Genomic DNA, 247,376 nt, shown 5'->3' on the forward strand with positions numbered 1-247,376 from the left:
ATAACCGCCGTGGTCGTCGTGCGCAAGGCGGTTGACGACGTGGCCGTATTCCCCAGTTGGATCTTAATGATGACGTACATTTTGAAGGAGACGATGATGAACCCGATGGCCGAGGTCCTAATTTAGAGGAGCAGGGATTTCATACTGAATATGATATGGGAGATATCACTCAATTAGATCTCAACCAATCAACAATGGCCGGTGCATCATTCATGACCCCACACGCATATGCAGACCAAACAAATTTGAATGGGGTTGGGTCGTCATCGCAAGCACCTCTGATGCATGACGGACGACCAATTCGAAGCGCTTCGCATCTCCGGCCTAATGAACCGTTTCAACATGCAATTCAGAATTATTATGACGAAGACGCTACAATAAATACATCTCAGGTGGTGAACAATACCCAAGAACAGCAACAGTCCAGAGTTCACGTACACTACCAACGTCGTCGTCCAGTGCGTAATATTAGACGACCCCCTTGTGGCACATAATCAATGTGTAATTACTTTTTCTACTTGTTGTAATGCACATTTGAATTTCTATTTTAATATTGCACTTATCAATATCTATATTGGATCAAATTAGTATAAGTTTTTTTTTTTTTCACCTTATTTAAAAATCGCCCCCAATAATTGGGGGCCAACTAAATAAAGGCCGGACTGTCACAATTAGTGACAATTGTGACAGTCCGGCCCAGTTGCTTGCTGTCAACGTACAACTGACAGCCAGCGACGTGACTAATCATGTTGCTATCAGTTGTACACTGTCAGCAAACAAGGTGACTAGTCAGAATGACAAGTCACCTATTTTTTTTTTCTTTTGAGTGGATGAAACTTTTTTTTTGGGGGCCAATTTCTTGTATTTAAACATAACAACGAAAGACACCGATGTGAGCTCAGAGCGTACATTAATATTACACATTAATCCCTTTGCAACCGTGGACATCGTCTAATATCGTGGTTTGCTGAACGACAAACACTACAACGCTTTCCCCTCAAATCCATTTCGTTTGGAATTCTTGTACTTTCGCGACGACCTGGTCGACCAGCAGCAGGTCGAACTGTTGGGGGCAACGTCGTAAAGGATGGGACTGGCCAATAATTTTCAGACAATAAAGGCATGATGGTTCCTTCATAAGTTTGGAGATACTTAGCAAGGGAATATTTATCCGGAACCATACCATCGGGGACTCTACCAACGTAATGACATGCCGCATGTGCATGAATGCATGGCAGTCCGTCCACAGACCACTGGCCACAGTTACATACCTGTTCGTTGATGTTAATCGCCACGAAGTTCGGCCTCCCGTACCTATTTATATCACCTTCAATCGCAACCGAATAAATACCGTCAAGGTCGTCATGGCGTTTTACAATGGCGCGGTACTTGTGGCTTTCCCTTTTCAACATCTCATCGAGAATATTACGTGGCCATTGCAACCCCCCTTGTTGCATTACCAGTCCAGTTGTACGCCTCTCGGCGAACATTAAAGCAGCTTTTTCGTACGTTAGCTTCACTATAGCCGAGACGGGCAGAAGACGACAACGCTTTAGACTGTTGTTGAAAGATTCCGAGCTGTTGGTCGTCATCAATCCATGTCTAAATCCCCCATCGTGACTTAGGGCCCAAAACCGGGCAGGGATTGCCATCAAGTAATTATATGCCGCCTCATCACTTGCCCGAATTATACTCATTACAGCCTCAAACCCCCGAACATCCATAGCACAACCGGCCTGCCAAAACAAATTTTTTAATTCCTTGTTCTTAAACTTGGTCATCAAATTTGACCACAAATGTCGGAGGCAGTATCGACGCTGGACCCGCGGCTCGGCCAGTTCAGGTACTTCCCGAAATGCATGGTCGATGCCACCATGCCTATCCGAGATAATACAAATGTGTTCCAAATCGCCAAAAACATTTTCAACCACCAATCTCAGGAACTAACTCCAACTATCTCCTGTTTCAGCGTCAACAATTGAGTATGCAACTGGATGTATTTTTGTTGGCATTTATAGCTACTGCTAATAGAAGGTGTCCTTTGTACTTTCCGTACAAATGCGTCCCATCGATCGTAAGTACGGGTAAACAGTGTTTAAACCCTTCAATTGCGGGTTTGAATGCCCAAAACACATACTTAAATCGGAACTCATTCGGGATTGCCGTTTGCATGTACACAGTATCAACAACGGAATCTGGATTTGTTTGCTGTATGGCCATTAACGTTTGTGGCGATATGTTGTAGGACTCATCCCACTTTCCATACAGCGTCTCCAACGCGATGACCTTTGCGTACCAAGCCTTCTTGTAATCAACCCGAATACCCCATTTTGCCTTGACATCTTCGATGACGTATTTAATTTTGTATCGCGGATCATCTGCAATTTTTTGCAAAATTAGTTCCGAAATCACTTTAATGGTAAGGTTGTAGTCATCTCCGCCCTCCGTATAATCCACACGGCATCCGTGGATATTATGAAACTTTTTAACTCTCAATCCATTGGAATCTTGAATCTGCGCAGCACTTATCATCCACGCACACTGTTGGGGATATAAACAGGTAGCCTTCCAATATTTGCTCTTCTTGGTCGCCGTTTTAAACTGCGTATGTTGGTCAAGATTGTGTTGTGCCACCATATTCTTTAACTGTCGGTAGCTGTCGAACACCATTCCAACTCCAATGGACGAACTAGCAGTTTGAAAAGCATTCCCGTATGCTGTATAATCATTGTACCAATCTGGATCATGTGCTTGCGGACGAGCTCCCGTATCATGTATGGACGTGTTGGCAGACGATTCAACCTCTTCAACGGGCTCATAATCAGGGTCGTCATCATCATCGGAAGGAAACAAACATTCATCCCCACTTGTGTTTGTTTCTTCGTCTAAAATGGCATTATTTGCGTCACAAATAAGATGATCCATTGGTACTATCTGTATGTGCTCTGCTTGCGTGCTTTGTCGTGACCGACCAACACTACGCCTTCGTGTTTCACATGTTCTAATTGGCGTGCGGTCAACGCTAGTACCCCCTTGAACAATATTCAGATTCAATGTTGAATGGAAAGGCAGTGAAAGTTTCACAAAAACCACTAGCGCCCCAAACGTGGACATAGCCCCCAAAAAATATGACCACGTCTGATTATCGGTTATTGGAAATGGATAAACTACATCACCCAGAGATTGATTTGGCTGAAATTTTTCCCATAACAATATCTCACCAACATTGTCTCCAATTTGAACACAATTCTTTATCTCGGACACTAACTGCTCGAACGAACATGTTGCAGAGACGAACACGACATTTTGGGGAGCAATGTTGAAATCCACATCATCTCTATGACCTTCATGTTCAGGATGACGACATATCAACAAAACCACCTGGTTACCTATAGAAAATAAAATCTCATACATCATAAAATTATAATTACAATAAAAATAATTTCATATAAAGAAGTGAAATTCATACCTGCCATTTTCCTTAAGGTAATTCCTAAAAAAAAAAAAAAATACATATCAGGTATAACTATGATAAAAAATGCATTACAAACTATCAAAAATAAACTTTAAAAAATAAAAAATGCTATAATACACTAACCTTTAATTAACTCCAGTTTCAAAATGCAAACTTTTACAGCGCACCTTGTAAAAGCCACACTTCAAAAAACTCAACACACTACACGGTTAAAAACAATGCATGAATCAACCCACATGGGTTGTCATAATGAGATAACATCTCATTATGACACCCACATGGGCTGGGGCTGCCATCGAAATGACAGCCCATAGGGCTGTCAGCTGGGCTGACAGCGCACATGGGCTGTCAGCCCTGAGATGACAACCCATGCGTTGTCATCTCACGGCTGACACTTCATGTGATTTTAATTAATGTAGAATTTTAATTTTTTTGGATGTATTATACATCTTGGACTATAAATTGTTCCCTCTGCATTCGTGAATTGAAACAAGATATTTAATCATGTTGAATTACATGTTGTATTTTTCTCAATTTCAGAGTTGTAAATTTCTATTTTTTGATTGGAAATTTCTCAAAATGTTTGAAATTTTATCACACTCTGATACAACGGAGGATAATGTTGAATGTCATGTAATTAAATCTCGCGGATGCGTATAAACCCGAGAGATGAGAGTTTTGAGCGATTCGGAAGGGAAAGGTTCCTTCCGCCATTGCTATCCTTCTATTGGTTGGGTTTGAGGTTAAAGCAAGTGCTTGTGATTACAATCACAATCGATTGCTCTTGTTATGCACGGAATTGTTGGATTTGCGGTGAGTTTCGACCAAATTATCCTAAATTTTTAATACAACCACTTCTTAATTTTTTTTCTATAACTCTCACTTTACATTGCTAGGTTGTTGTTACGTTGACAAAATGCTCAATCAAAGTTCCAATGAAAACGAGGAGTAGTTCTTTTGTCAGAACAGCAGCCTGACAGTTCCGCAGACATACTCCTTCAATTCAAAATCCAAAAGGGAGATTATTTATTCGTCGTGGACAACAGCCTCAGAATTCCGCAGACATACTCCTTCAATTCAAAGCCTGAATGGGATATTATTCATTCGTGGCGTCGCCCAGATTTTGTAAGCTGACAAGTAATACGCTCCCACATGGGTTTGCCTTTGTGAAATTTGTAACGAATATTTGTTTATTTATGTAAAATATTATTAAATGTGTAATATTAGTCTGTCAAAAACTATGAAATTTTATATTTCAAACTATGTAAATTGTAATCATGTATTATATAATTTATATATGCCATGTAATCGACAATTTATTTATTAACATTACGCATAAATTTTTAATTAAATACTATATCATGAAACGTGCATATACAAAATTTTATGCTTTGTTTTTTACGGCTTTCTTAAAAACCACAAATTAGATGCATATATTATGTTGCAGTTACATACTACAAACGCCCTTAAAATTCTTGTTATGTATTGTGTCCTCAAATTAAATTTCGTAATGTGTAGTTTAATACACACATAAATTCCAATCAAAACTCTAGTCTACTCTACTCAACTTCAAAAAAAAAGTATAAATATGTAAATGAAGACTTTCAGATAACTACACGCACATTAGAGTCGCAAAATTTGGAAAAATATTATGTGTCCAGAAAAAAGGGATGTATGTAGCAAAACATTAGAATAATATCCGGCCCGCCAAGGACAAATTTGCGTTTGGGAAATGCGTTTTTCGAAAAACGCATTTCCCAAACGCGTTTATGACGTTGGCTTATCGCCGGCCGGCCGGTGGCCGGCGATAAAGAAATACCATAGCCGCATTTGGGAAATGCGGCTATCGTATGATATACGAGAGCCGCATTTCTCAAACGCGGCTATGTCTATACGACAACCGCATTTGAGAAATGCGGCTGTCGTATATTATACGACAACCGCATTTCCCAAATGCGGTTGTCCGTAGAGTATGAATGTGACCCACACGAGTTTGGGAAATGCGGTTTTGACCACAATCGCTTTTCCCAAACTCGTTTTTCCTATTCTTGTCAAAAAAAATTTGACTTCCAATTATTGTCCACAATCATTTCCCAATGCCCATTTCAGTCAAAAACCCTAATTCCTATGCTTACATGAGTAGATTACGTACATGATAAAGTGCAATATAATATGGAAAATACTTGGTGCACTCCCATTTTAAACTCCCAACTTGTACTCCCTCTAACATATTTTTTATGTAGACATTTTTCTGTGAACTCACATGATGAAAATAACCTCTCGATTTGCCATCTCAGGAAGTATAAATGAGGGAGTAGAATTTTGAGAGTATATGTAGTAGAATTCATATAATATAAAGTAAAAAGGAAAATGTAATTTATTTTAATTTAATGAATTCAATGTATTTGTTTATGCATGTTGTAGTAGTGTCCCATTCCCATTATTTCCACAGGGGTCATTGTCTATGTCTTGTGGACGTCCACTTTACAGCTAATAAATAGTATAGAGAGAAAATTGGAGTAGTCATAGTACGTATTATGGACATGGTGGACGACCTCTTCCATTGATGATTGATTTGTAAGTATTAGGCCATCTTCAACCCACTACACCAAATTTTACATTATAAGAAATATTCCCAGCATATTTTTTATACAAAACTTTATTCATCTTCAATCTATTACACCAAATTCTATTTCTACACTAAAATAATTTGTTTTTTCATAAATTAAAATTTTAATTTTTTACTTTAATTTTTTTATTATAAAATTTAATTTTAATGCAAATAATATTTTTATTCCACAATAATATAACATATAACAATTATTACATTTAATTTTCAAAATTAACATATTGTTTCCATATTTTCTTAACGAGCAAACATATCGACGGGGTGATCTTGGAAACTATTAATTCTACGTATATTTTGTTTAATTTCGAATGTTTTCATTTGAATATTATGAAAATTTTAGTTTATGTACTTTAATTTTTAATATATATATATATATATATATATATATATATATATATATATATATATATATATATGTGTGTGTGTGTGTGTGTGTGTGTGTGTGTGTGTGTGTGTGTGTGTGTGTGTGTGTGTGTGTGTGTGTGTGTGTGTGTGTAATATTAGGCTTGTTTTAATCGTCTTGATGAGATCTTTCAAATGGTATAATGTATTTTTAATTATTCAAATTTTATGTTTATGTATTTAATAAAATATGTAAATCCCTAAAAAACAAAATAGGGATACAAAAAGAATTAATAAAAAACCAAGGGCAAAAGTGGAATGCAAATGGCTTACACCATTTTTGCACTGTAGCTTCACGCCAAAATGGTGCCCAATTTGGCGCCTTCATTGGAGACAATCCAGCGCCAAAATGGCGCTCCGTTGGAGTTGGCCTTACTTCGCTTCTATCTCTGCGTGTATAATCCAACAACGAACTCCATGTCTCCATGGTTGTACCCTTTTTGGAAGAAACCAAAGGTATTAAAGAGTACTTTCGATATAATCAAATCGAGTATTTTCAACTTGTGATAAAAGTAATAGTCCGCATTAAAAATGAGTATCAATGAAGATAGTTATAATTGAAATAAAATATGTCCTAACAATTTTTATATTAAAATAAATTAAGTCTTCATAATGCAATATTGATGACCATTGATAATCAGTAAAATTTAATTTATTTTTTACTAAAAGTGACATGATGGATTATAATATGCTTACTGATATTACGCGCTGAAGAGTAATTAAAGTATTATTATGTAGTAAAGTTATCCAATATATATGACTGAGACATATTTAAACTGTTTCTCTTACAAATTGTTATTACAAAAAAATAAAAATAAAAAAATCACGATTTCCTTTTAATGTACATTAATTTAATTGTTTTAATAATAATATAAAACAAAATGCACATAATTATAAGGTTATAAAATATTTTGCAAAAAGTTAAGAATAATAATAAGTTGATGGACTATTCCATTTCAAAAATTTATTTTGTTCGTACACCGGTAATTGGCAATTATTTGCTCGAATTCAAGCAGAAATAACATCAGAAAACATAATCGATCAAACTCATTTCATCAATAGCACTATATAATGTTCATTGTTATACTTTATATAATTGTATATCGATCCAAATATTCTTAAATATTATAACAAATCTGTTAGAAACAGATGTATTTAGATTTTGATGATACCAAACTAGGATTGTAGACCCCTCTTTTTACTTTCGATACACTGCATCTTTCGTGTTAGATAAAAGCAGTCTCAACTCACCATGTGATTCGGTTAAGTAGCACATTTACACGAATATGAGTTGTGTTTAGAAAATTAGGTCTACCTGAAGAATACAAGAACAAGAGAAGGCCGAGAAAGCAACTTAGACCGAAACATGGAAGGGTCTAACTCTCGTGTAAATGTCAAATGATAAGAAAGATCACTTGACTAGAAGAAAGACGAAAGAATATGATAATCTTTCGTTCCCGAGACAAGAAGTCGAAGTCAGACTTGAATAGACAATCTTTACACGAAGAATGCTTGTCTATGTCTCAAAGCTGGGCAATCATCCTAGACAAATGGAGTCCTAGGATCGATATTCACAAAAACCAAAAAGCATTAAATGATTAGTACCCTTGTCAGTGAAAAAGGACAAAAGGACAAGCAACTTTTGCCACCAACGGCTACACAGTACACCCGAATTAAATGTTTCATGCCCAGTGGTTATTACACACTGGTTAATAGGTTTGAATTTTCATCTACCTCCAACGGATGAATTTTTCCTCACCTATAAATACCCCTCTTCACCACTGAAGAATGTGCTGGTTTTTCACTCAATCTCTATCTACAAAAGCTTTTGTTAAAGTGTCATCCTACATGCTTTCAAACCAGTGTGTTGTTGTGAAGTGTTTTAAAAAGAGAGATCATCTAGTCTTCAAGTTTTACAACACGGAGAAATCTTGCATTTTGTAATCGAAGATTTCACGAGTTGGAGAACAACATCAATTCTTTCCAACCCTCAATTCTGAAGAAGAAGTTGATAGAGGCGGATTAAACTCGAGGAGTTGAAAAATCTACACAAGTAGTTGTCAGGCTTAGTGATTAAGGAGACTAGCTTGTTTAGTTTGTACTAGGAGTGATAGTGCAAACCCTTTCACGAGTTGTGAAAGAAGAGTGGAGTAGGCTTTGTTAACAGCCGAACCACTATAAAAATCTCTCTCTCACTCTCTCATTAATTTCGCTTAACTATCTATCTGGCATTGCATTCATATTAACTAAACCCTAAGATTTCCATAATCAAATTGTGCAAAGTTTAATTTAAAACAAACATACATTTTTCCGCTTCGTATAACTTCCGAAAGGAATTGTTTCTAAAATTCGAGTATAGTTTATTCACCCCCCCCCCCCCCCCCCTTCTAGACTATCTTTCGACCCTACCGGGACCAACAAGTGGTACCAGAGCAGTTGCCTTGAATGGTAAACGCTTTGCATTTACTGCCTAGTAGAACCCTTCTCAAAAATCTTAAAATCTCAATTTTGATCTTTGCACATTTTTATAAAAATGGAAAAAGATCATGGAAATAGGTCTAGACCTCTTGCTTTCAACTTATCTAAGTTTGATGACTAGAAACTGAGAATGCATGCACATCTTTCGGCCATCCATGATGAGACGTGGGATGTCACTGAAGATGAACCCATTGTGATAACAATGGTGAACACGCAAGAAGCAGCTCAAGGAGCGGATCCTCAAGTAATGATTCCGAAACCTAACTCTCAGCTTACTTCAGAAGAGAAGACGAGAGCAAACCTTGACAACGTTGCGCATGACATCCTATATAAGTCTCTGGACGATTCATTGTTTCCAAGAGTGAGAAAGTGTAAAACAACCAAAGAGATATTGGATACCCTCATGAATCTAGGTGAGGGAGTGAACAGGAAAAGGACAACAAGCTAACCATTTCCATGATGAGATTTGAAGACTTCAAGATGCTTCCAAATGAAACAATCGCCGAAATGGAGTTTCAGTTTACTAAAGCTTCTTGTAGACATCTCTGACCTTGGCAAAGAACCAACTCAGAAGGAGATCAACCTGAAGATTCTTCGTGGATTACCGAAAGCATGGGACATGAAAGTGACCGCTATGAGAGATCATCGAGATCTGAAATCCACTCAAACGACTAAAATCATCAGCGGTCTCAAAGCTTATGAGTTCGAGAATGAGCCCAAGGAAATTGAGGAACCAGAAACCAGAAATATCGCGCTTGCAGCTAGTCAACAAACTTCTACTTCAAGTAGGTCAACTTCTAACCCATCTGAATTTTTATCTGACGAACAGTTTGCTTTATTTGTGCGAAAGTTTAAAAGGTTCATAAGAAAGAACAACTTTCAAGAGCTGCAAACATTCCCAAGTTCCTCAAACCGAAGGCAAGCAGAAATATTGTCCTATCCCAAGAAAATGAAGACGGAGGAAGCTAAGCTCAGGTGCTATGCTACAATTGCAGAAAGCCGGGAAACTTCAAGGAAAACTGTCCCCATCCCATTGTCCGCAAATACCAGCACAAGGAATCCAGCAGAAGCTCTCCGACCGAAAGAAATGATGCACCCGAATAAAAAAGATGAAACACACGACAAGAGTCCAATCAGTCACGGCACGAGAGAAGAAGGAAATCAATGGTCGTAAAGTGGCTGAACCCGAAGAGAGCACATCAAGCTCCAGCTCAGATAGCGAAAGTTCAGAAGCTGAAAAAGGACTCATGTGTCTGTTTAGCCGAGAGGAAGATGAAAATGATTTATGCCTGATGGCCAACGATGATGAGGTAAACTCTCGAACCTCCTCATCTACTCAAATATAATCTAGTTCTGAGAGTGAAGGAAGTTCCAATGAATCAGTTATCAAAATAATTAATCAGTACATGTGCGACATGAATACTGCAGAAGGACGAATATATTTAAGTTGTGACTCTTTGTGTAAAGTAGAATCAGACAGTGAAAATCTATTAGAAGTACACACTCCTGGATTCTTAAATAGTTTGAGATTATCGGGTCTTCATAATCATTCATTGACATTAAAGGTCGTTGCACCTGTTATGTTATTGTGGAACATAGGTAGACCACTCTCTTGGTGTTTGTAACGGGACGCGAACCATCATCAAAAGATTGGTAGATCACATTGTCGAAGCAAGAATAGTTAATGGGACACATGAAGGAACCAAAGTTCTTATCTCCCGAATGTCTCTCGCTCTTTTCGATACGAGATTATCCTTCAAATTCCAGCGTAAATATTCCCGTTGATGTTTGCATATGCCATGACTATCAACAAAAGCCAATGTCAAACACTAACTCACGTTGGGTACGTGAGTTATTGCTAAAAAAAGAGTCTTTAATCACAGACAATTGTAGGTGGCTTTTGCCCGAGTTACCCATTTTGATTGCCTAAAGGTGTTAGCTCTAGACAAGGATGGGCAAGATTGTGTTGCGACTACCAATGTCGTCTACAAAGAAGTTTTCAATAATATGTAAATAAAATTGATGATATATTTTTTTTTTTTTCCAAAATGACAAAATTGCTATATATCTAGACAAAAATATATCATTTATACCAATGAATTAGGATAACAATTGATTACTATAACTAAGTTGCTAGAAAACGAGCACATTTGCCCAATTTATAAAAATCCTAAACAATGATATATAAAAATCTCTAAAGTTACAGCACCGCATGCGTACATCTACACATTAACTATTAATTCAAGCAATGATAACATCAAACGATTCAAACCATATCTTCAATTGCACTATACAATATTGTATTTGATGTTATTATTTAAATAATTGTATATCAATCCAAATATTCTTAATATATTATAACAAATCCATTATGTGCATCACATGGGTAAAAATACTAGTATAATAAAAACATTGTTTCAAAAAGAGTGTAAAAAAAAAAGGATATAATGCAATCTTCAAGATTGTCACTAGAGAGAACATTATATATAACAATCTCGTGACTCTTACGGAGAACATTCTTCATAACAATCTCATGACTCTTATAGAGCTCACGTGGATAGCATCTTGACATTATATATGCTCTATCAAATATTATTAAATAAACTCATTTATCATTTGTGCAACACAAGCTTTATTGTCCTCATATAGGACATTAAAGTAATTCATAACATAACCAATTTGAGACTTAGCATCATAGGTATAAATAATAGAAACTGTAGACAAATTGTAGCCATAGAAAATAAGTGATCAACATATATGATTAAAAGTCAACATTCTAAATTCATACGTCTAATCATCAATCTAAATCACTCATAAATATCAATTAAGGGACAAATCTATCTAAGCAAAATTTTAAACTTTCATCGAAATAGGTATAGACAGCAACAAATTAGGAGTTTTTATATTATTAAATAATAAATTATTTTTAATATTATTAAATATAAGAAAATCTGATTGTTTTGTTAATGTTGGTACTTTAATTTAGCAAGACAAACACGTGGAGCACAGGACAACAAAATGGGGTGTTGTGTTGTACTCTCTGGGTGACAGTGTGCATGCATAACATCATGTGCACACTGGTATCCCTCTAGCCGATAACCAGAAGACTAATCATCCGTCCCAACGGTCAGCACACTAAGTGGTAGGGGACTGGCCAAATGGTTTGCTCCATTCACATGGGTGGTGATCGAACCCCCAACCTCATGCTTAAGGACAAGGTGTTAAATCACCACGCCAACCATGTTGGTTGCACTGTACACAGTCTAATATTGCATTGTGCACGCTTTCACATTAAAATGCACATATACACACCATGCACTACCAACAACAAGGAAAACAATGATAAAACCCTAGTTGATTTACATATATAACTAATGCAAAAACGCATCATTAGATGCAAACAACATTAAAAACAAATGCAAGCACATAGTACTATAATGCACAAACGCTACATTTATACATTACACTATGCACACTCTAAAATTGCATTGTGCACATGTTCAGGTTGAAATGCACATATACACATCATGCACCACCACCACCACCACCAGTAAGGAAGAAAGGATCAAAAAAAATTAAAAAACAAAAAAAAAACAAAAAAAAAAATAAAAACCAGTTAATTCACATATTAACTAGTGCACAAGCACATCATTCGATGCAAATCACAATTCACATGCATATGTAATGTATTACACACACGCCAAGTTTACAATGCACATACACGTCACATAAACAAAAAGTGCACACTAACACATGACGAGGTGTATACATATGACGAAAACCCAGCAGCGAGGACAACAATGCAAATGTACACCTACAGAGACCATAGTGCACACCAGTACATTGCCTGTGAAAACTAAATATATGTCAATCACAAACATAAAAAAATATTATACTCAAACTATAGACTATTAAAAACATTAAAATAAACTTGAGCCCATGGTTGAATAAAATAAATGTAGAAAAATTTCAAAGCAAAAAAATAAAACCACAAAAAGAAAGAGAGTACATCAGTAATAAAGTCCAATTTTATCAAAATCAAGCATAACATCATCATCATCATAAAATAATAACAAGATTTAAAATAAAATAAATTCATTCTCCAAAATCACAAGAATATTAAAAAGATTAAAACTAACATATATTTACCATACCACCCCTGCCTAAACCTACATGCCGAAATTAAAAATAAATAAATAAATAAACACAGCCTTACACATCCCTAAGTTACAATTTACTATCCACTAAAATGATACCAGATCCATGCAGAGTAGAAGTGAGACAAATCATTGAACTGAAATGCATAACTGATGAAGAAATCATATGTTTATGAATCTGTACATAAAGAAGAAAAGTACCAAATTGATTCAATAGATACAAGAAATCTCAATACAGGAAGCTACTCAAACAATCATACAGTGGAACTTTGCATCATGGCAGCAGCACCGCCGGTGCCTCATTGGGGGTGAAAAACTCCTCCATTAATCGGGGATCTGATGTGTGTTTCGTGGCAGTGGTCTTTGCTGGCTTTCTTCCGCTTTTTCCAAAGTTCTGTCTGGGTGACAGTGTGCACCCTCATGCATAACATCGTGTGCACCCCGTAGAATATCGTCGAAATCGTGTGCACAATTATATATTGCTCTATGCACACTTAAACATTGTATTGTACTCACTCTAATATTGCATTGTGCTTTTGTGCACATGTTCACATTAAAATGCACAAACACATCATGCACCACTATCAATAGCAAGGAAAACAATGATAACAACTCAGTTGATTCACATATCTAACTAGTGCAAAAACGCATCATTAAATGTAAACAACATTAGAAAAAAATGCACACAAATAGTACTATAATGCACAAACGCTATATTTATACATTACACTATGCACACTCTAAAATTGCATAGTGCACACGTTCACTTTGAAATGTACACATACACATCATGCACTACCACCACCAGTAAGCTAAGGAAGACGGGATAAAAAAAAAAAACCCAGTTGATTCACATGTTGACTAGTGCACAAGAACATCAATAGATACAAACCACAATTCACGCGCATATGTACTATATTGTACACACGCCAAGTTTACAATGCACACACACATCACATAAACAAAAAGTGCAGACTAAGTCACAACGAGGTGCATACATACAATGAAAACCCAACAATGAGGACGTCAATGCAAATGTACACCTACAAAGGCCATAATGCACACCAGTACATTTCTCGCGAAAACTACATATATGCCAATTACAACTAGGTGTGGCGTCGGTTCGGTTGGTGATACCTGAATTTTATTTCGGATATCTGAAAATTTCAGGTGATTTTTTGACACCCGATATCCGAACCAAATTTAATTCAGATATGTTCGATTCGGGTGAAATTATTTTGATTTTATTTCGGATTAGTTTGAATATATCCAAAATGTTGTTTTATCAATTTTGAGTTTTTTTTTTATGACTTAATTATTTTATTATTTTTATTTTTATATACTATCAAACTAAAATAAGAAAAGTATTAATAATTAATGTATTATCAATTATGAAATACATTTAAAACTAAATATATAAATTATATTTTTAGTTTTATAATAAAATTTCGGTTAGTTCGGGTTTCAGGTCGGGTGTGGATAAATTTTTAACACCCGATATCCGAACCGAATTTATATTCGGTTATACCAAAATTTATAATATTCGAACCGATAATTATTTGGATTCACCCAAAATTTAAAATTCAGTTCGAGTTTCGGGTGTTGGTTCAGATGATCTGAATTACGTCAACCCTAATCACAACTATAAAAAAATATATATATATATTATACTCAAATAATATACTATTAAAAAAATATAAAAATGAACTTGCGTCCATTGTTGAATAAAAAAAAATGTAGAGAAAAAAATTCAGAGCATAATGGAAATAGAATCCACACGAAGAAAGAGAGTATATAAGTAAGAAAATCCAGTTTTATCAAAATCAAGCATAAGATTGTCATCATAAAATAATAAGATTTAAAATAAAATAAATTCGTTCTCCAAAATCATGTGTAACAACCATATAAAATATTAAAAAGATTAAAAGTAACATACATTTACCATACCACCTAGGCACGGAGCCAGAAATTCGGTTGAGGGGGGGCGAAACAGTACAGACGGATTCAGAAAATTTTTCTAGAAAAGGCGAAACATTAAAATAAAAGAGATAATTTAAAAATAAATAAATAAACTACCTAAGAAATATAATTGTAAATATTGTTGGATATGAACGAAAAATAAAACATATCGAAACTTTATAAAAATATTCATAACAAAATATGAAACATAATTAATAAAATAATTTGAATAGAAAACACATTATAAATTACACATCTTATTATAGAGTGTGTGTGTAATATTAAAAAAGCTATTAAAAAAGAATTGTAAAAATATGTTGATGCTACAATTAGAACCCTTAACCTCATTATTACAAAAGATGTGCTCTACCACCTTCTCTAAATCACTTCTTGTTAACATTTTATAGTTTTTTTATACTAATACTAAAACATGTACTATATATACATATATACATACAAATACTATATATGGGGTGGGGGTGGGGGTGGGGTGAGGGGGCAGCCGCCCCCCCCCCCTCCCCCTTCTCCCCCCCTTCTCCCTCCGTCCCTGATACCACCCCTGCCTAAACCTACATGCCGAAATTAAAACAAAACAAAACCAAAATAATAATAATAATAATAATAATAATAATAATAATAATAATAAATAAAAATAAAAATAAAAAATCACAGCCTTACACATCCCTTAAGTTACAATTTACTATCCACAATTTACTATCCACTAAAATGATACCAGATCCATGCAGAGTAGAAGTGAGACAAATCAGTGAACTGAACTGCATAACTGATGAAGAAATCATATGTTTATGAATCTGTACATAAAGAAGAAAAATAGCAAATTGATTCAATAGATACAAGAAATCCCAATACAGGAAGCTACTCAAACAATCATACAGTGGAACTTTGCATCATGGCAGCAGCACCGCGGGTGCCTCATAGGGGGTGAAAACCTCCATTGATCGGGGATCTGATCTATGTTCCATAGCAGTGGTCTTTGCTGGCTTTCTTCCGCTTTTTCCAAAGTTCTGTCATGAGTTGCTTTCTAATACGCCTTTTAGAAGATTGGATCTTTCCGTTGATGCGCTCTGCCTGACTCGTGTTTGAGGCGTTTCTATCTGAGGTGGCGGATCGGGGGAGAAACAAACCACAATTACTGTCAAGTTGTCACAAGTGTTGCGTTTGAGAGCTTCCCTAACTAGCTCTCTTGAACACCTCTCGGGGTCGTTGTGCATCATCAATTCCTTCCTGGCCATTGTCACAGCACACTGGCTACTCATCACATCCCAAAGACCATCGCATCCCATGATTAGGAACTCATCGTCATCCGTCAATATAATCTCTTGCAACTCCGGCTCTGCACTCAAGGGGCAGGCAGAGCCCTTTGGAGCCTTCCTATGCCAGTCTCCCAATGCCCGCGCTACAGATAGTTGGCCGTTTAAGTATCCATTATAGATGACACCTCCGAGTTTTTCAATCCTGTGTCTCTCAGACTTGCTATCTGGTTTATGGTCCTTGGATAGCTCAATGGCTTTCCCTCGTTTCCCCAAAACAGCACGACAATCCCCAGCATTCGCAATTATCAATTTTCTGTAACGAGTAGTATACTATTACCATTCTGCATAAACTTTCCTGATAGAAAAATGAAAAGTGCAACGGACTTCTAATTGCCAGGCCATCAGAAGATAGTCTATGGAGTAATAATAGGAGACAAACCTACCACACCATTAGATTCGCACATTGAGCCAACCATTTAAAATATTTTTATGATGTATCATACTTTTCACAATGAAAACCGAAAGTCCAAAAGAGACACAAGGTATGTGAATGAAACATTTGAATTCTCCAATTGTTCAACAATAAAATACACATGGCAAACAAAAGCAAATATTTTCCTTATCATTGTTCCTTTACTTTTGACCAAGTATAGAATAATGTTTCAGTCATCCAATCTTATGAAAGATTTAAACAATTCTTTTTAAAGGTAAGAATATGCAGACTAACTAACCGTTCACATAAGAGGGCAGTCAGTGCTGTTGTGCCAGATGATGTATCAACGGAGCTATCATCAACAAAGGCATAATCAGCTTTCAAAAAAGAGTTCTTCCCATTGCCTTTTCCAGGCAGATAGGAAAACAAGAGTCCTCTATTATAAACTTCAGAATATTATTCCTAACAAACGATGCTGCATCCGTTCCACCATGCCCATCAAAAACCTTCCAATAAAAGAATAAAACCAATTTCTCATTAATCTTCTGCAGACACTAAATAGGTATTATATCTCAGATAGCACCATTTTACTCCACAGAGAAGTAAAGCTCTAGAAGAAGTATTATGCAAATCACATTTACTGATTAACTAATCCATTGAGATTGAGCGAGGAGAGAAGAGGGACACATTAAACTGCACCAACACTAAAAGTTAGAAGCATCAAGCTATCTAAGATACACACCCCATAGAAAGGTCCTGGCAAATTCTCCCAAATACTCGATCAGCTACATTATCTATTCGAATGTGTTCATCCTCCATGTACTGCTTCGGTCCCATCTCAACACAGCTTCCAGATCTAAATACAGGTATAGAAAGCTCGGCTTTCCTTCTATCTCCTTGATGTCAACACCGAAATCCTTGAAAAGGATAAGAATTGAAAAAATTAGGCACTTGGTTTTTCAGAGTCTATTGACCGTCATTAGGGTAAAGGAGAAAAGAGAGAAAACAGAAGAACAATCCAGACTATAAATGCTAATTCTCACAATCAATAACAGGAAAAGCAAACTCATTAAGATTTTCCTCATGATTCCAGAATTTGGAAGATTTCTCTCAAGTGAATGCCAGCTTGACCCATGTTTTTCACTTCAAAATGCATATTTCTTCATCTCCTTTGTTCCTTTGATTTCCTGGGTCATGTCATGTTTTAACTTTCTTGACCTCTCATTACTCCAGGAACAAGCATTTGTGTCAAGATGACACAAAGGAATCAAATAAGCACATACTCAGCTTCCAATTAACATGAAATCATATGAGTTTGATATTAATTGTGCACATAAAATTACTAAAAATTAACACTTATCAAATATACATACTAAATTTCAAAATAGCAATATATTTAAACATCAAAATTAATTATGACAAAATATAGTGTCATGTTTGACAAATAAAGTAACCAGGAATGAGGGAAGGAAGGAAGGAATGATCAATGTCTGATAAAAATGAGTACGCTCAGAATGAGTATCCGCAATAGTCGAGGGACTTCATTACGCGGTGTTGCCCTCACGTGTGTACTTGCTTCTTCCGAGCCTTCAATTAATACATGCAATGATGGTGTTTTTGAGACATGCCAGCTTGTGATTTACTCCCTCTATTTCTAAGTTGCTGCCGTATTTATATAAATGAAATAAAAACGATGTTAGAAGCTAGATGATACAAAAGCAACACACAGCAAGTTTGGTAAAAGATGAGATGAGAATATATGTTGTATAATGCAACAGCTTAGAATATTGTGTGTGTAAGCTACACACGTACTTCAATTGAGTGATGGTTTGGATGTCATTTGAAAAAGAAGAATAATATTATTCTATAAAACCATTTAAAATGTTAATAAACAGAGGATGAAAAAATATGGCAAACTTGCAATAAATTATTTCAAATGCTACAGTAAACCTATTCTTCTCTGTGTTAGTTCCTACAGTATTGCAAATATAAAACAAATTTTACCATTATTTCTCTGTTTCGCAGGGCCTCAACAAGGAGTTTGCGCATATTCAAATGCTGGTTTTACCTGACTTCCTCGCACAGTAAATATATAATTGTTTTAAAAATATATATATAAATATATAATTATACAATAAACAAGATTCATGAATGCAGAGCAGAAGTGAGAGAAATGAGTGAAGTGCATAAACTTAATGATGAAGAAATGAATGTGTACAGGAAACAAAGATGGAGTGAGTTGTATGTAAAACTACAGCTTTTAGAAGATTGGATTTGATTCTTCAATTCAATGGTAATTCACACCTCCCCTTCCCTTGCTGTTACTTAATTACTTCAACTTCCCCATCTATCTATCCCCTTGGAGTTACTCACTCAAACACTTCAACTACGTACAAACAAAGCTGCAGATGAGTTATTACCTTCAACATACCTTCAGCCCGAGGCTGGCATGCAACATCCCCACCCTAAACAATAATCTGATCCTCAACTTTACTGATTTTCCAATTTGCCAATCTTCAAATCAGGTTGCCTTGTCGAATTTCCAACTTCTTCAAAGAGTAAATTGAATCAGGCAACACTTCTACTTTGCACCCTCTTAAATCAATCCATCTTAACTTATGCAAATTTCCAATCCCTTCAGGAAGTCTAGAAAGACACTCACATCCTTCAAGGTCTAGAATTTTCAAGTTATCCAAAAAGCAAATTGAATCAGGTAACTCCTCAACTTTGCTCGAACTTAAATAAATCATCCTTAGGTGACGCAAATTTCCAATCCCTTCAGGAAGTCTAGAAAGACACTCACATCCTTCAAGGTCTAGAATTTCCAAGTTATCCAAACAGCAAATTGAATCAGGTAACTCCTCAACTTTACTATGACCTAAATAAATCTTGCTTAGGTTACGCAAATTTCCAATCCTTTCAGGAAGTCTAGAAAGACACTCACATCTTTCAAGGTCTAGAATTTTCAAGTTATCCAAAGAGCAAATTGAATCAGGTAACTCTTCAACTTTGCTCAAACTTAAATCAATCATCTGTAGGTAACGCAAATTTCCAATGTCTTCAGGAAGTCTAGAAAGACACTTACATCCGTCAAGGTTTAGAATTTTCAAGTTATCCAAAGAGCAAATTGAAGCAGGTAACTCCTCAAATTTGGTCCAACTTAAATAAATCTTGCTTAGGTGACGCAAATTTCCAATCTCTTTAGGAAGTCTAGAAAGACACTTACATCCTTTTAGGTCTAGAATTTCCAAGTTATCCAAAGAGCAAATTGAATCAGGTAACACCTCAACATTGCTATGTGTTAAAACAATCTTCCTTAGTTGACGTAGATTTCCAATCCTTTCAGGTAGTCTAGAAAGACACATACATCTATCAAGATTTAGAGTTTCCAAGTTATCCAAAAAGCAAATTGAATCAGGTAACTCCTCTATGTTGCTCCGACTTAAATCAATGTATCTCAGTTGAAGCAAATCTCCAATCTCTTTTGGGAGTTTCCGCAACTTACAACCACACAATCTCAATACTCTTACATATTTTAAACCATTGAACATTTTTGGAGTAAGTTGTTCTGGAGAAAGGTCTTCAGCAAAAAAGCTTCGAAGTTTTCCAAAGACATCACAAATGGAAGCAAGATCCATAGGCCTTCCAATTTTCGGCCATGATAGGTGACGTAAATTTTCAATCTTCACCTTATCCTCTTGCCGATCAACACTGTAGCACTCATTTTTGGTAAGAAACTCAGCAAAATCATGCACTATGTCATGCATTTTGCAAGATATAATGATGTTAGAATCCACGTAATCTTTGTGAAAATCTTGGAACAAAGAACGCATTGCTAAATTCTGGAAAACCTCCCGGCCTTTCTGTTCCATTTGATTATGATCACTACCATTTGTCGTTGTGAGATAACCTTGTGCCATCCAAATTCTTATGAGCTCATCTACCTTTATTTCATAATCCTTGGGAAATACAGCACAATATGAGAAACATCTCTTCATCTGTGGGGTTAAATCATCATAGCTTAGATGCAAATGAGGAAAGAGATCTGTTTCCACTTTCTCCATCTTCCAAAGTTTATCATCCAGGTTAGATAAAACATATTGCCATTCCTCCTCGGTATCTTTGCATTGTAGCAGGCTTCCCATGACCTTAACAGCAAGTGGCAGTCCTTTGCACTTTTGAGCAATTTTCTGACCAATATCTTTCAGTTTCTCAGAATAAGCCTTCTCCGGCCTATTGTAAAATGCCATCCTGCTAAGCAATAACCAAGCATCTGAGTCGGATATGAGCTCCACCCGATGCATATACACACTTCCCATCATTCTTGCAACGTTGTTTTTCCTTGAGGTCACCAAGATTCTACTCCCAGGGACTCCAACCTTGAGGAGGCAGTTCTTAAATGGCTCCCACTTCGCATACTCCTCTGTCCACACATCATCCAACACAAGTAGGAACCTATAAAGAAAAACATGCACTCAGACATTTGGAAAGGAACATAACATTCATTCCACCCTACCATTGTATTGATCAATTTATACATGAAAGAGTAACAAAATTCTGACAATCTACGTACTCCTAAAATATCTCCAATACCCGGGAGTCAACAAACAGAAACACAAGAAAAGAGTAATTCAAACAAATAAATTCAACTAAAATCTTGCCCAAAAAAAAAAAAAAAACAAAGAGAACTGATCATAACCGAAAAATACTGTGTGCAGCAGCAAAATATAACATAGCATTATTCTAATAGAACGTAATCTAACCTTTTCTCAGATAAAGTGTTTTGGATTTTGTTCAGTAACATTTCCAGTTCACACAGATTTGGGGAGCTTTTAGTGGTTGACTCAACAATGGCTTTTGCAATCTTGATCTCGTCAAAAGGTTGTGAAACACAAACCCACACCCTTTCAGGAAAATGAGCCTTTATCTGTTGATCGTTATAGACTAGTTGAGCAAGGGTAGTTTTCCCTATCCCTCCCGCGCCGACTATGGAAATGACGAGAGGGCCAGGGGGACCTTGAAGCAACTTGCTTATTAAAGCACTGGCATCGGATTTCCGACCTTGAATCTCTGATGCATCCACATTCGAAGTACTGGGCACTCGCTTGGATTCTTGACCAGAAATGTGTGTAGTGTGTGTTACAGCAACAAAATTGTACACATCTTTGTCTTTCATAATCTGATCAAGTCTGGAATCAAGATTTTTTATTTTCTTGGCAATGTCTTGATGCATAACAATCCTTTTGAAATGGAAACAAGAAGGCAGGAAAGAGCTACAGCTTCCTGCAGCCCGAGCTGCTGCAACCTGGGACGACCTCTCCATCTGTTGTCTGCGATTTCTGGTGCTCCACTCGTCAAGAACATCTTCCACATCGTAGCAGAAGTCTTTCATCTCTTCCACCCACAGCTTGACGTCGTTTTCCTTGAAGCTTCTCTTCTCTGCATCATCCAACACCACCCTGATTTTCTTGAGCTTTGATGAGAGGTTTTTGATCTCCTTTTCCACACCCAACGCTGCTCTTAGCTCCTGGGCTTGGTCCTTGATGATGATGAACAGCTGATCCACAATAATGGAGATGATAGCGTCGGCCATGATTCACTCCGTACTCGATCTGTAGCAGTGGAGACTGAATGACTTTTAGAGAGAGATGAGATGATAAGGTTTGCTTTGATTGTGTCTATCTGTTGCTAACATATATAATTCCTATGCTTACATGAGTAGATTACGTACATGATAAAGTGCAATATAATATGAAAAATACTTGGTGTACTCCCATTTTAAATTTTCAACTTGTATTCCCTTTAACATGCTTTTGATGTAAATATTTTTTTGTGAACCCACATGATAAAAATAACCAATCTTGATTTACCACCTTAGAGAATATAAATGAGGGAGTAGAATTTTGGGAGTAACTCATATAATATAAAGTAAAAAGGAAAATGTAATTTATTTTAATTTAATGAATTCAATGTATTTGTTTATGCATGTTGTAGTAGTGTCCCATTCCCATTATTTCCATAGGGGTCATTGTCTATGTCTTGTGGACGTACACTTTACAGCTAATAGGTTAGAGCGAAAATTGGAGTAGTCATAGTACGTATTATGGACATGGTGGACGACCTCTTCCATTGATGATTGATTTGTAAGTATTATGCCATCTCCAACCTATTACACCAAATTTTACATTAAAAAAAAATATGGAAAATTGTAAAAAAATGTCCATTTATAATATGTCAATTATCAATGTCACCCCTAAATTATGAGTGGTGTAAATGTTGCCCCTCAATTATTAAAATGGTGCACATATAGCCCCGGGCGGGTTTTATTCAACACCCGGCGGTCCCGGGGGACAGTCATAGAGCGTACGCAGGGGCTTTGGCTCGGGATGCACCTCGATTCCCTGAAGACTCTCCTGACCTATCCCTTCAGCCCATTCCTCCTTGCCTTCTTAAAGTACTACGGCGTTCTCCCGGGTCAAATTTGTCCCAATGCGCACCGGATCATAGCGTGCTTCCCACAAATTTGCGCCCTGCACGGTCTTGATTGCTCGATGGACCTGTTTAATTTTGTGTATTCGGTCCACTCGCTTGCGGCTCGGTATGGAGGAGGGTTCTTGGCTGCCCAGACTCGGAGTCATCATTGTAACATCCTGGACTTGCCGGAGAACAATCGGGGTTGGAAGAACCGGATTGTTTCTATCGAGTATCCCTGGGAGCTTCCGGTAAAAAGGGTTTGGTCCCTCCATTTTACCGCGTGTAAGCGTCCCGAGCCAACACGGGCCCTGAAAGCCGCAGCGGCTAAGATTTCTTCAGAGTTTTACGAGTTCCTTATCTTCCGGTCGGCCACCGAGTACGAAGACGCTTGTCTCGAGCCGTCGAGGTACGGTCTGCCGGAAAAATATGTTCCTTTGCGCGCCGAGGTGACTGTGGCCGTGCAACCGGCGGCTCCCGTTTCCGAGCAGGAAGGTCTGCTCGCACATTATCCGCACGGACGAGGGGACTTCTTCTTTTTTCCTAATTGTTTAACTTGTACGCGTATTATTTTCTTGCAGGTATGAAGCCCGGTCGAGGTTTTCAGACGGCGCCTTCCGCGGTCAAGGTTCCCCGTCCCAAGGCGTCTCTTGGCGGGAAGAAGGTGACGGCACCTGATGCTCCTCCAGCCGTAACGCCCACGACCTCGGTTCCGACCGCAGTTCCCCTCGACGTGACCGCCCGGGTAGACGAGGCGGCTCCGACCTTAAGCACCGGGTTGGACTTGCAGATCGTCAAGGCCACGAGCAAGCGTGGCAAGGAGAAGGTGGGGGAGTCCGACGGCGTCGTCAAGCGGGCGCGTCGCCAGAGTCCTCCTAACCTGATTCCTCTGATGAACTCATTGACGGGTGGCGACTTGCCGGGCAATCCCCTGGCTAAGATGAGTGTCATTTTCCCGGCGGAAGACGACATGGCCGGGTGGACCCCGGAGCAGGTCTCCGAGTGAGGGGCTCATAATTTGGTGCAGGTAGGCCCTTTTTCGTTATTCGGCTATTGTTTTATCGAAACTGGACTAACTTCTGCAGTTACAGCTCACCCGGGTGCTGACCTCGCTTTACTATCGGTCGAAGAGTGGGACGGAGACCGATTCCCTCAAGAAAGAGGTGAAGGATCTGCGGAAGAAACTCAAGGCGGCTAAGGATGGTAGGGAGATTGCTGAGGCCATTGCCAAGAAGGCCAATGGGGAGACCGCTGAGGTCCGGAAAGAAGCCGAGGACCTCCGTTCACAACTGCAGGATCCCGAAGGTCTGGCCGCCTTTCTCTACCGAGACTCCGCGACTGCCGAGCCATTTTTCAAGGCGTTCGTAAAACACAAGGTGGCCGAGGACATGATGTGGGTGTTCGGCAACTGGGCATACGCTTCCGGTCAGAAGGACACACACCGGGAAGTGAGGTCGGCGCTGACTGAAGTGTTTGAGGGCGACGATCTCAACACAATCCTGTCCAACATGCTCGAAAGCGTCGTCGATCCCCGACCGATGCCGTATGCGGAGGCGGATGCGGATGAGCCGTCCGCGGCCGGGAAGGATCACGCTAGCTAGACCGCCCTCGGTTGGCATTTTGTAATCTTTGTCTGGAGGTTTTTGTTTGGGAGCCCGGTCCCAGTTGTACCGGGCATTCAACTATTCATTTTATGCTTTTTCTTTCAAGCATTAAGTTATAACGCTCGGTTTCTATGTTTCGTTTTTGCTTAGAACTTCGGGTTACGTGCTTCGATTTTTGTATCTGTCGATTTCAATTTTTGTTTGTTGTGTTCAAGCTTAGTGAACGATAACTTCCATAGGTATAGCCCCCTGAGTCCGAGCGGCTATGACGCTCGGTCAATTGCCGGTCGGGCTATCGAAAAGGGGAACGAGACTCGAGATAAACGCGAGTATAGCCCCTCGAGTCCGAGCGGCTATGACGCTCGGTCAATTGCCGGTCGGACTATCGGAAAGGGGAACGAAACGCGAGATAAACGCGAGTATAGCCCCCCCGAGTCCGAGCGGCTATGATGCTCGGTCAATTGTCGGTCGGACTATCGGAAAGGGGAACGAAACGCGAGATAAACGCGAGTATAGCCCCCCGAGTCCGAGCGGTTATGACGCTCGGTCAATTGTCGGTCGGACTATCGGATAGGGGAACGAAACGCGAGATAAACGCGAGCCCCCCGAGTCCGAGCGGCTATGACGCTCGGTCAATTGCCGGTCGGACTATCGGAAAGGGGAACGAAACTCGAGATTAACGCGAGTATAGCCCCCCGAGTCCGAGCGGTTATGACGCTTGGTCAATTGCCGATCGGACTATCGGATAGGGGAATGAAACGCGAGATAAACGCGAGTATAGCCCCCCGAGTCCGAGCGGCTATGACGCTCGGTCAATTGCCGGTCGGACTATCGGATAGGGGAACGAAACGCGAGCTAAACGCGAGTATAGCCCCCCGAGTCCGAGCGGCTATGACGGTCGGTCAATTGCCGGTCGGACTTAGTGGAAAGAAACACGTGTAGGCAATAAAGCCATAAGTTTAAGCGACATTGTGGTCGTTCGGGCAACGAGGCCATAAGTTTAAGCGACATTGTGGTCGTTCGGGCAACAAGGCCGGAAGTTTAAGCGACATTGTGGTTGTTTGGGCAACAAGGCCGAAAGTTTAAGCGACATTGTGGTCGTTTGGGCAACAATGCCATAAGTTTAAGCGACATTGTGGTCGTTCGGACAATCGGGTGTTCCGGGCGTAGTTCGTTTAGCAAAATGTTACTTCTGCGAAAAGGGTTCTTGTGTCAGTCACTAAAATGGGAACTTTACACTAGTTACCATAGTTCTTAGGTGGAGATACTGTTAGGAATATATTGTAATAGATTTTGATATGCCAAATTGTATTTTAGAAATCCCCAATTTTATTTGTTAAGTCTAGGCGTGTCATAGACCATGAAAGGAAAATTAACAAATATGAAGAAAGGGAAAAATACGAAGAAGAAGATGTATGCGTATGATATGTATACTAAATAAGTCCACACGTCCAACTCAAAGAAGAAGTCATACTGATGAATCTCATACGAAGGAACGAGAAGCAAACCAAAATTCATGAAGTTATCTTGAAGATCAAGCATCTATGGAAAGAAAGAAGTACATCAAGGGGAATGCTACAATGACTAATAATTTGTACAGCCGAGATGGATGAAAGCTTGATGTATAAACTGTAAGGTCTCAAGTTTGAAACTCACTCCTTATAATTTTATAAAGAAGCCTTAAATCAGTTCCAAGAGATGAAGTAGGAGCTGAGGTTTGAAAAGAGGTTTCGAAATTAATTCAAGTAATTCGAGATGAAGTTTCAATAGAGGTTTCGAAAGTAATTCGAGATGAAGTTTCAATAGAGGTTTCGAAAGTAATTCGAGATGAAGTTTCAATAGAGGTTTCGAAAGTAATTCGAGATGAAGTTTCAATAGAGGTTTCAAGTAATTCGAGATGAAGTTTCAATAGAGGTTTCGAAAATAAAGAAAAGATGAAGTTAGAGCAGAGGTTGGAATCAATATTAAATAAAGAGAGCTGAGGAGGTTTCGAAAGAGCAGCGGTTGGAATCAATATTAAATAAAGAGAGCTGAGGAGGTATTAAATAATAATAGAGAGCTGAGGAGGTGAAGTTAGAGATAAGAGCAGCGGTTGGAATCAATATTAAATAAAGAGAGCTGAGGAGGTATTAAATAATAATAATAAAGAGAGCTGAGGAGGTATTAAATAATAATAGAGAGCTGAGGAGGTGAAGTTAGAGATGAAGTCTCATCAAGCTATATATAGTAAGAGGTGATAATAATAGAGAGCTGAGGAGGTGAAGTTAGAGATGAAGTCTCATCAAGCTATATATAGTAAGAGGTGAGAGGTATTAAATAAGGTATTAAATAATAATAGAGAGTTAGAGAGCTGAGGAGGTGAAGTTAGAGATGAAGTCTCATCAAGCTATATATAGTAAGAGGTGAGGGGTATTAAATAAGGTATTAAATAATAATAGAGAGCTGAGGAGGTGAAGTTAGAGATGAAGTCTCATCAAGCTATATATAGTAAGAGGTGAAGTTGGAGATGAAGTTCCAAAGCTATATATAGTAAGAGCTGAAGTTGAAGTTGGAGATGAAGTTCCAAAGCTATATATAGTAAGAGTTGAAGTTGGAGATGAAGTTTCAATCAAGGATTATTTTGAAGCCCTTCACGTGAAGATAAGATCTGCATCAGAAATATTTTAAGTCTTTTCACATGGACCAAGAGCTAAGCAACGGCCAAAACATCAGAGATATTATTTTTAATATGATCTTCTGAGAAAGCTATAGATCTTCTCCAAAAGGCTACAAGAATTCAAATTTGAGATTTGGAATTCAAATTTGAGATCTACAATTCAAATTTGAGATTGTATTTTTCCAATGGACAACTTCTCAAGACCAGCTATAAAAGGATTAAGAATGAAGCAGATCAACTCACTTTCCACAACACTTCCAACACAAGCAAAAAGGCAGTACATACGAACAAGTGCCATACTCAAAAGTGATAAAATATTCAAGTGAGAAAAACACTCAGAGAGCTCAAAGAGAAAATATTCAAGAGTGTTTAATTCTTCATCATTGAGAGACTTTGCTGCATATTAAAGATCCATTCAAGAAGTCTCAAAGTTGGAAAGTCAGTGAAACTTGTTTTTCTACAAACAAGTGAATCAACAGTGTTGGAGAACACTGGATGTGATTAGTGCGGGCTTTGTGATCAAAGCACTAGATCACGGGATACGTCGAAGGTCATGGGGGTACGGCAGGCTCATGATGTCGACCGTGAACGGGTTGCGTAGCAACGATGCCTCCGGTTCAGACGATCGGTGGCCGTGCTCTCGCTTCCACCTGCTGAACTCTGCTCGGACTTGCTGCAACAATCCTTTCGCTTCGTTCTGCGGGTCCTCGCGATCTGCGGCCCGTCGGGCCTGCCTCCTGGACCGGCAACTGCTAGGCTCTCCGGAATCCTCCTTATGACCAGATAACGGAGCATTCACGGACTCCTCCACCTCCTGTCGGACTCCAACCCGCTGATGTACGGACGGTTGGAGGCGCACAAAAGCACTGGTTCTTACATGGACTTCTTCAGCCCTCTGTTCTGGTGCTCCTCCCGGTCCGAGCCTAGAGCCGGCGGGTCGTCGCTCGGATTGGGTGCGGCGAAGCTCAGCGGCCGCCGCTGACACTGATGCTATCGATTGGCCCTGTTCGGGTACATTCGGGGCGTTCGGTACCGGCATCTGCATGTACGGCTGATAGATGTCAGGTGCGGGAGGATACTGATTGTAACACCCCAGATTTTTAAGACTTTTAAAACTTATATAATAAAGGTAGAATCTCATTAAATCCCAAAACACAATACAAAGAGTACGGGGTGCTATGCCACACCTGAGCTGGAGAACTCAGGTGCACAGGCTAACTAACTAATATCCTTGATAAAGAGAATGCATAACATGGCACGCAGGCCGTAAGGGAAACTATCTACTTCTACACTCCAAGGTTCTAGCGCGCTCCAGTGTCTATTCTTCTGTGCCTGAAAACCAAATATATCTGTTCAGCGAGAGATGCTGGTAACTCACTCCAACGCGTTGAAATACAATACATATAGATATACGAAAAACCATTTCGAAGCATGAAGATATATCCTAAGAGACTCTAGCTTTCAAATCAGGGAATAAACTCGACAGATAGGGGTAACCACAACTAACAGACAAAACCAAGCGTAGACAATTCACAAGCATACGATAGATAAGCACAGCCAATAATCATAAGCAAGCATATACAGTTTACTAGCATGTATCCTATGGTCACGTTTTCATAACAGTCATAACATCAATCCTCCTTATCTCCTCATGTAGCACACTTTGTTGGCGCCACAGGACCAATCGCATGCCCATACATGAGGGTCAGCGCATATAGCTCTGACACGGCCCCGCAGCACCCTGCCCCGTATCGCAACACGGAGGGGTCGATCGCAACCAACCGATGAACCGCAGCTCATCATAGTTTGATCGCAACCAAACAGTAGACCGCAGCCCAAGAGTATGTCATCTGACCGCAGCCAGGAAAATGAACTGCAGCTCATGTAGAACGTTTGATCGCAACCAAACGGTGGACCGCAGCCCTATATAATATTTATATACCTGACCGATCGCAACTGGCCTGGTTAACAGTCAGTATGGTTCTCAACCCATCCAACTGTCCGTATAACCAATTTGATCGCAACCAAATTGGGGTAACATGCACACATAACACATAGCAAGTACATGCAGCCCACATTAGCACATTGGGAAGGGGGAAGAAACCGTATAACGAAACCTATGCGTGGTCATCCACATACTAAGAATAATCCTAAGGGGTTCATACTTCTTATACCTAAGCCAACGGGATACCGATTCACTAGCATGCAATATATATAATACTTATTCAACCTACGAATGGTACCCAAACATCAAACTAGACATAGGCACGATGGACGGAGTCCGTTGGGACACCACGGGGGTCGGGGGAACATCAAACGGGGAAGCCGGAAACCCGAGGTAGGGTATTTTCCAGCGGGTAGCCGGTGGTTAAGGGTTCACCCGCCGGTGGCGTGACTCCGGGCAGCGGGTGCCCGGCGGGCAGCTGCCCGCTGCCGGCGTTGCCCAAATAGGCCGCGGGTAGGTGGCGGGTCCCCTACTCCCACTGACTCTTTTTCCACAAAAGCGCCCCGGGAACCTTTGTGGAACCCGAAACCATGCTTAGACACTTTCAAACGCAATTGACAACAATACGTAGGCAATTAACGGATCCAAAAGCAAGAACATACGGCACATAACCTACCATGCTTTCCTAAACATAATCAACACCCAAACATGCGAATTCCCACCCAATATACCAAGAGTAATACCATACGAGTTCCACAATACAACCTAGGGTTCTAATTACTTTTAAATCAACAAGAACACAATTCATCTTCTAATATCAAGATTCGGTATAAACATCAAGAACAACATATAATCATCAAGAATCATCAAGAACACCACATAATTATCAAGAACATCAAGAGCAACATATAATCATCAAGAACCACTCAAGATCATCAAGATCACCCATGGAATCATAACACCGATTATCAAGATCAACATAACGAATCATCAATCACACAAGAATATGGGCGAAATCCTAAAAGGGGAATCATAGCTATGAAAATAGGTTTTGTTGAGACATGAGTTACCTCTTAGCCTTAATTAATTCCTTGGCTATGAAGGGTCTTTCTTTAAGCTTTCTTCTTTCTTGATTTCTCCTAGGGGAATTCTTGGGATTCTTGGTGTGGTGAGAGATTATTGTGGTGGGGGTTCTAGGTGCCTCCTAAGTTCCCTATTTATATATCTAAGAGTCTTACTTAGGATCCAATTACTATAGGCTTGCTAACTCTATTCCTTTTTGGACTAGGGGTTGGGTTTAGGGATGAGGGCCTATGGTCCATAGTGGACCATATTAATTAATTAAAGGGAAACCTAACCGAATTGAATCATATTTAATTATTATTAATGGGATTAATTAAATAATTAATCTGGGATTGAAGGCCGTAACACGGGGTGTTACACTCTCCCCCCCTTACAAGGGGCTTCGTCCCCGAAGCCCGGTGTGTGAATCCATTCTTTCACCCCTGGACATCCCGTGCTTTGGCCTCCTGGTTAGGAATGTGGCCCCACGTTTTGTCTTTGCTGGGGTAAACTGGACTTCTGGTGTCGCGGTGATAGGGAAGTTTTGGGTCTACCTTGGTTTCCTGCTCCGGAGCTGGATGCCCTGCGAGTGCCCAAGGTGGCCTCGATTGCTGCCACCCTCTGATATAAAGCGCGGGTCGTACGGATCAAGGATGAGAACCCTTCCTCCATGATTTGGTTTTGCCGGTTGAGTTGTGCGAGTATGCGCTCATTGATCGAGCCCTCGTTTTGCTCCCTTGGGTTCCCTCCCGATCGTGGGTGCAACGATGGGTTAGGCTCGTCATCCTCCTCCTGGTCCTCATTTCCCTCCAGACCCCCACAATCTTGCATTGCTCGTTTGAGCCTTTTGTTGGAGATGTCCAATCGGTCGACCAATTCTCTTCGCTCTTCCTCGGGTTTGAGGCAAATTTCTTCGAGGGTGAGGTAATGTCCCCCTTCAGTGTAGTAGATATCATTGTGGCGGAGGTTCTGGGCGTTAAAGATCATGCTATTCGAGGTTTTAACCTCGGTGTGGCTTAGGTCCACCCCCTTCTTTTCCATGATCCAACTTAGGATCATCCCGTAGGGTAGGCTAAGTCGGTTGCTTGTTTTGCAAAACTCCATGTGTTTTAGCATGAGGGCCGGCAGGTTGAACTTGATTTTGTGTTTCAAGAGATAGGCAAAGGTGCTCTCTAAACTCCCCACGTCTTTGCTCTTATTGTTCGTGGGTAAGAGGCTATCGGTTACAATCATAATCAATATCTTTTGTTCCGCCGATAGCAACTTTATATTCGGTCGTGTGGCCGAGGTGAATCCTTCTTCTTTCCGGAGTAGGTACCCGAGATAGTCTTTGTACCCCGTATTTTGGGTGTCAATCCACCCCTTTCGGTCGTAGTTTGACACACCCGTGGTGGTCAATTTTAAGAGCATGGCCAGGCGGCCTTCGGAGAGTATGATTTCCTTGCCACGGACCTTGGTGGTGATTTCTAGTTTATCACCCCGTTTGGTGGCTACTAGATGCTGATAGAATTCTTTCTTCAATTCGGGGTACGTGTCCCCCTTAATAGTGAGGTACGTATCCAAAAGCCCTTGGTGATCAAGCATATCGACCAATTCCGGAGAAAATTGGTCGGGTTCAAGGGCTTTACCTCCGATTACGGTGTAGCCGGCGTTGCTCCATTCCGGGGTACGGGTTCGGAGGGGTTTCTTTGGCATTGTGAGGTCTTTCTTGATGACAAGATTTTCCGACGAACTTCCGGCGACGATTCCGGCGAGACTCCGGCGAGCTTCCGGCGGCGTTGTGGTGAAGGTTCCCGGCGACGGGGCGGTGGCGGATTCTGCTTTGACGACGGCTTGGCGAGGGGGCGGTGGTCTTTGGTTCAGGCTGGCAGTGGCGGTGAGTCGTGGCAGCGGGGGTGCTTCAGGCGGTTGACGGGAGGCGGTGATGTTGCGGGCTACTTCCGGGTGACGGCGGCGTGTGGTGGGGCGGCGCCTGGGCGATCGTCGGTTGCTCCGGCGGTTGACGGCGGCTGGTCGGGCTACTGGTCTGGTGCTTTGGGGTGGCGGGGTGGTGAGATGGGTAGGTAGGGTGAGGAAGAGGGAGTGTGGAAGAAGAAAAGGAAGGAGAAGGGTTTTTGATTTGGGGATTTTGTGGGTTTTAGGGATTTGTGGGGGTTTAAGAAGGGAGTGTTCCCTTGAGGTTTCAAGAAACACCCTTAGCCTAGTGGTCAAGACCTTGGCCTTGTAAGTGGGAGGTTAAGGGTTCAATTCCTATAGGTAACACTAGGCTCTTTAATGATGGAGCCCTTGTCTTTTTTCCTTCTTTTGTCTTCTAGTGGTGAGGGCTTGGCTAGTTTGTATAGTTTTAGTTCTACCCCCGTAAGTAGGACCGAATTTCGAACTAATCTTTTATTTATAATATTTCCGCAGTAATTAAGCTAAGTAAGTAATTCTACTACGGAGATGATTACAAGGAAATTGCTGAACTACCCTAGACAGAACTCGTCCTAAGTTGATTTTCTTCCGCTGGGTTTGTATGATCCTCGTCTTCTGTGGTTAGGTTTCTGTAACACCCCGTGTTACGGCCCCTAAAACCATTTAATTAATCAATCAATAAGCCCAAGAGAAGGAATAAATCATAATGATCAATTAGGGAAAAAGGCCCACCGTAGTCCATGGGCCCTCATATATATACCCAACCCCTAAACCCAATCCTTAGTTCCGAAAGAAATAGAATTAGCAAGCCTATAGTATTAATTCCTAATTAGGACTCCTAAATATATAAATAAGGGACTTAGGAGACACCTAGAACTTCCGACACGCCTAAACGCCCCACCTCCCCAAGAGAGCTCCAAGAATTCCCTTAGAAGAAAGCAAGAAAGCTTAAAGAAAGACCCTTCATAGCCAAGGAACTAATTAAGGCTAAGAGGTAACCCATATCTCAACAAAACCTATTTTCATAGCTATGATTTCCCCTTAGGGTTTCGCCCCCCCCCCCCCCCCCCCCGTATGATTGTGAATGGCGAATTACTATGATTATTATTGATGTTGATTTAATGATTCCATGGGGAATCTTGGTAATCTTGATATTGGGAGTTTCTTGATAATTGTGATGTTCTTGATGATTAATTGGGATTCTTGATGATTATGTGTTGTTCTTGATGATTATGATGTTCTTGATGATTAATTGGTATCCTTGATGATTATGTGTTGTTCCCACCGAATCTTGCAATTAGAAGACGAATCGTATTCTTGTTGATATAAAAGTGATTAGAACCCTAGGTTGTACCGTATGCTTTGATTCTTGGATTATCGGGTGGGAAATCGCATGTTTGGGTGTTGATTACGTTTAGAAAAGCATGATAGGCCATGTGCCGTTCGTTTCCCGTATTTGATCCGTTAATTGTCTACTTGTTGTTGTTAATTGCGTTGTAAAGTGTCTAAGCATGGTTTCGGGTTCCACAACGGTTCCCGGGGCGAAAAGTGATGAAAAGAGTCAGTGGGGGGTAGGTGGGGGTAGGGGACCCGCCACCTACCCGCGGCATTCTCGGGCAGCTCCGGCAGCGGGCAGCCGGCGGGCGGGCAGCTGCCCGCCGGGCACCCGCTGCCCGGAACAGTGGCAGCCGGCGGGTGGACCCCCACCCACCGGCTACCCGCTGGAAATTACACTACCTCGGGCTCCCGATTTCCCCGTTTGATGTTTCCCCGATCCCCGTGGTGTCCCAACGGACCCCGTTTGTCGTGCCTATGTCTAGTTTGATGTTTCGGGTACCGTTCGTAGGTTTATGAGTCTGTTATATCGCATGCTAGTTGAATTGGTATCCCGTTGACCTACGTGAAAGAAGTATGAACCCCTTAGGACTATCCTTAGTATGTGATGGATCACGCATAGGTTTGTTATACGCTTTATCCCCCTTCCCGATGTGTAACGTGGGTTGCATGTGCTTGCTATGTGTTATGTGTGTGTGCTACCCCAATTCGGTTGCGATCGGATTGGTTATCCTGAGCTGCGGTTCAGAAACTGGCTGCGGTCAGATTGGTATTCCTGGCTGCGGTCAGATGACATTCTCTTGGGCTGCGGTCCACCGTTTGGTTGCGATCAAACGTTTCTATACGAGCTGCGGTTCGTCCTTTATCCTGGCTGCGGTCAGATGACACTCTCTTGGGCTGCGGTCCACTGTTTGGTTGCGATCAAACATTATGATGAGCTGCGGTTCATCGGTCGGTTGCGATCGACCTCCCCGTGTTGCGATACGGGGCATGGTGCTGCGGGGCTGTGTCAGAGCTATATACGCTGACCCTCATGTATGGGCATGCGATCGGTCCCGTGGCGCCAACAATGTGCGTTATGTGTGTGATATGGACGAGTTGTGACTATGAGTGCCTTGGGATGTGACTATGGGTTTCATATTGGGGATTGTTTATGATGGGATTATGATTACCGTTTATGCCTTGTCGTAACTGCTTTATCTTTTGTGAAATGCTTATGATTGCTATGTCCACTGCTGGTGTCTAGCCTTAACTGTTGAGTCATTCCCGGTTTTAAAAGCTAGAGTTCGTAGGATATATCTTCATGCTCATAATGGTTTTCGTATATCTATATATATCTCTATATGTATTGTATTTCAACGCGTTGGAGTGGGTTACCAGCATCTCTCGCTGAACAGATATATTTGGCTTTCAGGCACAGAAGAATAAGTCACTGGAGCGCGCTAGAACTCGGAACGTAGAAGTAGATAGTTCCCTTTTCGGCCTGCGTGCCATATTATGCATTTACATTATTGAGGATATTAGTTAGTTAGCCTGTGCACCTGGGTTCTCTAGCTCAGGTGTGGCATAGCACCCCGTACACTTGTATTATGTTTTGGGATTTAATGAGATAATACCTTTATTTATAAGTTTTAAATGTCTTGAAAATCTGGGGTGTTACAGTTGGTATCAGAGCCTAAGTTTGACCCTAGGAAAAGACTCTTAAGACCGGACTTTAGGACGTTAGGCTTGAGCTCTAAGTACCTAGGAATCATAGGACTCAGGAATCTTAGGACGCGCGGTGAGATTGTGAACCCTACACATGACTTCCCTACACGTTGCCTTTCCCCATTCTAAAACCCTTCCCCACTTATCACTTCACCAGAAGTGCGTCGAACTCTAACTTAACATTCTTATAAACATTGACCAGAAAGACGATAGCATGGCACCGAACAGAAGGCAATCAAGGACTCCGGAACCCGCCACCAACGACCCCTTGACCCAAACCCTACAGCAACTAACACAAGTCGCGCAGGCGTTAAGCGACGCGGCCCTTCGCAACGCCAGGCCCCCACCGCCTCCGGTGAATACAAACTCTGACGTCGCTCGACAAGTCTCGAATCACCGATCACCCACGTTCTTCGGAGAGGAGGACCCCGCAGTCCTGGAGGAATGGATTCGGACTCTTGACAAGATTCTAGGGGTAGTAGAATGCCCAGAGGAGCGTCGTGTAGAAATAGCCTCGTTCTACTTCGGACACGAGGCCGACCTCTGGTGGATCCACGAAGGACCCACCCACCGACAAGAACCGGGGTTCAACTGGGAAAGCCTCAAGGCACGATTACGTGAACGGTTCTATCCAACCCACATAAAAGCATCCATGTATGAAGAGTTCCTTCATCTAAAGCAAGGGACGGCCACCGTCGTGGAGTACCATAAACGATTCCTCGAACTGGCGCGCTTCGCACCCGAACTTGTCCCCACCGAGGTGACCAAGGTAGAAAGATTCGTATCGGGCCTCAACTTCGAAGCCCGGAAGGCGCTAGTAGTAAGTGGGCCCCGGACCCTCAACGAGGCTTACGTCAGTGCCGCGAACCTCTATCGGATCCAACTACTTCAACGCGGAGCTCAGGAACAAATGCGAAGAAGGAACACCGGAAGTGGGGCACCACCGGTGAAAAGAACAAGGAACGACATCGGCACGAGATAAAACAACCCGACTAACCCAAGACCGCCCCCGGGAAGCAACGAAGCGAACCCAAGTAACTTTCCTTGCCCGAGATGCAACAAAAGTCACAGAGGCAAGGACTGTGCAGGCAACCCCTGGCGATGCTTCAACTGCGGAGAGGAAGGACACAAGGCCTTCCAATGCACTCGGCCCCAAAGACCGCGTCCCACCACCACGGGCCAACACGGGGGTACCGGTCACCAAGGGGGCTACGGCGCTCCCGGAAAAGTATTCGTCATGAGCCAAACGCAAGCCGACCTCGGAAACGAAGAAGGCCTAGGAGGGGAAAACCCAATCCCTGAAGACGAGGACCATACGGACCCCGCCGAAGAAAACCCCGAAAGCGAATTCTGTCTAGGATAAGCCATCACCCCCTTGTAACCACCCCCTATATCGTATAGACCACTTATTTAGTTTAATTACTTCGGGAGCATTATGTCTACTTAGCTTAGCTACTTAGAAAGTATTATGAATAAAGATTCCTTTTCATTCAAATTCCGATTCCACTACGAGAGTAAAACACAAGTTATGCCATCCACCCAACCCTTCCTCACTAAAAGACGAAACAAGGAAAAGGACAAAAATAACCTCATCAAGAAATGCCTAATGTCACCACTAAGGATTAAACCTTAAACCTCCTATTTATAAGTCCAAGTCCCAACCACCAAGCCATGAGTGTTTCTTGAAACCTCAAGGGGACACTCCCTTGTTAAACCCCTCTAAATCCCTAAAACCCACAAAATCCCCAAATAAAAAAAAAACCCTTCTTCTTCCTCTTCTTCTCCCACACTCCCTCTTCCTCACCCTTCCTACCCATCTCACCACCCCGTCGCCCCATCACCGGCCCCACGAAACCACCGCCGCCAGCAGCCGAGCCACCACCGACCGCCCAGGCTGCACCCCGCCGCACGCCGCCATCACCGCCGGAGAGGACCCGCGACGCCGGCACCGCCCGCCACTCGCCTGGACGCCACCCGCTGCCACGCACTGCCCAACTCCACTCCAAAGCCGCCACCTCCCCTCGCCGAGCCATCACCGGAGCCCAGCTCGCCGCCGCCTTCCTTGCCCACGAAGAAGAACGCGCTGCCGGAAAACACGCCGGAGCGCTGCCCACCTCGCCGGAGACTCGCCGGAAATCTCGCCGGAAACCTCGCCGGAAAATCCACCGGAAAAGTACCACCTATCGCGATGCCAAAGAAACCCCTCGAAATCCGCACCCCGGAGTGGAACAACGCCGATTACACCGTGATCGGAGGTAAAGCACTTGAACCCGACCAATTCTCTCCGGAATTGGTTGATATGCTTAAACACCAAGGACTTTTAGATACGTATCTCACCATCAAAGGGGATACGTACCCCGAATTGGTGAAGGAGTTCTATCAACACCTTGTAGCCACCAAACGGGGTGACAAGGTAGAAATCACCACCAAAGTCCGCGGCAAGGAAATTGTGCTTTCCGAAGGCCGTTTGGCCAAGCTCTTGAAATTGACCACCACGGGTGTGTCCGACTATGACCGGAAGGGGTGGATTGGCACCCAAACTACGGGATACAAGGACTATCTCGGGTACTTACTCGGGAAAGAGGATGGGTTCACCTCGGCCACCCGACCAAACCGGAAATGGCTATCGGCGGAGCAAAAGATATTGGTTATGATTATAACCGATAGCCTCTTGCCCACCAATAACAAGAGCAAGGATGTGGGAAGCTTGGAGTGCACCTTTGCGTATCTCCTAAAACATAAAATCAAGTTCAACCTGCCGGCACTCATGCTAAAGCACATAGAGTTCTGCAAAACAAACAACCGGCTTAGCCTACCTTACGGGATGATCCTAAGTTGGATCATGGAGAAAAAGGGGGTAGACCTAAGCCACACCGAGGTCAAAACCGCCAATGGCATGGTTTTCAATGCCCAAAACCTCCGCCGCAACGACATCTACTTCATCGAAGGAGGACACTATCTCACCCTCGAAGAAATCTGCCACAAACCCGATGAGGAACGTAGGGAATTGGTTGATCGGTTGGACTTCTCCAACAAAAAGCTCAAGCGGGCCATGCAACATTGCAGAGGCACGGAAGAAAACGAAGGACAAGAGGAAGAAGACGGGCCTAACCCGTCAGAGCACCCACAGCCAGGAGGGAACCCGAGGGGGCAAGACGAGGGTTCAATCAACGAACGCATACTCGCACAGCTCGACCGACAGAATCAAATCATGGAAGAAGGGTTCTCATCCCTGGTCCGCACCACACACGCACTCGATCAAAGGGTAGCAGCGATCGAGGCCGCCTTGGGCACTCGCGGTGCACCCAGTTCCAGCGCAGGAAACCAAGGTACAACCGAAAACTTCCCTATCACAACACCATCAAAAGTTCAGCCTACCCCAAGCCAAGACAAACGTAAGGCCGCAACCCTAAACAGGAGGCCGAGCTACGAGGTGTCTAGGGGTGAAAGGGTGGACTATAACATCGGGCTTTGGGGACGAAGCCCCTTGTAAAGGGGGGAAGAGTGTAACACCCCGTGTTACGGCCCCTAAAACCATTTAATTAATCAATCAATAAGCCCAAGAGAAGGAATAAATCATAATGATCAATTAGGGAAAAAGGCCCACCGTAGTCCATGGGCCCTCATATATATACCCAACCCCTAAACCCAATCCTTAGTTCCGAAAGAAATAGAATTAGCAAGCCTATAGTATTAATTCCTAATTAGGACTCCTAAATATATAAATAAGGGACTTAGGAGACACCTAGAACTTCCGACACGCCTAAACGCCCCACCTCCCCAAGAGAGCTCCATGAATTCCCTTAGAAGAAAGCAAGAAAGCTTAAAGAAAGACCTTTCATAGCCAAGGAACTAATTAAGGCTAAGAGGTAACCCATGTCTCAACAAAACCTATTTTCATAGCTATGATTTCCCCTTAGGGTTCCCCCCCCCCCCCCCCCCGTATGATTGTGAATGGCGAATTACTATGATTATTATTGATGTTGATTTAATGATTCCATGGGGAATCTTGGTAATCTTGATATTGGGAGTTTCTTGATAATTGTGATGTTCTTGATGATTAATTGGGATTCTTGATGATTATGTGTTGTTCTTGATGATTATGATGTTCTTGATGATTAATTGGTATCCTTGATGATTATGTGTTGTTCCCACCGAATCTTGCAATTAGAAGACGAATCGTATTCTTGTTGATATAAAAGTGATTAGAACCCTAGGTTGTACCGTATGCTTTGATTCTTGGATTATCGGGTGGGAAATCGCATGTTTGGGTGTTGATTACGTTTAGAAAAGCATGATAGGCCATGTGCCGTTCGTTTCCCGTATTTGATCCGTTAATTGTCTACTTGTTGTTGTTAATTGCGTTGTAAAGTGTCTAAGCATGGTTTCGGGTTCCACAACGGTTCCCGGGGCGAAAAGTGATGAAAAGAGTCTGTGGGGGGTAGGTGGGGGTAGGGGACCCGCCACCTACCCGCGGCATTCTCGGGCAGCTCCGGCAGCGGGCAGCCGGCGGGCGAGCAGCTGCCCGCCGGGCACCCGCTGCCCGGAACAGTGGCAGCCGGCGGGTGGACCCCCACCCACCGGCTACCCGCTGGAAATTACACTACCTCGGGCTCCCGATTTCCCCGTTTGATGTTTCCCCGATCCCCGTGGTGTCCCAACGGACCCCGTTTGTCGTGCATATGTCTAGTTTGATGTTTCGGGTACCGTTCGTAGGTTTATGAGTCTGTTATATCGCATGCTAGTTGAATTGGTATCCCGTTGACCTACGTGAAAGAAGTATGAACCCCTTAGGGCTATCCTTAGTATGTGATGGATCACGCATAGGTTTGTTATACGCTTTATCCCCCTTCCCGATGTGTAACGTGGGTTGCATGTGCTTGCTATGTGTTATGTGTGTGTGCTACCCCAATTCGGTTGCGATCGGATTGGTTATCCTGAGCTGCGGTTCAGAAGCTGGCTGCGGTCAGATTGGTATTCCTGGCTGCGGTCAGATGACATTCTCTTGGGCTGCGGTCCACCGTTTGGTTGCGATCAAACGTTTCTATACGAGCTGCGGTTCGTCCTTTATCCTGGCTGCGGTCAGATGACACTCTCTTGGGCTGCGGTCCACTGTTTGGTTGCGATCAAACATTATGATGAGCTGCGGTTCATCGGTCGGTTGCGATCGACCTCCCCGTGTTGCGATACGGGGCCTGGTGCTGCGGGGCTGTGTCAGAGCTATATACGCTGACCCTCATGTATGGGCATGCGATCGGTCCCGTGGCGCCAACAATGTGCGTTATGTGTGTGATATGGACGAGTTGTGACTATGAGTGCCTTGGGATGTGACTATGGGTTTCATATTGGGGATTGTTTATGATGGGATTATGATTACCGTTTATGCCTTGTCGTAACTGCTTTATCTTTTGTGAAATGCTTATGCTTGCTATGTCCACTGCTAGTGTCTAGCCTTAACTGTTGAGTCATTCCCGGTTTTAAAAGCTAGAGTTCGTAGGATATATCTTCATGCTCATAATGGTTTTCGTATATCTATATATATCTCTATATGTATTATATTTCAACGCGTTGGAGTGGGTTATCAGCATCTCTCGCTGAACAGATATATTTGGCTTTCAGGCACAGAAGAATAAGTCACTGGAGCGCGCTAGAACTCGGAACGTAGAAGTAGATAGTTCCCTTTTCGGCATGCGTGCCATATTATGCATTTACATTATTGAGGATATTTGTTAGTTAGCCTGTGCACCTGGGTTCTCTAGCTCAGGTGTGGCATAGCACCCCGTACACTTGTATTATGTTTTGGGATTTAATGAGATAATACCTTTATTTATAAGTTTTAAATGTCTTGAAAATCTGGGGTGTTACAGTTTCCTTCCTCGTGGTTGCCCTCGTTCCCGAGTTCGGCCTGGGTGCGGCTCATGACGTATATCTTTCCGGGAGCACCGTAGTTTCCTTGATGAGCGGTGCCCCCGTGGTGGTGGTGCTTGGTCTTTGGGGTTGGGTGCACTGGAAGGCCTTGTGTCCTTCCTCTCCGCAGTTGAAGCATCGTAAGGGATTGCCCATGCAATCCTTGCCTCTATGGTTCTTGTTGCATTTCGGGCAAGGAAAGCTTCTGGCGCTAGTGTCGTTGTTTCCCAGGGGTGGCCTTTGGTTGGTCAGGTTACTCGGTCTTGTGTTGGTGTCGTTTCTTGCCCTTTTTACCGGTGGTGCCCCTCCTCCGGTGTTCCTCTTTCGTATTTGTTCCTGAACCCCGCGTTGGAGTAGTTGAATTCGGTAAAGATTAGCGGCACTGGAGTAAGCCTCGTTGAGAGTCCGAGGTCTGCTTACCACTAGTGCTTTTCGAGCTTCAAAGTTGAGGCCCGATACGAACCTCTCTATTTTGGTTACCTCGGTGGGGACTAGTTCTGGTGCGAAGCGTTCTAGTTCAAGGAATCGTTTGTGGTATTCCATGACGGTAGCTGTCCCTTGTTTCAAATGGAGAAACTCTTCGTACATGGATGCTTTTACGTGTGTTGGATAGAATCGCTCTCGTAGTCGCGTTTTGAGGTTTTCCCAGTTGAACCCTGGTTCTTGTTGGTAAGTGGGACCCTCGTGGATCCACCAAAGATCGGCCTCGTGTCCGAAGTAGAACGAGGCTATCTCCACGCGACGTTCTTCTGGGCATTCTACTAGCCCGAGAATTTTGTCGAGGGTCCGGACCCATTCCTCCAGGATTACGGGGTCCTCTTCTCCTGAGAACGTGGGCGGTCGATGGTTTGAGACTTGTAGGGCGACGTCTGAGTTCTCGTTCGATGGAGGTGGTGGGGGCCTGTTGTTGTGGAGAGCTACGTCGCTTAGTGCTTGGGCGACTTGCGTTAGTTGTTGTAGTGTTTGGGTTAGGGGGTCGTGTGCGGCGGGTTCTGGAGTCCTTGATTGTCTTCTGTTGGGTGCCATGCTGTCGTCTTCCTGGGTCAATGTTTATAAGAACATTAAATTGGGGCTTGGTGTCCTTCTTTTGACGTGTTAAGCGGGGGAAAGTTTTTCTTCAGATAAGGGAGGAATAAAGTGAGGGGAGGTTATGTGTAGGTTTCACAATCTCACCGCGCGTCCTAAGATTCCTGAGTCCTATGTTCCTTAATACATAGAGTTCAAGCCTAATGTCCTAAAGTCCGGTCTTAAGAGTCTTATCCTAGGGTCAAACTTAGACTCTGATACCAACTGTAACACCCCAGATTTTTAAGACTTTTAAAACTTATATAATAAAGGTAGAATCTCATTAAATCCCAAAACACAATACAAAGAGTATGGGGTGCTATGCCACACCTGAGCTGGAGAACTCAGGTGCACAGGCTAACTAACTAATATCCTTGATAAAGAGAATGCATAACATGGCACGCAGGCCGTAAGGGAAACTATCTACTTCTACACTCCAAGGTTCTAGCGCGCTCCAGTGTCTATTCTTCTGTGCCTGAAAGCCAAATATATCTGTTCAGCGAGAGATGCTGGTAACCCACTCCAACGCGTTGAAATACAATACATATAGATATATACATAGATATACGAAAAACCATTTCGAAGCATGAAGATATATCCTAAGAGACTCTAGCTTTCAAATCAGGGAATAGACTCGACAGATAGGGGTAACCACAACTAACAGACATAACCAAGCGTAGACAATTCACAAGCATACGATAGATAGGCACAGCCAATAATCATAAGCAAGCATATACAGTTTACTAGCATGTATCCTATGGTCACGTTTTCATAAAAGTCATAACATCAATCCTCCTGATCTCCTCACGTAGCACACTTTGTTGGCGCCACAGGACCAATCGCATGCCCATACATGAGGGTTAGCGCATATAGCTCTGACACGGCCCCGCAGCACCCTGCCCCGTATTGCAACACGGAGGGGTCGATCGCAACCGACCGATGAACCGCAGCTCATCATAGTTTGATCGCAACCAAACAATGGACCGCAGCCCAAGAGTATGTCATCTGACCGCAGCAAGGAAAATGAACCGCAGCTCATGTAGAACGTTTGATCGCAACCAAACGGTGGACCGCAGCCCTATATAATATTTATATACCTGACCGATCGCAACCGGCCTGGTTAACAGTCAATATGGTTCTCAACCCATCCTACTGCCCGTATAACCAATTTGATCGCAACCAAATTGGGGTAACATGCACACATAACACATAGCAAGTACATGCAGCCCACATTAGCACATTGGGAAGGGGGAAGAAACCGTATAACGAAACCTATGCGTGGTCATCCACATACTAAGAATAATCCTAAGGGGTTCATACTTCTTATACCTAGGCCAACGGGATACCGATTCACTAGCATGCAATATATATAAGACTTATTCAACCTACGAATGGTACCCAAACATCAAACTAGACATAGGCACGATAGACGGAGTCCGTTGGGACACCACGGGGGTCTGGGGAACATCAAACGGGGAAGCCGGAATCCCGAGGTAGGGTATTTTCCAGCGGGTAGCCGGTGGGTAAGGGTTCACCCGTCGGTGGCGTGACTCCGGGCAGCGAGTGCCCGGTGGGCAGCAGCTGTCCGCCCGCCGGCTGCCCGCTGCCGGCGTTGCCCAAATAGGCCGCGGGTAAGTGGTGGGTCCCCTACCCCCCACTGACTCTTTTTCCACGAAAGCACCCCGGGAACCTTTGTGGAACCCGAAACCATGCTTAGACACTTTCAAACGCAATTGACAACAATACGTAGGCAATTAACGAATCCAAAAGCAAGAACATACGGCACATAACCTATCATGCTTTCCTAAACATAATCAACACCCAAACATGCGAATTCCCACCCAATATACCAAGAGTAATACCATACGAGTTCCACAATACAACCTAGGGTTCTAATTACTTTTAAATCAACAAGAACACAATTCATCTTCTAATATCAAGATTCGGTATAAACATCAAGAACAACATATAATCATCAAGAACACCACATAATTATCAAGAACATCAAGAACACCATATAATCATCAAGAACCTCTCAAGATCATCAAGATCACCCATGGAATCATAACACCGATTATCAAGATCAACATAACGAATCATCAATCACACAAGAATATGGAGGAAATCCTAAAAGGGGATCATAGCTATGAGAATAGGTTTTGTTGAGACATGGGTTACCTCTTAGCCTTAATTAATTCCTTGGCTATGAAGGGTCTTTCTTTAAGCTTTCTTCTTTCTTGATTTCTCCTAGGGGAATTCTTGGGATTCTTGGTGTGGTGAGAGATTATTATGGTGGGGGTTCTAGGTGCCTCCTAAGTTCCCTATTTATATATCTAAGAGTCTTACTTAGGATCCAATTACTATAGGCTTGCTAACTCTATTCCTTTTTGGACTAGGGGTTGGGTGGATGAGGGCCCAGGGTCCATAGTGGACCATATTAATTAATTAAAGGGAAACCTAACCGAATTGAATCATATTTAATTATTATTAACGGGATTAATTAAATAATTAATCTGGGATTGAAGGCCGTAACACGGGGTGTTACACTGATACTGAGCTCCGGCGGGGTACATCGGGTACTGGAACGGCATCTGTCCTACCACGCCCGGGAATGCTAATCCCGGTTGGATGAAGTTGACCGGGTCTGGGGTTAGTCCTCTCCCCGGTGGTGTATTAAGGTCCATTCGTGGATTCATCTGCGAGCGGAGGTCAGGGGAGCTCTCTTCAGCTTCTATGTCGTTGTTGAAATCCATGAACGGGAACATTTTGAGGGATCGGTTTCGCTTATGCCGAGCGACTTTTAGTTCGATCCCCACAGACGGCGCCAAAATGATATTGCTTATACTGGGTGGTGTATTTATACAGGCGTGGACAAGGCCCGGGTTCCCAGTGTCTAGTCGGGAAGCTCTCGTCTTGTCTCGTGCCAAAAGTCCCTTTCACGATGCATTTAATGCGCTATTTATAGGGCCCAAAAGTAGGTACCTCCGGGCTTCCGGCATGGCCTACACGTGGCAAACATGCACCGGGCGCCACCGCAGGCCGTGTGACTGCCCGCCACGCGGCGCTTAGGATCTGACTCCCTTTCAGTTCAGAGGCGCCCATACGACCGGACACCGACCGATGGGGACCGGTGGGTCGGTCTGCCAAGTGCACGGTCTTCGGGCGGTTCAGTCGGTCCCCGGTTCCGGACGGTCGGGTCGGGTTGCTGGGCCCTAGTAGGACGGCCGGGCAGCTACCGACCGCCATACGCCTGGAGCCCGGGCGTATATCCCTATCACTTGTCTATGTCTCAAAGCTGGGCAATCATGCTAGACAAATGGAGTCCTAGGAATGATATTCACAAAAACCAAGAAGCATTAAATGATTAGTACCCTTGTCAGTGAAAAAGGACAAAAGGACACGCAACTTTTGCCACCAACGGCTACACAGTACAGCCGAATTAAATGTTTCATGCCAGTGGTTATTACACACTGGTTAATAGGTTTGAATTTTCATCTACCTCCAACGGATGAATTTTTCCTCACCTATAAATACCCCTCTTCACCACTGAAGAATGTGCTGGTTTTTCACTCAATCTCTATCTACAAAAGCTTTTGTTAAAGTGCCATCCTACATGCTTTCAAACTAGTGTGCTATTGTGAAGTGTTTTAAAAAGAGAGATCATCTAGTCTTCAAGCTTTACAACACAGAGAAATCTTGCATTTTGTAATCGAAGATTTCACGAGTTGGAGAACAACATCAATTCTTTCCAGCCCTCAATTCTGAAGAAGAAGTTGATAGAGGCGGAGTAAACTCGAGGAGTTGAAAAACCTACACAAGTAGCTGTCCGGCTTAGTGATTAAGGAAACTAGCTTGTTTAGTTTGTACTAGGAGTGATAGTGCAAACCCTTTCACGAGTTGTGAAAGAAGAGTGGAGTAGGCTTTGTTAACAGCTGAACCACTATAAAAATCTCTCTCTCACTCTCTCATTAATTTTGCTTAACTATCTATCTGGCATTGCATTCATATTAACTAAACCCTAAGATTTCCATAATCAAATTGTGCAAACTTTAATTTAAAACAAACATACATTTTTCCGCTGCGTATAACTTTCGAAAGGAATTGTTTCTTAAATTCGAGTATAGTTTATTCACCCCCCCCCCCCCCTTTCTAGACTATCTTTCGACCCTACCGGGACCAACAAGTGGTACCAGAGCAGTTGCATTGAACAGTAAACGCTTTGCATTTACTGCCTAGTAGAACCCTTCTCAAAAATCTTAAAATCTCAATTTTGATCTTTGCACATTTTTATAAAAATGGAAAAAATCATGGAAATAGGTCTAGACCTCTTGCTTTCAACTTATCTAAGTTTGATGACTGGAAACTGAGAATGCAGGCACATCTTTCGGCCATGCATGATGAGATGTGAGATGTCATTGAAGATGGACCCATTGTGAGAACAATGGTGAACACGCAAGCAGCAGCTCAAGGACCGGATCCTCAAGTGATGATTCCGGAACCTAACTCTCAGCTTACTTCAGAAGAGAAGACGAGAGCAAACCTTAACAACGTTGTGCGTGACATCCTATATAAGTCTCTGGACGATTCATTGTTTCCAAGAGTGAGAAAGTGTAAAACAACCAAAGAGATATTGGATACCCTCATGAATCTAGGTGAGGGAGTGAACAGGAAAAGGACAACAAGCTAACCATTTCCATGATGAGATTTGAAGACTTCAAGATGCTTCCAAATGAAACAATCGCCGAAATGGAGTTTCGGTTTACTAAAGCTTCTTGTAGACATCTCTGACCTTGGCAAAGAACCAACTCAGAAGGAGATCAACCTGAAGATTCTTCGTGGATTACCGAAAGCATGGGACATGAAAGTGACCGCTATGAGAGATCATCGAGATCTGAAATCCACTCAAACGATTAAAATCATCAGCGACCTCAAAGCTTATTAGTTCGAGAATGAGCCCAAGGAAATTGAAGAACCAGAAACCAGAAATAACGCGCTTGCAGCTAGTCAACAAACTTCTACTTCAAGTAGGTCAACTTCTAACCCATCTGAATTTTTATCTGACGAACAGTTTGCTTTATTTGTGCGAAAGTTTAAAAGGTTCATAAGAAAGAACAACTTTTAAGAGCTGCAAACATTCCCAAGTTCCTCAAACCGAAGGCAAGCAGAAAGATTGTCCTATCCCAAGAAAATGGAGACGGAGGAAGCTAAGATCAAGTGCTATGCTACAATTGCAGAAAGCCGGGAAACTTCAAGGAAAACTGTCCCCATCCCATTGTCCGCAAATACTAGGACAAGGAATCCAGCAGAAGCTCTCCAACCGGAAGAAAGGATGCACCCGAATCGAAAAGAGGAAACACACGACAAGAGTCCAATCAGTCACGACACAAGAGAAGAAGGAAATCAATGGTCGTAAAGTGGCTGAACCCGAAGAGAGCACATCAAGCTCCAGCTCAGATAGCGAAAGTTCAGAAGCTAAAAAGGGACTCATGTGTTTGTTTAACCGAGAGGAAGATGAAAATGATCTATGTCTGATGGCCAACGATGATGAGGTAAACTCTCGAACCTCCTCGTCTACTCAAATATAATCTAGTTCTGAGAGTGAAGGAAATTCCAATGAATCAGTTATCAAAATAATTAATCAGTACATGTGCGACATGAATACTGCAGAAGGACGAATATATTTAAGTTGTGACTCTTTGTGTAAAGCAGAATCAGACGGTGAAAATCTATTAGAAGTACACACTCCTGGATTCTTAAATAGTATGAGATTGTCGGGTCTTTATAATCATTCATTGACATTAAAGGTCGTTGCACCTGTTATGTTATTGCGGAACATAGGTAGACCACTCTCTTGGTGTTTGTAACGAGACGCGAACCATCATCACAAGATTGGTAGATCATATTGTCGAAGCAAGAATAGTTAATGGGACACATGAAGGAACCAAAGTTCTTATCCCCCGAATGTCTCTCGCTCCTTTCGATACGAGATTATCCTTCAAATTCCAGCGTAAATATTCCCGTTTATGTAGAAAAAAAAAAAAAAAAAAAAGAAGTACATGAGTAATAAAGTCCAATTTTATCAAAATCAAGCATAACATCATCATCATCATAAAATAATAACAAGATTTAAAATAAAATAAATTCATTCTCCAAAATCACAGGAATATTAAAAAGATTAAAACTAACATATATTTACCATACCACCCCTGCCTAAACCTACATGCCGAAATTAAAATTAAAAAATAAATAAAAAATAAAAAATAAAAAATAAAAAATCACAGCCTTACACATCCTTTGAGTTACAATTTACTATCCACTAAAATGATACCAGATCCATGCAGAGTAGAAGTGAGACAAATCATTGAACTGAACTGCATAACTGATGAAGAAATCATATGTTTATGAATCTGTACATAAAGAAGAAAAGTACCAAATTGATTCAATAGATACAAGAAATCCCAATACAGGAAACTACTCAAACAATCATACAGTGGAAAATCTGTACATAAAGAAGAAAAGTACCAAATTGATTCAATAGATACAAGAAATCCCAATACAGGAAACTACTCAAACAATCATAGTGTGGAACTTTGCATCATGGCAGCAGCACTGCCGGTGCCTCATAGGGGGTGAAAACCTCCTCCGATCCATTGATCGGGGATCTGATCTGTGTTCCATGGCAGTGGTCTTTGCTGGCTTTCTTCCGCTTTGTCCAAAGTGTTGTCATGAGTTGCTTTCTAATATGCCTTTTAGAAGATGGATATTTCCGTTACGTTGATGCGCTCTGCCTGACTCGTGTTTGAGGCGTTTCTGTCTGAAGCCGAGGATCGAGGGAAAAACAAACCACGATTACTGTCAAGTTGTCACAAGTGTTGCTCTTGAGGGCTTCTTTAACTAGCTCTCTTGAACACTTCTCGGGGTCGTTGTGCATCATCAATTCCTTCTTGGCCATTGTCACAGCACACTGGCTACTCATCACATCCCAAAGACCATCGCACCCCATGATTAGGAACTCATCGTCATCTGTCAATATAATCTCTTGCAACTCCGGCTCGGCACTCAAGGGGCAGGCGGAGCCCTTTAGAGCCTTCATATGCCAGTCTCCCAAGGGCCGCGCTACAGATAGTTGGCCGTTTAAGTATCCATTATAGATGACACCTCCGAGTTTTTCAATCCTATGTCTCTCAGACTTGCTATCTGGTTTATGGTCATTGGATAGCTCAATGGCTCTCCTTCGTTTCCCCAAAACAGTACGACAATCCCTAGCATTCGCAATTACCGATTTTCTGTAACGAGTAGTATATTATTATCATTGTTCCTTTCCTTTTGATCAAGTAAAGAATAATGAAATATTAAAGTAAAGACTAACTAACTGTTCACATAAGAGAGCAGTGAGTGCTATTGTGCCAAAGGATGTATCAACAGAGCTATCATTAACAAAGGCATAATCAGATTTCGAAAAAGCGTTCTTCATTGCCTTTTCCAAGCAGATAGGAAAATAAGAGTCCTCGGTTATAAACTTGAGAATATTATTCCTAAAAAACGATGCTGCATCCGTTCATCCTCCATGTACTGCTTGGGTCCCATCTCAGCACAGCTTCCAGATCTAAATATAGGTAGAAAGCTTGGCTTTCCTTCTATCTCCTTGATGTCAACACCGAAATCCTTGAAAACGATAAGAATTGAAAAAATTAGCCCTTGATGAAGAAATACAGGCTTACTTACCTATACAAGCAATAACTTCATGTAGTCCATCATATTATCAAAAAGGTATTGGCTCACCAATTGCCTAGGGACTTCATTACGCGGTGTTGCCCTTATGTTTTTTATACATGCCAGCTTGTGATTTAGTCCCTCTATTTCTTTTAAGCTGCTGCCATATCTATATAAATTAAATAGAAACGTTGTTAGAAGATGATACACATTGCAAGTTTGGTAAAAGATCAAAATAGCAGCATGTTGTGTAATGTGAACAGCTTAGAATATTCTGTGTGTATGCTACACATTTCAATTGAGTGATGTTTGGATGTCATTCGAAAAAGAAGAATATTCTATTAAACCCTATCAAGAATTAAAATGTTAATAAACTAACAGAGGATGAAAAAGAAAAGGCAAACTTGCAATAATCAATACATACTTCAATAAATTATTTCAAATGCCACAGTAAACTTGTTCTTCTCTGTGTTAGCTCCAAGAGTATGGGAAATTCTGCATAAATTTTGTTAGGATCGATACGGTTCACAACACCAAAATACAGCGGCAATTCGGACCGGAAATAATGAGAATATTTCTAGTGTAAGATTTAAATAAATCATACACAAAATAAAGGCAATTTGAAGAAGGATTTTCTGTATTGGCAAAAGGATATTACAATAGGAATTACAATATAACTCTCTATTTTAGTCTCTATATTTTTGCTATGCTAATGAGAGAATTCCTGATGGAATGGGATGAGATTGGATGAAGAGGAGTTGCCTATTTATAGCAAACCATCTCCTGCAACTTCATCTTGCTCTTTCTCCTGCTCTTCCGAAATGAGCATCTTGCTCTTTCTCTTGCTCTTCCGAAATGAGCATCATGCTCTTCAGAGATGAGCATCGTGCTCTTAAGAGATGAGCACCGTGCTCTTAAGAGATGAACATCTTGCTCTTCAGACCAAGTGTTCTTGCTCTTCAGACCAAGTGTTTGCTCCTGCTCCTAACCTCATCAGAAAAAGGTTCTGCCCATTTCCACATTTGACTTTAGTATTTACAAATCTCCCACTTAAAGTCACAATGTGGACCTTCATCCTTTCTGCCAATTCCGTGCTGCTTGCATACTTGTTAGGCCAATTGAGGATCTACACCATACGAATTTATCGTTGGTAACCGGCTTTGTTAACATATCTGCCAGGTTATCTTTAGTATGGATTTTCTGTATATCCACACTCCCTTCTTCCACCTTTTCACGAACAAAGTGAAATTGGACCCGTATGTGTTTCGTCTTGGAATGAAATGCTGGATTCTTTGTCAAGTACAAAGCGCTCTGACTGTCACAAAATAGAGTCATTTTCTCTAATTTGTGCCCGAGCTCCTCCAATAGCATTTGCAACCATATAGTCTCTTTACTAGCTTGAGTAGCAGCTATATATTCTGCTTCCGTCGTCGATGTTGCCACAACAGACTGCAACTTCGAGACCCAGCTTACTGCTCCGCCAGCAAGAGTAAACACATAACCCGTGGTGGATTTGCTACAATCAAGATTACCTGCATAATCTGAATCAACATAGCCTCTAATGATGAAGTCTGATCCTCCATAACACAATGCAATATCTGAGGTACCCTTGATATATCTAAGGATCCTCTTCACAGCACTCCAATGCTCTCTACCAGGATTTGCCATGTATCGACTGACCGCTCCCACTGCTTGTGCAATGTCTGGTCTAGTGCAGATCATAGCAAACATTAAACTGCCCACTGCTGATGCATACGGTACTCGAGACATCTCCATCCTCTCTGCTTCGTTGCTAGGACTCATACTTGAGGATAACTTGAAATTAATAGAAAGAGGGGTAGAAATTGGCTTACAATCTTGCATGTTGAAGCGCCGCAAGATTTTCTGCAAATAATTCTGCTGAGAAAGCCAAATCTTCCTATTATTTCTGTCTCGGTGAATTTGCATCCCTAGAATCTTGTTTGCTGGTCCTAAGTCCTTCATTTCAAATTCCCTAGCCAGTTGAGCCTTCATCTCCGTGATACGATCATTGTTGGGGCCTACTACCAACATGTCGTCAACATACAACAGCAAGATGATAAACTGATTATCATCAAATCTCTTGCAATATGCGCAAGGATCAGAATTAAACCTGTTGTATCCAAGGCTCAGAATGAATGAATCAAATCTCTTATACCAACATCTCGGCGCCTGTTTGAGACCATATAGAGATTTGGTCAACCTGCAAACCAAGTTCCCTTCTTCTTCAAAACCTTCTGGTTGGAGCATGTAAATCTCTTCTTCAAGTTCTCCATGTAGAAACGCAGTTTTCACATCCAACTGCTCAAGATACAAGTCAAACACAGCACACATCGCTAGGACTGCTCGAATCGTTGTAAGTCGTACAACAGGAGAAAATATCTCGTTGAAATCAACTCCTTCCTTTTGAGCAAATCCTTTCACAACTAATCGAGCACGATACCGTTCCACTTGATTGTTGCTATCGCGTTTGATCTTATAGACCCATTTGTTTCCAATAGCCTTCCTTCCTCGTGGTAACGGGACAAGTTCCCATGTTTTATTCTTATGGAGATCATCGATTTCTTCTTGCATTGCTGTCATCCACAGAGATGCATCTGGACCTTTTATAGCTTCATGGTAAGTTAATGGCTCACCATCTTCTGTTAGTAGACAGTATGCAACATTTCCCTCCATGGAATAATCTGAGTGCCAAGCTGGTTCTCTCCTCTCCCGAGTTGATCGTCGAACTTCTGAAGTTGAAGACTCAGCTTGATCTTATTCATCATGCTCTATTGCCGTTTCAGGGGAAACTGGAATTTCTTCTTCCTTCCTTCCCTCAACTTGTACTGTTGTTGTCACTGGTTTCTCCTTTCCAGTGCTTTCACCTTCTTGTACCTTCCCTTCTACAAATAGAACATCCCTGCTGATGATAACCTTGTGGGCAGTGGGATCCCACAGGCGATACCCCTTCACTCCATCAGCATATCCCAAGAAAACGCATCTTCTTGACTTTGGATCAAGTTTTGATGTTTCTTGAGCGTTGTATACCACATATGCCGGACTCCCAAATGTATGTAAGTGAGAATAACTACTTGGCTTACCCGTCCACATCTCCATTGGCGTTTTCAGATCAATTGCGGTTGATGGTGACCGATTGATCACATAACAGGCGGTCTTGACTGCTTCAGCCCAAAATGAATTTGCCAAATTTGCAGTCCTCAACATTGCTCTTGTTCTTTCTAACAAGGTTCTGTTCATCCGCTCTGCCACTCCATTTTGTTGTGGAGTATACGCCACCGTGAACTGCCGTTTGATACCTTCTTGTAGACAGAATTTATCAAACTCATCACTAGTATATTCTCCTCCATTATCCGACCTCAAACACTTGATCCGTTTCTCGGATTCAAGTTCCACACGCGCTTTGAAGAATTTGAAAACTTCAAATACATCCGCCTTCCGCTTGATTGGATACACCCAACATCTCCTCGAATAATCGTCTATGAAGGATACAAAATACTTTGCACCTCCCAGGGATATAACTGGTGCTTGCCAAACATCGGAGTGGATTAGCTCCAAGATAGCCTTGCTCCTTGCTTTAGAGCTCTCAAACTTCAATCTATGCTGCTTACTTGTAACACAATGCTCACAAAAAGGTAATGAAACCTTTTTTAACCCTGGAAGAAGATGTTGATTAGCAAGAATCTTTAGACCTCGTTCCGACATGTGGCTAAGTTTTTGATGCCACATCATCGTTGATTCCTCTATAAGATTGTCTGATGCAACGGCTGCTTCTCCTTGTAGTTGTGTTTCTCCTTTAAGCATGTATAGATTGGCCGCTATCTTTTCAGCTTTCATCACAACAAGCGCGCCCTTGATTATTTTGATGATCCCATCCTGAATGTGAATTTTACATTCACGGCTATCTAATTGTCCTAAAGACAATAGATTTTTCTTCAGGCCTTTCACGTGTCGTACCTCTTGGATAGTGCGAACCGTACCATCAAACATTTTTAGTTTGATAGTACCAATGCCAGCAATCTCTAAGGCATGATCATCTCCCATGAAGACTGATCCTCCAGAGACAGGTTCATATTCATGAAACCATTCTCTTCGTGAAGTCATATGCCATGTTGCTCCGGAGTCCATGAGCCAAACATCAACTAGACTTTTCCTGCCTTCAACAATTGTTGCTGCTTCACCAATTAAAACATCGCCTCCATCCGATGTACTCACAACACATCCCTGAGCATTTGATGTCTCGGGATTTTTGCCTCTAGCCCCATCCTTCTTGAGCTGCCAACACTCACTCTTGAAGTGCCCCTTTTTGCCACAGTGAAAACACTTGACATTCTTCTTACCCCTTGACTTTGATCTACCTCGGTTGTGACTCCCACTGGAGCCAGGCTCCGTTGATCTTCCTCTTATCACTGTCAACGCCTGAGACTGTTGTGAGGTTCCAACTTTATCTTCTTTGTTTTTGCGCCGACTTTCTTCTTGAAGAACCGCAGCTGCAATGTCATCGAAGACAAGTACCTCCTTATTGTTGACTAGATTGATAATGAGTTGATTGTATGAATCTGGTAGACTTTGGAGTAAAATTTCAGCACGTTCATTCACATCTATTTTATAACTCAACGCCGAGAGTTGTGAAAATAGAGTGTTAAGAGTGTTGATGTGCTCAGTTACTGAGGATGTCTCCATCATCCTGAGAGTGTATAGCTTCCTCTTCAAGAAGATCTTGTTGTGCAGTGATTTGGCCTCATACAAATTTACGAGAGTATCCCATATCTCTTTTGCCGTACATTTTTCCGCCACACTTGACAAAACTTCATCAGCAAGTGCTAAGTGCAGATCGGCAATAGCGTTGCTATCCATTTCTGTCCACTTGGCATCGTCAGTGAAATCGGCTGGTCTTTCTTCAATTGCTGCAACACAGTTATCTTTCCTGAGAACTGCTTTCATTCTCATCTTCCACAACGAGAAACTGTTCCCATTGAACTTTTCAATCTCGTACTTTGTCGTCATTGTAAGTGGTGTTCTTGATCCTGAACAATATATCTAAATAGTATCGTATAATAGAAAACTACCGGTCCTATGAACAGTACACCAGGAAAATATTTCTAGAGAAGAGAGGTGAGTCACAAATGGACTGCTTAAATACCAAGTCTTAACCAGATCTTTTCCTAGACATGTACAATCACTTTACCAGTATGAGTTCTAACATAAACGATACAGTACAGATATATCTCTGAACCAACCTGGGGCTCTGATACCACTTGTTAGGATCGATACGGTTCACAACACCAAAATACAGCGGCAATTCGGACCGGAAATAATGAGAATATTTCTAGTGTAAGATTTAAATAAATCATACACAAAATAAAGGCAATTTGAAGAAGGATTTTCTGTATTGGCAAAAGGATATTACAATAGGAATTACAATATAACTCTCTATTTTAGTCTCTATATTTTTGCTATGCTAATGAGAGAATTCCTGATGGAATGGGATGAGATTGGATGAAGAGGAGTTGCCTATTTATAGCAAACCATCTCCTGCAACTTCATCTTGCTCTTTCTCCTGCTCTTCCGAAATGAGCATCTTGCTCTTTCTCTTGCTCTTCCGAAATGAGCATCATGCTCTTCAGAGATGAGCATCGTGCTCTTAAGAGATGAGCACCGTGCTCTTAAGAGATGAACATCTTGCTCTTCAGACCAAGTGTTCTTGCTCTTCAGACCAAGTGTTTGCACCTGCTCCTAACCTCATCAGAAAAAGGTTCTGCCCATTTCCACATTTGACTTTAGTATTTACAAATTTTCCTATACAAAAATGAAAAGTGCAACAGACTTCTAATTGCCAGGCCATCAGAAGATAGTCTATAGAGTAATAATAGGAGAGACAAACCATTAGATTCGCACGTTGAGACAAACCATTTAAAATATTTTTATGATGTATCATACTTTTCACAATGAAAACAGAAAGTCCAAAAGAGACACCAAAGTATGTGAATGAAACATGTGAATTCTCCAATTTTTCAACAATGAAATACACATGGCAAACAAAAGCAAATATTTTCCTTATAATGAAAAAGTAAAGATAGAAGGTATTGCAGTCATCCAATCTTATGAAAGATTTAAACAATTTTTTTTTAAAAAAAAAAGGTAAGAATATGCAGACTAACTAACTAACCGTTCACATAAGAGAGCAGTGAGTGCTGTTGTGCCAGAGAATGTATCAACGGAGCTATCATCAACAAAGGCATAATTAGCTTTCAAAAAAACATTCTTCATTGCCTTTTCCATGCAGATAGGAAAATAAGAGTCCTTTTTTATAGACTTGAGAATATTATTCCTAACAAAAGATGCTGCATCCGTTCCACCATGCCCATCAAAAACCTTCCAATAAATGAACGAAACCAATATCTCATTAACCTTCTGCAGACACTAAATGTATATTATAGAGAAGTAAAGCTCTAGTAGAAGTATTATGATGTCGTAACCCATCAAAAGTAGTGCAGAGAACACAGAAAATTAGAAATCACACTCATGTCTGTCTTTATTAATAATGGAAAATAGAATTTAATGATCAACTATCAAAATTCTATATATATATGCAAGCCCTTCAAAGAATTCATGTGCATCTAAGATACACACCCCATAGAAAGCTCCTGGAGAACCAAAACTGGCAGAGTCTCCCAAATACTCGATCAGCTACATTATCTATTCGAATGTGTTCATCCTCCATGTACTGCTCGGGTCCCATCTCAGCACAACTTCCAGATCTAAATACAGGTAGAAAGCTCGGCTTTCCTTCTATCTCCTTGATGTCAACACCGAAATCCTTGAAAAGGCCTGATAAGAATTGAAAAAATTAGCCACTTGGTTATTCAGAGTCGATTGACCGCCATTAGGGTAAAGGAAAAAAAAAGAGAAAACAGAAGAACAATCCAGACTATAACTGCTAATTCTCGCAATCAATAACAGGAAAAGTAAACTCTTTAAGATTTTCCACATAATTCCAGAATTTGCAAGATTTCCCTCAAGTATTTGGACTGAACCATGCTTATCATCTTGTATAATTGAACTAAATCCTGTCCCAGAAGGTGACCAATCATTTGGTCATTCTTGCAGTTCTTTAACTTCTTTTTCATGTGGAGAAATACAGGCTTACTTACCTACACAAGCAATAACTTCATCTACTCTATCTTATTATCAAAAAGCTATTGGCTCAAGAAAATGAAACAGAGCGATAAGAGTCACAAAGCCTCATGAATCCAGGAAAATGTTATTCAGATTGAACCTAACCAATTCATAAATTGCAGCAACTAACACTATTTAAAGTTTAAACACAACTGAAAGCTCAAACGACATGACAAGGAAGTTACCAAATCAGCTGACACCAAAAGTGTCTCGTCAAAAAAATGGCGAGGAGGTTTAACACTTGGCTGCTTCCACTCGATCATCTGATTCCTCTTCAAATTCATCTTTTGCATGGGACACGCTACTCTTATTATAACTAACTTTTGTTCCACCTCAATCCTCACCCAATTTCAAAGACAATAGAAGGTTCAATGATCAGACTTAAGAAGCTTTAGCCCCAAATTCTCCATGAAAGTTGTAGCTTTTTGAGTTGCTGTTCCAATGCCATTTGAAGCTCGAGGTATACTAAAAATACTGAGACGTCGCCTGCTAAAGAAAAGTGTAAAGTATAATGTAGTCACAGTGTGAATGTCAGCGTGACCCATGTTCTTCACTACAAAATGCATGTTTCTTCATCTCTTTTGCTCCTTTAGGTCCCCGAGTTATGTTATGATACTTTCAACTAGCTATTTTTAACTTTCTTGACCTCTCATGACTCCCGGAACATGCCTTTGTGCCAAGATGACTTCAAAACACATACAATTGAGCTCCAATTTATATGTTGTTACAACCAATGCCTCCAAATCACCTAAACAACACAAAGAAATCAAATAATAGGACATACTTAGCTTCCAATTAATATGAAATCTTATGAGTTTGATATTAACTGCACACATAAAAAAAGTACTAAGAATGAGCGCACTTATCAAATTAAATATACATACTAAATTTAAAAAATGACTATATTTAAACATCAAAATTATTTACAGACAAAAAATAGTGTCATGTTTGACAAATAAAGTAACAAGGAATGAAGGAAGGAAGGAAGGATGAATGTCTGATAAAGAACAGTACGCTCAGAATCAGTATCCACCAATTGCCTAGCTTAGAGATTTCATTACGCGGTGTTGCCCTTACGTGTGTACTTGCTTCTTCCGAGCCTTCAAATAATGCATGCAATGATGGTGGTCGATACATGCCAGCTTGTGATTTACTCCCTCTCTATTTCTTTTAAGTTGCTTCCATATCTAATATAAATAAAATAAAAATGTTGTTAGAAGATGATATAAATTAAAAGCTACACACTGCAAGTTTGGTAAAAGATGAGAATAGCAGCATGTTGTGTGTGTAAGCTACACGCTTCAATTGAGTGATGGTTTGGATGTCATTTGAAAAAGATGAATATTCTATAAAACCCTATCTAGATTTCAAATTTTAATAAAACTTGCAATTCTGATCAGATTCATTCACCCTCTATGTCAGTGGAGGCATCACCTTCTACCTCATTGCACAGCTTGTCTAGACCTTATGTACTTATATGCCAATTCCATACTAACCACAGAAAAAAAATTTGACCATTATTCTCTGTTTTGCACAGCCTCAACAAGGAGTTTGCGCATATTCAAATGCTGGTTTTACCTGACTTCCTCGCACGTAATCAGGTGGTTCCGACAGTGTTATCCATTACTGGTACAGTAGAGGATGAAGCACCGATCCTCAATGGTATGTCAACTCTTCCCAGTCCAAATCCTCCACATCTAATCTCTCTCAACTCTCGCTCTCTTAAAAGTTTTGTTGTCCAACCTCGGGAATATCCCTAGGGACAATACGGTCTTCGACCAGCAAACGATCCGTGTAAAACATCTGGGATGACAAATATATTGTTAGTTGTTCCATGATTTCATTCATAATATATACTACTGTTTTCAAAGAAAAAGTATAATTCTTCTAGATGCAAGCTTACCCTTAGGAATATGATTGGGCTAGTGTGCTGCTACATTATATGGTTTGCCCAATAGTGGTTTGTTTTAACCAACCGTTACATTGTAGCAGATATCCTGTCTAACGTTAGTTGGCCATTTTGGGTGCTGCACTGAAATGCCATTTGAACCAATCTGCACCAATTGCCCTTACGTGCATGTGTACTTAGCTTGCTTCTTCCGATTCAGCCTTCAATTAATGCATGCAATAATGATGGTGTTTTTGAGACATGCCAGCTTGTGATTTACTCCCACTGTTTCTTTTAAGCTGCTGCCATATCTATATAAATAAAATAGAAACGTTATTAGAAGATGATATAAATTAAAAGCTACACACAGCAAGTTTGGTAAAAGATGAGAATATATGTTGTGTAATGCAACAGCTTAGAATATTCTGTGTGTAAGCTACACACGTACTTCAATTGAGTGATGGTTTTAAAAAGAAGAATACTCTATAAAACCCTTTCAACATTTAAAATTTTAATAAACAAAAAGGCTCCTAGCTACAGCATTGGACATAGAAACTTGAAGCTAATTAAGCAAAGCAAGAATGGGTAGCTTCAATTCACAGTTTGTTAACCAATAAATTATTGACAATAATGTGTTGAAAATGATTTAATTATATAAATATATAGAAGATCAGATCCATGAATGCAATGCAGAGTAGAAGTGAGAGAAATGAGTGAAGAAGTGCATAAATAAATTAAATGATGATGAAATTAATATGTAGAGGAAAATAAACAATATAATATAATGATATAGTAGTGGAAGTTTACATTAGGGCATGCATGCAGCCAGCCAGCGAGCAGCACTGATAGAGTGGTGTTTGCTGCCCCCTCAAAGTGCTGCATGTGATGATGGAGTGAGTTGTATGAATAGAGCATACATCGCTTTCACTGCTTCCTACACATCTGCTGCATTATTCAGATTGATCGCTCAGTTCGCCATCTCGAATTTCGTTCAGTTCGCCATCTCGAATTTCCAAGTTGTTCAAAAAGTAAATTGAATCAGGTAACTCTACTTTACACCCTCTTAAATCAATCAACCATAACTGATGCAAATTTCCAATCCCTTCAGGAAGTCTAGAAAGACACTCACATCCTACAAGTTTTAGAGTTCTCAAGTTATTCAAAGAGCAAATTGAATCAGGTAACTCTTCAACTTTGCTTCGACCTAAATCAATCTCGCTTAAGTGACACAAACTTCCAATCCCTTCAGGAAGTCTAGAAAGACACTCACATCCTGCAAGACTTAGAGTTTCCAAGTTATCCAAAGAGCAAATAGAATCAGGTAACTCCTCAACCTTGCTCCGGCCTAAATCAATCTCGCATAGGTGACGCAAATTTCCAATCCCTTCAGGAAGTCTAGAAAGACACTCACATCCTGCAAGATTTAGAGTTTCCAAGTTATCCAAAGAGCAAATTGAATCAGGTAACTCCTCAACCTTGCTGCGTCTTAAATAAATCGTGCTCAGGTGACGCAAATTTCCAATCCCTTTAGGAAGTCTAAAAAGACACTCACATCCATCAAGGTCTAGAATTTTCAAGTTGTCCAAAGAGCAAATTGAATCAGGTAACTCCTCAACTTTGCTCCGACCTAAACAAATCTTTCTTAGGTGACGCAAATTTCCAATCTCTTTAGGAAGTCTAGAAAGATACTCACATCCATCAAGGTCTAGAATTTCCAAGTTATCCAAAGAGCAAATTGAATCAGGTAACTCCTCAACTTTGCTCCGACCTAAATTAATCTCGCTCAGATGAAGCAAATTTCCAATCTCTTCAGGAAGTCTAAAAAGACACTCACACCCATCAAGGTCTAGAATTTCCAAGTTGTCCAAAGAGCAAATTGAATCAGGTAACTCCTCAACTTTGCTTCGACCTAAATAAATCTCTCTTAGGTGACGCAAATTTCCAATCTCTTTAGGAAGTCTAGAAAGACACTCACATCTTGCAAGATTTAGAGTTTTCAAGTTATCCAAAGAGCAAATTGAATCAGGTAACTCCTCAACTTTGCTCCAACATAAATTAATCTCGCTTAGGTGACGCAAATTTCCAATCTCTTCAGGAAGTCTAGAAAGACACTCACATCCATCAAGGTCTAGAATTTCCAAGTAGTCCAAAGAGCAAATTGAATCAGGTAACTCCTCAACTTTGCTTCGACCTAAATAAATCTCTCTTAGGTTACGCAAATTTCCAATCTCTTTAGGAAGTCTAGAAAGACACTCACATCTTGCAAGATTTAGTGTTTTCAAGTTATCCAAAGAGCAAATTGAATCAGGTAACTCCTCAACTTTGCTCCAACATAAATTAATCTCGCTTAGGTGACGCAAATTTCCAATCTCTTCAGGAAGTCTAGAAAGACACTCACATCCATCAAGGTTTAGAATTTCCAAGTTATCCAAAGAGCAAATTGAATCAGGTAACTCCTCAACTTTGCTCCCACCTAAATTAATCTTGCTAAGGTGACGCAAATTTCCAATCCCTTCAGGAAGTCTAGAAAGACACTCACATCCATCAAGGTCTAGAATTTCCAAGTTATCCAAAGAGCAAATTGAATCAGGTAACTCCTCAACTTTGCTCCCACCTAAATTAATCTCGCTTAGGTGACGCAAATTTCCAATCTCTTCAGGAAGTCTAGAAAGACAATCACATCCTTCAAGGTTTAGAATTTCCAAGTTATCCAAAGAGCAAATTGAATCAGGTAACTCCTCAACCTTGCTGCATCCTAAATAAATCGTTCTCAGGTGACGCAAATTTCCAATCCCTTCAGGAAGTCTACAAAGACACTCACATCCATCAAGGTTAAGAATTTCCAAGTTATCCAAAGAGCAAATTGAATCAGGTAACTCCTCAACTTTGCTCCAACTTATATTAATGTTGCTTAAGTGATGCAAATTTCCAATCCTTTCAGGAAGTCTAGAAAGACACTTACATCTATAAAGGTGTAGAATTTTCAAGTTATCCAAAGAGCAAATTGAATCAGGTAACTCCTCAACTTTGCTCCAACTTATATCAATCTTGCTTAAGTGATGCAAATTTCCAATCCTTTCAGGAAGTCTAGAAAGACACTTACATGCATAAAGGTGTAGAATTTTCAAGTTATCCAAAGAGCAAATTGAATCAGGTAACTCTTCAACTTTGCTCCCACCTAAATTAATCTTGCTCAGGTGACGCAAATTTCCAATCCCTTCAGGAAGTCTAAAAAGACACTCACATTCATCAAGGTCTAAAATTTCCAAGTTATCCAAAGAGCAAATTGAATCAGGTATCTCCTCAACTTTGCTCCCACCTAAATTAATCTTGCTTAGGTGACGCAAATTTCCAATATCTTCAGGAAGTCTAGAAAGACACTCACATCCTTCAAGGTTTAGAATTTTCAAGTTATCCAAAGAGCAAATTGAATCAGGTAACTCCTCAACTTTGCTCTGACCTAAATCAATCTTGCTTAGGTGACGCAAATTTCCAATCCCTTCAGGAAGTCTAGAAAGACACACGCATCCATAAAGATTTAGAGTCTGCAAGTTATCTAAAGAGCAAATTGAATCAGGTAACTCCTCAACTTTGCTCTCACTTAAATAAATCTCTCTTAGGTGATGCAAATTTCCAATCCCTTGAGGAAGACTACAGAGACACTCACATCCTTTAAGGTTTAGAATTTCCAAGTTATCCAAAGAGCAAATTGAATCAGGTAACTCCTCAACTTTGCTCTGACCTAAATCAATCTTGCTTAGGTGACGCAAATTTCCAATCCCTTCAGGAAGTCTAGAAAGACACGCATCCATAAAGATTTAGAGTCTGCAAGTTATTTAAAGAGCAAATTGAATCAGGTAACTCCTCTATTATGCTCCAACTTAAATCAATAAACCTTAGGTGATGCAAATTTCCAATCCTACCAGGTAGTCTAGAAAGATGGTAACAGTGGTTAAGATTTAGAGTTTGCAAATTATCCAAAGAGCAAATTGAATCAGGTAACTCGTGTACGTCACTCCGACCTAAATCAATGTATCTCAGATGAAGCAAATTTCCAATCTCTTTTGGAAGTTTCTGCAACTTACAGTCTTGCAATCTCAATACTCTCACAAATTTTAAACCATTGAACACATTTAGAGTAAGTTGTTCTGGAGAAAGGTCTTCAGCAAAAAAGCTCCGGAGTTTTCCATGTACATCACAAATGGAAGCAAGATCCATAAGCCTTCCAGTTTTTTGCCATGATATATGACGTAGATTTTCAATCTTCTTCTTATCCTCATGCTGGCTAATACTGTAGCATTCGTTTTTGGTAAGAAACTCGGCAAAATCATGCACTATGTCATGCATTTTGCAAAATATAATGATGTTGGAATCCTCATCATCTTTCGTAAAATCTTGGAACAAAGAACGCATTGCTAAATTCCCAAAAACCTCCCGGCCTTTTTGTTCCATCTGATTATGATCACTGCTGCCATTTGTTGTTGGGAGATAACCTTGTGCCATCCAAATTCTGATGAGGCTATTTACATTTATTTGATAATCCTTGGGAAAGACAGCACAATATGAGAAACATCGCTTCATCTGTGGAGTTAGATCATGATAGCTTAGATACAAATGAGGAAAGATATCTGTTTCCATTTTCTCCATCTTCCAAAATTTATCATCCAGGTTAGATAAAACATATTGCCATTCCTCTTCAGTAGTGTCTTTGCTACGTAATAGGCTTCCCATGACCTTAACAGCAAGTGGCAGTCCTTTGCACTTTTGAGCAATTTGCTTACCAATTTCTTTCAGTTTCTCAGAATAAGCATCCTCCTCCCTGTTGCTTCTCCCGGAAAATGCTATCTTGCTAAGCAACGACCAAGCATCTGGGTCGGATATTAGCTCCACCGGATGTTCATACACACTTCTCATCATTCTTGCAACGTTCTTTTTCCTTGAGGTCACCAAGATTCTACTCCCAGGACAGTTCTTACCAAGACCTTTGAGACAGTTGTTAAATGGCTCCCACTTTGCATAATTCTCTATCCAGACATCATCCAACACAAGTAGGAACCTATAAGGAAAAACAATATATATAAACTAACACTCAGATAGCTATTCTAGCTAGAGCTAGATTATTTCATTTCCATTCATCAATTTAAACTATACTATACTATACTATACATGCAAGAGTAACAAACTACGTACTCCGCTCCTAAAATATTTCCAATAACCCGGATCGGAGTCAACAAAAAAAAAAAAAAAAAAAAAAAAAAAAAGTATAGTAATTCAAACAAATAAAACTCAACTGTACTAATTAAAATCTTGCTTGCTAAAAAAAAAAACCTATTGTACTAGAGGGACGGTATTTACTCTTTGTGCTTCAATAGATTGAAAAAATAGATATAAACAAATATTACATTGTAACAGTAGTATTAAAAAAATAACAGATGGATCGAACCTAGTTCTCTTGTGAGACAAAGTGCTTTGAATTTTTTCCAGTAACACTTGCAGTCGGTCAGAGAGATTTGCGGAGCTTTTAGTGATTGACTCAACAATGGCTTTCGCAATCTTGATCTCGTCAAAAGTGTCTGAAACACAAACCCACACCCTTTCAGGAAAATGAGCCTCTATTTGATTATCGCCATAGACTAATTGAGCAAGGGTAGTTTTCCCTATCCCTCCCGCGCCCACTATGGAAATCACGACAGGGCTAGGGGGACCTTGAAGCAACTTGCTTATTAAAGCACTGGCATCGGATTCCCGACCTTGAATCTCTGAAGCATCCACAAACGAAGTACTGGGCACTCGCTTCGATTCTTGACCAGAACTGTGTGTAGTGTGTGTTACAGCAACAAAATTGTACACATCTTTGTCTTTGGTAATCCGATCAAGTCTGGAATCAAGTTCCTTTATTTTGTTGGCGATGTCTCGATGCATAACAACCCTTTCGAAATGGAAACATGAAAATACTGCTAGCAGGAAAGAGCAACAGCTTCCTGCTGCTGCAACCTGGGACGACCTCTCTATCTGTTGTCTGCGACTTTTGGTGCTCCACTCGTCCAGAACATCTTCCACATCGTAGCTGAAGTTTTTGATCTCTTCCACCCAGAGCTTGACGCCCTTTTCCTTGAAGCTTCTCCTCTCTGCATCATCCAACACCGCCCTGATTTTGTCGAGCTTTGATGAGAGGCTTTGGATCTCGTTCTCCACACCCAACGCTGCTCTTAGCTCCTGGGCTTGGTCCTTGATGATTATGAACAGCTGATCCACAAGACTGGTCACAACACTGGAGATGACAGCGTCGGCCATGGTTAGTTCACTCTGTACTCGATCTGTAACAGTGGAGACTGAATGACTTTTAGAAGGAGATGAGATGATAAGGTTTGGTTTGCTTGTGGCTGTCTGTTGCTAACTTGCTACCATATATCATTCCTATGCTTTATGCTTACATGACTACATTTAGTACATGATAAAAAAGTGTAATATAGGGGGCAACCCCAGCTCAAGTGGTAAGGAGGTAGCGCCCTTGACTGAGAGGTCCTGGGTTCAATCCTCCGTCATGACAAGTTTGAGCCGGTCAGCTATGGGAAACCTAGGCTGGTTTACCACCTTGTGGCCCTTTGCTGGCTAGGGTCGCAGGGCGAGGGTTTACCTCGATAATAAAAAAAAACACAGCAATAAAAATGTAATTTATTTTAGTTTAATGAATGTGATGAATTTGTAACACGGTCAATAATATTTTTTTTAAAAAAAATGAATTCAATGTGTTTGAATAATATTCATGGCTACTCCGTATTTGTTTATGCATGTTGTAGTAGTGTCCCATTTTTCCCATAGGGGTCAATGTCTATGTCTTGTGGACGTCTACTTTACAAGAGCATTCTGGATAGTGGAGATTTTGGTGTGATTTTTGAGGAGTTTTTGTATGATTAGAAAAGAGAAAATGGGAAGAAATAAAAAATAAAAAAATATAAACAAAAAAATAAAAAAGGAAATTAAAAAAGTAAAAGTAGTCTTTTTAGACACTTGTTATCTAAAAAAAGAGATTTTTGATTTTTGATGAAGATGGACAGCTGATTCACAACACCGGAGATGATAGCGTCGGCCATGGTTAGTTCACTCTGTACTCTGTATCAGTGGAGACTGAATGACAAGGTTTGGTTTGGTTTGCTTAGCTTATGTGTGTCTGTTGCTAACTTGCTACCATATATCATTCCTATGCTTATATGAGTACATTTTTTTTTTGTCAAATTACGAGGTGTCCGGAGCAGGCCCTAACCGATATCATATTTAAATTAATTTTCGTTCGCATTGGGCCAGCCCAATTAAGGGGCAAAGTGTTGGTCAGATTGATTTTTCTATACGAGAGGGAGTTCGAACTTCTGACATCTCTTATTTTCTATACGAGAGGAAGAAACTTTTCACTACTCTTTATTTTCTCGCCCCTCTCTTCTCCCACTTCTCATTACAAGTTAGTTTCCGAATTATTATTATAATTGTAAAATATAAGTTTATCCTTATATTTGCAATGCAATGACGACAGGTAGATTCATTTTAACTATTTTTATTGACGGGGATTAAGATCACCACTTTATGAAAAAGTGAATTGAATAATAGTGCTTACGTTAATAATTAGGAACTGAAATTATTATTATTTTTCATAGATTTCAAACGTTATCGGTGAAATAACAACAAAAATTAAAACAAATAAAAAAATCACCCATCTTTCAAAAAACAAAAACAAAAAAAAAAAAAAAAAAAAACAAAAAACAAAAAAAAAAAAAAAAACAAAAAACAAAATCAACCCCATTGCTTTATGTCGGCTATGGTTGACTGTAGTTGAGACTTTGAGAGATAGATCGATAAGGTTTGTGTGGCTGTGTTGGTATAGTACCATATATTATTCGTCTGCCTACATGATAAAGGTGAGATAGATCGATAAGGTTTCTTTGGCTGTGTTGGTACCATATAAGTGATCTTCATTACGTGGGTATCAATGAAAATGTTAACATCAAAATTTTGTGAGACCGAGTAAAAGTTGGGAATGAATTTGAAAATAGAAATAATTTTTTTTTATATTTTATAACTAGTTTTTTATTTAATATTTTAATTTGGTTTTTTAATAATATATTAAATTTCATTTTTAGAATATTAAACATTTATTTTTTGTATACTGATGGTCTATATATATATATTTTTTTAATATATTACCTATAAATTGAACATGGTCTACCTTGCATTATGGACTCTGATAAAAAAAAAAAAAAACAATCTTTAAATTCTATACCTACAATTGACAAATTTTGTACCTGCAATTAACTGTTTTTGTATATGTAAACAAATTGAAGGCACAACACATGATAACTACAGACACATTAACTGTTAACTGCAGATAAATAATATGTTAACGGCAAACACACACTACAAGAAAATTGGTCATTAATGAGAAGTAAAACCATCATTAAGGAATAAAAAACCATCATAAAAGACTTTTAATGACCGGAAGTTTACCGTCGCGACCCGTCGTTATACCTTCCGCGGTTAAAAACAATTAATGACAGGATATGATACCGTCATTAGTGAGCATATAGTGATAGTATATTTACTGTCACTAAAATTTTCTTTTTGTGACAAAGAATCCCGTCGTTAATACAACAATTCACTAACATATTTTCCTCTCATCTATCCTTTTAATGATGGAGAATCCCGTCATTAATATTGCTATTTACTAACAAAATTTTCTCTCATTATATTAGATTTTGCCTATCACTAAATGTTATTGTCAAATATTATTTTTTTAATTTTAATTTGTATATACTGTTGTTGCTCAATAAATATTAATTTTTGTAATACATTTTTTTATCATAAATATTATGTTGTAACTATAGATATTGTATTAGTACAATTTATAATATTAACAATAATATAATGCAATCAAAGTAAACTCATCAATATATTAAAAGACTTCATCATCACTATCAAAATGAAATGTTTCTGTTGGTCTCGATAGGATGGTAGAAAATTGGGGGGGGAGGAGGAGGTGGGGTGAATAGACTTTCTTTAAACTTTTTTACATTTAATAACTTATTTGTTATTGCCAAAATTTCAGACTTTGAGGGGATATAAATTATTTGTTATTGCCTTATTATTATAGGTTAAATATTATGTATTTGATTTTTTTTTTTTGATTTATTAAGACTTATTACTTTATTATTATCATTATTAATACTTTACTAGTATTTGTCCAGTGCGATGCACGGGAAATATGTTATAAAAATATACCCTATATGAGGTTTATTCATATATAAAAATTTTGTTATTTAATAATTATGTGTTAATTGCTATGATAAAATTATGAACATAAATATATTTACAATTAAAATAAGAATTGATATTTAAGGTGGGTGTTTACTACAAATCTTAAACTCTAGAAATCTCAAAGGTCTAAAAATTTTGATTCGGGATGATTCTGAAAATTGTAATTCAATTACTATTGTATTTGACTAAGGGGGGTGTATTCAATCATGACTTTCATAGAGTTTTAAAGACTTTTATGAACTTTAAAAGTTTAGAGGTATTCAATTCAAACTTTTAGAGAGTCTTTAAAAGTCAGGCGGTATTCAATCAAGATTTTTAAAGAGTCTTTAAAAGTCGTGTGGTATTCGATTAAGACTTTTAAAGAGTCTTTAAAAGTCATGTGGTATTCAAAAAGTTATGAACTTTTGTAGACTTTTTAATTTTAAGACTTTTGTAGACTTTTCCTTCTCAAATATAAATAGTTGAAATCCAACCATCAACCCCAAGATTTCAAAATTTTCTTTCTTACAACTTTGAATGATTTCTCTCTCTATTAAAATTCTATTTTTTCTCCCTATTTAAACTTTATAAACCTATCCAAATTCAATAAAATTATTTTTTTCTTCATTATCCTATATTTTCCTCATACCTAAACTCTACTAATTTTTCTCTCTCTCCTAAACTTTACAATCTTCATCTACAAATTTGAAATAATATTATTTTTACTTCATTATTGCTTGTTTATATTGATTTTTATTTTTTCTATTAATTTTTTATCCCTAAATTTCTCTAATTCCCTCTAAATACATGAACAAAGCAAATTTTTCATTGTCAAATTTTAGTATAAGTTTCATAATATTCATATAAATACTTATATATTTTGTTTTTTATTCTATTTATGCTTATATTCGTAATATATATTTTTCCTTTTTTTAACAACAGGTTACTACGTATAGCGAACTACTGTTTGCCATAACAATTTGGGGTTGCAAACAGTATCACCTTGTTGCTGTTCGCGGTCTCAAATTGCATGCTATTGCAAATAATAGTACTTTGCGTGATATATGCCTAGCAATATATGAAGTATAATTATTTTTTATATATATTATTAATATTAGATTTTTATTTTTTTATTTTATGAAACTTGTAATTATATTTTTAAATATTTTATTTGATCAATTCTTTTCTTATAAATTTTATTGTTTAATATTGTTATGACTTTCTAATGAAATAGTTTTTTTTTTTTTTGGTTGATGTTTATTAATAATATATATAAGTAATTAGCATTTTTTTTTGAAGAATGAGTAATTAGCATATAAGTCTCAACATACTAGGGATAAAAATAATAATCTTGAGAATGTTGATGTGGGTCAAGAACTATATAACCCGAAGAATTTTATGATATATTATAAATGTTTTGTAAGAAAATTATAAATGATAAGAATCAAAATCATTGAAAGTTTGTAAGGATGTATTCAATTTAGAATTTCAATGACTTTTGTAGACTTTTGTAGAAATTCAAAGTTTTAAAAAGTTTTATAGAATCATTAAATGACTCTATGAAAGTCAATCAAAGTTTATTAAAATCTATCAATTTAAAAGTCTTTAAAACTCTACCAAAGTCATGATTGAATACACCCCCTTAAGTTCTTAAAAATTTGTAATATTAAATACTATGTAATAAATTTTTAAGATTGACCTCATTAGAATAATCTCAATTGAAGTTTATTTTGTGAGTTTTTGGATGGATTGGATGAGGCAAGAGAGATGAAAATGAATTAGGGTTAATTTGAATTTTTGTACACCATGTAATAAATAAATAAATAAATCTTAACTATAATATAACCATATGGTTTGGTGAGCAATTATTGTTACAATAATTGCTCACCAAACCATATGGCTCCCCAACCCATGGTGACTCAACTGAACATGAACCACAGAGGCTAGACTGGTGCTCCCACACTGCCACTGGTGAGACTCAATCCCTGGTCATTCTTCCAAAGTTTCACCTCTATGACCAGTTGAGCTACCCATGAGGGCAAAACCACATATAATATTATAGTTAAGATTAGTTATTGTTGTGTTTAACAAATTAGAAATACATTAATATATATATTTAAACTATTCAAATTATTTTAGTATACACTTATTAACTTTTTCATATTAATTTTTATTTCAATTTAAAACTTTTTAAATTTGGCATGCCCTAAGGCGGGGAGGGCCGGCCTCATTTAAGCTTATTTTGGTGGGCCTGGTACGCCCGCCTGTTTTGATCAATCATTATTGTGTGGACCATGGTCTACACAAGATGTGTGAACCATATTTTATCTACTGTAAAATAATATACATTTAGTACAAAAATAACGTATATTCAGTACAAAAATAATGTACATTGTATTCAGGGGATGTACATTATTTTTGTTCTGAGTGTACATTATATTGTATAATGTACATTCAGTACAAAAATAATGTACATTTAGTATATTAAAAATGTACATTTTTGTTATGGTCCACACAATCATTTGCCTGTTTTGATAGCTCTAATCTGTAAACCATGTTATTTAGCTCTGCTAAAATTTATCTTTTATAGAGTATCATCAGACCTTAAATAACATGTACACTTTTTAATTAACGTACTAGAAGACATTTCCTAATCAAAATTAAATAATTTTCATAAACTTTCTACTAAATTTAAAATAATATTTAACTTTACAACACTCAAATATTATTACTTTGTATTTGAATTTAGCTACATGTTTAAAATCCTCAAACGCACATTTATTACTATATAAATCTACAACAGGACAGGAAAGGGAGTGAATGCAATTGCTATTGGTAGAACAGTCACAACCACAGTTACTGTTAGAAAGGTAGGAGTATACCAATTCCGGTGTACTGGTATGGTTGGCTAAATTCATAAGAGTATATAAGATTTTTCCATTACTTCCCTTTTTGACGATCCCCACGGTGTTTCGCAAGTAACTTAACAAAGTGCATAATGCTTTGTGCCATTGAGGAGTGCACGGATTTGAAAATCCAAGAACACACCATGAGATTACAGCGCCTCCAAGCTGTGTACTGGTTATCCTCTTTGGTTGGCGCCACGACACTACCGTCAATGATACACCACTTGTTCTTCACCTCCATCAGAGCTGTAATTGGAGCTGTCGATCAGAGGTGGACTGACAAGGACGACACTCGGATTATCTATAGTGTCAATAACTACAAGTTGGGTGAAATCTTACCAAATTTTGGGGGATGTCTCCGTATTTCGATCTATTTGAAGTCATCGCGGAGTTGTCAATTATATCAAACTAACGGTTCCTGGTGTCAACGCTCAAGGCATTATGAAGGATGGGGAAGAAGAACTGCGATCCATTTAAACTGTTTAATGAAGTTATTTATTCCAGGTTTACCATGTTCATGGTTGCATAGTTCAAGTTTGGTGCAAGCTTGAGATATGCTTCCAACCGATCAATGAACCACTCAATCCTTTTGCCTCCGCTAGCGTTGGGGGAAACCATTGTGTGGATATGTTTTGCAGCATTACAAAACACAAGTTCAGACAGCTGCCAAAACTCTACTTTGTTTGCACACTAGTGTTGAATACTTACTGTTATGTAGGTAGAAGCAAAAAAACCCGATTAGGGCTGTCCCTCTTTTTCATTTTCTCCCTGTCATTTATGACACAACGCCATGCATCAATGACACCTACTCAGCACTTCTGTGTTGTATTGTAAAGATAAGAAATCAGAATAAAGTGCGGTCCACCCATTATGTGCAAATAATTCCATATTTCTGAACACAAATTAAGCACACAAAATTAAAAACGAATAGTTTAAATGCAAAAAACCACTTACGTGAATGCTTAGCTTATACCTTGTGTGCGGTGTTACACGCTTACATGTTAGGGTCTAGTTGGTTTAAAATCCAATGCCATAAGACAAACAGCGCGGGTGTCCTGCTAAAGTACAGTTGTTGCAAACAAATTAGCGCATGTTATTAGTGGTAGTGCTCTTTTTTGGATCTGCAAGTAACATTTTTAGCGGTGTCACAAATGGTGCGACTCCTTCCGGTGCACTCAACATATCCTGGTGTGGGATCAGTATCTATGAATTTAATAAACATAAGTTAGGATACTATACTTACCTGGATAGGGTCCATGACTGATCAAGTAGAGTCATCACCTAGACTAATGACCTCTATTGCATTATTAGAGGGGTGCTAGCTAATGTAAGGTCTCCCTAAATGGGAGAGCCTCTGTCATAATTTGTGACAGAGGGGTGTTTGAGTAGCGCTTGAGTTGTTTTTATGATGTTTTAACTCTAGGCCATTTTAGGCCATTCCAATCTTAAATTCTAGTTATTTGAAAGAACGTTTTAGTCTCGATACGAAGTGGTTGGACCATATGATCATGTTATACCCTAGAATTTTATATAAAATACAGAGTCAAGAAAGTTGTTGTCAGTTCCAAAAATCTCTCATCATCCTTTTGGACAAGATCATTCCTATACAATTGTCTGTTAAACATGCAAACGATATATATTGGGACTCCCCAGGAAGAAAATTGAAATTTAATTTTGTTAGGAACACATGTATTAGGATTTTGATGATACCAATGTAACTTAGAAGTAGACCCCTAACTTTTTGTCTTTTGTTTTCATTACCTTTGTCTTAGACAAAAGGTACCTTAACTCAATATGTAATTCGTGTTAAGCTAGACAAACACACGAAATCGAGTTAAGAATAATTTTAGTTAGGTCTCTTCTTTTGACGAAAGAAGAACATCTTAATGAAGCAAAGTCACAACTCGTCTGAACGACGAAAGACGATCTTCTCAATCGAAAGCTAAAACCAAAAGAAGCCTTCTGACATTAAAGACAACACATCTTCTCCCAACTCAAGAAGAATGTGTCAATCTGTCTAATCCGAAGATCATCCTTGGAAGAAAAATATCTTAGAAACGGGAGCACACTTACCAAGGTGCATTAAATGCCAAAGTACTACTTTTCAGTGCTAGAAGACAAAATAAGCAAAAGTACTTGTCTCCAACGGCTATGAAGTACAAACGCATTAAATGAAGTCATAAATGCACAAGGCTCTCCGGTTATTAACCACTGGATTATAGGTTTGAAATGCCATCTCCCTCCAACGGATAGATTTCTTCTCACCTATAAATACCCATCTTCTTCATGATAGAAGGTGCTGGCTTTCTGAACGATCAATCTCTCATTCACAAAAGCTCTTTAAACTAAGAACACTCTCTTAAAGCTTTTGTAATCCAGTGATTCAAGGTGTGATCTTTTGTAGAAGCAAATCTGATATCACTCACAACCTTGAAGAAGTCTTGCAACTTTGTACACGCTGCATATCCATCCAGCCACCAGCCAGTCAAGACTTCACCGTATTGGAGGAAACTCAAGATCAATCTCATCCAATCCTCAACTCCGAAGAAGAAGTTGATAAAGGCGGAGTAAACTCTAGGAGTTGAAAAACCTTCAAGTAGCTGTCCGGCTTAGTGTGTAAGGAAGCTATCTTGGTGTAATTTGTACTAGGGAGTGATAGTGCAAACCTTTCACAAGTTGTGAAAGAAGAGTGGAGTAGGCACAGTTGGCCGAACCACTATAAAAATCTCTTGTCCCTATCTCTTTACTTTTCAGCGTTTACTTTCGTGCATTGCATTCCACTCGCCCTAACCGAAAGTTCTCCAAAAGATCAAACAGTGCAAAGAAACCTAAAACTCATATTACATATCCGCTGCGTAACAAGCCCGAAAGGAGCTATTTTCGCGAGAAAACGAATTGAGTCTATTCACCCCCCCCCCCCTCTAGACTCTTCTTTCGAACCTACCGGGACCAACAAGTGGTATCAGAGCAGTTACCTTGAACGGTAAAAGCTTTGCATTTACTACCTGGTAGATCCCTTTTCGTTAAAAATTTAAAAATCTGTCTTTCTCACCCTTTGCACTTTTTTTTTTTTCTAAAAGAAAAATGGAAAAGGATCATGGTAATAACCGATTTAGGCCTCTTGCCTTTAATCTATCAAAATTTGATGATTGGAAAGTGAGGATGCAGGCACATCTCTCGGTGATTCATGATGAAATGTGGGACGTTATATGCACAGGACCCATCACAGTGATGATGGTGAAAATATATTTTTTTAATAAAAAAATTATATGTTTACAAAAATTAAAAATTAACATTTAATTATTTTCAATTAACCCATAAAATCTTTCAACTTCATATATTAAAGGTCCTTGTTCTTATTTTGCCCCGAGCCTGTAAAATGATAGGACTAGCCATGATTCTTCGGAACATCAAATATTAGTGGTCCTGTGCATATATACAATTAATTAATTAGGTCATATTAATTGGATTAAAATGACAATGAAAAAAAAAAAAAAGTGAGAGGTACGTAAAAACAAATTCGCACTAATTTCTTATTTTAAAAAAAAAAACATTGTAATAAAATGTATTATATAATAATATATCCAATGATACTACTAACTATTGTGCTAGTCAGGAACTTCTGCTATTGCGGTGGAATAATTCTGATTAGAGTTGCTAGTATGGTGGACACCCAAAATTTCCAGTGGCTATTGTGCTATGAAAAACGTAAGAAACAAAAAAAATAAAAAAATTGAAGAGTTACAGCAATCACAAAGAAAAGCATTAGATAAGTTTGTAATTAAAACACCACAAATTCTTTATGAAAATCTAAATGTTAGTGTTGATATTGAGAATGATATTTAAATGGTATTAAAATTGGAAATCACATAAGGCAACTACTCATGTCTGTCTTTATTAATAATGGAAAATAGAATTTGATGATCAACTATCAAAATTATATTCTAAAAGTTAGAAGCATCTATCTAAGATACAGACGCCATACAAAAGGTCGGCAAATTATGCCCTGAAAACGTGTTCACCGAGAATGGTGAACACAAGGTCAAACGACGTCGTTTTTAAGCAAAAAAGAAAAAAATTTGCGGATGTGGAGTTAATGGCGCGCGTTGATCAAATTATGAATTTTCTGTTATGAGATTATGAATTTTCATAAAATTCATAATCTCATAACAGAAAATTCATAATCGCGTAACAGAAAATTCATAATCTCATAACAGAAAATTCTGTAACGTTTATCCGTTACTATTATTATAACATTAGGATAATTTATGATAATATTCAGTATTTGATATGTGGTGCAACACTAATAACCTAACAATTAGACTACCATTATGATTAGGAGTCTAGTTAGGGTTTAGGAGACCTAAAGACAATCAACCACAATGATGGCCAGTGGTTATATAAGGTCACTAGTCCTCTCACTGCTCACATTACATACCTCATACACCATCTAGAGAGAGCTGAGTAAAGTGAGAGACAAAATACTCGTTATCTCTGCAGCAGTCCGGATCGCTCAACCGTAACAAGAAGACTATGGCTGGAGGTTAGTTGATCCTGTAATCACATATTATATGGTGCATGTGATATTTTAGTCTAACAGTTGGTATCAGTCGCCATAAATAATCTCTGCCTAGTTTTTTTTTTTTTTTTTTAATTGCTTAAATATTTACATATGTTGTATACGATTTTGTATAATTGAGATACATATGTGAATATTCTTGAGTTTGCAATTAAATTATCTGGGTTGCTGGAAATTTGGTGTTTTCTTTTTCCACATTAAGAAATAGCAAAAAAAAAAAAAAAAAAAAATTGAAATTGGATAATTAAATTTTGGCTTGGCTGCTTCGTCGCTGTGCTACTGCCTTTGCATGAAGAAGATGATGATGGATGATGGTAATTAAGTTAATGGACCAGGTCTGGCCCAATTGGGCCAGACTTGGGCTCATTTAAAAAAAATTACTGGGCCTGTTATGGTTTTGGGCCAAACCTGAATTGATATTTGGATTACATCAATTCATTCAGATTTACATCTTCATCATATTTGGACTTCTTCTAATTAAATTATCCAATTGAAATTTTTTTTTATTAAGTCTATTATTAAATTATTATTCAACTTTGAATAATTATTCAGTTTTAATTTTTCAGTTGAATTTTAATTTAATAATGTTTTTCATTTTAAATTGTATTAAGTGTTACAATTTAATTGTGGAGTATTTGTGAGTAATGTGCATAATCTGAGCATGCTATTTATGTCTTTATTGCAATAATTATTTGACTGTTATAATTATGCCTGTAGAAAAGCATGCTCATTAAGAAAAATTTAGAGCCTTTTAGGTCTGAATTATATGCTGATTATGCATGATTGAGTGCCTTTAGGTGAATTTGTGTCTTTCAGGTTAGATTATGCATATTATTACTCACTCTTCAGTTATTACTCCATTCGTGCTCTTATAAAGTTCCTAAAGCACATAAAGTACATAAACAAGCCTTATCCATAGGTGAAACTACTCTTTAGATCTCTCAAACGATTTTACTTCAAAAAATGAGAACACATGAATTAGGGAAGTTTCTTGGGGAGGAATACCAGTTCTATGGCCCTGGCTTAAAAGCCTTGTTGCTACTAGTCCCCTTGCGACGCTACTCTGTCTAAGGAGTTGGTATTTAACCGAGCTTCGTCTCGACCAACTTTCCTGGGAGTATACCTAAAGATTGTCTATCATATTTTGGTTTAATCTGTTTGTTTATTAGGTTTTCTTGCTAATGTGATTATGTTCTTTGGTTAATTAAAGAGTAGCCACAGCATCTTTAATTTTTCCAAAATTACATATTAAGTTTTACTCACATAAAGTTAAATGCAAGAATATTGTAATTCACTCTGCGTTATATGGTAAAATTTAGCCCACAGGCAATTTTGTTATATTTGTAGGGTTAATTAGGATGAAATACCATACTATGATCATAATTTGCCCACAGGGATTATGTATCGGCATATAGTTTTGGTAGTTTTGTCATTAAGGGTGGAAAAAAATTAAAATCGCACCCATTCCGTTTCCACCATTCAGTTTTGGTAAATTCATTATGCGTAAAAATTTAGCCCACAGGCAATTTTTATGGCATCTGAATTTATCTTTCGCATAATTTTACATTGGTAATATTATGTACTTCAGTATCTCTCTCTAATTTTTTGTGCCTCGAAAATTCTAACCAAGCATTAATTATTATTCTTTACAGCAACTCATCCTGTCACCCAAACACAAATTAATGTTCCAATCCTTAATGAAGATAACTACAAAGAGTGGAAAGATGCTATTCTCTTGCAATTAAGATTATTAGAGTTGGATTACGCTGTTCTCAATGAGGAACCCCCTGAGGTTACTGAAGAAAGCACTGGCGAAGCCAAGCAGCTTCGCGCACAATGGGAGAAATCCAATGGATTATGTGTGCTCTTCATTAAGTCAAGAATTTCTAGAAAAATTCGTTTTTGCTTTGAGGACATTAAGAAAGCGAAACCCTTGCTCAAAGCTATCGATGATAACTTCATTGAATCAAAGAAAGTTTTGGCAATGACTCCAATCATGAAGTTGAGAAATTTGCGTCTTTCCACTGTCAAGCTAGGGAACGCGTGAACACATTATGCAACTCAGGGATATTGCGGCTCAATTAAAGGAGTTGGAAATCATTCTACCAGATGATTATTTGGTGTTTTTTGCACTTGATACCCTCCCTCAGGAGTACAATCCTTTTAAGATTTCCTACATCACACATAAAGAGGACTGGTCTATCAATGAGTTGATAACCATGTGTGCAATGGAGGAACAAAGGCTTGTGGCTAAGCTTGGGTATGTTCCATCTTCTTTTGTTTGTTTCGAATCTAATATGTCAGAAGTTAATACTAATTCTTGGTGGGTTGACTCTGGTTCAACAATCCACATTGCAAACTCTTTGCAGGATTTGACAAAATTGAGACAACCAACGGGAATTGAGTGTAGCATCTTCTCTGGAAACAAGATTGCGTCACCAGTCGAAGCTGTCGAAGTTTGCAATTTAATTTTAGACAATGGTTTTGTAATGACGTTAGAAAAGACATTTTATGTTCCTAGTTTTTCTAGGAACTTAGTTTCAGTATCTAGACTTGTACCCTTCGGATATTCTTTTGAATTTAATACCAATAATATCAAGTTATTTCGTTATTCTACTTGTGTTGGTACTGGTACATTGTCTAATGGTCTTTTCCTTCTTAAATTAAAGAATTATTCAGTTTACAATTCTTTACATGTTCAAAACGGCACCAAACGGTGTAGTATTAACGACAATTCCTCAATGTTGTGGCATCGGAGATTATGTCATATCTCCCTTGAGCGTATTAAAAGGTTAGTAAAGGATGGAGTACATTTTACTCTAGACTATACTGACTTTGAGACTTGCCTTGACTGCATAAGGGTAAGCAGACAAACAAGTCAAAGAAAGGTGCCAATAGAAGTACAACGTTGTTGGAAATTATTCATACTGACATATGTTGTCCTGATATGACAATACCTGGTCAGAAATATTTCACCACCTTTATTGATGACTTCTCAAGTTTTTCCTATGTGTATTTACTTCATCATAAACATGAAGCATTGGATGCCTTTAAGTCATTTAAAGCTGAAGTTGAAAACCAATGTAACAGGAAAATACACATAGTTAGGTCTGATACGGGTGGTGAATACTATGGTAGATATACTGAGAATGGACAAGCACCTGGTCCATTTGCTAAGTTTCTTCAAGAGCATGGGATTGTTGCCCAATACACCATGCCTGGTTCTCCTGACCAAAATGGTATAGCTGAAAGAAGAAACTGGACCTTTCTGGATATGGTGTGGAGTATGCTTAGCAACTCTAAGCTTCCTAAGCCGTTGTGGGATGAAGCACTTAAGACGGAAACGTATATATTAAACCGTGTTCCAACCAAGGCTGTCTCTAAGACACCGTTTGAGTTATTTAAAGGTTGGAAATCGAGTTTGCAACATATACGTGTTTAGGGATGTCCGTCTGAGGTGAGGATATATAACCCACACGAGAAGAAACTTGATCCAAGGACGATTAGTGCTTTCTTTATTGGATATGCACAATCTTCTAAGGGTTATAGATTCTATTGTCCATCTCATACTACTAGGATAGTGGAATCAAGGAATGCTAAATTTCTTGAAGATGACTTGATTAGTGGGAGTGATCGGTTTAAGGACTTAGTTCCTTCCTTCGATCATATTGACTCTCAACCTTCTACGTCATCTGGTGGGGTTGTACTTATCCGCAGTGCTCCTTTAGTTATGCCTGCAGATATACCACCTACCGTTGAGGTTCCACAAACTGTTGAGGATCAACCTTTGGAAGAACCATTTCAGGACTTACAGCAACCGCCTGAACTAGATTTCGAACCAATGGTTGAACCAACTCAGGATATACAACAAGATTCTGAGCCGATGCAGACTGAACCAATTCAAGAACTGCTACCAGTTCCTGAAGAGGTAGTTGACCTGCAGCCTGTGCAAGGCGGTGGAGGTCCAACATTAAGACGGTTTACTCGGATAAGGCGATCAACAGGTCCTAGTTATTATGTTTCGTATCTACAAGAATCTGACATAGGGGCAGAAAATGATTCTGAAACATTCTCTCGAGCCACAAATTGTGCACAGTCTGACTTATGGTTAGAAGCCATGAAAGATGAAATGAATTCCATGAAGGACAATGAAGTTTGGGATCTTGTGGAGTTGCCTAATGGGGCCAAGGCCGTTTGTTGCAAATGGGTCTTTAAGGCTAAAAGAAACTCATTAGGCAACATTAAGAGATACAAGGCCCGGCTTGTTGCCAAGGGATTTACTAAAAAAGAAGGAATCGATTACAATGAGACATTTTCTCCTGTATCAAAGAAAGATTCACTTCGGATCATTCTGGCATTAGTTGCACATTTTAATCTTGAGTTGCAACAAATGGATGTGAAAACCGCTTTCCTAAATGGTGATCTAGAAGAGGAGGTTTATATGAAACAACCTGAAGGTTTCTCTTCTAGGGGTGGTGAGCATTTAGTATGTAAGCTTAAGAAATCCATATACGGTTTAAAACAAGCCTCCCGTCAATGGTACATCAAGTTCAATGGGGTAATTTCTTCATTTGGTTTTGTTGAAAATCCCTCAGATAACTGTATATACCAGAAGGTGAGTGGGAGTAAAATTTGTTTCCTTGTTTTATATGTGGATGACATCTTACTTGCCACCAATGATAAGGGGATGCTTCGTGAAACAATTTCTTTCTATGAACTTTGATATGAAGAATATGGGTGATGCCTCTTACGTTATCGGCATTAAAATTCGTAGAGATAGGTCCCGGGGTATACTGGGTTTATCTCAAGAAACCTATATAAACAAAGTTTTAGAGAGATTTCATGTGTAAAATTGTTCATCTGACGTTGCTCCCATAGCTAAGGGGGAAAAATTCAGTTTGGACCAGTGTCCGAAAAATGGTTTAGAGAAAGAATCCATGGAGAACATCCCTTGTTGGATGTCTTGGATATATTCGAGTCTGTACAAGTTTGGGTTTAGGCAGACGGACAATTTAGATCTTGTCGGTTATTCAGACGCGGACTTTGCTGGCTGTGTTGATTCTCAAAAATCAACTTTAGGGTGCGTCTTTATTATGGCCAGTGGGGCTATCTCATGGAGAAGTGTTAAACAGTCCTTAATAGCTACTTCTACCATGGAAGCCGAGTTCGTTTCCAGTTTCGAGGCAACTTCATAGGGTGTTTGGCTAAAGAATTTTATCTCTGGGCTTAGAATTATGGATTCTATATCTAAGCCATTGAAAGTCTACTGTGACAACTCAGCTGCAGTCTTCCTAGCTAAGACCACAAAAGTGGGAGTCGAATTAAGTACATCGACATCAAGTTCTTAGCAATTAGGAAGTGTGTCAAAAATAAAGTTCTATTCTTTGAACACATTAATACTGGGTTGGTGTTAGCAGATCCCTTGACTAAATGCATGCCTTCAGTTAAATTCAAGGATTTGGTTTAGAAAATGAGACTTTCATCTACTTTGTAATTTGTATATACATTCAGTTTCAATAAAATTCTTTGGCATTCAGACATTTTCTCAATTAAGTGTGTACACATTCATTTGCTTCATATTGATGAGAAAATGTACTTCAGGGACTTGGAATAAACATAGGGTTTATTTCGTTGGGTTTTGTTTCCTAATTAAGTGCTCATTGGCAGTTTGCATTTGATCATAATGGATACTACTCGTGCTAATGAGAACATATCACTATGGTTGGTGTTTTTCTGTTATTGAGTGGTAGTGCTTGCACCAAGTGGGAGAATGTAACGTTTATCCGTTACTATTATTATAACATTAGGATAATTTATGATAATATTCAGTATTTGATATGTGGTACAACACTAATAACCTAACAATTAGACTACCATTATGATTAGGAGTCTAGTTAGGGTTTAGGAGACCTAAAGACAATCAACCACAATGATGGCCAGTGGTTATATAAGGTCACTAGTCCTCTCACTGCTCACATTACATACCTCATACACCATCTAGAGAGAGCTGAGTAAAGTGAGAGACAAAATACTCGTTATCTCTGCAGCAGTCCGGATCGCTCAACCGTAACAAGAAGACTATGGCTGGAGGTTAGTCGATCCTGTAATCACATATTATATGGTGCATGTGATATTTTAGTCTAACAAATTCATAATCTCATAACAGAAAATTCATAATCTCATGGTTCCAAAGTGAATGTGTAGGCATGGTTCCAAAGTGAATGTGCAGGCATGGATTCATAATTTATGAATGTCCGTGATTTCGGACGGGAATGTGTAGGCATGGTTCCAAAGTGAATGTGCAGACATGAATTCATAATTTATGAATGTCCGAAATCATTGTTCACCTCAAATTAAAGTGAAACCGCAAAATGTGAAAATGAAGAAGAAAAGTCACGCAATTAATTAAGAAAAAAAAAAAAAAAAGATAACGGTGTACTACCACCGTTGGAACCGTGTTCACCATGAATGGTAAACACGGTTCCATGGCATAACGCTCCCAAAAGGTCCTGGTGAACCGAAACTCGCAGATTCTCCCAAATACTCAGCTACATTATCAAAATTCTATATATGTAAGCCCTTCAAAGAATTCATGTGCAAAGTGACTTAGCTTCCAATTAACACGAAATCATATGAGTTTGATATTAATTATGCACATAAAAATACTAAGAATTAACACTTATCAAATATACATACTAAATTTCAAAATGACAATATATTTAGACATCAACGTTATTTACGACAAAAAATAATGTAATGTTTGACAAATAAAGTAACAAGGAATGAAGGAAGGAAGGAATGATCTACCAATTGCCTAGGGACTTCATTATTACGCAGTGTTTCCCTAACATGTGTACTTGCTTCGTCCGAGCCTTCAATTAATGCATGCAATAATATAATGATGGTGTTTTTGAGATGGAAAATGCTATGTGTACTCTCATTTTGTACTCTCAGCTTGTACTCCACAACAAAACTCTTGATCTAGCCATTTGTATTGGGACCCACATGAAAAAAATAGCTTATCAGAACTCGCCACATTAAGAAGTAAAATTTAGGAAATAAGATTAGGGAGTACATATAGTAAAACTCTTTTGAGACATGCCAGATTGTGATTTACTCTCTCTATTTCTTTTAAGCTAAGCTGCCATATCTATATAAATAAAATAAAACGTTGTTAGAAGATGATATAAAAGCTATACACTGCAAGTTTTGTAAAAGATCAGAATAGCAGCATGTTGTGTATTGCAACAGCTTAAAATATTCTGTGTGTAAGCAACATACACACTTCAATTGAGTGATGGTTTGGATGTCATTTGAAAAAGAAGAATAATATTCTACAAAACCCTGTCAAGATCAAACCATAAATAAGTCGCCTGCACATACAAACTTGAAGCTAAGCAAAGCAAGAATGGGTAGCTTCAATTCACAGTTTGTTAACCAATAATGTGTTGAAAATGATTTATATAAATATATAGATCAGATCCATGAATGCAATGCAGAGTAGAAGTGCATAAAAAAATTAAATGATGAAGAAATGAATGTGTTGAGGAAACAATATAATATAATGGTACAGTAGTAGAAGTTTACATGAGGGCATGCATGCAGCCAGCGAGGGAGCAACACCGCCGGCGCCTCCATTAATGTGTGTGTTTGCTGGCCCCTCAAAGTGCTGCATTATTCAGATAGATCGCCCCGTTCGCCAACTCGAATTTCCAAGTTGTTCAAGGAGTTAATTGAATCAGGTAACTCTACTTTACACCCTCTTAAATCAGTCAACCATAACTGATGGAAATTTTCAATACCTTCAGGGAGTCTAGAAAGACATTCACATCCTTTAAGATCTAGAGTTTGCAAGTTATTCAAAGAGCAAATTGAATCAGGTAACTCCTCAACTTTGCTCCTACTTAAATCAATCATCCTAAGGCAACGCAAATTTCCGATCCGTTCAGGGAGTCTAGAAAGACACTCACATCTTTCCAGATTTATACTTTCCAAGTAATCCAAAGAGCAAATTGAATCCGATAACTCCACTACTTTTTTGCAGCCTCTTAAAGAAATCCACCTTAATTGACGCAAATTTCCAATCCCTTCAGTTAGTTTAGAAAGACACTCACAATCGTCAAGAACTAGAACTTGCAAGTTATCCAAAGAGCAAATTGAATAAGGTAACTCCTCTACTTTGGAACCCGTTAAATCAATCTCGCTTAGGTGATGCAAATTTCCGATCCCTTCAGGAAGTCTAGAAAGACACTCACATCCTTGGAGGACTAGAATTTCCAAGTTATCCAAAGAGCAAATTGAATCAGGTAACTCCTCTACTTTGCACTCACTTAAACAAATCTCGCGTAGGTGACGCAAATTTCCAATCCCTTCAGGTAGTCTAGAAAGACGCTCACATCCATAAAGATTTAGAGTTTGCAAATTATTCAAAGAGCAAATTGAATCAGGTAACTCCTCTACTTTGCTCTCACTTAAATCAATCTCGCTGAGGTGATGCAAATTTCCAATCCCTTCAGGTAGTCTAGAAAGACACTCACATCTTTGAAGATTTAGAGTCTTCAAATTATCCAAAGAGCAAATTGAATCAGGTAACTCCTCTACTCCGGTCATAGTTAGATCAATCAACCTTAATTGACACAAATTTCCAATCCCTTCAGGTAGTCTAGAAAGACACTTACACCCCCAAAGATTTACAGTTTGCAAGTTATCCAAATAGCAAATTGAATCAGGTAACTCCTCTACTTTGCTCCAACTTAAATCAATCTTGCTTAGGTGATGCAAATTTCCAATCCCTTCAGGAAGTCTAGAAAGACACTTACATTCTCGAAAGTTTAGAATTTCCAAGTTATCCAAAGAGCAAATTGAATCGGGTAAGTCATCTACTTTGCTCTCACTTAAATTAATCTCGCGTAGGTGACGCAAATGTCCAATCCCTTCAGGTAATCTAGAAAGACGCTCACATCTATAAAGATTTAGAGTTTGCAAGTTATTCAAAGAGCAAATTGAATCAGGTAACTCCTCTATTTTGCTTACACTTAAATCAATCTCGCTTAGGTGATTCAAATTTCCAATCCCTTCAGGTAATCTAGAAAGACACTGACATCCTCTAAGGTATATAATTTCCAAGTTATCCAAATAGCAAATTGAATTAGGTAACTCCTCTACATTGCTGCAAGTTAAATCAATCTTGCTTAGGTTACACAAATTTCGAACAAGAAAAATAATAATGGCTGAAAGTAAAGAATACAAGATTTACGTGGTTTGGCAATGTGCCTACATCCACGGGAGTGAAAGTATTCTCATATTATTTGTGATGGTGATCCAGGTGATGAGATACATTCAATATATTTATAGGCATATAATCTCCCTTTCACTCCTATTCCTTATATGAGACAAACTCATATTCCTAATCCTTATATGAGACAAACACAACAAATCTCCACCTTGGCGAATATGTTCTCTAGGAGAAAAGATAACTCAACAAATCTCCACCTTGGCGAATATGCCCTTTAGGAGAAAATACTTATCTAACCATCTCCACCTTCGCAAATAAGCCCTTTAGGAGAAAAAACTCATCTCATAGCCTCCCTGGATTAGGACCACCATGTTCATTTAACATCTGGAAACACCCAAAAAGTCCAAACAATGTTTGAACTTGTCACTAGTAACTGCCTTTGTCAACATGTCTGCTGCATTCTCACTTGTATGAATTTTCTGCAACAAAATCTCACCAGAAACAACCAACTCTCTGACCTTATGCAACCTTACATCAATATGTTTGGTTATGGCATGGTATACTTGATTTTTAGCTAAGAAAATGGCACTTTGATTGTCACAGTGTAATTGAACTCCATCTTGATCAATACCCAACTCCTTAATCAAACCTGAAAGCCACAAAGCGTCTTTAGCTGCCTCAGTCACAGCCATGTATTCTGCTTCAGTTGTAGACAAAGCTACAATAGACTGAACTGATGATCTCCAGCAAATAGGACCACCCCCAAGAGTAAAAACATACCCTGTTGTAGAACGTCTATTATCCATGTCACCAGCATAATCAGAATCCACATATCCCATGAGTACATGCTCATTCTGTTGACTCCCAAATACAATACCATGCTTCATAGTGCCCCTTAAGTACCGAAGAGTCCATTTAACTGCCTCCCAATGCTGCTTCCCAGGTTTAGACATGTACTTACTAACTTGGCTAACAGCATGAGCCAAATCAGGTCGAGTACAAACCATTACATACATTAAACAGCCAACTGCACTAGCATAAGGAACCTTTGCCATATTTTCAATCTCACTAACTGTTTGAGGACACCGACTAGATGAGAGTTTAAAATGGTTAGCCAAAGGGGTACTAACCGGTTTAGACTTACTCATCCCAAACCTGTCAAGAATTTTCTCTATATAACTCTGTTGAGTTAGCCACAACTTTCTTGCACCTCTATCCCTGTGAATTTCCATGCCAAGAATTTTCTGTGCAACTCCTAAGTCCTTCATATCAAATTCCTGACCCAACAACACTTTCAATGCAGTAATATCATTCATACTCTTAGCAGCAATCAACATATCATCCACATACAGTAACAGAAAAATAAAAGAACCATCACCAAGGCTTTTAACATAGACACAACAATCATACTCACAACGTGTATAGTCAATTGGAATCATGTAAGCATCGAACCGCTTGTACCACTGTCGTAGAGCCTGTTTCAGCCCATACAAAGACCTCTTGAGTCGACAAACCAGATGCTCACCTCCGGGTTTAACAAACCCTTCAGGTTGCTTCATGTAAATTTGTTCATCTAGATCACCATGTAGAAAAGCAGTTTTCACATCCATTTGTTCCAAATGCAAATCCCAAATGGCTACCAAAGAAAGTACTAATCTGATAGAAGTATATCTAACAACAGGAGAGAAAACCTCATCATAATCTATCATTCTATCCCCTTCTGTTGAGAAAACCCCTTCGCAACTAACCTAGCCTTAAACCTTTCCCCTTCTTTTTTCTGATATTGGTGGCTTCTTCCTATAGACCCACTTGGACCCTATAGCCTTCTTTCCTTAAGGAAGTTGAGCTAACTCCCAAGTATGATTCTAATGTAAAGACTCCATCTCCTCAATCATACCTGCCATCCATTTATCTTTCTCCTGGCTAGAAATAGCCTCTTGAAAGGTAACTGGATCATTATTAGAAACAAGAAGTGCAAAAGAAACCATATCCTCAAACCCATACCTACTAGGTGGTTTGACATTGGTGCGTCTCGGTCTATCTCTAGCCAAACTGTAATCTTGTAAATTTTCTGAACTCGAACTTGCTGCAGATGTAGAATCTGCAACTTCTCGAGTCTCAATCGTAGGTGGATTAACTACTTTCTCACTCAAAGGTACACGATCTACATCCACTTCTACTGTGCTAGAACCATCAACTAGTGTATCTTCTTTCTTTTGCTGGAACATGAAATTATCATCAAACACTGCATCTCTGCTAATCACCACCTTTTTGGTTGCAGGATCCCAAAACTTATATCCTTTTACACCTTTCTTGTAACCCAAAAAGATGCACATCTTTGACTTGGGATCTAACTTTGATCTCTCATCACCTGGAATAAGAACATAGCTAGGACAACCAAAAATTTGTAAGTGATCAAAACTTACTGGATTACCTAACCAAACCTCCTCTAGAACCTTGCCACCAAGTGATGTCCGTGGTGATCTATTGATCAAGTAACATGCCATGTTCACTGCTTCTGCCCAAAAACACTTAGAGAGCCCAACATTTAATCTGAGACACCTTGCTCTCTCAGCAATGGTTCTATTCAGCCGCTCAGCAACACCATTCTGTTGTGGTGTCTTACGCACTGTATAGTGCCTTTGAATTCCATGTTCTGCATAGAATTTCTGAATTCTTTCTCAGTATATTCTGTCCCGTTGTCAGACCTCAAGTACTTGATTTTTCTTCCAGTCTGGTTCTCAACCTCAGCTTTCCACAACTTAAATTTCTCAAACACTTTAGATCTATGTTTCAAGAAATACCCCCAGACTTTCCTAGAAAAATCGTCAGTAAATGTAACATAATATCAAGAGCCACCCATTGAAGGTTCCCTGGTAGGTCCCCAAACATCATAATGCACATAATCCAGAATCCCTTTAGTTTTATGCTGCTGTAACACCCCTGATTTTCAAGACATTTAAAACTTAATAATAAAGGTAACATCTCATTAAATCCCAGAGCGTAACATAAGTGTACGGGGTGCTATGCCACACCGGGGCTAGAGAACCCAGGTGCACAGGCTGTCTAACTACTATCCTCCGAAAACATGAATGCATAACATGGCACGCAGGCCGAAAGGGAAACTATACTACTTCTACGCTCCAATTCTAGCGCGCTCCAGTGCTCTAATCCTCTGTGCCTGAAAGTCAAATATATCTGTTCAGCGAGAGATGCTGGTAACCCACTCCAACGCGTTGAAATACAATACGTATAGCAATATATATATAGATATACAAAAACCATTTTGAGCATGAAGATATATCCTACGAACTCTAGCTTTAAAACCGGGGATGACTCGACAGATAAGGCCAGACACAAGCAACAGTTATAACAGTCATAAGCAGTTCATAACAGATAAGGCAAATAAGGCAAAGCATAAACAATGATCATAACCCAACATGAATAATCCCCAATATAAATCCCATAGTCACATTCCCCAAGACACTCATAATCACAACTCATCCATATCACAACACATAACACACTTTGTTGGCGCCACAGGACCAATCGCATGCCCATACATGAGGGTCAGCGCATATAGCTCTGACACGGCCCCGCAGCACCCTGCCCCGTATCGCAACACGGAGGTGTCGATCGCAACCGACCGATGAACCGCAGCTCATCATAATGTTTGATCGCAACCAAACAGTGGACCGCAGCCCAAGAGAGCATGTCGTCTGACTGTAGCCAGGAATTCCCATCTGACTACAGCCAGCCTCTGAACCGCAGCTCAGGAAAGATGTCACCTGATTGCAGCCAGGAATTCCCATCTGACTACAACCAGCTTCTGGACCGCAGCCCAGGATACCGTCATCCGACTACAGCCAGGAATTCCCATCTGACCATAGCCGGCTTCTGAACCGCAGCTCAGGATAACCAATCCGATCGCAACCGAATTGGGGTAAAACGCACACATAACACATAGCAAGCACATGCAGCCCACATTACACATTGGGAAGGGGGATAAAGCGTATAACAACCTTATGCGTGATCCATCACGTACTAAGAATAGTCCTAAGGGGTTCATACTTCTTCCACCTAGGTCAACGGGATACCAATTCAACTAGCATGCAATATAATAGACTCATAAACCTACGGACGGTACCCGAAATATCAAACTAGACATAGGCACGACAAACGGGGTCCGTTGGGACACCACAGGGATCGGGGAAACATCAAACGGGGAAGCCGGGGTCCCGAGGGGGGAAGATTCCAGCGGGTAGCCGATGGGTGGGGGGTCCACCCGCCGGCTGCCCGCCGGTAACGCTGTTCCGGGCAGCGGGTGCCCGGCGGGCAGCTGCCCGCCCGCCGGCTGCCCGCTGCCGGAGCTGCCCGTGAACGCCGCGGGTAGGTGGCGGGTCCCCTACCCCCACCTACCCCCCACTGACTCTTTTCATCACTTTTCGCCCCGGGAACCGATGTGGAACCCGAAACCATGCTTAGACACTTTTCAACGTAATTAACGACAACACATAGACAATTAACGGATCAAATACGGTAAACGAACGGCACATAACCTATCATGCTTTTCTAATCATAATCAACACCCAAACATGCGATTTCCCCACCCGATAATCCAAGAATAATATCATACGATACAACCTAGGGTTCTAATCACTTTTATATCAAGAAGAATACAATTCGTCTTCTTATTGCAAGATTCGGTAGGAACAACACATAGTCATCAAGGATACCAATTAATCATCAAAACATCATAATCATCAAGAACAACACGTAATCATCAAAACCCCAATTAATCATCAAGAATATCATAATTATCAAGAAACTCCCAATATCAAGATTATCAAGATTCCTCATGGAATCATTATATCGACATCAATAATAATCATCATCAATCGCCATTTACAACAATATGGGGGAAACCCTAAGGGGAAATCATAGCTATGAAAATAGGTTTTGTTGAGACATGGGTTACCTCTTAGCCTTAATTAATTCCTTGGCTATGAAGGATCTTTCTTTAAGCTTTCTTGCTTTCTTGATTTCTTCTAAGAGAATTCTTGGAGCTCTCTTGGGGTGATGGGGCGTCTAGGCGTGTGGGAGGGTTCCGGGTGTCTCCTAAGTTCCCTATTTATACATTTAAGACTCCTAATTAGGGCCTGAATGGTATGGGTTTACTAATTCTATTCCTTATAGGATTCAGGGACTTGCTTTAGGGATAAGGGTCCATATTAATTAAAGCGGATCCTAATCACAATCTGAATAGTAAAAGGCCTACTTCCTTTATTCCTAATACATAACTAGATCTAGGATTCCTAATTAGGATTTGAATAGTAAAAGGTTTACTATCCTTATTCCTAATAGGCTTAAGCCTCTAATTTTAGGCAAGGGTCCATGGTTTACGGTGGACCCTATTAATTAATTAAAGGGGAACTTAACATAATTAATCATATTTAATTATTATTAGCGGGATTAATTAAATAATTAATCCAGGATTAAAGGCCGTAACACGGGGTGTTACACTCTCCCCCCCTTACAAGGGGCTTCGTCCCCGAAGCCCGGTGTCATAGTCCACCCTTTCACCCTTAGACATCTCGTAGTTCGGCCTCCTGGGTAGGAGTGTGGCCCTACGTTTGTCTTAGTTTGGGGTAGGCTGTACTTTTGGTGGCGTTGTGATAGAGAAGTTATGGGTGTACCTCGGTTTCCTGCGCTGGAACTGGGCGCCCCACGAGTGCCCAAGGCGGCCTCGATCGCTGCCACCCTCTGATCGAGTGCGCGTGTGGTGCGAATCAAGGATGAGAACCCTTCTTCCATGATTTGGTTTTGCCGGTTGAGTTGTGCGAGAATGCGCTCATTGACCGAGCTCTCGTTTTGATCCCTCGGGTCCCTTCCGGATCGTGGTTGCACTGTCGGGTCGGGCTCGTCATCCTCCTCCTGTTCCTCATTTTCTTCCGTGCCTCCGCAATCTTGCATGGCCCGCTTGAGCTTTTTGTTGGAGATGTCCAACCGATCAACCAATTCTCTACGTTCCACCTCGGGTTTTTGGCAAATTTCTTCGAGGGTGAGATAGTGTCCTCCCTCGGTGTAGTAGATGTCGTTGCGGCGAAGGTTTTGGGCATTGAAAACCATACCATTGGGGGTCTTGACCTCGGTGTGGCTTAGATCCACCCCCTTTTTCTCCATAATCCAACTTAGGATCATCCCGTATGGTAGGCTAAGCCGGTTGTTCGTTTTACAGAATTCCATGTGCTTGAGCATGAGGGCCGGCAAGTTGAACTTGATTTTGTGTTTTAGGAGGTATGCAAAGGCACACTCCAAGCTCCCCACATCCTTGCTCTTATTATTGGTGGGCAAGAGGCTATCGGTTACAATCATAACCAATATCTTTTGCTCCGCCGATAGCCATTTCCGGTGTGGTCGGGTGGCCGAGGTGAACCCATCCTCTTTCCCGAGTAAGTACCCGAGATAGTCCTTGTATCCCGTAGTTTGGGTGTCAATCCACCCTTTCCGGTCATAGTCGGACACACCCGTGAGGGTCAATTTCAAGAGCTTGGCCAAACGGCCTTCGGAAAGCACAATTTCCTTGCCGCGGACTTTGGTGGTGATTTCTACCTTGTCACCCCATTTGGTGGCTAGAAGGTGTTGATAGAATTCCTTTACCAATTCGGGGTATGTGTCCCCTTTGATGGCGAGATAAGTATCTAAAAGGCCTTGGTATTTAAGCATATCAACCAATTCCGGAGAAAATTGGTCGGGTTCAAGTGCTTTACCTCCGATCACGGTGTAATCGGCACTGTTCCACTCCGGGGTGCGGATTCCGAGAGGCTTCTTTGGCATCGCGATAGGTGGTACTTTTCCGGTGAATTTTCCGGCGAGGTTTCCGGCGAGATTTCCGGCGAGGTGGGCAGCTCCGGTGCGTTTTTCCGGCGGGTGATGAGGCGGCGTCTTCCGATTGCGGGGGAGGCGGCGGCGAGGCGGGGTTCACGACGAGGGGAAGGTGGCGTGGGAGTGGCGTTCGGGTGGAGGTGGCAGCGGGTCTCGGCTGGGCGAACCCCGGGCGGTTGGCGGGCGGTCTCCGGCGGCTCGGTCTGGACGGCGGCGAGGCCGGGGTGCGTCCGGGCGGTGGCGGCGTCGGTGGGAGATGGTGGCTGTGGTGGGGCAGTGGGGTACGCGAGAGGGAGGGGGTGTGGGGGAAGAGAGAGAGAGAAGAAGAAGAAAAAGAAGAAGAAGAAGAAGAAGAAGGTAGAAGAAGGGTTTTTGATTTGGGGATTTTGTGGGTTTAAGGGTTTTGGAGGGGTTTATTAAGAGGGTGTTCCCTTATGGTTTCAAGAAACATTCATGGCTTAGTGGTTAAAGCTTTAACTTGTAGTTGAGAGGTTTAAGGTTCCATTCCTAATGGTAACATTAGTCATTCCTTGATGAGGTGAATTTTTGTCCTTTTCCTTGTTTCGTCTTTTAGTGAGGAAGGGTTGGGTGGATGGCATAACTTTTTACCCTCGTAGTGGAATTGGAATTTGAACGAAAAGGAATCTTTATTCATAATACTTTCTAAGTAGCTAAGCTAAGTAGACATATTGCTCCCGAAGTAATTAAACTAAATAAGTCGTCTATACGATATAGGGGGTGGTTACAAGGGGGTGATGGCTTATCCTAGACAGAATTCGCTTTCGGGGTTTTCATCGGTGGGGTCCGTATGGTCCTCGTCTTCAGGGATTGGGTTTTCCCCTCCTAGGCCTTCTTCGTTTCCGAGGTCGGCTTGCGTTTGGCTCATGACGAATACCTTCCCGGGAGCACCGTAACTCCCTTGATGGCCGGTGCCCCCGTGTTGACCCACGGTGGTGGGGCGTGGTCTTTGGGGTTGAGTGCACTGGAAGGCCTTGTGTCCTTCCTCCCCGCAGTTGAAGCATCGCCAGGGGTTGCCCGCGCAATCCTTGCCCCTGTGGCTTTTGTTGCATCTTGGGCAAGGGAAACCTCTTGGATTAGCTTCGTTGTTTCCCAGGGGCGGTCTTTGGTTGGTCGGGTTGTTCGACCTGGTGCCGGCGTCGTTTCTCGTCCTCTTTATCGGCGGTGCCCCACTTCCAGTGTTTCTTCTTCGTATTTGTTCCTGAACTCCGCGTTGGAGCAGTTGGATTCGATAGAGATTCGCGGCACTGGAGTAAGCCTCGTGGAGGGTTCGAGGTCTGCTTACCACTAGCGTCTTTCGAGCTTCGAAGTTGAGGCCTGACACGAATCTCTCTATCTTGGTTACTTCGGTGGGGACTAGCTCTGGCGCGAAGCGTGCCAGCTCTAGGAATCGCTTATGGTATTCCATGACGGTGGCCGTTCCTTGTTTTAGATGAAGGAACTCTTCGTACATGGATGCTTTTACGTGGGTTGGATAGAATCTCTCTCGTAGTTGTGTCTTGAGGTTCTCCCAATTGAATCCCGGTTCTTGTTGATAAGTGGGCCCCTCGTGGATCCACCAGAGGTCGGCCTCGTGTCCGAAGTAGAACGAGGCTATCTCTACGCGGCGTTCCTCTGGGCATTCCACTACTCCAAAAATCTTATCAAGCGTCCGGATCCATTCTTCTAGGACTGCGGGATCCTCTTCTCCCGAAAACGTGGGTGGTCGGTGATTCGAGACTTGTCGGACGACGTCCGAGTTTGCGTTTGATAGAGGCGGTGGGGTCTGTTGTTGCGAAGGGCCGCGTCACTTAGTGCCTGTGCGACCTGTGTTAGTTGCTGTAGAGTTTGGGTTAAGGGGTCATTAGTGGCGGGTTCCGGAGTCCTTGATTGCCTTTTGTTCGGTGCCATGCTATCGTCTTTCTGGTCAGTGTTTATAAGAATGTTAAGTTAGAGTTCGATGCACTTCTGGTGAAGTGATAAGTGGGGAAGGGTTTTTTAGAATGGGGAAGGGCAACGTGTAGGGAAGTTATGTGTAGGTCTCACAATCTCACTGCGCGTCCTAAGATTCCTGGGCCCTATGTTCCTAGGTACTTAGAGTTTAAGCCTAACGTCCTAAAGTCCGGTCTTAAGAGTCTTTTCCTAGGGTCAAACTTAGGCTCTGATACCAACTGTAACACCCCTGATTTTCAAGACATTTAAAACTTAATAATAAAGGTAACATCTCATTAAATCCCAGAGCGTAACATAAGTGTACGGGGTGCTATGCCACACCGGGGCTAGAGAACCCAGGTGCACAGGCTGTCTAACTACTATCCTCCGAAAACATGAATGCATAACATGGCACGCAGGCCGAAAGGGAAACTATACTACTTCTACGCTCCAATTCTAGCGCGCTCCAGTGCTCTAATCCTCTGTGCCTGGAAGCCAAATATATCTGTTCAGCGAGAGATGCTGGTAACCCATTCCAACGCGTTGAAATACAATACGTATAACAATATATATATAGATATACAAAAACCATTTTGAGCATGAAGATATATCCTACGAACTCTAGCTTTAAAACCGGGGATGACTCGACAGATAAGGCCAGACACAAGCAACAGTTATAACAGTCATAAGCAGTTCATAACAGATAAGGCAAATAAGGCAAAGCATAAACAATGATCATAACCCAACATGAATAATCCCCAATATAAATCCCATAGTCACATTCCCCAAGACACTCATAATCACAACTCATCCATATCACAACACATAACACACTTTGTTGGCGCCACAGGACCAATCGCATGCCCATACATGAGGGTCAGCGCATATAGCTCTGACACGGCCCCGCAGCACCCTGCCCCGTATCGCAACACGGAGGGGTCGATCGCAACCGACCGATGAACCGCAGCTCATCATAATGTTTGATCGCAACCAAACAGTGGACCGCAACCCAAGAGAGTATGTCGTCTGACTGTAGCCAGGAATTCCCATCTGACTACAGCCAGCCTCTGAACCGCAGCTCAGGAAAGATGTCACCTGATTGCAGCCAGGAATTCCCATCTGACTACAACCAGCTTCTGGACCGCAGCCCAGGATACCGTCATCCGACTACAGCCAGGAATTCCCATCTGACCATAGCCGGCTTCTGAACCGCAGCTCAGGATAACCAATCCGATCGCAACCGAATTGGGGTAAAACGCACACATAACACATAGCAAGCACATGCAGCCCACATTACACATTGGGAAGGGGGATAAAGCGTATAACAACCTTATGCGTGATCCATCACGTACTAAGAATAGTCCTAAGGGGTTCATACTTCTTCCACCTAGGTCAACGGGATACCAATTCAACTAGCATGCAATATAATAGACTCATAAACCTACGGACGGTACCCGAAATATCAAACTAGACATAGGCACGACAAACGGGGTCCGTTGGGACACCACAGGGATCGGGGAAACATCAAACGGGGAAGCCGGGGTCCCGAGGGGGGAAGATTCCAGCGGGTAGCCGGTGGGTGGGGGGTCCACCCGCCGGCTGCCCGCCGGTAACGCTGTTCCGGGCAGCGGGTGCCCGGCGGGCAGCTGCCCACCCGCCGGCTGCCCGCTGCCGGAGCTGCCCGTGAACGCCGCGGGTAGGTGGCGGGTCCCCTACCCCCACCTACCCCCACTTACTCTTTTCATCACTTTTCGCCCCGGGAACCGATGTGGAACCCGAAACCATGCTTAGACACTTTTCAACGTAATTAACAACAACACATAGACAATTAACGGATCAAATACGGTAAACGAACGGCACATAACCTATCATGCTTTTCTAATCATAATCAACACCCAAACATGCGATTTCCCCACCCGATAATCCAAGAATAATATCATACGATACAACCTAGGGTTCTAATCACTTTTATATCAAGAAGAATACAATTCGTCTTCTTATTGCAAGATTCGGTAGGAACAACACATAGTCATCAAGGATACCAATTAATCATCAAAACATCATAATCATCAAGAACAACACGTAATCATCAAAACCCCAATTAATCATCAAGAATATCATAATTATCAAGAAACTCCCAATATCAAGATTATCAAGATTCCTCATGGAATCATTATATCGACATCAATAATAATCATCATCAATCGCCATTTACAACAATATGGGGGAAACCCTAAGGGGAAATCATAGCTATGAAAATAGGTTTTGTTGAGACATGGGTTACCTCTTAGCCTTAATTAATTCCTTGGCTATGAAGGATCTTTCTTTAAGCTTTCTTGCTTTCTTGATTTCTTCTAAGAGAATTCTTGGAGCTCTCCTGGGGTGATGGGGCGTCTAGGCGTGTGGGAGGGTTCCGGGTGTCTCCTAAGTTCCCTATTTATACATTTAAGACTCCTAATTAGGGCCTGAATGGTATGGGTTTACTAATTCTATTCCTTATAGGATTCAGGGACTTGCTTTAGGGATAAGGGTCCATATTAATTAAAGCGGATCCTAATCACAATCTGAATAGTAAAAGGCCTACTTCCTTTATTCCTAATACATAACTAGATCTAGGATTCCTAATTAGGATTTGAATAGTAAAAGGTTTACTATCCTTATTCCTAATAGGCTTAAGCCTCTAATTTTAGGCAAGGGTCCATGGTTTACGGTGGACCCTATTAATTAATTAAAGGGGAACTTAACATAATTAATCATATTTAATTATTATTAGCGGGATTAATTAAATAATTAATCCAGGATTAAAGGCCGTAACACGGGGTGTTACAGCTGCCTAGTAGAAAAACTGACTCTAGTCTGTTTCCCAAGGACACAGAACTCACAGAAATCTAGCTTACAACATTTAACTCCTTTTAACAAATTTCTTTTGTGCAAATTAGACAAACCACGTTCACCAAGGTGACCCAAACGTAAATGCCACAACCTAGTAGTATCATCACTAAACTCAACAGAATGTGCTCCACCTACAACAGTACTACCCAACAATCTATAAATGTTTCCTGTGGTCCTTTTTCCTTTCATCACAGTTAAAGCACCCTTACTAATTTTAATGGTTTCCTTATCACTCTCAAACTTATGAATAAAACCATTAGCATGCAAACTGCCAAGAGAAATCAGGTTCTTAGTTAATCCCGGTATATGTCTGACATCATGCAAAATTCTGACTATACCATCATACATCTGGATGTTAACATCACCAATACCTATGATATTATGACATCTATCATCACCCAGAAAAACAGAACCGAAAGTACCTGACTTGTAGTTTGTGAACCACTCCCTGTTAGGTGTAATATGATAAGAGCATCCTGAGTCTAGAATCCATGCATCTGACAACTTACTCGATGAAACTGCTAGAACATCACTATAATCTGAGTCATCAGCATGCACCACGTTCGCCGCCTCTTGTTGTTTTTTCAACTTTGGACAATCTCTCTTTGTGTGCCCAATCTCATTACACTTGTAGCACCGGATTTTCCTGCTATTTCTGGACTTAGACCTAGAGTTTCTCCTCCCAGAATTACCCTTCTCTTGCTTCCTTCCACGATCCTGACCCTCTTTAGCATACAAACTTTCACCGACAGACGATCCATCTCCTACACTCTGCATGCACTTATTATGAGCCTGCAGGGCCACAGAGATCTCGCTGTATTTCATTGTGCTTTTCCCGTATGTTAGAGTAGTCATCAGATGTTCAAAGGAAAAAGGTAATGAACATAGCAAGATCATCGCCTTGTCTTCATCTTCAATCTTGACATCAAGCCTGGCCAGATCTGAGATTATCTGGTTGAAGACATTAATATGATGCACCAAGTCCGAACCCTCCTGCATCTTAAGCCCATAAAGTCATTGCTTTAGATACAATTTGTTCGTTAGAGATTTTTCCATGAACTGATTTTCCAATTTATCCTAAATTTCTTTTGGGGCTTCCAGGTCCATAACGTGATACACAATTCCATCGTCTAGGCATAACCAAATGGTTCCTGCCGCACGCTCTTTCAAATCTTCCCAATCATCCTCTTCCAGATTAGCTGGTTTTTCCGCCTTCAAAGTTTTCAGAAGACCCTGTTGTGCCAACAAATCCTTTACCCTAGATTGCCATAACCCAAAATTCCCTGTACCATCAAATTTTGTACTTGAACTGGTCATCTCAACAGTGCTCTGATACCAATTTGTTGAGATTAACAAGAACAAGAAAAATAATAATGGCTGAAAGTAAAGAAGACAAGATTTACGTGGTTCGGCAATGTGCCTACATCCACGGGAGTGAAAGTATTCTCTTATTATTCGTGATGGTGATCCAGGTGATGAGATACATTCAATATATTTATAGGCATATAATCTCCCTTTCACTCATATTCCTTATATGAGACAAACTCATATTCCTAATCCTTAGATGAGACAAACACAACAAGAAATTATCAAACAACATGCATAAATTTTAAGCAACTTATCATTGCAAACTTACAAGAACTTCTGAATAAGTATACTTGTAACACCTATACGACCTCAAAGCCTATACGAACATGGATTCATACACACAAAACTACTGCTCCGTTGCATTCATATGTTTAGGGAATATATATATAAGAAAAGATAGGAATATTGAGAATATATATGCATATGTTAAAATAAAGATAGATTCTTTAATTTATTACGATCATACGAAGCATATATTGAATTAAGGACGAATCTGCACATATAAATTATTTGTAGGAAAAATGAGATATATAGCATACCGTTCACCGAAAGAGCGTGTTGATAACGTGTTGTAATAAAAACGCCCATTAACTTGTATACTATAGACCAAAGAAAAATTGCATAGAGAAAAAGTAAGAGACAAAGCAATAATGCAAGGGCGTGATCTTATTCATCTTCTCTCAATAATCCAAGGATACACACACATATATATACAATAGAAAAGGCATAATAAATAGCAAACATAAAGATGAATGAATACGGCCGTTACAAATAATGTCCACCATTAATTTATTTATAACAGCATATATGAGTTTAAACTCCCAATAACAAATATTTTAAAATTTTAAACTAGCAAATAAGATCATGCTGAAGATTACCTCTCAAGTTACAATTTACAATCTACTAGAATTATACCAGATTCATGCAGATTAGAAGTGAGACAAATCAGTGAACTGAACTGCATAACTGATGAAGAAATTATATGTTTATGAATTTGTACATAAAGAAGAAAAATAACAAATTGATTAAATAGATACAAGAAATCCCAATACAGGAAGCTACTTAAACAATCATACAGTGGAACTTTGCATCATGGCAGCATTACCGCGGGTGCCTCATAGGGGGTGAAAACCTCCATTGATCGGGGATCTGATCTATGTTACATGGCAGTGGCCTTTGCTGGCTTTCTTCCGCTTTTTCCAAAGCGCTGTCATGAATTGCTTGTAAGACTACAATATCACATGCATCACTATAATATGTGATAATAGGATCGACTAACCTCCAACCATAGTTCTTGATACGGTTGAGCGATCCGGACTGCTGCAGAGATAACGAGTATTTTGTCTCTCACTTTACTCAGCTCTCTCTAGATGGTGTATGAGGTATGTCATGTGAGCAGTGAGAGGACTAGTGACCTTATATAACCACTGGCCATCATTGTGGTTGATTGTCTTTAGGTCTCCTAAACCCTAACCAGACTCCTAATCATAATGGTAGTCTAGCTATTAGGTTATTAGTGTTGCACCACACATCAAATACTGAATATTATCATAACTTATCCTAATGTTATAATAATAGTAACGGATAAACGTTACATTCTCCCACTTGGTGCAAGCACTACCACTCAATAACAGAAAAACACCAACCATAATGATATGTTCTCATTAGCGCGAGTAGTATCCATTATGATCAAATGCAAACTGCCATTGAGCACTTAATTAGGAAACAAAACCCAACGAAATAAACCCTATGTTTATTCCAAGTCCCTGAAGTACATTTTCTCATCAATATAAAGTAAATGAAGGTGTACACACTTAATTGAGAAAACGTCTGAATGCCAAAGAATTTTATTAAAACTGAATGTATATATACAAATTACAAATTGGGCGAAAGTCCCATTTTCTGAATCAGATCCTTGAACTTAAATGGTGGCATGCCTTTAGTCAAGGGATCTGCTAACATCAACTCAGTATGAATGTGTTCAATGAATACAACTTTATTTTTGACACGCTCCCTAATTGCTAAGAACTTGATGTCGATGTGCTTAGCTCGACTTCCACTTTTGTCGTTCTTAGCTAAGAAGACTGCAGCTGAGTTGTCACAGTAGACTTTCAATGACTTAGATATAGAATCCATAATTCTAAGCCCAGAGATAAAATTCTTTAGCCAAACACCCTGTGAAGTAGCCTCGAAACAGGAAACGAACTCGGCTTCCATGGTAGAAGTAGCTATTAAGGACTGTTTAACACTTCTCCATGAGATAGCCCCACCGGCCATAATGAAGACACACCCAGAAGTTGATTTTCGAGAATCAACACAGCCAGCAAAGTCCGCGTCTGAATAACCGACAAGATCTAAATTGTCCGTCTGCTTAAACCCAAGCTTGTAACCTTTGGTTCCTTTGAGATACCTTAGAACCTTATTTACAACTCTCCAATGGTCTAACCCCGGATTGTGCTGGTAACGCCCTAGCATTCCAACCGCAAAAGCAATATCCGGCCTCGTACAGACTTGAATATATCCAAGACATCCAACTGCTGCAGCATAAGGGGTGTTCTCCATGGATTCCTTCTCCAAATCATTTTTCGGACATTGGTCCAAACTGAATCTATCCCCCTTAGATATGGGAGCAGCGTTTGGTGAACAACTTTGCATATGAAATCTCTCTAAAACTTTGTTTATATAGGTTTCTTGAGATAAACCCAGTATACCCCGGGACCTATCTCTCTGAATTTTAATGCTAATAACATAAGAGGCATCACCCATATCCTTCATATCAAAGTTCTTAGAAAGAAATTGTTTCACATCACGAAGCATCCCCTTATCATTGGTGGCAAGTAAGATGTCATCCACATATAAAACAAGAAAGCAAATTTTATTCCCACTCACCTTTTGGTATATACAGTTATCTGAGGGATTTTCAATAAAACCAAATGAAGAAATTACCCCATCGAACTTGATGTACCATTGACGGGAAGCTTGTTTTAAACCGTATATGGATTTCTTAAGCTTACATACTAAATGCTCACCACCCCTAGAAGAGAAACCTTCAGGTTGTTTCATATAAACCTCCTCTTCTAGATCACCATTTAGGAAAGCGGTTTTCACATCCATTTGTTGCAACTCAAGATTAAAATGTGCAACTAATGCCAGAATGACCCGAAGTGAATCTTTCTTTGATACAGGAGAAAATGTCTCCTTGTAATCGATTCCTTCTTTTTGAGTAAATCCCTTGGCAACAAGTCGGGCCTTGTATCTCTCAATGTTGCCTAATGAGTTTCTTTTAGTCTTAAAAACCCATTTACAGCCAATGGCCTTGGCCCCATTAGGCAACTCAACAAGATCCCAAACTCCATTGTCCTTCATGGAATTCATTTCATCTTTCATGGCTTCTAACCATAAGTCAGACTGTGCACAATTTGTGGCTTGAGAGAATGTTTCAGGATCATTTCAGCCCCTATGTCAGATTCTTGTAGATACGAAACATAATAACTAGGAACTACTGATCGCCTTATCCGAGTAGACCGTCTTAAAGTTGGACCCTCATCACCTTGTACAGGCTGCGGGGCAACTACCTCTTCAGGAACTGGTGGCAGTTCTTGAATTGGTTCAGTCTGCATCGGCTCAGAATCTTGCTGTATATCCTGAGTTGGTTCAACCATTGGTTCGAAATCTAGTTCAGGCAGTTGCTGTAAGTCCTGAACTGGTTCTTCCAATGGCTGATCCTCAACAGTTTGTGGAATCTCAACGGTAGGTGGTATATCTGCAGGCAGAACTAAAGGAGCACTGCGGATAAGTACAACCCCACCAGATGACGTAGAAGGTCGAGAGTCAGTATGATCGAAGGAAGGAACTAAGTCTTTAAACCGATCACTCCCACTAATCGAGTCATCTTCAAGAAATTTAGCATTCCTTGATTCCACTATCCTAGTAGTATGAGATGGACAATAGAACCTATAACCCTTAGAGGACTGTGCATATCCAATAAAGAAAGCACTAATCGTCCTTGGGTCAAGTTTCTTCTCGTGTGGGTTATATATCCTCACCTCAGACGGACATCCCCAAACACGCATATGTTGCAAACTCGGTTTCCAACCTTTGAATAACTCAAAGGGTGTCTTAGGGACAGCCTTGGTTGGAACACGGTTTAATATATACGTTGTCGTCTTAAGTGCTTCATCCCACAACGACTTAGGAAGCTTAGAGTTGCTAAGCATACTCCGCACCATATCCAAAAGGGTCCAGTTTCTTCTTTCAGCTACACCATTTTGGTCCGGAGAACCAGGCATGGTGTATTGGGCAACAATCCCATGCTCTTGAAGAAACTTAGCAAAGGGACCAGGTGCTTGTCCATTCTCAGTATATCTACCATAGTATTCACCACCCCTATCAGACCTAACTATGTGTATTTTCGTGTTACATTGGTTTTCAACTTCAGCTTTAAATGATTTAAAGGCATCCAATGCTTCATGTTTATGATGAAGTAAATACACATAGGAAAATCTTGAGAAGTCATCAATAAAGGTGATGAAATATTTCTGACCAGGTATTGTCATATCAGGACAACATATGTCAGTATGAATAATTTCCAACAACGTTGAACTTCTATTGGCACCTTTCTTTGACTTGTTTGTCTGCTTACCCTTAATGCAGTCAATGCAAGTCACAAAGTCAGTATAGTCTAGAGTAGAAAGTACTCCATCCTTTACCAACTTTTTAATACGCTCAAGGGAGATATGACCTAATCTCCGATGCCACAACATTGAGAAATTGTCGTTAATACTACACCGTTTGGTGCCGTTTTGAATATGTAAAGAATTGTAAATTGAATCATTCTTTAATTTAAGACGGAAAAGACCATCAGACATTGTACCAGTACCAACACAAGTAGAATAACGAAATAACTTGAAATCATTGGCATTAAATTCAAAAGAATATCCGAAGGGTACAAGTCTAGATACTGAAACTAAGTTCCTAGAAAAACTAGGAACGTAAAATGTCTTTTCTAATGTCAAAACAAAACTATTGTCCAAAACTAAATTGCAAACTCCGACAGCTTCTACTGGTGATGCAATCTTGTTTCCAGAGAAGATGCTACACTCAGTTCCCATTGGCTGTCTCAGTTTTGTCATATCCTGCAAAGAGTTTGTAATGTGGATTGTTGAACCAGAGTCAACCCACCAGGAATTAGTATTAACTTCTGACATGTTAGATTCGAAACAAACGAAAGAAGATGAAATGTTACCTTTTTGGGACATTCATTTCTGAAACTTGATACAATCTTTCTTCATGTGTCCCTTCTTTTTGCAAAAGAAACACTTTTGTATCTTCTTAATGTCTGCTTTAGGGGTTAGTTTCCCCTTAGCAGCCATGGTAAGTCCCTTAGGCTTTCCAGACATTCTTTTAGGCCTTGTTGTGGCCATTAAAGCACTTTCCCCAAGCTCAGTTAAAAGTCGTGTTTCCTCTTGAGTACACATGGTAATCAATTGATTGATAGACCATTCATCCTTATGTGTATTATAGGAAATTTTAAATGCATTATAGTCCTGAGATAGGGTATTTAGTGCAAAGTGCACCACAAAGGCATCTGGAAGAATAATCTTCAGCTTCTTCAATTGAGCCGCAATGTCCCTGAGCTGTATGATGTGTTTCCGCGTTCCCTTGACAGTGGAAAGACGCATATTGATAAACTGCATTATCAGGGTACTTGCCAGAGATTTGTTCGCGTCAACAAATTGATCATCGATGGCCTTGAGTAATGGCTCAATGTCCTCAATATCATCGACGGGACCACGAATTTCTCTGGCAATTTTGGACTTAATGAGGAATACGCCCAAGCGATTAGCTGTTGCCCATCGCTCGTATAGCGTTTTTTGTTCCTCAGTGCTTTGCGCAGTAAGCTCAGCAGGCTTCTCATTGCGAAGAGCATAATCAAACCCCAATATTCCTAAATTCAATAGAACAACGTCTTTCCACTCTTTGTAATTATCATAATTGAGGATAGGAATATCAATTGTTATTGATTGAGTGATTGGAAGAGTGGCTGTAAAAGAAAATGGAAAGCTTGGTTAGAATATTTTCGAGGCACAAAATTAGAGAGAGATACTGAAGTACATAATATTACCAATGTAAAATTATGCAAAAAAATAAATTCGGATGCCATAAAAATTGCCTGTGGGCTAAATTTTTACGCATAATGAATTTACCAAAACTGAATGGTGGAAACGGAATGGGTGCGGTTTTAATTTTTCCACCCTTAATGACAAAACTACCAAAACTATATGCCGATACATAATCCCTGTGGGCAAATTATGACCATAGCATGGTATTTCATCCTAATTAACCCTACAAATATAACAAAATTGCATGTGGGCTAAATTTTGCCATATCACGCAGAGTGAATTACAATATTCTTGCATTAACTTTATGTGAGTAAAACTTAATATGTAATAATTTTGGAAAAATTAAAGATGCTGTGGCTACTCTTTAATTAACCAAAGAACATAATCACATTGGAAAGAAAGCCTAATAAACAAACAGATTAAACCAAAATATGATAGACAATTCTTAGGTATACTCCCAGGAAAGTTAGTCGAGATGAAGCTCGGTTAAAAACCAACTCCTTAGACAGAGTAGTGTCGCAAGGGGACTAGTAGCAACAAGGCTTTTAAGCCAGGGCCATAGATCTAGTATTCCTCCCCAAGAAACTTCCCTAATTCATGTGTTCTCATTTTTGAAGTAAAATCGTTTGAGAGATCTAAAGAGTGTAGTTTCACCTATGGATAAGGCTTTGAATAGGGTAAACTACGAATTGTTTATGTACTTTATGTGCTTTAGGAACTTTATAAAACACGAGTGGAGTAATAACTGAAGATTGAGTAATAATATGCATAATCTAACCTGAAAGGCACTAATTCACCTAAAAGGCACTAAATCATGCATAACATATAATTTAGACCTAAAAGGCTCTAAATTTTCTTAATGAACATGCTTTTCTACAGGCATAATTATAACAGTCAAATAATTATTGCAATAAAGAGATAAATAGCATGCTCAGATTATGCACATTACTCACAAAATACTCCACAATTAAATTGCAACACTCAATATAATTTAAACTGAAAAACATTATTAAATTAAAATTCAACTGAAAAATTAAAAGTGAATAATTATTCAAAGTTGAATAATAATTTAATAATAGACTTAATAAAAAAAATCAATTGGATAATTTAATTAGAAGAAGTCCAAATATGATGAAGATGTTAATCTGGATAAATTGATGTAGTCCAAATATCAATTCAGGTTTGGCCCAAAACCATAACAGGCCCAGTTAAAAAAAAAATTATAATTTTTTTTTCTTAATGAGCCCAGGTCTAGCCCAAATTGGGCCAGACCTGGCCCATTAACATATCATCATCATCTTCTTCGTGAGATGAAGACAGTAACGGAGCGCAGCAGCAGCGCCGACAATGGAGGACGAAGGTGCAGCGGTCACCGATGTTGCCTGGAGAGAGGAGAAGATAGCAATGACGGAACTGAGAGAACCCAGCTCCACCTCTGCCGCCCAGCCTACTGCCGTGCTGCGAAACCTTCGCATCACCGTCGCCCTGCCTACTGCACCGGAATGCCATTGTTGAAGGTAGCTAAAGGGAGAACGACTTTGATCTAAATCAGTCGTCTCCTCCGACAACAACGGCCGCCGGCGACCGGAATTCCAAATAAAAACCGGCGAAGCAGAGGAAAAATCATCCAATTTGAATTTGTTTTTTGTTTTTTTTTTTTAATTTCTTAATGCGGAATAAACCAAATTTCCAGCAGCCCAGACAATTTAATTGCGAACCAAAGAATATTCACCATATGTAATTTAATTATACAAATATGTATACAACATATGCAAATATTATATGCAATTAAACGAAAAAAACCAGGCAGAGATTATTTATGGCGGCTGATACCAACTGTTAGACTACAATATCACATGCATCACTATAATATGTGATAATAGGATCGACTAACCTCCAGCCATAGTTCTTGATACGGTTGAGCGATCCGGACTGCTGCAGAGATAACGAGTATTTTGTCTCTCACTTTACTCAGCTCTCTCTAGATGGTGTATGAGGTATGTCATGTGAGCAGTAAGAGGATTAGTGACCTTATATAACCACGGGCCATCATTGTGGTTGATTGTCTTTAGGTCTCCTAAACCCTAACCAGACTCCTAATCATAATGGTAGTCTAGCTATTAGGTTATTAGTGTTGCACCACACATCAAATACTGAATATTATCATAACTTATCCTAATATTATAATAATAGTAACGGATAAACGTTACATTGCTTTCTAATACGCCTTTTAGAAGATGGATCTTTCCGTTATGTTGATGCGCTCGGCCTGACTCGTGTTTGAGGCGTTTCTATCTGAGGCGGAGGATCGGGGAGAAACAAACCACGATTACTGTCAAGTTGTCACAAGTGTTGCGCTTGAGGGCTTCTCTAACTAGCTCTCTTGAACACCTCTCGGGGTCATTGTGCATCATCAATTCCTTCCTGGCCATTGTCACAGCACACTGGCTACTCATCACATCCCAAAGACCATCGCACCCCATGATTAGGAACTCATCGTCATCTGTCAATATAATCTCTTGCATCTCCGGCTCTGCACTCAAGGGGCAGGCGGAGCCCTTTGGAGCATTCATATGCCAGTCTCCCAATGCCCTTTGGAATCTCAGATAGCACCATTTTACTCTACAGAAGATGTATTATGCGAATCACATTTACTGATTAACTAATCCATTGAGATTGAGCAAGGAGAGAAGAGGGACACATTAAACTACACCAACACTAAAAGTTAGAAGCATCTATCTAAGATACACACCCCATAGAAAGGTCCTGGAGAACCCCGAAACTGGCAGATTCTCCCAAATACTCACCTACATTATCTATTCGAATGTGTTCATCCTCCATGTACTGCTTCGGTCCCATCTCAACACAGCTTCGAGATCTAAATACAGGTAGAAAGCTCGGCTTTCCTTCTATCTCCTTGATGTCAACACCGAAATCCTTGAAAAGGATAAGAATTGAAAAAATATGGCAAACTTGCAATATTCCATACTTGCAATAAATTATTTCAAATGCTACAGTAAACCTATTCTTCTCTGTGTTAACTCCTACAGTATTGCAAATATAAAACAAATTTTACCATTATTTCTCTGTTTTGCAGGGCCTCAACAAGGAGTTTGCGCATATTCAAATGCTGGTTTTACCTGACTTCCTCGCACGGAATCAGGTGGTTCCGACAGTGTGATTTCGCCAACCTCGACAGTGTTATCCATTACTGGTACAGTACTTAGAGGATAAAGCACCAATCCTCAATGGTATGTCAACTGTTCCCAACTTATATATAATTACAAACAATCAGAAATCCGTTTGTGTTGACATGCACTTAAATATAAGTATGCAATTTTGATTAGTTTAATTTGTGTTAACATCCAAAGTTTTTTTCATACTAGCTGGTTCATTATATATGGAAAGCATACCAGGAATGAAGCAATTATACATAACTCAATTTATAATTGTTTATATATTATGGTATACATATTATACTAGCTAGTTCATTAACTGTCTATTAATAAATTAATAAATTAGTTACATCGTCATGAATCATATAAATATATGATCATGGAATATAAATTATATAATGTGTGAAATTATAAAAATATATATATAATATTTGTAAATGATTTATATAAATATATAATTGTTTTAAAAATATATATATAAATATATAATTATACGATAAACAAGATTCATGAATGCAGAGCAGAAGTGAGAGAAATGAGTGAAGTGCATAAACTTAATGATGAAGAAATGAATGTGTACAGGAAACAATATAATGATTCATACAGTGGAAGTTTGCATCATATCTGGGCATGAAGTAGCAGCAGCACCGCCGGTGCCTTTAGTGGCAGTGGTCTTTGCCGCCTCCTCAAACAAAGATGGAGTGAGTTGTATGTAATACTACAACTTTTAGAAGATTGGATTGGATTATTCAATTCAATGGTAATTCACACCTCCCCTTCCCTTGGTGTTACTTAATTACTTCAACTTCCCCATCGATCTATCCCCTTGGAGTTACTCACAACACTCACTCAAACACTTCAACTACGTACAATTGTACAAAGCTGCAGATGATGACTTATTACCTTCAACATACCTTCAGCCCGAGGCAGGCATGCAACATCCCCACCCTAAACAATAATGTGATCCTCAAGTTTACTGATTTTCCAATTTGCCAATCTTCAAATCAGGTTGCCTTGTCGAATTGCCAAGTTCTTCAAAGAGTAAATTGAATCAGGCAACACTTCTACTTTGCACCCTCTTAAATCAATTAATCTTAACTTATGCAAATTTTCAATCCCTTCAGGAAGTCTAGAAAGACACTGACATAGTTTAAGATCTAGAATTTCCAAGTTATTCAAAGAGCACATTGAATCAGGTAACTCCTCAACTTTGGTCCCACTTAAATTAATCTTGCTTAGGTGACGCAAATTTCCAATCCCTTTAGGAAGTCTGGAAAGACACTTACATCCTTCAAGGTCTAGAATTTTCAAGTTATCCAAAGAGCAAATTGAATCAGGCAATTCCTCAACTTTGCTATGACTTAAATCAATCAATCTTAACTTATGCAAATTTCCAATCCCTTCAGGAAGTCTAGAACAACACTCACATCCTTCAAGGTCTAGAATTTCCAAGTTATTCAAAGAGTAAATTGAATCAGGCAACTCCTCAACTTTGCTACGACTTAAATCAATCTCTCTTAGGTGACGCAAATTTCCAATCCCTTCAGGAAGTCTAGAAAGACACTCACATCCTTCAAGGTCTAGAATTTCCAAGTTATTCAAAGAGCAAATTGAATCAGGTAACTCCTCAACTTTGCTGTATCTTAAATAAATCGTGCTCAGGTGATGCAAATTTCCAATCCCTTCAGGAAGTCTGGAAAGACACATACATCCTGCAAGATTTAGAGTTTTCAAGTTATCCAAAGTGCAAATTGAATCAGGTAACTCCTCAACTTTGCTCCGACTTAAATCAATCTTGCTTAGGTGACGCAAATTTCCAATCTCTTCGGGAAGTCTAGAAAGACACTCACATCCTTCAAGGTCTAGAATTTCCAAGTTATTCAAAGAGCAAATTGAATCAGGTAACTCCTCAACTTTGCTGAATCTTAAATAAATCGTGCTCAGGTGATGCAAATTTCCAATCCCTTCAGGAAGTCTAGAAAGACACTCACATCCTTCAAGGTCTAGAATTTTCAAGTTATCCAAAGAGCACATTGAATCAGGTAACTCCTCAACTTTGGTCCCACTTAAATTAATCTTCCTTAGGTGACGCAAATTTCCAATTCCTTCAGGAAGACTAGAGAGACAATCACATCCTCTAAGGTCTAGAATTTCCAAGTTATCCAAAGAGCAAATTGAATCGGGTAACTCCTCTATGTTGCTCCAAGTCAAATCAATGTATCTCAGTTGAAGCAAATCTCAAATCTCTTTTGGGAGTTTCTGCAACCTACAGTAACACAATCTCAATACTCTTACACATTTTAGACCATTGAACATTTTTGGAGTAAGTTGTTCTGGAGAAAGGTCTTCAGCAAAAAAGCTGCGAAGTTTTCCAAAGGCATCACAAATGGAATCAAGATCCATAGGCCTTCCAATTTTCTGCCATGATAGGTGCCGTAAATTTTCAATCTTCACCTTATCCTCTTGCGGATCAACACTGTAGCATTCATTTTTGGTAAGAAATTCGGCAAAATCATGCACTATGTCATGCATTTTGCAAGATATAATGATGTTGGAATCCATGTAATCTTTCTTAAAATCTTGGAACAAAGACCGCATTGCTAAATTCCCAAAAACCTCCCGGCCTTTTTGTTCCATCTGATTATGATCACTGCTGCCATTTGTTGTTGTGAGATAACCTTGTGCCATCCAAATTCCGATGAGCTTATCTACATATAATCTATAATCCTTGGGAAAGACAGCACAATATGAGAAACATCTCTTCATCTGTGGGGTTAAATCATCATAGCTTAGATGCAAATGAGGAAAGAGATCTGTTTCCACTTTCTCCATCTTCCAAAATTTATCATCCAGGTTAGATAAAACATATTGCCATTCCTTCTCAGTATGTTTGCTTTGTAGCAGGCTTCCCATGACCTTAACAGCAAGTGGCAGTCCTTTGCACTTTTGAGCAATTTGCTTACCAATTTCTTTCAGTTTCTGCTCCCTGCTGTTGCTGCTGTTTCCCCCGGAAAATGCTATCCTGCTAAGCAACGACCAAGCATCTGTGTCGGATATTAGGTCCACTGGATGCTCATACACACTTCCCATCATTCTTGCAACGTTAGTTTTTCTTGTGGTCACCAAGATTCTACTCCCAGGGCAGTTGTTACCAAGATCCTTGAGACAGTTGTTAAATGGCTCCCACTTTGCATAATCCTCTGTCCACACATCATCCAACACAAGTAGGAACCTATAAGGAAAAACAATATATATAAACAATACACTCATCAATTCATACTATAGTCTATACTATACATGAAAGAGTAACAAACTACTCCTAAAATATTGCCAATAACCAGGATCGGAGCCAACAAACAGAAACATTTAAAAAAATAAAGAAGTATATATAGTAATTCACACAAATAAAATTCAACTGTACTAATTAAAATCTTGCTTGCTAAAAAAAATAAAAAATATATATATACTGATCATAACTGAAAAATTAAATACTCCAGCGCAGCAGCAAAATATAATAATATAATAATACACTGTAACATATATTATTCTAACAGATGGATCGAACCTAACCTTTTATGAGACAAAGTGGTTTGGATTTTGTCCAGTAACACTTGCAATTGAGACAGATCTGTGGAGCTTTTAGTGGTTGACTCAACAATGGCTTTTGCAATCTTGATCTCGTCAAAAGGCTGTGAAACACAAACCCACACCCTTTCAGGAAAATGAGCCTTTATCTGTTGATCGTTATAGACTAGTTGAGCAAGGGTAGTTTTCCCTATCCCTCCCGCACCCACTATGGAAATGACGAGAGGGCCAGGGGGACCTTGAAGCAACTTGCTTATTAAAGCACTGGCATCGGATTCCCGACCTTGAATCACTGATGCATCCACATACGCAGTAGTGGGCACTGGCTTCCATTCATGATCACAAGTGTGTGTGTGCACTACAGATGCTTGAACAAATTTGAACTCATCTTTCTCTTTGGTGATCCGATCAAGTCTGGAATCGAGATCCTTTATTTTGTTGGCGATGTCTCGATGCATAACAATCCTTTTGAAAGGGAAACAACAAGGCAGGAAAGAGCTACAGCTTCCTGCAGTTGGAGCTGCTGCAACCTGGGACGACCTCTCCATCTGTTGTCTGCGACTTCTGGTGCTCCACTCATCAAGAACATCTTCCACATCATAGCAGAAGGCTTTCATCTCTTCCACCCACAGCTTGACGCTCTCTTCCATGAAGCTTCTCCTCTCTGCATCGACCAACACCGCCCTGATTTTGTTGAGCTTTGATGAGAGGTTTTTGATCTCCTTCTCCACACCCAACGTTGCTCTTAGCTCCTGGATTTGGTCCTTGACGATGATGGACAGCAGATCCACAACACCGGAGATGATAGCGTCGGCCATGGTTAGTTCACTCTGTACTCGATCTGTAGCAGTGGAGACTGAATGACTTTTAGATTGGTTTGGGTTTGGTTGTATCTGTCTGTTGCTAACTTGCTTCCATATATCATTCCTATGCTTTATGCTTACATGACTACATTTCGTACATGATAAAAAAGTGTATAATATAATATAAAGTAAAGAAGAAAATGAAATTTACTTTTAAACAAAAAAAAAAAATAATAAAACAAAACAAAAAAACAACAACAACACAGCAATAAAAATGTAACTTATTTTAGTTTAATGAATGTGATGAATTTGTAACAGGGTCAATAATATTTTAAAAAAAAAATGAATTCAATGTGTTTCAATAATATTCATGGCTACTCCGTATTTGTTTATGCATGTTGTAGTAGTGTCCCATTTTTCCCATAGGGGTCAATGTCTATGTCTTGTGGACGTCTACTTTACAAGGACATTCTTAATAGTGGAGATTTTGGTGTGATTTTTGAGGAGTTTTTATGTGATTAGAAAAGAGAAAATTGGAAGAAATAAAAAATAAAAAATAAAAATAAAAAAATAGAAAAATGAAATTAAAAAAATAAAAAGTAGTCTTTTTAGACACTTGTTATCTAAAAAAGAGATGAGATCTACGTTTATGACAAAATCCCCATTTTTGCATAGAGCACTCTCCCCCCTTTCTCCTCTCTCTTCTTTCCTCCACTTGTCATTTTTTTCTTAAAACTTATGCATAATCCGGGTTGCTCAATAGGTTAGGCAGAAATTTGGAGTAGTCACAGTACGTATTATGGTGGACCTATTTCATTAATGATTGATTGGTATTGGTAGGTAAGGTATTACTTCTCTGAGCTGTGATGAGAGAGGTTTTTGATCTGATCGCCTTCAATTCTCCACACCTAACGCTAGCTCTACTTATATATATTAGCTCCTTACAATACTCCTGGTAGGAAAATAATATATCTACTTTTAATTTCTACTCCTAATTTTTACTCTCACACTTAAATTTTTAATATAAACCCTCTTGTAATATAAATAAGAGTCCCAAATTGCCCTTTTCAGAAAATTCGTTGATCATCTCTAAACTATTGCAATTAATATATACAAATGTCTGGAGTACATTTGAAAAAATCCATTCATGGCTACTTGTACTATGCTATTTTTGTGAATGTTTTTACACGAAATAATGAAATATATTTGGTTGTACCATCTCCGGAAGAAATCAGAGGTATTAAAGAGTATTTTCATTATAATTAATCAAATTGAGTATTTCCAACTTGTGATAAAAGTAATACTCTATAGTAAAATGAGTATCATTGTAGATAGTCATAATTGAAAATAAAAATTATTTCCTAACATTTTTTATATTAAAATAAATTAAGTCTTCTTAATGCAATATTGATAACCATTGATGAATCGGTAAAACTTAATTTATTTTTTGTTAAAAGTGTCATGATTATAATATACCGGCCTACTGATATTGTTGAAGTGTAATTAAAGTATTATTATGCACTAAAGTTAACCAGTATATATGATTGAGACTTCAATAATCACTAAGGAAAATAAGGCTCAAATTAAGGGCTATTACCTTCTAAATGCTACAACAATTCACTAGAATGGAGGAAAACTCCCAATCAAGAATTCAGAAGAATGTACTCAAGAACCCAAGATCTTTCAATCAAGGATTAGAGCAAAAAGAATTATCTCACTTTTGTAATGTACCTGATAGTCCTAATTCCCGCAAGTATAGGATGTAGGTACTTGTATGTATGTGTATGGATTGTGTATAAACGAAGGAGTATATGAACAAAGAACAAGAAATGTATCAAAGCAAGGTTCTTTTATTAATGTGTATTCTTCCATGTCCCTTTAGATTGGGATTATCCCAGCAAATTTAAGCTTTGCAAGATGACATAGATGATGACATGAAAGCACAATATTATTTTCTTTTATTTTTTATTGCCATCTGTCTAGCAAACTTGTAGAATTAGCAAGTTTGCTAAACAGCTTGCTAGGCAGCTTTTTGCTGCCAATGGCAGCTTTATTTGACTTTTTTGTTCTTTTCTATTTTTTTAATCTCTTTTATTATTATTATTATTATTATTATTATTATTATATTATATTATATTATTATATTTATAATATAATATAAAAATGGGACCACTTTAGAAAGTGAGAGAATATTGCAGGGATGTAGTGTGAATAATAGATGATTTGTAAAGAGAACAATAGAGATGATAGCGTCGGCCACGGTTAGTTCACTCTGTACTCGATCTGTAGCAGTGGAGACTGAATGACAAGGTTTGGTTTGGTTTGCTTAGCTAACTTGCTACCATATATCATTCCTATGCTTATATCAGTACCTTTTTTTTGTCTGATTTAATTTTCATTCGCACGGAGCCTGCCCAATTAAAGGGCAAAGTGTTGATCAAATTGATTTTTTTATACAAGAGGGAGTTCGAACTTCTGATTTCTCTTAACAAATAATACTGCACTGCCACTCTCGCTAACTAAACTGATTGACATGAGTACATGATAAAGTGTATTACGGAGTATAATATAAAGTAAAAAAGAAAATGTAATTTATTCAATGTGTAATATATACGGTTGTTGTTTATGCATGTTGTCCCATTCCCATTCCCATTATTTCCGTAGGGGTCATTGTCTATGTCTTGTTGACGTACACTTTACAGCTAATAGGTTAGAGAAAATTTAGTCATTACCTAAAATGTGTGGATTTTGAAGATACAAGACAAATTTGTGTGGTTTTGAAACCCTAGACTATTTTATGTAAAGTATTCTTGGGAGTACCGTTTGCTTTCACTTTCATTTACTTTCTCTATTTTTTTTTTTCTTTTTAATTTGAAAAGAAGGGCCTTTGCTGCACAATAGCAGCGAAATTTGCGCTGCTTTGTGCAGCGCAATTCAAAGATTTTAATTCTTTTTTTTTTTTTTTTTGTAATTTTTTTATTTTATTTTATTTTTTTAACAAATAATTATTTTGATTAAATTTTTAGTTAGGTCAATTACAATATATACACACAAAAAAACAGTAATATAAGTTTTAGTTACGGAGTATATAATTAGTTACTTTTTTTTTTGAATGCTATATAATTAGTTACTTAAATATCTTGACATCCCATAATAACTAGACCATACAATTTGTATATACAGGTCTGTTAACGGGTCGAAATGATGACGACACGAACACGATAATGCTAAACAGGGACACGACACGAACACGATAATGCTAAACAGGGACACGACACGTTATGGTTAATGGGTTCAAATTTTTAACACGAACACGAATACGATTTGTTAGCGGGTTGACACGATAGACACGTTTTGTTAACAGGTTTCAAGTCGTGTCGACACGATATGACACGAAACCGTTTAAATCCGCTATTTCTATTAATATATTTAAAAAAACTAAAATTCAAAGTTAAGTTCTATAAAAAGTAAATAAAACCTACCGTTCAGCCCATAAACAAACTCAAAAATATTCAATTCATAACATTCAAAACATGATTAAATAAAATCCGAAAATCATAATTAAATGAGTCCATACTAGTTTTTAGAATAAAATTGAACAATAAAAAAGGAGACGAAAAAAGAAAGAGAATATGAAAAAAGGAAAGAAGGGAATGAAGGAAAAGTACTCTACTTAGAGGCAATGATGGCTTGGCTTTATGTCGGGCCTAGCCTCAACAACGTAGGTGTCAGCGGTACAAGAGGTACCTAGTCCGGGCTAAACGGTGGCCGGACAGGATATATCAAATCCGTTGACCTAGTCAGGGTTGCTGCTGGCCAAAAGTAGCCGAGTCCCTTCTGGGCTCTGGGTGGTGCGGGATATATGATGGGGGTTGCATTTGTTCGCGTCTCCCTGTTATTCCCTTATACACTGCAATGATTTTGTGCTGTATTGGATTAGGAAATGTGGTGTTTTCTTGTCTTGTCACGTTTCCATTTTGCAGGTCTTGTTTGACTTCTGAGGTATTGCTGGTCTTAGGCTTATTTGGTTTCGCCCTTGTGGGTTTCTTAAAATAGACCACGCCTCAATGTTGGTGCAAGCGGTAAGAAATTGCATCCTAGCCCGGGCTGAACGGTGGCCGGGTAGGGGTTTATCAAATTCGTTGGCGGTAGTCCAGGCTTGCTGCTGGCCATAGTAGCTAATCCTGTTAGGGTTCTGGTTACTGGTCATTGCTGGTGCCGTTGTGGAGGATTGTTGCTATTGGCTGGCATGTGTTTGTTTGGCCTGCGTGTCTGTATATTTTTTGGCATGCAAGCCGCTTTTTATTTGCTTATTCCTTTCTTATATCGTTAGCGGAGCTGTTTTAGGCCTATGTGCCCGTATGTTTTGCCCAACGTCTTTTTGGGCCTTCATGTGGTTCCTTGTGCTGATATGTTGGGCAGCTGTTGTTATAGATTTCTGTCCCTATGAGATAGCCTGTGCGGGAGGCCAGATAAGGGAGTCGAACCGGTAGCTAACCGGGCGACCAGGCTTGCCAGGAGGAAGGCCACCATTTAGAGGCAGAAGCCTAGGAAGTCATCCCCGCGCGGCCGGGACAACTCTTGGCTGGGTACACGCCCCAAAATGCGTACCAGAGGATTTTTCGGATGCAATCTTTGCTTAGTTAGGTAGTTTCCATAATTCGCCTAGACAGGAAAGGTAGTATATTGACGGCCATACCGACCTTTACGTCAGCCCTACCTATCATTAACCTTGGCTATACGTCAGCCCTACTTACCATGTATAGATTCCATATCTGTGTATAAATATCCCCACGGGATCTCCATAGCGGAGGAGGGACCCTATCTCTTTGAGCGGCATATTTTTAAGGGCAACACCCTTTCTCTAAAATTATCTTTATTTTATTGTTTTCTTTACACTCACAAATACAGTTATCCGGTAGTGTTGGCCTGCTGGGCAGCCATCAACGCTGTGAAAACCAACAATCGTAAAATCCTGCAACCCTTAAATTTACAATCATTCATGCAACCCTTACATTTACAATCATTCGAGGATCTCGAGGCTCAACAGTGTACATTTGACCGTCATATCTAGATATGCTAAGTTGAGTATCAAAGTTTTGGTCGTTCTAAATGGATACGCATCGGTGCCTTAGCTGAAATTCTAACATTGATGAGTTAGCAGGTCCAGGGTGGAATTGTCTTGCATCCATAACAGTAAGTAAATTATAATATATTATTATTTAATAATAATAATAATAATAATAATAATAATAATAATAATAATAATAATAATAATAATAATTTTAAAAAGTTAAATAAATTTTAAATAAAAAAACTTTTAGAAAAATAATTTTATTTAAATTTATTTCAATAAAGTTTTAATAAAAAACATTTAAAACATTAAAAACATTTATATAAAAAAAAAACACCAGGCAACCCCCCTCCCCCTCCTTCGTCTCCGGCTTGGAGACGAAGAGAGATCGACTCTGCGTCTCCAGGTCTAGGCCGAAGACGAAGAGTCAGACCATTTCGTCTCTGGCCTGGAGATGAAGAGTCTCTCTTCATCTCCAAGCGGAGACGAAGTGCCTGACTTCGTTTCCGGTGGAGACGAAGTTAGGTCCTTCGTCTTCGGCGGTCTGCCGGAGACGAAGGGGGTGGCCGGAAGGTTTTTTTTTTAAATAAAATTATTTTATTTATAAACAAACAACAACAACCATTTAATGCATTAGCTAGTCATTCCATTTTTCATGTTCAACTTCACAGTTCATACAATATATTATGTTTTTTTTCCTCAAAAAAAAAAAACTTCACAGTTCATACAATATATTATGTTTTTTAAAAATTGTCCTTTTTTTCTTTCTTATAAATACCACAATATTTAAGTCAATTAGTTGGATGTGGTTGGCGTAATAAATAATGTTTTGGTTTTGGGTAAAGAAAAAAGAGTGAATGCCTGTAGTGATTTTGGGGTAGGAAGAGAGGGTGAATTGATGTGTGAGTTTGCAGAGAGAGTGAAAGGCTGAGGTGATGTGAATTAATGGGAGTGAAAGGTTGAGACGAGGTGCAGGTACGGGATAGAAAATGATGGGAGTGCCGTTTTCTCGCTCCTCATTACTCTCAGCTCTCTCATAAAATTGGTGATGGAATGAGTACTTTACACATTTTCATCCAACCCTATCTGACATACACAATATTGTCTCCCCACTCTCTCATATGCACATACTAGTCATCAACCCAGAGAAAATTGGAGTAGTCATAGTACGTATTATGGACATGGTGGACCTCTTTCATTGATGATTGATTGGTAATGGTAGGTATAAGCTATTACTTCTCTTCTATCTCTGCATGCATCATCCAACAACTCCATGGTTGTACCCTCTCCGGAAGAAATCAAAGGTATTTTGTTGGGATGATTTGTGTAGTTTGTATTTGTGTTTGTGAAATATTCCACTAATGAGGGTGGAACCTCCAGAAAAGAAATATAGAGGGGGAGTAGAGTATTACGAATTCAGACAGAGAAGATTGCAAAATTCAGGGTGATGCCCTTACTTTTATTAACGACAATATATATAGTGATTCTCATACAACCGATCCCTTAAAAGCCTACTATTTATTTGGCACTTCCTATACTAACTACAATGGAAATAAAATGGCAAAGAATTAGTCTGCATGGCCTGAAAATTAGGAGACTTAGTTGCACACATAGTCACGAAGTTTAACTGGAATTGAGACTTGTCTCTTGGCCCTCTCGCCACCTGTAGCATGCTGCGTAACATTACCCGCCCCATCGAAAGAAGCCTTGTCCTCAAGGCTAAAGGTCGGGAAGGATGCATGGAAGATGTCCCAAAATTCCCAAGTGGCTTCCGCATGCGACGTACGATCCCACTGAACAAGAACTTGTAGGCGCTTCTTTTTATCCTCCTTAATAACCCGTTGATCCAGTATGCGTAGCGGAAAGGAAACTGATCCGCAGATGGTGAGGGAAGTGCTAGTGTGACTATAGATGGATTTGGACAGAACTTTAACAATGAGACATGGAACACTAGATGGATACGTGAGGCTGCCGGTAATGATAATTTGTAAGCAGCCTTCCCGATGCGTGCAATGATGGGGAAAGGACCATAATAACGCTTAGCAAGTTTGTGACTATGGCGTTGGGCTGCAGACCCCTGTCTGTAGGGTTGTAATTTGACATAAACCCAATCGTCAACATTAAACTCCGTGTCACGACGGTGCCGATTAGCTTGGACCTGCATTCTTTCCTGAGCTCGTTGTAGATTTGTCTTGAGCGTAGCCATAAGATCAGTACGAGCCAAAAGCGCAATGTCTAGCCGTTCAACAGCAGTGGCACCTTCGGAGTAACCCACTAATGAAGGTGGTGGTCTGCCGTACACAACTTGAAAAGGAGAGAATCCGGTCGAGGTGTGAACACTAGTATTGTACCAGAATTCAGCCCATGGGAGCGCTCGTGACCACTTGGTTGGGTAATCTCCAGAAAAGGCTTTGAGATACATCTCGAGGCTACGATTTACCACCTCCAATTGCCCATTCGTTTGCGGATGATATATAGTGCTAGGCTTGAGTTCGGTCCCCTGTAAGCGAAAAAGTTCCTTCCAAAATGAACTCATGAATAGGGGATCCTGGTCAGACACGATGGACCGAGGGAAACCATGGAGTCTCACATACTCTTGAACAAAATACTCAGCCAAATTTGGAGCAGTCAATCCGTCAGGAAGAGCACAAAAATGACTATATTTAGACAGTCGATCAACGATAACCCAGATCACTGTTTTACCATTTGATTGAGGTAAAGCTGTGATGAAATCCATTGTGATATGCTCCCACACCTGCGTAGGAATCGGCAAGGGTTGTAATAAGCCTTTGAGGGCAGAATTTTCTGGCTTAATTTGCTGACAAATGGAGCATTCGCGAATGTATAACTTAGTGTCCTTGCGCATCCTCGACCAGTAGAAGGTTGCAACCAATCGAGCATATGTTTTCTGTTCGCCCGAGTGTCCCCCGAGTTTTGAGCAATGTAATAGGTCCAATAATCTTTGCCATAACTCCTTCCCCTTTGGAACATATATTTTCCCGTTGAAATATAGTACGTCATTTTTCCATGCAAAACCATTATCTGTCTGGTTGCCAAGTTTGATAGCAGCAATGAGACGTTTAGCTGTGGAGTCCTCAAATAATGAAGCCTTAATTTCGGAGAGTAAACTAGTTGTGGCGACTGAGAGGGCCAAATAACCCCCTTGAGCCTCACTAGTCCATCGTGATAAAGCATCTGGCCCCGTATTCTCCAAACTAGCTTTATGTTCGATAACAAAGTCAAAGCCCAAAAGTTTAGTTAGCCACCTCTGTTGTTCTAGAGTCTGTATGGTCTGAGAAAGTAGCTGCTTGAGGCTTTTATGATCTGTAATGATTGTGAATGGGCTGCCTAACAAATAGGGACGCCAACGCCGAACTGCGGCCATAATGGCATACATTTCTCTACTATATGCTGAGGCATTTTTGTAGTGGGGTGGAAGTTTCTTGCTGAAATAAGAGATCAAGTGTTTATTTTGAGATAAAATGGCTCCTATGGCACAACCAGAAGCATCTGTTTCAACAGTAAAGGGCAATTGAAAATTAGGAAGATGAAGTACCGGAGTGGTTCTCATAGATGCCTTCAAGTCAGCAAAAGACTTGTCTGCATCAATACTCCAAGTGAACCCATTCTTCTTGAGGAGCTCTGTTAAAGGGCCGGCTATCCTGGCGTACCCTTGAACAAACCGGCGATAATATCCAGTTAGGCTGAGGAAACCTCGCACCTTAGACACCGTTTTGGGTTTAGGCCGTTCTAATACTGCCTGTATCTTCGCCGGATCAACACTCACGCCATATGCTGAAACTAGGTGCCCCAAATACTCCAGTTTTTGTTGTGCAAACTACATTTGGATAATTTTGCATATAGCTCATGTTGCAAGAGCAACTCCAAAACAGTTTGAAGGTGATGAACATGGTCAGATGTGGAGCGACTGTAAACAAGGATATCGTCAATAAAAACCAATACAAACCGTCGTAGGCAAGGCTTGAAAACCACAATGCATGGTCGCTTGAAATGTAGATGGGGCATTAGACAGCCCGAAAGGCATTACCAGAAACTCGTAGTGACCCTCATTTGTCCGGAACGCAGTCTTGTGAACGTCTAGTGGATGGACCCGAATCTGGAAATACCCACTTCATAAATCAAGTTTGGAAAATATGGTGGCACCATGTAACTCATCAAGAAACTCGTCGACTGTTGGAATAGGAAAACGGTCCTTGATGGTGATTGCATTTAGGGCCCTATAATCAACGCAAAATCTCCATGTGCCATCTTTTTTTCGTACTAAGAGCACGGGGATGAAAACAGGCTAGTGGAGGGTCGAATAATTTGATTTTGAAGAATTTCCTGGACTTGGCGTTCGATCTAATTTTTTTTGGAAATGAGGATATCGATACGGTTTAACATTCACGAGACTCTATTGTGGCTGGAGATTGATATGGTGGTTTAGATTCCTACTTGGAGGTAGGCCCTTCGGAGTGTAAACTTTGGAATATTTGGTTAGCTGACTCTGGATGGCTGGTTGGACTTGTGCATTTGGAGAAGGATGAGGTTGTAACATCAACATGAAACATTCAGATACTGCATCAACTTGCTGCAGCCGCATTAGTTGATGGTGAGTCATAGGTTGGATGGATGCCGATTGGTTCCCTGTAAGCACAATTGGCTGACCTTTGTGTTCAAACTCCATTGTCAACTTTTTATGATCTGTCACGATTTTCCCTAGTCCTTCCAACCATTGTACTCCCAAAACAGCGTCTGCTCCAGAAAATTCTAAAATGTGGAAATCTGCTTCGAAGTGTGCTCCCTGCATATCAAAAGAGATATTCATGCACATACCCTCACTTTGGATTTTCTCGCCATTTCTTACTGCAACCGTGAAACGAGTAGTCTGATCAATCGGGAGGTGAAGGAAGTTTGCGACCCGCGGTTGGAGGTAGTTGTGAGAACTACCGGTATCTATGAGCAATGTGAAAGGCTGGTTGTGGATGCTAGCAGGCAAACTGAAACAGCAGGGCCCTATAGACCCAACCAAGGCATGGAACGATATCTCGGGTTATGGCTCCATGATTAATTTAGTAGCAACAGTTCGTGGCGTATCATTTACATCCTCTTTGTTTCCTACTTCGTCAGGTTTGCCCAAGGGATCATCCGTCAAGAGGATTAAAAATTGTTTCGTGCGACACCGATGCCCGGGCCTGTACCGCTCTCGCAATTGTAACATAACCCTTGGGCTCTTCGCTCTTGAGCTTCAGCCGCCGTAAGGCGCCTAATTGGCAATTGTGTTTTATGGTTCGTGGGCGCAGGAAGTGGTAACAAGGGTGGTAGAGTGTTTGGCGGTGGGTTGGGTTGATTTCCCATGTTGACACCGGAAGGCCGCCAAGGTGCCGAGAATTTAGACTGCATCGGTCGAGTGTCTCGAAGCTTGTCCTCGACTAGTTAGCCAACGCGATTGCATATGATAAAGTGTTAGGTTTCAGAATAGCAATTTCAGCTTGTATGGCTGACTTCAGCCCAGAAACAAAACAGTACAATATTGCGCCTGGGGGTAAGTCTTGGACCCGGTTGCTAACAGCTTCAAATTCGGTCTGGTATGCAGCGACCGTGGTTTTCTGGGTCAGCTTGAAGAGGGCTGCCCGGTGGTTCACGTATGAGGAAGGTCTGAATCGTTGTTCAAGTGCGACAGTGAATGCCCGCCAGGATGACAACTGTTGGTTTTTGTGCATCCATTGGAACCAAGACAAAGCTTGCCCCACCATGTAGAAGCTGGCAATGTCCATTTTTTGCTCTTCCATAGTCTCCCACAAACTGAAATATTTCTCAGCTTGGAAGATCCAATCCAACGGGTTGCTGCCGTCGAAAGTGGTCATGTCACCCCGAATATGACATGGTTGAGGCGTAGAGTTCGATGGGGAATTTGGATGGCTTGTAACGGCTTGCGATGAAGAGGTAGCGGCTGGGACGACGTTGAGGGAGGTGATTCGCACGGAAAACTCTGTTATGGCATTGTTGAGGGCTTTGTTAAAAGCTTGATTCTGGGTTGCCAAAGCTTGTCTGAGTTCCTCTGTGGTTTTCCGCTGGGTTTCTTGCATTTGTTTTAGTTGTACTTCGATAGCCCGTTGACGGGTTTGTACGCCTTCATTTGCCATTTGCTCTCAATGAAAGCACCAGATGTTGGGATGATTTGTGTGGTTTGTGTTTGTGTTTGTGAAATATTCCACTAATGAGGGTGGAACCTCTAGAAAAGAAATATAGAGAGGGAGAAGAGTATTAAGAATTCAGACAGAGAAGATTGCAAAATTCAGGGTGATGCCCTTACTTTTATTAACGACAATATATATAGTGATTCTCATACAACTGATCCCTTAAAAATCTACTATTTATTTGGCACTTCCTATACTATCTACAATGGAAATAAAATGGTAAAGAATTAGTCTGCATGGCCTGAAAATTAGGAGACTTAGCTGCACACATTGTCACGAAGTTTAACTGGAATTGAGACTTGTCTCTTGGTCCTCTCGCCACCTGTAGCATGCTGTGTAACATAATTTTATTTTTTTTTGGAAAAAAAAAAAAAGAAGAAGAAGAAATCAGAGGTATTAAAGAGTATTTTTGATATAATTAAATTGAGTATTTTTAACTTGTGATAAAAGTAATATCCCATAGGAAAGAAAGAGGAAAAAAAGAAAAAGAAAATGAAAGAATTACAAAAGATGAGAAAAAAGAAAAAGGAAAATGAAAGAAGACAAAAGAAAATAAGAGAGATAAGGAAAAGTACTCTGCTTGGAGGTAATGATGGCTTGGAGTTTTTCAGGACTAGCCTCAACAACGCAGGTGTCAGTGGTACAAGAGGCACCCTAGTCCGGGCTGAACGGTGGCCGGACAGGATTTATCAAATCCGTTGACCTAGTCAGGCTTGCTGCTGGCCAATAGTAGCCGAGTCCCTTCTGGGCTCCGGGTGGGGCGGGTCATATATGATGGGGGTTGCCTTGTTGTTCGTGTCTGCTTGTTATTTCCTTATACACTGTCTATTGAAACATGATTATGAGCTGTATTGGTTTAGGAAATGTGGCGTTGCTTATTCTGTCATGTTTTCATTTTGCAGGTCTTTCCTTGGCTTCTGAGGTATTGGTGGTCTTAAGCTTGTTTGGTTTTGCCCTTGTGGGTTTCTTTAAATAGACCACGCCTCAACGTTGGTGCAAGCGGTAAGAAATTGCATCCTAGCCCGGGCTGAACGGTGGCCGGGTAGGGGTTTATCAAATCCGTTGGCGGTTTGTCCAGGCTTGCTGTTGGCCCATAGTAGCTAATCCTGTTAGGGTTCTGGTTACTACGATATTGGTGCGACTGGGCTATATGTGGCCTGTGTGCTTAATTTGGTGGCGTGCGTGCCATTTATTAGTTTTTTAGGCCTGCGTGCCTCCTTTGTGGTTTGTTTGCCTTGTGCTGATAGTTGGGCAGCTGTTGTTGTGTATTTCTGCCCTTGTGAGATAGCCCTGCAGCAACCGTTATGCTGTCGGATATCTTACAAAATGGGCTAGCATCTTGGACGTTCCATTTTTTGACGAAGTGTAGGCGTTGAGCGTTGCGGCCGTGTTGGCATTGTTGCATCGTTGCATTGTGGTGCAGAGTCGCAGCATTGCAACTTTGTGGTGGTGCGGCATGGTGGCGCACTAGTACATGGTGGCACGCAGGTGTAGCTTTTCTCCTATAAATAGTCGTTATGCTGCTGGTTTTTGCAAAAATTGGTGCAACGCCGATAGGGGGATTCTGCGCCTCCATTTCAGCACCCCTTTTATTTATTTATTTTTCTTCATTTATTATTTCTTTGGTCTGGCCTACTAGTTGGGCTTGTGTCCATTATTTTATTCTTTCATTCTTTAGGCCTGACCTGTTAGGGTTTGAGTCCATCCTTTATTTTAGTTTCTTTATATTAGTATAGGCCCAATCTCAAGGGTTGAGTATGTGTTATGGTCACTGTTGGACCATCAGTTGTAAGACATTTTAATCCCTTTGCTTAATAAAGTTTTGTTTAAAAAAAAAGTATCAATGTAGATAGTTATAAACTTATAATTGAAAATAAAAATCATTCCCTAACAATTTTTATATTAAAATAAATTAAGTCTTCTTAATGCAATATTGATGACCATTGATGAATCGGTAAAATTTAATTTGTTTTTTTTGTTAAAAGTGACATGATTATAATATGTTTACTGATATTGTTGAAGAGTAATTGACATGATTATAATATGCTTACTGATATTGTTGAAGAGGGTTTTGTTTTTCTTAAAAAAAAAAAAGCACGATTTCCTTTTTATGTACATTTTTTTTTAGTATTATTGACTCTATTACATTGTAGTATCTGATCATATATACTTTCTCAACCTGTTGAAGCACAAAGAGTCAACACCGGCTCGATCTCATGACCTTCCATATGGAGAGTCACTACATGCCATCTGAGCACAAAGTGCTTGAATTTTTTATGTACATTAATTTAATTGTTATAATAATAATATAAAACAAAATGCACATAATTAAAATTATAAGTATAAGGTTAGAAAATATTTTGCAATGAGTCAAGTTAAGAATAATAATAAGTTAATGGACTGTTCCATTTCAAAAATTTATTTTGTTCGTACACAAGTAATTGGTCAATTATTTGCTCGAATTCAAGCAAGGATAACATCAGAAAACATAATCGATCAAACTCATTCCATCAATTGCAATATATAATGTCATTGTTATAATTTATATAATTGTATATTGGTCCAAATATTCTTAAAATATTATAACAAATCCATTCTGTGCAACACACGTGTGAAAATACTATTAAATTATAAAATTTCAAATATCTCTTTGAGACGTTTAAGAAAAGATATTGAGAATATATTAATTAAATTTAAAATACATAAAAACATACCTTCTATTATACAATATTATTATTTAGATCAAATTATATTTTATATTAAAATAATTAAAGAAAAAACAAATTTTTAAATTATGAAAGTACAAATTATTTTAGTGTACGCAAAAATATTTGAGAAAGTAGTTATGAACAAAGACTTATTGTAATAGAGTCAGTAGTATTCAAAAAAAAAAAACATTGGTGTAAATAGGTTTGAGATTAATATATATATATATATATATATATATATATATATATATATATATATATATATATATGACAAGTATATTATAGAGGACTGTGAGGACAGATGTAGTGTGTGCCATTAGTTTGTATGTCGTGTGCATGGCCGGATGTAGTCGTGTGACACAGTTTGTATGTCGCGTGCATACATTTGTTAATTAATAGAGCCTGGGTTCGAAACCTGATGTTTACATGTATTTTTGTATGCCATTATGTATTAAATTGTGTGCATGATAGTAATTTGTTGTGTGCCAATTATTTGTCCTCACATTCCTCTATATATTGTTGTCCTCATTTGAACTCAACCCTATATATATATATATATATATATATATATATATATATATATATATATATATATATATATTTGGTATTAAAAAATACTGTAAATTTTGTTTTTTTAAGAGATGGTCTACATTTAGGGGGGTGTATTCAATCATGACTTTTGTAGAGTTTTAAAGACTTTTAAAATGATAGATTTTAATAAACTTTGATTGACTTTCATAGAGTCGTTCAAAACTTTTTAAAACTTTATAAGACTCTATAAAAGTATATATAAAAAACATTCATAGACTTTTATCAACTTTTTATTTTAAATAGACTACAAAAGTCATTGAAATTCTAAATTGAATACATGCATACTAACTTCCAATGATTTGGATTCTTATCATTTACAATTTTCTTACAAAACATTTTTAATATATCATAAAATTCTTCTTATTATATAGTTCTTCACCCACATCAACATTCTCCAACATTATTATTTTTATCCGTAGTATGCTGAGACTTATATGCTAATTACTTATATATATTATTAATAAACATCAACAAAAAAAACTATTTCATTAGAAATTCATAAAATATGAACAATAAAATTTATAATAAAAGACTTGATCAAATAAAATATTTAAAAATATTTCGTAGAGGACGACACTCACTAAAACATCACCGCTAGAACCAATTTTCAAATGGCGCCGTTGCCATTTGAAAGTTGATTTTAGTGGTGATGTTTTAGTGAGTGTCGTCCTCTAGGAATGGCTATAAGGGAATTGATTAGAGAGGGGTTAAACACAAGATTATTAAGTGTTTGAAAGCTAACCAAAATAGAATATTCGTTTGCATAGAGATAATTTTAAAACAACTAAATGATTAAGTAGTGAACAAGGATAAAAGAGAGGACTTAGATTAAATAGCAATGTACAAATGCTTCTTAGTGTTCTAAATTCTAAGGCAAACAAAGATCAATAATGAAAGTGGAGGCGTTTAGCAAGTGCCAATGCCATTCTCATGGTCATTGAGCTATCACCTAAGTTCTAATTCCATTCTCATGGCAAATAGACTAGATGAGGCAATTTTCAAATGGCGCCGTTGCCGGGAAATGGCATCAGTTTTGAGTAGTGAGTCCATTTGGGTTAACACGAGAATGGCATTGGCACTTGCTAAACGCCTTCACTTTCATTATTGATATTTGTTTTCCTTAGAATTGAGAACACTAAGAAGCATTTGTACATTTCTATTTGATCTAAGTCCTATTGTTTATCCTTGTCCACTACTTATTCATTTATTTGTTTTATAATTGTCTCTATGCAAACAAACGTTTCAACTTGGTTAGCTTTCAAACACTTAATGATATTGTGTTTAACCCCTCTTACTCAATTCCCTTATGGCTATTCCTAGAGGATGACACTCACTAAAACATCACCGCTAGAACCAATTTTCAAATGGCGCCGTTGCCGGGAAATGGCATCGGTTTTGAGTAGTGAGTCCATTTGGGTTAACATGAGATTGCATTAAAGTTAGAGAGTCTAACCCCCATTTACTTTTTGTTTTGCAATTTACTTTGTTTGCTTGTGAACTTTTGTCTCTTGAAATGAAATTACTCTCTCAAGCAACTACTTTTAGTTGCACAATCTTTCTCTTGTCTTTGTGATTGTAGGTTGATCCAAGATTATGTTTTCTATGTCAAGATTCCAACAACAGGATCAATATGAGGATCAAGGAAGCTATAAGCCACAAAGGCGATGCTATGATGCTCATTATTTCAATGGTTACAACTATGGATACTTTAAGGACTATAGCTCACCTTCCCCAAGAAGATATAGAACTTCACAAGAGGAAAATCAACCAAGAAATTCACCACCACTTTGGGCTTAATATGATGATCAAGAGATGGCTTATGATGATTATTACAATCCAAGGAGAAACAAAAGCCATTATGAAGAGCCTCAAGACCACAATCAAGACCAATATGAAGGATACGGGGACTACATACCCCAAGATGGATACAATGCTGCTCAATCATATGGCCCTTATCCAAGTCAAGCTCCACTTATAGAAGATGGATGTCATAATGCTCCATCACAAAATCTCTATTCACAAAAAGCCTACCCTCATAACTCTTACTCCAAAAACATCCAACACTCACAAACCCCTCAAAATGAAAAATATTTCCCATACACTCAGGATGAACACTATCTTTCATCTCAAAATCCTCAATACCCTCCGTATTCTCATGATCATCAAGACTACCCATACTACTCCAACCACTATGAGGATGAGAAGTACATGATGCAAACATATGAGGAGGAAGGCAAGGAAGAAATGAGGAACCAGATCTTGGCAATGTTGGAAGAATTAAAACAAGATATGACTCACTTCCGACAAGAATGGAAGCAAGAGTTAAGTCAAGAAATCTCATCCTTAAGGCAAGAAATCTCCCCCCTAATGCAAGAGACTCAAACCTCACCTAGGGATTTGGAGAATCGAATTGCTCAAATGGCTATGTGGGCGAATGAATGGGAGAACATTTGTGTGGAAGAGATGAATATAAGAGATGGTGTGGTAGAGAAAGAGATAGAAGATGAAAGTGGTGAAGATGATAAAGATTTAGAGAACGTGTGGGATGATGAAGAGCTTTGTGGTGACACTTTTGAGCCGTTAAATGGAGTTGAGAAATTGGATGACTTAGAGGAAGAAGAGTGTGAAAAAGGAGTTGAGGATAGCAAGGTAAGTGTTGATAATATTCACGAGAATATGGAAGAAAATGTGTCAATTGAGAAAGCTAGTGGAAAAATTAATGAAGAAGAGGGAGGTGAAGAAAAGATAAGAGATGAAAATTTTGAAGTGGAAATGAAAGAAGAAAGGGAAAAAGAGGAAGAGAATAAGAAGAGGGAGTATGAGAGCATATTCTTTGAAGTAGATCAATGCCAAACCTTTGAAGAGAATATGATAGTATTGAGCTTTAGAGAGTTTGTGAACGCCCGACACTTGAGGTCGTATCTTGAAGAGCAAGTGGATGGGGAAAAAGGACTAGTTCTCATCCAAGTGTCAATGGATGGTTGGTTGTAATTTGCATCGAGCCAAGGACGTTAAACGTGGCGCTTCTTGGGAGGCAACCCAATGTTATCTTACTTTTTGTTGTTTCTTTTTCTATTATTTGTGTGATTTTTCATTTGATAGGTAATCTCTTGTTGGATTGTGAACTTCTAGAAGGAGGAACTTTGGTGGAAAAGCAATTCACATCTTTCGACTATCATTCTAAGGGAGTTCCCTACACCCTCTAATCCCTATTATTGCATGATTTGACCATGGTCTATTCATATGATTGCTACATTTTTGCATGCACCACCTCATTTTGCCCCACCCCCATACTAGTTAATTGCTTAATGATTTATCTTGCTTGAGGGCAAGCAAGGTTTAAGTGTGGGGAGGGTTGAGATTCTTGTGAGTACCATGTACCTTCTTTGAGGTCATACTTTTGTGAAGATGAGGTAGATAGGATATGTATTTGAAAGTGTGAATATGTTGTTGTTCCTTTTACTTTGCAATTGTGGTGAAAGGGGCTTTTATAGGCTCAATTGGTTGCCCTCAAGTTCTAATTCCATTCTCATGGGTAAAATAGACTAGATGAAGCAATTAATCAAATACCTTGTGTGCTCTTTCCCTTCCAACTCCCCTTTCTCAAGATTGAGTTAGAATTGTGATAGGTTTGTCTATGGTGAATCCCTATTCTCATAGGTGAAGCACCAAATCCAAAATCCCCTTACAAAGTTGGGCCCTAACCAAGCAAGAGTCAAAACATTTTACCAAATTCACAATCAAATTCAATCTAAAGATATTGCAAGCCCTAGGTTTTCCAATTTAATTCATGTTGACATTCATACAAAGCAATTCAATCTAAATCCCTAACTAGTTGAACTACTCATAATGGAATTAACAAACTAAAAGCAATTGAAATAATGCACAAGAATTTGACTTCAAAAGTAATTTGTAAAGTACGAAAACAAGAAATAGATAGAAATCCTTACTTTATTGAATTTGTAGAATGTAAATATGAAATTGAAAGTGAAAGTTGCAATTACATATGGTAATCTCCCTCTAAATCTTCTCCAAAAGATGATGGAATACAATGGATTTTTTTGTTCTAAAGGGTTTGGATGGAGAGGAGATGTAGAGGGAGATTGGAGATTGAAAGATAGATGAAAACAATGACTAAAGATACTTTAATACTTTTGGAATCGCGTCCTTTTAACTGCTTCTAGAATGCCTGGTCACGATGGAGGTCACGGCGTGACCTTCATCATGACTAGGCCTAAGCCTCGCAGGTCTCTACTGGTCACGGTCAACGCCACACCGTGACCGCCACCGTGACCAGCATCTCTGCACAGTATCTCTGGTTTCTAGACCATTTTTTACATTGTAAACGTCCGAACTAGCTTTTGTGGTTTTCATGAAAGTTGTAGCTCTCTGATTTTCCTTTCTAATGCCACTTGAATCACGCTATTTGGACACACCAAGCTCGATATATGCTCAAATTACCGAGACTTCGCCTGACAGAAAAAAGTACAAAGCAGAATGGTGTCACGCTGGCAATCACGGCGTGACCACCAACGTGACTCATGTTTTTCACTTCAAAATGTATATTTTTTCATCTCCTTTGTTCCTTTGGATCCCCAGTTCATGTCATGATACTTCCACTCGCTTTATTTCATTTTCTTGACCTCTAATGACTCCCGGAACTTGCCTTTCTGTCAAGATAACTTGAAAACACAACCAATTGAGCTCCAATTTACATGAAGTTACAACCAATGCCTCCAAATAACCTAAATGACACAAAGGAATCAAATATGCACATACTTAGCTTCCAATTAACATGAAATCATATGAGTTTGATATCAATTATGCACATAAAAGTACTAAGAATTAGCACTTATCAAGCAGTAATTCGCTACTCGCAGTAACCTGTTGTTAAAAAAAAGAAATAGAAAAATATATATTATGAATATAAACATAAAAATAATAAAAATCAAAATATATAAGTATTTATATGAATATTATGAAACATATACTAAAATTTGACGATGAAAAATTTACTTTGTTCATGTATTTAGCGAGAATTAGAGAAAGTTAGGGATAAAAATTCATAGAAAAAAAATAAAAATCAATATAAACAAGCAATAATGAAGTAAAAATAATATTATTTTGAATTTTTAGATGAAGATTCTAAAGTTTAGGAGAGAGAAAAATTGGTAGAGTTTAGGTATGAGGAAAATATAGGATAATGAAGTAAAAAATAATGTTATTGAATTTATATAGGTTTATAGAGTTTAAATAGGGAGAAAAGATCGAGTTTAAATAGAGAGAGTAAACATTCAAAGTTGTTAGAAATAAATTTTGAAATCTTGGAGTTGATGGTTGGATTTCAACTATTTATATTTGAGAAGGAAAAGTCTACAAAAGTCTTAAAATTAAAAAGTCTACAAAAGTTCATAACTTTTTGAATATCACATGACTTTTAAAGACTCTTTAAAAGTCTTAATTGAATACCACACGACTTTTAAAGACTCTTTAAAAATCTTGATTGAATACCGTCTGACTTTTAAAGACTCTCTAAAAGTTTGAATTGAATACCTCAAAACTTTTAAAATTAATAAAAATCTTTAAAACTCAATGAAAGTCATGATTGAATACACCCCCTTAGTACTTATTTATTCTAGTTTCCTATTTCCGGACTTTAGAATCGGATTTCAAAACCAAAAATAAAAGTACAATAATTGTTGCTTTTGCTATTATTGTACGTAGTACAATAATTCTTTGCCATGGTCTTGATCTCTCTCTCTCACATATATATATAGATCCAAAAAGAAAATACTACATGTACTTCCATTTCATATTTCCTACTTTTACTGTCACACTTAAAATATTGATGTAGATACTTTTACAGGGGCTCACATGAAGAAAATAACCAATCAGAGTCCGTCACATCAGAAAGTAAATTTAAGGGAATAAGATTTAAGAGTACATGTAATAGAACTCGATCCAAAATATCTACAAATTAATTTCGTTGATTTCATTATGATGCATACCCCCACCCAACCCCCCACCAGGGCAAAAAAATAATCAATTTTTTTTTTAAATCCATACATGTGAGTAGTATTCTTCCCAATGCTAAAATCATTTTAGTAGTATGCATATATAGATACTTGCCATGATTTGGTGCAGATGTAGATGAATTTGTTGAAATATAATATGTTATTGGTCTTAATTATTTTTAACATACTAAGAACAATAAAAAGAAAAATATAATCTAAGAACAATAATTTTTAAAACTAAACGAGACCCTACCAAAATTAAAATCTTTAAAATTAATACCGTAATTTTTTCTAATCTATACTATTCTAATGAAATATCAACCAAGGAAAACCATATTCGAGGAGACAGTTTCTCTCTAATGTAGAAACGATCCCACATGTTTGTTTCTGCTCATACGAAAAATTTCAGTAGTGTTCTGCATTAATACGTATTCACACGTATTTGAATGAATATTTAACAAATTTTGAAAGGATTAAAGAAATAGTAACAATTTTATTATCTAAATATATAATAAAAAATTTTATCCGTGCATTGCACGCACACTGCACGGATAATTGGACAATTATTTGCTCGAATTCAAGCAAGGATAACATAAAAAAAACATAATTGATGCAACCCATTTCATCAATTGCACTATATAATATTTGTTGTTATAATTTATATTTGTATATTGATCAAAATATTCTTAACGATTATAACAAATCTATTCCGTACAACGCACAGGTAATAATAATAATAATAATAATAATAATAATAATAATAATAATAATAATAATAATAATAATAATGATGATGATGATGATGATAATAACAATAACAACAACAACAATAATAATAATAATAATAATAATAATATTATTATTATTATTATTATTATTATTATTATGGAATAAATTACAATTATAACAATAATAATAGTGTACACAAGTTTTGAACCTTAAACCTCAAAGTTAAAATACAATAAACACATATTCCTATCATTTCTTCATGGAGCCTTTTAATTTAAATTGAATGTTGACTTTTAAAATTTGGGGCCATGTGAGGTAGCCCAACTTGCACAGCCCAAAATCTGGGTCTGGTTGTAATTAAGTCTCCCTTATAGGCCATTGTCTTGTCACACTTGTGGACACCTTACACCTTACACTTTATATATATATATATATATATATATATATATATATATATATATATATATATATATAATTACAATCGTATGAACATAGGAACTAATCTTAACCTTTTATTTAAGGTGATCAATGATTTAGATTAAATTCTATTTTTATGGAATTTTATGGCTGATTTTTATTTATTTTAGGTAGTTAGGGATATTTAGGGTATTTTAGTGCATAGTATTTTTGTGAATTAAAGATATTGCGTGATCTTCTCTTATGGTTCCCTACTTTCTCTGCTTCTGCGATGGTGGATTTAGACTCAAACACAAACACAAACACACAAAATGAGAGCAAAAACTGAACTTTACAAAACCAACTAACTCAAACACCATTAATGGCGGTCAGAAAGGACCAGAAACCAGAAACTAAACTGGGAAGAGATTTAAGAGAAAGAAATTGGGTGGAAAATCTCAATACGTCGTTGGAGGGAACACAATGATGGACATGTGTCGGTCGTGGGATGTTGTTCTGGCCGTAGAAGGAATGAAGCGGAAACAGCAATGATGCAGCAGACATCTTTTTGGTCATGAATGGTATAACCAGAATCTCAAATCTATTCTTTTGTGTTGTGGAAGCCATGTCTCTGCCTTGTCTTCTTTTGCCACTATATTCATGACTTTCCTCATCACATAATAATATCTTCAAAAGTTCACTTTGCTAGTCTTTCTTAATATCTATTCTTTTATATGGTATTTGTTTCATGTAATGGATGCGGGTGTGTGCGCATGTGGGGAGGGTGTTGGTGTTTGGTATGTTAGTTTGTTGGGGTGTGCCTTTTAATACAGTTGAGTGTGCACCTTGCTTGTGGTTTATAAGTGTTTCCTTCCTGTGTGTTTCAGTGTGTTGTTTCGTTAGTAGTTATTGGCGTGTGTATGTTAGTAGTTCTGTGTGTGCACATGTGGAATATGTGTCTGTTCTGTATGTTCATTGAGGTAATAGTGTGCTCCTTGTTAGCAATGTTCTCCTTAGTAGTGATATGTGTGCACTTCTGGGTTATAATTTAACCATTGTGTATGCTCCTAGTTAAGTGTGCACATTTTCTCAGTTGTTTGTGCCATATAGGTTGATGCGGCGGTATGTAGTTGCTTTACGGAGGATTATCCCTAGACGGATGCATATGCGTTGGGACAATCAATTGATGCATGGGATTGTGGTTTGCAAAAGGCTAATACTAGGGATCTTGATTTGTTGAGGATGACTTATATGTCTCAGATTTTGACGGTTGAGATTAATGTAACCATTCCAAGAACATTCGTAGCGTAGTTGGATACCGTGACGCCCTCAAACAAAGCTAGCTTCGTGTGCTCATTTTTAGCCAGTTGATCAGTGGTTTAGTTTAGCTCACTTGGATACATTCATGTATGCTGATTATGTTATTTGGTAGCTTATCCTAAATTAATTTATGTTATTTTTTGGTCCATTTTTCCTTCATGAATGACGTTACCCTGTAACATTGGACATTGCGTTATCACAATTCCAATGTATGTCAACTTGTGCGTTATAACAATACATCCTAACGGCACGTTTGCTTGTGACTCAACATTTTTTTTTGTTCAGCAATTCATATAGCACAATTTGGCGCAGACACCATAACCTAGGTGCACACTGTACTTTATCATACTTCTTTGTTATCTATCTGGTGGGCTATTATGGCATACACATATCTTCCTAAGTGCACACACAGATGTTTACCACTTTTCATACTCTGAATTATGGCTCACACAATCCATCCTAACGGCACGTTAACTTGTGCCTCATTTTTATGTTCAGCAATTCGTGCAACACGTTTTAGCACACACAACATAACCTAGGGGTAGACTGTATTTTATCAGGCTACTTGGTTATCTCTCTGGTGGGTCATTATAGCATACACATATCTCCCTAAGTGCACACACAAATGTTTACCAGCTGCCCATACACTAAACTATGGCTCACACAATACATCCTAATCGCACGTCAACATGTGCCCATTTTTCTGTTTAGTAATTCGTGTAGCACGTTTTGGCACACAAAACATAACCTAGGTACACACTGTATTTTATCTGGCTACTTGGTTATCTCTCTGGTGGGTCATTATGGCATACACATATCTCCCTAAGTGCACACACGGATGTTTACCAGTTGTCATACACTAAACTATGGCTCACACAAGACATCCTAACCGCACGTCAACTTGTGCCCATTTTTCAGTTCAGTAATTCGTGTAGCACATTTTGGCACACACAACATAACCTAGGTACACACTGTATTTTATCAGACTTCTTGTTATCTATCTGGTAGACCATTATGGCATACACATATCTTCCTAAATGCACACACTGATATTTACCATTTGTCATACACTAAATTATGGCTCACAGAATACATCCTAACGTACCATTTGTCATACACTAAATTATGGCTCAAAGAATACATCCTAACTTACCATTTGTCATACACTAAATTATGGCTCACAGAATATATCATAATGGCACGTCAACTTGTGCCTCAATTTTCTGTTCACGAATTCGTGCAACACGTTTTGGCACACTCAACATAACCTAGGTGCACCCTGTATTTTAACAGGCAACTTGGTTATCTCTCTAGATGGTCATTTGGCACGTTTGGCACAGACAATGTAACGCAAGTGCACACATGAGTGTAACATCATCCAGTAGTCCATGGTGTCAATCTTGTAAAATTTTAGCACACAATAGCACATACAGATCAACGTGAGTGCACATCAGGTCATGGCCACATTAGTACAACAATACAATATCGCACACATGGTATTACCCCTCTACACACAAACTACATGGACGCCAAATACATACATAAGCCTGTGTAAATAAGTTGTTCTTTGTTTATTCAAACAAATAAATAATAATAAAGAATGTTTATACAAATGGTATTTGTGACACGACGCCTTTTTGAAGGGTTGTTGGCTTCTTCCAAGAGCACACCAATGCCACTCCTTCCCCTAGTAGGTAGTCTGAATCCGGCACGTGAACACAACACATGCTTCCATATGATTTCCCCCTGCCAGTCTTTTTTTACAGTTGCACGCCGCACATCAAAACCAGTTGCAATTGCGTATGTGGTGTAGAATTGAATCCCTACTTCCAAACTTGTGAACCACTGCATGCCCAGCAAAAGGCTTCATTGACTCTTCACATTTTGGAATCCAGTACTTCGTTGAGCCCGGTGAGATATTCATTACACACCTGGAAGAACCCCTTGATGAGCCGTCATGTCCTGTGAAGCATTGAACGTATATGATTAAGCATTATGCACACGCCCAGGGCTTCTTTGGCCAGTGTGGCACATTCGTTTAGCCGTATGTGCACATAGAAAAAAAACGACTACAGAGAATGTGACGAGTGCAAGTTCACATCCATTCCCCGTCGTCGTGCATTTTCGCTTGTGCACTTACCTTTAGGCGCGAGTGCACATACACTAGATGGAGATGACGGGCGGGGTTATGCACTTATGCATACATGAGTACTAGATGGGCGTTAAAAATAGTGTGCTGCATCTTTTGGCTACGTTGTGTGCCATTATGTGTTGGTCAGTGTGCATAAATGTCATACACATAATCAGGTCATGTGGGTGTGCAATTGTGTAACGTGGTGTGTGCCATAGCGACACAGTAGGCAGATGTACACAGTATCGTGATTGTAAACATTCCCTACAAACCCTATCTTGCAACCCAACAAAGAAAGACTTTTTATTCAATTCTACCCTTCCACACATTACTACGAATAGGTGTATTCAATCTAATTCTAAAAACGAACAACACAAAGGAATATGGGTAAATACAACTATTACCTTCATCATCGCCCATTGTCATTCTTCACCATGATTCCTCGTTGAATTGAATAGGTCTTCGTCTCGCACTGAAATCACGCCAATGGCGGCCACGCATGCTTCAGTTTCTGCCGCAAAGAGGACGTACATAGAATCACAAAACACCAGGACTCCTTCCTTATCTTGTCATCATAAAAACTTGGAAAGAATCTAAATATAATAGTTTATTTTAATTGGTAGCGGTACAAAATTACACTAATATCCTTTTTATTTAATTATGTTTAAGATCCTCATAAAAAAGATTACTAATCTACACCGTTGATTAAACAACTTTGAAGGGTTTGGATTAGTTCTTATGTTCTTACCTAACAAAGGGTTCTTACATGAAGCCCACCCTATATATATATATATATATATATATATATATATATATATATATATATATATATATATATATATATATATATATATATATATTTGGTTCCTGTGAGGTTAGATCTTCCCGTGCGGTCAGTGCGGCATACACTATTAGGTATGCATAAATGCACCATACAGTGTTTAAAAATACACCAGAATAAAATGTCAAAAAATGCACCACACAAAAAAAAAAATACATTTATGCATACCTAATGGTGTATGCCGCACTGACCGCACGGGAAGACCTGACATCACAAGAACCTAACCCTACATATACATATATATATATATATATATATATATATATATATATATTAGCGCTTATATGAGGTGGGGGCTTACGGTGCGGCGGTGGTTCCAGAAATACATCAACAGTGTTAACAACATGCACCAACAATGTAAGAAAACACACCACAATGATATGAAAAAAAACACAAAAAAGTATACAACACACCCAAAAAATACACCATATAACTCACCACCCCTAATGGTGTATTTCCGAACACTGTATGGTGCGTTTACTCACACCTAATGGTGTGTTTTGGTGATGTGTACCTAATTTGTATGTATTTTTGTGGTGCATTTCCTAATGTTGATGATGTATAGTTGTTCAACTATTGGTGACGTCGTACCGCCGCGCGGGAGGACCCCACTGCACCTGAACCTCTCTCTCTCTCTCTTTCTCTCTCTCTCTCTCTCTCTCTCTCTCTCTCTCTATATATATATATATATATATATATATATATATATATATATATATATATATATATATATATATATATATATATATATATATATATATATATAAAGGGGTGGGGTGGGGGGAGGGGAGGAGAAGCTGCCCCCACTGTCCCCATATATAGTGGCTCCGTCCATGGTTCTACGGTAGGACCATGGACACTATTTCTAATCTAAAAATATAATAAGTGCTAATAAAGTCGCCAATAAAGTTAGATCTCTAATTGGAAACTAAAAAATGTTGGTGTAATTGTTTCTTGAAATGAATGGTTCATAGTATTTTGAGACCATCTCATGAATACAAAAGTAATGCTTATGATGAAAAGTGTAATACTAATTAGGATTAAATTGATTGTTAGTTATGAGGCAAAGTGTAGCACAAGAAAAATGTAATATTTTAAAGAAAATATGTAATACTTTAAAATCAAAATGTAATAGTTAAGGTTGGATAATTATTAATAAGAAAAAATATAATACTAATAAGGGATAAATTAATTGATTATTACTTATGAGACAAAATGTAATACTCCTCCGTCCCGAATTGGTTGTCTCATTTGCTTTTTGCACGCTTTTTAATGAATTAAAGTAAATGCTATGTATTTTCCAATTATGCCCTTCACTTTTTCACTTTTGGAAATAAAAACAAAAGTCATAAGGGTAATTTGGGAAAAAGTAGAATGATGGTGATGTTCAATTTTGGAAAGAAGACAACATTTTGGGACAAACTAAAAAGGAAAGTAAGACATGCACAATGGGACAGAGGGAGTACTAGTCATGATAAATTGGTTATTACTTATTAAAAAAAAAATATTTAAGGGTTGAATAATTACATATGTGGAAAATTCTAATACTTATAAAAGAAAGTATAACACTTTTAAAGAATTTGACCAGTTGTTTATTTTTTAATACATTGAATGCTTATTTTTTGTGTACTGAAGATTTATTTTTTGACCACTTATAAATATTTAGTATACTAAAATTTTCGTGATCCACAATATAATTTGTCCTTCACTATCTTGTCGACACTATACAACTAACTTAGCTCCACACTGATTTCTTATCTTTGGTAGTTGGGGAATTTATACACATTGGGCATAGGACTACGCAATGTGTATGTGGTAAATAGTTAAATAAATAAGGACAAACAAAAATACTTGTTCGTTGGATTTGGTAAGACGCGGGTATCAAATTCTACACCAAAATAATAAATAGTGTTGCACCATATTTGGTGTATAATTTTTTAAAAAGTCTTTTTGTCCACGATTTTCCTTTTAAAATTTATATTATTAGATATAAGTTATAGAATTTCAAATATCTCATTGAGACATTTAAAATGAGATCAATATTCAGCATATTTTAATTAAATTTAAAATATATATAAAAACATGCCCACTATTGTAAAATATTATTATTTAGATCAAAATGATATTTTATATTAAAGTAATTAAAGAAAAAAAAAATTCAAATTATGAAAATACAAATTATTTTAGCCTATGACTAAAATTTGGTGTAAATAAGTTTGAGATAACAAAATTTGGTATAAGAAAATACTGAAAATATTCTAATTAGTGTAAAATTTGATGCGTTTTTAGAGATGGCCTACATTTAGCACTTATTTATATTAGTTTCCGGACTTTAGAATCGGATTTCAAAACTAAAAATAAGAGTACAATAATTGTTGCTTTTGTCAATATTGTACAATAATTCATTATTGTTCTTAACATGGTATCTCACACACATACACATATAGATCCGAAATATTTGCAAATTAATTCCGTAGGTTTCTTTATGATATCCCCCACGTACCCCCAACCCTCGGCAATTTTTTTTTTTTTTTTAAATCCATACATTTTAGTACGTGGATATATAGATACTTGGCATGATTTAGTGCAGATGTAGATGAATTTGTTGAAATATAATGACCCTGTTTGGTAAAATAGTTAGCTTATAGGCTAATTAAGACTTATTTGACTACTATTAATCGTTTGACTTGATTTAAAAACTAATATAAGTGTTTGGTTAATTAGTTTTTTGTACTCCAAAATGCTAAAATTCAAAAAGCTACTCAATACAACTTTTTCAATTAGCCTTTTGAGAATTAGCTAATGTTATCAACTAGTTATACTCTCTAATTAATCCAATCAGCTAACAACCATTTACTAAACAAGGCCAAAATGTTATTGGTATCAATTAGTTTTAACATACTAAGAACAATAAAATGAAAATGTAATCTAAGAACAATAAAAAAGGAATTATAATCTGCCATATGAATTGAGAGTATGAGATTCCAATATTGTTTGTGCTTAGCCGCTCAAGAAACGGTGAATACCATTTAGTAAAGAATTCTACTGTATGTACTCCCAAATTTTACTTCCTCAATTTACATTCTAATGTGGCGGACTCGATAAATTATTTTTTTCATATAGATCCCAATATAAATGTCTATATCAAAATTTTGTGTGTGAGTAAAAATTAGGAGTATAAAGTAAGAATACACATAGTATTTTCCTTTAGTAAAACTCGACCTTATGGATGCTTAGAAAAAAGCATTGCGAATAATTTGGTATCAATCCAATTTGTGAAAAATATGGACTTATTACAATGTTGGCCATAGATATAATCTTTACTTTAGTATGAATATTTATTTTTTTAATACATTGAGTGTGTGGTTTTTTTTTTTTTTTTTTTTTTTTTTTTTTTTTTTTTTGTGTGGACAGTGAAGGTTCACTTTTAGATATATTACCTAAAAATAAGCATTTAATATATTAAAAATGAATGTTACTTTGTTTAACCGACCAAGTTACCACCGTGGTTGACTCCGCTTTGTGTGTGCAAATTTTGATAGTTGAAAAATATGTTACTCTAATAAACGAATGAAATTTGTTTAATGATAACTCTTCTATGAGACCATCTCATGAATCATTTTCTGTGAAACGGCTCAAGTCTGAATATAAATGTAATGCTTGTGATGAAAAGTGTAATGCTAATTAGGATTAAATTGATTATTAATTATGAGACAAAGTGTAACACAAGAAAAATGTGCTATTTTAAAGAAAAAAATATAATACTTAAATTTTTAAATCAAAATATAATATTTAAGGGTTAGATAATTATTAATAAAAAAATAATACTAATAAGGGATAAATTAATTGATTATTACTTATTAGAAGAAAATGAAATACTATTAATTATGATAAATTAATTATTACAGAAAAATTATTTTTTAATATATTATCTAAAGATAAACATTCAATACACTAAAGTTTTCATGATCCACAATATAATTTGCCGTTGATTATGATGAAATAAAGCATAGCTAGCTCATCTCAATGCTCAAACAAAACACAAAAGTTCTGAAGTTCTGCTGCTTCTTTCATTCTCTTAGCTTAATTAGTAGTCAGGGGCTTGATGGTCTTTTTCTTTCTTTCATGGCAGTTATAACTGCCTGCCTATATAGCTATGAAGTGTTAGTTGTTATTTCATCAGTTTTTCCATCTTCTCTTTCACATGTAATGACATAAGCTTTTCCCAGCTTCTTCAATGGCATACATTCTGCTTCTGTTCTAAGCTTTGAAGTTTTCCAACATGGTATCAGAGCGCCATCGGAGTTACGCCGCAGTAGTCACGGCGGAGACTGAAACCGGTGATGAGAATGGTGGCGATCAAGCTGCGTCGTCCGATCACATTCCGATGAACCCTAGCCCTGTTCAGCGTGTGGAAGAGTTCCACGATCCTATGTACCTACATGTGACGGAGAATCCTAATCTCGTGCTCGTCTCTCCTCCATTGTCAGAAGTTAACTATGCAACATGGAGCAGGTCAATGAGAATTGCACTAGAAGTTAAAAACAAGTATGGATTTGTTGATGGAAGCATAGCAAGTCCTGGGGAGTTTGATCCGAGATTCCCGATCTGGAGAAGATGTAATAATATCGTATGTTCCTGGCTCTTTAAATCACTCAGTCTTACGATTGCAGAGGGAGTGTTGTACTTCGAAGTTGCAGCTGAGATCTGGAGTGTTCTTAAGAGAAGATATTCTCAGGTCAATGCTCACAGAATTGTAGAATTGCAGAATGAGATTTATAGGTGCACTCAAGGTAATCTTTCAATTAATGAATATTTCACTAAATCTAATGCTCTATGGGTGCAAATGAATGCTATGAGGCCAATCCCTAAGTGTGATGTGTGAGTGTGTACCGAGGTGCTCCTGTGCACTCATCAGCAAAATTCAGAAGGAAAAAGAGGAAGATCAGATTATTCGTTTCCTGGAAGGACTGAATGAAGAGTATGAAAACATTAAGTCCGGAGTTTTGGTCATGGATCCTATTCCTGTTATGGAGAAGGTCCTCAACATAGCACTGAAGATGGAAAGGAAACTTAGAAACTCTTGCATCATGAAGAATTCTGATTTGATTCAATCCAATTCTGTACAGAACACAATAGTGCAGAACTCAGATGATCAATCTGTTGTGGCTGCTGCAACTTCCTTTAACAAAAAGAAGTTCAACAATAATTCTGGGAAGAATATAATGTTCCTAAGTGTACATTCTGTGGGAAGCTAGGACACACAATCGAGAAATGTTACAAAAAACATGGTTTTCCCCCAGGGTGGATTCCAGGTTACAAATCTAAGGATAAACAAGCTCAGGATTCTCAGCCTGTTTCTGTGAATCAAGTTGGAGATGTAGGCCTCACTGCTGAACAGTTTCAAAGGCTTGTAAGCTTGTTGCAAAATCAAGGTCAAGGGAGTTATTCATCCAATAATGCTGCTGTGACTTTGTCTAACACTGGAACCAATTTAGATTCCAGAAAGATTGCAGAAAGACATACTGAAGGCAGGTTTATTCTTAACCCCCATGTTAATACTGTCCTGAATTCTCTTGATGTTTGGATCTTAAATTCTGGTGCAACTGACCATATTACTTGTTCCTTGGACTATTTTGAATCTTATTATGATGTTCATGGGGTATTAGTGAACCTGCCTAATGGGGAAACAGTTAATGTTACACACATGGGGGACATTAGACTTCACATGGATATAATGTTGAAAAATGTGTTGTTTATTCCATCCTTTTCATTTAATATTGTTTCTTCTAGCAAACTGGTAAGAAAATCAGGCTATGAGATTATTATTGGGGCTGATTACTGTAATATCCAAAGCCATCTTGGGATGGTGGATGGTTTTGCTAAAGAGAAAGGAGGGTTGTACCTGGTCTCCAATCCTCTAATCAGGAAGAAAGCTCATCTTGTTCAGTCTGCTAATAACTCCATTGAAATGGCTTGTAATAGCTTCTCTGCTGAGATATGGCACAATAGGCTGGGTCACTACCCAATGAATAAAATGCAAATGTTGAAATGAGTGAAAATTTCACCTTGTACTACTTTTGGATTTGCTTGTGATACATGTCATTTTGCCAAACATAAGAAGGCTCCCTTTTCTCTTAGCAATAACAAATCTGAGAAGTGTTTTGACTTAATCCATATGGATATTTGGGGTCATTTTTCTGTGCCCTCTCTCAATGGAGAACATTATTTCCTAACCATTGTTGATGATCATAGTAGATATACTTGGCTGCATTTAATGAGGCATAAGTCAGAGGTCAGATCAATATTTCACAACTTCTATAATTATGTTCTCACTCATTTTGATGCCAAGATTAAAACTGTCAGAACTGATAATGGGAATGAGTTTCTGATGCAAGCATTCTTTAATGAAAAAGGGATTGTCCATTAAAGGTCATGTGTACATACCCCTCAGCAGAATGGGGTAGTAGAAAGGAAGCACCAACATGTTCTGAATGTAGCTAGGGCCCTGAAATTTCAATCTGGTCTTGTTGACAGTTTTTGGGGTCATTGTGTTTTGCATGCTTCTTATCTCATAAACAGGTTGCCCACTGAAGTCTTAGATGGCCAGTCTCCTTTCCAGATGTTGCATGGAAAAGATGTTGACTACAATCATTTAAAATCCTTTGGATGCTTATGCTTTGCAGCTACTATTTCACAGGAAGGAACAAGATGCAAACAAGAGCCAAGAAATGCATTTTCTTGGGGTTTCCTGCTAATGTGAAAGGATATATGGTGTTTGATGTAATTTACAGAATTGTTTTTGTTTCTAGGAATGTGACTTTTCATGAGCATATCTTTCCCTTCAAGGAAGAATACTCAGGGACTGGTTTTGACAGTGCTATACCAGACAGTCTTGGGCCTTCTCTTCCTTTGATTCCAACATACATTGAAGCAGATTCTAATATGTTGGACCAAGCTGGCAAACATGATGAGAGTGAGATGGTCAGAGATACTTTGCTGAATGACCATCCTACAGAAATCCAGCCTAAGCATCAACAAACACCAGACATCCATGTTGAACTTTCACAGTCCAGGGACTACTCCATTGATCTTAATCATGTTCATGACACACATTCACATTCTGTGGATGATCTCAGAAATACTTATGACCAGGTTGCTCAGCAGCAACCTAGGAGGTCTTTGAGAGCAAGAAATCTTCCCTCAAAGTTACAAGATTATGTCTGCCAGACTGCCACATCCAACAACACCATTGCCAGAACATCCCCTCATTCTATAGGGAAGTTCATTTCTTACCAAAATTTACCTCTTGCTCATAGAATATGTGCAGCTTCTATTTCCTCCTCTGAAGAGCCACAGTCCTATCAAGAAGCAGTGCTGCATTTGGAATGGAGACAAGCCATGGAAGCTGAAATAGAAGCCTTGAATCAGAATAAAACTTGGATATTAACAGACTTACCAATTGGTAAATCTCCCATTGGTTGTAGATGGGTGTATAAAGTGAAGCATAGAGCAGATGGCTCCATAGAGAGGTATAAGGCCAGGCTGGTTGCAAAGGGTTATACTCAACAGCTAGGTTTTGACTACATTGAGACTTTTTCCCCTGTGGCTAGAATGACCACAATCAAAACCTTTTTAGCTGTGGCTGCTATCAAGGCTTGGAACATTCAGCAACTTGATATCAATAATGCCTTTTTACATGGTGACTTAAAGGAGGAAGTCTACATGGTATTATCCCCTGGTTTTAAGAATGGTAAGCCAAATCAGGTTTGCAAGCTCATGAGATCATTGTATGGCCTTAAACAGGCAAGTAGGCAATGGAATGCCAAGTTGACTAGAGCTTTACAAGTGCATGGCTTTCAACAATCATCTACAGATCCTTCCTTGTTTACTAGACAAACAGGAACCTCTTTCATTGCCTTGTTGGTGTATGTTGATGATATTCTGTTGGCAGGAACTGATTCTGTTCAAATTAATGAATTGAAGCAGTCATTGGATAGAGAATTTAAGATAGAGCCATCAAAATGGGTTTAGCCCGCCGGGCTTTCCCGCCAAAAGGGCGGGGTGGGCTCGTATTTTTTAAGCCCGTTTTAAAAACGGGCTTTTTTGCCCGCCCCGCCTAGCCCGCCTCTTTTTTTTTTTTTTTTTTTTTTTTTTTTTTTTAGTTATATATATATATATATTAGTTACTGTATATATATATATACAGTAACTAATATTTGTTACTGTTATATATATATATATATATACAATAACTAATATATATTAGTTACTGTATATATATAACAGTAACTAATATATATATATATATATATATATATATATATATATATATATATATATATATATAATTTATATATATATATATATAATATGTATAATATAATAATATAAATAATAATGTTGGTTATTCGGTGATTGCGGTTATTACACATTCATAACCGATAAATAACCGAATAGTCGAATAATCGAATTTTTTTTTGCCTTATAATCGATAATCGATCGATAACGGAAATTATTGGTCGGTTCGATTATCGGTTATCAATTTTTCGGTATTTATACTTACCCCTATTGGTGTCATTGTTGTCATAATGTGATGAACGAATTTATGTTATTTTCTTATGAATAAATGTTTTAAGTAGATAGCAATTAAGTTATTAGCATAGTCACATTAGATTTTAAATTTTATGGACACACCACACATGATTTAAAAAAAAAAAAAAAAACAGGCGGGCTTTGGCGGGCCCCGCCCCGCCAGCCCTTATTGACAGCTCTAGTTTAAGATCAAAGACTTGGGTCATTTGAACTATTTCTTAGGCATTGAGGCCTTTAGAACTGATGCTGGAATCAACATTTGCCAGAGGAAGTATGCTTTGGAGATCCTAAAAGAATATAGCGTTTTAGAAGCCAAACCAGCTAAGACTCATGCTGTCACAGGTCAAAAACTGAACAGCTGTGATGGGGTTCCTCTTGCACAACCTGAGATCTTTAGAAGATTAGTTGGGAAACTCTTGTATTTAACCAATACTAGACCTGATATTTCATATGCAGTCCAACAGTTGAGTCAGTTTGTGGAGAAGCCTAGGGATATTCATATGATAGCAGCTCATAGGGTGTTAAGGTACCTAAAAGGGGCACCTGGAAAAGGCCTATTCTATTCTTCTAATACACCTATGAAGCTGTAAGGATTTTCAGATTCAGACTGGGCAACTTGTGTGGATAGCAGGAAATCTGTGACTGGATATTGCATATATCTTGGAAGTTCTTTGATTTCATGGAAAACCAAGAAACAAGCTACAGTCTCTAGATCATCTTCTGAGGCAGAATACAGGGCCTTGGCCTCCACAACTTGTGAAATACAATGGTTGTTGTTCCTGTTAGCAGACATGAAAGCAGCATTCACTACTCCAGTGACCTTGTATTGTGACAACAATTCTGCCATTGCTATTGGTGAGAATTTTGTCTTCCATGAACGTACTAAACATATTGAGATTGATTGTCATGTGGTTAGGGAAAAGATCAATGAAGGGGTTATCAAGCTTCTTGCTGTCTCTTCACAAAACCAAACTGCAGATGGTTTCACAAAGGCCTTGGCTAAGCCCTTGTTTGATAAGTTCCATGATAAGCTGGGCCATCAAGATCTTCATGCTCCAGCTTACGGGGGGGGGGGGGGGGGGGGGGTGATGAAATAAAGCATAGCTAGCTCATCTCAATGCTCAAACAAAACACAAAAGTTCTGAAGTTCTGCTGCTCCTTTCATTCTCTTAGCTTAATTAGTAGTCAGGGGCTTGATGGTCTTTTTCTTTCTTTCATGGCAGTTATAACTGCCTGCCTATATAGCTATGAAGTGTTAGTTGTTATTTCATCAGTTTTTCCATCTTCTCTTTCACATGTAATGACATAAGCTTTTCCCAGCTTCTTCAGTGGCATACATTCTGCTTCTCTTCTAAGCTTTGAAGTTTTCCAACAGATTATGTTGTGGACACTTTACAGCTAACTTCACATTGATTTCTTATCTTTGGTAGTTGGGAGATTTATGTGGACTTTGCTTCCCAATTTTATTGGTTCTCTTCTTCATTTATTTTAATTTGAAACTTTCTTCAAATGAATTAATGGGTAAATTTATCCAATTTTTTTGTGTATATATATATATATATATATATATATATATATATATATATATATATATATATATATATATATATATATATATATATATATATATATATATATATATATATACTTACCATACATAAATATACTTGTTGAATTCTTATTTATGGCTTTAAGGCTTTGTTTATTTTAAAAAGTTTTTACCAATATTATTTTGTTTAACCAACTAATTTACCATCGTGGTTGACTTTGTTTTCTGTGTGCAAATTTTGGTAGTTGAAAAATATGTTAATATACTAAACCAACAAAATTTGGTTAAAGGTTACTCTTCTGTCAGTTCTTTGGAGATGATGAATGTCTTAAAAGAACTCGTGCTTTTTCCGATATCTTTACTTGTTAATTATTATATTATGGAGTTATTTTGGACACTACTTAAGAAATTATTGTGTGTATTTGGTGATTTGATAAAAAAATGATGTTTTGAGACATTTGATGAAGTATTTGATCAAGTTTTTGGAGCCACCTTAACACAAGAGCACAATTAGATGACCAAAGTAATGATTTTTGAAGTTTTGGGATGGACCATGGCGTGACCCGCGACCTAGGAGAACACCGAAGCATTACCAAAACCTTGGAGGCCTCCCCTGCTAGCCACGGGCGTGGCCACACCCGTGGCTAGAAGACAGTGTGCACTGTCTTGTGGGCATGGGTCTCGGAACACCCTTGCCTGCACCCGTGCCCACAAGTCAGTGGGCATGGTTATGTTGGGCACAAGCGTGGCTACACCCGTGCCCGTGCTTGTGCCTAACCTTTGCAACTTTTAAAAAGCACTTTGTCTTGTGTTTTAGAGAACTCTTCTAAACCCAAAAACATATCTTTCATTTTCCTTTCGTTCCCTCCTAGTTAGGTTTAGCTTTAGAATAGTTTAGATTGGTGTAGATTTCTTATTCCTTTCCATTTTAAAGCTCAAGGTACTTTGCAATCTTGGATTTCAAAACTTAAATATAGAAGTTTTCTTATTCATATCTTTCATTTGGTTTTTTTTTTCTTTTTTTTTTAGTAAAAGGGAGGGATCCTCTGTTGGAAATTTATATAGTAATGGAGATTAATGTTTCAGATGAACTACCATGGAAGCTTAAATAATATTTGGAGTTGTGGAGTTGTAAATATTATTTTAGTTTGGTAGAAAGTTAATTAAAATACTTTGAGTAATTTATATGGCTATATGCTTGAGATATATAGCTATATGCTTGTGATATATAGCTATATGCTTGGAATATATAGCTATATGCTTGAGTTTATATATCTATATGCTTGAGATATATAGCTATATGCTTGTGATATATAGATATATGCTTGAGAGTATTAATGCATGTTTGGATATTTTCATGTGTAAGGTTTTGGGGCATTTTGAAGCTATATGCTTCAAAACTACACTTAACATGCTTGAAATATGCTCTTCTAATTTTTGAAGCTATATGCTTCAAAGTTACACTTAACATGCTTGGTATACGTAGTTGTATGCTTGAGATTATTGAATTACATATATGTATATTATTTATATTTATCATTTGCATGTTTCCATGCGTAAGGAATATATATATATATATATATATATATATATATATATATATATATATATATATATATATATATATATATATATATATATATATGTACGTATGTATGTATATAATTTTGCATACAGTTACTGACTCAAAATATATTTAATAATTTCTCCAGTGATAGATATATCATTCAGGATATATCTTATCTTATGGAAGTTGAGTTTTAAATTAGAGCAACTTCCATGTAATTTCTCCAAACAGATATATTTTGCATCTATATATACTTGGAGAAATGTCTGAAAAAAAAAGGACATGCAATAAACTTGCATAAGACTGGATATTTCACAGTACTGCATTTCTACAGGAAATTCTTAAACAAAGCAACTTAAGAATTTCATCATCTTCTTGTATCCCATAAGATAAAATCTTGAACTTTGTGTCTTTATACGAGGGAGATTTCAAGCTTATAGGAAAGTGATTACACGCCTGAAGATCTCGTTTCCTCACTTCCCTATCATCAAACACTCCATTTTCTCTAACAATCTATAAGCTTTAAATTTGTTTATGAGGAAGGATGAGTTCTGGACTTCTGGACTTTGCAACCAACTTCCCTAAGTTGGAGCAGTTTGAAGGCATGGGCTTCCGTAGGTGGCAGAAGAAGATGAAGTTCCTCTTTGCGGCTCTGAACGTGGCATACGTACTAAGCACCCCCAAAGCCGGAGGAACGGGAGGATGAGAATCTCGAGGCTACTCGCTGGAGACTCAAATGGGAGAATGATGACCTTGCTTGCCGCGGCCATATTCTAAACGGTATGTCTGACACCCTCTTCGATATTTATCAATATGAAGAATCCTCAAAGGACATCTGGGACGTACTTGAGGCAAAATACATATCTGAGGATGCTTCCAGTAAGAAATTCCTGGTAAGTGAGTTCAATGATTATAAAATGGTGGATAATCGTCCAGTCATGGAACAATTCCATGAGATGGTAAGGATATTTGGGCAAATGAGGCAACATGATATGAATATGGATGATTCCATTGCCATTGACAATATCATTGATAAGTTGCCCCCTTCTTGAAAAAAGGTACAATGTACCTTAAAACATAAAAAGGAAGCTCTTACCATGGAACAGTTGGGGGTCGACCTTCGGGTTGAGGAGGGAATCAGACTGCAGGAAAGTAAGAATGCAGGCAGTGCAAAAGTCATTGGGGCTTCAAGTTCTGTCATCAACTATGTTGATGAAGGCAAATCAAGTGGGACCCGTAAAGGGGAAAGGGAAGCTAGGAAAGGCCACAAATTCTTCAAAGTTTAAGAAGAAAGGAAAAGGAAAATGAAAGGCGTCTGTATCATGCTGGGTGTGCAACGGTCCACACTTTAAAAAAGACTGTGAAATCTGGAAGAAAAGAAAGGCACAAATGGAAGGTAAAAATTCTGGTGATCATGGCTAGGGAAGTGGCCAATGGAAACAAGGTAAAACAATTAATCTTGTTTCTGATAGTACTGAACATTTTATTGCTATGATATCTGAAATTTGTGTCATGCAGACTGATGACTCGTGGTGGGTTGACACTGGGGCAACCAGACATGTCTGCAAGGATATAAATCTATATAAGATTTATAAAGGTCTGAATGATGATCCGAGCCTGTACATGGGAAATGATTCCATGGTAAAAGTCAAAGGCATTGGACAAGTTGAGTTATTGCTTACTTCAGGAAAGAAGTTAATGCTCACAGATGTGTATCATGCCCCAGATGTTAGAAAAAATTTAGTTTCTGGCATTGTATTGAACAAGTGTGGTTTTAAGCTTGTGTTTGAAGCAGATAGATTTATTTTATCTATGGCCGGTACCTTTGTAGGCCAAGGCTTCCTATGTAACAATATGTTTAAGTTGAATATCAATAATATTGTTGGTTCTGTGTATTCAGTTTGTACATCTTCATTATGGCATTTTCGTTTATGTCATGTAAACTATAAACGCTTATGTGAGATGACTAAAGATGGATTAATTCCATCCTTTGATTTGAACATGGAACAATGCAATGCATGCATGTTAAATAAAATAACTATGAATCCTTTTCCTAGTATAAAAAAGAATTCAATTTTACTTGAATTAATTCACAGTGACTTGTGTGATTTTCATAGCACCCCATCTTTGGGAAATAAAAAATATATAGTCACATTCATTGATGACTATTCAAGACTCTGCTATGTGTACCTCCTGCATTCTTGTTAGGAATATAGCGGAATAATGCGGAAGCGAAGAATCGAAAATTGAGAATTATAGAAGTTGAATAAAAGGGAAAGTATATTAAAAGACAAAATAATTAGGAATAAAGGGAAATATATATATTATCACTAGAGTAAATATATATATATATATGTATGTCAACGTAGGGACAAAAGAAAGAGAAAGAATTTGATGTAAGAATGAGCCATTTAATAGGAGTGTTTTACAAATCAAAATGGACAAACTATTTATACACTAAGAACAAGCATATCATGCGGCAAACAAATGGAGCACCGCAAACTTGGAGAGAATGTGTAAGAGACATTGTCTTATTGAATTTGGACCACAAAAATTATTATGGTTTAACAATCTCCACCTTGGATCAAATTCACGGTGGAAATTAACAACCAGAACAGCCGACTAAATTCAAGCACTGTTTGAACTTAGTGATAGGTAGAGGCTTGGTGAGCATATCTGCTGGATTCTCCAATGTATGAATCTTCTGAACGGTTATATCTCCTGCAGTTATAACATCTCGAATAAAATGGTATCTGACATCAATGTGTTTGGTTTTGGCATGATATGTATCATTTTTGGTGAGATGGATAGCACTTTGACTATCTGAGAACACAACGGTCTGACCTTGTGAAACACCAAGTTCCATAACCAAACCTCGTAGCCAAGTAGCTTCTTTGACACCCTCTGTGGCTGCAATATATTCCGCCTCAGTCGTAGATAACGCAGCAATAGACTGAAGGGTAGCTTTCCAACTGATAGCACAATTACAAAGAGTGAAAATATAACTGAAAAGCGACCGACGTCTGTCAAGATCACCACCATAATCAGAATCTACAAAGCCCACAATATCAGTAGATGTAGAAGAATTCCGATCAAAAACCAAGCCCAACGACGAAGTACCCTTTAGGTACCGTAGAATCCATTTAACGGCGTTCCAATGTTCCTTACCAGGGTTATGCATGTAACGACTCACAACACTTACAGCATGAGCCAAATCAGGTCTAGTGCATACCATAGCATACATAAGACTTCCAACAGCACTAGAGTAAGGAACTTTTGACATATAAGCCACATCAACATCAGACTTAGGGCATGAACCAGAGGATACCTTAAAATGTGCACCAAGTGGAGTAGACACAGGTTTACAATTGGACATATTGAATCGATCAAGCACCTTCTCAACATACTTTTTCTGGGATAGATAAAGTTTACCCGCTTGACGATCCCTGTGAATCTCCATCCCAAGAATCTTCTTTGCTGCACCAAGGTCTTTCATCTCAAACTCATTGCTTAGTTGAGACTTCAAGTCATCAACCAGAGACATATCAGGGGAAGCAATGAGCATATCATCAACATAAAGCAGCAAATAGACAAAAGACCCATTAGAAAATTCTTTAAAATAGACACAGCTATCATACTGACTTCTTGAGAATCCTTGCCCCAACATACATGCATCAAACCGCTTATACCACTGCCTTGGAGCTTGCTTTAGCCCATAAAGTGATTTTTGTAGACGGCAGACACAATGTTCCTTCCCAGGAACTTCAAATCCCTCAGGTTGGTACATGTAAAGTTCTTCATCAAGCTCTCCATGTAGGAAAGCAGTTTTTACATCAAGTTGCTCCAACTCCAAATTAAAAAGAGCAACAAAAGCAAGTAGAACACGTATAGAAGTATGACGAACAACTGGAGAAAAAATCTCGTTAAAGTCAATACCTTCACATTGATCAAAACCTCGAACAACTAACCGTGCCTTCCACCGTGCTTTCTCAACCCCAGGAATGCCTTCTTTCTTTTTGTAAATCCATTTACAGCTCAATGGGCGTTTACCTTTCGGCAATTCTACCAGCTCCCAAGTCTCATTCTTATGGAGACTTTCCATCTCTTCTTGCATAGCAACCAACCACTTGGACGAGTTGGCACAAGAAATAGCTTCAGAATAGCAGGATGGATCACCATCAACCTCCTGTGCAACTGAAAGAGCATAGGCAACCAAGTGGGTTTCATCGTCACTAGCGTACCTAGCAGGTTTTTTAATTGTCCTCCTAGGCCGATCTTGGGCAATAGAGTACTCTCGCTGTGGCTCGACGAGAGGTGCGGTACTTGTAGATGCATCATCTTTAGTATTACCATTAGTGGTAGTAATACTATCATTAGGCCTGAACTCAAACTCCACCTTATCACCAGTACTCTGCGTCTCACCTGTACTGGAATCTTTTCCAGAAGAAAGTAGTGCATTTTCGTCAAAAGTGATATCTCGACTCAGAATGATTTTCTGAGAATCAGGAGACCATAGACGATACCCTTTTGACTCAGAGGCATAACCAAGGAAAATGCATTTGACAGCTCTCGGGTTTAATTTACCCGTACTGGAATGAGCATAAGCAGGACATCCAAAAACTCTTAAGATAGAGTAGTCAATAGGATTACCTGACCAAACTTCCTCTGGAATTTTGAAATCAAGGGATGAATGTGGAGATCTATTCACCAAATAGCAAGCAGTAGAAACGGCCTCGGCCCAAAAATCACGCCGTTTCCATAACCGAGCATTAGAGAGCATACAACGAGCTCTTTCCAATAGTGTCCTGTTTAGACGTTCGGCAACACCATTTTGCTGGGGTTTACCAGGCAAGGTCTTGTGCCTGGCGATTCCATTTGCCGCACAGAAGTCATTGAAATCTGACTCACAGAATTCCAAGCCATTGTCTATCCTGAGCTTCTTGACCTTTTTCCCTGTCTGAGTCTCAACAAGTATTTTCCACTTTTTGAAAATAGGAAAAGCCTGATTTTTGTGTTTCAAGAAATAGACCCAAACCTTACGGGAAAAGTCATCAATAATAGACATGAAATATCTACAGCCTCCCATAGACTGGAATTTAGTCGGTCCCCATAAATCAGAATGTATATATTCCAATACATCTTTGGTACGGTGTGTAGCAGTAGAGAAACTAACCCTCTTTTGTTTCCCAAAAACACAATGCTCACAAAATTGTAATTTACCCGTACCTGAATCACCAAGGAGACCTTTCTTGCTCAGGAGATGCATGCCTTTCTCACTCATATGCCCCAGACGCATATGCCATAGTTGAGTGAGATCTGCATCAGACATTGATGAGGATACCGCTACTGAACCTGTCACAGTACTGCCATGCAACACGTACAAGCTTCCAGATCGAGAAGCTTTCATGAGAACAAGAGAGCCTTTTATGACTTTCAGAACTCCACCTTCAGCTATGTACTTGCACCCCAGAGATTCCAAGGTGCCCAAGGATATCAGATTGCGTTTCAAATCAGGAATATACCGAACATTGGTAAGAGTCCTGACAACATTATCATGAGTTTTAATCTGAACACTTCCAATTCCACTAACCTTGCATTGGGTATCATTACCCATCAAGACAACTCCACCATCAACTGGTTCCAGAGAGACGAACCAGTCTTTGTGAGGACACATGTGGAACGTACAACCAGAGTCCAAAATCCACTCAGTCTTGCTCCGTTTGTCACCGGAGCTAACAGATAACATAACATCGCCTTCTGAATCACTTTCAACAACACTAGGTTCAGCAGACTTCTTTTCTCTTTCTTGCTTGTTTTTCAACTTGAAGCATTCAGTCACATCGTGACCCTGCTTCTTGCAGTACTTACAGGATTTGTTGGACTTACGTCCTTTGGACTTGGATCTAGATTTTTTATTGCTACTCTCTGTTTCAAGTGAACGACCCCTTACAGTCAAGCCTTCACCTTTGTCCTCAGACTTAATTTCAAAGTCAAACTTTTCTTTGGACAATAGGTTTGACTTAACATTGTCAAAAGTAAGGGTATCACTACTATTACCATACAGCATAATTTCTTTGAAATGCTTGTACGATTTAGGGAGAGAGACAAGCAATAAAACAGCACGATCCTCATCGTCAATTACGACATCAATATTTTCCAAGTCCAATAAAATAGAATTAAATTCATCCAAATGATATTTAATCGAAGTACCTTCCGTCATACGGATTGTGTACAGACGCTCCTTCAGGCGTAGCTTGTTCGCCAGAGATTTGGCCATATAAAGCGACTCCAGCTCAGACCATAAATCTGACGTAGTCTTCTCACTCACCACCTCACGTAGAACCTCTTTAGACAGGCACAACTGAATGGTTGAACGTGCCTTGTCATCCAAATCTTCCCAATCTTCATCTGTCATTGCAGCCGGTTTCTTCTTCTTCCCAGCTAGCGCTTTCTTCAAACCGTTCTGGGTTAGAACGGCTTCCATCTGAACCTTCCAGATAGAAAAGCTAATTTTCCCGTCGAACTTCTTGATATCGAACTTGGTAACAGTCGACATCTTTGAAAATAACTCTCAATTAAACCGCTTTGATACCACTTGTTAGGAATATAGCGGAATAATGCGGAAGCGAAGAATCGAAAATTGAGAATTATAGAAGTTGAATAAAAGGGAAAGTATATTAAAAGACAAAATAATTAGGAATAAAGGGAAATATATATATTATCACTAGAGTAAATATATATATATATATATATATATATATATATATATATATATATATATATATATATATATATATATATATATATATGTGTGTGTGTGTATGTCAACGTAGGGACAAAAGAAAGAGAAAGAATTTGATGTAAGAATGAGCCATTTAATAGGAGTGTTTTACAAATCAAAATGGACAAACTATTTATACACTAAGAACAAGCATATCATGCGGCAAACAAATGGAGCACCGCAAACTTGGAGAGAATGTGTAAGAGACATTGTCTTATTGAATTTGGACCACAAAAATTATTATGGTTTAACATTCTAAATATGAAGCGTTAGAAAATTTTAAAATATTTAAATTGGAGGTGGAATTGCAAACTAGTCAGTTAGTAAAAATATTACATACTGACAGAGGTGGTGAATATTATGACCCATTATTTTTCCAATCTGTTGGTATCATTCATGAGACCACAACTCCTTATACACCACAATAAAATGGTGTAGCAGAAATGAAAAATAGAGTACTCAAAGAAATGCTAAACTGCATCTTATTAGTTTCCGGTCTGAGTGAAGGTTTCTGAGGAGAAGCCATGCTAACTGCATGTTATATTCTCAACAGAGTTCCTAACAAAAGAAATAGGGTAACTCCCTATGAACTTTGGCACAAAAGAAAACCAAACTTGAATTATTTGAAAGTTTGGGGATGCAGGGTCGTGGTACAGTTGCCGGAACCTAAACGGAAGGCTCTGGGAGAAAAAGGCATAGACTGTATTTTTATAGGATATGCAGAACACAGCAAAGCATACCGGTTCTATGTTATAGAACCAAATGACTTTATTTCGGTTCATACCGTAATAGAGTCCCGGGATGCTATCTTTGATGAAAATCGTTTTTCATCAATAAATAGAACTAAGGATTTAATTCCTAGTTCTAGTGGGTCCAAAGTTGATGATCAAATTTATGATCATGCAGTTTTGCAGGAACCTGAGCTTAGAAAAAGTAAAAGAACAAGAAAAGGAAAAACATTTGGACCAGATTTCCAAATGTACTTGATAGAAGGATCAAGGGAGTCTACAGAGACTAAAAATCTATATTATTTTAATATAGAGGATGATCCTAATACATTTGAGGAAGCCATGAATTTTCAAGATGTTGCTTTCTGGAAAGAAGCAATAAATGAAGAGATGGATTCTATGATGGGGAATAATACGTGGATTTTAACTAATGCACCGAATGATTGTAAACCAATAGGTTGCAAGTGGATTTTCAAAAGGAAAATGAAAGTTGATGGTACCATTGATAAATTCAAAGCCAGACTTGTCGCACAGGGCTTTAAGCAGAAAGAAGGAGTTGACTTCTTTGACACTTATGCTCCAGTAGCAAGAATTGCTACTATTAGATTGTTAATTGCCATTTCGGTTATACACAATCTAGTGGTTCACCAAATGGATGTTAAGACTGCATTTTTAAATGGTGAATTGGAGGAGGAGGTTTACATGAAGCAACCAGAAGGATTCATGGTTGCAGGCCAGGAAAATAAAGTTTGCAAATTGATTAAATCACTTTATGGCTTAAAACAAGCCTCTAAGCAATGGCATGATCGATTTGATCAAGTGGTGCTAGCTAATGGGTACAAAATAAATCAGTCAGATAAATGCATCTACAGCAAATTTAATAACCAGGGACAAGGGGTTATTATTTGCTTATATGTAGATGCATGACATGTTGATTTTTGGTACTAATTTGGAAACAGTTAAGGAAACTAAGGATTTTCTTAGTTCCAGCTTCTCCATGAAAGATTTGGGAGAAGCAGAAGTTATTCTTGGAATAAGAATAATTAAACTTCAGGATGGTGTTAGTTTAACACAATCTCGTTACATTGAGAAAGTGTTAAAAAGATTTAATCACTTTAGTGGTTCCCTAGTTTCTACTCCAATGGATCCCTCATTGAAGTTAATACCAAATGAAGGTGATCCGATCCTACAATTGGAGTATTCTAAAGTGATAGGATGCCTTATGTATGCAATGACAAGTACTCGGCATGATATTGCTTTTGCAGTAGGGAAACTGAGTAGATACACTAGTAATCCTAGTGCAGTACATTTGATGGCATTAAAAAGAATTTTAAAATATCTGAATAAAACCATTAATTATGGTTTAAAATATTCAAAAGATATTTCCATCCTTGAAGGATATTCTGATGCCAGTTGGATATCAAATCAGGAAGATTATTCCTCAACTAGTGGATGCGTATTTCTGCTTGGAAGATGTGCTATCTCCTGGGCTTCTAAAAAGTAAAGTTGTATTTCAGACTCAACTATGGCATCTGAATTTATTACATTGGCAGCAACATGCAAAGAAGCTGATTGGCTAAGGAATTTAATTCTTGAAATTCCAGTTTGGCCAAAACCGATGTTACCTGTTTTAGTACATTGTGACAGCGCTACTATACTGGCCAAAGCATATAACAGTGTTTATAATGGCAAGTCAAGACACATAGGCTTGCGACATAGCTATGTGAAAGAGCTCTTAAGTAATGGTGTTGTAACACTAGACTTTGTACGGTCCCGGTTCAATCTAGCGGATCCGTTTACAAAAGCCTTGGCAAGGGACATGGTTTTAAAGACATCGGAAGGGATAGGATTGAAACCCATTGATAGTCAAGAGATGAAGGAAAGCTCAACTCACGCCTAAGTTATTACGTTAGGCTTTGAGTTCAATGTAGATGAGTACTTCATTTATAGGTTGCAAGTACTATATTAAAAAAAAAAAAGGATATCCCTAAGGTAAGTACTTGGTCTGCATTGTAGTAGGGATGAGTTTTACTCTTAATTGATCTTTTGAAAAAATGCTTGGTGCAGGGCATGAAATAAAAGATCAACCTATGTGAGCATGAAGTGTGGCCACTTCAACAAAGCTTGGGTTCGGCTTGGATATGCTTATGAATGGATACGGACACAGGGTCTTTAATAGTGTCAAGTTATTTTGAGTTGTAGTTAATGTAAAGCTTGTGTGTATTATATCTACGTTTATTCAAAGAGACTGTGTGATTCAAGGTTCGTCCATCACTACAATCCGAATTTATGTACCGAATATAATACTATGTGAAAGTTCAATCTCTAAGACACTTTCATTTATGCATGAGTTTTGGATTTATCTTGGTACAGTATTAATTTTACTATATAAATGGAGGAGAAATGTTGGAAATTTATATAGTAATGGAGATTAATGTTTCAGATGAACTACCATGAAAGCTTAAATAATATTTGGAGTTGTGGAGTTGTAAATATTATTTTAGTTTGGTAGAAAGTTAATTAAAATACTGGGAGAAATTTATATGGCTATATGCTTGAGATATATAGTTATATGCTTGTGATATATAGCTATATGCTTGGAATATATAACTAAATGCTTGAGTTTATATATCTATATGCTTTAGATATATAGCTATATGCCTGTGATATATAGCTATATGCTTGAGAGTATTAATGCATGTTGGATATTTTCATGCGTAAGGTTTTGGGGCATTTTGAAGCTATATGCTTCAAAATTACACTTAACATGCTTGAAATATGCTCTTCTAATTTTTGAAGCTATATGCTTCAAAGTTACACTTAACATGCTTGGTATATGTAGCTGTATGCTTGAGATTATTAAACTACATATATGTATATTATTTATATTTATCCTTTGCATGTTTCCATGCGTAAGGAATATATATATATATATATATATATATATATATATATATATATATATATATATATATATATATATATATATATATATATATAATTTTGCATACAGTTACTGACTCAAAATATATTTAATAATTTCTCCAGTGATAGATATATCATTCAGGATATATCTTATCTTATGGAAGTTGAGTTTTAAATTACAGCAACTTCCATGTAACTTCTCCAAACAGATATATTTTGCATCTATATATACTTGGAAAAAAAAGGACATGCAATAAGCATAAAACTGAGATATTTCACAGTACTGCATTTCTACAGGAAATTCTTAAACAAAGCAACTTAAGAATTTCATCATCTTCTTGTATCTCATAAGATTAAATCTTGAACCTTGTTACTTTATACGAGCGAGATTTAAAGTTTATAGGAAAGTGATTACACGCCTGAAGATCTCGTTTCCTCACTTCCCTATCATCAAACACTCCCATTTTCTCTAACATCCTCCGGATCCCGTAGATTAACAAAGTTTACTAGTATCGATGTTGTGAGCATCCCGATCCAGCAACACTCTCAGGTCGTCAGGGGGGTGACTCAGAAGGGTTGTACCCCACTCGCAAGCTTGACCAAGATTGGCTAGGAAATCGGCACATTGATTACCTTCCCTAAAAACATTATTGAGCTTGGCTTCTTGAAATTTCTCCATGAGGAGTTTGCAGTCGGAGATGAGAGTATCTGTTTCTGGAATGACACCGATTGATTTCTCCATTGCTTGGGTCATAGATTCGAAATTCGATTCAGGGACAAGAGACCCACACCTGTCTCACTGGCAGCGGACCTTTTCGGTTGAGAAGATAGCAATGGGCTTCCGCTGCTTCAAACCTCGCTCGCCTCAGTATTTCATCCGGAGAAGTTTGGACATTGTCAAAGACCAACTTATTGCGCGCCTTCCAAAGATTCCACAGTATATGAGGGAGTAAAATACTCCATCTACCGTCCAGAGCATTCTTCTGCTTATTAGTATAGAAATTTCTCTAACCAGCATAGGTGATAAGTTTGTTTTTATCTATATTTTTACTCCTTCTTAACCCATTTTATTTGTGAGTTGCCTAAAAACTTGTGTAAATTGTGACTAATTTATGTTGCTTTTATTTCGAGGTGCAATTGATAAACATATTTTTACACTTTAATTTATATAGGTTTTTATAGTATATTTATATTTATTGTTTGATATTATATTTTATTTTAATGTTTTTAGAGTCCAAGAGTTAATTAGTCAAAATAAATATTTTATATTAATTTGTTGGGCTTAGTGTTAGGTTTTAATTTTATATGCTATCCAAGAGACCACTTCCTCATTTATTTTTTTTTTTTTTTTTGAATGCTACTAGCTCTATTACATTGTAGTATCTGTTCATATACTTTCTCAACCTACTGAAACACAAAGAGCCAATAACGCCTCCACTGAGGCTCGAACTTACAACCTTCCAAATGGAAGTCCAACCCGGATACCATTAGACCACATAGTCCTCACTTCCTCATTTATTTAATGAATTATTTATTTAATAAATTCAAAGCCAAGACATAATCACTTAACTAATTAAACAAAAGATATTTGTTTTGTTTGTTTTTCCCCTATGCAGCTCACGTACGAAATCAACTGAAGAAGATTGTCGACTCCACAACTTGCAGCGTAGATTTCGACGGCAGTATTGACCGAAATTCCGGGAAGACCTCTTCAAACGGTGAAAAAGGAGGACAATGTATAGCGACATTTAGTTTGAAAATAATTTGGGAAGTGTATAAATATTTAAAGATTTCTCTTATTAAACGTTCATTCTCCTCCTTCTACATTATCTTAATTTTTATTTCTTTGAAGTTGTTATCAATGGCTCTGTGTAACTAATTTTCTTTAGCTTGGTTTAGTAAATTGAAACTCGAAATTGATTATTCTGTGAGATTATTTATTTATTTTTGTTATATAATTTTATGCATTTGAGTATTAAATATTTTTCTAAATTATTTTTATAGTTGTATCAATTAATTGTTAGGAATGCCTACTAGTTATTTATTTGATATAATTATTTATTAGATTAGTTAATGTTGTCCTACAAATTATTCTAATATCAATAGCAACTGATATTAATTATTTACAGCTTTAGTAATAATTGGTCTCGGGTAGAATATTTTCCTAAATTAAATGCAACCGCTTGTGCTTGTGTTATTTAGTTTGTCGATTTTCCTAGTTCAATTCCTATTGCTGCTATTAAATTAAATCTATAGCCGTTTGTCTTAGATTATTTAGTAGTTAGGGGTAATTAATCCACGTGTGCATCAATCATGTTTGCAATTAGAGCTCTTGTAGCATCTAGTGTCTTGTCAACTAAAGCACCTCCACTTGCAGCATCAATCATGCTCCTATCAATCAGAAAAAGTCCTTCATAAAAGTATTGAATGAGTAATCGATCACTGATTTGATGGTGTGGGCAGCTTGCACAAAGCTTCTTGAAACGCTCCCAATATTCATACAAGGACTCTCCATTGTTTTGCTTTATACCACAGATTTCCTTTCTAATGTTGGCCGCCCTTGAAGCTGGGAAATATTTTTCAAGGAACACTGTCTTCAAGTCATTTCATGTGGTGATGCTGCTAGAAGGTAGATAGTATAGAGCTCCAAGCTCTTTTAAAGTTCGATTTGGGTTCTTAGCTTCTTCTAAATCAGAATTGGTGGAAGATTGGGAATCGGTGGCCAGAGCACTCTCCAATTTCCTCCAAGCTTGTTTCCTTAACTTGCGTAGAGATCTTTCAATTTCTAGATCGTATGACAATATTTCTTGATTAGCATATCGAGTTATAGGCATAAACCACTAAAGATATTGCAGCAAGTATGTAAAGTAATGAAGGCAAAGAAATTTTTTAATTTTTTTTTGGACAATTGAATGAAAAAAACAAATAAATAAATAAACACAAAATAAACAAGAAAAGCTCCCCTGGCAACGGTGCCAAAATTTGGCGAGCTGTCGTAGGCTACCAAATTAAAACTTTACAAACGTAGTAGCGGGGGTAGGGATCGATCCTACGAGGAGTACTAAATAGTTTAATTTTTGTGCTTAAGAAAATGATGGGGATTTGGAATACCGATGATTGAAGATTAAATCAAAGGGAAATTTAAATAAACGAGAATTTTAAATAAACGAGGAATCGATGAAGAACAAGATATAGATCCACCACCGAAATTTATCACTGATCATTGATTCAAAAGGTAATTAATATGCAATTGAATATTTGTCGTGAAATTATTCCATTTCCGTTTTTTCTTAGTTGTAGGTAACTAAAGTACACACGGTTTAATTACCCCTAACTACTAAATAATCTAAGACAAGCGCTATAAATTTAATTGAATAACATCAATAGAAACTAGAAAAACTGGCAAACTAAATAACACAAGCATAAGCGGTTGCATTTAATTTAGGAAAATATTCTACCTGAGACCAATTATTCCTAAAGCTGTCAATAATTAATCTCAATTGCTACTGAAATTAAAATAATTTGTAGCACAACATTAACTAATATAGTAAATAATTATATCAAATAAATAACTAGTAGGCCTTCCTATCAATTAATTGATACAACTATAAAAAAAAAAATTAAAAAAATATTTAATACTCAAATGCATAAAATTATATAACAAATTAAAAATAAATAAATAATCTCATAGTATAATCAATTTCGGGACTTCAATTTATTAAACCAAGCTAAAGAAACCAAGTAGCTTGTGGTCCACTGGTATCGGATTGTTCCCCTATGTGGGAGGTCTAAGTTTCAAGCCTCGTTGTAGGCGTAGTTTGTATGGGTATCCCCCTTCCTTTGTAATAAAAAAAAAAAAAAAAAGAACATTGATAACAATTTGAAAGAAGAATTAAGATAATCTAGGGGAAGAAAAATGAACTCTCAACAAAAGAAATTTTTTACTATTTATACACTTCTCCAAGTAGGCTAAAGCTATTCTCAACCGTCCATTTTCTATTTTTGCGCCCTATGCCCGAGTCTTCCGCTGCTTTGCCGTCGAAATTGCGTTGTTAATTGACGACGTGTTTCCTCTTCTTTGCCGCACGGCTCTGCATGGATTGAAGAAAAAGAGCAACATAAATATAATGTTGCTTTTGTTTGTTTTTTTCCTAAGCTAAGAAATTGGATTTTATTTAATTAAAAAGAGGTGGGCACCACTTTACTACTCATAAACATAATATAAGTATAAACTAGCTAGTCTTAATTAGTTTTATTAAGTAAATGAGTACAAAATAAATAATAAATCATTTTATTAAATAAATAAATACTAAATTAAGATAAATAATATGAATTAATAATTATAAAAGACATAAATAACATATAAAAATAATACTAATCAAATCATTCACAATAAGTGAGGAATTCAATATTTTTCGAGAAGATTAGAGCAATTCTTGGACCAAGAGATCAATCAAAGAGTTTGGGATGCATTTAGGAATTTTTAGGAGCCTTGTACTGCCTCGCGTACGACCATCCACCTGACCATCCATAAGCAGTCCCGTACGCCCTTACGTACGCCCGTACGCATGCCAATACGTCTATTCCAGTGAGCACTGGAATATTGCGTACTGCCTCAGGGATGACCGTCCCTGAGGTAGTCCCTCTGTGCTCTGTTCACTATTTAGGCGCGGATTCACTCGTTTTTACACGGTTTTGACCCATGATTGAGTCCTTACTTCTCTCATTCACTTCCTTTCATGTTTTTAGGTTAGATTAGGCTTAGATTTAGGTTTTATAACATTTCAGAAGCTTGTAATCTCAGATTTAAAGCTTGGATTCCAACATTATATTTCAAGATTATTCTCCCATTTTCAATACATAAGTTCTTCTACCTTTTATCTCTTTCTTTTGCAAGATTTATGTTTATTACTTGTGTTTTTGTGTTCTTTATGCTATTTAATCATGAGTAGTTAGTTTATGAACATGAGTTAGAGTTGTATTACCTATCTTGATGCTTAGATTGTGATTATGGCAAAAAGGGGGAAGAACTCTAACCTAGGGTTCTTGAGTTCATGAAGGATTTGTGTTTGTATGTTGTTAATGTTTGATGTACACATTCATTAGCATGTTTTTAGAGAATTCTTGGCTACAATGAGAATTGGGTTAAGGATTTTAGCCACCCCTTGCATAAACCCGATTTTTCCTATGAAAATGTGGAAAATTGGGAGTTTTAGATGCTTTGTGTGCTTGATGGACTTGGAATTGATACACCATGAAAGTGGGAAATTCCTTGTTCTAATCCTTGTTTATTTAATTTGCTCACGGAAGTGGCTTTAGACTAGGATACCTATGTGCATTCCCGGTGGACTCCTGTTACTTGCTCTCCCTAATCCCATAAGTTGTTAAAGCATCTAGATGATAATGCTCCCTAGCTTGAGTCCTATTTATTTGTTTAGTGTTTATATCTTGTTAATATGTGTTTTTGGTACTTTGTTTAGTTACCGTAGCCTTAAAAATTGTTATGTATTGCTTAGCTTCTTGTTGATTTCCTAGTGTTAGTGCATAGTTTCTTGTGATTTCTTATTGCGTGTCATAACCCCCAATCCCCTGAGGACGACATAAATCACCCGAACACACATCTCATTTTTGCTACAATCAATAGGAGGGGAAGGTGGTTACTGGTGAAGAAAGCAGCTGGAGGATCAGCTTGGTTCCTACAATTCGTCGCCACATCGCAATGTCTGAAGATGTGGTCGAGAGTTTCATCGCCAACTCCGCAGCTTGGGCACATGGGATCATCTGTCAAGTGAAGGGGAGAGATGAATAAGAAAACCTTTTCTATTGAAACCTTGAAATACAAAATTTGCAATATTCTTGAGCTTGGAAATGGAAAGGAACAAGAAATCTACACTAATCTAAGCTATTATAGAGCTACACCAAAATATAGAATGAGAGGAAAATGAAAGATATGTTTTTGGGTAGAAGAAATCGTCTTAAAACAAAGCAAAAAGGTCTTAAAAAGTGTTGTAGAGGCTGGGGACGCCCACGGCCGAACCTGTGCCCAGGAAACAAGCGCCTACTGGATTGTGGGCACGGATAGAGGCACGGGCATGCCTATACCCGTGCCCACCAGACAGAGTTCTACTTCACGTTCCTGCACAGCTTGTCTGACGTCTCAGCTATTTTTCACCCTCGAAACTTATGAATTAGACTTTATGGTCTTCATGAGAGTTGTAGAACTTTGAGTTAGCTTTTCAATGTCACAAGAATCACTTGATTTGGACATTACTACACTGTAATATGGTCAAAATATTGAGACAACGCCAATTTGGGCGAGAAATGTCACCTTACTATCTTTTGCTTTGCCTTTGCATTGAATTGCCTATATCATCAAGACCACTAAGGCACAAATATTTAGCACATGAAAGAATAATGTTTTCCAATCTTATTCTCTTCATTTTGACTCACAAAAATATCCTCATGCTATGATGACTGGAAAGTTTTATCAAATAGCTCAATATTTGGCTCAAAATGTCATTTTCTTGTCAAGTCACCTAAGCACAAACTATCATTCCATAAGTTACCAAATTGAATCCATTATATAATGATTAACAAGTACAAATACCAAAATATGAAATGAAAAAGCATGAGTTTAAGACATTCATCACATATCAGCCCAACTCTTTAACAATAAGCCTAGCTTTTATTTTTATTTTTTTGAAAGCAACAAGCGAAGTAATATTATTACTACAAATGCATGAGAATAAAGTCAGGTAGGACAGAGTCTCAATACAAAGAAACACCCTGGTCAGAGACCTTCGAAGCTAAACTATGTGCAATAATGTTTAAATGTCTAGAAATTGAAAGTAAAACACAATAGGTAAAAGTAGCCACGATAGCCCTGCAGTCGTGGATAACAATGCCAACATATGATCTAAGTTAAGTAGAAATCTTGGTGATATAACTTTGTAGAATTGAACAATCCGTGTAAAGAGTTCAGCCGTAAGTGCACTTTCACAAAACGGGAGCCTCACATTTACAGCTGCCACAAAATCGCCACCCTCGACAAGCAGTACCGCACCAAAAGACGCCGGCCCCGAGCCCGGATCCCATGCTGCATCGATGTAGCAGCGTATTCCAGCCACTGCCGCTGCATGTTGCTGCTGTTGTGGAGTGCTCGACGCAAGCTGTCCAGCAGAGGTCCATGCAGCAACGGAAGTAGTGGCGCATCTGCAAACTCGCTTGGGGGTCCACAAATATGCCTCTCACACCTTGGCGTATAAGAATAGTTTTAGGTTGTGTTTAACTCCACCATGCATCAATTTCTAACATTACAAGAGTCATCTCCAGTAGAACAATATCTAAACTCTATACTATGATTTGATACTTGATGGATGTGTGAAAACCATCCTTATGAAATTTGAGATCATCTCATGAATTCTTTTTTGGTGAGATGATTAAAGTCTAAATTGAAATGTAATACTTATGATGAAAAGTGTAGTACTAATTACGATTAAATTTATTGTTAGTTATGAGGCAAAGTGTAGCACTTATAAGAAAATGGGTAATATTTTTAGGATCCGTTTAAAAACTCGAAGAAAGACTTTCGGAAGTCATTTTTTTTAATTTTCTAGTGTTTGAATATCCAAAGAAAATAAAATCAAGAGAAAATATTTATTCTTGTTAACAAAAAAAAAAAAAATTAATTTGGCAAAAAATATCTTTCTAAACTTTTTGTTGGAAGATATTTTCCATACTCTTTATTTCCCGTCCCTCTCTTCCCTCGCTTCTCCTCTTCTCCCCTCCTCTCTTCTATCTGAGCACAAAGTTAGATAGGTTCTATCTGTATATTAATTGTGCCGATTTAAAGACCACATAGTTTACGATAATGTAGTGTTTCATACACGACACAAATTCCTTCCTTTCAGATTTTCATTTATTCTGAACTAGCCTAAATCAACATAGTTCTACACTAGGACATTTTTCTTAAAGCTCCAACAATAATGAGGAACTCGAAGGGCACCGCTACCGGAGACGTTGTGAAGCCAACATCAACAAAGCAGATGAATGCACCCTGGTTGTCCTCACTCGCCGGCATCATTCCAGTAGCAGCTGCTTGAGGGCCAACAACATGTAGCGTAGCCGGAGCTCTTGTTTCAATTCACCTGCGGATGGGGTGTGGCGCTGAGCATTCTTCCACCTAGCTAGTGTGGTAGATATTGATCTGGTCACATGTGTAGGTGCCGTCCCAAATTGCATGATTTCTTGCAGTCCAAATGGCTCCCATATCAACCTCCAGCTTGCTCTCATCCAAAGCTCCAAATAAATGGGAAATGTATTGTTCAAATGAGTTGGTGTTTATGACTGGAATATTAAGTGCACTCCAGACATGTGAAGCATAAGGACAATCACAAAAAATATGCAAAAGATTTTCATCTATCCGATCCACACATTGCACAAATCATAGTTACATCTACCATCCGGGCCCTTAATTTGTTGGTGGTTGGCACTTGGCAGTATAAAGTTTAAGGCTCTCCATCCAAGGGATTTCCATCTCGGAGAGACCTTAGCTTCCATAACATTTTCTATCCAGGCACGTCTATGGCGCAAATTATGCTGTGCAACCGAATGCACCATGCGCATGGTGCATTCGATGCAAAATGACGTCGTTTTGGTTAAAAAACGCGTGTCCCACTTAAAGAAGAAATCAGGTTCGATTCCCGGCAATAGCATTTTTTTATATCCATAAATTCATAACTATATATCCATAAATTCATAACTATATATCCACAAATTCATAACTATATATCCACAGTGAATGAATGAAGTAAAAATCCACAATGAATGAACTAAATATCCACAGTGAATGAATGAAGTAAATATCTACAATAAATGAACTAAATATCCACAATGAATGAACTAAATATCCAGAAATTCATAACTATATATCCAGAAATTCATAACTATATATCCACAAATTCATAACTATATATCCAGAAATTCATAACTATATATCCACAATAATGCTATTGCCGAGAATCGAACCTGAATTTTTTTTTAAGTGGGACATGCGTTTTTAGTCAAAACGACGTCATTTTGCATCGTATGCACCATGCGCATGGTGCATTCGGTTGCACAGCATAACTATTGCGTCTATGGGGGAGAATTCCCCAATTAATTTCCTATAGGCATTGCAGATTATTTAGTCTATACAATTATGTAAATTATTTTAATTCACAGGTTACTACACATATAAAATTATGTTAATGGTTACTTTTGAATAAAATCTAAATAATTATGCTAATTAATTCAAACATTACATTTTGAAAAAATTGCAATTTTCGCCCCTAAGTTATAGGGTAATGGTAGAATTCGTCTCTGAGTGTAGGTGATGCTCACTTTTCGTCCTTTAAGTTATCATTGGTGTTGCACTTTTCGTCCCTGAGTTATAAATGAATTGTAGGATTCGTCCCTAAGTGTTGGTCATTCTCACTTTTCGTCCCTAAGTTATTATTGACATTGCACTTTTCGTCCCTTTAATAATAAAACATTCACTACTACATAACATAGCTACTATGGCGGGTTTTTTTACACATACACGGCGGTTTTCGAAGTGTCGTGCGTGTAAGTGACTGCCGTTGTAAATATACACTTTCTACGGCAGTTTTGAAAACCGTCGTGTATGTTAATTATATATATACGGCTAAACAATCGTCGTGTATGTCAACTATATACGACAGTTATTTAAAATACTGTCGTCTATTAAGTGACACAGTATAACACAATATATTACACGATGGTTATTTAAAAAATCACCGTCTATTAAGTGACTAAAAAATTAATTAAGGTATATACGACGGTAATTTAAAAAATCGCCGTCTATTAAGTGACGTAGTATAACAAAATATATTAGACGTTGGTTATTTAAAAAAAAAAAAAAACCGTCTATTAAGTGACGAAGTATACCATTTATGTAGTAGTGATTAGGGACGAAGCAATTTTAGTATAACTCAGTGACGAAAAGTGCAGCGCAAATGATAACTTAGGGAGGAAAAGTGAGCATTGACCAACACTCAGAGACGAATTTTACAATTACACTATAACTCAGGGATAAAAAGTGCAACGCTAATAATAACTTAGGGACGAAAAATGAGCATGACCAACACTCAGAGACGATTTATACAATTACCCTATAACTTAGGAACGAAAAATACAATTTTCCCTTATATTTTTATTAAATTGGTTTTTATACTTTTCGTAATATAGATAAATTTTCCTACATATAGGAAATTAAACGTACACATATTACATCTATATTACCAACTTGCATTTAACACTTTAATTTTACTATGATAAAACATAGAAATTTCCTTCATTTGATTATAGTATATTTTTGTTACTTAAAATAATATCAATTAGCCATGCTCTACCTTGTATTTTTTTTTTTTAAAAAAAATTCCTAATATAATTTTTAAGTAATCAATTTAAACACTAATATACAAATATCATAATTTTAAATAGTTGTACACTTTCAAATATTAAAATAATTTATAATTTTATTATTAATTTTATTATATAAATATATAATAAAAAATTATCCGTGCATCGTACAAGTAATTTACTAATGTATACAATAGTGATGAAAAATGGGTCCGACCAGTAACCCTCATTACAAAAGATTCGGCCCACTCAAACGTGGGTCATGTGAGATTAATATACTAAAATTATAATTGCATTACTTGTTAAATTTATATTTATAGTTTTAAGGTTTTATTATTTTACAAATAAAAAAATAAAAATTGAATAATATTATTTCACTTATTGGTTATTTGGAAAAAATTGGTCCAATTAATTTAAAAAATGTGAATTATTATTGTGAAATTCGATGTATCTTCATGTGGACATGCATTATCATATGCTCAAAAACCATATAACAAAGAAGAGAAAAGGACAGAAGAAGAAAATCAGAACTTAGGAAAATCGCCACCCTTTATTGATAACGCATTTCATATATATGTACAATTAATGAGTAACTGTACATGAAGATATATGATGGGGTTGCCTTGTTGTTCGTGTCTGCATGTTATTTCCTTATACACTGCCCATTGAAACATGATTATGAGCTCTATTGGTTTAGGAAATGTGGTGTTGCTTGTTCTGTCACGTTTTCATTTTGTAGGTCTTTCCTTGGCTTCTGAGGTATTGCTGGTCTTAAGCTTGTTTGGTTTTGCTCTTGTGGATTTCTTTAAATAGACCACCCCTCAACGTTGGTGCAAGCGGTAAGAAATTGCATCCTAGCCCGGGTGGCCGGGTAGGGGTTTATCAAATCCGTTGGCGGTTTGTCCAGGCTTGCTGCTGGCCCATAGTAACTAATCCCGTTAGGGTTCTGGTTACTATGATATTGGTGCTGCTTGGGTGGACTCATGATATTGGCTGGCATATATGTGGCCTGTGTGCTTTATTTGGTGGCCTGCGTGCCATTTATTAGTTTTTTGGGCCTGCGTGCCTCCTTTGTGGTTTGTTTGCCTTGTGCTGATAGTTGGGCATTTGTTGTTGTGTATTTCTGCCCTTGTGAGATAGTCATGTAGCAGCCGTTATGCTGTCGGATATCTTACAAAATGGGCTAGCATTCTTGGAGGTTTTGGTCAGCCAATAGATTTAGTTTGACGAGACGTGGGCGTGAAGCGTTGCGGCCGTGTTGGCACTGTTGCAACGTTGCATTGTGGTGCAGAGTCGCGACATTGCAACTTTGTGGTGGTGCGGCATGGTGGCGCACTAGTACATGATGGCACGCAGGTGCAGCTATTCTCCTAGAAACAGCCGTTATGCTGCTAGTTTTTGCGAAAATTGGTGCGACGTCGATAGGGGGATTCTGCGCCTCCATTTCAGCACCCCCTTTTTATTTATTTATTTATTTTTCTTCATTTATTATTCCTTTGATCTGGCCTATTAGTTGGGCTTGGGTCCATTATTTTATTCTTTCATTCTTTAGGTCTGGCCTGTTAGGGCTTGGATCCATCCTTTATTTTAGTTTCTTTATATTAGTATGTGCCCAATCTCAAGGGCAGAGTATGTGTTATGGTCACATTTGGACCATCAATTGTAAGACATTTTAATTCATTTGCTTAATATAGTTTTGTTTTTTAAAAAAAAAATGTACATGAACACAAATATAGGCAGAAGTGGATAATGGTCATATATCACAAAATATTTATAACAGTCTTTCTTGTCCATTATCAATTCATACTCGGTCTTTGTTAAACACCCCGCTAGAAAAAGCATATGAGAAAAATCTAGTCGAGGAAAAAAGTAGACAAAGTATGTAAGATGATGTGTTACACCGGTTGCCTCGTTAAAAACCATAGTCTAAGAAAATCAGTGGGAAAAACTTAGCTAAGGGAAAAGAGTACAAACATAAACCAATCATAAACCTCCAAGGCATCATCTTCAATATTTTGAGGTTTGTATATTTAAATATTTATTTCCAGTTTTTCCCTTTTGACATCACTATAGGCGCTGTTTGGCAGAGCTTATTTAGGAGCTTATAACTTATTTTAAGCTACTAATAAGCTATAAGCTCTTTTTGGTAATGTTCCTAAAATAAGCTCCGAGCTTAAAATAAGAGCTTATTTTGGAACGCTACCTTAGGTAGCGTTTCATAATAAGCTCCTAACTTCCTAACTTTTTTTACATCTTTATCCTTATTATTTTAAAGAACTGACATAATTTATCCTTCCCAATTAAAACCCTTTTCTCTTCTTCTTTATACGGAACTTTCATCGCAAATATTATTATTATTATTATTATTATTATTATTATTATTATTATTATTATTATTATTATTATTATTATTATTATTATTATTATTATTATTCCTAACTTTTTTCCATCTTTATCCTTATTATTTTAAAGAAATGACATAATTTACCATTCTCAATTAAAACTCTTTTCTCTTCTCCTTTATCCGCAACTTTCACCGCAAATGAGATTTGCAACAATATTGCTACTTCATTATGAGATGCTAGATCATGATTATGCTAATAGTTTTATTTCAAAATGTTATTTTTTTTTAAAGACAAAATGCTAAATTATAATATGTAAACAAACTAATTTAAATTTTATGAAGATGTCCTTTTTAGTCTTTTTACATTTATCAGCTTATCAAAAAGTTAATTTTCCCAAACACTTTCAATCATAACAGCTAACTTAACAGCTCTTCAGTTTTCAACACCGAGCTTATAGCTTTTCAGCTTTCAGCTCCTAGCTTATAGCTTTTCAGCTAGGTTTGCCAAACAGGCCTATATCATAATCATGCCTCATTAAAACCTCACCAAAAAAATCCAGTGGAAAAAATCTAGTGAGGAAAAAGCTAGTTGCCTCGTTAAAAAACCTCTAATTAAGAAAATTATATCAAAATTCATTCAAAGGAAAAAGAGTACACTTGTTGGTCTTTATGACACAATCTTTAGAATTATTCAAGTCTAATATTCAATATTGATTCAAGTAAATGTCACTCCCCATAAAAAAAATAATAAAATAAAATAAAAAAACATCCAAAGTTCTCACATTCTAATATAATAAAAACAATGTTTCAAAAAGAGTGTAAAAAAAGGATATAGTGCAATCTTCAAGATTGTCACTAGAGCGAACATTATGTATAACAATCTCGTGACTCTTCCGGAGAACATTCTTCATAACAATCTCATGACTCTTATAGAGCTCATGTGGATAGCAGCTTGACATTATATATGCTCTATCAAATATTATTAAATAAACTCATTTATCATTTGTGCAACACAAGCTTTATTGTTTTCATATAGGACATTAAGGTAATTCATAACATAACCAATTTGAGACTTAGCATCATAGGGATAAATAATAGAAAGTGTAGACAAATCGTAGCCATAGAAAATAAGTGATCAACAGATATGATTAAAAGTCAACATTCTAAATCCATACGTCTAATCAGCAATCTAAATCACTCATAAATATCAATTAAGGAGCAAATCTATCAAAGCAAAATTTTAAACTTTCGTCGAAATATGTATAGACAGCGACAAAATAGGAGTTTTTATATTATTAAATAATAAATTATTTTTACTATTATTAAATATAAGAAAATCTGATTGTTTTGTTAATGTTGGTACTTTAATTTAGCAAAGACAAACAGGTGGAGCACAGGACAGCAAAATGGGGTGTTGTGTTGTACTCTGGGTGACAGTGTGTAGTCATGCATAACATCGTGTGCATTCCGTAGAATGTCGTCGAAATCGTGTGCACACTTATATATTGCTCTATGCACACTTAAACATTGCATTGTGCATGCTTTCACATTAAAATGCACAGAGTTTTTACCCATTTTGGTCCCTTGACTATGACTCATTCTCAATTTTATATTTTGACTTTTAATTGCACCCAATGTAGTCCCTTGACTTTAAAAAATTACCCCAATTTGGTCTTCCGTTACATTTTCATCAATTAAGCGTTAAGTTAGGGGGTATTTTGATCCATTCAACAGAATATGAAGCCGCCGGGGTGAGACGTCATAGACGATGCGATCTCTTCATCTTCCATGCCGTCCGATGAGGATACACACTCAATGCTATCAATCAAGAATTAAGAAAAAAAAAATTCGAAGAACAATGTTTAGGCTGTTATCGAACAGAGTTCTAGGGCTGGGCTCCCGGTGAATTGTGGTGGAAAGGGCGGTGGGTTTTCCGCGGCTTTACCACGAGAGGGTGCTAGACTACTACAACAACCCCCGCAATGTTGGCTCCTTCGACAAGAATGACCCGATGGTCGACACGGGGTTGGTCGGTGCCCGGCCTGCGGCGACGTGATGAAGCTCCATATTAAGGTCGATGATGAGACTGGAAAGATCGTTGACGCTTGTTTCAAGACCTTCGAATGTGGCTCCGCTATCGCGTCCTCATCTGTTGCAACAGAGTGGGTGAAGGGAAAGCAAATGGAGGAAGTGTTATCCATCAAGAATACAGAAATTGCAAAACATCTCTCTCTCTCCCTCCCGTTAAACTCCACTGCAGCATGCTCGTTGAGGATGCAATAAAGGCTGTCGTTAAGGATTATTGCTCGCTGAGGAAGATAAGATGATCTTTGTAGGGGACCGGGAGGAAATCGATCAGTACTTGCACGCCGCCGTTCGAAGTGGAGTTACTGTCCGACTTGAACTCATCTTCTTCCTCGATCAACTACTCCACCGCCTCCATGGCGATGGCTGTGCAGATCGGTGGCACCAGAGTGCAATCGTATTTTTCCGGCGATCTCCTCCATCTCCCTTTTTCCTTGGTTTTCTCTCCCTCTCCCGCTAGGCAGCAAGCGACGATGTACAGAAGAACTAGGGGTGTAAATGAGCCGAGCAGCTCGCGAGCGGCTCGGTCAAAGCTCGGTTCGAGTTCGGTCAAAATCGAGCTCGAACCGAGATCGAGCGGCTCGTTTAGTAATCGAGCTCGAGCCGAGCCTAGATATTCTAGGCTCGCGGCTCATCGAGCCGCTCGCGAGCCATATAATATATAATATATATATAACCCATATAACACATAATATAATATAATAATAATATATAAAATAACAATTAGAAATTAAAATTTTAAACTCAAAATCCCTAAAAGATTTCTATTATTTATGTATGAATAAAACAAAGTAGTTTGAATTTTAAATCAAAAGTATTAAGTAGGTCAAATTCAATGTCAAAATCGAGCTCAAGATCGAGCTCGAGTTCGAACTCGAACAATCGAGCTGCTCGAGACGAGCTCGAGCAGCCCGAAAATTACCGAGCTCGAACTCGAGCATCAATTCTAGAGCTCGATCGAGTTTGAGCTCGAACTCGAGCCGAACCTCCATTAACGAGCTCGAGCTCGGCTCGGCTCGTTTACACTCCTAAGTAGAACAGAGCAGATCAACGGCAGAAGCAGGTGTGGGTGGTCGGCGGTGAGCTCAGCTGGTTCTCGTCCAACAGTAGCAGAACTCAGGCGAGTGCAGAGGAGAGCCTCCTACAATGGCGGCGGCTGGGTAGACTTCTTCCTATCTCCGACATGAGCTTGGACAGCGTGGCCAAAGCTCCTAGGACAACCAACTCCATGATTCACGACTTTGATGAACAAAATGGTCAAAATGGGTGGAATGGACCAAAATACCCCCAATATAACGGTTGTTTGATGCAAAATGTAACGGATGACCAATTTGGGGTAATTTTTAAAAGTCAATGGACTACATTAGGTGCAATTGAAAGTCGAAATGCAAAATTGAGAATGGGTCATAGTCAAGGGACCAAATGGGTAAAAACTCAAAATGCACACATACACATCATGCACCACTACTAACAACAAGGAAAAAAAATGATAAAACCCCAGTTGATTTACATATCTAACGAGTGCAAAAACGCCTCATTAGATGCAAACAACATTAGAAACAAATGCACCCACATAGTATTATAATGCACAAATGCTACATTTATACACTGCACTATGTACACTCTAAAATTGCATTGTGCACATGTTCACGTTGAAATGCACACATACACATCATGCACCACCACCACCACCACCACCAGCAAGGAAGAAAGGTTAAAAAAAAAAAACAAAAAAAAAAAAAAAAAACTCAGTTGATTCACATATTAACTAGTGCACAAGCACATCATTAGATGCAAACCACAATTCACATGCATATGTACTGTATTGCACACACACCAAGTTTACAATGCACATACACATCACATAAACAAAAAGTACACACTAAGACATGACGAGGTACATACATACGACGAAAACCCAGCAGCAAGGATAAAAATGCAAATATACACCTACCGAGATCATAGTGCACACCAGTACAGTACCCGCGAAAGCTACATATATGTCAATCACAAACATAAAAAAATATTATACTCAAACTATAGACTATTAAAAACATAAAAATGAACTTGAGCCCATGGTGGAATAAAATAAATGTAGAAAATTTTCAAAGCAAAAAAATAAAACCACAAAAAGAAAGAGAGTACATCAGTAATAAAGTCCAATTTTATCAAAATCAAGCATAACATCATCATCATAAAATAATAACAAGATTTAAAATAAAATAAATTCATTCTCCAAAATCACAGGAATATTAAAAAGATTAAAACTAACATATATTTACCATACCACCCTTGCCTAAACCTACATGCCGAAATTAAAAATAAATAAATAAATAAACACAGCCTTACACATCCCTAAGTTACAATTTACTATCCACTAAAATGATACCAGATCCATGCAGAGTAGAAGTGAGACAAATCATTGAACTGAACTGCATAACTGATGAAGAAATCATATGTTTATGAATCTGTACATAAAGAAGAAAAGTACCAAATTGATTCAATAGATACAAGAAATCCCAATACAGGAAGCTACTCAAACAATCATACAGTGGAACTTTGCATCACGGCAGCAGCACCGCCGGTGCCTCATTAGGGGGTGAAAACGCCTCCTCCATTGATCTATCGGGGATCTGATCTGTGTTCCATGGCAGTTGTCTTTGCTGCCTTTCTTCCGCTTTTTCCAAAGTGCTGTCATGAGTTGCTTTCTAATACGCCTTTTAGAAGATTGGATCTTTCCGTTGATGCGCTCTGCCTGACTCGTGTTTGAGGCGTTTCTATCTGAGGCGGAGGATCGGGGGAGAAACAAACCACGATTACTGTCAAATTGTCACAAGTGTTGCGCTTGAGGGCTTCCCTAACTAGCTCTCTTGAACACCTCTCGGGGTCGTTGTGCATCATCAATTCCTTCCTGGCCATTGTCACAGCACACTGGCTACTCATCACATCCCAAAGACCATCGCACCCCATGATTAGGAACTCATCGTCATCTGTCAATATAATCTCTTGCAACTCCGGCTCTGCACTCAAGGGGCAGGCGGACCCCTTTGGAGCCTTCATATGCCAGTCTCCCAAGGCCCGCGCTACAGATAGTTGGCCGTTTAAGTATCCATTATAGATGACACCTCCGAGTTTTTCAATCCTGTGTCTCTCAGACTTGCTATCTGGTTTATGATCCTTGGATAGCTCAATGGCTCTCCCTCGTTTCCCCAAAACAGCACGACAATCCCCAGCATTCGCAATTATCAATTTTCTGTAACAAGTATACAATTCTGCATAAATTTTCCTGATAGAAAAATGAAAAGTGCAACGGACTTGTAATTGCCAGGTCATCAGAAGATAGTCTATGGAGTAATAATAGGAGACAAACCTACCACACCATTTAACATGTTCAGACTTGCCTAAAATTTTAGATTCGCACATTGAGCCAACCACTTAAAATATTTTTATGATGTATCATACTTTTCACAATGAAAACCGAAAGTCCAAAAAAGACACCAAGGTATGTGAATGAAACATGTGAATTCTCCAATTTTTCAATAATAAAATACACATGGCACAAACAAAAGCAAACATTTTCATTATCATTGTTCCTTTCCTTTTGACCAAGTATAGAATAATGAAAAGGTAAAGATAGAAGGTATTGCAGTCATCCAATTGTATGAAAGATGGCCCTGTTTGGTAACATAGTTAGCTTATCAGCCAATTTTAGCTTATTTGACCACTATTAGCTATTTGACTTGGTTAAACAATCAATATGAATGTTTGATTAATTAGCTTTTTGTAACAACTTATTCCTCCAAAATGCTAAAATTTAAAACGCTACTCAAAGTAGCTTTTTTGATAAGCTTTTTGAGAAAGTCATTTTGAATGTAATCGGCTATCAGCTATCAACTAAGAGCTAATTTACGAAACAATTTTCTACAATCAGCTAATGCTATCAACTAGTCAAACCCACTAACCCAATCAGCTAACAGCTATTTACCAAGCATCCCCTTAAACAATTTTTTTTTTTTAAAAAAGGGTAAGAATATGCAGACTAACTAACCGTTCACATAAGAGGGCAGTCAGTGCTGTTGTGCCAGAGGACGTATCAACGGAGCTATCATCAACAAAGGCATAATCAGCTTTCAAAAAAGCGTTCTTCATTGCCTTTTCCAGGCAGATAGGAAAATAAGAGTCCTCTGTTATAAACTTCAGAATATTATTCCTAACAAACGATGCTGCATCCGTTCCACCATGCCCATCAAAAACCTTCCAATAAAAGAACGAAACCAATATCTCATTAACCTTCTGCAGACTAAATGTATATTATAGAGAAGTAAAGCTCTAGTAGAAGTATTATGATGTCGTAACCCATCAAAAGTAGTGCAGAGAACACAGGAAATTAGAAATCACACAAGGCAACTACTCATGTCTTTATTAATAATGGAAAATAGAATTTGATGATCAACTATCAAAATTCTATATATGCAAGCCCTTCAAAGAATTCATGTGCAAGGTGACTTTAAATAATAATATGCAAATCACATTTACTGATTAACTAATCCATTGAGACTGAGCAAGGAGAGGACAGGGACACATTAAATTACACCAACACTAAAAGTTAGAAGCATCTAAGATACACACCCCATAGAAAGCGCCTGGAGAAGCGAAACTGGCAGATTCTCCCAAATACTCAGCTACATTATCTATTCGAATGTGTTCATCCTCCATGTACTGCTTGGGTCCCATCTCAGCACAACTTCCAGATCTAAATACAGGTAGAAAGCTCGGCTTTCCTTCTGAAGCACATTCTATCTCCTTGATGTCAACACCGAAATCCTTGAAAAGGAAAAGAATTGAAAAAATTAGCCACTTGGTTTTTCAGAGTATTGACCTTCACAAGGGTAAAGGAAAAAAGAGAGAAAACAGAAGAACACTCCAGAGTCCAGACTATAACTGCTAATTCTGGCAATCAATAACAGGAAAAGCAAACTCTTTAAGATTTTCCACATAATTCCAGAATTTGCAAGATTTCCCTCAAGTATTTGGACTGAACCATGCTTATCATATTGTATAATTGAACTAAATCCTGTCCCAGAAGGTGACCAATCACTTGGTCATTCTTGCAGTTCTTTTTCATGATCTTGACTCAAGTGAAAATATATATTGCACTAGATAGGGTGGCAAGACTACATGGAAATGGACACTATAAAAGAAGTATATGACAAAACTAAAACAGATCCCTTGAAGAAATACAGGCTAACTTACCTACACAAGCAATAACTTCATCTAGTCTATCTTATTATCAAAAAGCTATTAGCTCAAGAAAATGAAACAGAGCGATGAAATCCAGGAAAATGTTATTCAGATTGAACTAAACCAAATCATAAATTGCAGCAAGTAACACCATTTGAAGTTTAAACACAACTGAAAGCTCAAATGACATGACAAGGAAGCTACTAGAAAATAGTTGACATACCAAATCAGCTGACACCAGAAGTGTCTCATCAGAGCTTATAGAATGGTGGTCAACAGAAAAATGGCGAGGAGGTTTAACACTTGGCTGCTTCCACTCATCTGATTCCTCTTCAAATTCATCTTTTGCATGGGACACGCTACTCTTATTATAACTACCTTCTAATCTGATGAATGGATGTGAACAATCAGTACCAGCTGCCATTGGCATCCCCAAACACCAACTCTAGAGCCAATAAAGATCTTTCTAAACAAAAACCTAACTTAACTTGTTCCACCTCAATCCTCACCCAATTTCAAAGACAATAGAAGGTTCAATGATCAGATTTAAGAAGCTTTAGCCCCAAATTCTCCCTTATGAACATAAAGCCTCAATCTTTACCAACAATCTCAAAACCCCAGATCAGATTCAACAACTTTCACTAAACCCACAAGCTAAATCCAGACAAAGGGTGAATCAAAACCCCATCTTAAATCAAACCCGCATACATAATTGAAGAGAAACCAACTAAAGTATGATGGGCAATGAAAAGAATTACCAGAGTTCAGCTTTCCTCCCCACACAGAAATATGATTGAATTACAGAAAATGAGAAATTTTCTCACAAACGATGGAAGAAGATTGACTGCGATATTCCTATCCACTTACCTGGTGAGAGATTCAAGAAGAAATAAATAAATAAATAAATAAATCCCCTCAAACAGAAACACTTTCTAATACAGGGATTGAAACCAATCCAAAATTCCTGAGAAAAATGGAGATAAAAAGGTAAGGGAAGATGATGATGATGATGGGGTTTGGCAGAGAACGAAAGGGATTTGGGGTGGCCGGTGGGGCTACTTGCCCCTAGCCGCAGATGGCGTCAGGCGTTGGGGCTCTGGTGGGGACACCCATTACCGGCGATAACCGGTATTCCGGTTACTATTTTTCGTTTCCAAGATATTATTATAAGTCTATTTTTATTTTTATTTTTTTTAATAATTAATAGGGATAAAGTACAAATAAGCCACTGAACTATTTGAAAAACAGCAATTAAGCCATCGAACTCAAATAAGCCATTGAATCCGGAAAAAAAGAGCAAATAAGTCATTGAATCCTAAAAAAAAGAGCAATTAACATTTTTTACAGGTTAACTCCATGTTTTTGCTAATTGGATTGCCAAATGTTTATTTTATTTACGTTTATTATTATTATTTTTAATAATATTATCCACTTGGATAGTATTATATTTTAAAGTAATTATAATCAAAATAGTTTTGTCTTGTCGAGATTTGATTTATTTATTATTATTATTTTTTAACTGGATCTTTTGTTTAAAAAATAATAATAAATAAATAAATTAGATCTAGACAAAACAAAACTACTTTGATTATAATTACTTTAAAATATTTTACTATGTAGGTGGATTATAATAATAAAAAAAAACATAAATAAAATAAACATTTGACAATCCAATCAGCAAAAACCTGGAGTTAACCTGTTAAAAATGATAATTGCTCTTTTTTTCCGGGTTCAATGGCTTATTTGGGGGTTATTTGAGTTGGATGGCTTAATTGCTTTTTCCCAAATAGTACAGTGACTTATTTGTACTTTATCCCTAATTAATAATTACTCCCACGCGGCACCACCTCATTTATGTGTCTGATTCGGTTAAACAAATTTGATTGAAGTTATTTTTTATTTAATTTTTTATAATATTAAATTTAGCATTATTATATAAAATTTATATATTTAGAAACTACAGTAAAAATACTATTAAATTCAAAAAAAATTAAATTTAAAAATAAGTAATAAATAGTAAAGTAAAATAAACAAAGAAGAAAAAAATTGTTTAACCAATAAATAATAAGTAGAACAAATAAAATGAGACAGAGTGAATACAAAGTTAAAACCAGGACTATGTGGTCCAATGGTACCCGGGTTGGACTTCCATGTGAAAGGTTGTGAGTTTGAGCCTCAGTGGAGGCGTTGGAGGCGTTATTAGCTCTTTGTGTTTCAGTAGGTTGAGAAAGTATATGAACAGATACTACAATGTAATAGAGCTAGTAGCATTCAAAAAAAGAATACAAAGTTTAAAGGATTTCAAATCTTATAAATATTGTAATGCTAATGGATTTTTTGGACAAATTTTTTATAATAAATATCAAATTTTATCAATATGACTCAAATGAATCTAACATAATCTCACAATGGAGAGAATAGTGAATATTGTATGTGAAAATAATAATAATAATAATAATAATAATAATAATAATAATAATAATCTTACATATAATAAAGCTATATGGTTGGGAGGTAATTAATATTACAATTAATTACCAACATTATTATTATTACTAGCTATAAATATAAAATAGCCACAACATTTTTTACTATAAAAAAAAACACAACATTTGAAAAATAAAATCATTTAAGCCATAAATAAAAATTTAAATATATATAAATGTATATATCGTATGTGTCTTTAATGTTTTTCTGGATGTCTAAACTTAGGACTTTTAAAAGAAAAAAATACATTTGAATTATCTCCACAAAAAGTGGTCTTGGACTTATAAAATGACATTTGAGTTTATGAAATGCCATGTGCATAAAGAATATATTATATAATCATATAAAAAAATATGTTCAATTAGAGTTTAAATTTACCCATACAAAATTTGAAATTTGTTTTCTAAATGTAATTATCTTAGTTATTATTCGTATTTTGAAAATTATAATATAGATGAAATACAATTAAGAATAAATCAATGTAATTATGTAAATTCTCTCTATAAGTTTATTTGAATATATACATAATTAGAGATTATATTAACCATACAAAATTTTAATTATAATTTTGTATTCTATAAAAATAATAAATACTTGACCAATGGAAGCTCAAAAATATTATTATATTAAACAATTTAAAATATTTTTATTTTTTCTATTTTTTATTTATATTTATAATAACATGATTTTTCCCCGTGCATCGCGCGGGTGAATTACTAGTAATAATAATAACTTCAATTTGAATGTTATTTTAATATTTATTTATTTTATTTACTTTATTTTCAACCTCCTTTTTTCTTTTTCTTTTTTCTCTTTTCCTCTTCATTATCTTAAAAACTAAACAAATATTTTTATTATTTAAATTCTATGTAATGTAATAGAGATGGGAAATAGATTGAAAAATAAAATAGAAAGTTAACAAAAGAATATGAAAAGAAAGAAAAACAGAATAAAATGAATATATTTATGAAACAAGGAAGACTTATCCATTTGATAATGAATTGTTTGAAAATAATCATATGTGGGTCTAATTGAAAATATTAAAATATGTTTAGTGATATTAAAACTTTATTAAACTTTTAAACTAATAACTTGAAATTTTCTTGCAAAAAATAATATGGTAAAACTATTGTCTTATTTTGAGTTTTTTCAATACTATGTTTTAATATTATTAAAAATTAAAGGTATAAATATTTTTAAAAAATTATTATGAATTATCATAATTTTGCCCTTTCATTTTTTATTAAAATAAAATATTAGAATATGAATATATAAAAAAATAAAAAAAATAAAAAAAAAAGTAGTATAATATAACGCAATATTGGTGCAATATTTAATTATTTATGTTGGTAGCTGTCATCATGTTGGAATAAACAATAAATTGACCGGCTGGCCTATCCTTATTGTTTAGGAAACGGCGTCAATGGCCGTTGGATTTTAGGTGTTGGAGAGATGACGGTCAATCCTGGATTTTCGATACGTATGATTGCACCTCAATTTCGAAAAAGAAAAATGTAGTGACTTTAAGAAAAAATCTATCTATATATATATAAAAGTAAAATCCTCCTACATCATTTTCCCGCTCAAACTTTGGTACTAAATTAATTAAATATTTTATATTTTTTTGGTCAAATAATTAATAAATTTTATTTGGTAAGTAAATATTTAATGAAAATTAATTAAAATGTATTAATTGATAATATTGCATAATTATGGTATATATTGCAAATGTAGTAATTGGTAATCAATTTATAGTAACGTGAGTATGCATGGTTGTAACATATGGAACGCACCTTGCAAATGAATATTATGTATGGTATTGCAAATTTATTAATATTCGAAATGTATTGCTTACTTATTTAAGACCAATTATACTAAACATAAATTGACCATTTCACACCTTTTAATACTACAGATTACTATTCAAAATTATTCAATTTTTTTTTTACCAATTATACTTGATGGTATTGCAAATGTAACGTAATAACAACATATCATTATGCTATTTAAACAAATCATTCTGTGCTAAAAGTAAAGTTGTAAACTTCCACCATATTTATGTCTCTATACTCTCCTATTCACATCGAATATAATAGCAATGACTTCTACTCAATTCGAGATTATTGGTCGCGAACTTCATCCTAGACACAAATGGAACATAATCAAGTTTAGACTACTACGCGATAGAGGTATTGTTTTTGTAATATTGTCTAAAAAATTTGTATTTGAAAAAGTTTAGTTTATGCGTATGATTTTGTTATAACTTTTTTTTTTCTATACTACAATTTCAGGGAACTTTTCTACATATTCATATTCCTAAAATGTTTGTTCAAAAGTGGATGCATGAACAAATTTAAAGAAAGGGTGTTTATCGAATTAATAATTTTTTAGTGAATTATAATTTGTATTATTAGTGATTTACCTTTTGTGCCTTAAAAACTTGCAGGTGCTTAGGGACGTTAGCAAGTTGTTTACTCTTACTCTAAATCAGGCTCAAAATCCCCAGGCATTGTCAAAATCAACTACTTTTAACCGCATCGAGATTCCGACCTCTTAGGACCCATTAAATGGTGATTAATTAGAAACTTACCAATAGTGTTCTTAAGCTGTTCAGATTGTTTTTTTTTCTTGCTATTTGAAAGAACTCATTGTCACTGTCATATTATTATTAATTTCCCACCTTTATTTTCTATATTCATTGAGGAACGAGGATGTTCAGGTTTTATTAGGCCTATATGTTGGTACACATGGTCTTCGTTCTTCAGAAGTAATCCACCTAATTTAAGGCACAGATTTGGTCAGGGGAAAGAAGATGGAATCACGAAGCAGTCATCTAGGATTGAATTTTAACAATATGTTGAAGCTGTAAAATTAACTGGACATCCTTACGTGTCTGCTGGCCAGATAAAGCATGTTTGGTTGGATGAAAAACGTTTTCCTTAAATTTGAAAAAAATGAAAATTTCTCCCGTTTGATCAAAAAGTTTTCCAATAGTAAGGGTGGTATTTTTTTTCCATGAAAATTGAGAAGAAAGTATTAATAATTTCTTGGTTCTAATAGTTATTAAAAGATCGATTATATTGAACATCAATTAAAATTCTATTAGCCTCAGTAATTTTTTATATTATTCATTGTTGGTATGTAACAGACATTTGTCATTGTACACTAATACAATTTATGTTTTACTGCATATATATTTCAACTCTGAAATTTGTCTACTTTATTTTAATCTTAACAACGTTCAATTTTAAATTTATTCTTAACCGTAGTCAATTAGTTATTATTATTGTTAGTATTTGCCATGGCTATGTTATAGTAATAAATGAAAAGGAAATGATTGAAGTCAAAATATCATTTTTATATTTTTAATACTCTGTAATATGTAATAATTTAATTTGAAATTCAAATTCCATTCAAATTGCGTTAGTGTAATATCACGAAGTAATTTACGAAATTTATATTATATATTTTATGTTTGTAGGGTTTTAGCTTCCAAAACAATACTAATAACCAAACAAAAAATGAAAATATACAAAACAAAAATAGTAATTATTATCATTATTTACATTTTAATAATAATATTTAATATTCTCCGGAATTTTTTATGTTTTTATGATAATAATGAAGAAATATGGTAATATTACGCTACAATTTAATAAATAATTATTTGAATATGGTAATTTTATGTCCTCTGATATTATGGTAATATCACTAAATCATATATGCTACCATTTAATGAAAAATTATTTGAATATGGTAATATTATGTTCAAATTTGATCTAATATTGTGGTAATATAACCAAATCATATATGCTACGATTTAACCAAATTACCGTGTAGAAATATGGTAATGAAGAAATATAGTAATACTATGCTACGATTTAATGAAGAACTATTTGAATATGGTAATATTATGTCCGAATTGAATTTGATCTAATATTATGCTAATATCACCACACCATATATGCTATGAATTAGTGAAGAATTATTTAAATATGGTAACCAAATTACCGTGTACAATTTTTAACTAAAGATATGCTACGTTAAAAAGATATATTATTCAAGGGTGAAATATATGCTATGATTTAAATAAATTACCGTGTAGAATTTGATCTAATTTAATACAACTTATTTTGTATTAGTTGTCAAGGACATCAATTGCTTTGCACGGAATTCTTTGTACTATCACAAACTAACGCAATACTGATAAGGGGATTAACGGGAAGAATAAAGAAACTAACGTACAAAGAAACAATTAACTAAAATCTTGGTAATAATGTTTCCATATTCACATATTAATGTACTACCATAATTTATATTTATACTATTATTAAAAACAAAATTCTCCTTTCTTAAATTCCTGCCCAAACACTTCTGCCCAAACAATAGAAAAATGAAAAAGGGAAACTGATTAATACTAAATAGTAATCAATAAAAAGGTTAGCAGTAAAAAATGGAAATAAAAAAAAGATTCATAATTCACTGATTAATACTAATAATGTTAGCAGTACACATAGAAAAAAATGAAAAAAAAAAAAAAATTGGAATCTGTACTATTAATAAAAACAAAATCCTCAATTTTAACTCTCTGCCCAAAACAGTCATATATTATTAAGGTTTGCTTAATATTGTAAAATAGTGCAATACAATTCCTAATAGAATATATTGTTTATTCGTACTACAATTCTACATTAAAATTCCTATTCGTAATACAATTCAATAATATTAAAATTCATATTCCTATTCAAAAATATTATTCTGTCACTACTACAATCAATCAATACTTATTATTAAAAATAAAATCCTTCTTTTCAACTTCCCGCCCAAACACTTAATAATAATAAGGTTAGCAGTAAAAAAAAAAAAAGGAAAAATAGAAAAGAATCTGTAATTTGAGAAGCCATAATGTTCTAAAATTATTTCTACACGTTATTTTACTATTAATCTAATGAATATGAATATAAGGAATATTTTGCAAAAAACAAAACAAAAACAAAAAAAAAAAACAAAAGGAAAAGAATCAATAATTTATAATTTAGATTAAAATTACAGGTTGTTATTGTAATATTAATCTAATGAATATAATGAAGATTTTTCAAAAAAAAATGGAAAAGAATCAGTTATTAATAATCTATACGTATACTATTAATAAAATTAAAATTATCTTTTTTAACTTTACGCTCGAACACTTAATAATAATAATGTTAGCAATAAAAAAAAAGGAAAAATGGAAAAGAATCCGTAATTCGAGAAGCCATAATGTTCTAAAATTATTTCTTCTAATGAATATGAATATAAGAAATATTTTGAAAAAACAAAAAAAGAAAGAAAGAATCGGTCATTAATAGTTTAGATTAAAATTACACGGTATTATTTTATTATTCATCAATCAATACTATTATTAAAAACAAAATTCTCATTTTAAAATTTCTGCCCAAACACTTAATAATAATAAGGTTAGCAGTAAAAAAGGAAAAATAGAAAAAAATGTGTAATTCGAGAAGCCATAATGTTCTAAAATTATTTTTACACGTTATTTTACTATTAATCTAATGAATATGAGTATAAGTAAGATTTTACAAAGAAAAAAAAAAAGAATCGGTTATTAATAATTTAGATTAAAATTACAAGCGTTATTTTTCTATTAATCTAATCTATACTATTAATAAAAATAAAATTATCCATTTTAATTTTCCGCCCAAAATAGTCCTATATACTATTAAAGTTTGCGTAATCTATATCTATATCTATATAAAAACAAAATCCTCCTATTACATTTTTACGCCCAAACTTTTGTAGTAAAACTTAGGGTGTGTTTGGTTGGTGGATTTTGCCCATAAGAATGGGTATGAAAGTGATTGTTGTTGTTTGGTTGATAGGTTTTTAGAACACTACTATGGGTTTCGAATACCCCATCAATTGAAAAACCCATACTCAAATACAATAAGGGTTTCATTCCCTTATTCATTCTCAAGCACTACTATTAGTAACAATTCTCATTCCACTCTACTACCAAACATGTTAAATACTTTCACCAAAACCCATTACCATTACCAAGTATTTGATACCCATTCCGATTCCGATTCCTATGTGCGAACCAAACACACCCTTATTTGGTAAGTAAATGTCAAATAGAAATTAATTAAAATCTATTAATTGTTAATATTGCATAATTGGTAATATTATGTATGATATTATATTCTATAATATAATTGGTAATATTATTGTTCAACTATAATATAAACCCTATGTAATATATAATAATCATAATAATAATAATATATATATATATATATATATATATATATATATATATATATATATATATATATATATAAAAGTAAAATCATCCTAATCAATTTTCCTGCCCAAACTCAGGAGCATTTTAGTCAAACCCTTCATTTCATTAATATGGACGTTCCAGACTATTTGTCTTTTAGCCTTGGATTCCTTTTTAAGTTAGCCTAATTTTGTTAAGTTTTTAGAGATTAAGGGCATATTAGATGCAGTTATTGTTGAAAAATTAGTATTAATATTTATAATATTTTACATCATCAAATAAAAATAGAACGAAAATTAGTTTAAAATATCACTGTATATATATTCTAATTGATTGAAAATATAAAAGAAAATTAATATTAATGATCCATAATTGACTAAAATTAAAAAACAAATGGCCAGATCATTGCATTATAATTAAAAATGAAACAGAAATTAAAAATTAGACGAAAATATTTTAATAATAGTATTCTACATCATCAATAGTAAATGCATATTTGCCAAGCACCTTGTGCTTAGATGGCATGTAGTGACCTCTCCCATGTGGGAGGCCATGAGATCAATCCTTAGCGGAGCCGTTAAAAAAGAAAATGATCACTAATTGAGTGCTGTCCATCAAAATTTTGGTGATATTATGTTTTTTTAAATGACAAAATTGCTATATATCTAGACAAAAAAAATATATCTTCCATATATACAAATGAATTAAGATAACAATTCATTGCTATAATTGAGTTGCTAGAGAACGAGCACATTTGCCTAATTTAAAAAAAAATACTAAATGATGATAAATAAAATCTCCAAAGTTACAACACTGCATGTGTACATCTACATATTAGTTATTAATTTGAGCAATTATTTACTCAAATTCAAGCAATGATAACATTAAAACACATAAATGATTCAAATCACATCTTCAATTGCACTATATAATATTTGATGTTCTAATTTAAATAATTATATATCAATCCAAATATTCGTAATATATTACAACAAATCTATTCCGTGCATCGCACGGGCGCAAATACTAGTTTGTATAATATGATTATTATTAATTTATTTTGGATTTGTTAATTAATTGAGTTATGTGACAATAATAATGGAATTATCAAATGACACTTACTGTTGCATTTATCATACACGATATTAAAGTTATATAAGATTTTATCAATATTTTAATTTATGATAAATGTTGCAGTTCATTATCTAAATTTTAAGGTGGAATGAGTTATAGAATAAACACACAAAGAAATCCGCGTCATTTATCAAGGATCTCAGCAATCATTATTGTGTGAACCATGGTCTACACAGTCCACACAATAATTTGCCTGGAGCTCGGACTTTGGACTGGAAAGTGATATTACAAGAATACTATTGGCCTTGCACAGTGACGGTTGTGCATATATAGTACATAAAGAAATGCGGAACTTTTTTTTCAGTTCTACACTATTTTACTTAGGATGTGTTTGAAAACCAAGAAAATTACTTTTGAAAAATATTTTTAAAAAAAGATTCATTTTTGAAAATATTTTCTTTTCCTGTGTTTGGTTACGATGAAATGACAAAATTATATAATGAATACTAAATTAAATGTGACAAGTAATGTTAATTATCATATAGTGTGATGGTATACGAATTACTATTCAAAATGGATGGTTATAGGTTTGAATTAATGACTAATTGTGAAATTTGAGTTCTTTATTATAATATTGTTGCTTTTAACTGTACAACGTCCCATAATGTAATGTCGTCAGATTTCATAATAAATTATAAAAGTTATAAAGTTTACTTTGAGTCATCTGATGGTAAATGTTAAGAGTATTGCCATGCAAGTCCATTTAACATCAATGATATCGTAGGATAGCTTGAATCATGATTGTTGTTTAACAAAAATGATGTTTGTGGGTTTCAATTTCAATACAGATACAATCTAGAAATGAGTTACCAATTTGATTTGGATGCAGAGTTACTTGGAGTTGAACTCCTTATAAGCAAAAAGGTTCGCAGAGTTAGTTGGAGTTGAATTCCTTATAAGCAAAAATGTACGATTTGGTGTGGGTTTGAAACCAGCAGGCTCAATTTATCTCGTCATGAGCGTGAGATGGGTTCTTGTCAAAAAAAAAAAAAAAAAAAAAATGTGTGTGGACATATGTATATTGAAAAATGATAAGCTAAGTGGACTCTCTTGAGATAAAATTTTTGTCATTTCTTTAAATTTTATTGGGGATATAAGTGAACTCTCATGGGATAAACCATATGATAACTTACTACGGTATTAAATTAAAATGAATAAATGTAGCTTTTGCATAGGGAAGATCACAAGTTTGAACTTCAGTGGAAGCACTGAATAATAATAATAATAATAACGTAACAACAACAATAATAGTGATAGTGATAGTGATAGTGATAGTGATAGTGATAGTGATAGTGATAGTGATAGTAATAATAATAATAATAATAATAATAATAATAATAATAATAATAATAATTTCCTATATAATCATACTACTCTTGTTATATTTATAATAGCACAAAAGTTTATGTTAAATTATCCCACATGAGATATAATTCAAGTGTATACTCCATAATACTTTTTAGTAAAAATATCAATAAATATGTAATATTTATTGAAAAGTATAACTTGTTCCTTTAAATGTATTACTGAAAGTGTAATATTTTTTAATAAAAATATATTATTTTTGACCTAAATATTAAATTTTATTTTAAAAAATTCCATATTTAATGAAAAACAATTTCACACAAAACTAATTGTTATAATAATTGATATTCTTACTAGTACATGACAAATTCAACTAAAAATAAACAACCACAAAATCAAACAAAGCAACCAATATGATGGAAGAATCAAAACATAAGTTTATAAAAATCTACCACTAAAAGAGAATATTACCTATAAAAAAGCTAAGTGTGATCTAACAAGTAACAACCCAATAGAAAAAATTTAAAAGATAAACCACTATGATAGAATATTGATCTTTATTAAAAGATTTTAATTCTTTTATTCTTTGTGTAGGTGAGTATGTAGGTCCAAGGTGAAGAATGGTTGAGTTTTAGATCTTTTACTCATGTGTGTGAGAGATCTCATGATTAAGAACACACTTCAAAGAGAAAATTAAGAACCAGTTTTAATCTTTCATCTATAAAAATCGGATGGATCAGATAAAATTAAAAATAAAAAATACAGTGACATTTTCATAACTACGGTCAACTTTACTTTACAACCTAAAACACTACACTATGCACTTTGTAACGACTAAATGTGCATTACTGAATAACTTTTTAAAAATCAACGAAAAAAACTAAAATTTAAATCTAAATCGTAAATATTATGCTTTAAGCAGTAAAAAATGAACTTTTAAATCAAATAAAATAAAAAAATTCAGTCATAAACTCTAAAGTTCAAAGCCTAAATGTGATGCACTTTTACATTTTTACAAGTATAAGTTTTTAATATTAAATATGCACTTTGTTAATACTAAACGTGCACTTTGTAACACTTAATGTGCATTTCTAAAAAAATTATGAGAAATGCAAAGTGTTTTAAATTGTATTGTAAAATTAGTGATAATTATAAAAATGTCACATATTTTTTTAAATTCGTTCAATTTTTTCATATATATAATTCCCCCATCCCCCCATAGTTATTTATCTTTAACAAAATCGTAAATAATTTAACATTTATTTCTTTTATTTTCAAAAGATCAGATTTTCCAATTCATCATATCGTTACCATTAGGATTGTCATCATTATTATAAATTTTTTAAGTACATTTTATATTAAACAATTTAATATTTATATTCCTTTTAAATCTTAAAAGAAAAACAAAACAACAAAAACAAAAAAACAAAAAAAAAAACAAAAAACAAAAAAAAAAAACAGATATGCAAACAACCAACAATAATTAAGACTGGCCAAGAACCTTATGGTTCAATAGTACTAAGTTGAACTTTCATATAGGAGGTGTGCGTTCGAATCTTAGTGGAGGTGATATTGCTTGCTTCAGTAGGTTGAAAAGGTAGTTATGAACAGATACCACATTGTATTAGAGTTAATAGTATTTAAAAAAAATCAATAATTAAGTAACTAAATATTATTATCATTACATCAAAATATAGACAAATTAGTATTTGTTTTCTTTCCTCTATTAGTATTATTGGGCTCAGTCTTCTACCAAAATATTTATAGCCTGAAGTCTGTATAATGTACTAATACAACAATAATATGGTGAAAATTTGGCTTGGCACAAAAAAAATGTAATTTTTATCGTTATGATTTTTATGTAAAACTTACACGATTTCTATTATTTGTTCACACTGAAAGTAACTGACTTCGGTGAATACTCTTTCAACAATCAATCGCGCTCTTGCCTCGCTTACAGAAGTAGCCTTTTGGCGCGCTATGTGCTGCTATGCGTATGCTTGCTCGCTTAGGCGCGCCCTTTCTTAGTAGAATAGAGGGATGCTAGCTCTTAGCTAACCTCAAACTTTGGAACAACTTGAGTTCATGTTAGATTATTCATAACAAAACCAACCAGCATTAGGTAAAATGATCAAATAGACTTTTCGGCCAACTGTTGACTAAAAAGCAATTAAGCCATTGAGCTTTTAAAAAGTGTAATTATGTGTTAATTAGGAACTATTGTATTTAGATTTTGATGATGTTAATATTGTATTAAGGACTTTAGATATCCTAAATTTTTTAGCTTGTGTATTCAGCTAGTTATCTAATGTATAGGCCAAAAACTTATGAACTCTTTGTATTTCAGTTTGAATTTGTTAAAGTTGATCAGTTTAGTGTACTAGCTGGATGTTGGCAAAGCATCAGCTACCGTAAAATAGCTTTACTGAAGATAACGGACAAACTGATTCAATCAGCAGACACTCACCAACTGAGTCCTCAAACTGTTTTTTAGAAAGCCAAGTTACTTCATCAGCAGGAGATCCAAAGCAAACAAGTTGATTCCTCTATGTTGTTTAGTACAGAATCATCAAGTTCTTATATCAAAGACACTTGGATTCTCCTAGCTGTTAGATGAAGAAAGGGCACGGTTGCACCATGTTCTTTTTTAAATTACACATATTCTGAGAAAAAGGATAATGGAATGTTTTAGAAGAAGACAAATAGTACAATACATCGTCATGGAGTTTGTGACAAATTCGAACACCTATCACATTGGGGGCAACAAAATTATTTCAATTTGTGAAGATTACAATATTATCCTCGGCTCTATTCTCCTATAAATAGAGTGTTCTAAGCTCGAAAAAGTTGTTAGCCTTGACAGAACTAACTAGCTTACAAGAAAATTTTCTAAGGAGTTGTGCATTCATATCTCTGAAGCTATTAATGTTTACATTAAGAGCAACTTTGAGCTTCATCGTGAATCATCCAAATTTATAGTCCATCTTTGTCTGTCAGACAAACAAATCACACCATTTTTTGGTTTGTGGTTGTAGATCTTCTGCTAAAGGGGACTTTGTGACTCACCCTTGGAAGTGAGATCAAGTATTGAAGATCAGAGGGCATGCATATCCTAGTCGAATTGAAGGAACACTATCGAAGATCAGCAGCGCTTTGTGGATACGATACGTGATTTGTTTCACTTGTATTTGGAACAATACTATTGAAAACCTCTTTATGGTTTCAAGGAGAAGAGTGAAGTAAGCTGTTGTTGAATCACTATAAAAATTTCTCTCTCAATCTAAATTTACATTTACGCTATTTACTTACGAGTTTGGTTGAATCAAAACACACACATTACACGTATTAAGCTGTTTTAACCATCAAATTGTGCTAACTTGAAAAGACTTTCGCTACCTACCATTTGCTATAAGTTGGTGATACGTTCTATTTGCAAAAAAATGTTAAAAGAAAAAAGTTTTTAAAGTTTATTCAACCCCCTTCCAGACTTTTTACCTCACTAGGACCAACATAAATATCTCAACTAGTCATTTTGATGCATCAAGATCTATTTTTTGGGGTAATTTTACCTACTATAATAGTTAAATTATTTTAAAATAGGAAAAATTTCATCTTTGGTCCCTGAGTTATACCCAAGTTCCGACCCAGTCCCTGAGTTATACGTTATGACCGTATTCATTTTTAATCCCTCAGTTATGAACGAAGTGGCGTATTTGGTCCCCGACCGTTAAAACTAACGAAAAAATTAAAAAATATTTAAAATTTGAGGGGTAAAGTAGGAAATTCACATTTTATTCTCCTTCTTATATCAAAACCACTTTCACAACATTATTTTTCACTTCTTAGCCTCTTATTTCAAGATTGTTCAATTCTAAAAGCATTTCAATAACTTTAGTATGACTTGTTAAGAACTTAACTCTCGTATAACAAACTTAAGACTTAGCCCAAACAAAGAAACACTTGATCATTGTCTTCAGACGTGTGAAACACATTATCCTATCAATTTTCAATGTTCTTTACTAAGCAACAAAGGTAATCAAACCAGAACTTTTGAGATACAAAATGATATCAAATTTCTCAGGTTGCTATTATGAGAAATTCACCAATTGAATAACTTGAGATTTTTAGTATGTAAAATTTTTTCATATGCAGTAGTTTAGTCAATAATCGTTTGTAGAAGTTACAAATTTTTTTTAGAATTTTCATAACTGAGTCTTAGGTTCCTCATTCATTACTCTGATTTTTAAGAAGACAGATGAGGTGATGGATATATATATATATATATATATATATATATATATATATATATATATATATATATATATATATATATATATTTAATATGATTTTCATATATTGTCAGGGTATACGATTCTTGATTAAGTTAGTGCAGAGCTTATTAAAGAATTTTACGTACTAAAAATCTCAAGTTACTCCCTTGGTGAATTTTTCATAAAAATAACCTGAGAAATTTGATATCTTCTTGTATTTCAAAAGTTATGGTTTGATTACCATTATGTTTAGTAAGGGAAATCAAAAACTTTTTGGATGATGTATTTTACATGCTTGAAGACAATGATCAAGTGTTCTCTTATTTGTATTGAGTCACGGGTTCCTTATACGAGACTCAGGTTACTAACAAGTCATACAAAGATTATTGAATTGCTTTTGAAATTGAAGAACCTTGAAATTGAATGCTAGAAAGTTGAAAAATGTTGCAAAAGTAGTTTCAATATAAGAAAGTGAATTTCCTACTTTACCCCTAAAATTTTAAATATTTTTTTAATTTTTCCGACAGTTTTAACCTGTCGGGGACCAAAGGTGCCACTTCGCTATAACTGAAAGACTAAAAATGGATACGGTTATAACTCAGGGACTGAGTCATCACTACCATTATAACTCAGGGACGAAACTCGCCATTTTTCCTTTAAAATATAAATTTCTTATTTAATTTCATAAGGGGTCGTCAGACCTTTGTTGATCGCTGACAATCACCTTCTTAAATGAAGAAGGTGACAAACTTCTTCAATTGTGAATTGGTGACCATTGACTTCCTCAAATCTAATGAATATGACGCAACAATCGTAGAAGGTGTGTGGTTCAACAGTAGTCAGCAACAGTCGACAAGAGGTCCAGTGATCATCAACAAAGTCGTTAAAAATTGTACAGTGACTAGGTAATCAAAATCATGCCACATCGTCATAATTTTACCAGTAATCTATTGATTAATGGTAAATATGAATAATTTTTTAAAACACCCTTATATTCCTATTAACTAACTTAACGTTTATTTTTGACACATAGATATAGAAAATATTATTTTATTAAATAAAATCATAAATTGTGGGTTGGATAAACAATCTCTTTTTTTTTTTTTCTTTTTTCTTTTTGGTGTGTGAAATATGAAGGGACTAATAGTCTAGTCAAGCTAAGCTAGAATGACACTAAACTAGACTATGTGAAGTTCCTCGTGCCAAAGGAGTCTTTGAATAACCTCATGTGAGTCTTCCGAGTTCCAACTATTTATGACCCCGCTCATGCCTTAAATCTTTAATATGATATAATCATGTGACATGATACAATCTATTGAATTAATTTATATTATGATTATTTATGAAAGAGTCGACGTCTAAAAAATTAATTAAAAGTAATGAAACTTTTTTGTACACAGAATATATAGATAGTAATGGAAATTAAGAACTTATTGAATTACTTACGGTTTACTTCCTCCAATGCTCTTGGACAGGAATTCGGGTTTTCATGGACTTAAGATTAATCTAGCATAACCCATGTGATAGAGAATTGGACAAACTACTAGACCCAACTCGGATCCAAGAGTAAAATAATAAAGACGGTCAAACGTAACGTTGCCTAACCACTTAATGCTGACTCATTACATAGAGTCACGTCTTATTAAATAACACAATTATGAAGAGCAAAAGCGCTGCAATATAATCATTGAGGGACAATGTACTAGTGTAATTGTTATGTTTTATAACGATTATATATAGTATAAAAGTCAGACCCCTGTGATAGGCAAGGCACATGCTCTGAATCTTATACAGAGACTTTTAATAATACAACTACAATTCTTTGTTTAACACTTATACATAATTATTACTTATGGTACATTATTACTGTCACTAAAAAACCTAATGTATCAAAAAAAAAAAAAATTGACTAGTATAAAAAATATTGACAATAATAAAATTCATGATAAACATACAAGAAACATTAATTACTCATCGGTCACTTCTTTCAGGACAATTTCAAGTTTTCAACAATCTTTGCCTCTATGGATGCACCAAAAGATCTCATAAAAAATTACAGTGAAATAAAAAGCTCTCCATCACATCTCCATAGCAGAGAGAATGATTCCGGAGATGACTTTATTCTTTTCTTCACCTTTTCCCTTTACTCCATACAAGGAGAAGTAATTCAGGGGTGGGGGGTGGGGGGGGGGGGTGTAATTAGTACCAACTCCCATCATCATCATAAAACAAGCGATTTATTCTCCAAAAAAAAAAAAAAAAAAAAAAATCATAAAACAAGCGGCATTATATTTTTTTGTTTGCATTTCAATTTCCATTCTGGGCTGTGCAGTGTTCAGAATAAGTTTCACGTGAACGTGCCTCCGCTGCCCTCTCTTTCTTGTCTCCTTCTCTTTTCACACTCATTAAGTTCTTCAGCTCAGTTCTCACCTTACGATCACAATCAGTATTTAAAGGGAAAAAAATAAAAATAAATTCGTAGTTAGTCTTGTGTCCACTTTCTTTGTATCCGTGTAAGCGCACACTCTAAGAAGGAGCTTTCTTCACGGTGGCAACCAAAGTTTACTAATTTTCAATTCAAAGTCTGCATTTTTTTGTCAACCCTGTCCTTGATTTGTTTAATATAAAAACAATTACCCACCAAACCACCATTTAGCAGAGTGGGTTAGCCAAAGCCTTAGGCTTTCTTGGAGAGTATATAGAAGTGTTTGGTGGGGGGTGACAGAAGAGTCCAAATCTTCGTTTATTGTCCTTACATTTCTGTTTCTTTTGGTTTTTCATTTGGGAAGCCCAATTCTTTTATCTTGCTTCTTGAACAGTATATCCCTAGCTCAATGGCTTGTTTATTTCTGAAGCTTTAGCCTTCTGGGAATCTGGATTTATTGATGTAATTAAAGATTGATGGTTGTATTACTGCTTTCTTTGTACTCTCTTTTGCTTACAGAATTTGTTGTCATAGGAGAATCTGATTCTTCTTTCTGATAATGGCATACCACCTCCCACTCTTTTTTCCCCTTGGTTGTCTGAGGCATGTGTGTCCCAGGAGTTTCCTTGCTCCTCCTCTGATTTCTTGCTTTTGAAATATTCTTTCTGTATTTTACAAGGTGATATGATATATTGATATCAAAGTATTTATAGTTGGATGCCCATGAGTTAAAATAATGACTTTTGCTTTAAACTTCCTCATTATGAATCAATTCTTGGAGAAAGAAGGGATTTTGATTGGCTGAAAACTGGGTATGCAAAATCTGGTGAACAAATTAGCAGCTAGAATGAAAGCAATTTGGATTGTTCTATCATGGCTTTTCCTTTTGGGAGTGTGCTCAAAGGGGTTGAGCAAGAATGTTAGTTCTAGACCTGCTGTTGTAAATGTTGGAGCCATTTTTGTATTGGATTCGAGTATTGGCCGAGCTGCCAAGGTTGCGATCGAGGAGGCTGTTAAAGATGTGAACTCCAATTCCAGTATCCTCCATGGAACCAAACTAGTGATGATGCATCAAAACTCCAATTGCAGTGGGTTTCTTGGCATGGTTTCAGGTAGTTTCTTGCAATTGCAATAGGGTTTCTTGATACTATGCTGCTGAATAGATTAGGATAACGAGAAACGAAAAAAAAAAAATTAAATTGGCACTTCTCTTTTAGGATATTAAATTGGCACTTCTCTTTTAGGATATTAGTATTGTTTGAATCGCGATGCTTATGCCAGTATTTGAGCTAATTGTTAACATTTTGTGTACGATTCTGTATATGCACTTTCCTTATGATATGCCCCTTTCGAAGCTTCTACCATATAGACTAAATTTAGATTCGTTGACAAGATTTTATTGGTTGCAGCCTTGAAATTTATGCAGACAGATGTTGTTGCTATCTTAGGTCCACAGTCTTCGGTTGTTGCCCATACTATATCACATGTTGCAAATGAACTCCAAGTTCCTCTCTTGTCATTTGCTGCTACGGACCCCACACTCGCTTCTCTTCAGTTCCCTTACTTTCTTAGGACGACACAAAGTGACATGTACCAGATGATGGCAATTGCTGACGTCATTGATCATTACGGTTGGAAGGAGGTTATTGCGGTTTTCATTGATGATGATTACGGGAGAAATGGTATTGCTGCTTTAGATGATGCACTTGCTGCAAAGCGATGCAAAATCTCCTACAAAGCGGGTATCCCCCCGGGTGCTACTACTCGGGCTGAAATAATGGATATTCTTGTCCAGATTGCGTTAATGGAGTCTAGAGTCATGGTTCTTCATGCCTATCCCGCTGCAGGGTTCATGGTTTTCTCGGTGGCACACTATCTTGGAATGATGGGTGATGGTTATGTTTGGATTTCTACGGATTGGCTTTCGACGGTCTTAGATTCTTCTTCTCCCCTCCCTTCTGAGAAGATGGAAATCATGCAAGGAGTTCTTGTTTTGCGTCAACATACTCCGGATTCTGAGTTAAAGAGAGCGTTTACGTCTCGGTGGAAACATTTGACGGGTGGTAGTTTAGGGCTAAATTCGTATGCCCTTTATGCCTATGATAGTGTTTGGTTGATTGCACATGCGATTGATTCGTTCTTAAACAAAGGCGGGGTTATCTCGTTTTCTAATGACTCGAAATTACAATCAATTGAAGGGAGTACTCTTCATCTCGAAGCATTGAGCATCTTTGACGGGGGGCCACTTCTGCTAAACAACTTATTGCAGAGTGATTTTGTTGGTTTAACGGGACAGTTCAAGTTCAACAATGACAAAAGTCTCGTTCTTCCTTCATATGATATACTAAATGTAATAGGAACGGGCTTTCGAACTATTGGTTTCTGGTGCAATTACTCCGGGTTGTCAACTGCTCCTCCCGAGACTCTTTACTCGAGACCGCCCAATAGTTCAAGTGCAAATCAAAAACTATATGGTGTAGTTTGGCCTGGGCAGTCGGTAAAAAAGCCCCGGGGGTGGGTTTTCCCGAACAACGGTAAGCAACTGAGAATTGGGGTGCCCATTAGAGTTAGTTATAAAGAATTTATCTCGCAAGTCCCCGGGACCAACACTTTCAAAGGCTTTTCAGTCGATGTGTTCACCGCTGCTGTAAACTTGTTGCCATATGCTGTTCCGTTTCAGTTCGTTCCCTTTGGAAATGGCCGTGAAAATCCGAGCTACAGTGAGTTGGTCCGATTAGTGTCAACTGGGGTAAGTTTCTTTGAAGGTTAGCGGGACATGGCCCAGTTGAGTGACCCTAGCCCAATCTTTGTTTATAACAGTAGTCTAAACCGACTTTTTGTCTGATTTTGTAGTATTTTGACGGTGCTATTGGTGACATTGCCATTGTCACGAACCGGACAAAAGTTGTGGACTTCACACAGCCATATGTTGCGTCTGGACTTCTCGTTGTTGCCCCATTTAAGAAGTTGAACACGGGTGCTTGGGCCTTTTTAACGCCGTTTTCTGCACAAATGTGGGGAGTAACTGCTTTTTTCTTCGTTGTTGTTGGAATTGTTGTATGGATCCTGGAGCACCGGATGAATGACGAGTTTCGTGGGTCACCTAAACAGCAGCTAATAACCATTCTTTGGTTAGTTCCAAACCTGACTACTTTTACTATGCTTATAAAATTTTGATTAATTCTCATTGAAAAATATATGTTTTCTTGTTTATGTGCAGGTTTAGCCTTTCAACTCTGTTTTTTGCACATAGTAAGTTTAACCATTTCTCCTTAAATTTTGCTCTGTGCTATAAATTAAGATTGGGCTAAGGTCACTCAATTGGACTATAATACACAAAGACTGAATTCAATCAATTAATTAGTCTAACTCATAGTCTTATAAACTCATATGTTCTCTCTTATTTTATCAATGTGTGACTTAACATTCAACTTCTGCGCTTGAAATTATGCAGGAGAGAATACTGTGAGCACCCTTGGTCGAATGGTGTTAATCATATGGCTCTTCGTGGTCTTGATCATTAACTCCAGTTACACCGCAAGTTTGACCTCTATCCTCACAGTGCAACAGCTATATTCTCCGATTAAGGGAGTTGAAAGTTTGAAGGAAGGCAATGATCCCATAGGCTACCAAATTGGTTCTTTTGCTGAGCATTATTTGATCGAGGAAATTGGTATATCTAAATCCAGACTTATTGCGCTGGGATCGCCCGAAGCCTATGCTGAAGCACTCGAGAAGGGGCCACATAAAGGAGGCGTTTCTGCAATCGTGGATGAACGCCCATACGTCGAAAATTTCTTGTCAACCCAATGCAAATTCAGAATTGTTGGCCAAGAATTCACCAAAAGTGGCTGGGGTTTTGTGAGTATCTCTGTGACATTTTCAAATGAAACTCATTGTCTAATCATTTGTTTTTCTAGAAACTGATCATAAAGAGCTTCACTGTTGACATTATATGGTAGGAATATATTTAGCATGATCTTAAGGCACTACTGGAAATTATGGAATTTCCGACCACCTGAAAATGATCTTAAATCAAGTCGAAAGTCTTGTTCCGACCACTTTTGGTATCCGGAAAAATCTTTGTTGCTATTTCCGACCACTTTTTGCTTTCGACTTGATTTAAGATTACTTTCAGGTGGTCGGAAATTTCATAATTTCCAGTAGTGAGGATTCTATGCATATTCTTAGAGATTTATTTCTGATCCTTACCTTAGTTAGTATGTATATTCTTGTATAAATAGGTGTATTCTTTTGGCTGAAAATATATGGAGTTCTCCATTTGACACTTATCAACTGCAAAAATGTTGTTTTCTGTGATTAGGCTTTTCCACGGGACTCCCCCTTGGCGGTGGACATGTCAACTGCAATCTTATCGCTGTCAGAGAACGGGGATCTCCAGAGGATTCACGACAAGTGGTTGACACGAACCAGTTGCAGTTCAGAGAGTACTGAGCTTGAGTCGGATCGTCTTCATCTCAAGAGCTTCTGGGGTCTCTTTCTTTTATGTGGGGCGGCCTGCTTTCTTGCACTCTTTATATACTTTGTCCAAATCATGCTCAAGTTCCGGAGAGTTGCTCGTGCTGAACCCGTTGCAGATGGCTCGAGTAGTACACGGTCTAGACGTCTGCAAACACTGCTATCACTCATTGATGAGAAATCGGACCCATCAAAGAGGGACAAAAAGAGGAGAAAGATTGATAGATCATTATCCGACGAAAACAGTGGAAGCAACTTGGCGAGGGATCCGGGTGGGGGAAGCAGCGAGAGATCTCTCGAGATCAATGGACATTTTGACCAAATACACACATGATCAAAAGCGGTATGCAATCCAGAACGAGATGGTTTTTATGACTTTACAATTCAAACTCAATACATGAAGCTGTATATAGTTCAGAACAGGATGGTTTTATGACTTTATTCCAACACGAACCATCCTCGCCTTCTCACATCAGTGAAAGATAAACTGTCTATTATAATGTTGCATCTTCAGTCTAGTCCCACAAGAGCAAATCATTTTGTAAAACATCTATGGAATTATGATACACAAATTATATTTAACATATATGGTATATATATACTCAATATCTTTGGTTGATCTCGACAGATTTTTGACATCGGTTCTTGCCTTTTGTTTGTGTGTTTGTGTTTGTGCATTTTGGATTTGATACATGTGTTCTTCAATCTGGTATACTGTGCTCTTTGGCTTGATTGTACTTGTGTATGTATAGATATGAACTGTGCATGGATATTTGGATGGAATCATGCATATTTGTATGTATATGTGTGCTAAGCCAGCCTCTGGGGCATAACTCAGTGGTCGAAAGGTTGAGTGTGAGTGTAGTGACCCATGAAATATCCAGGCTCTCTCAGCCTTGGGTCGAAAAGCAAGCACTCAGACCCTGCGTCACTGAGACACATCCCGCGATTTACCTCTAACAATTCCCAGGGCAGGGGGTGAGGGGCCCTCAAGTTTAGGATTTAAACCTATGTTTGCTAAGCACCTATGTGTGCTAAGCAGCCTCCGGGGCATAACTCAGTGGTCGAAAGGTTGAGTGTGGGTGTAGTGACCCAGGAAATATCCAGGCTCTCTCAGCCTTGGGGCGAAAAGCAAGCACTCAGACCCTGCGTCACTGAGGCACATCCCGCGATTTACCTCCTCTGACAATTCCCAAGACAGGGGTTGAGGGTCCTCGGGTTTAGGGTTTAAACCTATGTGTGCTAAGCATGCATATATGAAAGTTGAGATAAGCTTTTGTAGATAGAAGTGCATGGATTTTATGCTGAATGGTAATCTGTCTCTGCAGGAAAAGTAAACTCCACAGAAGACTTAGCAACTGTGTGTACAACATCATTGTCTTTGAATCATATTTTCCCCTTCTCAGTTTTGACAGAAAAAAAATGACCATTTATCAATAATGGAAAACCTCTTCTAAAAACCATTGGTTTTGCACCAAAAAAGGACTGGTTTAATCATAGACTTTGCATTCCTCATCAGCAGGGTTTGTCTTGCAGAAGTCCTCCAAGGGGTCTCCACTTCCCGCTGCACCCACACCCGGCCACTTGTTTGCTACTAGGTGTGCCAAATCAACGACACGTTGGCTACAAATCGAACAAAAAAACATTAAAACACTCAATGTTTTGTTTCAGGAAAACTATGACAGATGACTTGAAATCTGACTTAAATCCCTAAGACTGCCTAATCTATAGAGATTCTATATATTAAATATATTGTCGTACCTGTATCCCCACTCGTTGTCATACCAGGCGACGACTTTGACCATGTCGTCGCCCATCACCATAGTTAAAGAGGCATCGATGGTGGAGGAAACATCGGTGCATCTGAAGTCAACAGAAACCAGAGGGGCATCACAGACATCCAATATGCCTTTCAGAGGGCCGTCGGCTGCCTTTCTGAAGGCTGCATTGACATCTTCAGCCGTGAGTCCTTTCTTCTCCACATTCACGACGAGGTCAACAACTGAGACGTTGGGTGTTGGCACGCGAAGAGCAATGCCATTGAGCTTCCCTTTGAGCTTCGGTAGCACCAGAGACACCGCCTTGGCTGCACCCGTGCTGGTCGGGACTATGTTCAATGCTGCAGCTCTGGCTCTTCTCAAGTCCCGGTGAGAAGCATCTAAAAGCCTCTGTACTCACAACCAAAACCAACCAAAACAAATCCCAATTACCCTTTCGTGTTATAAACTTGGAAAATGCCAAAAAAATGCACATTTCTCATTTTCTTGATAGTATATGTTCTTACCTGATCTCCAGTGTAAGAGTGAGTGGTTGTCATTGTTCCCTTAACAATACCTGCAAACAGAATGTGATGAAATTTCGACAGAATGATACGTTCTCGAAAAGAAAAATAGGGTAACTTACCAAGTTCCTCATCCATGACCTTAACGAAAGGAGCCAAACAGTTAGTAGTGCAAGAAGCATTGCTGCAATGGCGAAAAAACAATCAATCAAAACGTTAATTGCTAAGCGTTCATCGATATGACCATTTTCAGCAGTTTATCGATGGTAACACTCGCCTTATGATGGCAGCGACATCGTGGTCATAATCTTGCTCATTGACACCAACAACATAAGTTGGAATATCAGCGCCTTTAGCCGGTGCAGTGATAATAACCTTCTTGGCTCCCGCTTGGATGTGCTTTCCCGCGCCTGGACCATCAACAAACACACCAGTGCCCTGTATGGAATAACACAATTTACCCGAGATCAAATGCAGTCTCAGACTTCTAGCCTCATTGGTGCAAACTAAAACGCCAAATATTTCGATATGAGAAATCTTGAATCAAACCTCAATGACAATATCAATCCCCATTTCAGCCCAGGGAAGCTTGAGAGGGTCTCTGCTGGACACAACCTTAATAAGCTTCCCATCAACAGAGATCGTCTCGTTGTCAACTACCTTCACGTTGGCTTTGAAAGTTCCCAACATGGAATCATACTTGAGCAAGTGAGCCGCCTGCATTCACACGCAAACTTCCCAGTCAGTGAACAACGAGGAATAAGCAAAGGCCGAGAAAGAATCTGTCGGTTTCTGCTCACGTTTTTGACACCTGCACTGTCATTCACAACAATGACATCGAGTGGTGAATCCTTGCGGCCATGCCAGCAGCGTAGGAAGTTCCTACCAATCCGTCCAAAACCATTGATCGCGACCTTCAACTTGGCAACAGTCTCTCCCCTCACAGGAGCTGACACTGCAGCCTAATTGCAGATGGTATTAAACAACATATTATAGACAAAGGTAGTGTCCAATAAAGCTTATTTAATCAAATTATTGAGATTATAAACTATAAAGTAATCAAATTATTGGATCATAATTGGGCCAAACCGCCAAACCACACTGAAAGACTGAATCCAATCAATTAGTTAGTCTAACTCATGACCTTATAAACTCATATATTTCTCTCTTTTTTTTCGACGTGGACTCTTTAACATAAAGAAAGATTGCACCAGAACTTATGATAGCTACAACAGTTCAAAAGTAACATCTGAAAGAAACTAAAGATGGGTGAGATCATTTACTTTGGGGGTGAGCTGAGAAGCCACAACATCAGAGAAAGAAGCTTCCCTGTTGGAAAATGTCACGCATCCACTCGATTTGAGACCCGAAAACTCAGCTACTTCCAGTTTCTACACAACCAAAACAATCATGAAAATTACCGGTTAAACAAGAATATCCATTTAACAGTGATCAGAATAAGAGAGAAGAATGATGATGACCTTGGAGAAGCATTGAGTTGGGTATGATGTCTTGGAGTGGAGCTTTGTGCCTGTTGGGATTCTTGAATAAACAAAGGCTGCTGCATGGGAAGCCATGGCTGCTGCAACTAAAACTTCAGGAACAACTTAGTTCCAGTTTCTTTAGCAGGTATTTATGTTGTCTTTGTTTTCCAAGTTGAAAAAAATGTTGAATAAAACCATGGCTGAGATTGAAGAAAATGAGTGGTGAGGATGGAGTGGAGAGATTGAAAAGAGATAAGATCACTTGTCCTGTTGTATAACCTTCAAAATCTGAACCACAGATAGTTGACAACCCCTTTTTTTGTTCCATCCATCACAATATATACCATACACCTTGGACTTATGTTACAAGATAGATATATTCATTGCAACTGTAATTCACATTGATTATAAAGTCAAGAGTAAATGCATATAAGTCCTTGAATAAGTGGCTACCAAGCAAAGAAAATAAGGCTCCATTATTAGTTTTTTTTTTTTTTTTTTTTTTTTTTTTTTGTATTCTTGGCTGACAAGGGACTACAGTCTATTCAGCACTGAAGGGGGTTCTGTGTTTTGGGTTGAACTAGACTCCAAGGCAGCTGTGAAAGTGACATCTAGAGAGTGAGTTGATCCTAATAATCTGGGCTTCAGGCATACAAAACACCTTTCGAGGACCACTCTACTGCTAAATATTACTAAATGGTCAAATAATATGCTTTCAAGAATTGAAGTTTTCAGTCTAGGAATTTAAAATTTCTTTGTGAACCAAACGAAAGTACAACATATAGCAGCATTACAAGTGCTCAAGAGTTCAAAGCAGCAACCAGTGTAGTCATAAAGCAGAAAAATTTGAAGGGGATGAAATTTACATTTTATTCCTGAATTTAGAAAGTATGTGATAGTAAGGACCAATGACACATTGACACTAGTGAAAAGTTGGATCAATTTCATCACCCCTCAAGAACTTCTAGGCTAAGAACGAAGTTGATGTCTTCTGTAATGTGTAAAAACCACTAAAAGCGTTCTTATAAACCAACTTCAGCTCCGACTTCAGAGTTCACTACTGGTTCATCCTGGCTGTCGCCGTGCTTCATCTGGGAAGAAATGTCGTCTATAGCAGTGTTAAGCTGTTCAATCTTCTCTGCCAGTTTCTTGCGTTGTCTCTAAAAGGAGAAAAGGCATATATATAATAAATGTGTAAACAAGAAGATGTAGAAAATGTAAGTAATGTCCTCGCTGGTATTACGAATTGTTCAGAAAATCTGCTTACTTCAAGCACTTTTTCTTCATCATATATGAACTTTGGCAATTTCTTCATTAGGTCTTTCTTATCAATCTTATCAGCTCCGGCTAATGCATAACTGATCTGCAGCAAAGGAAGGATAAGTTCAATACGATGAAGTAACTCATCTACTTGTCATCAATTTAGCATAAATTTCACCAATATAGTAACTCACCACGATGAAGGAAAGAACATAAAATGCTAACTGCTATTGTAAGACTAGCAATTTGCTCGTAAACATGATTACCTGCGGTGCGAAGACACAACCAAGTGTACCGACAATTAATCCTCCCAAAATGAAGCCACCAACAAATGCGGTTGAGTTCCCACCATCACTTTCACTACACGAGTATATTGCCCAAATAAATTCTCACATATCACTAATTCACTATATATTATCCTATTCAATGCCATTTCCACATCTATCCCAGTATTCAAAGTTGGATCCTCATTATTAAGGAAAAAGGGTCAAATAGGACCCTAAACTTTACACCAAAAGTCAATTAGGCACTTAAACCTTTTAAAAAGTGCAATTAAACTCTCAAAGATGTTATTTTTGGTCAAATAAGTCAAATTTACCGGTAACCAACAGGTTACCGGTAAAATTACACGATTGACTATATTTTTTGCAGTTGACCGGCGAAATCTTATAGGAAAACATCACCATCGACCAAAAGGTCGCCTTTTTCGGCAAGGGCGACCAGTAAAGGTCGCCATCTCCAGGAGTTTAATTGCACTTTTTACTGGTTCCTAAACTGAAATGACCTGTAATAACAAGTCATTTACTGGTCCTTGGACTTCATTGCCTCAATTTGACATGTTAAAGGGTGTAATTGCACTTTTTAAAAGTTTAGGGACCTAATTGCCTTTTCAGGTAAAGTTTAGGGACTTATTTGACCCTTTTCCCCATTATTAATTTGCAAGGTGTCAATCCCTTTTCTCAACGTTATAGTGCGAACTAAAAACCGTCATAATCATGCAAAAAATTTGTGCAGGCTAAGTAAATAAAAGAAAAACAGTGTACCTATATTTTGCTTGAACAACAAATGAACTTCCCGATACAGACGAGTTTCTGGCACGCCTAGGATTAAAAGACAATGTGGTGGGACACACACTTTGGTCAACTGACTTCAGACAAAAGCCTGGCACAGAATAAGTAGCAAAGTTATACTACTTTGTGGCAAATATTTGAAGTGTAGAGCGGGAGAGATACAGAGATGTAAACAGACCAAAGCCGTAAATTTCTTTGCCTCATATACATATTTGTCAAGCACCCATCACTTATGAGATAGACAACAGATTGGCATTGTTCATGAGAACAAAAATGCCTGACTTCACATTCATATGCTTACTGGCATGCATAGTTAAAGCAAGTTTCAGAAGTTCACAAAATGCTTGTTAATATAATACCAAAGATCCTTTCAATGATGACCCTCATAGTAACAAATAGAAGAACTGCAAAGACAGTAATGCAGCAGAAATGGAGAAAACAATAGAAGCTCCATAAGGTTTTACAACAATCAATTATGAAAAAGAGATTATAAAGTAGAATTTACTTTTAGGGTGTGTTTGGAAACCCGGAAAATGATTTCTGTTTCCAGTGTTTGGATGTGCCGGGAGAATAGAGTCAACGGGAAACATTTTCCGTCGACTCTAGAAAATATGGCCATTTTGGAGGAAAATTACTTCCGTCAAAATTTGGCGGAAGTCATTTTCCACAAACCTCACAATCGTTTCTGACCTTGGTTTCCGGCGGAAACCCAGAGCTACCAGAAACCAGAGCTCTAGGTTTTCGCCAAAAACCCAAAGCTGCCGGAAACCAAACACACCAAGCCTATTTTCCAGAAGGCTACCAAACACTAAAAATGAAACTATTTTCTGGAAAATGACTCATTTTCCAGAAGTCATTTTCCTAGTTTCCAAATACACCCTTAAAGTAAACACATAGTATTGAAGCAATGGATGTATTGGTTAGCCATACATCAAGAACCACTGCCAAGGTCCCCGGTGGACCATTCATCTCTCAAGAAAGTCATCAAATAATGCAAAAAATCTAAGCATGCCAAAAATATCACTGTATAACTAGCAAAACCGCCTCCACTTCCCCAAAATCAATTTCTAACCTAGAAATAGAAGTATCCCAAGCTTGAATTTTGTCAAATGCAAACACAACCACATTCATACACATCTGTGACTTTGACATAGCATTTTCTTATTGCTCTTACATATCCTTTAAAATATTGGGCTTCTTTTGTGTTCCACACTTTCACTTTTCCAAGTAAAATTAGTACACCATAGCCAGAAGGGCATGGATTAATTTCATCAGACATTTCCCCCATTCTAATACCCACCATTTTCTTCCTAGTCTTTGCTTTTCTTTCTAATAACGACCTCAATCAGCTGCATACAGAAGCACTAGCACACACCACATCTATAATAACAAAAGAAGAGCACCCAAAGTTTCAATCTTGACGAGGTATGCTCTAAAGCTAAAATTCCCACATTTAAACCTCGATCTTTCTTCATTACACCAACAATCTGATATATTTCTTACCAGTTAACAAGCCCAAAAATAGAAAGAAAAGAAATGAAACAAAACAGAATTCAGAAAATAGATTATTGTTCCGAATATGAAACTAATTGGGAGTATTAAATTACCAGAGGATAAATGCAGTGGCTTGGATTTGGATAGAACCAGTGAGTTGGATAGAGCCATCGCCATTATTTTGTCGGAAGTTGAGGTGAGAAAGAGGGGTTTGTCAAAAAGCCGATTCAGAGTGAGGGAGAAGAAGTGAAGAAGCCGATGCCGGGACGGATATCTTGTGATCTTTTCGGCGTTGTTTACAAGAAATCAAGAAACAATGAACTTTAAAAAATGACATGAAATTAAGCTGAAGTAACATTTAAAAAAAAAAATTATTGACATGAAATTGTGTGTCTGATTCTATTAACAAGATTTAACTTAAGTTATTTTTAATTCAATTTTTATAATATTAAGTTTAGTATTAGTATACAAAATTTATATATGGTAGGGAATATCCCGATCGACATTATTTTACCCCGGCTGGTATGCCTTTGTCTTTTTCTTCTTGTCTTTGCAGGTAACAGGTCGGGCTTCTTGTGAGGAACCCGGTCGGGATCTGACCGGGAGTTGCCCGAGCGATAGTGTCGACCACCGAGCGGTAGCCCTTTGGCGCGAGAGCTGGCAAAGGACACGTGGCGGTTCCTTGCGACGACAGACAGGGCACCCGGGAAGATGACACGTGGTGGCTACGTGGAGAGCATGCCGAACGATCGGATTTGTGTCTCCGGCGCAGCGGCTATAAATACCCACAGTAGCTACAGTGTGAGGGACTTTTGGACGATCGATAGGTTGTTGTTAGAGAATCCCGACCGCAGTCAGTCGGCACTCAGAGCAACCAAGTAGATTGTACTTAGGGCCTTCACCGTGATCAATAAAGATATCTACTTGCTTTATTTGGTCTCGTGTTTGTTTAATTATTGCTTACGTAGTAATTAACAGTATCATTTTGGCGCCGTCTGTGGAGATCCGTGCAAGAAAGCAAACGTCTTGACAAGCACTTGCTCCTTCATTAACAATGTATCCGTGGGCACAAAACCTTTTTGCTGACGACCAGGCGGATGCAGCCAGTTCATCCGACCATCAGGCGACGCAACAACAAGGTCAGACCATGGACCTCAACCTCAATCTCTCACCACCACATCCATCCAACACATACCCGGCCGCCCAACAGCCGGTGAACTACATTCAACCGGGGTACCCAACGCCCGGTCAGCCATATCCGCAACCGCCGATGATGTATCCCGGCCAGTATCCATACCCGGTCCCACCTCCGCCGTACGGGTATTGGCCTGGCCAACCGATGGATTACACGCCCCCGGTTGGCTATCCACCATATACGCCTGCGTACACGGCTCCAGCCGCCGCCCCTCCAATTTACCCGGCCGCACAAGTAGAGCCGCAGCATCAACCCGCTTCCCGAGCTCGACGCTCGGCTCGTTCGCGGTTGGGGTCGGGGGGTGCTGATGCGATGGAGGCACCACGGCAGGCCCAGCAAGCAGCCGAGGTTCCCGCCCAAGCGGAGGACCCCGAAGAAGTTGCCCGAGCGGCAGCTTTTGATCGTCTTCGACCGGAGATGCGGCAGCGTTTGGGGCCCCAAGACCTGAACCGCCAGCAGGAAGACGTACAGATGCAGGAAGCCAGCCAGGAGGCTTCAACCGGGCATAGCGGGTCCAGATCTCACCGACGACGACGCGCTCGGGACGCAACCCAAGCTGTCCAAGCCGCCAAGCTCAATGAGACCCGAGGATTGCTTTATAACCTCCAGGCGGTGTTTGCGCAATTCAGAAACGCGCACCCTGCAACACCCCCGGTCGACCAATCGACCTTGCATCAGACGCCTTTTACAGCGGCGGTGATGGCTCAGCCTTACCCGCTTGATTTAAAGGTCTCTGGAGAGAAGAGTTATGATGGCCGGACGGACCCCGAGGTCCATGTCAATGACTTCTACATCAATATGATGTTGAAGGGCGTATCAGACGCCGTAATGTGTAGGGCATTTTATTCCACGCTTACCGGTCGAGCGGCGGAATGGTTCCGGACCTTGCAGCCGGGTTCGATCGACAAGTTTTACACCTTGGCGATCAAGTTTGTGAGGAAGTTCATCACTTCCAAGGTGGTGAGGAAGCCCTATATGTATCTGGAGAAGGCCAAGCAGCTTGAAGGGGAGAGCTTGACCGACTTCCTCATCAAATGGAAGGCGGCGGTCGGGGAGGTCGAGCCCATGGATGATGCGACCGCCACCCATATGCTTCATATCTCCCTCCGGGCGGGTTATTTATACCAGGACTTCATTCTACACCCCTCGGCCACATACGAGGAGGCCCTTCGAAGGGTCACAGATTATGCCAACGCCGGCGAGGCGAATGCCGTAAAGCGCGCGCAGGAGGTCGGGTCTTCGTCCCGTAAACCGGCCGGCCGGGCGGAACACCGATCGGGTGATGACCATCCCCGATCCCGCACCAGGCCTGGTGAGTTTACGGCCCTGAACCGATCCGCAGCGGAGGCCATGCAGTACGCCCAGTCCTGCAATCTCATCAAACTCCCCCATCCCGATCGAGACGGCCCCGACAAGAGTAAGCATTGCGCTTACCATCGATGTGCCGGGCATGACACTGAAGAGTGTACCCACTTGCGCCAACTGTTGGAGGATTTGCTCAATCTTGGGAAGTTGGACAAGTGTGTGGGGAGGAGAGAAGACCCCAAGAGGAACACCGATCGGAGAGATCACCGGCGTCCCCATCACCGCTCCGATCGCTCTGATCGTGATGGACGCTCCGATCGGTCAGGTCAGGACCGAAGAGACGATCGAAGAGATGATCGTCGCGATGACCGACGGGACTCTGACCCTCCGTCTAGCAGCCGACCAGCAGGAAAGCCGACCATCCACGTCATTTTTGGTGGATTGGAAGACGCTTCCCGACCGAGGAGTAATTGCCCGGTCGCCATAGTGGATTCCCGGGAGACCGGGAAGAGGCAAAAGATGGAGCCCATAACCTTCACCCTCGAAGATCAGCCCAACAGCGGTGACCATGGCATGGAGGCGCTCGTGGTCACAATTGATGTGAAAGGGACGGATGTCCAGAGAGTTATGGTGGACACTGGCAGCAGTGTGAACGTCCTTTATTTGGACGTATTCGAGAAACTAGGACTTGACAGGAAGGAGCTGACTCCGGTCGGTGTACCACTGTCGGGTTTTACCGGGGCTCTTGTTTACCCCGAGGGAAAAATAACGCTCCCGGTTGAGATCGGCACATCCCCAAAGTCGATCAAGATGGAGCTAGAGTTTGTTGTGGTCAACCTCCATTGCGTCCACAACATTATCTTGGGCCGACCCGCCATTATGAAGATCGGTGGGATAATTTCTATGCCCCACTTGTGCATGAAATTCCCCACCCCCAACGGGGTCGGTGTAGTCCGCGGCGACGTCCAATCCGCCTGGAAGTGCTACACCCGAGCGGTCAATAGACGTGATTCCGGTCCGTCTTCCCGGGTGAACACCATAGCCAAGGAAGAGGCTAAGGATCGGAAGGAACAACCTGAGCCTTCCGAGGAGATAGAAGAAGTTCCCCTGTCCGAGGACCGACCGGACAGGAAGATTAAGATTGGCCGGGCCCTCACCCCCGAGCTCCGGGCGGACATCTTGGCCATACTCCGGGAGTATGCCGATATCTTTGCATGGGGGCCCGAGGATATGCCCGGGATCGATCGATCGGTAATCTGTCACAAGTTAGCCGTCGATCCAGCAGCAAAACCGGTCGTACAGAAGACCCGGCACCTTTCTTCCGATCGCCGCGAGTTTGTCAAAGAAGAAGTTAAGAAGATGGCAGCGATCGAGCACATCCGACCGGTGATCTATCCCGAATGGGTGGCCAACATTGTTCTCGTTCCGAAGCCCCCAGCTTGGAGGATGTGCATAGATTTCACCGACCTCAACAAGGCATGTCCGCTCGACCCGTATCCTCTACCGAGTATCCATCAGATGGTCGACGAAACGGTCGGGGCCGAGTTGATGAGCTTCATGGATGCGTTTAAAGGATATCATCAGATAATGATGCACCATGAAGATGAGAGCAAGACAGCCTTCGTGACCCCGGACGGGCTGTATTGCTACCGAGTGATGTCGTTCGGCCTCCGTAACGCGGGAGCCACCTACCAGAGGATGGTCAATATGCTCTTCGCCGATCTGTTAGGCCGAACGATGGAAGCTTACATAGATGATATGTTGGTCAAGAGTCGAGACCGATCCGACCACACTCAGGATCTCAGGGAGTGCTTCCAGATCATGAGGAAGTACCAGTTACGGCTAAACCCGACCAAGTGCACATTTGCGGTTCAGACCGGCAAGTTTCTCGGCTATATGATGACCAAGAGGGGAATCGAGCCCAACCCGGCCAAAGTAAAAGCGATTCTGGACATGCAACCACCTTCTACCGTTCGGGAGGTCCAGCAATTGACCGGTCGGTTGGCAGCTCTCAGCCGGTTCCTCTCAAAGTTAGCCGAGCGTGCTTTACCTTTCTTCAAGGTATTGCGGAAAGTTAATGGATTCGTCTGGGACGAAGAATGCCGAGCGGCTTTTGATGAGCTGAAAGAGTATCTCATGTCGCCAATTGTGCTCTCAAAGCCCGAGCTCGGAGAAGAGCTAGACGTATACCTCGCCGTTTCCGATCGTGCAGTAAGCGCAGTATTGTGCCGAACCGATCCGGAAGGGGTCCAGTGACCGGTGTACTATGTAAGCCACGCGCTACATGGTCCCGAGCTCCGGTACTCCCGGTTAGAGAAGGTCGTCTACGCCTTATACATTGCCGCGAAGAAGTTGGCTCCCTATTTCCAGGGTCGAGCAATTCGCGTGTTGACCGATCAGCCGATAGGGCCAGTCCTCCGAACTGCCTCATCATCCGGTCGCCTAGTCAAGTGGGCGTTAATGCTGACCCAGTACGCGATCGAATACCGACCGAGACCTGCCATCAAAGGTCAAGCTTTGGCTGACTTCTTGGTCGAGTGCACCGCTCGGGATACCCGACCTCCCGAGGTTGCGGATCCCGAGGCTGAGTGGTGGTCGTTGGCTACTGATGGTTCGAGTAGCAAGAAAGGGGCAGGAGGAGGAGTAGTGGTCACGAGCCCAGAAGGATTCAAAGTTTATTTTGCCCTTATGTATCAGTTCCATCCGACCAACAATGAAGCCGAGTATGAAGCCTTCATCAATGGCTTACAGTGCGCTCGGGACCTGGGGGCTGAATACATTCGAGCTCAAACGGATTCTGCGCTCGTGGTCGGGCAGGTTCTCGGAGATTATGAAGTCAATGGAGAGCGTCTACAGCTATATCGAGACCTAGCCATGGAAAAGCTTGCTCAGTTCCGGGGGTATACCGTCCGGCATATACCCCGATTAGATAATGCCGACACGGACATCTTGTCTAGGTTGGCTCAAGACGCCCCGGAACACATGTCAAAGATAGCTCGGATTCTGGTGATCCCGAGACATAGCATCCATCGCCTACCGGTCAATCCGATCCAACCGGTAGAAGACAGCTGGATCACCGATCTGAAGGAGTTCCTCGAGCACGGTCGGCTCCCAGACGACCCTCAGCGTGCTCGGAAGGCCAAGCTTAGAGCCCCGAGGTTCCAAGTCTTGGACGGCTGTCTCTACAGGCGATCGTATGGAGGCCCTCTTATGCGTTGCTTGACCGCATTTGAGGCCGATCTGGTCATGAAGGAATTGCATTCGGGGATATGTTCTTCACATCAAGGAGGCCGATCGTTAGCCCGTCGTATCATGCTGATCGGGTACTATTGGCCGTCCCTCCAGCTAGACTGTGAAAAGTTAGCTCGGGAATGTGAGACGTGCCAACTGTTTGCCCGGATGCCTGGACGACCGGCAACCTTCTATCAGCCGGTCACGACTGCAAACAAAAGAAAGGGTTAGATCGAGTTAAAGGCCCGGTCGGGCTATTAAGGTCAGAAAAGAAGGTTAATGTTGAACCTTTGCCCTTTCGTTTTCCCCGGGCGGGCATCCTTGCGATCGTAACGCCCCGGGGTTCGGGCTTGTACTTCTCGGGCATATCGTATACGGGCTCGGGCAAGTTGGCCGCTTCGAGGGACTCGGGCGTCTTGAAGATTTGATATTCGTAAATCTCGCCCGAGATTTTGGTAACGACGTCTATAAGGGCCTGAGTCTCGGTTGGGATAACTTGTTTTCGGAAACGCTGACTCCAGACCCTCTCGACCGCGAGGATCCATGGATCATATTTCACTGAAAAGATCCGGTTTCTCCACCCCCGGTTATTCCCGGGCAGCCCCACAATGGAGCACTTGTCTGCTCGGGACTGGGTCATCAGGAATCCACCCCCGTACGCGGCTGCCAACATCTTCACCTGGTAAACGAAGTTGAACAGCTCCATGGTGCAGGCTAAGTTGTGCCGACTGCAGATCTGGGGAAAGCACGCGATTATCCGGTACGCGTTCGGGCAGATCTGTCCGGGCATAACCTGGTAGTAGCCCAGGAATGCGGTGAGGAGGCTCGAGAAAGGGAAAGTGATCGGGGCCATGAGGGAGTCGTAGTGCATCCCGAGCCACTTTCCCTGGTGTCGCTCGATGACGTTCCCGAGCTGCCTGCTAGTGTCGAACTCGACCCGACCGGCAAGAGTTGCAACAATTCTGCTTGCTTCTCCTTTTGTTAGCAAGCTCTTTTGGCCTTCGACGCTTTCGCTGTTAAGGAACTCAAACCCGTCCCCGCTTGGCGCCGCCGGCCCGGCCGGGTCTCCCTCGACCGCTTCTGCTTCGCCTGCCCGATTGCCCTCTTGGGGCTCGGTTTGAGGGTAATCCCCTATTACCCTCGTAGGCGTTCCCCTGGCATCTTCAGCCAGGGAATTTCGTCCGCTCGTGGACCTGTCGTCGCTCCCCGACCCGCTGGAGCTTGATCCCGATCTCCCCGATGAGCTTGACGACCCTGCTGGCTCGGGGGCTCGGTCGGGGATCTGTTGTGGTCGTTGCTCGACCTCCTGAGAGTAGGACATGATGTCCACCTCCTCGCTGCTCTGTTCGAGCGTGTTGTCGTAGTCTGCGACGGAGACGTTCTGGCTATCTGAGTCCGACATGTTTTTTCTACCTAAAGGTCGATCGAGGTTAGTACAGGGGTCGGGAAGTTAGATCGGAGTTAGTCCTACCCTATTCCTATGCAAAGCTAAGAATAAAGCAAAAGATAAGGAGAGGAGAGCTTACCGATTGGAGGTGCTTTGCGAAAATAGTCTTGAAGTCTTTTTGCTCGACTGCCTTGCTGAGGTGCTCTGCTTGGGACTCTCTGAGGGTACCGATCGAAGCGATAGATTTTGGAGAAAGTTCAAATGAGGGCCTCAAGGGCCTATTTATAGGAGAGCATTTAGGCGGGAAACGAGTCCACTTGCGTGACACGACCCGCGCTGATTCCGAGGCGACTGTTGCAGTCGCAGTGGCCGACACATGGCGAGGGAAGGAATGACAGCTGGCTGGTCGGTTCGATGGCTGACGGTTGGGCTTCTTCATCCCGTCCCGTTTTTTCCCGGACGGTAAAAAAGGCCCGGGCTGGGGGGCTCTTGGTAGGGAATATCCCGACCGACATTATTTTACCCCGGCTGGTATGCCTTTGTCTTTTTCTTCTTGTCTTTGCAGGTAACAAGTCGGTCTTCTTGTGAGGAACCCGGTCGGGATCTGACCGGGAGTTGCCCGAACGATAGTGTCGACCACCGAGCGGTAGCCCATTGGCGCGAGAGCTGGCAAAGGACACGTGGCGGTTCCTTGTGACGACAGACAGGGCACCCGGGAAGATGACACGTGGTGGCTACGTGGAGAGCATGCCGAACGACCGGATTTGTGTCTCCGGCGCAGCGGCTATAAATACCCACATTAGCTACAGTGTGAGGGACTTTTGGACGATCGATAGGTTGTTGTTAGAGAATCCCGACTGCAGTCAGTCGGCACTCAGAGCAACCAAGTAGATTGTACTTAGGGCCTTCACCGTGATCAATAAAGATATCTACTTGCTTTATTTGGTCTCGTGTTTGTTTAATTATTGCTTACGTAGCAATTAACAGTATCAATATATTTAGAAATTACACTAAAAATACTATTAAATACAATAAATAAAATTTAAAAATATGTTAAAAAAATACTAAAGAAAATAAACACACACACAAAAAAATGTTAGTTTGACCAATGAATAATAAATAGGATAAATAAAATGAGACAAAAAGAGAGGTATAGTTTCATTTGACAATATAAATTATTGTATGAGCTCTATTTTGTTATTTCATTTTCCACACACACTAGTTTAATTATAATAATGATAAAGTATTGTTTTAATTACACTCCACGAGTCCACGTTCATTTGATAATATATGTTATTGTATAATTCTGAATTTTAGTTTCATTTTTCACACACATTAATTTCATTTTAACAACATTAAAGTATCATTTTAATTATACTACAATTTAATTTGACAATACGTTGTTGAATGAGTTTTGTTTTTTAGTTTTATTTTTCACACACACTAATTTCATTTTAGCAACAATAATGGTCCACATAGCATTATGGACTATAGTAAGACTATATAACAACCGATGCTTCAAAGCTTTGTGTGAAATACTTCGGAGACATATAGGGTTATGAGATTTCACTGTAGTGTTCAAGTAAAGCCTATTTATATAAAGATTAAAGCATAAAGTAATGTGATCTATAAATTAAAATTTTTAGCTTCAAAATATAAATATATTTCTCATAATTAATTTTGAATATTTAAAACTTTTTGTATACTATTAGCTAAATGTATTTTGTAGAGTAAAAGAAAAATATTTTTTTAAAACAAATATTATAATATTATTATTTTATTATTCTTTTATTCTATGAAAGAATAATAAAATATTAAAATGCCATATGGCCATATGGGCATCAAGTGACAAATATGTACCAAAAAGCTCCAATGAAGGACCAACTAACTATGGGCTTGTGTTAGTGGGCTCAGCTAGTGAAATACAATTTCTTCTGTAAGCCTTGTAATTTGGGATACAAATGTTGCGCAACTTATGCCGTGCAACCGAATGCACCTAGCAAGGTGCATACGGTTGCAAAACGGCGCCATTTTACTAAAAAAACGACACGGCGCGCACAAAATCAAAAAAAAAATAAAATTGGATGGCCGTTAGCGGCGTTATTCATATCATATTTGGTAGTTTTGCGATTTTTTGGTAGTTTGGCGTTTTGATTGCAGTATACGTAAAATCGCAATCGCAATAGCGATCGCAGTCATTTTCCTGGTTTATTGTATGGATCTCATGATGGATGATGCAGTAGACCAGAGAGACGAGGCATTAGATCAGAGAGATGAAGCAGGCGATGAATTGCATACGGTTCCAGGTTATTTTGCAGTTTGATTTTTATGGATTTGTGGTCGTTTGCGATTTTTGCAGTGTGATATATTGTGTAGGTGTTTATATTTAGTGTGATGTTTATTGTGTATGTGATGTTTATGTGATTCTAGTCTGAGATCATTCGTAACTCTTGGTGTTTATGTGTTTATGGTTTTCTGAATGAACGAAATATATATCCATAATCTTTGAACTATAAAACCAGAAGTTGTGAGCTATATATCCAGAATTATAGTAGTATATATCAAGGATTTTGTGAATGGATACTCTGTTCTGGATTGTATATCCATAATTATTGAACTTTTATGTCCAGAAACTGTGAGCTTTATATCCAGAATTCTATCACTATACATCCAGAATTATAATACTATACATCCACAAATTTCTAAACTGATACTCTGTTCTGGCTTTTAACACTATGCAGTCAGTGAAGATGTTGTTGTTGATTCACCAAGTTCAGATCCAATAGAGTTAGACATTGATGGTTCTTCTTCTAATCCAGGTCTATATGTAGTTTTATATGATCATAATTCACAGTGTTCAGCATTGTTATATGTTCATTCTTTTTCCATGGAAAATGTTATTCCTTTTGTAGAGCATGGCTGGATTTATTCGGCATTCCCCGCACCCCCTCTACATAGGAATTATATTTTCAATGGAACGTGTATTATTTAGTATACTTGAGGTTATATATTGCATTTGCAGTTGATGAAGATTTGGTTGGTGTTGTTGTAAGTAACGGGGTTGAAGCGTATGAGTTGTATAACAATTATGCATATAGAGTTGGTTTTAGTGTGAGGAAGGGTAATCAACGGTGCAAGGTATATAGCAAAACAGTCCAAATGAAGATGTTTATGTGTTCTAAAGCTGGTTTTAAGGTTAAGGCAAATGCTGGTGTTAGGGCATATTCAAAAATTGACACAAGGTCAGGGTGTGGTGCATGTGTTCAGTTTGACGTCGGTGAGGATGGGTTGTGGACGGTTACAAAACATGTAAAAGTGCACAATCACGAGTTATGTGCTGTAGACAAGAGTCATCTTCTGCGTTCACATAGAAATGTGGGTGATAATCAACTGTTATATTTAAAAGATTTGAAGAAGAGTGGTGTTGCAATGGCAGATGGTATTAGGTTCTTGAAACATCAAGCAGGGGGGTCTCCATTAGTTGGCTTCACTAATCGAGATGCTTATAATTCAATTGCTTCTGATACATCAAAGCGTTTGGATGGAACCGATTCGAACTCATTAATTGAAATATTTAGGAAGAGGCAGTCGACTGAGTCTGATTTTTTCTTTGATTTTGAAGTTGATTGTGATTCAAGACTATGCAGTTTTTTTTGGAGGGATGGTCGGATGAGACAAGACTATGAGTTGTTTGGGGATTTATTAGTGCACGATACAACTTATCGCACTAATAAATATGATATGATTTGTGGCCCTTTTGTAGGGATGAACCACCATTGCATGAATGTAATGTTTGGATGTGGTTTTCTGATGAATGAGAGGATAGAATCATTTGTGTGGCTGTTTAGAGCATTTTTAAGGTCTATGAATGGGAAATGTCCACAGACTATCATGACAGATCAATGTGCATCCATGGCTGCTGCTATTTGTCAGGTGTTTCCAACATCACGTCACCGTCTTTGCATATGGCATATTGGCGAGAATTCGAAGAAGCATATCAAGGCGTTAAGGAATAACAAGGATTTCTTAGATATGTTTAACTGTGTGTTGAAATACACAGAGACTGAAGCTGAGTTTGAATTTTATTGGACAAGGTATGTCCACTACTTTTTTTTTTTTTTCCTTTTTCGATTCCAGTAATTGAATTATGGATGTTTAGTATTAGAATTATGGTCATATAGTATTAGAATTATGAATATATAGTATTAGAATTATGTGAACATGTTGTAGTATAGAATGGAACTTCTTGATTGTTCCTGAGTTACATGCATTTAATTTATGGATTTATAGTTTTGGAATTGTGAATATACAGTGTTAGAATTATGGACATATAGTATTAGTTGTCTGAACATGTATTAGTGAAGCAGTGAGCTTCCTGTTTGTCTCTAAATTATATGCATGCAATTTATGGATTTATAGTATTGGAATTGTGGATATATAATATTACAATTATGGATATATAGTATTAGTTGTCTGAACATGTAGTAGTGAAGCAGTGAGCTTTCTGTTTGTATTATATGCATTCAATTTGTGGTTTTATTATATTGGAACTGTGGATATATAGCATTAGAGTTCTGAACATATGTCTTATCATTTCAGGTTGGTGACTGACTACAAGTGCCACAAGAATAGTTGGATACAAAAGCTATATGACTGTAGGGAGAAGTGGTGTCCAGCATTCAATAAGGACTATTTTTCAGGGGGCATTTTATCATCGCAAAGGAGTGAAACTACTAACCATTCGATTTCAAGAAGGCTGTCCAAGACTGTAGGTCTATGTGATTTTTATTCATCGTTTGTTAGTGTAACTTCTGAATGGAGGAGCAAAGAGAATGGTGAAGACTTTCGTTGTACTCAAGGGGTACCCAACATGATGATGGAGCACGTAAAACTTCTGTTACACGCTAGAGAGGTATATACGATTGAGATATATTTTTTGTTTGAGGAACAATTCATGAAAGGCAATGCCTGTCATCAAGAAATGGTGTTGAATGAAGGTTGTCAGTTCAAGTATCACGTATGGCGTCCAGATATAGATATTATAAGGCATGAAGTCAGTTTTAAGTTGTCAACCTTAGACATTTCGTGTAGTTGCAAGTTGATTTCGGAGTTAGGAATTTTATGCTGCCATTGTTTACGCATTCTTCATATACACTGTGTTTCAAGTATTCCTAACAAATATATCATGAAAAGGTGGACTAAAAAGGTTGCTGATGGTAGGGATGTGAATACTGGTTCAATGTTTTGTAGAGTTGGTGTCCCTCCTTCAATTTGGGTTGTGGAGATGATAAATAGTATTTTGATTGTTATTTTAAATAATATTTTTATAGTTAATTTGCAATAATTAGTTTATTTTATATTTATTTTTATTTATTATTGTTATATTTAGTTTTATTAATATTGTTGATTTTTAAGGTTGTTTTTGTTATTAATTTAGTTTTGTTATTTTGTTATTAATTTTTGTAAGTCTAATAAATTCTTAACGTCAATTTAATAAGATTATTATTGTTATTATAGTTTTAGTTAGCTAGTTAAATAAGGATTCTAGTTTATCTTTTAATTGTAATTTATTTAACTAAAGAATAAGTCTTCCGTGCCCGCGAACAAACAGAGCCGAACGGACAATTTGCGACAGCGGCTCGGTCATCTTCAAGATCCGATTGAAAAGCGGAAGAGCGGGAGAAAAGTTGGAGCGAAGTCTCGATGCAGAAATTGGAGGTACGCCAATAGTATAAAAGGAGTCCAAGGTTGATCAATCCGGATATCAGTTTTGCCCCGGACTAATTCCGGAGGCGGTGGCAAAGATTTCCTGAACAATTGTAATTTCAATTCGGTGCAAAGCAGTTTCGGGCGGTGATTACTTCCTAGGCAGCAACAACAATCAATTTCTGTGAAGCAGCAACGTGCTCTGGTTTGGCAGAACAATTCTATTTGTTTTAGTTAATTCTTTGGCAATTCTTCAAATCTCTTTATTCTTTCTATTTGTTAATTCATTTTTGTGGTTTTGTTTAATTCATCTACTCAATTCATAACTCTCTTCAATTATTCATTTTATTTTATTGGTTGGCAGTTTATGTATTTGAAATTGAACCTAGATTGTAGAGTCAATATAATCTGCAGCTTTATTATATTTGCATTGCGTAATTATTTTTATTTTTATTGCTAAGCTTTATTTGCTTTTATTTATTAAGTTTTATTATATTTACTTTTAAGGGTTGATATTAAAATGCTTTGCTAATTAAATTCATGTTCTTAGACTTTTATTACTCTATTACATATCAATTCGTGCGTTTTCAATTTGTGCGTTTAAACTATGTTGATTGTCGTTTAATTTAATCTATTTGTTATTCTGCTTTCTGGTATGATTTCATTGTTTATCTTTCCGAGTTTTATGGATTTTACTTTTGGCATTTGATCCTATTACCTTAAATCATCCAGTTTTAATTAAAACGTAATTAAATTGCATCGTACAATTCCCTGTGGGTTCGACCCTTGCTATTGCACGCTAAAACTACAATTGACTCGTGCACTTGCGAGGACTTAATTAAATTGTCCATCAGGAGATTTGCAGAAAGTTTCAAAGACTGATTTCATCTAGTCAAGATAACAGTGTAACTTGGCAGTTCTGTGATGAAGCAGTTGAGGAAGCAAAGAAAAAGGTTGAAGCTGAGATTGGCTATGTGCATATTGAAGAGTGCGGTGTTTCATCTTCAAGTGGTGTCATTCAAAATCCTTCAAACCGGAGATCAAAAGGTGAGCGTAACGTAAGGAGGAGTAGTGTTATTGAAAAGAAGTACAGTGCTGCAAGGGGGAGGAGGAGTGCTGCAAATAAAGTTGCTTCGAGTACAAAGGGTGCTGTTCAGTCGTTGGTTTTGGAAAGTCTATCTGAGATTGCCGGGGATGGGTACCTTGTACATCCAAGTTCTGGGAGTTCGGAGTTTTGTCAGTATAGTAATGATGTAGATGATAACGCAGTTGTAGATTGAGAGTGGGGTTAATACCAGTTGGTAGCTAGCTGTTTTGAGGATATGAATTTACAAGTTGTTTGATCTGTGTATTCAAAATTTTAGTACTTGTTGATTTGCAGGTTTGAAGCTATATATCCATAATATTAAAGCTACATATCCATAATACTAAAGCTATATATCCATAATATTAGAGCTATACATACATATTCTGAGAACTATATGACCACAAAATATTGGAATTGTGTGTCAAATTAGTAAAAGTGTTCATAATGTTATATCATTATATCCACAATATTAAAGCTATATATCAATATGTAAACTGGTGAACTTGATGTTTACACTTATGTAAAATGTAAGTTCACAGTTGAACGAATATTCATAACTTTATATCAATATGTCTACAATCTTAAACCTATATGTCCATAATTCTGAGAACTATATGACCACAAAATATTGGAATTGTGTGTCAAATTAGTAAAAGTGTTCATAATGTTATATCATTATATCCACAATATTAAAGCTATATATCAATATGTAAACTGGTGAACTTGATCACTTATGTAAAATGTAAGTTCACAGTTGAACGAATATTCATAACTTTATATCAATATGTCCACAATCTTAAACCTATATGTCCATAATTCTTGAAATATGAATATATGAATATTTGAACGGTATGTTTATACTTATGTAAGATGTTCATAATTTTATATCCATACATCCACAATCTTAAACCTACATGTCCATAATATGAGAACTATATATTCAGTGAATTTCATAGATCGAATTTCAAAAATTGTGATAGAGTTGTTACAAAACGACCATAAGAACAGAAAATATTAAAATATTCATCCACAAAAACATTCATTGATCTTTCCAGTTTTACTTCTTCTTGTCTTCAATCTTTGCAGCTTTCTTGACCTCGCCTTTGACGCTGTTCAGCTTTGACATGATGATACAAGCAGCATACTTTGCCCTCAACTCAAAAATGAAGCTAGCCTGTAAAATAAGAAAAATAAATAACTAGTTCATTGTAATTTTTTCATCACTTTTTGATGTAGTTGGAATGTAATATATTTATGTTACTCTTACATTCGTGCGCATATGTTTCTTGAACCCAGGATTCCAGTTCTCGAGAGCTCCACCCATGTAACTCTCCATATGCCGCATTACATATATGCCACAGTCGGTGACATTCTCTGCATTTTTCCAGTGCATGGCAAGGAACTCTACTGGCATGCTGTTCAGTTTGTGAGTCAAGGTGGATTGTCCTGCTACCAGGTACGCCTTGAATGCTTCAATCTGGTAAAAAATTAGCTCAATGTTCATAATGTTTTAAATTCAATATATAGGTGACAATAAGGAGATTTTTTAATATAATATAAGCTACCAGTTTGTATGGACAGTCCCCATATTTATCAAGCTCTGAAACACCAACAGGCAATTCCTTGTTGTCTATCACCTGAACCTTGGATTCCTTGACATTTATGCACACAACAAAGTAGTGTGCATGGCGATGCACTGGGAAAAATATCTAATTCCAAAACAAAAGGTTATTATTTGAAACAACTACATACCCAGGTACTGTTAACTGCATGGGTATACATTCATATTTGACAGAGTACTATATATCCATAATTATAAAACTATATATCCACAAAATTCAGAAATTTATAAAGATCCTAATAAGCCGAGTATATTCCAAGCTTCAAGCATATAAATCCACAAATTAATAACTATACATCCAAAAACTACATTACCATATATCCAGAATTCTTAACAGTCTGTTCACAGAGTAATACATTCATATATTAACAGAGTACTACATATCCATAATCACATAACTATATATCCACAATTTTAAGACTATATATCCACAAATTCAGAACTTTATAAAGGATCTTATTAAACTTTGTATATTCCAAGCTTCATGCATATATATCAATAATAAAATCTTAAATTATTAAATTAAGTGTGTGTAATAGATCTTACAAGGTCTGCATCACTGATTTCCAGGTTTCCAAAACTTGATATTTCATAATTCAATCTATCATTGAAATTTTCCATCCTTTTCTCAGCTGGGAGACTTTTCATCCAATCATCAGATGGATCAAGCTGCAGCTGTTTTTGAATACACAGAAATGCAAAAAATGAGTATTCAAAAGGCTTAGAGTACTAGATTTTTAAAAATGTGCATCTGCATGTCAAAAATAACTCTTACATGTGGCAGTGTGGTGAAGAATACGCGTTTTGGTATCCCAACAGCTCGTTCTGTGTTCTTCAAAGTTAGCCGCAAAGACCAAATATTCAAGAAGTCTATATCCAACTCACCATTGCTCAAAGTTGAGAAGTGACGCCTTGTTAGGTAGTAGTCACCATAGCTGAACAGCAACTCACTACAGCACCAAAATAACAATAATAATAATAATAACACCAATAGTTATAATAATATGAACTATCTAAGTAATTTAAAGGTTATTATAAATATATGTGTTCAAACATACTCTTCTGGGTGTTCGGTAGACACACTCAAGAATGCATAGTTTGAAATGATTTTTTCCCGTGGAGTTGTAGTGCGTATAAAACCTGCATTCTGTGTCCAGTATGGTGACCTCAAACAAAGAGGTTTGTTCCTGAATCGTCGCTGGGGTCTCATCCTAACAGTCACGTCATCAACATCAGACTCACTTTCTTGCATGGCACTGTTGTTTATATATCCACAGTATTAGAACTTTATATCCATAATATTAAACATATATGTACATAATCATAGAACTATATATTCACAGATTTAAAATGTTCATAATTTTATATCTATATATCCACAATTTTAAAGCTATATGTCCACAGTTGTAAAAATGTTCATAAGTTTATATTCATAATTTTAGCACTATAAATTCATAACGTTAAAGCCAAATGCAAATAACAAACTGTAAATTTACCAATCAAAGTCATCAACATCAGCATCAGTAGCAGCGGCATGACGAACATATCTCTGAAATGGGACCCTAACAAGTGGAGGAGTTACTTGTGCTTCCAAGGTCGTTGACAGTCCTGCATCCTCTCCAATTTGTTGAACCAAAGCATCCAATGGTAGGTCCTCTTCAACTACTTGCTCTGTGTGATGCTCACATGGCTGCGGTTGCGATTCATTGCAGTGTATTCCCAAATCAAATGATGGAGCTTCAAATTCCATGGTTCTTGTTGTCTTCTGAAATGCTTCCACCAATGAATCCACTGCAGCGGTGAAGGTTTCACTCCCAAAGAATATGTCATCCAACTGAGATTCAGTTGGAATGGAAGTTGATTCAATTGCGCTTGCAGCACCTAGCATGTTTGATATCCCTGAGAACGCTTTCTTCATGACTTCAATAGGTGCGCCCTGCTTTCCAATTTCAGACATAGCTTCACCAAACTCCAGGACATCTGATGCTAGCTTTTGGAGCACACGGGTCACCCGATCAACACTTGAGAGTGGCTCACTTGTAGTTGGTGTCGGTGTTGCAGTAGCAGGAGTAGAAGAAGTAGTAGCAGCAGCAGTAAATGCAGGTTGTGGTAGTGAGGTTGTAGCAGCAGCAGTGCCTGCAGGTTGTTGCAGTGAGGTGGTAGCATCAGTCCTTGGCTTCTTAACTCTAGGGATAACCCTTCCTTTTCCAAACCCACCAGCCCTCTTTTCAGCCTTGACTCTCTTTCTTACAAGCGTGGTTGTCCAAGCAAGTATGCTAGGGTATGTCCTGTTGATCTTCATTCCTTTGAATTCTACTCGATCAAAGTAGAACAGCTACAAATTACAGAAGATTATGTTAAAGATGAATTTAGAACAATTTATCCATGTATTCTTAATTGCATGGTCACAGTGTAATGCATAACTATATGTCCATAATCACATAACTATATATCCATAACTTTAAAACTATATATCCACAAAATTCAGAAATAAAAAATGATATTAATAAAATGAGTATATTCCAAGTTTCATGCATATATGTCCATAAACCCATAAATATACATCCAAAAACACATTAATATATATCCAGAATTATTAGCAGTATGTCCACAGAGTAATACATACATATATTCACAGAGTACTACACATCCATAATCACATAACTATATATCCACAATTTTAAAATTATATATCCACAAATTAAACTGCATAAAGGACCTCATTAAACTGAGTGTATTCCAAGTGTCATGCATATATATCCATAAACCCATAACTATACATCCAAAAACACATTAATATATATCCAGAATTATTAACAGTATGTCCACAGAGTAATACATTCATATATTCACAGAGTACTATATATCCATAATCACATAACTATATATCCACAATTTTAAAACTATATATCCACAAATTAAACTACATAAAGGATCTTATTAAACTGAGTATATTCCAAGTTTCATGCATATATATCCATAATAAATTGTTAGTTATACACCTACAACTACATAAAATTCATGCAACTAGATTAAAGACAATAAGAACTGACCAATATCAATGTCATTGGCCCCCAAAAGCTTCTCTTTCTATCTTCATTGTAACTATCTATCGAGTCAATGAGAGATTGGTATGTGTAGGCGCACCAATTGTACTCTTTAATCATATCAACATCAATCAATGAGTTTAAGATCCTGTACTTGGAGTAGCGTGTTGTGTTTCCTCGAAGCATGGAGGAAACGGCAAAGACTACAAAATCCCTCTTGAACTCATCACCATGATCAGCTCTCCTAACAATCTCATCTGGCATCTGTGTAGTTATTGGCGAGCCTGCTGTAATACCCCACCTCCTTCTCCATGAAGTCAGCAGCAGTTTGTATTCACGGGTTGAGGTGTCTTCCATCTTTGTCCCCTCATTGACCTTCAGAGGCCCTCGCGGGATTCCCAACGTGTATTCGACATCTTCCTCTTCAATGTGGAGACTATCATCATCTAATACAAAATCACACCTGCAAACATTAAAGTTGTCCAGCAGGTATTGCACCAACTTTGATTCATTGGTGCAGAGTTGGAGATGAAGAAGTCCACCAAATCCAGTTTCTACGACAGCTTGTTTCTGTCGTGGTGAGAGCCTCTGGACAAGATCAAACATCAGCTTTGGCCCCATCCTCGTATTGAAGTAATCTCTCCTGTGTTCTCTAGTTCGTCGGCGCCGTCTCGTTGAAGTCTCTGCAACAGTTGTTTCCTTAGCAGGGCGTGAGCGCTGAGCTGCTTGTGAATTTAGGGCTGCTGCTGGTTGTTCACTAGTTGGATTAGAGCTCTGAGCTGCTTGTGAATCTAGAATTGCTGCTGTCCGGTACTCTGTTCTTCTTCTTTTTGTTTCTCTAAGAGCCTCAGCGAGTGTAGGTTCACGAGCCATTTCTGTAAATAAGAATTATTAAACTATACATCCATAATATCACAACTATTTGTCCACAAACATTTCAGAAACACACTAATTGAAGACAGGAATGATATTTTCATACATGCATAAGTATTAAACTATAAAACCACAATTATAAAGCTATATATCCACAATATCACAACTATTTGTCCACAAACATTTCAGAAAACACACTAATTGAAGACAGGAATGATATTTTCATACATGCATAAGTATTAAACTATAAAACCACAATTATAAAGCTATATATCCACAATATCACAACTATTTGTCCACAAACATTTCAGAAAACACACTAATTGAAGACAGGAATGATATTTTCATACATGCATAAGTATTAAACTATAAAACCACAATTATAAAGTTATATATCCACAATATCACAATTATTTGTCCACAAACATTTCAGAAACACACTAATTGAAGACAGGAATGATATTTTCGAACATGCATAAGTATTAAACTATAAAACCACAAGTATAAAGCTATATATCCACAATATCACAACTATTTGTCCACAAACATTTCAGAAACACAATAATTGAAGAGAGGAATGATATTTTCAGACATGCATAAGTATTAAACTATAAAACCACAAGTATAAAGCTATATATCCACAATATCACAACTATTTGTCCACAAACATTTCAGAAAACACCAAAAAACAATCAAACAAACAGAAAAAAAACAGAGTATTGATCTGTTTGAGAAAAATGCAAAATCGTGTTGCAAAACCCTAGTCAAAAATAACAAGAATATACAGCGAATATGAATGTTAACAGTCAAAAAACACAAAAATACATTATACCTGATGGAGAATGCGATGATAAAAGGCGACAATGCTAGAATGAAAATGGCGAAAATGGCGACAATGGTGAACAAAACACGCTCCGGCGACAATGAGATGAAGACGGCGAAAATCGCGACTCCGAGTAGACAGAGAGAGAGATGAAGACTGCTACAGTGCGAAGGAAGTGTGTAGCTTGTTGGAGACGAAACGTTGGAAATGGCGGAAAAAGGAGTGTAGTGGCGTTTTATGGCAATAATAATAATATATTTTTTTTTAAATATCGGGATGAGTGAAACGGTGCCACTAACGGCACCGTTACTTCCCTGGCACTATACGGTGCCGTTTTCAACCGTGTGTACCAAGAACGGTACACACGGTTGCACGGCATAACAATTGCAAATGTTGGAGGACCATCTCGAATAGTTATGCTGTGCATCCGTATGATGCAAAAACGACGTCATTTTATTAAAAGAGCGTGTCTCCTCTTAAAATAAAAAGAGTTAATATCCAAAATGGTTCCTCGACTATGCAATAATTATCAATTTGGTCCTCAACTACCATTCTTACTCAATTAAGTCCTCAACTATGTAACTTTTACTCAATTAAGTCCTCAACTATACAATTCTTACCCAATTTAGTCCTCAACTATACAATTCTTACCCAATTTAGTCTTTTGTATTAATTTGATTGTTTGTTGACTGTCAAAAGTCGGGATAAAATTATAATTTTACAAGATTTCTCCTTCCTCTCCATTTAGCAGCGCCAAACCATGCAGCAATACACTCCGATCAGATTTTGATCGTCAAAAAATCGTTGGAAATCAAATTCATGGGCTATCTGATGCATAACCACTACTTCGATACTGACAGGTTTAGAACCCAACCGGAGCTTATTGCTACATGGTTTGGCACTGCTAAATGAGGAGGAAGGAGAAAACTTGTAAAATTACAACTTTATTTCTACTTTTGACAGTCAACAAACAGTCAAATTGACAAAGGACTAAATTGGGTAAAAATTGTATAGTTGAGGACTTAATTGGGTAAGAATGATAGTCGAGGACCAAATTGGTAATTACGACATAGTCGATGGACTATTTTGGGTTTCAGGTTTGATTCCCAGCAACAACATTATGTTGTTCATTCATTCTGGAATTTTAGTTCATAGATTATGGAATTATAGTTCATCGATTCTGGAATTGTAGTTCATCGATTCTGAAATTTTAGTTCATAGATTCTGGAATTTTAGTTCATTCATTCTGAAATTTTTAGTTTATAGATTAGATTCTGGAATTATAGTTCATCGATTCTGGAATTTTAGTTCATATGTTGTTGTTGGGAATCGAACCTGAATTTTTTTTAAGGGGAGACGCGCGTTTTTAATAAAACAACGTCGTTTTTGCATCCGTATGCACCATGCATGGTGCATACGGATGCACAGCATAATTTGCCGACCATCTCTTGGCAAATTATTGTGTGGACCATGGTCCATACAATGTTATATTGACCATAACAAAAAGTAAATTTTTAATAGAGTAAATACTCAAAATGGTCCCTCGACTATAGCTAAATTCATAAATTGGTCCTCGACTTTCAATTTCAACCAATTAAGTCCTTAACTTTGTAATTTTAACACGATTTGGTCCTCCATCTATTTGACCGTTTGTTGACCGTGATCGACGATCTCCAGAAGAACCTTCAGCTCTCGTCGGAGCATGTGGAGGCCTCCAGGATGACGTTGCACTGGTTCGAAAACACGTCGTCTTCTTTGCTCTGGTACAAACTCAACTACATTGAATCCAAAGGGAGGACGAAGAAAGGCGATCGGATTTGGTAGATTGCTTTCGGCAATGGATTCAGATGTAACAGTGCGGTCTGGAAATGCAAGTAGAACCTTAAAAAATCGACGATGGACCATGAAATTACATATATATCCTCAAAAATCACAGTCAACAAACGGTCAAATAGACAGTGGACCAAATTGTGTTAAAATTACAAAGTTAAGGACTTAATTGGTTGAAATTGAAAGTCGATGACCAATTTGTGAATTTAACTATAGTCGAAGGACCATTTTGGGTATTTACTATTTTTAATATACTAAATGTACATTATTTTTGTACTGGATTTACATTATACAATATAATGTACACTCAGAACAAAAATAATGTGCATCCCCTGAATACAATGTACATTATTTTTGTACTGAATGTACATTACTTTTATACTGAATGTACATTATTTTACAGTAAACAAAATATGGTCAACATAATAATGATTGGCAAATTATTATGTGGACTTAAGTCCACCTTGCAAGGTGGATTCGGTCAAAATGTTTACAATTTAGTGATTTACATATTAAATATTCACAATTTATCTTTTTAAAATTTACAATTCGTACACTACGAACTCACAATGTTAACATATATGTAATTGATTACTTTGTTTTGTATTCACAAGTTCATTTCAAATATTACAGTCACAGAATATTAATAGATCATGTATTGCATTCACTATATAGGCTCCGACTCTCATGAGAACCATGCCTCACTGAGAACATGTGAACAAATTCAACCATTGATCTAGTAGATTTAACGGTTGAAAATAATTTAAAAAATGAAACAAATGATATGATCATTTTCATAAATATCACAAATTTCAACATTTTGTAATATTTATGAAATGACTCCACTCTTCTCTTTTTTTTTTTTTTTTTTTTTTTTTTTTTTTTCCACAGCGTCGTGTAGACCATGATCGTCAAATGAAACTGTAATATAATTAAAATGATACTTTAGTGTTGTTATAATAAAATTAGTGTGTGTGTGAGTGAAAAATGAAACTAAAAACAGAATTTATTTAGTAACGTATATTGTCAAATGAAACTATAGTATAAATAAAATGATAATTTAGCATTGCTATAATAAAAACTAGTATGTGTAAAAAATGAATATAAAATACAGAGCCATACAATAGCATATTTTGTCAAATAAATTTAAAGTGTAATTAAATAATACTTCAACATTAGTATAAGACTTTAATTTCCATCAAAAATGAGTTTTTCACCCTTGCAAAATCCTATGTATGGTACATCCATGAACAAAAGAAAAATATGATCTCACCCTACTCAGTTGCTTCAAAGTGAATGGTAGTTATGTTAAGTAATTGATGTTCTCCATTTCAGAACTAAAAAAATTCACAATTCGTTATTGAGATTTTTGTATTTTTAAATCTTGTGTTATTTTCGTTAAGGACCTTGTGGCCTAGTAACATCAAGTTACTCTTCAATATGAGAGGTTGTGCATTTGAGTCTCAATGGATGCGGTATTGACTCTTTGTGTTAGCAGTATTAAAAAAAATCTTGTGTTATTTTCGATATTGTTGTAAGACTCCTAATTGAAACACCCATCCGTGTTGAGTTTTACCTAATCTTTACAAAACTAATATTCTTCCAAAAGGCTGAACCCCAACCCTAAGGGCCCCCCACGCCCCGGCCCGACAGAGCATTTGGGAGGATGTAAATCATGGTGACTCAACTGAACATGAAACACAGAGGCTAGACCGGTGCTCACTGCGCACAAGAAACCCCCCTCAAATTGAGAGATTGCTCACACACTGTCGCTGGTGAGACTCGATCCCTGGTCATTCTTCCAAAGTTTCCTTAATCCTATACAAAACTAATATTGAATAATTAAAAGAGTAAATTTACAAATCAATATTATTAAAAAAAAAAAAAAAGTAATTTCTTTGTACCCAAGTTAAAATGATAAAAGAATTGGCTACGAGCACCCAACAAGTCAAATCTATCTCAACTATGAATTGATGAAGCACTTACCTAAACCCCCCACATGGTTTATATCATCATCACTTTTGTTGAATAAATCCATCCATTATTGAAACCGCCTTGGCGCCTTATTATAATCTGTTGAGTTTTGGCACTACTCAACATTATTTTTCCATGATGGCAGCATTACACCTTATTCTTTCCCATGATGTTTTCTAGTTGATAATCATTAAATTTAAACTTGATGTCGGCACACAACTACTCCACTTTTAGATAAACTTGTTTTGAATGAGTAGTAACGGGTTCAACATTTATGTGAGAAGATAAACTTGTTTTCAATGTATTTATTACAACGTACCTATAATAAGCATTTATGCTTCTTCATACACCATTCAATATTATCATCTTATTAATTTAGATTCAATTTGAAAAGTTACAATTGCAACTTGCAGAGCTTAACTTTTACATAGGTAAAAAGTTGATCCATAATTCTTTAACATGATGTACTTATTAGTTATTACAAAAGTTTAACTTTTGACGTTACAATTTTTTAAAACATATTTGGATATAAGTATATACAAAGGTTTGAAATTATTTGTTGAAGAGATAATGCCACTTTTGATTTACGATTATAGATCGAGGCATTTCCAATTTTGATTCTTAACCATCAATTTGGTCACTTTTGACCCTTTGACTTTATAAAATTGACCACATTTGATATTGAAAAAATGTTTGAAATTAGGAATGGCAATTTCAATACGTCCCGCGGATATTCGTCCCACATGGATCGGTTTTTTTTTTTTTTTTTTTTTTTTTTTTTTTTTTTTTTTTTTTTTTTTTTTTTTTTTTTATGATGGTGGGTGGTGGGTCGATGTGGGTCTTTAAAAAGTAAACCTGCGGTGGGTCAAATTGGATTCGGGTTCTATGTACAAAACCCGTCTAGAACCCCACCCGTCCCACCATGTGTGTGTGTGTGTGTGTGTGTGTGTATATATATATATATATATATATATATATATATATATATATATATATAATAGTAAAATAAGTACTAGTATGTAGTTACTTATAAAAGTTTATATAACTTCGTGTATCTTTTTACTATTTTTATATCTAAACTACTAAGGTTATTTTTAAAAATTAACAATTTAGTTATTATATTTAAATATTTCTATTATTTTATGTTTTATTATCACTAATGAATTTTATTATTTTATTATGTGTAAGTAATTTAAATATTATTTTTTTGAAAAAAATAATAAGATGATAAGTGGTGGGTACCCGTAGTGGGCACCCGCACCGGTGGGGGCGGGTTTTGAAAAAGTCCACCCGATGCGGGTTGGAGGTGGGGGTGGGTGGAGAAAATATAAGGTGGGTCGGGTGATGGATGCAGCTCTCCCTGACCCATTGCCATCCCTATTTGAAATGTACCAAGCTCAACCTTCTTCTTATAAGAGTATTGTTGCAAAAATCGGTCTAGGCGCTAGGCGCCTCTAAACCGTGACGATTTTTCTCCTAGGCGCCTAACTCGATTGAGTTAACTCGTCTATTTCGGTTGAGTTAGTCGAGTTAACCCGGCCAACTCACCCTAGCTAATTTTTATCATTATATATATATATATGTGTGTGTGTGTGTGTGTGTGTGTGTGTATATATATGTGTGTGTGTGTGTGTGTGTATGTAATATGACATATACACTCACACACGTGCACTATTTTTTTTCTTCTTTTTTTTTAGTTAGCCGCCTATGCGCTAGACGTTACTCTACCGACCGACTAGCGCATAGTGCCTACTGCAACATAACATCTTAAGAGTATTGTATACATGTTAGATTAAACTTTATTGATTGAAAAAAAAAAGTTGAAATATCACAAATGGTTGAATAAATAATTGATGATCAAAAAGTAAAAATGTTATCATAGTTGAAGGATCAGAAATATCATTAATTAAAAAACTAATTTCAATCTTAAAAAAAAAAAAAAAGCATTTTCAAGATTCCATGCTCAAAGAGTCAGATGGAGACTTTAGACATTACAAATTAGCTAATTAAATGCAATAACCACTACATTGTAACCGTTTTATTTGAGTAAATGAGAGTTATTAATTGCCATGTGATCATTTACAAAATTATTAAACTATGATTATTTACTGCATTTAACTCCTTAGTAGGGAATTGCAACGGTAACAATCACATAATTTAAAAAATTATTATTATTATATTTTGTATTTTGTATTTGACAAAGTTATATCACTAATATATTTGAAAAAAATGTAAGATATACTTTATTGAATACTCAGTATAATATTGTTATATATCTTATGGTCTAGTGACATAAAGTGACTTTTCCAAAAGTGAGGTTATGGGTTTGAGCTCCAGTGAGGACAATATTGACTTTGTATTTTAATAGATTGAGAAAGTAACTATGAACAAATACTATATTTTAACTTTGTATTTTAGTAGATTGAGAAAGTAACTATGAACAAATACTATATTTTAACACAGTGACCGTACTCAAAAAATATATATAGAATTTTAGTAACTCTGCTGCTGCTTTAATTTCATGGCTAATGCAGATTAGACTATCCACCTGACATGTCAAAATTAAAAGCTTATAATTAATGAGTCAATTGCTCATTATAGTCACTTAGACATCCAGCTACAATATTTATGTTTATAATTTACTTTAATTAGGTCATCTCCTAAACTTTATAATGATTTAATTACTCATTATAATCACTTAATCAATCATATGGCTATACTGTTTATTATTTACTCAATATATATAAGAGTAAATACCTAAAATGGTCCCTCGACTGTAGCTAAATTCACAAATTGGTCATTGACTTTTAATTTCAACCAATTAAGTCCTTAACTTTGCAATTTTAAAACAATTTTGTCCTTTGTCTATTTGATCATTTGTTGACTGCACTTTTTTAGGATATATATGTAATTTCATGGTCCATCGTCGGTTTTTTAAGGTTCCGGTTGCATTTCTAGACCGCACTGTTACATTTGAATCCACTGCCGGCGCTGCACCCCATGCCGGAGAGATTATAGCTTTTGATAGATAGATCGTCGAAGTCCCTGGAGTGGCTCTTCGAGAAAGCCGTGACTCCAAGCGATGTAGGCAAGCTGAACCGGCTCGGGATCCCCAAGCAGCAAGCGGAGAAGCACTTCCCCCCTCCGAAACGGCGTTGTCACCTCCAAGAGCGTTCTCTAAGCTGAACCGGCTCGTGATCCCCAAGCAGCAAGCGGTGAAGCACTTCCCCCTCCGAAACAACGATGTCACCTCCAAGAGCGTTCTCTTGAGTTTTGCACGTGAAACTACATATATATCCTTAAAGATCGCGGTCAACAAACGATCAAATAGATGGAGGACCAAATCGTGTCAAAATTGCAAAGTTAAGGACTTAATTGGTTGAAATTGAAAATCGAGGACCAATTTGTGAATTTAGCTATAATCGAGGGACCATTTTGAGTATTTACTCTATATATAATCACTTACCACTTTACCAACATAAGATGATTTGTGGAATAGTCATTGTATCTTGGACTCAAATTCATATTGTATGATAAACCATAATACAATACAAATTCATTTTAGTGCATTGCAGATTTGCAGGTTTAGTTTTTATGGTCCCAAGGTCTATGATATTATAATTTGGCTTTTGTGAGTTCATATGCTGAGAACAATGAGATCAAGAAATCAATAATAAACCAAACCGAAGAACACATGATTTATGTGGTCCACTAGTGTGCATATGACCATGGGAATAAAACATGCAGTTTTTTTTAATTAATTGTGATGATGTACAACATGTTTGGTTCACAATTATAGATTTAACATTTTTGAGAATAGACTTATTCCATAGGGAAACCCTCGTATTAGGCTATTCCTGAGTTCTCAGGAATATCTTAATTTTTTTTTGGTTGTTTAAAGGTATCCCTTCTGCCGATACCCAGAAGACTAATCCTTCGTCCCAACGGTCAGCACACTAAGTGGTAGGGGACTGACCAAATGATTTGCTCCATTCATATGGGTGAGAATCGAGCTCCAACCTCATGCTTAAGGGACGAGGAATAGCTTAATTTGATAATACTCAAAAAAAATTTATCCTTATCTATTTTTGTTATTTGTTATTTACTAGAAGAAGAAGAATGCTTCTCACCCCTCATGAATTTTCCCTCATAGATTTCCCTCTTGATGTGCTTCCACTCTTTGGGTGCCATTAATTGGCTAACCAACCACTAATTTAAAAAAAATAAAATAGTAACCAATTAACTAATGACACATCATGAGGAATGAACCAGAAGAGAAAATTAGGAGGGGTATCTAGCATCTTGCATTATTATAATAATAACAACATTAGCAGCAACAACAACAACAATAAAAATAAAGGAGGGGTATCTAGCATTACTATAATAACAACAACGTAACAACAACAACAATAAAAATAATAACAATAATATTACATAAACCAATGCCACATCATGAGGGATGGATGGGAAGAGAAAATTAGGAGGGGTATCTAGCATTACTATAACAACAACATCAGCAGTAGAAACAACAACAACAATAAAAATAAAGGAGGACTTATAGCATTATATTACTATAACAACAACAACAACAATAATAATAATAATTACATAAACCAATGTGAAAAGCTAATTTTGTCTTCTGAATGTTTATTGCATTTCTATTCTTTAATCCAACTAAACACTAGAATACATTTCTTGAAATTATTCCTGACGTGAACTAGATAATAGAATCGAATTTCTATTATATTCCTTCCTATTCCATTTCGATGGAATATGACTCATACTCCCTAAGAAGTCATTTCGTCAACCATATGTGTTGTTAGGGTTACATGTATAATATTTATATGTAACCCTAAGGGTACATTTACAAAATTACCCTTGTATTGTACTACTCCATTTCACTTTGCTCGTTGTGATCAACTCTATTCGGTTCAGTCTACTACACTTCAACACATGTCATATTCTAGTAACGTATAACACACACTAAAGATCATATTTTGGCAAACAAATATGGGTTAATTGTTCTATAAATATAAATAAAGAAAATAAGATGCAACAACACAGTTGAGAGAATTATTTTAGAATGTGCCTGATTGAATTTTGGTTGAATAAGTCTTATTTTATGAGATGTAGATATTAGTGTAGTATTTGTAAAAAAAAAAAAGAAAAAAAAAAAAAAGAAGAAGAAGATAAATATCGATTCATGAAGTTTTTTCTCCAAATTAGGATACTTTTTTTCATGAAATTGCCTTATTGAGCTATAAATTGTCGCATCACAAATACTTTACCATGTAATATATATGCCACGTCATATTTTTTAAAAATACTATTAATAAAAATCGAACCCTAATAATTTAAATAACAATGTAAGACTCTAACCATTTTACAATAAATATATAATAATACCATATAAAAATGCTCACATGGGTAGCTCAACTGGTTATAGAAGTGAAATTTTGGTAAAATGACCAGGGATCGAGTCTCATGTGTGGGAGCGGGGCTCCTGGGGTTCATGTTAAGTTGAGCCCCAAATACTCTGTCAGGTTGGGGTTCTTCCTTTTGGAAGAATAATAATACCAAATTATTAATTGTGCAATTAATTTATTTTTATAACAACAATTAATTTGTAATTAATTTATTTTTATAACAACAATTAATTTGTTTTTTTTTTTTGAATACTATTAACTCTATTACAAGATAGTACCTGTTATATACTTTATCTATTTATTAAACAATGATTAATTTGTTTAATATAACATCAATTAAGAAATTCTTAAAATATAGAAATCTTTGAAAAAAAAAATTAAATTTTTATACGAATAATCTTGTAGGTTTATTACATACACATACACTTGTCATTTAAATTATAAATTACTATTTATTTTTAAATAATACTAATTTACTAATATAAGGACTATATTACTAATTTATTATTTATAATTTAATATTTATTTTTAAATAATACTAATATAATAATATAAGGACTATATTACTAATTTATTATTTAAATGACAAGTATAGATAATACTAGTGTATATTTAGTTAAAAATTATATAAGAAAAATTACAAGATTATATATAATGCATTAAGTTCCTTCTTTCAAAAAAATTACAATATTAATACTCCGTATAAAACAAATTCAGGGGTTGTTTAAATTTTATGTTTAAATTGAGGGAAAATGACATTTTTTTCTTTTGAGTTATATACTTATAGCACTTTTCCCCCTGAATTATCCATGTAAGCACATTACCTTCTCAATTATTCTAAAAGTGACAATTTTTCCCTTGAATAATTCAGGGAGAAAAAGTACTATAACATGACGTTTGGTTGAAGAGAATTTAAATTCCATTACTACTTAATTCCCACCTAATTTCAAACGCCACAAAATTCCCTTGTTTGGTTGAAAGGAATTGCAATTCTCCTATTTTCATGAAATTAAAATCCCATGTCCCCCTGAGATTTTAGGAAGAAAAAAAGATAGTGATGAGTCAAAATTATCCATTACTTTTTTTAACCTAAAATTAATGCCTAACAACAACAATGGACATTTTTGACTTTATATTACTTATTCCCTTTCAATTCCCATGTATACCAAATATTGGAATTGAAATTTCCAGTAATTCAATTTCTGTAAACCAAACACTGAAATTTAAATTCTCACTTTATTCCCAGTAATTCATCTTTCAAAAATTGCAATTTATTTCCCACGTAATTTCTCCTCTCCAACCAAACGTCCTGTAAGTATATAAATCTGAGTGAAAAAAGTGTTATTTTTTCTTAAATTTATGAGAAATTTTTAAAAATTATAAAATGGAATATTTATTTATAGATATTGTTTGAATTTCTCTTTTTTGAAAAGCTCAAAAACCTATGAGAAGTTGGGACAGCCGGCCGTCGCAGTCCACCTTTTCGAGTGTTTCCGACTTTCCGAGCAGTATAAAAATTGCAGGGGAAGGAATTAAGGAAAGTTAAAAGGATAATCTTCTTCATCTTCGTCTTCTTCAACCTTTTTACAACTTACTAATCCAGATTCCAGAATCCAATTCCAGAAACCCATAACTGATTTCAAGCAAATGGGTTATCTTAATTCGAGTTTTGGACATCTGGGTCCGGAGTAGAATCCCAGTACAGTACCCACCCCCTACCGCACTCTCTGGCTCCAGTGATCGCTGCAGAGGTTTCGATTCAGTTGCAGCCTGTAAATGGTGTTGGCTGACTCGGTTTGACTTAGTTTCTCGACATGGCTCGCCGTCATGGTTGGCAACTCCCGGCTCACTCCTTCCAGGTTCATTTCTCTTGCGTTTTTCATCTATCCTGGGATTCAGATGGACAATTCTTAATGTCAGCTTTTTTCGCACTTTTTTGTGCCTTTAATTTGTGGGTACCTTTGGATTTAGGTTGCTTTTGACGTTGACATTATGCTTTTGTTGCTCCCCACCTTTTTGTTCTGGCACCAAGTGAATGTGATGTTTCTGACTTTTAAAAAACAAATTTTTTTGGGGGGGTACCATTTATCTTCTTTAATTTTAGAATTAACTCTTATAATTGATGCCCTTTTTCCAGTGTTTTTTCAATCAAAATGTTTTTTTTTTAAAGGAGCACTTTCTTCTAAAAGGTTCTGATTTTGAAGATTAGATATCCATGCTGTAGGAGTGTGAATGTTTTTTTTTTTTTTTTTCTTTCTTTTGGTTGTCATAAAAGCTGCACAAGAATTCTCTGAATTAAACAGTTGTTGCTAACTAGGTTCTGTGCTCGGTTTATAAAGAAGAGTATAATGCTACAATTACAAACGATTTAATTGCCTTAACTGCAGCTCTGCTTTAAGGATGTCCAGCATTGCTGTTAGATTCTTCCTGGAATGTTGGTTCTCACAATTGTAGCATTGCAGGTTGTTGCTATAACAGTTTACTTCCTGCTATCGGTGGCGTTTTATGCGTTTTTCGCTGCATTCCTTGGGAAGGACATCTACGAGTACATAGCAATTGGTGTCTATTCTTTCTTGGTGAATATCATGCTTGCTGGTTTTCTTTTAACCCTGGCTCGATTTCTATTTCACATTGCATTTTACTTTCTTTGACGTTTTTACCTTTGAATGTCAGGCATTTTCTGTACTAGTTCTTTATGTAAGATGTACAGCCATTGATCCTGCTGATCCTGGGATTCTCATTGAACCTGATGATATGGACATGCCTGGTTAGTGGCTTGGATATAGCATTATTCTCTGAACATATGCACACATCACCAGAAAGGATAAAGTTTACTTTGAGTATGCAAATTTATAGAGATGTGTAATTTATTTGGTTATAGATGCAAAAAATACATAATACAATAGTGCCTATTGCAATTTTGAAGAAGGGAATGATTATGCATCCTATAAATGGCTTCCATGGGACACAGGACTTTGAAGTAGAATAAACTTTTAGGATCATTGGACTACATAGCTTGTGTGCACTTTTAACTTGTTGAGTTTGTCTTATATATGGATTAGGAATGAGTTTGTCTCATATAAGAAATGGGTAGACCCATTGTACAAGGATTAGATGCCTATGAATACATTGGTTGTATCCCTAAGGTGTTGAATCACCACCATCACCATCACAATTAATAAAAGAATAGTTTCACTCCCGTGGACGTAGGCACATTGCCGAACCACGTAAATCTTGTCTTCTTTACTTTCTGTCATAACTAATAGACCAATTTGCTGAATTGCAATGTTGCAGTAGACCTATATGTTGTGACGCAGTGAAGATGAGAGTCTGAATTACTGCTTTTTAGTCCTTTGTGGTGCTTTCTGAGTTCAATTGTGTATTTTGTTCTGATTAGGTGATTTGTCTGGTAACGATGACCCAAGCAAGGAAGAATTGAGAAATGGAGGAAGGTATGCTAGAAATGATTTAGGGTTCTGTGGAACACTTGGACGGCTTCTTTGTTGCTGTATTGTGAAGGAAGATTGTCGCAAAGATGATGATCATTTGCAGCAACCAACTGGAGATGAAGAAGCCTTGTTCTGCACATTGTGCAATGCTGAGGTATACCATCTTTGTGGATTGGAATTTAATTGAACTTTCTGCAATACATTAGACATTTTTGCATTGGGGATATGTAGCAAAATTTCAGAGAGATTACTCTTACTTGATAATAGTTTTCAAGCATTCAGGGTCAAGAGCATCACATGATCCTCTTCCTTTGTAGGTTCGGAAATTCAGCAAACACTGCAGAAGTTGTGACAAATGTGTTGATGGGTTTGATCATCACTGCCGTGTGAGTTCCAATTTAGAATTTGAAATACCGAACTTTTTAGTTCTCCTTTTTATATGTTGTTTCATGTCTAAAGGGAACACAGGAAAATTTAACAAATTATTATCATTTCAGGAGATTGTTTATAGAACTAATATCCTGCTAATTTGGGGTTTCCACTATGTCTTTCTGTAACTCATTTTTGAAACACAAGTCATCCAAATACTGCTCTTTTCCCTATTGTTATTGGTCATATCTAATGTTCTAATTGGATGTCAAAATTCATGCAGTGGCTGAATAATTGTGTGGGAAGAAGAAATTATGTGTCATTTATATGCCTAATGGCAACAAGCCTGTTTTGGGTAAGCTTTTAATACAATGATACTTGCATTTTGTTTTTTACTTTTAATATTTATCCTCTGACCTACACTTTTTATTTGTGTGTCAGCTTGTTTTTGAATTTGGTGTGGGCATTGCTGTTCTTGTTAGATGTTTTATTGATAGAAGGGCTACAGAGCATCATATAAGGGACAGGCTTGGAGATGGATTCTCCCTACCCCCTTTTGCTACGGTAGTGGTATGTAGCCTACACCATTGTTTTTAATATTGTGCTTTGGGCGTTGTCCTTTACTCCTTTTGTTTATGTGCTTAATTGAATTGGAGTTTTTGGCAAATTATACCATGGACCAGGGTCTACCTTGCACTGTGGACCCTGGTCCAAAATAACCTTAGGATTATATGTTTGCAGTTGACATATTTTGTACCTGCAGTTAACAGTTTATGTATCGGTAAATAAATTGAATGCACATAACATGTTAACTACGATACAAAAAATGGTAACTACCGACATAGAAACTATTAACTGTAGGTACAAAATATATTAGGTGTTTGCAGTTAACATATTCTGTACCTGCAGTTAACAAATTATGTGTCAGTGGTTACCATTTTTTGTGTCTGTAGTTAACATGTTATGTGCCTTCAATTTATTTACAGGCACATAAACGGTGAACTGCAGGTATAGAATATATTAACTGCTAACACATAATTTTTGAATCTGGTGCACCAATGCAAGATGGACCCTGGTCCATAGTATAACAATTGGAGTTCTTCAGATTTTCAAATTAAATGTATGGATAGCTCATAGTTGTGGAACCATTAACTGGTTGCATAGCATCATTGTGGCATTCAAGCAATAATGAATATCATATATTAGAAAGCTACTGAAAGCGGTCTCTTTTGTTTGTTTTGTTTTAATTTATTTTGAGATGTATGCAGTTACTACCTTTGCCGTTTAAAGAACTTATAGTTCCTGGCTAGTCTCCCCTTTTCTAGTTCAATTTGGAGTTTGCAAATTTTAACCACTGTATCTGTCTTTTTCCTGGGTTGCATTTCAGGCATTGTGTACGGCGGTTTCATTGCTTGCAATTGTGCCGTTAGCTGAATTATTCTTTTTCCACATTATTCTAATTCGTAAGGCAAGTTTTTCTATCCTCTGTGTGTGGGTCTGGTTTATATTTGATAGATTGATTGGTGGACCTGTGTAAAAGCCGCAAGGAGATCATTGAACGGTTATTTTTGTTTTGTTGCAGGGCATCACAACATACGAGTACGTTGTTGCTATTAGGAGCCAAAGTGAACCTCCTGGGCCGTCAATAGATGGAGGTGATCAGCAAAGTTTGCCTTCGTCACCAACAAGTTCTGCGGTGACTGGTATAAGTGGAAGAAGTTCGGTTGGGCTGGGCTTACCCTATAAAGGTGCTTGGTGTACTCCTCCACGAATCTTCATGGATCATCAGGTACTTCTCGTTTTCTCCATTTCTTTTATTTATTTATTTTTGGGTAACGAGGGAAACCAGCAACCACTACGTGAGGGTGTGCACTGGGAAAATCTCGCCCTGTGACCCCAGCCGACAAAGGACCACAAGGGGTAAACCAGCCTAGATTACCATAACTGATTGACTCAAACCAAGAAGGCCAATAGGCTGCTCCCGTTGAGAGTCGAACTTGTAACTTTGTGGTTACTAAGTCAACAGTCTGACAAACTTGGCTGGGGTTGCCCCCAATTTTGTATGCCCTTATGGCTTATGCAATCCCGCTAACCAAATGAATGCTTGAAAGATGCACCATTCTTATAAAGCTATTTTCTTGATTGTTCTTATGATAATTGCATTCTTATATACGTTGAGTTAATCACTCAAAACTGAATTTAATTATATCAGAAATTATTTTCTTGTATAGTCGTTGAACTGTGAGACATTGCGTTTTTGTAGTTTATAGTAACACGCCTTTTCACCTGCGAACACACAGGACGAGATTATCCCTCATCTCGAGCCAGGACGTGTACCATCAACAGTTGATCCAGACACAGTACAGGCAGAAAAGGATAAAAAGACTTCACACCGTCCAGTGAAAATCAGTGCGTGGAAGCTGGCGAAGTTAGACTCGAGTGAAGCGATCAGAGCAGGTGCAAAGGCGAGAGCATCGTCTTCCGTGTTGCGCCCGATTAGTTCGAGGCCTCATCCTTATGACGGTGATACTTTATCGAGTGGTATGAGTGTGAAAAGCAGTCCGACTAGCAGTCGGGGATACTATGAAACCAATGCTAGAGCCGGGACGTCGAGATTATCCCCTTCCAAGAGCTCGTATCCACCGAGCCGAGCAAGCAGGGAAGACATTGAATCATGCGGCCGCAGTGTCAGCAATTTCAGCAGCCCGCTCCCGCCTAACCTCACACCATCTCCACTCGGGCAGCATTCCTCCACCCGAGCTCTGTCACCCGTGTCCTCCCAAGCGACCGATGTGAGCGAAGCTCCTTTACCAGCGTGGAAAAACTCGGGCATTTCCGAGACCTCGGGATCATCGTCGATCTTTTGGGATCACGAGGCTGGCCATTACGTGACTGCTGCCACCCGAGGTACTACTTCTTCCTCCCAACATCCCGGTACTGAGCTAACGTACACTGGTCAGTCTATATTTTTTGGCGGCCCCTTGCTGAACGAGCGAGTGACACGAGGGACAACAGCTGGCAGTGTAAGCTCCGTTGGCTCACAGCGAAGCAGACCGCCGAGAGGAGGTCAGCTTCCTGTCTTTGTTCCCAGTGATTCCCAGCAAAACCAGTTTTCTTCCAAGCCCCAATAAGGCTTAGAAACTTGGTTAGATACAATTTTTTTTTTTTCTTTCTCTCTTCAAATTGGAAAAGTTTAGATTTGCAGTGTTAGTTTTTCAAAGATTTGCCTTCACTCTCCATTAGTGTGTACATTAGACTAGAATTCCAGAGATGAATGTCATAACTTATTAGACATCTCTTTCAGCTAATTGAAATTCTTCTTGCAATGCCAAAGTAGCCACCATTCAATCTAAAGAAAGCCCTTTGATAATTTTCTTTGAATGAGCAAATCAATCATTTCTTTGTGGCTCTAATTTTCCTTACTTAAAAGACGGAAAATACTTCTCCTGAAAGGTTGAATCCTGAATCCCAAGAGCCCCCCACTTCGGCTCGACAGAGCATATAGGAGGATGTAAATCATGTAAATCATGGTGGCTCAATGGTTTAGCAACAGGGGCCAAATATTATATTTTCACACATTTTCGATTTCTAATGTCTTTATTTGTATTTTTTTTTTTTTTAAATTTTAAACAATGACATGGGCTATAGGCCAACTATTTGCATAGGGTTTAAGGGTGTAACATTAGAATGTGTCAACTTGTGCACATTGTGTGCCCTGGCCCAAAATGACATCGTTTGTACTTTATTATTATTTTTTTTTTGAAAATTCCGTTTTCCGTGTATGTTAACTTCTTAAAAAAAATTCATGT

The 247,376-nt window shown here is 37.7% G+C and overlaps 9 protein-coding genes, 7 long non-coding RNA genes and 2 pseudogenes across 25 annotated transcripts; 7 read left to right on the top strand and 11 right to left on the bottom strand.

Annotated features, from left to right (window-relative positions):
* Window positions 1–15,854: 15,854 nt before the first annotated feature.
* LOC109184440 lies at window positions 15,855–112,244 on the bottom strand (annotated as a pseudogene).
* Window positions 49,002–57,562, bottom strand: LOC109184473 (annotated as a pseudogene).
* LOC109184486 lies at window positions 50,399–58,765 on the top strand. The gene is made up of 3 exons (XR_002054793.1): window positions 50,399–50,466; window positions 57,168–57,172; window positions 58,721–58,765. It is a non-coding gene; the product is annotated as an uncharacterized LOC109184486 (long non-coding RNA).
* LOC109184476 lies at window positions 58,261–72,691 on the bottom strand. The gene is made up of 2 exons (XR_002054779.1): window positions 72,168–72,691; window positions 58,261–58,570 (listed from the first exon to the last, which is right to left on the bottom strand). It is a non-coding gene; the product is annotated as an uncharacterized LOC109184476 (long non-coding RNA).
* Window positions 60,394–85,092, top strand: LOC109184478. Its single transcript, XR_002054782.1, has 4 exons — window positions 60,394–60,451; window positions 84,486–84,626; window positions 84,768–84,867; window positions 85,009–85,092. It is a non-coding gene; the product is annotated as an uncharacterized LOC109184478 (long non-coding RNA).
* LOC109184484 lies at window positions 61,906–84,457 on the top strand. 3 transcript variants are annotated; one of them, XR_002054788.1, is made up of 4 exons: window positions 61,906–62,002; window positions 62,144–62,384; window positions 62,949–63,032; window positions 84,388–84,457. It is a non-coding gene; the product is annotated as an uncharacterized LOC109184484 (long non-coding RNA). The 3 variants fall into 3 exon arrangements; XR_002054790.1 differs by lacking the exons at window positions 62,949–63,032; window positions 84,388–84,457 and adding an exon at window positions 63,229–63,245; XR_002054789.1 differs by lacking the exons at window positions 62,949–63,032; window positions 84,388–84,457 and adding an exon at window positions 62,808–62,825.
* Window positions 62,935–65,711, bottom strand: LOC109184470 (putative disease resistance protein RGA3). Its single transcript, XM_019334472.1, has 3 exons — window positions 64,715–65,711; window positions 63,195–64,327; window positions 62,935–63,096 (listed from the first exon to the last, which is right to left on the bottom strand). The coding sequence occupies exons 1-3, from the start codon at window positions 65,563–65,565 to the stop codon at window positions 63,029–63,031; spliced, it is 2,052 nt and encodes a 683-aa protein (XP_019190017.1). The 5' UTR covers window positions 65,566–65,711; the 3' UTR covers window positions 62,935–63,028.
* LOC109184487 lies at window positions 75,321–82,649 on the bottom strand. The gene is made up of 2 exons (XR_002054794.1): window positions 82,591–82,649; window positions 75,321–75,387 (listed from the first exon to the last, which is right to left on the bottom strand). It is a non-coding gene; the product is annotated as an uncharacterized LOC109184487 (long non-coding RNA).
* On the bottom strand, window positions 83,128–108,701 carry LOC109184475 (probable protein phosphatase 2C 27). 4 transcript variants are annotated; one of them, XR_002054778.1, is made up of 3 exons: window positions 108,250–108,701; window positions 96,601–96,603; window positions 83,128–83,174 (listed from the first exon to the last, which is right to left on the bottom strand). XR_002054778.1 is itself a non-coding variant. In XM_019334480.1 (3 exons), the coding sequence occupies exons 1-3, from the start codon at window positions 108,555–108,557 to the stop codon at window positions 106,761–106,763; spliced, it is 525 nt and encodes a 174-aa protein (XP_019190025.1). In that variant the 5' UTR covers window positions 108,558–108,699; the 3' UTR covers window positions 106,621–106,760. The 4 variants fall into 4 exon arrangements, 3 of the variants coding, with proteins under 3 accessions (XP_019190025.1, XP_019190024.1, XP_019190023.1); XM_019334480.1 differs by lacking the exons at window positions 83,128–83,174; window positions 96,601–96,603 and adding exons at window positions 106,621–107,091; window positions 107,222–107,406 and having other exon boundaries at window positions 108,549–108,699; XM_019334479.1 differs by lacking the exons at window positions 83,128–83,174; window positions 96,601–96,603 and adding exons at window positions 106,621–107,091; window positions 107,222–107,406 and having other exon boundaries at window positions 108,250–108,699.
* On the top strand, window positions 108,886–109,710 carry LOC109184483. 2 transcript variants are annotated; one of them, XR_002054787.1, is made up of 3 exons: window positions 108,886–109,082; window positions 109,365–109,448; window positions 109,590–109,710. It is a non-coding gene; the product is annotated as an uncharacterized LOC109184483 (long non-coding RNA). The 2 variants fall into 2 exon arrangements; XR_002054786.1 differs by lacking the exon at window positions 108,886–109,082 and adding an exon at window positions 109,171–109,264 and having other exon boundaries at window positions 109,406–109,448.
* Window positions 112,245–177,717: 65,473 nt separating the features above from the next.
* On the bottom strand, window positions 177,718–181,291 carry LOC109184471 (probable protein phosphatase 2C 27). Of its 3 annotated transcripts, none has more exons than XM_019334473.1 (4): window positions 180,498–181,290; window positions 179,663–179,857; window positions 179,082–179,287; window positions 177,718–178,286 (listed from the first exon to the last, which is right to left on the bottom strand). In XM_019334473.1, exons 1-4 carry the CDS (start codon window positions 180,702–180,704, stop codon window positions 177,728–177,730), a joined length of 1,167 nt encoding a protein of 388 aa, XP_019190018.1. In that variant the 5' UTR covers window positions 180,705–181,290; the 3' UTR covers window positions 177,718–177,727. The 3 variants fall into 3 exon arrangements, with proteins under 3 accessions (XP_019190018.1, XP_019190020.1, XP_019190021.1); XM_019334475.1 differs by lacking the exon at window positions 180,498–181,290 and adding an exon at window positions 180,036–180,244; XM_019334476.1 differs by lacking the exon at window positions 179,663–179,857 and having other exon boundaries at window positions 180,498–181,291.
* Window positions 181,292–198,207: 16,916 nt separating this feature from the next.
* On the top strand, window positions 198,208–203,282 carry LOC109184522 (glutamate receptor 3.3). 2 transcript variants are annotated; one of them, XM_019334533.1, is made up of 6 exons: window positions 198,208–199,288; window positions 199,586–200,925; window positions 201,030–201,307; window positions 201,397–201,428; window positions 201,631–202,037; window positions 202,501–203,282. In XM_019334533.1, exons 1-6 carry the CDS (start codon window positions 198,991–198,993, stop codon window positions 202,987–202,989), a joined length of 2,844 nt encoding a protein of 947 aa, XP_019190078.1. In that variant the 5' UTR covers window positions 198,208–198,990; the 3' UTR covers window positions 202,990–203,282. The 2 variants fall into 2 exon arrangements, with proteins under 2 accessions (XP_019190078.1, XP_019190079.1); XM_019334534.1 differs by lacking the exon at window positions 198,208–199,288 and having other exon boundaries at window positions 199,567–200,927; window positions 201,032–201,307.
* Window positions 203,283–203,929: 647 nt separating this feature from the next.
* On the bottom strand, window positions 203,930–206,632 carry LOC109184523 (glyceraldehyde-3-phosphate dehydrogenase GAPB, chloroplastic). Its single transcript, XM_019334535.1, has 9 exons — window positions 206,418–206,632; window positions 206,220–206,327; window positions 205,737–205,898; window positions 205,486–205,653; window positions 205,214–205,374; window positions 205,059–205,120; window positions 204,940–204,989; window positions 204,417–204,823; window positions 203,930–204,278 (listed from the first exon to the last, which is right to left on the bottom strand). Exons 1-9 carry the CDS (start codon window positions 206,511–206,513, stop codon window positions 204,146–204,148), a joined length of 1,347 nt encoding a protein of 448 aa, XP_019190080.1. The 5' UTR covers window positions 206,514–206,632; the 3' UTR covers window positions 203,930–204,145.
* Window positions 206,633–207,133: 501 nt separating this feature from the next.
* Window positions 207,134–210,563, bottom strand: LOC109184524. The gene is made up of 5 exons (XM_019334536.1): window positions 210,358–210,563; window positions 208,724–208,841; window positions 207,947–208,040; window positions 207,688–207,783; window positions 207,134–207,580 (listed from the first exon to the last, which is right to left on the bottom strand). The coding sequence occupies exons 1-5, from the start codon at window positions 210,419–210,421 to the stop codon at window positions 207,443–207,445; spliced, it is 510 nt and encodes a 169-aa protein (XP_019190081.1). The 5' UTR covers window positions 210,422–210,563; the 3' UTR covers window positions 207,134–207,442.
* A 9,400-nt stretch (window positions 210,564–219,963) lies between these two features.
* LOC109184441 (protein FAR1-RELATED SEQUENCE 5-like) lies at window positions 219,964–224,348 on the top strand. Its single transcript, XM_019334442.1, has 4 exons — window positions 219,964–220,181; window positions 220,385–221,456; window positions 221,962–222,408; window positions 224,078–224,348. The coding sequence occupies exons 2-4, from the start codon at window positions 220,522–220,524 to the stop codon at window positions 224,346–224,348; spliced, it is 1,653 nt and encodes a 550-aa protein (XP_019189987.1). The 5' UTR covers window positions 219,964–220,181; window positions 220,385–220,521.
* Window positions 224,349–225,791: 1,443 nt separating this feature from the next.
* LOC109184505 lies at window positions 225,792–226,596 on the bottom strand. Its single transcript, XR_002054802.1, has 3 exons — window positions 226,552–226,596; window positions 226,323–226,451; window positions 225,792–225,864 (listed from the first exon to the last, which is right to left on the bottom strand). It is a non-coding gene; the product is annotated as an uncharacterized LOC109184505 (long non-coding RNA).
* A 2,480-nt stretch (window positions 226,597–229,076) lies between these two features.
* Window positions 229,077–230,555, bottom strand: LOC109184442. The gene is made up of 3 exons (XM_019334443.1): window positions 230,529–230,555; window positions 229,199–229,698; window positions 229,077–229,127 (listed from the first exon to the last, which is right to left on the bottom strand). Exons 2-3 carry the CDS (start codon window positions 229,694–229,696, stop codon window positions 229,077–229,079), a joined length of 549 nt encoding a protein of 182 aa, XP_019189988.1. The 5' UTR covers window positions 229,697–229,698; window positions 230,529–230,555.
* Window positions 230,556–241,190: 10,635 nt separating this feature from the next.
* LOC109184546 (protein S-acyltransferase 21-like) lies at window positions 241,191–246,937 on the top strand. Its single transcript, XM_019334561.1, has 10 exons — window positions 241,191–241,608; window positions 242,212–242,325; window positions 242,423–242,516; window positions 243,147–243,352; window positions 243,516–243,584; window positions 243,851–243,922; window positions 244,009–244,137; window positions 244,955–245,035; window positions 245,150–245,356; window positions 245,868–246,937. Exons 1-10 carry the CDS (start codon window positions 241,564–241,566, stop codon window positions 246,696–246,698), a joined length of 1,848 nt encoding a protein of 615 aa, XP_019190106.1. The 5' UTR covers window positions 241,191–241,563; the 3' UTR covers window positions 246,699–246,937.
* Window positions 246,938–247,376: the final 439 nt, after the last annotated feature.

The sequence above is a fragment of the Ipomoea nil genome, unplaced genomic scaffold (genome assembly GCF_001879475.1).
Source record: "Ipomoea nil cultivar Tokyo-kokei standard unplaced genomic scaffold, Asagao_1.1 scaffold1262, whole genome shotgun sequence".
Lineage (NCBI taxonomy): Eukaryota > Viridiplantae > Streptophyta > Magnoliopsida > Solanales > Convolvulaceae > Ipomoea > Ipomoea nil.

Excerpts from the sequence above, each read along its gene's own strand:
- LOC109184524 (XM_019334536.1), bottom strand. The coding sequence starts at position 210,421 with ATGGCGATGGCTCTATCCAACTCACTGGTTCTATCCAAATCCAAGCCA. Across the intron at positions 208,842-210,357 it reads GCCACTGCATTTATCCTCTG|GCTTTTGTCTGAAGTCAGTT; the intron begins GTAATTTAATAC and ends ATTCTGTGCCAG. Across the intron at positions 207,784-207,946 it reads GTTGTGTCTTCGCACCGCAG|ATCAGTTATGCATTAGCCGG; the intron begins GTAATCATGTTT and ends CCTTTGCTGCAG.
- LOC109184522 (XM_019334533.1), top strand. The coding sequence starts at position 198,991 with ATGCAAAATCTGGTGAACAAATTAGCAGCTAGAATGAAAGCAATTTGG. Across the intron at positions 201,429-201,630 it reads AACTCTGTTTTTTGCACATA|GAGAGAATACTGTGAGCACC; the intron begins GTAAGTTTAACC and ends GAAATTATGCAG. Across the intron at positions 202,038-202,500 it reads CCAAAAGTGGCTGGGGTTTT|GCTTTTCCACGGGACTCCCC; the intron begins GTGAGTATCTCT and ends TTCTGTGATTAG.
- LOC109184441 (XM_019334442.1), top strand. The coding sequence starts at position 220,522 with ATGAAGATGTTTATGTGTTCTAAAGCTGGTTTTAAGGTTAAGGCAAAT. Across the intron at positions 221,457-221,961 it reads TTTGAATTTTATTGGACAAG|GTTGGTGACTGACTACAAGT; the intron begins GTATGTCCACTA and ends TTATCATTTCAG. Across the intron at positions 222,409-224,077 it reads CCAGATATAGATATTATAAG|TGGTGTCATTCAAAATCCTT; the intron begins GCATGAAGTCAG and ends TTCATCTTCAAG.
- LOC109184471 (XM_019334473.1), bottom strand. The coding sequence starts at position 180,704 with ATGCCAATGGCAGCTGGTACTGATTGTTCACATCCATTCATCAGATTA. Across the intron at positions 179,288-179,662 it reads CTCCAGGCGCTTTCTATGGG|GTTTTTGATGGGCATGGTGG; the intron begins GTGTGTATCTTA and ends TTTTATTGGAAG. Across the intron at positions 178,287-179,081 it reads ACTGCCCTCTTATGTGAACG|AAAATTGATAATTGCGAATG; the intron begins GTTAGTTAGTCT and ends TACTTGTTACAG.
- LOC109184546 (XM_019334561.1), top strand. The coding sequence starts at position 241,564 with ATGGCTCGCCGTCATGGTTGGCAACTCCCGGCTCACTCCTTCCAG. Across the intron at positions 242,517-243,146 it reads TGATGATATGGACATGCCTG|GTGATTTGTCTGGTAACGAT; the intron begins GTTAGTGGCTTG and ends TGTTCTGATTAG. Across the intron at positions 243,353-243,515 it reads GCACATTGTGCAATGCTGAG|GTTCGGAAATTCAGCAAACA; the intron begins GTATACCATCTT and ends CTTCCTTTGTAG.
- LOC109184523 (XM_019334535.1), bottom strand. The coding sequence starts at position 206,513 with ATGGCTTCCCATGCAGCAGCCTTTGTTTATTCAAGAATCCCAACAGGC. Across the intron at positions 204,990-205,058 it reads GGTCATGGATGAGGAACTTG|GTATTGTTAAGGGAACAATG; the intron begins GTAAGTTACCCT and ends TTCTGTTTGCAG. Across the intron at positions 204,824-204,939 it reads ACTCTTACACTGGAGATCAG|AGGCTTTTAGATGCTTCTCA; the intron begins GTAAGAACATAT and ends TTGTGAGTACAG.
- LOC109184475 (XM_019334478.1), bottom strand. The coding sequence starts at position 107,678 with ATGGATAACACTGTCGAGGTTGGCGAAATCACACTGTCGGAACCACCT. Across the intron at positions 107,407-107,609 it reads ATTCCGTGCGAGGAAGTCAG|GATTTCGGTGTTGACATCAA; the intron begins GTAAAACCAGCA and ends ATCCTTTTCAAG. Across the intron at positions 107,092-107,221 it reads CTCCAGGACCTTTCTATGGG|AGTAAAATGGTGCTATCTGA; the intron begins GTGTGTATCTTA and ends CATCTTCTGTAG.
- LOC109184442 (XM_019334443.1), bottom strand. The coding sequence starts at position 229,696 with ATGGCTCGTGAACCTACACTCGCTGAGGCTCTTAGAGAAACAAAAAGA. Across the intron at positions 229,128-229,198 it reads TCCCGCGAGGGCCTCTGAAG|GAGGTGGGGTATTACAGCAG; the intron begins GTCAATGAGGGG and ends TTCATGGAGAAG.
- LOC109184470 (XM_019334472.1), bottom strand. The coding sequence starts at position 65,565 with ATGGCCGACGCTGTCATCTCCAGTGTTGTGACCAGTCTTGTGGATCAG. Across the intron at positions 64,328-64,714 it reads TTGTCTCACAAGAGAACTAG|GTTCCTACTTGTGTTGGATG; the intron begins GTTCGATCCATC and ends TTTTCCTTATAG. Across the intron at positions 63,097-63,194 it reads CCATCTTTCTAGACTACCTG|ACTCTAAATCTTTATGGATG; the intron begins GTAGGATTGGAA and ends AATAACTTGCAG.